The 281,195-nt window shown below is 55.7% G+C and overlaps 3 protein-coding genes and 1 long non-coding RNA gene across 11 annotated transcripts in view; 3 read left to right on the forward strand and 1 right to left on the reverse strand.

Moving 5' to 3' along the window:
- Positions 1 to 5,085: 5,085 nt before the first annotated feature.
- Positions 5,086 to 17,801, forward strand: Ntpcr (nucleoside-triphosphatase, cancer-related). Of its 3 annotated transcripts, none has more exons than XM_047521473.1 (5): positions 5,086 to 5,170; positions 6,441 to 6,603; positions 7,171 to 7,267; positions 12,611 to 12,820; positions 17,343 to 17,801. In XM_047521473.1, exons 1-5 carry the CDS (start codon positions 5,137 to 5,139, stop codon positions 17,409 to 17,411), a joined length of 573 nt encoding a protein of 190 aa, XP_047377429.1. In that variant the 5' UTR covers positions 5,086 to 5,136; the 3' UTR covers positions 17,412 to 17,801. The 3 variants fall into 3 exon arrangements, with proteins under 3 accessions (XP_047377429.1, XP_047377431.1, XP_047377430.1); XM_047521474.1 differs by lacking the exon at positions 5,086 to 5,170 and adding an exon at positions 5,177 to 5,565 and having other exon boundaries at positions 6,441 to 6,622; XM_047521475.1 differs by lacking the exon at positions 12,611 to 12,820.
- Positions 17,802 to 19,807: 2,006 nt separating this feature from the next.
- Pcnx2 (pecanex 2) lies at positions 19,808 to 201,241 on the reverse strand. 3 transcript variants are annotated; one of them, XM_047520586.1, is made up of 34 exons: positions 200,955 to 201,241; positions 184,667 to 184,872; positions 183,997 to 184,123; positions 183,291 to 183,327; positions 178,136 to 179,401; positions 173,222 to 173,369; positions 172,959 to 173,104; positions 171,522 to 171,615; positions 163,277 to 163,412; positions 154,997 to 155,142; positions 146,711 to 146,864; positions 146,589 to 146,621; positions 141,555 to 141,726; positions 135,125 to 135,235; positions 134,215 to 134,306; positions 127,488 to 127,597; positions 126,486 to 126,582; positions 119,392 to 119,484; positions 118,659 to 118,809; positions 103,860 to 104,001; positions 100,024 to 100,201; positions 80,006 to 80,114; positions 75,627 to 75,756; positions 61,879 to 61,937; positions 57,091 to 57,306; positions 43,290 to 43,543; positions 40,030 to 40,263; positions 38,770 to 38,882; positions 29,120 to 29,264; positions 28,450 to 28,629; positions 27,749 to 28,023; positions 27,400 to 27,584; positions 21,615 to 22,063; positions 19,808 to 20,575 (listed from the first exon to the last, which is right to left on the reverse strand). In XM_047520586.1, the coding sequence occupies exons 1-34, from the start codon at positions 201,105 to 201,107 to the stop codon at positions 20,405 to 20,407; spliced, it is 6,312 nt and encodes a 2,103-aa protein (XP_047376542.1). In that variant the 5' UTR covers positions 201,108 to 201,241; the 3' UTR covers positions 19,808 to 20,404. The 3 variants fall into 3 exon arrangements, 2 of the variants coding, with proteins under 2 accessions (XP_047376542.1, XP_047376541.1); XM_047520585.1 differs by having other exon boundaries at positions 28,450 to 28,680; XR_007104322.1 differs by lacking the exon at positions 27,749 to 28,023 and having other exon boundaries at positions 20,437 to 20,575; positions 28,450 to 28,680.
- A 30,596-nt stretch (positions 201,242 to 231,837) lies between these two features.
- Positions 231,838 to 271,112, forward strand: Map3k21 (mitogen-activated protein kinase kinase kinase 21). Of its 4 annotated transcripts, none has more exons than XM_047521722.1 (9): positions 231,838 to 232,962; positions 245,727 to 245,907; positions 249,318 to 249,466; positions 250,723 to 250,898; positions 255,477 to 255,717; positions 260,595 to 260,717; positions 264,797 to 264,947; positions 265,266 to 265,363; positions 269,466 to 271,112. In XM_047521722.1, the coding sequence occupies exons 1-9, from the start codon at positions 232,146 to 232,148 to the stop codon at positions 269,849 to 269,851; spliced, it is 2,322 nt and encodes a 773-aa protein (XP_047377678.1). In that variant the 5' UTR covers positions 231,838 to 232,145; the 3' UTR covers positions 269,852 to 271,112. The 4 variants fall into 4 exon arrangements, with proteins under 4 accessions (XP_047377678.1, XP_047377679.1, XP_047377680.1 ...); XM_047521723.1 differs by having other exon boundaries at positions 269,469 to 271,112; XM_047521724.1 differs by having other exon boundaries at positions 255,621 to 255,717.
- Positions 271,113 to 276,921: 5,809 nt separating this feature from the next.
- Positions 276,922 to 281,195, forward strand: part of LOC124961062 (uncharacterized) — a 9,745-nt gene continuing 5,471 nt past the window's right edge. Inside the window, exons 1-2 of the long non-coding RNA XR_007104218.1 lie at positions 276,922 to 277,302; positions 279,391 to 281,195. The exon at positions 279,391 to 281,195 is cut by the window's right edge and continues 4,300 nt beyond it. This is a non-coding gene — a long non-coding RNA (uncharacterized LOC124961062). The remainder of the gene's footprint in view (positions 277,303 to 279,390) is intronic.

A 281,195-nucleotide genomic window follows, 5' to 3' on the forward strand; every position in this document is an offset into this window, starting at 1 on the left:
TGATGTTTGCTCTCACAGCTACTCTGACAGCTGCTTCCCACCCTTATCCCAGTGCTATATGTGTCTGGTTTTCCTGGACAAGGGAGAATCACCCAGTGGACCGAGTCTGCGTCCCCCAGCCACCCCTCCTGCCTCGTGATGTTGCTCCTGATCTGCTTTCAGGACAAGTGTAAAATGCTGCATCAGTGGACAGAAGTGCAGCGCAGAGGCTGGAGAAGAGCCGCTGGGGCCTGGGCCTGAGTCTGTGCTGCACACGCAGGCATCCAGGTGGCCCTGGACTTGGGGGCTGACTCACAGTGTGTCTACTTTGCAGTAGTGTGAAAGTGAGACACACTCAGCAGAAAACATTCTTCCACATTTTGAATTTGGATCTTTTCCCAGAATTGCACTATACAATCTGATACTCTCCATGCCAGCCAGCAGGGGCTAGCCACAGCGCCCAGTCAGCCACGCCATCGTGAGGGCTGGCAAGTGATACTCTACAGTGCACTGTGCTGCTAAGCTGGGACGTTCTGAAGGTGGTGTAGTAAGTGCATTTTTGATTTAGGACCCTTTGTCCTAAGGGTGTATTGGGACATGTGTGCATGAGAAGCATCTGTGTATGCATATGCTTCTATAAGGATGCATGGACGCACGGATGGGTGATGGATGGATGGATGCGTGGATGAATATGGTGAGGGATGCATGCATGGGTGGATGGATGGGTGGATGCACAGGTGGGTGGATGGATGCATGCGTAGATGCCTGCATAGTGACAGGCTGTGAAAGTTCCGTCAACCTTTCTGTGCTTAGGCTTCTCTACATATAGTGAATCTTCTGAGTGATTAAAGGAGTCAGTGTAATTTCTCTTAGGACAGAGGCTGCATATGGGACGCACTAGGTGAATGTCAGCTGTTCCCTTGTTTGACGTGTGAAGTGTTGAGTGGCTGTTGCCTAAAGGGCAGTGCCAGCTTTCCCAGTGGCAAGCTTCCTTCAGCAAGGCAGGCGGCCTCACAGGGTGGGGAAGACACGCTGCTGTCCAGTCCTGCTCTGCCTCTGCTCGAGTAAGACATGTTCATCTTGAAAGAAAAACCATTGTAACTCACGGGCATTTGACATTCTTTTTCAGAATTTGGACCTCAGGTAAAAAAGGCAGTGTTTGTAACTTAATCTTCTCAAGACACAAGCTATTTCAAATGTACGTTTGACCCTTACTATTTACCACAGGATCTGTAATTAATGGGGAGAGGAAAGAAGAAAGGAAGGAAAAGAAAGTAAAAGAAGGAAGGGGAGGAAGGGGAAGGAAGGCAGGGAGGGAGGTGTGTTTGACGGCCGGCTCCCTTCAGATCCAACTCTCAATATTCACTAGACGCAGGGATTTGGGGATCCTACCCATTAGCGACAGGTTCAAGCCAGAACAAGTGCCACACTATATTTCACACGACGGGTCCTCAACGGATGGGATCCAGGTGGAGGAATGACCTTGAACCTGAAGGAAACAGCTGCGAGCGGGGCCTCCCTCGAAGATGACCGTAAAACCCAGCAGCTCTGCTTCCGGCCTCCTTTCCCCTGCACCTCGCTGGTCCTCGGCAGTTCACTCTGAAACTCTTGCCTGCCCCCGTTATTTCATGAGGCTAGAGAGAATTCTGGCCATTTCTGCTGGCTGACCAGGGATTGAGGGCTTCCTAAGACAGGGGACTTGAAGTTGTAAAACTAGGACAGCCCTGGGCCAAGGGAAATATGGAAAACCCCACAAAATCCTGTTTCTCAGTATTTCTGGGCTTTTCCAGCTGCAGAGGTATTCACAGACTGCTTCCCTGAAGAACAGTGCTGCCTTCTAGCAAAGGGGCCGCACCCAGCGCCGCAGGAAAAGGACTGCAGTCACCTGCTCCTTGGGAACATCCACCTGTGTCCCAGTGCCAGGGGACAGGCAGACGAGGACGGTGGGACCCAGGCTAAGAGAATAACTGAACAACACCAGCCCACATGCTTTCTTTGCCAAAAAGCAATTTGCCCGCAGCTGTGCCTGGCCTGCACTGGCAGGTGTCACCGGCGTCTTATGGACCTGAGTCACTGGCCAGTTAACTCACTTTATCACGCTCCCCACAGGCCTTACACGTCCCTGCAAACCTATCCTAACCTGACCCGTTCCTCCTGTGCCGAACCCAGGGCACGCACACCTCGCCACATCTCAGTCCAGGGGCTCTCCTCGGCTCTCCTCGGCGTGGCGGGGCCGCAGGGGAGCGTGCGTCTGCCGTCCCCTCTGATGCCGTCCAGCTCTGCTCCCCCAAAGGCTTTGGGGTTCAGCATAGTTTGTGAGCTCTGGCTGTGGGTGTCCACCCACAGCCACCCCTCTGGTGTGTCAGATGAGCTGGGCAGAGCCCCGGCTTGCCCCTTCAGCCACACCCGGGGCACCCACAGTGTCCAGCACAGGAGCAGATGGATGTGCGCTCTGGTCCCCACCAGTGGCCTGACGCTGTCTCTGACGCGCTCACCACATTAGACCTGTCACATTCCTCAGCAAGCTGAGGCAGGGGAAGGTCGGGCAGTCAGGGCAGCTAATGAATGATGGGGTCAGGAGAGGAAGAGGACTGTCATCAAACGGAGAACAGAGGGTTGCTAACCTCTGCCCTCATGCTCCTGGGCACCCTGGGGTGCTAACAATTAACCTCCCTGTCCCTGCTCTCAGGAAGAAAGAGGAGACAATAATCAAAAAGAGGGTTTCTGGGGTCTACGAAAGAGCAAGACACACCCCTCCCGCAGATGCCAGCTATAGGGCCTCTGCTCTTCGGAGAAGTCTGTCTCTGTCCCTTTCTTAATTAAAACTTGCTTTCTATGCTAGCCTCAGCATTTCTTGGGCATTTAATCTTCTGGGGAACAAGGACCTGTTCCTGATCTCCAGTGGACCAGTATCACTACTCAGTTTACTGTAACAGAACACCAGAGAGTGGATGGTTTAATAGCAAATGTGTGTTTCTCACAATTCTGAGGCAGGAGGCCCAAGAGCAGGGTGCAGACATCCTGAGGTTCTTGGTGAAGGTCCCTTCTGGGTTTGCCAACGTTGATCTTGTGTGCTCAGCTGGCAGGGAGCAGAGTGAGCAGAGGTCTCGTCCATCTGTCTGCAAGAGCACGGATCCCATTCACGAGGGCTCTGTCCTTGTGACCTACCCACCTCCTGCTCCTCTGCATTGCGGGGAGGAGTTCAGTATGAATTTCAGGGACAGAGTCCATAGCACCTTGATTAGATGACAGGGGAAAATTCCATTCAGGGTGGTATTTTGTTGCTAATCATTTGTCCCCTCTCGTTAATCTCTAGAAGACATAACTATTTAACCTGTGCTATCGCTGTAGCTGTAAAACACAACACATAAAGAAAACTGTACAAATCAGTGTTCAATCAATTATCAAGGAGTGGAAACACCGGTACCCCCCCTCATCAAGAGAAGTAGTTGTTAATGGATAAAAAACATCCATTTGAGAAAGTTTTCTTTCTCTTTCCTGACACTGAATCTCTAGATATTGATTCTGTACATCCTTGAGCTACCTACATTCACGCCAGAATCCCTTGCAGAGCTTCCCAAGATGCTCAGTAAGCCCCTTCCAGACTGCCTGTCAGTGATGGGAAATGTGGCCTAATGAACATTTAGAATCAGTGTTTTAGAACAAGAGATACATTCTACATTGGACTACATGTTTCCTTTCCCTTTCTTTCTTTCTTCCTTTAGGAAGATCCTTCTATGGGCTTATTTTGTTACATCCTCTGTTCATTGACTTCCAATTTTCATGCAGGTGCAAGATGTGGAAGGCTCTACGTTACATTACCCCTTGGGATAATAAGTAACATACTGTTATAATAATATACTATTATAAGTGTTGCAAAAATGGTGGTGACAGCTCTATCTTATAAATCTGACTCATTTTACATTTTTTTTAAGTAAGAAACTGAGGTCACGTGACTGTCACATATTGCCGGCTAACGAGTCTGGGAGGTCTGTTGTGTGGGCGCAAACCAATTAAGCTGAGCACTCACTGAAATTGCTTTCTCAGCCAGGATGGAGAATGATTACTCACAAGTCAAACCGCCCGTGAGACTGAAAGACTTTACAGGTAAATCTGGCCCAAGGCCACTGCCACTTCATTTGAGGAGTGGAAACTTGAAGTGGTTAAGTGAGGCCGGGAGCTACTTAATTCTCTGCCTGAACTCTGCCAGGTGGGATATGGGGGAGCCTGACTTCCCAGAGTGGCTGCAGATGTGATGTTCACCTGAACCAGTGTCTCTCACTCAGTGGACATTGGGAACTTTCTGAAAAAAGGTAAAGGATGCTGAGGACCGAAGACCAATTACTCCTGTTAGACTCTGTTCAGGAGAGGCAATTATTTACTGAGCTCCTGTGCTAGGCCCCTGCATACCAGACCAAACCAGAATGGAGTTGCTTGTATAACTGCCTAGTGATCAAACTGAACTTCCAATGAGGCCAGTCTTCCTAAAGCAAAAACAGGCTCCAGCCGGCCTGAATCAGCAATCTAGGAAGTTCCTTGATTTAGTCACATAACGGAGTAGCCGTTTGTTTAGCCTCTTCTGCATGTACAGCCAACCTCCTTTGCCCTGCTCATCGCCCACTCGGATTCTATTTTCAGACACAGTAGAAGCCAGTTAGATCTTCGGATCTGCTGTAACCTTGTCTTCACACTCTGCATCCTGAGCTGGAGGCCAGACCTCAGGGTTTGCGTAAAGCTCCCCGGGCGCTCTGGGCTGCAGCGTTGCTGTGAACACGCACACGCGGGGGCAGCGCAGCAGGGCCTGCTCCTTCAGAGGGCGGCCAAGGCCCCAAAGTGCAACCTGGGGGAACTGCACCTTGAGGGGCGGCCCAGGGCAGACGCGGGGGCTTGGGGCGGCAAAGCATTATAACCGCGACGCACGCAAGCGGGGCACGGAGGACCGAGCACTGGCTCCCACTAGAGCCCGCCGGCTCTGAGCCTGGTGGGGGGGTGGGCAACTCCAGCACATTCGCCCATTCCAGGCGGAGCAGGAGCGCGCGCAGGCGCAGGCGCAGCGCGGGGCGGGGCTTCCGGGCGCGGGGCGGGGCCAGCGGCGCGTGGGCGGGGCCTACCGACCCGGACGCGGCAGCGGTGGAGGCGGCGAGTAAGGCCTCCGGCATGGCGCGCCACGTGTTCCTGACCGGGCCGCCAGGTGAGCGCGGGACCGCGGGCAGGGCGGCCGCTGCGGCCCGGTTCCCCTGAGTCCCCAGCTCGCGCCAGCGCGGCCCCGTCCCGGCCTCGCAGAGCCTCCGCGCCGAGGAGGAGGCCCGCGCTGCCGCTGGGGGCGCGGCCCGGGCCCGGAGCGGGCGGGGCGCCCGTGCGGGAGCCGGTGGCCGGACGTCGGTGCGGCCCAGGGCGGAGGTCGTCACTGGTGCTTCTCACTTAGCCCCAAGTAGCAAAGGTCACGTCCACTCGGAAACCGCTCTTGCGCCAAGGGAAACGAAAAGAGATGGTTCTCCTGAGCCAGATGAGTGACTCAGGCCCGGACACGGATTCAGATTACCCGGGACGACCGGCTCCAGTGTGAGGAGGTTGCACGAACTCAAGGTCACAGTTCAGAAGAAACTCGTAAATCAGTGCACGTACCAGTACACCAGTGGGAGCCGCAGGCGGGGCTGCTGCAGAGCAGGGAATCTTCCACAGGCAGAGGGACATTCTTAGCTTCAGGGCGGTGGAAGCTGGAGCCAGCTCAGCTCATGACGCAGGAGTTTACGCTAGGTCAGATGCAGAGGTTGATAGTCAATGGCTAGGGACTAAAGGTACCCGAGAGAAGCCTGGATCTTACCTGCAGCACTCCATCTCCCCCTCAGCCGGTTCCCCTCAACCAGGCCAAGCACTGCAGGGCCTTCCACCTGGATACGCCTCTTCAGAGCTTCAGTGCGGTTTCATTGAATCGTGCAGACTCTGGAATTTTATTTTACCAGGCAGTGTGTGTGAGAGGGAATTTAGGAGATTTGGGGTTTAAAAGATGCATTTTCAGTAGACAGTGTGGAATGAAGGAATTTCCCCCGCAATAAGCATGGCTCTGCTTTCCAGTGCCCATCCTCTGACCAAGTATGATCCCTGTTGGTTCCCAGTGGGAAAGTGAGGAGGGTGAACCTGAGAGGAAAAGCAGCTCAGTTCTGGATGTAAACGTGGCCTGATATCATTTGGAATGTGCATCGCATGCTGGGGGTGTGGTCTGACAAAGCTGAGGATGTTTCTGAACTTGAGAGTGGACTTCAGGATGCCATTCATGTTTTCTTTGTTTGTTCCTACTAGAATTGAAACTTTTTCACACCTGGAGCAATCAAGACCAGAGTGAAATTAATATTCACAAGTCTGCGTGCGGCTGCTCCTCCGCCTTGGCAGCTCTCCTGCGGGTGGCACGTGCTGTGTGCTCTACGGAGAGTGCTTCCTGATGGGTCTTTCTCTTTCTCAAGGGGTTGGAAAAACGACCTTGATCCAGAAAGCCAGTGAGGTTTTAAAGTCCTCTGGGGTGCCTGTGGATGGATTTTATACAGAAGAAGTCAGGCAGGGAGGAAGGAGGACAGGATTCGATGTCGTCACTTTGTCCGGAGCTCGGGGGCCTCTGTCCAGAGTCGGGTACTGATGCTTCATTACTGTAGGTTTTATCCCTAAGCGATCCTTCTCTCCAAGTTCAGAGCTTTTATATTCTGATTCCACCAGCATTAAATTTTCCAAAAGTGCCCTGTGGGGTCCTTGGATGCCACTCTGCCTCCCTCTCCCAAGGGTTCAGAGTCTGTGTCTCCCTGGGTTTGGGGCTGAGCCCAATGACCTCCTCTATCTTGCAGTATCTAGGGCTTGAGAGATGTCCCAGAGAAACAGACCACCACATGAACAGCAAGCATGAAGTCATGTTTCACTTGGAATGTGGGCCCCAGAGTCCTGTGCTTTTCTCCCTTGGTAATTCCTGGCCTTGTGTCTGACCCCACTTTCCAGACAGCTCGGGCACCGGGCCTGCGATTGCACTGCAAGGCCTGGTGGTGTGCAGACAGGCAGTGAGCGCCGTTCCCAGGGGAGAGCAGTGGGGCCAGTGCTCACAGAGCGTCTCCACTGGGTGGTTGCTGAGGATGGGGGAACGTGCAGGGGGCTGCTGAGCACCAGGAATCAGGGCAGGAGCCCTCCTCAAAACAGCGTCTTTTCTCACAGGTCAGAGCCAATGCCGGGGAAGCGTGAGTGCCGGGTTGGGCAGTACGTGGTTGACGTGGCTTCTTTCGAGCAGCTGGCCCTTCCCATCTTGAGGAACGTGAGTATATGGTTCCTGTCTCCTGAGCCTGCCTGTGCTTTGCATCATGGGAGTTGAGATGGGAACAGAATGGCATTAGCTCTTCCAGGGAGGTCAGATTTGCATTTTGCGGTTTAAACTCTTCAAGCTGTTGAGCCGAGGAGATGCAGCGTGATACCCTGGGCTGCACACGAAGGCCTTGCCTCTTGGTCGGCACATGTCGACGCTCCACATTAGGGAGAGCAGGAAGGCTCCCGAGTCCAGCTGCCTGCACCCCAAAGACAGCACTGCCCTGCCTTCCCTGAGTCTGGAGCCCCTATCTGTGGCTGTGTTCGTTGCTGGCACCGAGAGTTTCTGCATCTGTGTCCTGAGAAATGTGCTCTCACTTTACTTCCTGGGATCTTTGTCTGGCTTTGGTCTTAGGGTGATACGGTCTCCCTTCTCTAAGTTTGGAAGAGTTTGGGAATGGTTGGTATTTTTTTTTTTTTTTTTTTTAAATGTATGGGGAAGCCATACAGGCCTAAAAACTTTTTATTAGAAACTTTTTAATTACTAGTTTAATCTCTCTGTTATATGTCTGCTGGTTTTTGATTTCTTACTGGATCAGTTGTGGTATTTGTGACTTTTGGCATTTTGTCCATTTCATCTAAGTTATATATTCATTTTATTTTGTAAGCTTGATTGTGTTGACTGAAGTTTCTTTCATTTCTTCTTTATTTAACTCTTTTCCCATTTTTTTCTTTATCAGTCTACTTAAAGCTTTTTCAATTTAGAGGACCTTTCCAAAGTACTAGCTTTTGACTTTATTGATTATCTATTAACTACTCTTTGCATCTGTTTATCACATATCATCACGTCCTGGATCAAGTTCAGGATCATGAATAAAACATACATAAGCTCATCTCTGGAGACTCAGCCTAATGGGAACACAGATGGGAGATGAGGACAGGGACCCTCCAGCAGTGCCGGAGAGCCGTGTGGGGATGGCCGGGCCCAGGAGGCCAGGAAGGGCCTCTGAGGAACTGACATCCACACTGAAAGGAGAAGAAGAGAAGAGAGTGTCGGGGCGACTGGGGAGGGGTGGTCCAGGGAGAATCTTCTAGGTGGCAGGAGTGAGGAGGAGAGGAAGGTGCAGGGGGCACGGGTGCAGGGCTCTGGGGCCCTGTTGAGGATTTAGAGTGACTTAGGGAAATGGAGTGGTGTGAACTCTCTCAAGGGCTTTCCCCCGCACCAGGACTGAGGTCCAACATGCCTCCAGTGGACTGGAAGCCCTGTGCCAGCTGACCCTGCCGCCTCTGAGGTCATCCGGCTGTGCTCCAGCCCACAGGTGCCAGGGCCATCCCGTCCCAGGCTCTCAGCACCTTCCATCTTGGTAGCTGGCACACCGTCTTCTGGGGTCGTGCCTCTGCCTCTGAGCACCAGGGCACAGTTGAACAGCGCAGGGGATCGGTGGTTGCCAAGACTGCTGGGGTTCAGAGCCAGCTGCTGAGGACCCTCGAGTTGGCGGGGTCTTCTCCCCTGTGGGTGGGGCTGCAGCTCCCCAGCCCCTGAGTTAGTTCTCTGCCTCTGCTGCACCCACCGCCCCCTCCTCACACTCCTTCCCCTGGAAACCTCCCCCTGCTGAGTTTCCTGGGAGCAGTCACAGAATGTGGTGTTTTTCCACCAGATACCTCCATCTAAATGTCCAAACAGCAAGCGAGATGCTTTAATGAAATTCCAAGGGAAGAGTCTGACTTTGAGCATTGGATCAATACACGGAATTGATTTTTACTTCCTGTCAGCAGACAGAGTTCTGGGAGAAGAGGGCGCATGCCTGGTGTCTAGCTGCAGGGTTACATAAGCGCTCTGTACTGACCACATCAGGAGCTTGCATCTGTCTTCTTAATTAAGGAACAAAGACAGCTCTGCCTCTGATCAGCAGCTCAGACCTTCAGGTGCCAGGCGGGCTCGGCCCCCACAGGGCATTCCTACCCAGTTAGGGCTTCGATTTCTTTTCTAGAGCAAAAATGTCTCTCTCATCCCCCAAACATTATTGTGATAAAGAAAGGAGAAGGAATTAAGAGTTTAGCTTTTATAAAAACAAAAAGATTAGGTGACAAAATAGGGGTGTGTGAAGAGACAGGTTTTGCTGTTGGCAGGTGGTGACAGGGTGGGCTGGAAGCTTTAGAAACCCCAGGGGAACAGTTGAGACCTTCCATCCAGGACAAGTGTTGAACTTGCAGGACCTGGGAAAGCAGATCTGACAAAGTTAAGAAATGCCTGTCATGTGTAAGAGCCTCACTGGGCGAAGGGTTGTTTGAGTCCTTTTAAAAATACTATGAAAAATGTACGGAAAATAATTCTCAGGTTGGACCAGTGAGCATGCCCATTGGCCCCCAGGGAAGCAGGACTGGCTGGGAGCTGGCAGCAGCTTGGGCGGAGGAGCCCAGGAGGCTCGGCTCCGCAGGCCCACCTCAGCATGGGTATCTGCCACACTCTGCAGACCAGAGCGGAGATGGAGCAGAGCAGGGGCACGGGAGGGGAAGGAGGGAGGCCAGTGCCCATGGGAAAGGACTTGGGCTTCTAGGAAGCCCCCTGCAGGCCCAACTGGGTCGATTGCTCATCTAGGGCTGACCTCGCCTTACTTTAGAGCTATCACATTGTTTCCTAAATATTGAAATTCTCTCTGTGCATGGTAAAAAAAAGTTGTAAAAAAAAGAAAGACACTGTGAGTCACTCAGGTCTTACCAGGGCGTAGCCACTGCTGGCAGGCTTTGCCCGCCTGGCTGCCTAGCCTGTTTGTTCAGCCGTCCAGAACTGGAGAAACAGCCCCTGCCAGTTTATGGGCCCAGTTTGTTTTTCCTGCAGGCTGAGTGATTGCACGTGGTCTCATATCTTAATAATCTTCAGAACTGAAGTTCATGATCGACTCTCGGAGTGGGCCTTTCATCTTTGGTCTACTATGGTTCTCTCCGTGTCCCACTTCCCAGTGGGAAGTGACCTTGTCTTCAAGCAGGAGCTCTGCCTCCAGTGGGGCTGGCCTCCCACAGGGCCTAAAGGGCAGCATGGTGTGAGGAGCCTGGTCCCAGGGCCACTCTGGTCCTCTGTAGAGTGAGGACAGACTGTCTGGCACATGCAGGCACCTGATTCACAGTTCCAAGACACTTCCTGGCCTTGATTTGCATTTTTAAGGTTCTAATGAGGTTTAAGGGTTTCCTTTGTTCAGTTTCTTTAGTCTAAATTATTGTTGGATTCTTCTTCCCATTCCCCCTTTGTAAGGCAGATGACCTTTTTATATTTATTGATTCTGTTTTTCTGCTTGTCACTTAGTTCAGCCTATTCAAATTTAACATAACATTTTACTTTACTTTTCTTCTTCCCTGTGCTTTTAAAAAAGCACTTATGCTTTCAGTCCACCTGGATTTATTTGAAATGTAACACGGGAGACAGTTGGTTTCCTTCCAGATACTTAGCTAGTTTGCTAAAACCGTTTATCAGACAACTCACTTCCAACCAGTGTATTTTGCTTCCTAAGTCATGTTTAAACGTGTGCGCGATGCCCGAGGGCCGTCCCTCATCGATGCGGCCCTTGTTTCCGCATCAGTACCGCCCTGTTTAATTACCATTGCAACCTTGCCCCCCAGGCGTGGGTCCCGCCTTGTCCCGTGCTGGTGGTAGAAGCATGGTGGTGGCCGTTACTGAGTGCAGACTGTCCGGCTGGAGGCTCCGTCCTCAGAACACCGCCTCCACCTTCCTGTTTTACTGAGGCCTTCCTGGTGGCACAGCGTCTGCCAGGCAGAGCTGTCCTGAGCTGTGGAATTGAGGCCGCGTTGGAGGTCACGTGGGGTGATGGGACTGCAGAGTGAGGGTGCTGCTGATATAGAGGACGTGGTCATTTTCCAGACAGCCTCCTTCCCATGGCCGCAGTGCAGTTCCTCTGGTTCCTCTCTCCCTCCTTTAGCATCTTCCTGGGGAGGCAGTTTGCAGGGCTCTGAGCAGCTCGGTCTCCTCTGCAGGTCCTACGCAAGCAGAATTAACTCCTCCTTGAAATGCGCATCCCACCAAGGTGTGGCGCCCTGGGGAGCCGAACGGCCAAGATTGCAGCTGAAGTCTCTTGTCCCCGGCCTCCCAGCCTCTTGCTAGTTAGAAACAGGCAGTCTGTTCTCCCCCCTCCGGGCCGTTTCTAATAAAGAGAAGGACAACCAGCGACAGAGATAAGAGCTTTTCTCCAAAGTTCAAATAGTGGTGAAATTTTTACTAGCATATGAAACTTTGTGAAAACAGTTTGAATGCTGCAGGCGGCCAGGACAGCGGTCCCTGCACCTGCGGTCAGGTCTGCGCCCAGCGGGCTGCTGGCCGAGCGCGCTCCATACGGTGGTGCTCGTGCCTGTGCCTTGGCTGCCGGGCACACGTGTGCTGCCCCTGGAGAGCAGTTTCTTCGTGGCAAGAGGGGTTTCTTGGACACAGTTCCTGCTTCCTGGGAAGGTGTTCAGGTGTGTGGCACACGGGTGTGGCTTGGCGCCTCGGCGTGGGGTGCCTCGTGTTGGGCTCCAGGACCCCTCGCGTGCTCTCAGTGGGGACGGGCACCTGGAGGAAGTGTGCACACCTGCCTCGCAGCAGCCGGGCAGCCTGAAGTCGCTCTGCTCTGCGGGGCTTCCTTGGAGGGGTGCTCTGGTCGTCCTGGAGCATGGGGGCCACAGCAGGGTGCCTGGCAGGGCCCCCACAGCTGGGTCTGTATTTGCCAGGGAGACCGGCCAGAGTGGCTGTTGATCTGTCCCGGGTCTCACAGCCCAGGCCTCCAGGCTGGTCCTCAGGGCCTGTGTCACAGGAGGGGTTCTTGACCCTGTCCCTCTGCCTGTCAGCTGGCAGGACCTTCTCAGTCTCAGGACAGCTCTGCCGGCCGAGAACCTGTGTGTTATGGGTTCAGCGATGGTGTGTATGGGACCCTGAGGGGCGTGTAGGACATCCAGGAGGAGCCTTGGCCTGGCTGCAGGCCCTGACAGGGACACTGGGGTGCCGTGGAGTGCCCTCTGCTGCAGGCAGGCCTGGGTGGGAGCGCCCAGTGCTAGTCTAGACCTCTGGGAGCAAGACTAGGAGCTGGAGTTGAGGCCAGGTTGCCGGTGCTCAGCCTTGCTGTCTCGTTTCTTTACACCTGAGGTTTTGGGGTGCCCTTTATTTCTGGGTACATGTAAGCATAAGGTGTGGTCACGGTTGGAACCATTGTGAGGAATGGAACATGGCAGGAAGCCAGGGTGTGGGGACGAGTGCCTGTGCCGCAGGCTCCTAGGTCGCCCTGCTCGCGAGCCTGCACGTGAGGACAGCCCGTGGCACGCAGGGCCCTGCGCGTAGTGTGGCCCAGTGTCCAGTGAGTGTCTCCATCCCCAGGTGGGTTCCTGCGGCGGCCTCGGACCCAGGGTGTGTGTCATCGATGAGATCGGGAAGATGGAGCTCTTCAGCCAGCCCTTCATCCAGGCTGTGCGCCAGACTCTGTCCTCGCCCGCGACCGTCGTCCTGGGCACCATCCCAGCCCCGAAGGGAAAGCCGCTGGCGCTGGTGGAGGAGATCCGGGGCAGGCCTGACGTGAAGGTGTTCAGCGTGAGTGCACCCTGTCTGCAGGCGCCCGGCCTCGCTGCTCCTCCACCCCCACGTGCCCCTGTGCTGCAGCCCCTGGGTGTCCCAGCCTGCTGCCCTCCTCAGTCCCTCCTGTGCCCCTGCGTCTTCTCTGCTGCCCTCCTCTGTGCCCGCGAGTGCGCTTGGCGAGCTCCACTCACGCCGCCCCCACCCCAGGTAAAAAGCAGAGGCAGGTGGCGAGTGGAGGGCGCGGGGCCTCAGCGGTTGGAGCAGAGCGAGCACCTGCCTCACTGGTTGCCAGGTCCCCTGGCCTGCCAGTGCATCCTGTGTGGGGCAGTGAAGGCATCAGCTCTGAGGGAGCTCGGAGAGGGGGCCGCACGCCCCACTCTTCTCCAGCCCCCCTGGCGTTGTGGGTGTGACCCTTGTGGTCCTGGCTTAAAAACGAGGACCCTCGTGTCCTTACCAGCAGAGTGAGCGGGTGGCTGACTGTGTCGTGGGTCCTCTGATCCCAGAGGCAGTGGATGTCTGCATCTGTCTGAGAGCCGCCTCTGCCGCAGCGTCCTGGAGCGGGCACCTGCGAGGAGACCTGACCGGGAGGCAGGCAGGGCCAGGGAGGGGCGTCCACAGCTCCTGAAGGAACAGGCGAGAGAAGGCAGCCGGCTCCAGGCCCCAGGTGGAGCTGCCAGCCCTGCCTGGCTGAGTGAGCTCCAGGGCGGGGGGGGTGCCACCCAGCCAGTGCCATCCGCTCGTGGTCACGTTGTGCCAGGCGAGCAGCTGGTGGATGACAGACTCGGCCGCAGGTCACTTGTCCTGAGGGCCCGGCGTGCTGCAGCTGGAATGAAGAGGCGGACGGCAGATATGGGCTTCCAGCCATGGTGCTGGAGTCGGGGCGGGACTGGGCCCAGCATCCTGTGTCACCTCAGTGACCATCACAGGCCCTGGAAGCAAACGAAGAACTGAAAGTCTCAGAGTGGAAGTTTCAGCAAAAATAGAGACAATAGAAGAATCACAGGAAAATTTTACAACCGTGAAGTACAGTCACCAAATTAAAATCTGTGGGCCCACCTTCTGAGGATGACAGAAGAAAGAACTAGCAGACTTGAAGATAGAGCAGCAGGCAGAATAAAAACGTCAAGAACAGCCCTGGGGACGGGTGGAAGCAGCGGCCCAGATCTCCCGTGTTTGTAAAGACACAAACCTACAGATTCCAAAGCCCGCTGTGAACCGCAGCTGGGTGAATCGAAGAAATCCGTGCCGAGAACCTCAGACCCAGACCTGAGGGCACTGACTCGAGTCCTGAGAGCAGCGAGGGAGAAGCAGCGCCTGACTCGATGCACCGACGTGCGGGCGGAGGTGCCCGTTGGCTCGGGCCCCAGGGTTGGGGCAGCAGCCCGGCACCCAGGGAACTCCGTCCAGGTGGAGACCCCTCAGGGGCACGGGGAGAGCGCCGTGCGGAGGTCGAGCTGCACGCTGGGGCGGCGTCTCAAGCTCCTGAGGTCGTGTTTGACAAGTGAGGCGGGTGCCCCTGCTACGTGGAGGGGACCCGCCAAGCAAGCGTTCATGGGATGCGTCCAGCCGGGCTGGGCAGAAGGGAAGGTCAGGCAGGGTGGACAGGCCTCTGGAGGTGGGAGAAGGCCCCTCCACGTACTGCTTGAGCACAGGCCTGAGGCGGGAGGAGGAGCAGGCTAGTGCAGCCGGGAGAGAGCTGTCTCCCGTGGCTTGCCGTGGAGCCCGCGGGGGACTTTGCCATCGCGGCAAGGTGCTGCTGGCGAGGTTCTGAGCCTCGTCACCTCCTCTGCCGTGGGAGCTCGTGGTGTGGCGAGCCTGGCACCCAACCTGGTGCCTCGCGTCCCTGGCCGCGGCGGGGGTGCTGCCTGCCCCCAATGCTCCCGCCTCTGAGCTGCCGCTGTCAGCCATCGTCCCACCTTGGTCCGCCCGGGTGCTTCCCTGACCTGCTGGGCACTGCGGCAGCTCCTGGTCCTGCTGGTTCTGACTGGAGACCTTCCAGACCGCAGGAGGGTCTTGGAAGCTGGGAACTGCCATGGCTTGGGTACTGACCGTGGCCTTCCCGAGGTTATGTTGCTCTTTCAGAACGTTGGCCACATTTTTTTTCATGGCTTCTAAAGCCTATGGCTCTCTAAATATAACACCGAGAACTGCTTTTGTCTTGAACTTATTTCAGTATTTGGCTCATGGAAGCTAATTGTGAAAACAATAAGTAGCAGCTATGTTGATGCCTTGGAGGCAAAAGGAGAAAGCCTTTGTGGGCCGAGACCACTGGAAAGGGGTGTGTGTGCTTTTCCTAGTTTTCTCATTAACCAGCCTGAGCAGACCGGCAGGCTGGGAGCGTGTGTGGGTGCTCGGTGCGCAGACTTGCCCCTCCGCAGCGCGAGAGGCGGGGCAGGATCCACCCATGCCTGCAGCCAGGGCACTGGCTTGTCAGTGGGGTGCCGACTCTTCTGAGCGTTGGCCCATCCGCCACTCCTCTGCTTCATTCCTGCGGACAGGACGGGTCATGTGATCTGGCCACAAAAGCTCAGATGTTTAGATGTTATTTGATTTTTCTGTTTCATAAAAATGTTAATATAACCAAAACCTACTTTAATAACCAGAATTCAGAGCCCTTTAAACTTGCTTCTTCCACAAAGCCATTTTTATTCTTTCAGTTCTCACTTTTGGGTTGTAGGATCGTAAGTGTACTAGATGCCAGGTCCCAGCTTCTAGACCTCCTGCTCGTCTTGCTATGTGTGTTTTAGGCAAACAGGACATAAACTGTTTTCTTCTTAGTGGGAATTCAATACCGTCCCCAGTTCCCCGCACCTCTGTTCTTCGGATGCAAAGGCAGGGCAGGGCTCATCCACCAACTGCTGGATACTACAAGATCAGAAGTCAATGGCGGTGGGTTCTTTTTGCAGAAATTGAGAAGTAAATCCTGAAATTCACATGAAAATACAAGGGGCCCAGCCAGAATAATCTGCAAAACAAACAGTGTTGGAGTACTCACACTTTCTGATTTTAAAATTTACTCCATGGTACGTTAGTACTGGCCTCAGGGTAGACATGTAAACTGTTGGAAGAGAGTGGGAAGTTCAAAAATAGACTCTTGTGTCTGTGACTACTTGATTTTCCATGAGGGAGCTTGGGCAGCGTAATGGGGAAAGAGCAGTGTTTTCCACAAATGCAGCTGGAAAACGATACCCACATGTAAAAGAACGAAGTTGGACCTTACTTCACACTGTGCACAAAATTAACTCAGAGTGGTCTATAGATTTAAATACAAGAGGCAGATCTATAGAGCTCTTAGCAGAAAACATAGGAGTAAGTCTCTGTGAACTGCAGTTGGGCAAAGCCTGCTATGAAAGAACACCCAGAACTCAGACAGCAAAGGAAAGAGTAGATAAGTCGGGCCACACCAAAACCCTGAACCTTTGTGCTTCGAAGGACCCAGCAAGAGTAGAAGGAGCACAGAGGGGAGAAGAGCTGGCAAATGATGTGCCAGATGAGCCCAGATCCTAGAACACAGAGACGACCTAATGAGCTCAACAATAAAGTGAAAATAAACCCATAAAAATAGACAGAGACTCTGAATGGGTATTTCTCTACAGAAGCTATACAGGTGACAGGTAGCCCAAGAAAGGCCGTGCAGTGTCGGGTGGCAGGGAAGGCACACCCCCTGGGCTGCCTGCAGTACGACTGAAAGAAAGAAATGGAAGATGGTGGGTGTTGGCGCACTCACGCCTGCTGGTGGGACCTCGTGGTGCCGAAACTGGAAAACCGTCGCGGTTCCTCAAAAATTAAATTTGAGTCACTCTGAAAACCCAGAAGAATGGAAAACACATTCACAAAAACCTTCAATGAACGATGACAGCAGCATTATGGCCAGAACGTGGGAATCACCCCGATTCTGCGAAGGGATAAAAACAACGTGCTACCTTCATACAGCGGGTGTTATTGGCAACACGGAGGACTGAAGTACCAGTGGCTTCCCTGCACCGTGTGTGACCGAGTGTCACTCATGCCAGGTGAAGAAGCCCGGCACAGGTGGCATGCCTGTGACTCCACCTGCAGAGAATGTCAGGCAGCGCTCCTGAGGGAGCAGATGGAGGTGGTCGCCAGAGGCCGGGGAGGGCGGAAGGGGTAACTGGAAGGGGCTTCTGTTTGTGGTGAGAATGTTCTGGTCTTAGGTAGCGGTGAGGATTGCAAACCCGGAATGTGTGCGGTGCTGGGGATTGAGCCCAGGGCCCGGGTGCTGCCAGGGGCCTCGGCTCACCTGGAGGAGGAGGGGCTGAGCCAGAGAAGCGAGGGTGACAAGGTGCAGAGCGCCACTTGGCCTCCTGACCCCAGCGTGCTCTCCAGCGGCAGTGCCCTTACAACACAAGGACGTCCGACAAGCACGCGTGGGAAGCAATCCCGGCGTCCCCGCCCTGTGCTCAGTTCTTCCCTCACCACCAGCCAGGCAGAACAAAGGGGCAGAGGCACCAGGGAGAGGGCGGGCTCAGGGTGAAGGAGAGGAGGGAGGTCTGAGGCTGCCCCGCTCCTCCCACAGGTCACCAAGGAGAACAGAACCCGCCTTCTACCGGACGTCGTGGCCTGCGTGCAGAGCTGCGGGAAGTGAGGCCGGCCAGCAGAGCGCAGCCTCCAGCCCTGCCTCCGCGCGCCTGGACCCTGTGCCGGGAGGCCGCCAGCTGCTTCCCTCCTGGCCTGCTCGTGCTCAGGGCTTTCTTCTCATTTCCTCTCTGGTCCTGTGGCCGGGGTAAAGCGGGACCCGAGCAGAGGCGCTCAGTCCCTGGAATTTGTCCCCCTTGAAGTTGTCCTTGTGTTGCTGGTGGACAGCGAGTTCACTGCCAGTTGATTTTGCGTTTCATGGAAATTAAACCCCCCTCCGGGCTTCTGTCTCCAGCACTGAATTGTTACTCCCCAGAAAGCCGTTGGGGTTCCCTCCCCACCTCTTGTGTATGTCTTTGTTAGTTGCTTAATAAAATTAAAGTAAACGTGGTGTTTCAAACGCACGAGTCCTGGTGTGGGTGGCCTTTGGAGTGTCCCGCCTCCTGCCACTCAGGCTGAAGGGCGGCCAGGCTTTTTCTTTCCAGGAAAAGGCAATGGCTGTCCTCAAAGCAGGTGGTGAGGCTGCAGAGGGAACTGTCCTCAGCACTGGGCTGTGCCGTCGAGAGGAAGGCTGCAGAAGTCTGGGTCAGCCCCCAGCAGGGTGCCGCAGAGAGGGAGGTAGGAGAGCCTGGGCACCCTGGGTTCAAAGATGATGGCCCTGGAGTGACAGCTCCCTGTTTGTAGGTCACTTTGGGTGACGACCTGTGAGTTTTCAGGCTTTTTAGCAACTGGCGTGGGCTACAGGATCACTGGCATAAAGGCGGCGTGTCCCTGCTGTGACTGAAGGTCCATGCCCGTGCGGACAGGTGTCTGGGCGGGCGCGGGGCAGTGCTGAAGCCCAGGCCCGAGCACCACCAGGGCCTGCAGCCCGGGCAGGCCCCACGTCGGCCACGCTCTCCCCGCAGCTTTCAAGCTTCACCTGGAGCGCGTGCTTGAGCAGCCGCGGCAGGAGGCCCGCCAGCCTGGGGACGCTCCCCACAAAGGGCCTCCTGCCCAGGGGGGGAGGGGCTGTCTCCACTAACCCTGCCCTGGTGGCCCAGTGCTGCGTCAGGGTGTCCGCCAGGCTGGCTGACTGCAGCCACAGTCACCAGGACGAGGAGCACTGACCAGTGTGGGTAAAGGCCTTCAGTGGGCCAGGATGGCCACCAGCAAGCCTGGGAACCTAAAGTCACCAAAACTGAGGGCATCAGCCCTGCAGGGGCCCCGCCAACCCAGGAGAGTGTGCTGGAGGGAGGGGGCAGGCAGATGTCCCTGCTGTGTCCTCCTGGGCCCTGCACCCAGACCTGGGCAGCCGCCTGCCAGCTGGAGCCTTTCCAGGGCTCTGGGCAGCAGTGGTGTGTGCACAGGGCTCCCTGGGCTCCTGGGCAGGAACGTGTCCCCCTGCACTTGTCCCTCAGAGCTCTGCCCTTCAGGGTGACTGTTGACTGAACTCTGCTTTTGTCTTAAATTAGGAAACTGATGAAACCCACTGCAGAACAGATGGACTGGCTAGCTTGGGGTTCGTGCTTGTGGGGGCAGGGGTGTTGCTCTGCCTGAGTGTGGCGCCGGCTCTGTGGCCTGGCCGTGGGCACCGGGACCAGACGCCAGGGGGTTCTGGGCCTGAGTGGCTCAGGAGCACATGCCCTTTGCAGCACGCCCTGCGCGCCTCCGTCAGGCCTTCTGAGGGTTAGTGTGCACGTGCCCCAAACCTCAGGTAACCGGTAGGTGTGACGCTGCGGCAGGTCCTGCCATGATTCCCGTACTGCCACGTCAGAGAATGCTCAGGGGCGCGTGGGAGACGCCGTACAATCCCTGTCACCAGCCAGGGGCCCGAGGAGGGGCACCGGCAGTCCAGCAGCCAGCCTGGGTCCTGACTAAGGAGAAATGCCCTTGGGGGCGCACACAGCAGACGCCGTGTGAAGAATTTCTGCTGGGCGAGAGGCTGGTGGGATGCAGAGTGGGTTGGGGAAGGCTTGCTGCCCGTGCCTCCTCTCCTGGCAGCCCTGGCCGGCCCCTCCCCGCCAGGCTTAGCTCTGAACGGGTGGCTCGGGAGGAGGGGACGAACCTTTAAAACTGGCCGACAGGGGAGCCTCTCGTAAGGCCGCAAGTTCAGTCGCTCACCCTGACCCCACCCCAGGTCCCAGGGCACTGGCGATGGCAGGACACCTTGCCCCTCCTTCCCTGCTGCCTTGGCAGGGGCCACGTCCAGGAGGACTGGCCCTGTGTGCTGGCGGGCGGACGGGAAGGAAGCCCGGGGCTGAGGCACAAGCAGGCCTGTGGGCAGCGAGGCGTGGTGTCGGGTCCGAGAGGCGTTCACCAGACGGGAGCCTCAACACGGGGCAGATTGGAGCCGTCCTTCCCAGCGTGAGGGACACGTTTTAGAAATGGCAGCAAAACTCAAGCACCAGACGCAGCAATAACTGTAAATGCTTTAATTCCCAAAACAAAGGCTGTGCGAGTGTGCTTGTGGTGGGGCGGGTGGCCCAGCGCGAGTGTGGAAGACGAGTACGTGGGCCTGGGAAGCGCGGGAGCGCGGGCAGGTACAGGAGTCCCGGACGCTGGCCTCCCGACCTGGCCCGGCTGCATGCAGAGTCGGCCCACGGGAGCTGCGCTGTCTGCACCCCAGCTGCAGGAGTGTTAGGAAGGAAGGCGTCTCCGCACTGATTCAGCCGCGGGGCCCGTGGCCGTGGCCGTCTGGTGGCGTCTGGCACTGCGGTCCACCTCTTCCAACCACCTCAACAGCGACAACCGACGTGTGCGGTGCTAGGGGCTCGGCATGCAGTGGCCTTCCGTCCCTCAGGGCAGGAAGGGGCTAACTGTCCACGGGCTCCACTTGCTCCTGCGCAGCGCTGGGGAGGAGGCTGCCTTCCCCCACCCCGTCACGCAGGTCGCTTACAAGAACCTGAGATGAAGCTGGCGTTGATGAGCAGCTCGCGCTTCCCGGAGGGGACCCTGGGGTCCCAGCACTGGCTCTTTGGGGTGGGGCCGGCTATGGACACTGCTTTTCCCGCGGACCCTGCTGGGCTACTGCTCGTCCGAGGCGCTTTGCTGGGAAGCCGTGTCGTCCAGGCCCATGTCCTCCTGGCTCGCTCTTCTGCAGACCAGGCCCCGGTTCTCTGCCGCCTCAGCCAGCCGTCCGTCACGCAGCTGCCCCTGCTCACTGGCATCCGTGGGATCACAGGGATCCGAGAAGTGCTTCCAGAGAGGGGAGAAGCAGGGACCTCAGTGCAGTCCCGCCAGGCTCCCAGTCCCCACCCACGTCCCGCCGTGGGAACGCAGGCCCTGAGGCCGATGTGCCAGGGAAGCTGCGTGTCTCACGGGGCCTCTGAAGGCCGGGCCTTTCCCAGGAGGCCTGCCATGCTGCAAGGAGGTGGGCCCTGGGCGGCACCGCCTCATGCTCAGCTGCAGGTTGACCCAGGGACACAAGAGGCCTTTGGTTCTGGACGCTCGTTGGAGACGGGGAAGGGCATGTGCCAGATTCCCAGAAAACCACCCACAGACTGGCTGGCAGGCCGTAGGCCTTCTCACCGAGGAAGGGAGAACAGGGAAGGAGCCTCTGTCTGTGGACACCCAGCCTAGGAAACCCCTGAACCCCCGCCTCTCCCCGGGCAGGGCGGCCTGGGGCTCCAGGAGGCCTGAATGGCCCAGGGGAGACGTGGCATTGCTGGGCTGGAGGTTCCTGCGGGGCTGCCTGGCCCAGCCTGGGCATCCCCTGGTGGGGAGTGTGGAGGACCAGGGTGCCTCTGGGGTGCTCAGCTGTGCTCCCACCCCCACCCCCGGAACCCGGGTCCCTGGTGATCTACAGGCAGGAGGCCGTGTGGCTCCTGAGGGGCAGGGGAAGCCTCCACACGCTACGGCGGCGACTCACTGAAGCTCGGGTACTCGATGTCAGCTAGCTGGACTCTGGGCAGGTCAGAGTCCTTAAGACTCACTCTCCAGTGTGGAAATACTGAGAGGGGCGGCATGCCCTACGGCTGGGGTCTGTGGTGGCTGAGCCCCATTCCTCTCCCTGAGGCCAGAGCAGCTGGGATGAGGAGCTTCTGCTGGGGTGGGCACGTCCTCCCTGGGCTCTTGGCCCACGACGCCTTCCGCTGAGCCTCTGCAGGGGCTCGCCGTTTAGCATGGCCTTGTGGCTGACCACCTGCTGCCCTGGGAGCCCTGCTGGAGGCTGTGGCACCGCAGCTCAGGCCCCGATGGCCCGCCCTGCCCGCCCTGGCTGGGAAGCCGCCCTTACCCGCGTGGCCTGTCCGGCGGCCCTGGCCGAGGGGCCCATCAGGATGTTGACGCTGCTGGAGGACTGCGTGTCACTGGTGTTACCCCCTTCGGCCGCAGAGAGCCCAGAAATGACCAGAGCGCTGGAAAAGCTCCTCTTGCCGAAGAGGAAGCTGAGGGTGGAGCTGGTGGAGGAGCCCAGGCTGGATCGGATGAGCGCCTCTGCCCGCTCGCGGACGCTCAGGTGGCCTGTGGTGGTGACCGGTGGCGGCTGTGAGTGCAGGGAGGCGTCTGAGGTGTGCAAGGAGAGCCGGCTGCCCGAGGGCCTCTGGGCCAGCTCGTGGACCGACGTGGACGTCTGCAGGAAGGCCTGGCGGCTCTCCAGGATGGGGCCGGAGGAGCTTAGGGTGGACGGCCTCTGGCTCAGGGCCGGGTGTGCCTGGACGGACTGGCTGCGGCCCTTCCTCCTGCCTACGGGGAGAGCAGAGCACTGTGGGTCTGTGCCGGGCCTGGGTGGGAGGCCCAGGTGCCGTGGGGCCTGCACGCCCTCTACCGGGAAGAGGGACCCCAACAGGCAGATGAGGGGACACGCACAGGAGGGGGCGGGCATCAGCAGCGATGGGGTGGCCGAGTCTGAAGGTCCAAACAGAAAGGACAAGTGTTAGAGGAGGCGAAAGCGCTGTGCAGTGAGCGCAGCACTGCACCAAGTGTGCACAAGTGTGTGCAGGCCGAACGTGAGGCGGAGACCCCATCACGGCTGTGGCGGGGTTGGGAGTCGGGCGGGGAGCGCCAGCGGCTCTGCAGAGGGGAGTAGCCACGCTTCACGCGGGCCGCCCAGAGGGGCTCCGCCCTCCAGGCTGTGGGCGCCCCTCACCAGGTTCCCACGACGTTTCTAGGCTCTCTGGTGACGTGAATTTTCTAGTCTAAAACCATAGACGGGGTGACAAGGTTTCAGAAAGGCCACGTGACTGTGTGCAAGGGTTTCGGGCTGAAGCCTGTTTACAGAAGCAGAGCGGTGAGGGGACAGGCTCCTCTTCCAGCCTGGGCACATCTCTACCCAGGAGCCTTACAGGGCATTTGCCGTCAAAGGAAAGTAGTGAGCTCCTAGGAAAGTCCTACTGTGCTAATTAGGTTCCCTGAAAGCCAGCTGGCGGGAAGGGGCGGGGAACCCCCTCTCCCAGGCACCGTGTCCTTAGTTTATTTTGTATCCTGGCCTGGGTCACTTACCCACCACAGCGGTGGCCAGGGGAGTCAGTGCCTGCATGTGCTCTGCCTGGGCCGGGAGCTCAGGGAGGTCCCCTGCAGGGCCAGGACCAGGCCTGGGAGCTCGCTGCACGCTGGCCGGCTCCCTCCTCCAGTCAAGGCCCCGAGGACAAGGATGGCTGAAGGTGCTGACAGCCAAAGGTGGAGGTGGGAGCGTGACTTGCCCAGGACTTTCCTGGTATCGGCACCGAAGGTCCTGCATCCTGGCAGCTCCTCAGTCCAGGCAGGACACCCGGACAGGTGACTTGGCTGCAGAGAGCAGGTCTGAAGTTGTTTCTGGCCTAGGCCTTGGTTCTTGTGCCGACCTGAGGATCTTGGTGATCCAGGAACACACGCAGAGTTTGGGCATTGCCAGTTGCCTTGAAAGGGGAAGGTGGCTTGGACCACGTGCTGGGCACTTATGTTCCCTCTGAGGCCGGGGTCTTTCAGGTGACTGGCCCACACAGTAGCCAGTTCCAGGCCTTTGTTCTGGTGGTCCTCTTGCCTGGGGTGGCCCGTGCCCTTCGCTCCCCATCCCTCTGCCCTTCCCAGCTCCTGCTGAGACTTATCTCACCAAGACAAGGGCAGACCCATGCACTTGGCAGGAGGCTTTCCCACTAATACCAGGGACAAAGGGACAAACACCCTGCTGTGTGTCTGCACAGGGCAAGGACCCTCCTGCCTTCCATTGCTTCAGATGTTTTTTTTTGGTTTTGCTGCTATTTTTTTTTAATTTTAATTTTTCAAGAAGCAAGCAAACCACGCTACGCCCGTCTGTGCTTCCAGGACCTTGTGATCTGATTGACTGCCAGGCACTGCGACGTCACACGAATGCTTCTAGGGAAGTGTGACGTGAGTCATGCCCCTAGTTCCTTGTTCCCCGTCTCTGGTTGACATCAGAGAGGCAGTGGACACAGCCTAAGCTGCAGGAGCAGGAGCCTTCCTGTCCACCCTGGGATGGAGGTTGGGGTGGTTCCGGCTGCTCCAGGGAGCAGGTCCCAGACCTGCTGCTCCTGTGCTCCTCCAGCTGGGTAGCTGCCAGTCAGGTCCTCATCAGGGCTGGCACATCGAGGCCGGGCAGCCGGGTGCAGAGTGCTGGGCATGTGATCACAGACACGCGGCCTGGGGCCTGGGGAGGTGTCCTCATGGGGACTCAGGCAGGACCCCCAGTTCCTGGGCATCTGGCAAGGGATGTGTGGTAGGAACCAAGCAGGGATGGATGGGCAGCTGCCTTGGTCACTAGGTCACTAGGTCACGAGGTCACAATGGTCCCTTGGTCACTAGGGTGGAACTGCACTCTCCTTCAGAACTGCTCCCTCACTGCCACCTGGCTGAGCCTGTCCTGCCCTCACAGAGGCAGCCCCTCGCCTGGGCCCCCTTGCCTGGCACTTAGCACGCCCCGTCCTCCGTGCAGGGTCCTCCCTGCCGTTTGCCCAGCTTCCTGAAGCAAAGGACTCCTGCACCGTTTCTGCCACCTCAGCGCCCTGCACTGCCTTTCACCAGGTTCTGAGGGTGCACAGCATGGGACCCTCGGGACGGTCTCCAAGGCCTGGGCCCCAAGGGGAGGGTTGTGTGACGCAGGGCACAGGGCCAGGACTAGGCTATGTCCGGAATCCCCTGGCATACGTCTGCCATTCCTTGGAAAGGGGTTGGGACGAAGCCCTGTCCAGTTGCCTCCCCAGAGTGTTTGCCGCTTGTGCCCCTGTAGGAGGACCCCACGTGGGCTTCAGACAGAGGCACACAGGGTCACGCTCGGGATGGCGCGGCTGGGGCAGCCTACATGTGCCCAGCTCAGCAATACAGGAGGGCAGGAGAGTGGTCCCCTGCCACCTGCCCCAGGACTTGCGTCCACCACCTTTCCCTAGCTCACTGGCCCCTTGGGCGCTCACGCAGGTGTTGGAGAGGGGCTGCCCTGCTGTGGGTGCCTTCTGAGAGAGCTTGGGAGATGGCCTGGCTGTGCTAGGGGCCTGCAGGGCCCCGGGCATGGTCTTCCTCTCAAGGAGGACACAGGTCAACTGCCTTTGGGCCCCTCTGCCTAAGCCCTCGCAGGTTAGTGTGGTCAGCACCAAGCATCCTGAGGACAGCACTCTGCTTGGTCTCCTGGAGAACCTCCTGGACGCAGAGTCCTGTGAGGCTTTGGCAGGGCTTGGTGCACTTCAGAGAGCCAACAGCTCAGCGCTCCGGGCCTGCAGCTTCTGGTTCTGATGACAGCCCTGACAGCTGCTGGTTGGGTGGGGATTCCGAGCTGAGAGCCCAGCCTTGGCCTCCAGGAAGCTTAGTGCCTGTGGGTGAGCTCGAGGGGCCACTGCATTCAGCCAGGGTCAGCTGAGCACTGGGCCACCTCGCCTGAGTGGCCCCTGCCTGGCACTTAGAGGCCCACCCAGCCCCCAGCTGTGGGGACAGGGGCATGCTGACCCCCCATGCGCTGCTCCAGGCCTCCAGAATGTCCTGGCCCAGCCTGGGGCATGCACAGGCCTCTGCCAGACCTTCCTGCAGCATGTGGCCCAGAAGAGAGCAGCATGCTCTGGGTGTGCCACACCAGGCTTTGCAGGGGTCAGGCAGGCCCCACTGAGTGGCACTGGCCGGGGTGCAGGGTAGGGGGCAGCTCAGCCCCATCATGCGACAGTTCAGACCACAGACAACAGATGTGGGTCAGCAGAGACGGGAGCAGGAGGGTGAGGCCAGGCAGGGGCGTGGGCCTCGCGGATGAGGTGGCATTTGAGGGTGTTGTCAGTGAGCCGAGGAGCCATTCGAGATGGGGGAGGCCCATCCAAGGTGGTGGGGCCCTGAGGGGGACTGTAGGACACTGTGTGGCAGGGCATCCTGGGGCAGCAGGAGAGGCCCCAGGATGGGAAGGCTTGCCCGCTCCCAGCACCTCTCCTGGCAAGCTGACATGGCGAGGGGTCATCAGGTGTAGTCGAGATGAGGCCACACCAGGCAGGGTGGGCCTCTAGCCCACAGCGTCCTTAGAAAGGGGACATTTGGACATGGACACACAGGGAGAACACCATGTGGGGACAAAGACAGAGATCATGTGGGGTTTCTAAGAGCCACGGAGTGCCACAATCGGTCTGCTTTGCCTGCTGGTGGGGCCAGAAGGAAGATCCCTGGTAAGTAGGGCCCTTGCCAGCCAGGGCATAGGACAAGGTCATGGTGGGCAGGGACACTCGCAGAGGCACAGATGGAGCACAGAGGCAGCACATGTCCCAGGCATTGGGATTCTTGGGGCTGGGTTGGGGCAGCAGTTGAGCAGAGGCAGCATCCCAGGCCAGGGCCACGGGATGGCCACAGGGGCTAGGATCACAGGTTCTCGGCATCCTGCCTGGTTTGCATCCCAGGCTGGCCACTTACTAGCTGGGTGCCTTAGGGTAGGGCCTGCCCTCTGGGCCCGGGTTTCCCCATCTGCAGGGCAGGAACAGTGCACGCACCGCGACCTTAGCGTCCTGGAGAGGTCAAGTTGGCCTGTGCCCTGCAGCCCTCAGCATGTCCCCACACAGCAGCACTCAAGGGCCAATGCAGGATCCGATGTATGCAAGATGCCATGCCCACGGGGCGCAGGGTGGAGGGCAGCTGCAGCTGGGGGCCTGGGGTGCTGTGCCCAGCCAGGTGGGCGGCTGGGGAGGGCGCCGTTTTCCTCTGAGCTGCTGACCTCGGCTTCTTTGACCACGCACATAGCTCCTTACCCACCTGCCCACCTGCTCTCCTCTGTCAACTTTCTGTCTGCCTCCCACCTCTCATCCACCTATCACCACTCCATCACCTCTGGTCCACCTGCCTCTACCATCTGTCGCCCACCTCCCTCCCTACTTAACCCCGTCTCTCATCCATCATGTACCTGCCCATCATCGCCACTCCCTCCCTCTCTCCTCCGTCTCAATCTGCTGTGCACCGTCCATCTACCTTCCCAGGCTCACACGCTTCCTGCTCTGCCTTGTCTGGGCTCTCCCAGGCTGCTCTTCCCAGCTGGTCAGGAGCAGAGCTGGCAGGGCAGCGCGCACAGAGATGCTAAGTAAGTGCTGCTGGAAGTGCAGGAAGGAAGACGAGACCACTCGCAGGTTGTGGAGGACCAAGCCAAGGCCCAGCAGGACCGGGACGGCTTCTGCCTGCCCTGTGTCCTCTGCAACCCTCCGCTTTCCTCTCCAGCCCAGCCGCCCTCCTCCCAGGACAGAGCTTGGCCATCTGGCTGAGCCTGTGTGGGTGTCAGTTAAACGTGCTCCACACTTTAGAGTCAGCCTGGTCACCCCCATGCTCCCATCTGCTGGCACCCCTCCTTCCCCCTTTGCCATCCTCTGGAAGGTCCACGAGAGCAGCAGGGCAGAGGCACAGAAAGGAAGGACACAGCCACAACACGGCCAGAGCCAGGAAGTCCACAGGGAGAGCTGGAAGGGACGGGAATGGCAGCTGGGCAGGAGGACAGGCAGATGAATGCTGCCCGGGGTGACAGACATATGTGACCACAGCTGGCCCTAACCGTCGCAGAGGGTTTTTCTGAGCAGATCTCTACGAGTCAGTCAATTCTGCGCAGCGATTGACCCAGAAGGGAGCTGGGGGCCCTGCGCACCCACCTGTCCTTGGAGCCCCTTCGTGGGAGGCGGTCCAGTGCTGGGGGCCCCCTTTGTGAGGATGCTCTGCGCTGCTCTCCTTGCTGTCTCCGCTTGGTGCATAGCTGCCCCCCGCCGGGGCTCCGCCTCCGTCCACGTCCTCGATGTTGCCCCTGCTGTGCTGTCCCGCGCTGCTGTTCTTGCGCATGCTGGAGGGACAGAAGCGCAGCCCCACGCTCTGCGGCGGTCCGTGGGCGGCGCCTTGGGACCCTTTCACCCAGTCACGTGCCAGCCGCCTCAGTTTGTCTAAGCACTAGGCTCGGAAACTCTGCCATGGTCACCCCGCCCTCCACAGCGCCCGACCCAATCCTACCTCAGCCACCTGGCCCGGAACCACGCCCTCAGCCTGTCCAGGGTGACGGGTCCGCCCCAGACGCGCTTCATCTGCCTGTGCGTCCCCAGGTAGGACGTGGTCAGCGGGGAGACGTACATGGGGTACCCCAGGGGCTGGTCGCAGGAGGAGTTGATGAGGTTGCGCAGCACCTGCCTGTTGTTCTGGATGCTGCCGCGCTCGGGGTTGCGGTTGCGCAGGAAGATGAGCTCCTGCTGCTGCCCCGCCCAGAGCCCGCGCACGCACTCCTTGTTCACCTGCGGGCGAGAGCGGTCGGCGCCCTGCGCTGGGCGTCTGCCTCCGCCACGCCGCGCTAGGGCTTTGCCTGTCGCTCCCCCAATGTGGAGAGGATGCCGTGTTCGTGGGGAGCCCAGGGGACAGGAAAGGAAATCGGTTTCTGTGTAGGGGCGGCTCAGCCTGTACAGAAGGAGGGTCTGGGCCGGACATCCGGCATCAGGGATAGGCCACTGGAAAATTCTAGAGACTCGGGAATCCAGCTGAGCCAGGTCCTGACCCTGTCTGAAGCTGTCCCAAATGATCCCCACGCTGGCTCTACTGTGGGGCAATGGCCCTGCCACCCCAGCATCTGGCCGGCCTTGTCCACTGCCCAGCACTGCTCTGGGCAGCCCCTCTGCACGGAGGGCCGGGGGGCGTGGTGGTACTCGGCGGAGGGAGCAGCCTACCTTGATCACCTTGAAGCTCAGGAAGCCTCTGTGCAGCATGACCACCTTGTACTGGTCGGAGCCCTCGTCCACCACGCGCCGAAGCGTCAGCAGCTCCTCCCTGTTGGACAGCACGGCGCCCCTCCAGGCCGGGTCGCCCTCGTGGCAGATCACCACCTTCTTCTCAAAGGACTGGATGGCCTGGTAGAGGACCGCCGGGTCTTCATACTCGTCCGGGCAGGTGAACTGGTCCTGGTGCGGGGAGCCCAGGGCCCAGTCAGCCAGCCCAGCTGGCCAGGTCCGATGCAGATGGTCTCCAAAGCCATGTCCTGCCTCCACCATCTGCCTCCCCTGTTCCCATCCCGGGTTCCTACTTGGGTACAGAGGCCGCCTCCTCATCTTGGGCCCTAACCAGTGGAATGTGCCTAGGGCAGAGCTTCGGGACACTAGTCCCTGTGACTCTCGGATGGGCATTGGCACTCTAGCAGTCTCTCCTAGCCAGGATCCACCTGGCTTTTGGGGACCACCCTCCTCCTAGCAGCTCCTGAGGGCAGATCATCTTTGGCCAATGCCATGACTCTCTGGTGGCCTCCCTGTGAGTCACCTAAGCAATGATGTGTCCCCAGCAGAGAGGGGACTGCAGTTTTCTGAAGGCCACTTTCCCGCTGCAGTTTCTGCTTGCACGTCCTACCTGGTGCAGCTTCAGGGACATTCGGATAGCCGGAGCGACGACTTTGTGCAGGAGGTCCATGTCGGCAAATACCCATTCGTCCCGTGCTGTCACCCTGAAGTCGCCCTTGAAGAGGGCGTGGAGGCCATGCAGGAAGGCGTCCAGGCTGCAAGACAAAGTCGTTGCTGCTGACTCCCAGCGGCCTGCACAGTCCTGCCACTGAGACCAGACTTGAGTCTCCTGCTGAAGAATTATCTTAATCTTCTTAGGCTGACCCAGCAAGGACAGGGGCCACCTGTGGACTCACCCAGAGTACAAATGCCTGGCCCAGAGCCGAGCTCAGGTCCCTGTTGGTGCCAGGGTGTGGAGCCATGTCCCCTCATTTCAGGAGCCACCAAGGTGGTCTCCAAGTGAAGATGGAGGCCCGCGTGGGAATGGGCCCTGTGTGTACAGGTCAGCAAACTGATCACCCCTGCACCCCCACCGTCTCTCTAGACGGGCCACACTGGCTGAGCCATCACTGAGCACTTTTGTATCTCTGGGTATTATTTCAGGCTGTGTCACTCATAAAAGCTGGACATACACACTCAGAGAGGAAAACCAACGACGGAAACCTGAATGGGCCGTTTAGGTGCTCGGAGCGCATCGTTCCCAGTGCGCCCTGTTTAATACTGGGGTGAGGCCCGGGAGGATCTGCCCGGCTGTCCTGTTGCCCATCTCCAGCTGCTCCTGTTCTGCCGCACTTCCCACCTTGCCCACGGGTCTCCAAGTGGTGCCTGGGTGGGGGACAGGGCGACAACCCAGGGGAACTTGCTCAGGGATGGGGCTTTTGTTTTGGTGACACTGGGAGTGGGCTTGGCAAAGCCTCTCCTCCTGCACTCGAGGATGGCCCCTCTTTGCGCCCTCCCCTCATTCTGTTACCACATCTACACAGTCACTGCCAACACCCCGAGGGGCAGTCATGAGGCCAGAGCAGGAGAACGACATGCTGGACGGAACTGAACTGGACAGGAGGAGCCGGACAACAGGGGCGGAAGAGACTCTCCAAGGACCTGCCCTCCTAACCATGGAATGAGCAGCTCAGTGAGCAGACTTTTGATCCAACTCAGCACTTTAGACCTGCACATCAGGGAAACGGTCCCCTAGTGCTATTTTAGCATTTCACCCTGAGAAACGCCATCATCACTCATTTCCTCCTGGAACTCCCTTGAGACCATGCTGAGGCTTTGAGCCAGAGCAGACTGGGAAATGGGATCGGCCAGGGGCTGGTCAGGTGGAGCTCAGGGGGTGGCCTGGAAGAGCCTGGAATCTTCCAGAAGGAGGTCCTGGAGGCTGCCTTGCCCAGAGGCTCTTGCCTCACAAAGCAAAAGCTTCCTGGGGAGCAGGTGGTAGCCTGTCACCTAGGAGGCACTGAGAGGCAGTCATAGGGCAGGTGACTGGCAGCTTTAGCTGGAAGGCTACTGTCAGGAGCGGAGGTCACAAGACGCCTGCATCGCTCTCACCCAAGACATCTGGAGATGCTGCTGTCTGGGCTGGGCACGGGGCGCTGAAGCGGGGGACTGCTCGGGCAGGGCCAGGATGCCAGGCTGTGAGTGCACCTGGCCTCACAGTGCTGAGAGCAGCATCCCCTCCAGATGTGGGAGGAGGTGGTGCATAGGAGGCTCGGAGGCTTCCAGATACCCCACGGCCCACAGGCACAGTGAGGCGCGGGCAGCCGGTCAGCCTGGCTTGCAGGAGGGCGCTCAGCTGCTTGCTCGTGGTGGGGGTGCCAGGTTTCCACGGAGCCTTGCCACGGTGCTCGAGCCCCCACCCGAGGCCTGCAGCGCACACGCCAGCCGTCCTTTCCGTCTCCCCAGGAAATGACACGGCGCGGTGCTGGATGCTGTGCTATTGGAACGACCCCCTGTAAGTCCAAGCCAAGTCGGCAGCCCACCAGTGGGGGCTTCTCCTCGCCTCGCAGATGCAGGCCTCCTGAAGAAAGGTGTTTCATTACCTGCCTTTTCCCTTGTGAGAACCAAGAGGCAGGCAGGCGGGGGTGGGAGGCGGAGGACCAGGCCCTGGGACACCTGCCGTGCTCCTGGAGGTGAAGCTGCCCAGACTCTGTCTTTGGAGACAGCTGAGGAGTGACAGGCTCCCCCAGCCCAGCTGGAATGGGCTGTCGTTGCTGGGGGCAGGGGGCGTGAATCAGTTGAGGCTGGGAGGCAAGACAGCCCCACTCAGCCCACTGGAGGACAGAGGTGAAGCTGGCCCACCATGGAGCCCAGCAGCCAGGCAGGAGCAGAGAGGACAGCCCTGAACCGACCCTGGGATTGCTCAGCACCGCAGCCCAGAGACAACCACGGGCTTCCCTGCACTATGGATGCGCTCCAGATTGTAACAGAACCAAAATGGCTGCAGACCTGCCCCAGGCCTGGAGTTGACCGTGAGTGGCCGATATCAAGAGCCTCCTTCTGAGCTGGCGAGGCGGCGCCAGCTGCTGAGCATGCTCTCATGGACTGCGCGGCTGAGCAGGCCTGTTGCCTGGCCAGCGGGTGTCGCCAGCCGGTGGCTGCAGAAGAGGCCACGGCGAGGAAGCACAGTGTTTCGGCCTCCAGCAGAGGCTGTGGCGCTGCCCGCAGAGCCTGTTCTGCCTGGACTGTAGCTCCGAGTCCACCCCAGCCATCCAGTGCCCTCCTCCCCTTTCATGGCAGAGACGATCTGGAGCCAGCCAGTGAGGAGGACAGTGGGCCATCTCCAAGCTCCTGTGTCCCAGCTTCCCTGCCTGTTGTCCTCTGAGCCCTGGTTTTGCTCAGAATCCTGCCCAGCTCAGCCTACCAGTATCCTGCACCTTCTTAAGTGGTGGCAACTTTGGCCCCAGGGGACTGTTGGCAATATCTGGGGACATCCTTGGTGTCCCACTGAGTGGAGGGCAGGGTGCCTATACAATGTGCAGGGTGGCTCTGCGGGGACCCTACAGCTCAGAGTGCTGCTGTAGGCTCGGCCCCTTCTGTGAAGAAGAGCAGCTCTGAGGGAGGAGGACCCAGGCTGGGGGTCATGGGGCATCTTCACTGGGGTCAGGCCCTAACAGATCTCAGGCCTTGGGGATACGAGTGTGACATGGCACGGTTTCTGCATCCCCAGCACAAGGATCACTTCCAGACAGGCCCACGTGTGCCTAGACACTCCTCCCTGTCTGCTGATGGGCAGCTCATGGCCACAGGTGCAGTGCTTGCAGAACATGTGCAGAGTCGTGTGTGTCGCAGGCTGGTTCTGCAAGCTTGCTGGTTCATGGGACACTCAGTGTCTGCCTGCCTGTCCACCTACATGCCCCAAAGAGCCCCGCCTGGGACTGCAGCAAGTTCTCATCCCACTTGCTTCATTCCCTCCACGGCATCCAGCAACTGAGCACGGAATTCACGGCCACCTCCACGGCTGCTCAGTTCCCCCAACAAACGAAATGGCCCCGATGACCAGCCAGGTGAGGCAGAGGAGGAATGGCAGCCTGCATTTTCCTGCTGACCTGTGGCTTCTGTGGGTTCCGAGTGCGTTCTGCCCCAGAGGCTCATGGCGCCTTGCACAGGATACATTGTTATCACCGCTTTGCAGAAGAGGAGCCAGCTGGAAAAGGCTGAGAACCCGGAGCTGGTGGGTGGAATGGCGGCTCAGGGCTTCATGCCACGCTGCAGCAGCTCAGAAGCAACCCCGCTGCAGACCGACCGCTCCAGGAGACTGCTGCTTTCAAGACGCGTAGCCGGCTCATCTTGAAGCCTAGCTCAGAGGTGGTGTCACATGCCTCACCTCCAGGTCAGCCCCCAGCAATTTCCTCACGCTTAAATCGCTGTGCACACTCTGCACACAGCCTGCAGCGCTGGGGATGGAAGCCAGGGCCTTGCACGCGCTGGCCAGTGCTTTACCACGGAGCGACGCCCCAGAGCATCCTTTCCCCTCTCCTTTACATTCAGGTATTTCCCTGATTCCAATCTGGATTCCCAGCTCCCAGTCTTATCCTGATTACCCGATTGCAATCTCCTAAGGCAGGATCTCGCCTTCTCTTACTTTGTCTCTTTCTCCTCTAGAGTCTGGCTTCTGAGTTTCCAACCCCAGTCTGCAAGTGGATCCTCATCCCTTTTTCAGGATGATCCAACAGGACAGCTGGCCCCAGTGTGAGATCTCATCTCCCACAGAAGGTCAGGAGGAGAAGCAGGGATGACGGCTGGGTTTCTGGAGAGCACTCCTTTCCGCAGTCCACTGGGTTTGAGGAGGGCGGGTGGGATGTAGCGACCTCCTGTCTCAGGGAAGCAGGTGGGGGTTTGGCAGAGTGTGCTTAGGGCTGACTTGATTTGCTGTCACTTCTTGAGATCAAATTCACAGTCTTGTGCTTTTGGAAGCCTCATCTGCTCCAAGAGTTAGCAGATTTTCTTCTGTAAACAGACCTGCTGTGCTGTAAAATGTGGGGTCTTCTCCCAACCTGTTCTCTCAGTCAGTGGTGCATGGGTCCGGACCCACCTCCCCATCTCTGGTGCCACGAGGATGAGTTGTCTTGGTGACCTTCAGGGCCTGTGAACCTGGCTTCCTGCTGAGGGCTCCCAGGATGGTCTGTGGCCCTCTGTGGTGGGGGCAGCTCAAGGAAGATGTACCCCACCTTTAAGTTTAAGAAATGCCCAGTGTTGGCCTGCACCCCGCGTGGCCTGTCCTCCTCCAGGCCAACACTGTGACTCGCTTAGTGTAAGACATTGCACCTCACTCCACCGGTGCGCTTGCTGTGTTCAGCACATCATCTGAGATGACTGTTTTCTCATCCGCCCTATTTTTCTTTCTTGGGAACTGTCCATCAAGGCTTTTGTCAAGTCAAAACATTTCCTCAACAAATCCGTCGAGGGAAGCAAAGGCCGTGGCTTACGCCGGGTGCTGCCTGAGACTTACAGGGGGCTGGCATTCAAAAGCCACGGGGACTGCTTGATGTGGGACATGTGAGGAGGACCCTTCGGGTCCCAGAGTCCACCTGGGCACACTCCTGGTTTAAAACTGGTTTAAAAACACACAGGCACTCAGAGATGATGAGCCACTGACTGAACATGGATCTGATTGATGAGTACAGTGCAAGCAAATCAAATTCATCGCTGTGAAAAGAACAAGATGTCATCACTGAGCAGAGCATAACTCAGAAGGCAAGGGCGTTTCCTCGTGAGGAGACCCATCCTTTCAGGATCCAAGGCAAGGGATGCCACCACCTGAAAGCATTCCCCCAGTTCTAAAGATATCGACCTCCCGCTCTGATGAAGGCAGTAGCCAGCTGGGAAGAGAAGGAAGCTCTGTTACTTGCAGAAAAATGGTCTCAAACCCAAGCCAAGCCTCATTCTTCCTCCTGTCGTTCAGGAGCACATCTTAATCACTAACCTTGTGCTAGCTCTGGGAAGACTCCAGTCTCTTTAGCCTTTTCCATTTTCCACTTGAAGTACTTGGCTCACTTGCTAACACTCCTAAACACGCCGAGACAGAGAAGGTATTATGCTAATAAGGCCACTTTCAGAGAGAGGAGGCTCATCCACTTACGTGACAGAGGCACAACTCGGAAGGACAGTGTGAATAGAAAATGAGCAATTGGATTTCCTCCTGCACATCAGATATGAAGAAAGCACAGAGGTGATGTGTTGAGGAATAATCAACAGATAAATGATGAAGAGTTTTTCCAACAGCAATCCATCTTCCAAATCATCTAAAGTTTAGCCTCAGTGAATGCACAAGGCTTTCATGAAGAAATTTTTGAAACCACCAAATCTATATACAAGAATAAAATACTAAATAAAATCATATGATATGTTTGGGAATGGCAAAGTTTAACATTTTAAAGACATAAACTGTTGCCAAATTAGCCCAGAAGTCCATAGATTTCCAGCATAAAGTTTGTCAGGATATTTTGAAGAACCTGGCAAACTTATTGTAAAATTTATTTTACGATCCGAGAATCGCTAAGTCAGTCTGGAAGAACCTGCATACTGCTGGTGGGAATGTAAACTAGCCATCCCAGAGAGCCACCCACAACCAGGCAAGTGCTGGCCCATGGCCCGTCAGTGCCAGCCCAGCCTGTCACAGCACAGGCCCATCCTGGAAGCCACCTGATGGTCCAAACACTAGGGAAATGGATGGGCTCGAGGCAATAGTGGCACTAAACAACCACAAGAAAATCGTACCCCTGTGACTACATCCTGAAATCACAGCTTGAGAATCAAGCACTTATATAAACAAATGGTGCGCGTGCACACACACACACACACACACACAAGCTCAGTAAGACTGCCTCTTATGACGATCTTTATATAGACAAAGACATATCAAAATATTTAGGAGGGTATCCATGGTGGGCAGTGGGACAGCAGCAGGGATCATGGAATAAAGAAGGAAGATCTGAAGCAAAACGGGAACTTGTACAGACTCGTGCTCAGGGCTGCCATGTGCAGTCGACTCCTAACGTGCAAGGTCCAAAGGAGGGCTTGGGAGTCGGGGAAAATGAGCAGGATTTCTGCACACACATTTTAATCCAGTCACATCCATCTCAGCCCTTGGCCTCCGTCTTCGAGGCCTGCTCATGCTTACAGCCACTGTCACGTGCAGATCTAAGAATTCAACGAAACCCCCAAATCTCACGTTGAACTGCACTGTACCTGGGTTAGTTTCTAGTGTTCCTAGTGAATTATCAAATTTAGGCGCGTAAAGCAACATGCATGTGCTGTCTCCCAGTTTGCACCGTGAGGAGTCTGCCGGTGGGTTCAGCCCGATGTCTGTTCCTGGTCTCTTTAGGCTCAAGTCAAGGTGTGCCTCACTGCTCCGTCCCCGCTGCAGCCGAGGGCTTTCTCCTGTCCTTCTGACTGCGGGCAGAATTCGGGTCCTGTGGCGTCAGACCGAGCCCTCGGCTCCGAGGCGCTGCTGTTTCCTCTCAGGACAGCGCTCTGCTCGGGGTGGCTCCTGGCTCCTCGGGGTCCACAGTCACAGCTAGCTCTACTGATAGGTCAGCCCACCAAGGTGATCTCTTCTTTGATTAACTGGGTGAACTGATTAAGACCCCGACTCACCTGCAGAGTCTCTTCGCCTTTGTCCCCAGCCTGATCACGGGAACTAGCCCTTGAGCTCACAGGCCAGTGTTCCCTCCGTCCTGTGACAAATGTTAGTGGTGTATCTGTTATGTAGCAGGTACCGACGAAGTACTTGGGGAGAGGAAATAAAATGCAATCAAAGGTGAATGAAGTACAATCCTTGGCCAGAAGGATTTAATTAAAATAAAAAATAAAGTCAGGTAGAAAGTAGGGCTTAGAGTTTGGATTCTGACACCATTTGCTCGAGTTCAGATCCTGTTTCCCGTTCTTCGTTCCTTCCTCCCTTCCTTCCTCCCTTCCTTCCTCCCTTCCTCCCTCCCTTTTTCATTCTTGTGCTGTGGTTTCACGCAGTGGTGGGTTCGGCGTCACATGTTCATGCAGGCGCACGATGTAACAGTATGATTTGACCAATATCATTCCCCAGTAGAGGAGAGGAAAGGGACGGGAGCGAGGAGCGAAATACAAGCCTCATGTTTAAGGCTTTTCGGAGAGCAAGTTGACTACATCTGTGAAATTTAACTTTAAACCTTTCACTGCCGAAAGCCCCTTTTGAAGCATAACCACGTAGGGAAGCCTGACCTGGAACAGGAAGCTCAGTCGTTGGGCAGGGCGGTGCTGCCGGCCGCAGCTCCCTCAAGGGCTTCCCCGCCACTCCCCAACGTCCAGCCAACGCAGTGCTTCAGGGCCAGTGGACAGAACCCCAGGCTCGGGGTGTGGACAAGGTGCCTTCTGCAAGTCCAATGGCGTGCTGCTGGGGCCCGGGACCTTTGGGTAAAGTGGCCGGTGGAAGATAGCGAGGCCTTCCCGAGGACACAGGGGTCGCCTAGATCTACCTCTCCCTGTGGCCCCAGCCAGCAGGCTGCACGAGTGTGAGACGCTGAGCCGGAGGGAAGCACGAGAACAGGGTCACGGCACACAAGCACGGCTTAGTCAGGGGAAAGGAGGAAGGTCGGACACGCGCGCGGGCCAGGGCCGCAGAGAGCCAGGCGCAGCGAGCCCGGGACTGTCCTCCAAGTGGCTGGAGCATTGATTGGCCACTCCTGAGGAAACTGGAATGTGTGGGGCACTTTGCTCCCATCGAACCATCTGCCCAAGGGCCGTGCACGCAGGCTCACCTTGAGACTCGGGTGCCAGATCTGGGAAATGCTGCCCTCACGGTCTCCTACTCGGGGCTGAGAAGGAGCTAGCCCAGGCTCTGCTGGACTCTGAGCAGTCGTCAGAGCGCTTGGCCACGAGGGACGCCTGGCTCCCGGCGAGAGGAAACCCTCCCCAGAGAACATGCTTACAGGCAGTAAGGGCCCCTCCACCATGAGGCAAGCACAGCCCGTCACGAACCTAACTGCTCTGGTTCCTGTTTTCCTCCTGGTGACTCCAGGCCACGGTCTGCAGAAAGCTGGGGAGAGTGACCCGTGGCACTTCACCTTGTGCCTGTGCTCAGCCCACAGCCAACCCAGCTTGAGCACCTTGCCTCCAGCAATGGCTCCCAGCGCCCCCTTCAGGAAGGGCCTGGAAACACAGCCTGTCTCCTGGACAGTTCCCTTGACCTGGAGGACTGAGACTGTCAGAGACAAGTGGGTTCTGCCTTCAGTGAGCTCACCATCCAGCTAATACCAGTCGCTCGGGGCGGATGTGAAAACGGCCCTTTTGCGGAGCACCACTGCACAGTGTAACAGAGATACCAAAGAAGCCCAAGTGGAGGAGAACCAGGGAGGGAGGGCAAATGAGGACCCCTTTCTTTTTGAACTGCCCCTGTGCTGTGTGGTCCTTAACCGCAGCTGCACCTCGAAATCACAGGGGGCTTGGAAACACCGATGCATGGCTTCTGCCAGAGTGGACTGGTCTATGGTAGGGCCCGGGCATCTGGATACACAAAACCCCTCGGGAAATTTCTGTGTGCACCTAGGGGTAAGAGCCACCAGTGAAGGCGATCCCAGCAGCAGGTGCAGCTTGGAACCGGGGGCCACAAGCCAAATGGGCGACAGACGACATGGGCAGGCCTCTGGCATGAGCAGCAGGAGAGGGCAGGCGTAGTGGTGGCGGGTACGGGCACTGCTTGTCTGTGAATGGTGTCGCCTGAGTGACAGGCGGAGGGGCCAGGAGGGAGCTGAATTTGGTCTTCCTTCTTTAACCAAAGACTGTTGGGCTACTTCTACCCCCGGGGTGGGGGCGGAGGGAGGGCCAGTGGAAAGGGAGAGGCGCTGACCTACCAAAGCCCTGCAGAGACAGGGGCATGGGGCCTGGACCAGGGGCAGAGGGGAGGGAAAACAGGAGAAGGAAGCCAGTCTCCTGAGCACCAGCTCCGCCAGTTCCCAGGCTAAACACGCTGCCACATCGGCTCGCGGGACCCTCTGGGCACAAGGGCACTTAGAACCCAGGGTGCCTGGATCTCCATAGTCTGTGTTGAGGACATTCCCAGTCCAGTGCCAAAGAGCACAGTGACCAAAAGCACCTCTACGCAGGTCCAACCTCACCTACTGTGCAAAGAAGTATCTGAAAGAAACAGAAGCAGCCCAGCGTGAAAGAAAACGACCACCAGCATCAGTGCGCGTGAGGGCCCTGGGCGTCTGTGCCCTCCGGGAGGCCCGGCTCCTCCCCAGGTACCTGAGGGCCATGTTGTGTGCTGCGGTCCCCAGAGCTCTCCTCCCCAGGACGCACAGGGCGAAGGACAGGGTCACAAGGGGCGAGTCCTCGTCACTGTCCAGGGCCTTCGAAGGCTGAAAGAGCAAGGTATGGACTCAGCTTTTGCACAGGCTCCATTCTAGGTGTGGCGCTAGAGGGAATTCTTGGGTGGCCACGTGGTCATCCAGGCCCCTCCAGCATGGCCTGGGCAGGGGAGCTCTGCTTCCTAGGGAAGCTTCTCTTGGAAAAATTAAAGAGAGAAAAGGAACTCAGACGTGGCCTTTTGGTCTGACGCGCTGAGGTTTCAGATGCAGCGCTTCAGGTCAGCAAGACGGCAGCACGTGCAGAGGATGCCCACCCAGCACTCTGCACAAACCCAGAGCAGAGGGTCTTCTCCTCCAGCCAGGGCCCTGGAATGGCCAGGAGTCCACGACCACAGCTAAATGAAAGGGTGACCTGAGGTCAGCTTTAAAAGGGGGCACAGAGGATGCTTAACGTCAAGCAGCGTTTGCAAGGAGGCTGAGACCATGCCGGGTGCCGACTGAGGAGGCTCAGGGACTGCTCCGCCCGCCCGGAGGCCCGTCCAGGCCGAGTCTCCCCACGTGGCCCCAGGTGTCTGGACACAGCAGGCTCTGCCTCTTGCCTTCCCTGCCACCTGCTTTTAACCACTTGTTTAACCAAAATCAGGGGCCAGGCCAGCGTCGTGGCTCCCGCTGCTCTCCAGGAGCACCTGCCGCCCAGAGCGCTGGAGGCACCGCTCTCCCCGACACCCACGGCCTCCACCTCCGGAACCCCCAGGCGCCAGGGAGCCGGTTTTGTGCTGCCCGTCCCCTGCTGCTCTGCCTCTCTCTTCCTTCTGAGAGCCATGTTCTCATTACTCATTTCTAGGAGGAGGGCTCACCTCTGGGGGCGCCCTCGGCCCAGATGATGAACCAGGACTGGCAGACGGCGAGGCCGTGTGGCCCCACCATGGTCCAGTGTCGCGTGACCCTTCCTGATAGCGGCACAGAAGCGCGCCGTGCGCAAACCACCTCAAGGAAGTTCCCAACATCCTCACGCTGTCACAGAGGGTTGTGCCTCTGGCCTGTGCCCAGTGTGACAGGACGGAGCCCTTTGGGAGGCCTTCGCCTGAGGCGGGTGCCCCTGCTTAGCTGTCCTACTAACATTCACCCGGCTGAGCTCCGCTCCTGGCCGCCTGCAGCGAGGCCCCAGCTCTGGGGGCGGCGGGCTGCCCAGGCCTACCTGCGGCCTCTTCCCCGCGCAGTACTGGATCCACTCCAGGTACACGTTGCAGTAGCTGGCCCGCGTGATGCCCTGGAGGCAGGGGACGTAGTCCTCGTCCACGTTGACGTTGAGCGTGGCCAGGTCGCGCTCGATGTGGTGCCACTGGGCGAAGGGCTGCAGGGCCTTCAGCAGGGCCTCGTTCTCCACCCAGGAGGGCAGCTTGGGCGAGGCGGCCATGTAGTATATGATGCTCTGCGGAGAGAGGATCCCACTCTCACCCCGTCTTGGTTCGTTCATTTGTTCTGGTGCTGGGATGGAGCCCAGGGGTGCTTAACCTCTGAGCCGCCTCCCCAGCCCTTTTTTATATTTTATGAGTGACAGGGTCTCTCTAAGTTGCTGAGGGCCTCGCTAAGTTGTGGAGGCTGACTTTGAACTCATGATCCTCCTGCCTCAGCCTCCCGAGCCACTGGGATTGCAGGTGTGCACCACTGCACCTGGCAAAATTCTCATTATTCCAGATAAACAGACATGGTGCTGCCCGGGGCTGCTGAGGCCGAGGGGCCCGGAGCGTGGCCGTGCCTCTCGTCTTGAAACTCGAGGGGAAGGGGCTCTGTGGTGGGTGTGAGGGGTGATCCAGGGCAGCCGCATGGAGAGTGCACGGCGTCCTGCTTACAAGACGCACGCCTTCAAGTGAGGAAGCAGAAGCAGGGTCTGTTGGCCGGTGTGGCCGAGGCTGCAGTGACTGAGAAGTGGCAGAAGCCACAGGCCTGAGACAGGAGGCCTGTGCTAGGAAGGCTGCCTCTGCCCTGCCTGCCGTCCCTCTGGCTGGGAAATGAAATCCAGAGCATGAGGCACCAGGCTCCTGAGGTGTCTGGTTTCCAGTCCTCTCAGGAGTCTGAGCAGGTGAATGGACAGCCACGCCAGTGGCCTCAGATGTCAGGGACAGTCACTGTGGCCAGGGTGGCCTCTCTCTGCGGTCAGAGCAGACAGCCTGGACTGTGTACAGCCTCATCCCTGGTTTGCAGCTCGGGCCTTCCCTCTTTAGGGCATGATTCCTGTTAGACCCACCTGCCCCCAACCTGGGGCCCAGGAAGAGCAGGTTCGCAGTCAGTAGAGTCTAGGAGTCCATGAGTCCCCAGCCTCTGTGACCTGCACCCAGGACAGCCACCCTGCCTTCAGAAACCCCTTCTCCATGGGAGGAGGAAGAGAGGGGGAGGCGGGGGAAGTGGCCCAGGGCAGCTGGACCAGGAGGAAAGGGCAGGCGTGTGGTGAGGCCCGCTGCCCGTGGCCACCCTGATCCTGCATGTGAAGAACCTGGACGTCGCCTGGCCCGCGGAGGGAGCCAGAGATGGTAGCAGTGACGTCATCCAGGTGTGACTCACCACCCAGCAGGCAGGCTGAGCTGAGGTGCAGGGAGGCAGCTGGGAGGGGCGGAGGCAGAGGAGAGGAGACAGCTGTGCCTGTGTGGCCACGGGCGCACGTCTGAGGTTCAGAAATGAAAATTCTGCACCTGGAAGGTTTTCCTCGTCTACTTGCTGGCTGGATCAGTTAGGGTGTCTATGAGTTAGAAAGTTTAAGTAGATGGGCCAGAGTTACAAATAGAGAGGCCTGCTCCCGGGCCTGTGCCCTTGGCCCCAGCCACTTCTACACTGAACATCAATCACACAGGGAGAGTAGAGGTGTGGCCTTTCTGAGCATCTGGCTCTGTGAACACCTGGTCCCGTGTTCCCAACACGTCCTCATCGTACACTAGGTAGAAATAGCGGATGAAAGTTCTAAGACCACGTTTGCCTTTTCATTCATTTCTAGGGAGGAATTCAGAGAACCCCACGGTGTTGAGGGCAGAGTCGTTAGTGAGGACCCTGACTCTAATTCTGAGGACAGAGGGCAGAGCCTACACCCAGGCCTGGCAAGCCCGCAGTGCACAGCCCAGCCCGGCTCTGCAGCTTCCTGCGCTCAGCACCTTTGGCCCCTCTCCACCTCTGCCCAGCAGGAAGCCCATGGAGGAACTCTGTCAGTCACACTGGGAAGTCCTGCAGAGTCGGTGGTGGCAGGAAGGGAGCGTGTGCTCCTGAACTGCACTGGCGGGCCGCGGGGTCTGCCCGCAGTGTCTGCTGTGCCGCAGGTTCTCCTGGTCATCACAGTTCAGCATGTCCCACCGGGCCGCTCTCTCTAGCCTGTTCCTCCTGGGGCATTGGCCCTCACCTTAGTGTGCACAGCAAGTGAGAAGCTGCCCAGAAACAACAGCCCCAAGCAGGCCGGGCCCTGCAGGAAGCTCGTTCTCCACGCCAGGAGGGTTTCAAGCACTCACAAATCGAGGAGGGATGGAGCGGACACCAGGGAAAACCCCCAGCCATCAGGGAGGAAGTGATTTCAAATACAGTCATAGGGGGTGAAGAACTGACCCAGTTTATTGGAAGATAAAACAAACCTTTTGTGTAAAGGAATTAGTTCAGATTTCTCTCCCTTTTCCATTTGCCTGTCCAACAAGGAGATAATAAAAAGGACGAGGCCGCATTCTGGAAACCTGGAACGGTCCAGTGCTATGAAGACAGTGCTCTGCCCGCCAGGCGACTGGGCTTTGCTCTCCCCAGTGCTGGGGCTCCCGCCCGTGTCCCTCGGCCCCTGCAGTCCCCTCACAGCCACACCCGGGGGCTCCCGCCCGTGTCCCTCGGCCCCTGCAGTCCCCTCACAGCCACACCCGGGGGCTCCCGCCCGTGTCCCTCGGCCCCTGCAGTCCCCTCCCTGCCCCGGCCCACCCCTTCTCCTTCAGAAAGTGGCTCAGCCAGCTAGGCTCTGTCTCCCGGCTCGGGTCCCCAGCCTGTCCTCCAGGAGACGTAGCCCCAGCTGCACATTTTCTGAGCAACTGAAAATAGAGTGAGGTGGAAAGGCTGTCAGAACCAGTCCTGGCTGGGCCACTCAGCTCTGTTTTCACTTTTTATCGGAACCTTAAAAATGATTCTAGTTCTACAGTGGACGATCTGCGGAGCGTCACTTGCGGCGCTGTAGCTCCAGCCTCAGGCTGGACGTTAGATGGCCACCGTCACTGCACCTCGTGGCGTGGTGAGGAAGCAGGTGCCTGTGCGTGTGGCACCCCAGCCCGATGCAGGCTGCCACCAACTGCAGGCTCACAGGGCCCCGCGGGATTCCTCACGGGGACCATGGTCCCAAAGCCGGCCTGACCTCCAGCGCAGAGCGGGGGCGCGCCTTCTGCAGAGCTCCTGGGGAGCTGCTCGCGCCTGCCCGGCCCCGCCGCACGCTCTTGGAAGAGAGGGTACCTTGATGTAGTATCGGATGAGGATCCTGCGGAGGTCGAACACCTGCAGCATGGTGGCCGCGTTGTTGTCGATGATGCTGTAGCCCTCCAGGATGTACTGCGTCCGCGTGACCTCCCAGGTGAGCCAGCGCAGGTGGAAGGCAGCGTTGCAGGACAGCAGGTGGGGCAGGTGGCCGGGCTTGCAGCAGCAGCAGCCCCTCTCGTCCTCGTCGCCTTCCATGATGGCTTCCACCTCCCTCTGCTGGCAGTAGGTTCCTGCCGAGCACAAGGAGGCGCAAGTCAGAGGAGAAGGCCCCCAGGCCCTTCCTGCGCACGCCTCTGCCCTGACTGCATGGGTGCGCGGAGGGCCGCAGAACTAGGGCGCGCCCAGCAGGCCAGCACTCTGGAACCTGCTCACAGCCGTTCTGTTCCCTCCCATGACCTGAAGGCCAGACCTGAGCAGACAGGAAGCTAGGTAGGGGGCAGATGGCGGAGTCTGAGGAGCCAGGAAGGAAGCCCTCCCTGCAGGGGAGCTGTGCTCCCAAGCCGCGAGGCAGACCTCCTACCCTACACTGCAGACCAGGAGGGGGGCGGACGGGGAGACTTCCAGAGGACCCCCTTCCAGGGCACGGATGAAGTGGCGGGTGTGAGCAGCCCTGGAAATGGTGTGCTCCCCCTCCAGTGTTCTCATCAGACCTGAGAGGAGCGGATGGAGCTTGTGGAGCTCCTGAGGCTGCTGGGACGGCCTTGAATGCAGAACGGTCATCTGAGACCATCTTAGCAGCCAGGGTGGCAGACAGACCCAATAGACTGAGGGTTTACAGGAGTAAAAGGAGCAGCCCAGACACATGGTTATGAATGTGTAGTTCCATGTTTAGCAAAAACTTGGATAATTTTGCTGACTGGGGGGACCTAAAGTAAGATGCTGGAGAACTTCATGGAACCTGGAGAGCAGCTCTGGCCAGAGGTCACCTGGCATCCTTCCCTCAGACTCTGCACACGAGCGGCACTGACAGAATGAAGGACAGCCAGGTGATCTAACTTGTACTTTCCAAATCTCTTCTCTATTAAAAAGTGGGTTAGTGCTGATCTGAATAAAATTATAAAGATTATTCTTTTCACATTGAGACAGCCAACAGGTTTTGGAAAACTGAAGGTTATATTTCTGAATAATGACCCAGAAGACCCAGGGACTTTGCTCTCAGAGAAAGACTCTCGGTCTAATGATGATGGTTCCAGGTTGATCTGCAGAACTTCTCCTGGAATTGTGTGCGGATGTGATCCAAGGTGCCAGAGGGCATCACGCGACTTGTTGTTTGAAGTCTCAAGACACAGAGTTTACGTAAGAAAGACCATTAGCCACTGGGAGGTCAGTCAGGAAATGGACTGCCCTGCAGGGATGAGAAGAGAGAAGGAGCTGGCGAGACCGGGAAGAGGTCCAACCAAGCCAGCTGCCGTCACAGGGAGGAGAAAGGAGAGGCTGGGAGGCAGGCCTTTGCTGTTGGGGGTGTGCAGCTTTTCAGGACAGTGGAGTTCCAGGCAAGGGGGCAGGAGGCAAGGAGAAACTAAAGGCATGGATGAAATCAAAATTCCAAAGGATCGCTACTTCAGGTAGCTTAGGAAAAAGAAAAGGCAGCTGTAGAGATGAAAATACTTGAATAAAACAGTCATTTACAGTGGAGTTAACAAGGAGAGGAAATTTGGGAGGTAGAAAGAAGCAGCAGAAAAGAAAGCTGGGGAAGAGTCTCTGGGCAATTTCATTCTGCGAGCTGCCTGCTCCGCCACAGGCCTGCACCAAGGGGTTACTGCTGGGAGTCCCTGTTTAAAGACATTTAACCCATTTAAAATGTTCTCTGGAGATATCGTCTGAATGCCAACCTGGAGGAACATTGTTTTAGTGGGAAGCAGAAGTGAACAAACGGCTTGAGAGGCAACACGAGCCCACGACTGGACTTTGCTCAAGGTGTGCGCTTGCTCCAAGATAGATTCCTCAAGAATAAAGTGGCTGGTGTGAGGCTGAAATAAAACAGCATATGCGAAGTGATGAGTAACCCCCAAAGGTGGTCATTGTGACTGTCATTTTTACTAGATCATGACCTCCCACACTGAGCCAGCACTGAGACTTGATTGAAGCACGAAATGTTTCACTACATACACTCCCCCACAGTGTCTTTTCCTGTGATTCCATGTCATTCACAGTGTCTGGTACTGAGGACATGCTCACATGATGGAATGACTGATGGGTGGTGGTGGGATGGCTGATGAAAGGCTGGTGAAATGGTTGATATTGGGTGGTGGGATTGCTGGTGGAATGGCTGGTGGAATGGCTGGTGGAATGGGTGGTGGGATGGGTGGCGGGATGGGTGGCGGGATGGATGATGGAATGGGTGGTAGAATGGATGATGGAATGGGTGGTAGAATGGTTGATGGAATGGGTGGTAGAATGGATGATGGAATGGGTGGTAGAATGGATGATGGAATGGGTGGTGGGATGGGTGGTGGGAGGGTTGGTGGAATGGGTGGTGGGATGGGTGGTGGGATGGGTGGTGGAATGGGTGGTGGAATGGGTGGTGGGATGACTCGTGGAAAGGCTGGTGTAAGGATGGTGGAATGGATGGTGAAATGGACTAATGGAAGAATTCTGCTTTAACTCACTGTATGCACAGGCAGCAAATACCCTATTGAGAAAATCCACAGCATGCAACATACCGTATTACATTACATATGAAGGCAGATAAAGAAAGGTCATGTCAGACTAACCCACAGGTGAGATGGCCATGAAGGTACTGACTCAAGTTACTATTCTTATTGTTCCATGAGGCCAGTCACTTGAGAACAAGTCATTGGCAGCAAGGGAAAAGATTTATTTGGAAGGCCAGCAAGCCCAGAAGATGGAAGATGCCTGTGGAATGCAGACACCCCTCCTTTGCAGGAAGGGAAAGGGGGAGCAGGGGGAAGTGGGCAGGAAGGAGTGATGGCGGGAGATTTCTAGGTGCTCCAGTGCTGGAGCAGGAAGTTGTCTTGCTCCCTCTGATTTTGGTGCCTTTGACCTTGAAGGGGAGGAGAGAGACTAGGCAAGCCCTGTCAAGTCAACCCTGCTGCAGTTTTGGCCAAAATATTTCTCAAAAGATCAACACATTTACATGCAGAGCTGAGCAGAAATCTGACCCAAAGGTCAAGGGGGCAAACACAGACACAGTCTGAAGGAGATGCCGAGACATGTCATCCTGATCTGGGCACCTGTGGGACCTCTGCAGACCCAAGTGAAGAGTCAGCGTTTTCAGCAAAATCCACCTTGCAGTCTCTGAGAATAACCTAGGAAGCTGTTGCCACCATGACTCCCACACCGGAAGTGTCGTCTACAACACAGCTAGCAGGAGAATAGTAATGTACGGCCCAGCTGTGTGACCACCCAAATGAGGGATTCGTAAAGTCAACTAAAAGCAAGTGAAGATGGAGGGTTTGTTAGGTTTTCCCTCAGTCACAATAACATGTCAGAGATGGAGAACTGCGACCTTCAAGTGATAATGCACCTGCTGGGCTGTTAGGACAACAGTCTGTGAGCTAGTTCAGACCTGGAGGGGAGAGCAAGCAGGCAGGGCCCTAGAAATGAGGCGTGGTGGTCTCAGCCAGCTCTCAGGGTCGCGCTTCCTTCTCCCAGACCTCAGCCGGGGTCTTGGCTGAAAGCGTTCTTTCAGAAACATCTCACGGGTCTCCGAGTTTAGCCGCGGTGTTCCGCTTGTCTGTCTCCCTCTGCGAAGATGTGTGGGACGCACAGCTGGACTGTAAGCAGGGAGGCGTTCACACCGCCAGCTCCAGGGGTCCCACTGCTCGCGGGGCTGCCTCGGGGCCACCTCACGGCGCATGGACGACTCTGGCTTGCCGCACGTTAACAAGGTAATTTGGAAGAAAGCCTCTCCCAGGGAGGCTGTGTGCAGGGAAGGGGCCCCGGGATCCCAGCAGCCAGCGCAGCAGCCTGCCGTCTGCCACGAAGGACCACGCAGGTGTGACACAGACGTCACCGGGGCCAGCAAGCCACACCCAGTCCAGGGTGGCCCCGCGACCTGCTCGAGATCACGAGGGGCAGGGCGGGATGGAAGGCTCTGATTGTGCGGCTGACGCAAAGCGAGGTTCGAGTCTCAGCGAGGCTCAGACACTCCCTGGAAGGAAGGCTGAAGGCCAGGCCACCCCCGCACGGGAGGACCTTGCGCAGCACCAGGGGGCTGGGGAGACGCCAAGCTGGCAGGGCCACGTCCTGCGTTCCCCTCGGCACGTGAGTGTGGTGGTGTTCTCGTGGTCTCGGCCAGTGTGGCAGAGAAGGGACGCCGTCGTGTTGCGATCAGCTCGGGGGGAACCTCCAGTCCCCCCGCTCGGATGACAACACCCGATGAAGCCTGGAAACGGCCTGTGACCTGCGTGCACCTGGCAGCTCCCGGATGCCCGGCCTCGTGGGAGACCTCGGCTTGCTGTGCGCCCGCGGTGAGGGCGGCCGCTCCTCTGTGACGGATGCTCCGCGGCCACTGGCCTCTTCCCCCCGTGCTCCCATCTCCGGCTCCTTGCTCACACCCACCAGTGTCGGCTGGTGGGCCTTGTTTATTCACATCTAATTCCAAAGAGGAGTGAAGTCCATCTAAGGTGGCACCCACATATCAAAGCGAGGGAGAATTTACATAAAAACGAGGGGCGAGAGGGACGGATGAGAGGAGGCCAGCTCTCCAGCCCCGCCCGCGGCCTGCCCAACGTCCCAAGCAGTGACCAGCACGGCTGGTTCACTGCGGCTTCCCAGCAGCCAGTGTAGACAGCAGACCGAACGGTTCTGTGTCCTTAGGACGAAACAAACCGACTGCTTGGAAGCGTCGTAGCTATTTCTGGCAAAGACACCAGAGAGAGGCTGTCCCCAGGATCCTCATAAAGAGAGCGCCAGCAATATGGTGACAGTGTCCTCAGTAACACTGAGGGGCGAGCACACGCCAGGTTCCCCGCTGTCCTAGCATTTCAGTGTGGGCGAGGGAACAGGCCAAAGCGGCGAGCCAAGGCCCCCGGGAGGCCGAGTGGGCCAGTCCCGGTGTGTGCTCCTCCAGGGCAGGTCAGCCCGTGAGGGGAGCCACTCCCCGTCCAGTTCAGCTGCCCATGAGTAGGGCTGAGGGCACAGGGCCAGGCCTCTGGGGGCGACAGGGCCGTGAAGCGGGCGCCCTGGTGGTGGGATTAGTGCCCTTTCAAAAGCACCAGGGAGCTTGCTTCTGCCACGCCCCCCAGCGAGGACACAGCTCCGGGACGCCCTCTGCACACCCGAAGCCCTCCGGGTGGCCGACCTGGGGCTGGCCAGGGTCCAGGACGTGAGCAGGCGCCTGCTGCCTGGCGCACACTCAGCGGCACGCTCCTTACCCGGCCCCCGGCCACGCTCTCCACCAGCCCACAGTCGTGGTGCAGGTGGCAGACTGCCCACGTCTCTCCCGCATGCGCCTGGGAGTGTGGTCGTGTGTGTGGCCATTGAGCCACACTCAACTCTGGGCCAAGCTGGAGGCGGGGCTGACGTTCTCCTGGGAAAGACGGGAAGCCAAGGGAGGACGGTCGCCTGGACAGAAGGGCCTGCAGCCACTAGCCAACCACCAGGGCACCCCTTCCATCCCAGGCCACCCTGAGGCAGGTCTCCTGGCTCAGAAGCCTTGGCCAGAGGACAGGATCCCTGCGGGGGGCGTAGAGCGGGAGACATCTAAGCCTGCGTCTGTAGGTAACAGGCAGGGTGGGATGTTCAGGTCCCAAGGAAACGCAGAGACAGAGGTCCTTAAGGAAGGTCCCCACAGCCTCCAGGATTAAGGGGGACTCGGGAACAGAGCGGCGATGGGGAGATCGTTCGTCCAAAGTCCCGTTTCAGGTGAAAGGGATGGGCCTGGAACGGAGGGGCAGACCGTTACCAAGAGGAGGTGAGCGGAGACGATGGAGGAGCTGGGGACTTCCAAGGGGCCCGTCGCCCATGGCGCCTGCGGCAGAAAGGCCACGCTGCCACCTGCAGCTAGGAGCACATCTTAAGCCAGACGCAGGGCAAGCTTTGAAGAGGGAGCCTCCGGCCCTGCGAGCTCCTGAACAGCCTCAGTTGTCCCACAGGATCTGACTGGAATCCACAGAAAACCTCGAATTCCACCAGCATTTAGCGCAATCCACGGCTACTGTCCCAAACACCTTGAAAAGACGTTTATCTGAACTGCGTTTTAAAGAGGTCACGGCCTTCCTCAGCCCAGCCGGCAGGTGCTGGGCAGGTGTCTTATGCATACCAGGCAGTGAGGTGGCCAGAAGGGGAGTCACAGGACGGAGGAAGGGAGTGGCCCACAGGCACGGCCGCCCGACTGGCGGTGGAACCAGCCACAGCTACGGCGCAGCCAGCGCTTCCCAAATGTGCGATTCCGAAAGGTGGGATTCATGGGCACACACCCTGGGGAGTGTGGGATAGATTATGGTATGAACTTCCTGAGGTCACGAATTGCCCAGGGCCACCAAAGGGCCAAGCTGAGCTCGGAGCAGCTCACCACCACAGCCGGGCTCACGCGTCATGCTCAGACGTGTGAGGCGGGGCTCAGACCTGGACCTTCTGGAGGCCCCTGCTCAGCTGCATCCCAGCCATGGCAGAGCCCAAGGGGGGCCTCGCTCTCCAAGGCAGAACCCTAAGCCTCTGTGCCCCTGGTCCGGTGATGTCGAGGGCCATCTGTGAACAAATAAAATGACCTCATGGAAGACTTCAAAAAGTTTTGGATGGTTGTCGTTTTCAAGGTCACAGTGAGACTTCTGCAACTTCCACATTACAGGGAGGCTTTCCTCCCCGCGCTCATTCCCCAGGACGGAATCCTCGAATCTCAAAGAACGCTCAGGTCATCTCTCCTCAGCTGTCTGCCCTGCGGGGAGCTCCCTGCATGTGTTAGATGGCTCGGATTTCGTTTCTGGGAAGAAATGATGATCGTAAGAATTTTATATATGTGACAGACCCACAGCCAACATCAGACCAAATGGGGGAGAGCTCAAAGTGTTTCCTTCCTTCAAGATCGGGAAAAAGACCAAGGCGTCCACTCTCACCACTCTTACTCACTCTAGTACTGGAAGATTTAGCCGCAGTAATTAAGCAAGAGAGAGAGAGAAACAGCATGCACGCAGGAAGGAGGTCACCATATCCCTGTCTTCAGATGATGCAATCCTCTAAAGAAAAACCTAAGTCTCCACCAAAATGGATGAATGCAGGAAAGCTGCAGGGTACAAAAACAACGTGCGAACATCAGTAGGATCTTTATGCACCAATGACAAGCTTGCTCAGGATGAAACTATGAAAGCTATCTCATTCAGAGTGACTATGAAAATACTAATGACAAAACACCTAGGAAAAATCTTAACCACGGAAATGAAAGACCCCTATGATGAAAATCATAAAACACTAATGAGAGAATTGAAGGAGCCAAAAAAATGGGAAGTCCCATGTTCCTGAATTGAAGAGACCAGTGTTGCTGGAGTCTCCGTAGTATCTGAGGCGGTTCACAAATCCGGTGTGATTCCCATCAAAACACCCATGACATTCTTCACTGAAATAGAAAATCCTCAACTTCGAATAGAAACACAACAGACCCCAAAGAGACGAAGCATACTTGAATAAAAAGAGCAGAGCTGGAGGTGGGCGGTGTGATTACTGATTTCAAGACACACCAGAGAGCCGTACCAACCAGGCAGCGCAGTGTTGACGTGAAAACGGACAAGCAGGCCAGAGCAACAGAAGAGAGATTCCAGAAATGACCCCCACCCCCAGTGAAGGCACCAGAACACACCCTGGAGAACGGACGGCCTTGTCCTGAGAAAACGGACATCCACGTGCAGAAGACGGAGGCCGGGCGGCTTGCTGCACACACACAGAACACCTCAGAATGGAGCCAAGCGCCAACTGTAAGACCTGACGCCACCACCCAACTAGGGAGAACACAAGACGTCGGTGCAGGCAACCAACCGGTCCATCCGCGCAAACTTGTGGCCACTCAGCCTCCAGAGTCTCAGGCCGCCGAGCTCCACGGGATGTCTCCACCCCACTCCTCCCATTCCCTGCGGCCTCCCCACCCACCTGCCGCACTGTCAGCAAGGGGCCAGTTCAGGGGTTGCTCCACTCCTCCAGGTGTCGCCCCAAGCCCCAGGTGATCTCCCAACAGCACCTGCTCCCCAGGAGGGTCATACCCCAACTCAGCAGGGTGGACAGTTCGGCTGCCCCCAGGGACGTCAAGTGGGGGCAACTTTTCTGTCTCTGGGACCCTCGGGCTGCAGAGCTGGAAAGGAGCTCCGAAATCCCAGCAAGGCCCTAATGCAGGAACGAAGGCTCTGCGGGGCCGCACCCCTTGGGGTTCTCTGAAGGAATTGTACTGCAGTTGCTCAGCGTTTTGCGAACCAAATAAATGCTGTGGTGCAAACTGCAAATCAGTGCTCCAAAGGAAGAGTGCAAGGAAACAGACGGAGAGGCTCTGAGCAAGGACGGGGCCGGCTTGGGAGCTCCGCTGCTGACTGGCAGCGGGTCCTCGTCTCCTGGGGTTGCCGTGCCAGCTCACAGCATCTGGTAAGGGATCCCTCCTACGCCCCTGGCTCTTGCTCCTTTGCTCCTGTCTGGTCCTTGTCCCTCCCCACAGCATCTCCAGTCACCTACCTGCCGTGGCTCATGCATTCTCACCTGCTTACAGACAGGGTTTCCCTCCACGTAGGTCACACGACTGGCTAAGGGACAGGCATGTGTTGAAGAGGTGGCTGACTCTCACCCTCCATCTTGCTGTGTCCACCCACTCCAGATGGCCAACTAGGCTCACCATCCAACGGTAACCATCTGTACCTTTTGAAAACCCTTGAACCTCAGCCTGGAAGCCCACAGCCCGTGCACCTTCCCATGTGGCTTGTCACCTGGGCTTGGAGTCAAAGCTGATGATCAACCTTGATTCTCCCCCTCGAGGCTCCAGGGCCAGGTGGGGCGGGCGACACTGGAGAACGCAAGGGCAGCAGAACTACAATCCTGATTTCTTTGGGTAACAAGAAAAGACTTTATCTCTAGTCTGGGATGCATGGGCTAAAATAAAAAGAGAATAGAGAAACACATCTTCCTGACTTGCATTCTTGACGTTGAGTTTGGGTTAATCACTCGTTGCAGCACCAGCAAATCACAAGGGATGTGCTGTGGACCTTGATCCTTTCTTTGAACTGCCTGAGGTCTCAGCTTCCGGTCTTATGTCTGGGCAATCGCGCACAGAGCCACCGCCGTCCACCAAAGCCTCTTGCCTTTCCTCCGGGGCACTCAGTTGGAAAGCATTCCCAGCCCTCAATCCCCCAAGGACCACAGAACGTAAATGGAAGTGTGGTATCTGTGGTTCAAGCCCGGCCCGGAACAGTCTTCCATTCAATGCTCCGGTTTCTGCCAGCTCAGTACCAACGTGAGGTGGCCTTGGAAGCACAGTGTTGAGAAGCAGGCAGAGCCTCCACTGGCCAGGATCCCTGCTGGGTAGAATGGACCATCCCCGTCCTGGCCACCTCCACTCGCTGACGGGACTCCGTGTGACATGCAGGTCTCTACCTGTCCGTGAGCTCTCAGGCGTGGTCGTGACAGAAGCTAGCTTCTGCAGTTCGTGTACTCGTATATACGACGGTGAGAGGTGGTGGCCATCTGCCATGGGGAGGCCGGAGGGGGTCAGACACTCTTTCCAGGCTCCTGTGCATCCACGGCACACACCTGTGACCTTGGCTTTGTGGAGCGGACACGCTCACTCCAGACTGTGCCTCAAGAGCTAGCAACACAGAGAGGACAGGTCCCCAGGAGCAAGTTCTGGGAGGAGGTGGCAGCAGGGGCTGGTCGTCCACCCAGATTCTGGGGACGGCAGCATTCGGTGTCCAGGCTCGTGGTGCCGATAACATGAGGGCAGAGCCTAGGTCCACTGGAGCAGATGTGACCCTTTTCCCAGCTGCAGTGTGGTTTTGTACAAGGCATTTGCCATGGCTGCCCAGCTGGCTTGACCAGCCTGCTCCCACGTCTGAGTCCGTGGTCATCTTCACACAGGCCCTGTGCTTCAGTCAGTGAGAGATGATTTCCGTAGCTCGTGGCTAAGAACTGCTGTTGGCAGGGTGCGTGTTGGGGGAAGAAGGGAAGGGGACTTTCTTGGCCCACTGCCTCGGGACACTGGCCTGTCTCTAGGGTGTATTTCTTACTTCTTGAGAAACGGTCAGAGCCTGGGTAGAGGTCAGCGGTGGAGTGCTTCCTGGCGAGGGCGAGGCCCTGGATCCCATCTCCAGCACCACAAAGAGAAAAGAGAAGGAAATCGAAAGCCAGAGAAGAGCTCATCCCACCGCTGGCTTCTTTACGCAGGCTTTGATTGCCTCAGGCTGTGCTGAAATAGATTAAATCTGACCAAAACAAAGCCTGCTATTTGGGGACACAGGGAATTCAAAAGAAAAGCAAAATGTGGAAAAGAAAACTGAGCACGATACCCAAGGAGGCAGAGTCAACGGGCGTTCCGTGGGAGTGCTGGGGTCTATGTTGCAGAGACATAAAGCAGAACAGTCATTTTAGGTCAACTGGACTCTCCCTGCCACGAAAGCACAACTGAGATTCTGTCAAACTATACACTTTTTAAAGTCCCCACGTTCCCAACTGTGATGGAACTAGGTCAAAGAAAATGTCCTGTACCAGAGCAAGTGGGAGCGGGCAGGTCTGCGGCTTTGTATCTCAAGACATCGTTACTCTGCCAAAGTGACCTTGCAGCCAGGGGACACTCCACGGTGGTTGGGCATGCCAGAGGGCCATGCCAGAGACTGGCAGTCCGGCCCTCGTGACCACTGCCCCCACCTGACATGTGGGTGTCGTGAGCCTCCAAGGAGGTCTGTCCACCCTAGGGAGCCTCGAGGGTCTGGTGTGCTGCCATAACGGCCCCACAAACCACAGGGCAATGTGACAGGGACGTTCCCCACCTGAGCCTGAGCTGTCCTTGGGAATGACTGCCGCTGGATTGAGCCTGAGTGCACAGCTGCCCCAGAGGCTGGGTCCCGCAGCCCCTGCAGTGTCCACACGCTCCCTCTGGGAGCCCCCAGATACACAGGCCAGCCCCCGTGGAGGAGATCCAGGGAGGCAGTCAGCCCGACGTGGCTCCTGGACCCTCCGACTGGCTGGTCTGCGGGCCAAGCACAGCCACAGGCTGACCCCAGGGAGAGGCAGCAGCGAAGCAGGCCTGTGATGGAGGGCAGCAGGGCCGCCGCGGCCCTGCCGCTGGGCTCTGCAGAGCTGCGCTGCGGGCAGGTGGGCGGACGTCGGCTGTGGAGGGTCAGGAAGGACTCAGGGGAGCGAGGGCTGGAAGACAGAAGGCTCCGGAATGTCTCACATCAGATGAACTCCGGACCCTTTCAACTTGGAGGCTCGTCAAGTTGGCTAATGAGGCTGACAAAGGCAGACTTGTGACAGAAACGATGACGCGTATCCAGCCAAGTCGGCCCTCGAACTTCTTCCCTGGGAGTCCTGGGATCCAACTCAGAGGGAGATCTGCTGCTTTGCTGCATGGGTGACATCTGGCCTCCGCTACCCCTGACACCTGCCCAGACCTGGGGGCGATGCACCTTCTGAATCCTGTATGTGGGGAGTCTGACCACGGCCTGCGGCCTGACAGCCTTCAACCCAGCTTCCTCCTTCCATGCCTGAGGGTGACAAAAGTGCCCTGGATGCTCACTGAGGTGGACCAACCCCTCTGGACCAAAAATCATCTTCCAGACAGATTTATTTAGGAATCCTTATGGTTTGGCTGTGAAGTGTCCCCCAGAGCTCCTGTGTGAGGCTGCACAGGAAGGTTTAGAGGACAAATGATTGGGTCACGAGAGCCTCACCCAGCCAGTGAGTGACTCCCTGACGGGACTGGCTGAGAGGTGACGCACGGCGGGTGGGGTGTGGCTGGTGGAGGTGGGCTCTGGGCCGTGCCCTTGGGTTATATATTGGGTGAGCTGAGCTCAGTCTCTCTGCTTTCTGACCACCATGTGGGCTGCTTCCCTTTGCCACACTCTTCCACCATGATGTCCTGCCTCACCGCAAACACCAAGGAATGGAGCCGCTGTCTCTGGACTGGAATCTCTGAAACCGTGAGCCCCAAACAACCTTTTTCTCCTCTAATTGTTCTTGTCAGGTCTTTTAGTCATAGCAGTGAAAGGGAAGGGAGGTCCACAGAAGGAAGGCTTAGAGTCTCCTTCACAGAACAGGGAGGCTTGTCCCTCGGGTAAAGGGGTTGCCTGGGACATCATGGGTTTCCTGGCTAAGAGGGGTCCTGTGGTCACCGAGAGGCTCTGGAAGGCTTGCCTGCCCCTGTCACATTCCTGGCTTTGCTCTGGCCTCACCCGGCAGCCTATGGGCCTCCCCTTGGCCACCCCACCTGCCTCTCCTTCAGGCCAGAACCTCTTCTGCCGAGCGGACCCAGGTCCTGGCCTGCTCCCTGCCCCTCCTCTGGTCCCTGTGGTGGCCCTTGTGGGACACTGTCACAGCACTCTCAGGTGACAGTGGTAAATCCTGTGTGACTATTCTCTAGGAGGCTCCAGCTCCCTAAGCCGGGGGCCTTTGCTTCTGTATTCACGGCGCCCACCCTACGCTGGACAAAGTCACCTGCAGAAGCAGAAGATCGTCATATGGGCATGTCCACCCAGACCAACCACGGGCATTTCAAAACTGAATATCCCACAGTCCCCCAACCCAGCCAGACGCTGGCCCTGCTCCCTGCCTCTCTGCTGTGCTGACCATCCCTCTGCCCACCCAGACGCTCCATCTGGAAACTGGGGTGCACAGCCCCTCTCCTGCGCCCCAGTGTCCAGTTCTGCTGTGGCCCCCACGTGCCTCAGTACTTCTTTGGGGACGACGGTATAGTCCTGAGCAGCCTCCCGGGTCCTGCTTCCTGTGGCCCTCCCAGGATGCTCTGCAGGCAGCCAGCAGACACTCGCCGAGCGTAAGGAGGCCAGCCTTTCCCTCCGCAGCATCCCGGACCCTGGCCGAGAGTTGGCACTGCCCGCCTGCAGCCGCCTGGTGCCATGCCGCAGCCCTGCTCTGGTCGGCTGCAGGCCCTGTCCTCCTGGCACTGCCCAGCACACGCGGGCAGCACACTTCAGCTCTACGGCAGGCATCCTCCCGCCCTCCCTAGACCATTCTCTGTGGTGAGGGGCCTCCTCACCTCACCCCCTGCAGTGACCTGCAGCCCCAGACCCACTTCCTTCCTGGCTCTCGCTGTGGTTAGTGCGTTGGCCCCGCCTCCTGCCCCACCACCTGCTCCAGCTCCCGGGGCCACGTTCAGGAGCCAGGAGACGCGGTGACCACAAGGCAACGGCCACGCACGTGCGGCCCTCATCGCGTGCAGTCCTTGGAGTCACACATCACTCTGTGGGGCAGCGGTTCTTGTGGTCATTCTCCCGCAGAAGCCAAGTGCGCATGCCGTTTTAGAGAGCTGGCCGCTGCACAGCAGCCCACACCTGTGGCTGGCAGAACCGGTTCTACACGAGGTCTGGCTAATGACCTGCAGCTGGGGTGCTGCCACCACCTGCGGCTTCTGTTTCCCCAGAGGACAGACCCAGTGCTCTGATTTGCTTGTCCACAGGTGTGGGCATGACCGTTTGCAGTCCTCATTCCCCGGCTGCTGGGGCTCACGTGCATCAGTACCCTCCCCATTCAAGGTAGCCAACACCAGGTCCCCAGCTGTCATTCAGCAGGACTGCGTTCAATTCTCCCTTCTCCCCGGTGGCCTCTTACGGACACTCTGAATGACCACAGCTCAAGCAATGAGTGCTAACACCGCCCGCAACGAAGAGAGTCGTACCTCGGAACTCCAGGCCTCGGAGTTGAAAGGTGACAAGTCCGTTTCCAATCTCAATCAGGTGCACAAAGGCATTGAGGTCGTCTGAAGCCAGAATGAAGCAATCCCCGGAGCTGTAGTTACCCCAACGACCAAGAAGGAGGTCTCCACAGAGCGACTCCTGCAGGGTCCTTGTCAAGTGCTCGTAGAAGATGGCATTGAGGTTGTTGTCATCGCCCCCTACAGGCAGACGGGGACACAGCGGGTGAGGGCTCTAGTGCCCACACCTGGGAGAGCGAGCTTTCACCGGAGCAAGGCCAGGCCGGACTCCCTGTCCACCCGAAGACCTGGTCCTCAGCCTCTCAGTGGATGCGAGGGACCCGTTTCCTCTCCAGCCTCTCTAGGCAGGCCCTCCACACCCGGACGGGACTGCTGTCCAGATGCCCGTGGCCTACAGATTCCTATCTCCGGCTGGGGTCCCCGAGTCCCGGCCCTGTGCACCCTGTCCTACTGAACATCGCTCTGTGTGTCTCCAGGGCTGCTCGGCTTCCTCGTGAACAAATCAGGGTGCCCCTGTCCACAGCCCTGTCTGAGTGACTGGCCCCCACCAGTCAGCCATGACCAGGGATTTCTTACCTCTCCTCCGTTTCATCCTCTTCAAATATTTTCTGAATCTTTGTACCTTTCTCCTTCTCTGATAGCCCCAGCTCAGTCAAACTACCAACATTTCTGCTGTGGGCAGCCTGTTTATTCACAGGACCTGCTATCCCATCCCATCCTGCGGCAGAACCAGCCTTTCAAATGGAAGAGTGGGTTTCTCAGGACCCGTCTGGCCCACTGCTGAGCCTCCCCAATGCTCTTAGATAGGCAGGACTTCTCGGCCTGCGGGAGGGTGACCGTGTACTGCATCATCCGCAGGAAAGAGCTAGGACTGTCCTGAGTCGGCCTCACTCCCGGGGTCACACAAGTCACCATGGTCTGGTCCTTGTCTCCGTCCTCGCCCTCACACCCAGCAACACGGAACTTCCAGCTGGGACCTTGGTGCCCCTCCTGCCTGGGCTGCCCTGGCTCTCACTCCCGCTTGTCAACTGCGGCCTTTCTTTAGACCTCAGCTCTGTCGCTACAGGACAAATCCTCTCGCAGGTTGTCCTCCCTGTGGCCCTCTGCTCTCTAGTGCCTGTGCTTCTGCTTCATGTGAAAGTGGCTTTTGAGTCATTCAATTAGCATCTGATTTCTCCACTGCACTATGATTTCAGCGAAGAGAGGTCTAGGTCTGAATTTGCTTGTTTTTGCATCGCAGTCCTGGAAGAATTTGCAACTCAGAGTGGGAACTGACTAAATACCTGCTGAACAATAGGTGCCTCCCTAGAGCGTCACAGGTTCTTCTAGAGGAATGTTTAAGAAAATACACACCAAGCAACTCAGGGCGTTTGTTAAATCAAGGTAAATCGTATAGTTACTAAGCAGCATCCATTTTTATATATGTGCTATAATATGTAATACAATTAATTACTCACATATATATGAGCTATGTTTATATATGGTTCTATTTATATGTAAACTTTATATTTTACACGATTATGTTATAATGTAAATCATATGTACACACATGTCATATTATATATGTATATAATCTGTTGCCGTTTGTTTTAAGTATGCGTATGTATTTCACTTAGGAACCCCTTATAGAGGGCAAATCCCTTCTTTCTGGTGCCCCCAAGTTCGAGGAAGGCATGCTCTGTGTGAGCACCAGCTGGGCCCGTGCCTTCCCTGAGCTGAGCACCTCGGAGGCCTGTTCTGCTTCAGAGCTGGGTGTGCCGCTCGGCACACAGTGGCTCACTTGGCCACTTGTCAGCTGAAGGGCTGTGTCAGGTGGGGCCACTATGGACAAAGCCACTGGAAATGCTCAGCAGCAGGAGCTGTGTGAAGGTGAGACCTGTGTGGAGGTGAGACCTGTGTGGAGGTGAGACCTGAGTGGAGGTGAGACATGAGTGGAGGTGAGACCTGTGTGAAAGTGAGACCTCAGTGAAGGTGAGATCTGTGTGGAGGTGAGACCTGTGTGGAGGTGAGACCTGAGTGGAGGTGAGACCTGTGTGAAGGTGAGACCTGTGTGAAGGTGAGACCTGAGTGGAGGTGAGACCTGTGTGGAGGTGAGACCTGTGTGGAGGTGAGACGTGAGTGGAGGTGAGACCTGTGTGAGTGAGACGTGAGTGGAGGTGAGACCTCAGTGAAGGTGAGATCTGTGTGGAGGTGAGACCTGAGTGGAGGTGAGACCTGAGTGGAGGTGAGACCTGAGTGGAGGTGAGACCTGTGTGGAGGTGAGACCTGAGTGGAGGTGAGACCTGTGTGAAGGTGAGATCTGTGTGGAGGTGAGATCTGTGTGAAGGTGAGACCTGAGTGGAGGTGAGATCTGTGTGAAGGTGAGACCTGAGTGGAGGTGAGACCTGTGTGGAGGTGAGACTGGGTGGGTACTGTTCTCACGCTGGACTGGCTGAGGATCTTCCGCATGCCCCACCTGCCCCGCCAGGGCTGAGTGCTTAGCTCTGTACCCACCTGGGTCAGAGGTGTCAATGCTACTGGGGTTGGAACCAGGCGGATGGTGACACCTGGGTAGGCCGGGTAAGGAGACGGGATGAGGGAACGCCCCGCAGCCCAGGAGGCCCGGGCCCTGTGCTGAGACTCCAGGTGCCCCCCCTGCTGGGCTCCCCTCCTGCGTCCCCTCTGGGATCTCTCCAGATGAGGACAGACGCTTTCCAGGAGAAGACTGGAAAAACTGGGCAGCCTTCCTGGCCTTGTGGGTACCAGAAGCAGCCAGAAGTCTAGGAGAGAAGTAAGAGCTTCTGATTTTGGAGGGCCTTTTCTTTGGGGAAGGAATTCTAGGAACCAGAGAGGCGAGGCACAGAGTTGCCCCAAAGAGGGGACACCTACAAGTCGGGTTCAAGTTCGCTCTGAGTTGCCTGCTGGAGTGGGACACGTCCTGGGAGGGCCGAGATAAAGACTGTGTGCCCTGCTCTGCATCCTGGGTGACGGGCAGGTGGCAGGCTGGGCAGTGAGGATGCCCAGGTGCACTTACCTGAGGAGGAGGGCCCACATCTCTGAGAGGTCTAGGTGGGGACACGCTTGGATATTGGAGACCTTGCTGGGCATGCAGGACAGTTAAAGGCTGAACTGAAACCGAAGCATTTATGAGGTGACGAAGGCTGATGGGGGAACAGTGTGGTGGCTGAGCTGGCCACAGGGCCTGACAGAGCTTCCCTGGCACCCCACCTGGGAACACGGGCAGCGCTGGACGGGCTGCTGCGCTCCCTTTCCATGATAAATCAGCAGTTGTCCTGAGACGCTAACTAAAGACTACTTTCCGTTTCCAGCACTTTACAAAGAAAGACCTGAATCAGAGAGTTAGCCTTTGCTTCAGTGTCAAACTGTTTGACATCTAAATAAAATGATTAAAACTACTAAAAGTAGAGATTTGATTCAGGGCATCTTCTTAGAACTCATTGACCACAGATTTGCATAATTAGCAAATGAAACAGCAATTGTGATTAACTGAAAGCGGGGTGCGCTGCGCAGCCCTCCTGTGCCTGCCAGGGACGCCCCGCGATGCTGGAGTCACATGGCTGCACCCCAGAGGTGGCCTCTACCCTCCTCCCTCTTCCCCTTACATAGAGTTATACAAAAAGTCAGCCTGTCTCTGCAGGTCCTTTCAGACCCGCCATTCCGCTGATCACCTACATGCAACTCAGGTACAGATGGTCCCCCTGGGACGGTCTGGCCCGACAAGTTCTGACCTTCCGATGATGTGAACCTCAGTGGCTCAGTGCTTTCTAGATTTCGATTTTCCTCCAGGCCAGCAATATGCAGCCCAAGGCTATCATCATGCTGAGCAGTGACAGCCAGCCACAGGTCCTGGTCACCCCAAGGTCACACGGAGAAACGACTAAGGCTCTCCAGGGTGCCCGTGGCTCAGTCCGTGTCTGGTGGGTAGGGGAGCACAGGCCTTTGCAACGTGCCATGTTTTTTTGACTGCAGGGCGTTACCAGAGAACCTGTACCGATAAGGGCCTTGTGCTGTTCCTCCCAGACACAGTCTTGGTCACAAAGGAGAGAGGGAGGCCAATAAAAAGAATCCACTAAAACTGCACAGGCCTGTGTTCCCAGTGACTCAGGAGGCTGAGGCAAGAGGATCGCAAGTTTAAGGCCAGCCTCGGGCAACTTAGTGGGACCCTGTCTCAAAAGAGAAAAGATAAAGGACTGGGATACAGCATAGGGGTAAAGTGTCCCTGTGTTCAGTCTGTAGCATATATATGTATATCAACATGCCCTCAGCTAAAATTAGCATTCTGCTAAGAGGAAGGAGGAGACAGAAGAGTTAAAAATGAGTAATTATGGAAGAGAGTCATAGTTTCCTAGCAGTAAATCCTTCCATAGCTGCACGTTGACCTCGACCCCGGAATGGTTCCTCTTTAAAGACATCAGAAGGCTGACTTTTTCCAAGTGACTTTTTTCTAAGAGACCGATCCCGAGTCTGCAGTCTGTGTGTGACACTGTGTGTGACGCTTCTACACATGAAACACAATGTCCAGCAGAGTCCGTCAACCCTGAAGCAGCACCCGACGGAGTCTGCTGGGTGGAGGATGCGTCTCCACGCCCAGCCAGGACGTGACGCGTCCTGTACTCGGTTTTCCTCTGCAGCTGGCAGATCGACCACACGAGGATCGTCTCCACGACTAGAAGGACCGATCCTCCCTCTCGGGAGCTGTCTACATAACAAAGCCCATACAAACCTTGAAAAGAGGACAGGAAAAGCTCTTACCTGGATCCCTTTCGATTTGGACGGCCAGTCTTGTGTTGGAATTGTCCACGCGCCTTGTACTAGAAGGGACCACAAGAGGGAGGAAGGCCACATTAGATCCCGCCGAGCCAGAGACCTGCCTCACAGAGCCACAGGTGAGTGGGACCTCACCTGAGTGAGTGCAGAGTGGGGGCGCTCACAGACTGGTGGTTTGCTCCATTTGGACTGCACTGCAGGAAGAGGGGACTCTGGGGTAAGAGAGCCAGGCAAGGCAGGTGACGGGGGTTCCCTGATGTGGGGGAGCGGCTGCGTCTTATTCACTTTTGAGTACAGACCCGCAGAGCCTAAGCAAGTTTGAGCCTCCAGGGGACACTGCTGCTATGGGAACCTGAGGCAGCGAACCCATGGGCTTTGTTCAGACGGGGTCTAGACCGCGGTGCCGAGCAGGTGGCACCTGCACACCGGCCTCCAAGGCCTTTCTGAGGTTGAGCTAGGAGAGAATTAGCACTTGCAAATGAGAAGACAGTGTCAACAGCTGTCATGACAAGTGTCCAGCAGGATGCACACTGACCCCTGTCCAATCCTGACAGTGGCCCTGGGTCTCTCCAGATAACCTCCAGATAACCTGTGTTAACCTGTTATCTGGGTCTCTCCAGATAACCTCCTGTGAGGAGGTCACCAGCCCACCTGTATCCCAGAATGTCACCCGTCCCTGGCCGCCACATGTCCCCAAGTCCCTTGTAGATGCCACAGCCTGCTGAGCAGCCCTCTCTGTAGCTGAGAGAGAGTGTGGTCTCATCCTGCCAAGGGTGACTCTGGAAGTGACATGAAGCCTGTGAAGCTGGCGACGCTCAGCTGGAGTGAAAGTGGCCGTTTCCCCTCACTGAACCCGCAGGAGAGCGCTTTCCAGAGCCACGGCGGCACTGAGCACAGCGTCACACGCAGCTGAGGACACGCGGGCCCCGATGCGTGAGGCCTGGGCTCCAGCTCCTGGCCCGCCCTGGCCAGCGCCCTCCGTGCTCTCTGGGCTCCAGCAGGGCCTCAGGCGCGTGCCCTCCCCTGCCCCATGCCCCATGCCCCCATCGCCAGGACCTTTCTCCTCCCGCTGTGATCCTGGGGGACCCCTGGCCCCACAGTCTCATTGGAAGGGCCTCTTCCTCAGGACGCTGCCTGACCTCTGTGCTGGGTGTGGCTGCCTTGTCCTGGGCGCTGTCGCCCCTGTGCCTCTCCTTTGCTGCGCATTGTGACTAACCTCACGCTGGGCAGCTCACGCTCACGCAGTCCTTGGTGTGACAGGGGCCGGCTCCGCCTGCTCTAGGTATCAACCTGTCACACCCAGTCTCTCGCCGAGTCGAGGCCGGGAGGTAAGGTGCCCCAGGTCACAGATCTGCCAACTGCTAGAGCCAGGATTCGGACCGGGGCTGGGGACCCAGACCCACACCACGTCCTGTGTTTCTGCGTGGCTGTCTGCATCCACCTCCGTGGCACAGCTCAGCCACCCAGCGCTCGGCTCGCAGCTGCCATCGCTCAGCCTCGGATAAAGCTGCTTCGGTAGCTGCCTATCCCACGGCCCTGTGAGCCCGGAGCCTTGTGCTTGGCCTGGCGTTGAAACGTGCAGGGTGACAAGCTGCACGTGACTCAAGGTGACAAGCATTGCCAGAGGGCGAGAAAAACCTCAGAACGACTTCTTGGGTGAACTCGTCTCTTGGGAATCAGGACAGAACAACAGACGAATGGAAGGAATTATAAGCTGAATAAATGAGAAAGCTTGTCATCAGAGAATTAAAAAGAACCCCTTTCCTCCTTGTCTGCCCCAGACATTTGAGGATCATCCAGGTAAGGTCCTGTCTGAGCGCAGACAAGACTCCGCAGGCGGGCGCCGCGTGGCACCGAGGCCGCGACCCAGCACGCTGCTCCGGCAGGGCTCCAGGCTCCTTCCCGCCACCTCACAGCAGCTTTGAAAATAAGGGAGCCCAGGGTGTCGGGAAATAAAGCAAACAACAGGACCCTTTCTAATGAAGTCTGAAATCCCATGCCTGGTGGCTAGTCCCTAAATGGAATCTTAATTTCACCTTAAGACCTAGGACAAATGGAATTTTCAGCAGCAGAATAAACAATTTTTAAAGTGGGACTGAGCCAAAAAGAAAGCCATTTACCAAACTCCTTCGGGAATGAAAACACCTTCTAAAACCGTGTCCGCGGGAAAGCTATCTTTCAGGAGGCCTGGCCTTTCCGCACTGCGCGGCGCTGAGTCTGAGAGCCGCCGACGGGCTGCACCAGGGGACGCAGGGCCGCTGCCTCGCGGCCTCTCAGAAGGTGAGCTGCCAGCCATGCTGGGGAATCTGAGCTGGACTCCAGAGCCGTCCTCCTGTAAATTTGGTGCTTACCACTCAGAGGTGCTAATTAGCTCAGTAATTGGATTTCTGCCTTAACTGTCCCCTCGAATGACATCAAATCCATTGCTCACGGAGGAGATGGGGGCTTGGGCCTCAGCCCCTGGTCTCAGGGGGCGCAGGGCATCAGGTGTGCCCGCAGGTGTGATCTTAGCGGCTGCCCGACAAAGTCACTGAGCATTGCTGGGCAAGGCTGTCCAGGGCTACAGGCCAGCCTCCCAGCAGGTCCCTCCAGAGAAGGCGGCGAGGTCCTCCGCCACGTCCCCCTGAACGCTGAAGGCAGAGCCGGCCTCCTCCTTCACACTGGCCTTCCCACCCTGGCGTCTCCCCAGGCCATTCAGCTGCCCTCTCATTCGGATTCATAAGAGCGACTGGAATAGTCCAACGGCGACCTTCTTCAGTGAGGCAGCGTTTAAGTCCCTCTTGTCAGCAAGCACCAGCCCTCGGTGGCAGAAGCGTTCCCGCCTGCTGACTGGACATGGCTGCCGAGCCAGGGCTTTGCCGGGTGTTCCCCACGGGGCCGGCCAACCTGGGGTTAAGAACAGATGGTGGATCCAAGATGGGCAGGACAACCCTGGGGGGTCCGGAGGAGGGGAAGGCGGCCCACGTCAGCGGAAGGCCCACTCCTCTACGCGGGACAGAGCACCAGGGGCACCGGCTGCTGTCCACCCTCGTGCCTCCATGGGCAGCCACGTGGGTCCTCACAGAGCCAGGGAGGCTGGTCATCACTGCGTGGAGCTAGTGGCTGCAGCCTGTGGAGACCGCACGATCGCGTCCCCACGTCCCCAGCAGGTCTCAGGCTCCCCGGGTGGGGCTGAGCCTGCCGGCTGTGTGGGAACTGCCCCTGGGGCCATGCCACTCAGGCCTTCTGCATCCCTGCCTGACTCCTGGCCACGGGTCGGTCCTGGGCTAAGAAAAGCAAATCACCTCTCTACCTCGGTTGTGTTTCTCTTTTTGTCGAATTTCTTTTCTTTTTCTCCTCATGAATTTTGCTATTTAATTTAATGCATTTATGCTTACAGGGTTTTCCTTCTTTGTGAGTTTTAGTCTTCAGCATTTCGAAGTGTTCTGGATCCTGACGGATCTGCCCAAGTTCGTCTGTGACGGCGCTGAACCGCAGTCAGGGCTCGCTCTGCCCGCTCTGCCCAGCGCTGTCTCATCCTGCTGTTTTCCGCTTTTCAGGGTACCACGTGAAGGTGTCTCTTCGTTTGGTGCCACACTGTCTTCATGGCTTATTTTGCTTTCTGATTTCATTGTTTCTTTGATTTTTAAACACATTACAGTCTGATTATAAAATAATCAAGACAAAACTCTAGGCCCATAAGTCATAAGAACACTGTGATTAAGGCAATCCCAAATAATCCATGGGTCAAAGATAAAGTTCCAATGGAAATGGAAATAGGTTGAACTGAAAGAAAATAAAAGTAAACATATCCACAGAGGCTGGATCCTGGGGAAGAAGCTCTTTCCACTTCAACACGGAGCACATGGGGTGGCCAGGGAAATTCATGCCAATGAGGAGAGAGGAGAAGTCCCCAACCCCTAGTCTATCCTGCCACCTCGAAAATCTACAAAGAAGACAGTAAAATAAACCCAAGGAAGGATAAGGGAGGAAATAAAGGTGAAAATGCAGACAAGTTGGAAACAATGAAAAAATCAAAGAACAAGGAGCATGTTCTCTGAAAACATAAATAAAATGACAAAAATGTAGTAAGATTGACAAAGAGCAAAAAAGAAGAAAGAAAAATGCTGATCAGTAATACTGGCATTGTTGCAGACCCCACAGATATGGAAAGGCAGTAGGGAGTGGTACAATTATTTCATAAGCATAAATTTTAGCACTTAGACAAAATGGACCAATTCCTCAAAAAACACTATTACCACAGTCACCCAGTGTGAAATGCAGTACTCAAACAGCCCTGTAACTTTTAAGATCATTTAAGTGATAATTTAAAAACTCCTCCCCAGAGTGAATCTCCAAGTCCTGACAGCCTCACCGGAGAAGTTTATCGCATTAAAAAAAAAAAAAATGAGCACCAACTATTCACAGTATCTCCCACATGTTACTAGAGGGAGAGCTGCTTTCCAGTTCCTCTGAGGAAGCTGGGACTGCCCTGATAACAGACCTGATAAAAATAGGATGGAAACATAAAACCACAAATCAATATCCAGCGTGAATACAGATACAAAAGTTCTTAAAATGTATTAGCAAATGAAATTCAGCAATATATTCCTAAAAATTATATACCATGACCATGCGGAGTTTATTCCAGGGGTGCAGGGCTCATTCAAGTTACAAAAATCATTTTAATTTATTGTACTCCCAGGCCAAGAAGAAAGATCATACAATCATGTCAATGAATACAAAAAGGAAGTGTTTAACAAAATCTATACCTATTCATTTCTAAAAATCCTTTCTGAAAAATAGTAGAGAAGAATTTCCTCACTTGATGAAGCCATCTATTAAAAGCCTAGAGCTGACACTGTGCTTAATTGTGAAAGATTAAATGTTTTCCCTGTAAAATAAGGGAAATTGCAAGGATGACTGCCTTAATTGCTCTCATTCACAGAGTGCTGGAAGTTCCAGAGAGTTCAACAAGGCAAGAAAGTGAATCAAAAGCACAGTGTTCAAAGGAAAGAAGCAGAACAGTATGTTTGCAATTCCTGTGGTTATCTACACAGAAAACCCCAAGGAATCCACAAACAAGCAAAAACAATCAAAGCCTAGAATTCAGTTAGATTTCAGGAAACAAGACAAACATGCAAAAATGAAGTGTATTTCTAGTTATTAATAATGAACACAAGGACAACAAAATTAAAAGTATAATACATTCACAATTATTGAGGTTTAAAAAAGAAATAGTTGTGAATAAGCAAAAACATATAGAGGCTTTTATGCTAAAGAATACGAAAATGGGATGGAATCAAAGAAGACAAGTAAATGGAGAGAAATCTCAAATTTGCAGATTGCAAGATTCAAGGCAGTAAACACGCTGACTCTCTCCAAATTGAGAGAAAGTTCTCCACAATTTCTTCCAGCAAGATTTTTACAGCTCCTTAAGGAAGAACGTCAGTTATGTACTCCAGCAGACAGAAGAGGGGTGACGGCCCAGCTCATCTTATGAAGACAGTATAACTGATTCCACAACCAGACAAAGACGGTACAAAAGGAAAAGAGAAAGGACGAAGACAAAGAGAAAACTGCAGACCAGCCTTCTCCACGGCTATGCCTGTATCACACAGGCTGATACAGACTAGTCTGAGTTATAAGGGAGGCGAAATAAAACCCCACCAGGTAAAGTTCAAAAGGAATGGCGTGGGAGTGTACCCGATCCAGGGCCCGGGGCTGCGGAGACGAGGACCAAGGAATGACAGCGGGTCAAGGACAGAGCAGAGAAGGACCCACCAAGCACGCCCTCCTGACGCACCAGCAGGCCCTCCTCGCTGAGAAGTCGGGAGGCTCGGCCGGCCGGCATGCGTGGAGTTCCGTCTGACCTGTTTCCATGCGCGACTGAGGCTTCGGGACTTGGGAATGCTGTGCAGCCATCGCCACTGTTCTCTCTGGACCCATTTCAATAACCCCTAGAGAAAGTCTGCACCAGTGAGCAGTCACTGCCCAGTCACCCGCCCCCGAGCCTGCCTGTGCGCACCGTCTGTTCTGGAAATCTCACATCAGCGGCATCCCAAGTAAGCGTCCAGCTCCTTCAAGGCCATCCGCGTCTCAGCACGTGCTGCCTCTCCTTCCCTCTCACGTCAGGATGGTCTTCCACCACCTGGATCTGGCACTGCCGCCCGCCGCTCTGTGTTCTTCGACGCTGTGGTAAACGGAACCGCTTTCTTTGTTGGATCTTCAGATTGCTTTTTCCTGGGATATAGAAATACAACTGATGTTCGTTCATCTTGTATCTTGCAGATGTCCTGACCTCGCTCCTTCCCCCTCATTGTTGCCTGTGGGTCTCTCGGGCCTCTTACCATGACGTGGTGTCGTCTGGCGAGTAGGGACAGTTCTGCTTCCTTTGCCATATGGGTGCCTTCCTGTCCTGCCTGACTGCCTGGCCCAGGTAAGTGACTCAGTCCCTCCAGTTACCCAGAGAAATGTGAGTGACGACGTCTAGAACGTGGTCTTGATGTCACTGCACCAGCATGTCTGGGCACAGGTTTTTTTTTTTTTTTTTGGTGGAAAAGAATTAAATTTTTAATTTGAGAACTTTTGTTCTTTCAAATTTGATCTTTTCAAATACTAAGGGCAAGTGGCGTCTTGGCTCCAGGAGTACGGGACGGAGGTGGAAGAGGGCACCTGTGTGTCCCCCGGCATCATCGCCCACCCCTCTGGCTTCCCCCGCGAAGAGCTTCTTATCAACAGGGAGGGAAAAGTACTCAGGCGCCCCAGCAGCTCTCGTGTGTCCGTGGAAACCGCAACTCAAAGCCAGCCTTCCATCAAGCCAAGGAGGCTTTTAAACATCTTCGTGTGTGACCCAGACAGTTTTCTTTAAGATCGACTAAGAAATTCCCTTCTTCTCCTGAAGACCTCAGGGCGTCCCTCAAAGTCTTCCTGCTGCAGTGAAGTGCGTTCCGGAGGTTCAAACCCTGAAACAAGTCACAGGAACTCAGGAGCCTCCAGCGTGGCATGTCCCGCTCACCTGGTGGTCTGTCTCCCCGAGTCTCAGGGGTGCGGTATTTTCACACCACTGCCCATTTTTTCATTTAAAAATCATGAAGGGAGCACCCATTGCTTGGCAGAGTTCACAGAGAGAGTGGTCGCAGCGTCCACGGGTGGGAGGGCGTCGTAAGCCCTGGGAGCAGCTGCTGCAAAGCCGGGCAGGACAGTGCTCCCACGCAGCAGGGGTGGAGCCTTGGGAAGACAGGCAGACGACAAGGCCAACGGGCCCCCAGGGGTGAGTGGGGCCTCACGGAATGGGTTTTAACACAGAGCGGCAGGTGGTCTTCCCACGCCCCCTCTCACTAGGGGAGAATGAGACCACAGCACGGGTGGCTGGGAATGTCACCCGAGTACCCGCCTGTCCCATGGAAGACGTTTAAGGCACTGGGGGTGAGGCCTAGCATCCAGGGACCTTGAATCTGTCCATAAATCTCCCACGTCATTTTGAGCCCCAAAATGAAAGGACTTGGGTCTAAAACCTCTGCATTTCTTGCCTTCCTTATTGGGAGTAAATCAGGCCCACCTCTAGCAGGCTCCTGAAAGCTGGAGAGGCTGAGTACCCCCTGCTGTCCCTGCCTGGCTCAGCCTGCAGCTGTCCATCAACTGGGTCAGGCCCAAGGCCTGCTCCTGGCGACCTTGAAGAGTCCGCAGGTGAGGACAGCTGGGAAGCAGGTGGGACATCGGCTGCAGCTCACAGCCCACAGCCGCTTCCTGACTCTGCACTTCTCAGGTGGGTACTTTCTGTGCTCAGCAAAAAGGAACAGGACCCCCGGTAAAAGCATGCACCGCAGCGTGTGGTGAACAAGGTCGAACCAGCGTGATCCAAAAGTCCAACACACCGGGGTCCTCAAAGTGCCCCCCTTCAGGAATAAACCTGAACAACAGATCAGCACACGCTTCCAGCGTCGACACCCCCTGGGGACTCGTGAGAGCTTTCTCATTCCTCGCAGGACGCTGAAGGGCGGGCAGAGAAGGGAGGAGGCAGGGCTGGCTGGGTGACAGGCGTGTGGGGTGACGGAGTGGCGAGGCTCCACCCCCAGCTGCCCCTGGGCCCTGGGCAAATACTTTGCCCCTGCCCTGTCCCCTTCCCTGAAACACCCTGGGACCACAGAGTTGGGAGGACAAAGGTTGTCGTCACGTGGAGCAGAGGTGTGGGGGTGGGTCCCTGTTGTGAGAGAGGTCTTCTGCTTACAGTTCAAGTGACAGAAGACTCAGCTCAAAATGGCAAACCCAAGATGACTTCTCCGGCTCCGCCACTGAAAGGTCTGGTGGGCTGGCTGGTCACACGCCCGTGGGGTCAGGAATCTGCCTGCGTCCCGGGCCCACCTGCCTGTGTTTGGTGGGTCCCCACGCCCGCCAGTTCTCGCCTCGTGGTAACGCAGGGCCGCCAGCATTAGGCTCATGTCCCATGTGGCTTGCCCAGTGGGATGGAGGGACAGGCCTCCTCTCACGCCCCGTGCTCCAGAGCCCGGCCGGGCAGGAGCGAGGTGTCTGGGACACCGAGTTCCCCACTTCCCTTTCTGTTGCTGTGGCCGGGGCTGCGGTCTCGTGCTTGCTGTGGCCTGAGGAGGTCTCCCAGTGTGACATGCATAAGGTCACCTCTCTTACTTTTCCCAACATGGCGCCGGTCAGCCTTCTCTTCCGGATTCTACCGCCCATGGCTGCTCCCGTGGCGCCATGCCACACCCAATCAGCACTCAACACCTCCACCTGAAACCTAGGCAACGGGACTCGTCCTGTCAACTCTCTCCCCGTTTCATGCCCCAACCAATCAGCCCACACCCAGCTCTATATAAACACACTCCTTTCTGGAACTACTCGGGCACTTAGCTTGGCCCGTGTCTCCGTGTGAAATTCTTTCATCATGGACCGAGGGGCAGCCTCCGCAGCAGGCTCCGCGTGGCCGAGGGCACACCTGCCCCCTCACCTGGCCCGACCTCCTGCTCCCCGGCCCTGGCTGTCTCCACGCCTGGCGTACCCGTCTCTCTCTGGCTAGTTTCTCCTCACTGCTCACTCCTGCTTCTCTGGGAAAGTTCAAGACTCGGTGCCTCAGGCCCAGGCCGTACCTGCCTATCAGTCAAGGCACTGATAGGCACCACTGTCTCCCTAATGTGGTCCTGGGGTGGCCCGCCATGTGACCCCTAAGCGTGTCTCTTCACACACACACACACACACACACACACAGCTGCAGCCTTGTCTCAGGCTGCTACAACAAAGCACCGCAGCTCAGAGGCTTGTAAACAAGAGGATTTCTCTCCACACAGCTCTGCAGGCTGGACGTCGGAGGCCTGGGCGCCGGCACGGTCACGTTTCTGGGGAGGACCCTGTGGTCACAGATGGCCGACTTCTCCCGATGTGCTACCTGGTAGAGGGTGTTCTCTGGGGTCCCTTTCGACACCCCCCATTCGCAAGGCCCCACCCGCATGACATCACCAACCAAGACCTTCTCCCAGCATCACTTGGGGGCCGGACTTAGAACACGTGAATCCTGTGAGGACACCGTCCTCAGCAATCCTCCCAGTGGCTCATGTGCATCTTTTTATTGCCCCAAACTCACATTTCTAACCACATTTGATGATCCTGAGTCCCTTCTGCGAAGGAAGATTCCCAAAGGACCGTCATTAACTCCCAGGTGAGATGAGGACCTTTTGCAATCCCCTTCAGAGAGGCGTGGTGCTATTTAATGCTCTGCAATATTAAGGGCAAGCTGTGGCCTGGATGGGCCTCCGTTTGAGAAGATAAGCCCACCTGCATGAACTGGCAAGTCTGAGCCCTTCCGAGGACTCAGAGGGTCGGCATAATCCACGAGGGCAGGAGCCTCCTTTGCTTCTCCTGCTCCCTGCTCAGGATCTGGAGCTACTGAGAACTTCTCAGGGACACAGGGAAGACCAGGAGCCCCCAGGAACAGAGAGCCTGTGTGAGTTGACATGTGGCTGGGCTGTGGGGGAGGACACAAGGACGGGCTCCTGGCCACCTGCTGGCCGTGGACCGACGTCACGCGCTGCCTGCTGGAGCCCTTCCCCTAGCTGGGAGATGGCGATCCGCCCTGTCAGACAGGACCGCTGGGGCTGCCAGGAGGCAGGCACGCCAGGCTTGGCCACGTCGGAAGTCGAGGGAAAGGAGACAGATGCAGGGGAAGGAGGGCCACCCGGGCCAGGACCAAGGGCAGGAGAGTCGTGAGGGTAAGCGCCTGGCACTGCACAGGCAACCGTGCCTCCTGCGGGTCTGCGACCTCAGAGGCGCACAGAGATGGTCGTCCCATTGGACAGAATGCTTGACGGGCTGCCATGGCTCAAAGGCCCCACCAAACCCCACGGGAATTAGTCCCTGTGGAGTGGCGTGAGATGGAAGCCAGACACGACTCTGGTGTGTGCAGGTGGGACTCCGGGAGGTGACCAAGGCTGAATGAGGTGGAAGAGCGTCCTGGTCCCGTGGGTTGTACTTCATAAGAGGAGGAGAGATCCAGGCTAGGTCCTCTTGCCACATAGTGCCCTGCATGCCCTGGGATTCTGCAGAGTCCCCATCAGCAAGAACCACCTCGTCCCTGTGGCCCCTGACCGTGGAGCTCCTAGGAGCCCCTGAGCTGAGCACACCTTCATTCTTTATGAATGACCCAGCCTGTGGCCTGCAGTTACAGCAACAGGGAACAGACGGACAGAGGCTTACAGACTGAATAACTTCCCAAGCACCTACCCAGGGTGATGGGCTGGCTTTTAATGGAGGTCTGACTGACTGTGAAGCTCAAGCCTCTGACATGGAGAACTGAGCACCAGCTCCCGGACCAGGGCGGGTCCCAGGACACAGCCTGAGAGCTGGCACTTCCGCAGGCCAGTCCCGTAGCGCACTGCCTGTGGGTGAAGGCCCAGGACGAGACACACACAGGCGCCTAGCACAACACAGAACGCTGGGCCACTCAAGACAGTCTGGAGCACATTCTGGAAATGCTGCGACCACAGGAGCTGAGTCCCTCTGCGCCAGCGGCTGTGTCTGTCTGCATTTCACGTTTTACGGAAGCTTTCTGACATGGCGGAGGGAAACCACCGTCAGGGGGCATCTCCACTCCTCGAGGGGGCTGAACATCCCACCCTCCAGGACAGAGGGGTTTGCTGTGATAACTGGGCACGTGGGTCGTATCTGTGGCCTGAATGTCAGTCTCACGTTAATGACAGCTTGGTTGGCTAGTGAATGTTCACATACCAAGGGAGGGGTGGTGAGTCACAGCCTCGGAGTGCGCTTCTGCCGCTTCTCAGATGCAGACGGGGACGGGACGGGGTGCACGAACACCGCACGCCCGCCGAGGTGCACTTGCTGTTCTGCCTGGGAGCGAGGAGGAGGCGCCTGGCGGAGCTCAGCAGTGCGGGTGTGCACCACGGCAGTTGAGGCTCATCAGTCTGGCAGGGAACTTCCTAGCTCCAGCAGAGCACACCCAGACTGTTTTCTTCCCCTCTGACACAATATTATTGGATTTAATCCATTTAAGAAGTCTTTACAGAATACCTACTGTGTGCAGGGTTCCCCAGAGACACAGAGATAAACAAATGGAGCAGCCCAGAATGGAAGGTACATACGGTCCGTGCCAGTTGTGGATAGAATGTACTGAAGGCCATGACAGCAAATTTATTTCCAAAGAGGACAGCCACAGTGCCTCATCCGACAAGTCCTTCTCGGACCTGGCTACTTGTCCGTCAACAGCCGGCAGAGTTCCCTCCCTGGGAACCTGGTGGGTGTGTGACGTGCTTCAGACAACAGAATGCACTTCTGCGGGAGAGTGGGAAAGCATGGCCTCTCACCTCGCTCCGGGGGACACCTGAGCTGGGCCCCGAGGCCCATGCTGAGAACCAGACGTCACCACACCTGGAAATCACCTGGAGAGATGGCCTCTGCTCTTCTGGCCCCACCCGCCTCCTCGCCTGGTGACTGCCACTGCGGGAGGGACCCCGTGTCACCCCCAGGCAGCCGAGCCCTTCCCCAGTCCTGTCCTGCAGAAGCCAGGAGGGTCAGAAGTGGTTTGGTGTTTCAGACACTGAAGTTTGGGGTTGTTTGCTATTCAGTAAGAGATGGATGTTTTCTAGGGCGTCTGCAAGGACCCAGATGAGATTCCCTGGGGTCCTGTCCTGGCACTCACTGCTCCGCTGTCCCGATTCCATCTGCCGAGTGTCCAGGCAGACGGGCCCCAGGAGTCAGCACCTGGTCCCTCCCTTCACCAAGAGCTCTTTCCCAAGTGGATTTGAGAAATGTCCCACGTGCGCCCCACAGAGAGACCGGCAAGAGGGGAGCATTCGCATCTGAGCCCACAGACCTGCAGTCCTGCCCACCTGAGGTCCACACCCCACAGGTAACAGTGCTAAACTGTTACGTGCTGGCAGAACCAGTCCCTCGTGCCACCAAGTGGAGGAACAGGAACCCTGTGCAGAAGCCCCCGTGTGCTGAACTGCAAGGCCAGCTGGCTCTGCGGTGCCCAGCCCATCGCCCTGCAGCAGGACTGAGGTTTGGAAGCGAAGAGGCGAAACACCCAAGCAGAAGTGGGCACCATCCCGAGGCCTCCCTCCGCCCACCTGAGCACAGACGGCCCCCGTGGTCATGGGAGATACCTGTTCTTGCAGCTCACCTGGGGATGGGGCTCCTCTGCAGAGCGTCACTCTGGCTCAGGTATATGAGGTGCCTACTGTGTGCAGGCTTGTCCTAGGTGCATTTCCCTTATAAGTGGATCCTCTTCTTTCACCCCCATTTTACTGATGAGGGAGGAGAAGCCCGTGTCTCCGGTGGTGAGAGGTGGCGGGAGATGTGAACCCAGGCAAGTGTGGAGCTCGGCTTTGTGGCCCCCACACCACCCTGGTTGCACCAGAAGGGAGCACCTTTACCTTTGGGCAAACCGTCTCCACCACAAACGGGAGCCACGCGTCTCCCACCTTCTCTTGGCCCCTGAGCCACACTGTCCAGTGCCAGAGATGCGCGTAGCGTAAGCACACCACAGAGAGGGGCGGGGGACGCAGCGCACAGGGAGAAGGTCCCAGGCAGAGCTGCCTCTCACGCGGGGCCTCTGCCCTCGGAGCAGGCCTGGCCGTGGCTCTCCCTCTGCACTGACCCCAGGTCCTCCCTGGCTCAGCTCCTGGAGTCGCTCAGCGGTCACCACTCCTGGCTTCCCACCATGCCCTGGGGAGGGTGGCTCAGAGGCAGGATGCCTTCCCTTCCTTATAATAGCAGCACCCAAAGCAAACACAGCCACAAGCAGGCCCTCCGTCAGCAGGGCTGGAGGGAGCTGAGACCGTCCACCAGCAAAGGTGCACCCGGGCGCTCCACAGCTCCGGGAGCTGCGCCTCACGGGGCATGGTTGACGCCTAGGTGGCTGGATGCTGTGCCAGGTGCCCACAAAGGGACACCACAGAAGGGAAGCATCGTGCCCTCGGGCCGATCTCAGCACCTCATGACAAGGACCTGTCCCCTGCTCCCTAGGTCACTGCTAAGACTTGGCAGCAGCCGCTCACCCCTCTTCACAGCTGCAGAAGCCTGGCCCGGACCTTACTGCTAATTCCCAATCAGTCATGCTCCTTCCAGGGCCCCCGGGCTGAGCCACGGTGTGGGGAGTCGCCAGGGAGCCAGGCTCGGCCCTGCCCGCCCCACAGAGAACGGAGCCTGAGGCCACAGCTGCCGCAGGGGAGGGACGGGGCCTCTGGGTGTCCCGGGGCACAGCGTCGGCCTGGATTTTAGGCTCTTACTTGTAGTTTTTCTCCCAGAACTTCACCGGCCTGACATAGGATGTAATGAAAATGACGCTCCCGAGGAAGGGGCTCAGGGGCGTGGAGAAGACGGAGGTGGCCACCGTCTGGAAGAGCAGCATGGCGGAATCTGAGCCGGGAGTCAAGGCAAATGCTTCCACGACTAGGTTTGTACATATCTCTTCAGGTTTTGACTGGTTTTCATTAATGCCATTTTCTTACCAAAGACAGACACTTAATCTCTCCAGGCACAGGTTTAGAAATAGAAAGCTTTCAGGAATCCTGCCGAGCCTCGATCCAGCCCCTGCAGACCCAACGATCCCAGGTGACGCGTGCTTTGGTCAACATCTAAGGACTGAAAAGAACAATCTCCTCGCACTAGGTGTGAGAAGCCGATCGAAAGCCACTACAGCACCAAGTGGCTTTATACATACGTAAAATTAAATGGCACTTCAAAAAAATAAGCAGATGGCGTTGTTTTGGTAGGCGGTCTGTTTCTCAGTCTCTTCCCACCGTTAGGAAAGCACTCACACACACGAGCGTGCCCCACCCTGAACACAATGGCTCAGTGCGGGTCTGCTCCACAGTAAGCGCAGGTGCAGTGGAGGCCCAGCCCGAGGGCCCCTGCCTCCCAGCCCTCCTGCACCGCACTCCCACTCACTGGCACGCGCTGGCACCGCACGCCGAGGGCGATGAGAAGCACCTGGAACTGCTCGGACTACACGTGGTGAGGCTGCAGCCTTCAGCTCAAGCCCTGTGGGTCTGGAAGTGGGGCCGCAGGACGGGACCCGCGGTGGGTTTGTGGTCAGCCTGGACGCAAGGGCAAGGCTCTGGGAGCTGGGGACGGAGGGCCAGACCTCTGGATCTCGTGGTTCATGTCCTTGCCTGGCCTGCGGCAGGCCGCCCTCCCTCGTGGAATGCCGTCACTGTGGCTTCTCCCTCACCCCTGCACAAACGGCCATCTCGGTTCTTCAGCCAGGTTCAGAAAGTTCTAGTGGAGAGTAGGAGGGAATGCCTGGCACAGATAGGAAGGCTCAGGATCAAGATGGTCCCTGGCCTGGCCCCGAGGGTGCGGTCGGGAGGTGAGGCAGGAGCTCCTGAACACGAGTGGGCGGGCCTGGGGCTGGGCACAGACCCCCTCCCCAGACGGCTTTGTAGAGCTAAGGTCAGACGTTTGGCTTCAAAAGTGACTTTCTTTTCTCCTTTTCTAAGGCTCTGTTCTCCTGCACGCCTTCCGGAGTGGAACGAAGCACATCCTGCATGAGGAGCCAGGCTGAGCGCAAGGCGTCCACCAGCCCTGTGCCTGCAGTGCTGGGCCCTGGTTCACATGAGCAACGTGCCACCAAAGGCCAGAACCACCTGTGTCTTGGGGCAGAAGTGGCATTTTTAGCCTTTAGCCAAAAAGGAAAGTGATGGGTGACAAGAGGTACCCCATCTGGTGTCCCCTGTCACCAAGGAAAAGGGAACGGCATGGAGATGTCCAAGCCTAGGTCTGAAGGGACATCAGAAGCCAGGTGTGTGGTGGGGTCCCTGGAGAACTGAGAAGGGAAGGGAAGGAAGCCACCGCGGGACCTCGCATGGTCAGGGCTCACGGGGGACCCGCGAAGGCCAAGTGTCGAAGGGACAGGCACTGCCCTTCTCTTTGATTCTAAAATTTCCCCAATGATTATATTGCACAGTTATCCAGAAGTTAAGTGAGAAACTACCAGTAGCCAACAGAGAGCAAAGTACATGGGGAGGACATGGACAGTGACCACACGGCCACCAGGGATGCTCCCCTGGGGGGCGGGGGGGACCCACGGGAACATACAGCTCACTGGGAGCGAACAGAAGACTGTGCCGGCGCAGGCGGGGGTGCTGAGAGGGGCCCCGAGGGGCAGGGCCACCAAAGCCCTCTTCCATTCTTCCCAAGAGCGGGTCCAGGGGCTGCCCTGGAGCAGCAAGGGCCTTCTTGAAAAGCACGTTCAGAGTAAAACACCAACACCGGCAGTTAAAGACAGAGTCACCAGAAGGCCGCCTTCCAGCTCTGCAGGTCGAGGGGATGAGGGGGAGCAGTCCGCTCACCAGAAGCCAGTGGCCTTGCGTGCCTGTGCGGGTGTTGAAGGGTGAGCGTTCTCGTCTTTCCCTGGAGGCCTGAGCTCAGAGGCCGGCAGAGGCACCAAGGGAGAAGACATGCTGGTCTGGAGAAAGCAATCTCCCCACCGGAGCCCCACTGACCCGAAGGCTGATTCAATTCCAAACAGAGTAAATCATTCCCTTCTCGACGCCAGGGTGGAGACCACAGTTCCCTAACAGAGTGATAAAATAATTAACATTTCAAAATCAGTCAGCATTCAGGGCCGACATTGGGAGCCTGACAGCTGCTTCTGGACGGGTGTATACGCAGATCCTCGGCCGTTTCTCTCACACGTTCTGAGCAAACTGCTGTTGGACTCCAGGTGGCGGATACCTGCCTTGTGACTGAGCAAAGGCGGAGGTGTCTGTGGACAGGGCAGGGAGCGGCCCGGACGCCACAACACAGGGCAGAGGCCTCTGCAGAGGCTCCTGTCTTGGCCAAAGACAGGAAACAAGGCTCAGGAAGGAGGCAAGGGGCTGGATGAGAAGGCAATGCCACCATAACCCACATCTCCAGGGGTGGGTTTCTTAAGAGAATACACATCGGGGAAGCACTGGCCTGGGCTCGCTGTGCGCAGGTCGCGATGGAGCCCCTCCGGTGCTCTCAAGGGCCAGGACACCGGCTTGTGTGTGACCTCACGTGTCCAGGGCACTCCGACAGCCTCCACTAGGCTCTGGGACCACAGCACTCACTCAACAAGGCACCATCCGCCAGGGCAGCACCCGCAGCCCTGCACACGCTGGTCAGAAGGCCAAGCTTTCCATTCCTACGGCAGATGCCCCCTGCAGGGCTGCATGACGGCGATGATTCCCATCAGCTAATCGTGCTGGAAATCCTAGATATGAGACCCCAGACACACAACAAAACCCACTCAAGCTGTCACCTCCCTGTCTGTTTAGAAGGGTCCTGCTGAGGGAACTGAGCCCCTGCCACTAGGAAATGCCTGTGGTCCAGGGGCAGCAGGGCACGCTCAGGCTTCTCCTGGAACACTTCGGCAATGCAACGCAGGTCTGAGAACAGAAACGCAGAACAGCGTGCCCTGTGAGAACAGCCTTGACCTGCTTAACTCTTTTTTTTTTTTAAACAAATAATCTCGGAGGAGAATGTTTATAAAACCCAGGCTGTTACCGCTGGATGATTATGCCAAGCGTGTTTCTAGCCCTGAATAACCAGTTCCATCCCAGAGATTCCTCATGAGTGGTCCTAATGAGCCTTCTGCAAATGGCAGGAGGAAGGAGCTGCAGGCAGGCGCGAGGGCCTGCTAGCAGCTCGGGGGTGGCCTGAAGAGTGAGAACCGAGGCGCCGGCTCACCACTGGGTGTAGGAACACCCTCATCCTGTCATCTGATTCAAACAGTGTAATGTGATGTAGTGAGCTCCTCCAGGATACGGAGGCAAGCGGGCCCTGGCCCATGTCTTGGAAACAGGCTTACAGAGTATGACTCAGTGGGCTGACACCTCTCGGGGACAATTTCAGGCCTGAATCAAGAATTTTTCAATTAGTCTCTGTCTTCAAGAGTACTTTTTATCAATTTCTTCCTCTCTGTCTCTCCACACAAGCACACACAGGAGCATGAAATTTAACTATGTGGAAGGGATCTTTAGAAGGGGCATCTCAAGTTTGTTTTTAAGTGAATTGAAACAAATTATCATTGTGGAAAGATGAAAATATACAAAGACTCCGAGCCTTCTTGGCCACTAGCACTACCAATAAAACCATAATTTTTCAGGACTTAAAATACTTGTTCAGTGCACAAATACTTTTTCAGTATTCAAAAACATTTGGTTGATTCTGTTTGCAGCTCATTTGGGGTTTTTGAATGTTGATGCAGTATATATAAGATAATGGTATTATATCATAACATAATACGCAACAGCACGATGCACACATCAACCATGTCGCAAGGGTCTAATGACTGTGAATCTATTTGCACTATTTTGCACAGGTCAAACCAATAATTTAAGCAGTTGATTTCCATTTAAAAGACAGGAAGGATCTCTAAATGCAGAGCTGGGCATGGCAAACGGGAGGATCAGAAAAAATAAAAGCAACTTCTGAATATGCACAGAGAAGCAGTGAGAGTTCAGACTCACAAGACACCTTTGAAAACTAAGTGGCCTGAGGGGATCCAAAGGGCCTCCTCCTGTCCCATTAGGATAATGTCGCAGGGACTTGGATGTGTTTCTTGCCAGGGTTCAATGCGAGCTCAGCCTGCACAATGTGGGCCTCAGCTTGGGGGTGAGAACAGAAGCAGAAAGGATACGAGGGATGGCGAAGAGCTGAGCGAACACGTGGAAGGAGGAGCCCCACGCCATCTGCCAGGGCGCCACGTAGGTCAGGACGAACTGGATCTTGTGCAGCAGGTCCTCGAGCTGAAAGCAGAAGGGAGTGTTCGTCAGAGGGGGCCATGCCCCTGTAACCGTGTCAAGGTCATTTAGAGGACAGGGGCAGCCAAACTGTTGCTCATCTTCGTAGCTCGCCTTACTTTGTCCTGTAGGCAACACAGCTACTTAAGGGAAGTGAAGGGAAGGAAAAAAATTAAATTTGACTCAAGAGGCATTATACAGCACATCGGGAAGCCATGGTGAAAACAGGACCCGGGCTGGGAAACAGAGCCACCAAGGAGCAGTTGGAAAACCAGGAGGACTCATCCCTTTGGCCCCGAGCCAGCACTGTGATTCTAGAACCACTGATGAGATGGCTCGGACTTGTTGCATGAAAACGCAAAGGAGGCCAGAGAGGTTCCGGAATCCTCTCCAGGTCCTCCCTGGCTCGTCTCATCTCACATTTCCTGTGACTCCCACACATCATCCTTCTGGATAAACATAAGACAGAAATAAACACCTTGGATAGGCCGCTGGCCATGAACCAGGGTGCCAGGTCTCCCGGAGGCCCTGTACACACCCAACCCCTGGAAGCAAAGATCTGGCCCATAGAGAGCCAGGGTCTCAGCGTGCCCACCGGGGACACAGGCCATGAGCTGGCAATGAGCTTTGGTGAAGCTGCAGAATGGCAGGTGGAGAGAAGAAAAGGCAGGTGGCCCGGGCATGGGAAGAAGCAGGAACTCAAGAGGATGGGAGAGGCCTAGGAGGGAGAGCTCTGTGCTCCCTGGCTTGGGTGGGTTGGCCAGTGCATTCGAGAAAGGGCGAGGGACACCTGGCTCTGGCCAGTGACTGTTCACCGCCTGACCTGGGCTACTTGCTTCACCACAGAGGCTGATCACCACAGTGTTGGGCTTGCTCAGTGGGGCCACCTCCACATCAGTCAGGGCCTGGCCGATGTCCCCTGGACCCAGGTGGGTGGGGTGCCACAGCCCTGTGCCTTTGGAGTCCAACAGCTGAGCAAGTAGCACCCTGGTCTACCCGCCAGTCGGAGGTCCCACCACTTAGGTTCACTTGAAATGGTCTCCCCACCTCACCTGTGCCAGCCACCAGGTACCCGCATGGATGGAGAGACCCAGAGTTCTAAGCCAGACTCAGGCCTGGCTCCTTCTGGGAAAAGAGGGTTCCTTTAAAAGCTGGTATCACTTCCCCTCCTGCCCATCATGAACCCGATCCGACGAGGAACGTGAAACTCCCCTGCAGGAGACTCGCACACGTGACTCCCGGGTCCCAGAAGCAGCTGGGCTCCCTTGCTCGTTGATCCCAACTGCCCTCCCGAGACAAGACGCCTCCTGGTGGGAACCCTCCTGCCCATCACCCGCGGTTGAGAATCCCTGCAGGTGTCAATGCCGATCTCGTGGCTCACGAGGTGAGAACCGCGAGCCTGAGCCAGGGAGCCTCCAGGGAGCTTGGCCCCAGACGCCCTGAACGAACTGGCTCGGAAAGCGGCTCTGCCGGGTTCTCGGCGCACTGGCGCGTCCTGGGAGGCCTGCGGCCGCCTTAGAAGAGCGGTAAGTAGGTCAGGCGCAGCTCTGCAATCAGCCAGGCTGCCCTGGGGGAGCCTCGTCTGCAAGTTTAAAGCTCTCGCAAGTCCAACTCTGCTGCATCATGATTAAGTGAATCTATCACAATTATTTTTTGCTTAGCACAGCAGCTCGTATTTACGCACAAGCAAAACCAGTAATCAGACACCTGAGGGTTCCCAACGCAAGCCCTCCTGCTCTGATTGCGGCAGGGCCCCAGGTGTCTTCTCTCTTTCCCCATCTCTGTGCCTTGTCTTTCTCAAGAAAACTGTGGAGAAGGAAACGCAGGCGCCCTAAGATTTTCTACTTGGGCTAAGAAAGCAGACTCTGCTCTTCCCAACCACTGCAGACGCCCATCTCCTGAGCGTCAGCTCTTTAGGTCTCTGATTCCTGGCCACACAGTAAGCAGTGGCCCCTGGCGACACCCACAGGGAGAAGCACGTGTGGTGGAGGCGTGGGACTCACTCCTAGTGTCAGAGGCAGGGCCAGAGCGCCTTTCCAGCTCTACTCCAGCATGTCCTCGTTGAAATGGGGGTGACGGCCCCTCCTCCCACACCAAGCCCAGACTGGAACTGGCCAGGGGCTGAAGCTGAGACTGGAGGCTGGGGCCGCCTCTGAGTAAAGCATGTCACCATCCACACTGCATCTCACATCTTCTTCCCCTGCTGATCCCCGAGTCTGGTTCCGGGGTCACAGCCCCACACAATACACCTTGAGGAGCATGTGGGGCCTAGGTTTCCACGACGCTGACCTCACTCCTGTGCTCTACCTCCAAGATCCTGCTCGGCTTGATTACACTGCAAGACAAACTTCACCGGCCACTGGCAAGGACCGTCAGAGAAGACCAGATTATTTATGTTCTTTCCACTAAAAACACCAAGAAAGAGGAAAGAAAGTCGCAACAGAACAATTCTGGCTATTTCCTAACGAAAGAAAGCCACCATAAATATTGTCGTTTCGAATGACCTCTTCTGGCACCATCTTCTCAGCTCTGCACAGACATGCTGTTATACATCTGCTGTAAACAGTAAAGCCAATCTGTCTATATCCACGAGCCATCTTAAAGAGGTGTCACCAAGTAAAGGTGACCCCAAACCCTTCCTGGCTGACACATTCTGCAGGAAGGCACAGGCTGTCTTTCTCTGGGGACCGCCCCGTCCAGTGACAGAGCGGGCCAGGCACTGACCTTGCCGATGCCCGTGCACTACTTGGGTAAAAGAGCAGCCTTCCCTCTGGAGCCCAGGTGGGACGTCCCGTCCAGCTACCTGAGCCCGGACTGGCCTGCAGGCCATGCCCCGTGAGCTGGTCCTACGACTCCCGGGCTCTTGCACTTGGCTGTCAGCTGCACAGGTCTCCTCCTCAGGAAGACACGTACTTCAGTGACCTTCACACCAAACGGGATGCCAACACCTGAACTTGAAGGTCACACGAGGCTGAAAGGACTTACAGAAGCAGAGGACTGAGCCAAAGGGACATCGAGTCCAAGGTAAAGAACAGAGTGGAAGCTGGGGCCCTCGAGGCCTGCAGAGGAGGGGACCTGAGGAGGTTCAGGGGGACGAGTAGTGACTTTAGGTGGGAGCTGGCCGAGGGACTGAAGGTGGCAAACGCAGGAGCTGGGAGAACCCCCAGGTCTTCTAAACCTGGGGGCAGTGTGGGAAGTAGAAGGAGGGTCAAGAAGGGCGGAACCCAGGGACAGCTCAGACCTCGGGCCCCACTTTTTTGGGGTGGGAGTGTCACTTTGATAGAATGACAAATCAATAACAGAAAATATGACAATCACATTTTGGAATATTAGATGTAAATCATAAACTATCCTCAAACAGTAGCTGACAACATGACCTAGAATTTTATTGTGACTCTAATGAATCATTCAGATAGTGGTTATAACTGGCAATAAGAGTGAATTCCAAGTCAGAGTCTACCTCAGCGAACATCGTGTGCTCGGAACCCATTACACAGCACCCATTGGACAGTCACTAAGCCACCTAGAACACAGAGCAGAGAGTGGAGAGAAGAAGCAGGAGACGGCATAAGGCCCTGTGACAGAAGAGGAGGCTAATGCAACTGAGTCCCCAAAGGAAAGTATAGAGAGAAGTAGGAGATGTCCTTGTTGAGCAACGGTCCAGAAATATCCAGAATTCAGGATGTAGGGTCACAGCACTGAAGAACTACATCAAATCCTGTGCAGCATAAATGAAAAATTACCTTATTCAAATGGTATGAGAACACATTAGATCAGAGCCAAAGAAAAAATCCTCTTTCTTAACAGATCATCTACAAAAGAATTACAGCTGACTTCTTATTGGCAAGAATATATGCTGGAAGACAATGTCATAATCTTTTCAAAGTGATAAGAAAAAATATCTATCAAGTTATCAGTTTGCATATAACTATACTGTTGCTCAGGTAAGAGGTGGAAACAGAACTTTTAGACAAAAATACCACCCACAGAACTTTGCAGAAAAAACAGTTAAAGAACACACAAGAGTAAACAAGAAATCTGTTCCTAAAGGAGGAAATTATATACAAGAATAATGGTGAGAAAGAAACTACAATGTTAGAATATCTATGTGAGGAATGATTCATTTGAACATGGAATCAAGTGCTATGCATTGTAAATATTTAAGATGGGAAGGGAGAATCAGGGTTAAAGTCTATAGTTCTTGCATTGTTTGAAAGGGAGAAGGTTTCATTTTGAATGCTAATTGAGTGTATTTATTAATAGTGTAAGAGTAACCACTAAAGGACTGAAGATTTCAAACTTTTATTCATGTCAGAATCACCCAGAGAACCTGCAAAATGAAGACCTGCCTCCCACCTACAGAGGAGAGTTCTGATTCAGTGGGTCTGGGAAGGAGCCCAAGAATGTGCATTCTTATAACTTCTGGGTGATGCTGATGCTGCTGGTCTGGGCATGACACGAGGTCAGTGAATTTACTAAAGGTCTAGGAATACAATATTCAATTTCCAAAGCACTGGAGAAGAAAAATAATTTAAAGAAAGTCCATTCCATTCATCAGAAGGAAAGAGGGAAAGGGTGAAGGGAAAAACATTATAAACAAAATTTTAAAAAAATACCATGGTAGAAAACAGTTCAAACATATCAGTAATCACAACAAATGTAAATGGATAAAATTTGCCAACCAAAACATAGAATCTCAGTGTGCATTAAAAAGAAAATCTTACCAGTTATTTTTATAAGAAATACCAAAATGACCTAGAAAGGTGTTAAGGTTAAAGATATGAGGTGTCCTACAAAAGCTCATGTGTGAGACCAGGCAAGAAAGTTCAAAGGTGAAGTGATTGGGCTATGAGAGCCTAACCTAGTCAGTGCATCGATCCCCTTGAATCAATCAACTGAGTGGTGACTGCGGGCGGGTGGGGTGTGTGGGGGAGGTGGGTCACTGGGGACTTGCCTTGGGTATATGTTTTGTCCTGTTGAGAACTCTTTCTGCTTTCTCACGGCCATGTCCTGAACTGCCCTCCTCCTTCACACTCTTCTGCCATGATGTTCTGCTTCACCTTGGGTCCTGAGGAATGGAGCCAGCTGTCTACAGACTGAGAACTCTGAAACTGGGAGCCCCAAAATAAACTTTGCCTCCTCTAATTGTTCTTGTAAGTTCTTTTGGTCCCAGTGGCAAAAGGGCTGACTAAAGCAAAAGGCAGCAGGTAAATTCTAGCCACAGGAAAGCTGACTTAGCTATATTAACATCAGACAAAACAGATTTGTACTCAAAAACAACAGTACGTAATGACAAAAGAGGGGACTCACTAAGAAGACACAACAGTTGACCTGCAGATGGTTGAACTCATATGAAGTCTCAAAGCAGCTAAAGAAAGCTTGCAGAGATCAACCCATTTTCAATGCACGAATCTACCACACACCTGTCTCAGAACATGGTCCTCCAACCAGACAGTCAGCAAATAAGCACATAAAATACTTGACAAACAGAATTGACAACTTCACCTAAGAAATATGCATATTGGAACTTTATGGCCAACTAAAAAAGAATATGATTGCCAAGCAAATTTTCGATTTACAAGAATCAATAACTTAATAAACTACCAAGGAAGTCTTGATCAATACTAAAAATCACTGTTATGCACAACTTTACAATGAAAAGTGAATTTTAAAAAGTTGCTACAATACAATAGCATAACACAACCACAAACCTTTGCATTTGGATATAACAACAACAAAACAGCAATGAATTAGTTAAGAACAAATAATAGTAAAAATCAGAAAATATTTAAAAACAAATGACAATAAAAAGCCCTGAAATCAGCCAAAGCAGTCCAGGGAGGAAATGACAGAGCTTCACAACATGCATTTCAGAAAACGTCACAGTTTCTGTTGGGAGCTAGTTTTAAAGCTAAAGTTGGAGAATAATATTATGAGAGAGGGAGATAGCGTTGTTGCCATCAGTAAGTATAGAAATCTTCAATAAAATATTTACAAAATAAACCTATAAATGTATAAAACACATCATGATCCAATCTGGTTCATCTCACAGTGGCTTAAATTAAAAAAAAAAAGTTAATGTAATTCACAAAACTGAAAAGGCAGAAAAGAAAAACCATATGTTGCTCAGTTGTGCAGGAAGGATGCTGAATAAAGTCAACACCCACACACAAAAATCCCTGGCAACCCAGAAGGGTTCTTATGCCGGAAAGGAATCAATGCCATGGTGCAGCGGGCACCGCATTGCTCAGCAAGAGGTATCCAGAAAGGGAACAGGACTGACTGGAAGCAGGGAGGAAAGAAGGACACCGGGGAGGGAGACAAAACCCAGGGAGGGAGAGGGGACGCGGGGGAGCGCGGGTCCTGGTGAAGAGCATCTGGGAGCCCAGAGCTCGGGGAGAAGGAAGGGGTGGGCGGGGGGGGGGCAAGGGGAAGCGCAGCAGGCCTCTGACTGGACGCCTCCTGCCTCGGACCCCCTCACCAGAGCCCCACAGAAGCCTAGAGCACGCCCTGCAACCTGGGAATGCTGCCACCCACCGAGAGGGCTCCTCTGGCCTGGAGATCCAGGAACAGAGTGAGCCAGGGCCTGTGTGGGGCGTTCCTCTTGAGGGAGACAGAGGAGGAGTGGGTTGTGGGTGCCTGGGGAGCAGCTGGGGAGGAAGGGGGTCAGGGTGGACGGGGCCCAGCGTTGACCGTGTAAGGCTGTAAGGCTTGAGTAAAGGATGGGTGGGGGCCAAGCAGGCCCTTTCTAGCAATGCTATGATGCTGTGAAGCGTGCAGGCACAGCGTGACCAGGGTGCAGTGAGCAGGCCAGCAGGTGACATCAGCTTGTCACCACAAAGCAGATCTACAGTGAGGCAGGCTGTGGTTTACCCTTTGGTTCTGCAAGAGGGACTCAGAGGATCACAGAGCATGGAGCCCTGAGCAGGCCCACACTGTGAGCTGGCAGCATGCAGCAGCCAGAGAAGCAATAAGCCAGGAAACTCGAGATGCACCCTGCAAAGCCAGGGGAGGAACTCTGGGTGACCTTCCCTCCTCCCACCCTCTCCCGTCCCTGGGAAGTGAGTCACCTTCCCTGTAGAGCAGTAAACGCCGTGGAGCCACCACATCCACACCGGACTCCATTTCTCAAAGCCAGTTTCCCATCTCAAACTCTCCATGGAATTCAGTCAATGCACACTGAGTCATTATTAGGCCCTGCATCTGCGTGGTGTTGCAGGAGGCTGGAGATAAACAGTGGTCCCAGCACCGGAGGCATTTCCAATCTTCCCCAAAACAGGGATGCTCTGACATGTGTTCTCAGTTTCTGGACAAAGTTGCAAACCATCCAACAACAACTGAGAGGGCATTTGTATCCCTGAGATGGTGGAACACAGTCACATAGTGGCTACGGGACCCTGCTGCCTACAGTGCTAGTGCAGACTGGGAACAGGCCGTTCCAGTCAGGGGGTGTGAGTCAGTGACAGACCACTGAGCAAATGAGCAGCAATCACTCCACAGACAGGCCACATGTGCACTGCAGCAAGATGCTGCTCTGTGAGTTACGGTGTGTCAGAGAATGAAGGACAGGACCTGTGCCCCGTGTCAGAGAATGAAGGACAGGACCTGATCCTAGGTCAGTGAATGAAGGACAGGACCTGTGCCCTGTGTCAGTGAGTGAAGGACAGAACCTGTGCCCTGTGTCAGTGAGTGAAGGTCAGGACCTGTGTCCTGTGCCCGTGAGTGAAGGTCAGGACCTGAACCCTACAGAACTCACTTTAGGACACCCAGGGAGAATCATTTCTAGAGATCAGGGTCTACATGCTTATATCTGGGTAACCTTTTTAATCCTTATCTCAATTGTATCAAATATGTTTTTAGATTACATAGAGTGATGTAAGAGGGAGGGCGGGTCTGAAGAATGGTGGAATGAGACAGACCTCACTACCCTATGTACACGTATGATTACGGGAATGGTGTGACTCTACATCGTGCACAACCATAGAAATTGTGTACAATGAATCAAAATGCAGTCTATAAAAAATAAAAATAAAAATAAAATAAATAAATAAGTTTCACTCTCCTGCCCTAAAGATTAGTTTTGCTCTCCTGCCTTAGAGGGACGCTTACAGGAAAAAACAGAAGTTAAAAGGTAGCCTGGCTTCCCGAGCCACCTGTGCAGGACCTGACTGGCCTCTCTCCTGTTCATCCCGGCAGTCCACTGCAAGCTGCCGCACAGGCAGCTCATGTGACCTTGCATACGCAGCCCCAACCAGCCCCAAAAAACACCTAAGAGTCAGATTTTCCCTGCCCTCTCTCAGCTTTTCTGAGTGATGGCCTTTGTCCGACTCTGACTGACAAATTAAATTTTCTACGTGTGGGTCTCTGCCTGGTTTCTGTGCTGTCACACTCTCCCTTCACATGGGACCACGATGGCACCCACGTGACAGAGCCGAGGACTGCAGGAACACCTGGGTCTAGCAAGGGGGAGAACAGGAGAGGCCTTTGGGGCAGAGGACACAGCTGGGGCTGGCCGGCAGGCCATTGTGGTGGATTTGACTTTTACTTGGTGTGAAATAGGAAGCTGATGCAGGATTTGGGGCAGAGAGTGGACAAAATCTGGTTTGTGGTTTTCAAGAGAGAATTGAGGGGCTCTTGGTTCCTGCTCTGACGGGTAGAGCTTGGAAGTTGTCACTCCTGTCCTCAGAAGAAAAACTGGACACACTGACAACCAGGGACGCCTTAGAGTGTGAGACCACTGCTGCTGTGGGGTGGAGGCCACTCTGAACATGGAGAACAGGTGTATCCTGAGACCACACCGGAGCCCTGCATGCCGGGGCAGAAGCTTCTGGAGCCACAACAGGTGGCAACATGGAAGTGAGCTGTGGTGACTTGGGGAGGCTGAGTGTGAGCCAGCATGAGGTCAAGACAGCCTCGGGGAGGGCCCTGCATCCACAGGTTTTACCTCAGAAACCCACTAGGCTCTCAGGGTGCGTGTCTGGGAAACCCCCACCCCAGGCTCCAGCAGATGAGGAGAGCTGAAGCAGGCAAGCCTCACCTCCACAGTGGAGGCCGCCACAGGCGCCTGTCCAGGTGGGAGGGAGCGCCTCCCCTGCAGCACGCCAGGTGTCTCCCAAAGGGAGGAGGGAACGGGGCCAACAGGGACCAGAGGGCACAGGGGAACAGAGCTGCACCACCCTGGAAATCCTGGCACAGGTCACAGTCCCAGCCTGGTAAAAACTGACTTACTGGGAACAGAAGGCTCTGCTCCCCACACCGTCCGTGCACAGCAAGAGATACCATACAGTGACACTGAGATGATGGTGCTACAGGACATGGACTCTGAGGAGGTTATTAGGGGTCAAGAGTCAAGAGGAGACAAAACCAGGAGCTCTGGAAAGATCTGAAGCTTCTAAGATCTACAACTAAAGGGAAGTTAGTTCAACAGTCCAACTCCTATCAGATTAGCATAAGTCCTCATACCAAATGCCCGCTAACCTCAGTTCCTCGGACCAGAAACAACAGGTCCTGCTTTCAACAGTGTGACACAGGTGAGTTATCCCACAGAGGATCTGAATAGCCGCAATCAGTAAGTTCAAGTGCTCCTGGGAAAAGCGGATCACATGGAAGAACAGAGGGGTGACAGAAAAAGAGCCACCCTAAGAAAGTATCAGAGGAAAGGCTGGAGACGCAAAGTCCTGCAACAGAAACCAGGAGTGTCCCCGTTGGCCCTGAGGATCCTGGGCAAGGGAAAGGACAGAACCAGGGAACCTGAAGATGCATCACTGGGGACATCCCTCCCCAACTGAAACACAGAGAGGAGAAAGAGCACAACTCTCAGGAACTGCGGGGTAATGGCAGAGGCGCAACATGCACGCTTGAAATTCCAGAGAGAGAAGACTAGGGCTGGAGCAGTGTTAGATGTAGAAATGTTTCTATATCTGCGTATAAACAAAGGACAGGACACAAACATACACTTCCTTCCTCAGGTCAACCAGAAGGGTTTAGAAGTAAAGGCAGCCCAGCATCAACAAACTCCCTAGCACCCAGATCTTGGTGTCTAAATATCATTCTCTAGTAAAATGGATGCAGGCTCCTTGGAGAAGTGGCTGATCCTCGGCCTGGAGTAGGAGTGTCAGGGGCCTGGAGCACCCACAGGGCCAGGAAGCTCCGATCACACACACTGGGGTCACACAGAAGAGACACAGGAGCCAACCAAAGAGCCCACATAGCCAGAGCTGGGTGCAGTGGGCAGTAAGATAAACAAGTATTGTATTATAACCTGAGGGTAAAACAACTGTCTAAGTCCAGACTGAGACGAATGAATAAGTGAGTGAATGGACAAAACTCCAAATAGAAGAATTCAAATAATTTGTGTATTTTCCCTTCAAGAAAGTGAAACCTGACTTCCCTCTCCTTCAGCTAGGGTACAGTGTGTAAAGGGGACAGAAGAGTCACTCCACAGTGCAGAGGCCCTGACCAGCACTGCCTGAGCCAGCGGATCATGCTTAGCATGACGGGGACAGCTCACGCTGACAGTATGAGTCCTTGACTTGAATGACATCTTACCCATTGTGGTCTTCCTCCCTGTCATGAGGAAAACTGGGAACTTCAAGAGGGGACATTCTACAAAACACCTGATAAGAACTCATCAAAAATAAGGAAATAGGAGGACCCGGGAGACAGGATGACTAAGTGCAATGTGTAATCTGCATGGGACCCTCAAACAGAAGAAAGGCAGTTGGAAAAATCCAGGAAACCTGAACAAAGTATGGACTTTAAAAATAACACATGAAATCTGACTGTTAACTGTGCAGAGGTACCATAATAATGTTAGATATTGATAATAGAAACTAACCCAAACTTGTTTTGAGACTTGAGCCCCAAGGAAATAGCATTAATGGTCTTTGGAAGGTGACTGAGCCCTTCAAAGGTCGTGATGGAGGATGCCAAGAAAGGGGACTTCTACAAACTGCTGGGAGGGTAAGCAAGTGAAGCACCATGGAAACCAGTATGGCAGCTCCTCACGAAACTAACCCCAGAGCTACAGTTCCAGCAGTCTACAGCTGGGGACATGGTCAAAGGAAATGAAGTAAGATTACCAAAGAGATACCCTGGCTCCCATGTTTATCAGAACATTATTCTTAACAGCCATGAGAAGGTGGCAACCTAAATATCCACCAACTGATGAATGGTGAAGAAAATGTGTACACATGGAGGGACATGAAATGCAATCGCAGAGCATCATGTTAATGGAGTTAGACAGGCAAAGAAACACAAATCAAGCATATTCTTACTCCTCCAATCTCAGAAAAGGAAGGTGGAGCAGTGGTCACTGGAAGCTTGGAAGGGTAAGTGAGGAGGGATGGCAGAGGAGGAGGGAGAGCAGGTCCCAACACAGCTGTCAGAAGGAGGAATGAGTCCTGGAGTTCTCCACACAGCAGGTGCTGATCATTCACAACAACTTATTAAATATTTTATAAATAAACTGAAGAAAGGAGACCAGAGTTTCCCAACATAGAGAAATACTCAATGTTCAAGAGGATGGAAATGCTAACAACTCTGACCTGATAACTATACAAGGTATACGTATATCAGACTATCACAAATGTCTCCCATAAATAAGAAAATTGACATTTTATAAAAGGGACTCATGGAGACAGTTCACCCCCTTCCTCCCTTCCACCCCTTCTGCCATGTGAGAACAATTTCCCCCTCGAAGATGCAGCAACCAGGCGCCATCTTGGAAGCAGAGAACAAGCCTCAGCAGACACCAGGCCTGCCAGAGCCTGACCTTGGACTTGTGGCCTCCAGAACTGTGAGAAATAATTCCTCTTATTAGACTACCCAGTCTCAGGTGTTTTGTTATAGCAGCACATGAGGGCTTACGTCTGGGATGTCCCCCAGTGTTTCATGTGCTCAGAGGTAGACTTTGGGGAGGTGACTGAACTCCAATCTCCCCAGTGGATTGATGACCAATGGCTGAATGGACACCTGGGAGGTGCCACCTAGGTGGAGGAAGCAGGTCCCCGGGTCATGCCCTGGCAGGGTCTATCCTCTCCCAGCCCCTTCTCCTCTATGTGTCCCAGCTGCCATAGCTGAGCAGCTTCCTCCTGCCACACTCTTCCACCATGATGTTTCTGCCCTGGAGAAACCATGAGCAGAAACCATAGTCAGTCAACCATGGACTGAAACCATAAAAATTTCCTTCTCTAAGTTGTTTTTCTTGGGTATATTGGTCACAGTGATGAAAGGCTGTCTAACCGAGCCAGTGGGGATAAGACAGTTACAACATCACGGCCTGAAGCTGCGGATCCTCACCTCCCTTAGGGCATTTGACCTCCCAGAACACTAGATAACGCAACATCCAAAACAAAGAAAAAAAATCCTCTCCCTTACTTGTCTTCCTGAAACACGCACTCCCTTTAAAACACACCCACTGGATTAACTTTCAGATGCACGCCGCCTGCACTGTGTCCTTCCCGCCCTGCACCTCGAAGCCAGGACGCTAATCTACAGCACTGTACCCCTGATCCCACCAGCTGAGCTGAGCACTCACGAGAGGCAGTGAGGGAGATGCAGAAGGACCTAGGCAGCCAGGGCAGGGTGGCAAGGTCAGGGCAGGGCCAGTACAAAGGGGCATGGAGAGGGTCTTCCAACAAGGTCAACTTCCTGCTTGATGGACATGAGCGGGGACCTGATCAGACAGACATGTCTGTACTCTGCTCTAAGTGGGGGACCCAATAGTATAACTAAAGCAGACTCATGGACACGGGGCACCAACCAGTAATAGTGAGGAGTGCGTGGACAGGAGTGGGGATAAGGAAAGGAGGAAGTTCCAGGAACCATGGAAGGAACAGGCCAGACTCCCCACCTGATTCCCAGCTCCGGGGCCCCTTCTCTCCGGAGAAGTCTGTCTCTGCTGCTTGCTTGCTGTCTCTGTGTCCTGTTCTTCAACTCTGTGCTGAGTGGAGACCATGCACCCAGCACCCCTAGATGGCGACAAAAGGGCTGCTTCTCCCCAAGACTGCACATGTCAGATTCCCTGTGGTCACAGCGATGTAATAGTTCAGCTAAGTGTCCTAGGAGCTGATGTGACTTGAGGGCTAAAGGAAGAGTTGTCTCCACTGCAGCTAAGGGGACGCTTGCCTATGGCGAGTCCCTACCATCACTGCTGCGGACACGTGCCGACTAGGAGAGATTTGGGGGCAAAGGAAATGTGGCCTGTCTGTGTCACAGGTGACTTCCACCTCGGGCTTCACGCAGGGTTTAGAAGTGGAAGTGGATGCTGAACACCCAGGAAATGCTTGATGGCTGGGGTTCTGGGAAAAAGACCCAATGGCCATCATTCCATAGGGACCTACTCAAGAGGAGCCCCGCCCCCCACGCCAAAGCCTGGCAACGGGGGCTTGGACTGTTATAAAATTATAAAGGTGGCATGTGGACGTCATTTGCCATATTTCTTGCTTAATTTGCTTTACAATTAGCCAAGCACACCCTCCAAGTTTAGCTGGACGTGCAGTCTCCGCTGCATTGTTCTCTCTTCCTCTCAGCTGCTCTCTGCTACTTCCTTCTCCTCGGTACGTTCCAAGCTGCCAGCATGTGATCCAGACTTGTTTCCTACAGAGTGGCAGACAGCTGAAGTTCCATGGGAGCAGATGCTGGTTCCTTGGAGATGGGACACTGGGGCACAAGGAGCGCCCAGGCCTGATGGGCTGATGTCACCACAGGGCGGGTCTTGGCAGCAGAGCAAACTGAGACAACTTTACTGGATGCTCCAGAATTATGAAAAAGATTAATGAACCTGACAAGTCCATTCCTCAGCACAGTGTGGGGAAGGGGAAAGAGGCTGAGAGTGGAAAAGGAAGGCACAGATAACGGCGATGCCAGGCCACGTGAGTCAGTCGCCGAGGGAGCCCTGAAGGAGGTGGCCGCAGGTGCTGCCTTCTAGAAGCTCTGGCAGGACAGGAAGCCCGTGCAGGTCAAGATCCCCAGGGAAGGCACTTGTCGTTGGGATTGCCAGCCTGGGGATGCCCAAGACCTCAATTCGTACTGTACAACCATCAGCACTGGATTCGAATCCAGAGATGGTGTCGAGAATGAGCTCTGCACTCGGGCCTTCGCATCGCCTGCACAGCTGTGTGTCCACTCCAGCGAGGGCAGCAGACAGCCTTCCATCTGTGACTTGAGCAGCGTGTCTGCAGCTGGTCACCTCTCTCAGCCAGTGAAGCTTCAAAGTGGTCATGACCGTGGAGTTCCTAGAGGGCAGATTCACTGCACCGTCTGCTGTGGGACTGCCCGAATGCCCACATTGTGTACGCTGACCTGAGGTCATTAACCAACGGATGTGGACAGCTGGCCATCCTGAGGCACTGTGGTAGGCACAGAGGATTGGAAAGAGAAATAGCTCAAGGTTCCTGCTTTGAGGAACCGACATCAACAGAGCCAGCCCCTGTGTCCTCAAGCTCCCCGTGACCTCTCTGTGGCTGGATCCAGAGGCCACCTCTCGGTCTTGGGCCTTGGCCTCGGTGAAGCCTTGGGCTGGGCTGGTGGGCCCTTTCTCAGAACCCATGGCCGTGCCCTTCTAGCTTCCTTCGCCCTGTTCTGAGCTCGGTCTGGCTTCACAGGTCACCTCTCCTCAGGCTCTGGGCTGCGTCTTCCCCTCTGCCTGCTGCTGGAGCTTCCTTGTCTGAAGCAGACGTCTCTGGGTCCTCTCCTGAGACCTTCATGTTCACCGGCAGGGCCGGGCACCGGACTCTGTGCTTCTCAGACACACGTGCCAGCACACTCACCATGGCCTTCTGGGTAGTCCAGAGTCATGCCCTCGTGCCTGCCAGGCTCTGCCTGGTGAGGCCTCTGGCCTCCGTGCTGACTCCCGAGGGAACATGCCACACGCAAATAGTGCGTAGGGTGTGACCGGGATTCCTGCTGGAGCGGCAGGGAAGGTGCCCTCTCTTCCGGGATCCTCGGCAGAACTGCCAGTCGCCACGGCTGCTACTCTGGAAAGAGCCCATCTGAGGATGGCACGGGCAGAGTGGGGAGGATGGAAGTGCAGCAGAGTTTCAGCGCCATCACATGAGCCGCTGGGTCGTTCCGTCGGGACACCAGTGGTTAAAGTCCCTGTTTCCATTGGCCAGTTTCCTCCAGGTTTCTGTGGTCTGTGACCACAGGGGTCCTAATGACCACAGAAAAGCTGGAGGACAAATCGAGTGCCTCTTAGTGAGCGACCAGGTTGAGGGACTCCATGGTACTGCCTGGGTCACCAGGAGAGGCGAGGTCACCGTACCGCCAAGGACAAGTCCTCCAAGATGTGACTGAATGCCAACAAATGGAAGTAAAAGGCGTGTGAAGAGCGCAAAGTTGGTATTCTGGAGTCCCGTGTGCACACGTGTGGTGAATCATGCCAAGGAGTTTCTGCAGGAAGGGGAGGTGGAAGAGCAGGGAGGCGTGTCCAGACCCTTCCCGGGCACTTCCCAGGGCTTTTCTGTTTTATTATAATGCACACACATTCCTGGATTGCTCGTGTAGTTTCAAAGGTTAGGATGGGAAGATCCTGTGCTCCTGGGTTTGATTCTGGGTGCTCACCATGCCCACCGTCTAAGATCAACATCCCTTCCTCTCCTTTGCCTCCTAGCTTGGCTGAGGTTGCCTCTCGCATCGCCACATCACCACTGAAGCCCTTTGACTGATCCGTGTTTCCTGGGGAGCTGAGGAAAGGGGGGTGCCAGGACAGGAGACCGTCATGGTGACATGTGGTCAGGGAGGTGGGGCTGCAGGAGCATCCAGGGAGCACTTGGAAGGGGTGCTGGTTCAACCAGGAGAACTGGAGCCCGGTTGTCACCTGGAGCCTTGAAGGTGGAAGGAGAGAGTCACCGCGGGGAAGTGCACACAGAAGGCCCAGAGTTTGGCGCCTTCAGGAGCTGCAAGAAAACCTGGGCAAGGGCAGGGCCAGAGCTGCAGCTGGAGACATCTCCCTGTGGGCCTGGTGGGCAGTAAGGCCGCCGTCCAGGCAACGCACCAGGGGGCTTGACCTGAGGCAGCAGAGAGGCAGGAGAGGGGGCAGGTTCAGAGTGGGAGGCACCGTGACCACGTGGATTCAGGCCAGTGGGATTGGAGCCTGTGCTTCCACTTTATGGCTGAGAGAACTTCCAGCAATTCCCTTCATTTCTGTGCCTCAGTTTCCCCGCCTACAAGCCGAGGCGTGCCACTCACCAGGGTGGCGTGCAGACGAAGCAAGTCAGTAGGCAGAGTGCTCCAGACCAGCCTGACCTGCGGAAAGGCACCAAGTAAGGACCATCTGCTCTTCCCGCCACCAGTAACTCCGACCCCGGGCAATGGCTGGCAGCTAGCAAGGCGCAGCAAACGGACAAATGCTGCTTTTCAGAACGAAGGTCATCAACAAGGACGCTTGCAAAAGTAGTGTTTACACAGTAGCTCTCAGCAACTGAGGCCCTGTCTTAAAATAAAAAACAAAGGGCTGGGGATGTGGCTCAGTGGTTAAGCACCCTTGGGTTCATCTCCTGGTGCCAAAAAATAAAAAGTAAAAGCAGTTCTATTTTAATCCAAGACAACCCGCCTACATTCCATTCCATTACAAAGTAGGGAGATGCCATTTGGAGAGTGTTTCAAACACGGAACGCTAATCGCAGCTGCCCAGACCAGGCCCTCCGCGCAGCTCTGAGCCACGGTTCCTGGGCTCCCACAGAAACGACCTCGCCCGTTAACCCTATGCGGCCCGCCTTGTCTGCGGCGTTTCATGCTTGCTGCGTTGTGGAAACTGCAGATCCGTCCGTGGCAGGGCTGCTTCACCTGGGCCTCCACGTCCTGCTGCGGCGACAGCTACTCAGACCCTTCAGCATGTCCTCAGGGCCATGGGAGAGCGTGAGGGGCCTGGCCACGCTTGGCCGCACTACGCTGAATATTCCTGGCAACCAAACCCCTCACGTCTCACTGCGTCCCGAAGACCTGGCACACCGACCTGCTGCCAGTGTGTTCTGGGAGACCCGAAGGAGACGTGGCCCACGGGCAGAGGAGGGCACAGGGGCTGGGGAGCCGGAAGGACGGCCTGACTTCCCGCAGCAGCGGCGGGCTCACGGTGCCGGGCTGGAGAGCCGTGGGTCTCAGGATGGGGCAGCAGGGCCCTTCTTTCCCACGGCCCCCCGGCCAGGGCACCGTCCACTAGAAGCCCCCTCAACACTGTGTCAAGCACGGGCCGCTCACTACTCTGTCCTGATGGACCCTGGTTCCAGAACTCACCCTCTCCCTCATTCCACCGGCTCCAGCCCACTCAGGAGATGGGCGAAGGTCTGGATGCAGGCAGGCCGGGCCTTCTGGAGGCCACCTACTCTCGTTCCTGGCCTCCTGCTTTGAGCCCACCCTGCAGATGAGCCCTCAGGTCACTTCTCTCCTCTCTCCTGCTGGGAAGTCTGGCCATCAGGGCAACTGACCTGTGATAGGAAGGAGCCCTGTATCGGGGCGGCTCCTTTCCTCAGAGGGAACTGGATGCCACCCTGATGTGTCCTCCTGATCCTGCAGCCCTCTGAGTGTGGGGGGCGGGGGCTCCAGTTAACATCAGCTTCGTTTGGGGGACAGGGCTTACAGGCAGAGGGGCGGCTGCGGTGGTCAGGGGAGTGGACGGGACCAGCGAGGTCTTATCCTGCAATGAGAAAGCCCGAGGGCAGGGTGGCCTCGCCCAGCCCTGGAGGCTTCCAGACTCACATCCAGGACTCCCAGAAGGGGGTGTCTCAACAGGCTCAGTGAACTGCGGGGTGGGAGACATCACCGGGTCTGCAGGCCCGCCTCGCCGGGGAGGGCACTTCCTAGCTCCCCACTGCTCTGCCGTCTCTGTCACGGTCACACACGGTCTGGCTCCTTAACTGTCTTTATGCCATCAAGGAATAAGAGCTTATCTCCTCCAGACGGCTTCTGGGCGTGGCGGGCGGCTGGGATGCAGCCCGGGCCATGCCAGCGCCTCTCCTCCTGGCTGGTCTCACCTGGGTTCCTTTTCCTTTTCCTTTTAGACACAGCCATTATCTCAGCCTAAAAGCAGATTATTCAAATTACATTTGCTAATGCTACCTCAATTAGAGGAAATAAGAAAGCCGCTACTTCAGTGCAGTCTGTGAGTATTAGTGTTTTAATTGGTGTTTCAGAAAGATTCTGGCAACGTCGACGTCAAAGCCCAGAGCAGTGAGGATTTTATGGCTTCTGTGAGGCCGTGCGCTGCCAGGTCCTACCTCCCCGTGTGCTCGGGACAGGACTGTGTCCTCCTGGTGAGAGGAGGAGAGAGGCAGGCGACTTCCTGCACCTCTGGCAAGCCCTTCACCTGACTCCAGCCCTGGACACGTGTCCTGCGGTGCACTGGCCCTCAGCTGACCAGCCGACCAGCACCCAGCCAACTGAAGTCCTGTTCCTGCCACAGCTGGGGAGCCCCTGGAGCCCTCTTGCAGAGAATCATGGGGAAGGGACTGTCGCCTGGCAGCCACGCCCCCACAACACCAGCACCCCTGCTTCCCACCGGAGAGGCTCTGACGTCCTGCCCGTGTGCGCTCTGCTCTTAGCCCTCCCTCTCAGGAGCAGGACGGACCCTCCTGAAATCAGGTGAGACTGCGACAGCAAACTCAGGTTCCGGAAGGATCACGCTCACCATGTTGAAATGTAAATGTCGCCAGCGAAGGACCCTGAATGGCACCCTTCCTGTCCCATGCTGAGCTCTTGGCACTACAAGCAGTAAAACCGTGTGCAATAACTCCACGAGAGTGTACGAGGTCCTAGGAACACTCTCCCCTGTGAGACAGGACCTTGCACTCATGAGGAGTAAGGGAACACAGAAGCCTGGACCTGAACAGTGACAACGGTGACATAAATTGACCAGGACGAGATAGTTCACACCAACAGGAACACAACGTCTGTGGCCCGGGTGGACCAAGGCCTGGGTCTGGAAGGAAGGGAGACTAGGGCCAGCGGAGCGGTCCCAAGCCAGGATTCTGGAGCCTGAAAACTCAGCACTCGGTGGCACCACAAGCACTTGGGGCCAGTAAGGAGCTGAGGACGGCCACCTGGGGCTCCTCTCATCACAACAGCTCTCACTTGTGTTACTTAAGAGAAGCAAAGAGGAAACACGTGGAATGAAGAGAAAATAAGGATTAAGAGACTTGATCCATGAAGACCGCGGGAAAGACTCCTAGATCTGAAGTAGCCGACCAACAGGACGAGGCCCCGAGGTCAGTGACGGAAGTGCCGCCGGGGTCTATTTTCAGGAGCCACTACCCCGGCCCTGCCGTTCAGAGCCTGGCCTCCTTACAGTGGTCAGACCACTCGAGGGCCTGGAGGCGCTCCCAGGAACCCGGGGATCGTCCTTCCCGTGTAGAACCCCAGGGACCGTCCTTCCCATGTGGAACCCCAGGGACCGTCCTTCCCATGTGGAACCCCAGGGACGGTCCCTCCTGTGTGGAATGCTGGCACCAGCTCGTGGCTTTGCCCAGTGCTCCAGGAGAATTGCTCCCTGCACCTTGGAATTTACAGCAGGTGGACTCTTGACCTGAGCAGAGAGGCAGCCACACACACCCCAGGGGACCCACCATGGGACACCAGGTCTCCCACTGAACCTCAAGGGGCAAAATACAAAAATAATCTTTGATTTAATTCAGAGTATTTTAAGATCCAAGGAAAGCTCTGCAACAAGATTGCTGAACAGTTATGAAGGTCATAAAACTCCAAGCCACACTAATGGCTGGTTCATTCCAACTAGTGATTTCTAGCAAGTCGCCTGGCACACTTACATTCCACGGAGAATCCCCCACGTGGCAGCAGCGAGCAGCAGACACATGGAACTCAATTTCATTTCCCTCTATGAACTTTTTATAAAGAAAATGCTTTCAGCTCTCAGCTGTTTGCTGAGAAATGCCCTTTCCAAGGTCAACAGTGCTTCACTTGCCTTGCTGAACACAATGGACACCATGAAGAAGTCCAGCAGGAAGCTCTCTGAAATATCTCTGTAGTCGAAGTGGAAGAAGAGGACGGTGAAGCCCAGGTGCAGGAACTGGTGCACCGGGTTGCAGAAGGATGTGCGCAGCAGCTTCATGCCGGCCACGATCATCAGGAAAATGTCCCAGCTGTGGGAAAGGAGGGGAGACCCGCGTCAGCCACTGCCCCAGCTGCCAGGGCCTCCCCAGAGCGGCCACCTCCCTCGGGGCATGGAAAGGCTCCCCAGGCATGAGCACATGGTCAAGGACTCATGGGGGTGAGCCAGGGTGGACTGTCTCTGCCACTGTGGGCCTCCCCGTCCACCCAAGGCCATTTCCTAAGTCCTTGTGTTCTTCTGCAAGGACACGAAGCTCCTCTAGGGCTTCTCTGAAGTAGCCACTGCAGGGCTGCGGGGAGTTCCAGCTCAGCTGGTGCCCAGTTAGAGGACAGCCCAGGCTAGGGTCTGCTCAGCTGGGTCTCATGATCAGAGAATCTGACTGACATGATGACCGGGTGGTGGCAGCGTGAAGCTCTAGTGACCTGGCAAGGACACTGAGTTCTGACACGGCAGCTCCGCTCAGCTCCAGGGTCAGGGAGCCTCTCCGTCACCCTAATGAACATAAGCTTTCTGCTCTCACCAACCCTTTTTTTTTTTTCTTTCTTAAAATCATATTCCCAGGGCTTGTCATTTGAGGAGCTCAGCAAAGCAGAGTCAGGCCAAGAAATTCCCTTCCAAGTCTGGGCTTTGAGGAAGGCCTCAACTCCTGGATGCTCCCTTGCCCAGGGAATGGGACTAATCAGTGGGCCGGGGCTGTGTGTGTAGTGTGCGTGACCCCAACAACAAGCCGGCTGGAGGCTGGAAGGCAGGGGATGGAAACAGCGCGGCCTCCCCGAGACTGGCTCTTCCTCTCAGCCAGCTTCTTGCCAATAGCAACACGCCCTGCGGGAACTCGAGGACGCAGGTGGAATCGTGCCACAGAACGGTCACACCTGGGAGAGGGTTCCCACTGGCTGAGTACAAGCACAGGGGTCATGCTTCAGTCCCCTAAGACCTCAGCACATGAGCAGCTTTCCCCAGAGGGGGTCGCTCAGGAAATGCTTTCCAGTGGTAAGCGTGATTGACATCAATTAATTGAATACTTCAAAATAGCTAATAGAGGGGAATTCAGGTGTTCCCAGGGCTAACTCTCAGGTGGTAGATATTCCAGTTACCCTGATCTGATCATTCCACATGGTATATATGTGCTGGAATATCACGCTGTACCCCATAAATAAGTCCAACGACAATGTGCCAGTTAAAAATAAAAATATAGTTTTACAAAGGTGGCTTTCTGCAAAGTTTTTTTTTTTTTTTTTAATCATCAGAAAGATCTAATGTTGGCAATGCTATATGCCCCAACCTAATCTTTGATCCGCCTTCAGACTAGGGCTGCTTCCACTCTACACCAGGGTACACAAGGGTCGGGTGTGCCCCGGCCCTGGGTGACAGGCTCGGATTTGGCTTCTGAGGAAAACCACCCCTGGTTCCGTGTGGATTTGCAGAGAGTATCCCCGACACAGCCTCCCTTCCTGCAGAGGGGTACATGTTGCCCCCCAGCCTGTCCTCTCCCAGGAGACTGTGGAGGCCAGGCAACAACACAGGAAAACGTGACTTGGCTCCAGTTGCCCCAGACAGCAGCACCCAGCACAGAAATACTGTGGGACAGCAGAGCCTTCCCAAGGGGCCCCGGGGCAGGGGGCTCAGGACTACGGGTATTCGGGTTTTCAAAGGAGATGGGTGATTTTCTGGGGTTTTCAGGCAACATCTAAATGAGGGACAAGTCTAACTTTCTGTTTTCTGTGACCATGGTTTGGTGGAGGATTCTTTTCGTGTTTCCGAATGAAGACTGGTTATAATTATGGGAGATTCAGGACTGAAGATTAGGGCTTTTAGAACATTGCATAGCAATTAGTGGCACGTCGGTTACTGCATGCTTAGGTGGGGTTTTATAGATAGCAATCAGTGAGCACAGGCTCGGGAGAGATGTTGAGCACCCAGAGACCAGTGGGAAGGAAAAATGCCTGGCAAGACTTCAAGACTCACCCGCTTGCAGGTTTGCCACCCCCACCTTCCATCCACCCACCCCTTAACGTTTCTGGGGGGCCGGCATGGCTGTGGAGGGATGCATTATCTGAAGAGGCGGGTGGTTCTCAAATGGACAGGGCTGGGCTGGGCCAAAATACTCTGAAAGAGGCCTCACACTGTCCTGGGAGCAGCTGTCTGACAGGGAGCCTAAAATCTCCTTTTTTAAAATTATTTGAATGGTTGTATCAGGAATAGAAAAGAACCGTCAGCTCTGGGTTCTGAGAACAGAACCTCGGATGGCACCCTGTGGGAGCAGAGGATGTTCAGAGGAGTCCCGGCGAGGGACTTCTCCCTGACTTCAGTGACTGGGAAAAACAAGGGTCCCAGAGAGCGGCCTGACTGTCCACCGCACCCCAGGCCGTTTAGGGGACCCACGGGCATCCTGCGCTCACCCCTGTCTTCTCCACACCTGCACCACAGGCCAGCCAGGGCCCCTGTCCTGAAGCTGATGGGAGGACCCTTCTCCCTGGACAGCACTGGCCCAGGCAGCACTATGCCAGCTTTGCTACCCTGGCTTTGACTGAGTGCCCAAGATCTGCCTTGTTCTGGGAAGTGGTCACGGGCTCATCCTGGGCTGTGCCCGTTGGGAGTCCTTGCCACTCGCAGACGCACATGGTGCCCCAGAGAGGGAGATGCTTGCTGCGTGGAACCCCGACTCAGCTAGGCCACAGGTCTGGGCTGCACCGTCTGCTGTCCTATCCAGTCGAGGATTTTAAGTACCAAGGGGCATAGAGTTCTTGTCCTGGTCTAATCGAAACAGGTCTGGAATGGAAGGAAGACAGAGTCCAGTAAAGACAGCAAGGCCGTGGCTGTGGCTGGTTAGCGTCTGCTTTGTGTGACTGCGAGGCTGCTCCAAGTACAGAGGGCCTCGGCATGCCTTCCAACTCGCTCAGTGTTGGGCAAATATCGGTCAATGTGCTCCTGTCAGGCCCTCGAAGGACAGCAGGTCTGAATTCGTGGGCCTGGCATCGACCTTGCTACGCAGCGTTGAGCAGCGTGACCGAGGGCAAACCTGGGGAAGGACTGCTCTCGTTCTCCTGCCCTAATAAGGCACGTGACCAGCAACTCTCACCTTTTGTCAGAGTGACAAAACTGCAAATTATCAAGTAGATTTCCATTTGCAAATTCAGAATTAATTTTAATATGTGAAACCAAAGACTTGACTCTACATTGTTAATGATTTGCAAAAACACGGGCACGGTGACAGTGTGAAGTTTCCTGCACCGCAGCTTCAGATTGCGAGCCTTCTCTTGATAAATGCAGAGAGCAGAGACAGTGATTAATCTCCCTCCCCCGCACAACATGAAAGAATATCTGCTAAGTGAACTGACAGGAAGCAGTTCGTGAAGCTCTAAGCTTGGTGCTAGAAACACCAGGAATCCCGGGCTCACACTGAGCTTCCTCGTCTTATTAGCCTCACTAAGCTTTGCAGGATGGTTTTCAAATCTACTGACATTTGCTCAAAACATCACTGCAAGCAGATCTGACTTCATTTGCACCCCAGTCACCCCACAATGACTGTCTACACTGTGGTCTGAGTCAAAGGCCGCCAGAGCTTTTTAATGCATAAAGTCATTGGTAGGTACAAGTCGGTTTCTTCTGCAGCCTGTTTAGAGAAAACTCACTAGGTTCTGAAAACATGTGACCCAAATCATTATGAGAATAAACTGTTATCCACTTACTGGGTACCAAGTCTCCGGTAATTGCTTATTGAAAACGCATCGATAGTGAGGGCATTCAGAATTATTGCCGGGTACAAGATATATTTTTCAAAACACTGAAGCCAAACATAGAGTCTTTCAAACCACATTAAATGGGCGATATCTGAAAGAAATACAAAAACCACTTAGAACAGTGTCTGATCAAAGTACTTTTGCGTACGTACAGATAATGACGAATAATAGTCCCTCCCGTGCAGGCCGCTGACCAGGGAGGGGCTCTTGGCTGTGCTTCCCTGTAGCTGCTGGATGAGGAGGCACAGGCCAGCCTCCAAGTCCACAAGGCAAGGACCGAAGAGGTGCGTGGTCGCGGAGTCAAGCCCTCTGCTGAGCAAGGTGGGGACCAAGCCTGCGGAGCCGGAATGCACCCCCTGGCTCCTTTCATGCCTTGGGTAACTGCTGGGGCCCGGCAGCTTCTGGACTTTTTCTCTCCCTCTTTAATCCCTAAACCCAGGGTTAGATCCTTGGGCAACACACACAGTATGAGAGAGCTAGTTCCCCAGTCCCTGCCCCTGGGACTGGCTGCATTTTCCTGAGCCTTTCTGACGTGGTTCCTCTAAGGGCTGAGGCTTTGAGTCAGGTCAGCGCCATCCACCAACCACTGGCATGTGGCCTGGGACTGTTCCGATGCAGCTGTGGGGAGGAGCCCTGCGCCCTGCTCCCCTGACGCCCTGGGGGACAGGGTCCGCACTAGCAGCATCTCTCTCTGGGGAGGGGCAGCACGGGTCCCCCTGGTCAGAGCAGACTTCTTGGGTCTAGTTATCAGGGACTGGGGGACACTTCCTCCGCCACCAGGGCCAGTCCAGGCCTACGGTCCCAGGGTGGTTGTTCCTCCCTGCCACATACTCTCCATCTGCCAGAAACCAGGAGGCTGTCCCTGTCCCCAAGCATAGCAGACAGAGGCACAGAAGACTTCTGGAGGTGCCACCCTCCCGCAGCGGCTCAGAGTCTGACCAGACAAGAGGACAGCGACTCCATTACCCCCTGGAGTCCTGCGCCTCAGTGGCTGAGGGAGAACCCCGTCCCCAGGGAACGTACGTGGAGGTTTCTGGGGCCAGGAGAAGAAACACGCTTGCGCACACTGGCATCCTGCGAGGGCTGCGCAGGAATGACTCAGGAAGGAGAAGTCACGCTCCCCGAGCGCTGGCCCTGGGTCTCTTCCCCTGGACAGAGGACAATTACCTCGTTCCAGGCGACTCCAGCAGGGCTGCTTGTAAAGAACCTCAGGAAGCAACAGACTCGGCCACTGGCTCTCCTCACGAGGCTGTTTTCTACACGAGAAGGTGTCGTCTTTAACTTAAATACCACCTTCGTGATAAAAACGTGAAGGCAGGTGGGTTCCCGAAATCTCACTTGAAAGAACTGGCCTGGACGGGACAGGCATGGGGAGGCTGGGCAGAGAGGGAGTTTCCATGACGTGGGAAGTCAAGGACAAAGAACAACATCGATGGCCAGCCCGATAAGCAGAGGGGTGACGCCCAGCGGTGACAGAGAAAAGAGAGGAAATCCCAGTGACCAATGACAGAGGGAGGAAGGGCGGGAGGAGAACCAAGTTCAGGGTAAGGACGCTGGGTCAGAACCCAGCTCTGGGCTCCCTTAATGGACGACGTTCCTGGGGGTGGATTTGGAGAGGCTTTATTTCACAGTGAATGAATTCTGATACATAATTAATGGAGTTAAGGTCACACAACTTACATATGGATTAAATATTTTAATCTTTTGTGAAAGTATAGGAAAAGTATGAAAAACAAATATTCAAGACCCTCCCCCATCCCCCCAAGCCCGTGACTATGGCCCCTCCTTCCTAGAGAAAATGGCACCTCTGAGCTGCAGACTGGGTCCCCCCACGCCTGGGGCAAGTGCACCTGCAGACACACCACCTGCTCCTCCTGAGGCTGAGCCTCAGAACTGTGCTGGATCCCAAGCTCCTGGCACCTGCCGGGCAGTCCCTCCCATGCCCCGCTGGCCCTTCCCAGTCTTCCCCGTGGGGACCAGGCTGCACCTCCTCCGAGAGCTCACTGCACAGCCAAGCTTCTGACCCTCCCATGTCCACATCTCCTACTTCCTGCAGACATTTCTGCCCTGGACCTTTGCTACACCTGCTCAGAACTGCATGTGGCAAGGTGCCCAGGCCTCCTGGCCTCCTTCGACACTGGTCACTGGGCACCTGCCTGGCCGCCCTACCGTGATTCCATGCTTTGTCCCTCAAGCACTGTCCACTGCTCAGTCTGCCAGCCTGCTGGCCGTGGCAGCTCCTGAGAAGCAAGAGTGCCGCCTGCGCCTCCCCAGGGACTTTGTGTCTGCTGCTTGCTCTGCTGGAACAGCCTCGCTCACGTTTCCAGGGCTCCCTCGCCCGTGCAGGTCCCTCCTTGAGGTCACATCCTCTGTGAGGCTGACCCTCCTATGAAACAGCTTCCTCTCTCCACCATTTCTTCACCCCAACTTATCTTTCTTGATGAGCCACAGGCCTATTGGACATCTTTATTTGCTGACTGAGCTTGCTCACTGTCCGCCCTCCACTGAAGCCGAGGCTCCATGAGGGAAGGACTCTATCCTGGCCCTCTGGGGACACCTCGAGGGCCTCTGCCTGCCTGGAGTCATGGCTCCTCCGTAACCACGGCCCAGGGCTTGTGTCCTCCGACTGCAGCTCGGTCTTTCTGCCTGTGCGGGAATCTACTGATGGGAATGGCACTCTGTTGACAGGCACTTGGTTGGAACCCAGCGTCCACTATGAAGAGCATGGTGGGGCACATTCTCCCACGTCCTGGTGAGCTTGCTGCTCACCTCTGTGCCACACGCCTCTGGCCGTGGAACGGCGAGGTCACTGGGTGCACGGACGGCAGGCTAATGCTGACTTTCCCGGGTCCCTGTGCCAGTCTGCAGTCCCACGAGCAGTCCTCTTCCTTATCCCGCGTCCCTGCCACAAACTGCAGTGCTGCAGGTGATCCACTGGAGTCCCCCTTCCCATCTCCCTGACCACTGAGCGGACACCTCCTCGGCCACTCTGAGGCACGCATCTGAGCACTAGTTCCTACCAGCCAACGAGCCTCTTCCTCACCGCGTCTTAGGGATTCTTGCCACATCTGTGTACGGGTCCCTAGTCCGTGCACACAGAGAGACCACCCCTCACAACCCGTGTTTCACTCTATCAACAGCCTCTTGTAGAAAAGAAGCCCTCGGCAGGAACACGCCCCACCTCTCTTCCTTTCTCTCTTCCTTGTAGGGCTGGCTATTGTGGTAAGAAAGCTCAGGCCATGTTCCCTGCTGTCCTCTAAGGCCTTTGTTTACCCTTAGATCTGGCTTTGTGAACTCTCCAGAACTGGCTCCTGGGTAGAGCGAGGGGAGGGCCAAGATCCGCGATCCCTACGTCGGTACCTAAGCCTGCCGCCACTCACGGCCCCCGGCACAGTCTGAGCATGACACTTAATGCCCCGTGTGGCGGGAGCTCCTGAGTGCCCCTCAGACTCTCCTCCGCCTGCAGGCCCTGGACGGAGCCTTCTGGAGATCCAGGACCAGCCGTGCTCCCTGTACAGCATCACCAGGGTGCAGGGCAGGGCGTCCAAAGCATCCATTCCAGAGGGAGCAGGACTCAGTGCTGAGGCCACTCAGAATGGTCAGCTCATGGGGACAGTGAGAAGGAGAAATTTTCAATTGGCTTTACGGTCGTCTTTAAGTCCTTTATAATCTGCCTGCTCCTGGGTGGACCCCACCACTTAGCCACCTGGGACACTCTGCCACGCTGCCGTGGACCCAGCACCCACCAGGCACCTGTGAAACACCGAGGCATGTCCTTGTGTAGTGCTTCTAGATCCGGTAAAGTCCGTAGTCCCTGCCCTTCACTGTGAAGGCAAAGCCTACGACCTCAGCACCTGTCACGGCAGAGAAGAATATTCATCTCCACTAGATTTTGAGTTTGCTAAAGGCAGATGCTATGACTTACTTGGTTTAGTACTTCAAGTTCCTAGCGGGTGCCTGGGATGGAGCTGGTGTTCAGTTAATGTTACTTGTCGTCTTAAGTGTTTGGGAAATTCTGGATACTTAACAGGTTTACTTAAGTGTGGATACCTAAAGATGTGCCAAAAAACAGAAAAACAAAACCAAGAAACAGAAAGCAGTCCTCGGAATTGCTTTTTGATTACAAGAAGCTCTCTAACTACATTGTAGCAAACATTTCCTATTTTAATCTCCCTAAAGGTTCCCTCAATTGCGGTGAGGTTTCTTTCTACACAAAATGACTTGTTTCTGATATCCAATCTGAAAGAGACGGACAGTGTCAGACTGAGGCCAGGACATCGGATGCGATTCCGCCTGCTTATAAAGCCCATTTACTGAGCCCATCAGCTTATGTTGCCAATTCAGACAGCCTTGGCCAGATTCCTGCAAAAAAAAATGTAAGAGAGAAACATAACTGAACCTTATTCGCGGTGCTGTTAGAAAAACATCTGCATCAAAGGCGCCGTCTGAGAAGCTCGTTGCTGAAGAACAGCCAGGGGCTATCTGGCGGGGGGTGTCTCAGCTTTTCCAGAACTTGTCACATTTACTTTCTGAAAATGATCTTTTCTAGCGGGTGGAGATAGGCTGGTTCCAGGGGAGGGACATAATCCCGTGCAGCCTACGAAGACTCACTGCAGATCATGGTAACAAAACCAGGTTTTTCATAAGAATTTACTCCTTCCAGAAACACATTCAGCAGGGGAGTTCAATTCAAGTGGAAGCTCTGCATTCACCACACACACCTGGCAGGTATCTGAGGGTGAGGTTCCTATGCAGCGAGCGCTTGGCCTGAGCTGCCTGGGGCGTGTGTGAAGGGAAGGGCCCCGTGCGCCCCATCTCAAGTGCGTGACTGAGGTCTGCGGGCTGCAGGGAAACCAAGCACCGAAGGGCCAGTCAGAGAGCGCCCACCACGGCCAGACCCGCGGAGGAAGATGGCGAAGGCGGGGCCTTCAGGAGAAGGCAACCGAGCCTCCAGCTAAAGGCCAAGCAAGAGGACAGCCCTGCCTGGGACTTCTGGAGAGAAGAGTCACAGAACTAGAAACGGGTTCATTCACCCAAAGTTGCAAAACCTTCGCTGGCTTTCCAGAGCCTAGAGTCTCCCATGGGTGCAGACAGTGGGTGAGAGAGCCACGCTGCCTGACCAGTTCCAGTTGCCATTGAGCACCAAAGGGGCAGAACATGACCACTGCTGTCCCCTGTGTCCAGAGTGCAAGCCACCACACCCCCACTGGGGGATTCAGGTTGGCGAGGAGCCCAGGGAGGGCAGCAGACGCTCACAGGCACACCAGCCCAGGCGTGCACACGGGTGTGAGGGCAGCGGGGCCACAGGAGGCAGGGCGGAGAAGTGTGTCCCGTCACCTCTGCTCCTTGACACTCGGTCCTCCCTATCTCAGAATCCGCCCAGCACCAGTCTCTAGATGAAGACAGCGTTGAACAGACCAGCGGAACCCGGAGGCGGCGGGGACCAGTGGAAGGGTGGGTGTGAAGGTGACCTCCATCCCCTGCAGGGCCTGGGTGCTCAATACCCGGGGTGGGACCACGTTCCTGCCTGTGGGGCGCCAGGGGGCCGAGTGCACAGGAAAGCTCACAAGTGCAGAACAGGAGGGGTGCTCCCAAGACCCACTGGTCTCAGTCAGCACAGCCGGTAGTCGGGAAGGAATCTGCAGTGGCCCTTCATAACCGCCTTCCCGTGAGTGTCTTCGATGTGCAAAGAGACCACAAGAAGACGTTATTTGGCATTATTATTTCTCTCTTTCCTGGAATATGAGACCCCTGAGGAAGGAATGCTAACTAATTACGCCATTTACATGCTTATATATGACTCATTACAGCTGAAAGCGTTACATTTTCTTCAAGCATTTCAGGTTGTTTTTAGCCACTCTTGCTACTAAAATAGGTCTTTCTCAATAATTAAGAAACAAGCCAAATCCTCAGGGTGGCTTAACTTCAGGAAGATGACCTACTCCACTTCAAATCCCAAGCTGGGACTTGAGCTGCGAGGATACTAGGTTTCCTGTGGGGGCAGCGGTGGGGCATGGTTCACCAGGGGTGTGGCTCAGACCCCAGCTGGGCCGCTGGGCACCCAGGCCCTGAGGGGGATGGAGGTCGGCTTGTCTGTGAGCAGCTCTCCCTCCTGCCCGTCCTTGGGGGAAGTCCCAGGCACTGCACCATGTGCCTGGCGGCTTATGCTCTAGAAAATGCTTTGCTTCCAGATGCAGTGGCGTGAATGGAAGGCAATCACCGACAGCTGCCAAGGAAATCGTGCCACCCTTCTGCTCAGCCGAGCACTGCCCAACACACTCGAGGGCCATGACCCTGGTCTTGCTTTTCCCAAAGAGGCTGCTTCCCTCACCTGAGGCCTCCTCCTCCCCTCTGAGGGCTCATGCCCCCCACATGTTTCCTCAGGCATCAATTCGAATGTCATTTCCTTAAGGGCCCCTTTCTCTCCCCTCAGATCTAAAATTGGGCTCCCTGGTCCTCCCTCCTGGCCGGGCCGCTGCGCTTTCCTTCCCTGGGCCTGAGACACGCATGTGCATGCTGGCCTGTGTGTGGACGGCCAGCCCTAGGGCCCTCTTCCTGCATCACGTTTCCTGCGCTGTGGCCACTCAGTGGGTGGAGCACCACGCCCCAGTCAGCGGACTGGTTATGGACATGACGGAAGAGGACCCTGTGGAACAGGTCCAGGGGAGCAGGCGCTTCTGGCGGGGGCCTGCCTCCTGTGGCAGCCGGGCACCCACCCCCAGGGCACTGCACAGTCCTGGCATGCAGTGGGCATCCTATGACATTTCTGAGTGAATTAATAAATATGACCAGTTCAACACCATGGAAAACTTCTAGAAGAAACCCAGGGCCCAGGGCAGTGGCACACCTGTAGTCCCAGCGGCTCAGGAGCCTCAGGAAGGGGGATCTCAAGTTCAAAGCCAGCCTCAGCAAAAGCAAGGTACTAAGCAAATCAGTGAGACCCTGACTCTAAATAAAATACAAAATAGGGCTGGGGATGTGGCTCAGTGGCCGAGTGCTCCCGAGTTCAATCCCCAGGGCAAAAAAAAAAAAAAAAAAAAGAAACCCAGGCAGCGAGGAGTGACATTAGGGAATCAGAACATAGAAGTTCTTCTCTCTCCAGAGCCTGTCTGGAGGTTACAGAGGGGCACGCAGCCACTCAGGTACCCTGGACCCCAGAGCATCCTCCTGGGTCAGGGAAGGCTGTCCTCCTCTCATGCTTGGTTTGGGGAGGTAGGCTCAGGAGCAGTGAATGGGGAGGGGACACCTGCCTCTCTAGCCAGATGAGCTGAGTCAGCCCGGCCATCCATGGTCCACTGCCATCTGAAATGTCCATTTCTCCTGGGCTGTGACCTCCAGGGCTCTGGGCTCAAATAAGCCTTTTCTCATTCTAAGCTTTTGTCTCGGGTTTGAGATGCCGTGATGGCGGTTGACAGACTGCAGCTGTTCCTGGCCCTGTGTCCCCGGGCCCCCTCCTTGCTGCTGACTGCACCTGGCCCGGGCTTCTCCAGGCCTCCCTTGGCCTCGGCCCCTGTGAGCAGAGGTAACTGGGTTCCACTTCTGTGTCCTGCTGTGGTGTGAACCCGCTCCACTGGCAAGCCCCAGCTGCACCCCGCCCACCCCAGCCCGTGGAGCCTGACACAGGCAGACAGCTTCCCAGTCAGAATGCAAGTGTGCGGGGCTGTGCCTGGCGGGGAGCGACAGATGGCGAGGGCAAGAGAAGGTTCAGAAATCACAGGACAGAGAGAAGAGCCCATCAGCAGGCTTCCAAGCAGCCTGGGTTCCTGCACGGGCTCAGATGCACTTTCCCAGGTGCCCAGCTGTTAGTTCAGCCAGTGCTTCAAGCTCCTCCTGCCACTCTCAGGTGGCGAGGCTATGGAGAGCCTCCCAGGTCCTCACCACCTGCTGAGGCTAGCAGCCTTCCTCTGCAGAGGAAAGGGGCAGGGAATCGTCCTTCCTCTGCTCCCCACCGAGCACTCTGCTCCCCATCAGAGCCTACAGACCCAGCACAGTCCTGGTGTTCTGGAACTCACTGCCCCACAGGCTCTGCTCCTTTAGTTGTGGAGAGCGGTGACAGAGGAGGGCAGAGCAGTGACTGAGACTGGGGGTCTCTGGTGACCTCATGGCTGTGGCATGCCTGGTGTCTGGGAATGTTTCTGTGTAAGGGCACAGGATGCTCAGCTGCTGTGGCAATGCCCTGCATGAGGAGGCTCTGTGCAAGGGTCCTAGCAGCGCTGACCTTGATCCCAGGTAGCACACAGCTCCCGGGAAGGAAGGAAGTCTCATGCTAGACAGCCACAATGTTTTACCAGCTCCGCTTCTCCCGTTCCTGCCTGCTTTACAGTAACTAACAATGGACTTTCTTGAGAGCCACACAAAGCTTCTAACACTGCACTTTGCACCTGTGGATTGCAGCTGTGGAAAAGCTACAAAGATGTCCTCGTTTTTGTAACTTTCCTGAATACAAAGAATAATGGCTGCAGTCTTTAACCTGATAATGAGACACATATAAATAAAGATTGCTGGCATAACTCTTTAGATCTGCATCTCCATCAGAGGGCAGAGCTCCACTTGATCCCAGCTTCATCTTCAAAATCTCTGTGTGTGAATCTTTATTTTCCAAACCCCCATTCACCCCCCCTGAACCGAGAGTTTGGCTGCGCTGGCCACAGCATTTAGCCATCGCCATCTACATTCCACAAGATCTCACACCTGTCATCAAGTCTCAGCCACCAAGGAATTCCATGAAGTAGGTCATTCAGATAGGACCACCACCTGCTGACAAAATTTCAAAACCACAGGACACAGACATCCAGATGATAAAGGGCGACTCACCACACAGCACCATGGTGAAATGTGAAATGCACAGCAAAGCAAGCAGCAAAGGGACATCCCTTCTGCATGGAGTGGGGGACACACTCATGGGCTCTCTGCTGCCCAGGACTATGGCGGAAGCTGCTCCCGTCTCGTGTGTATTAACCAGTCCCACAGTTGTTACATGTGAGGCTCGAGGGGCAGACAGCAGAAGTGAGCTATGACAGTTAAGCACAGCCACCCCAGGACGTGGCCAGGATTTGTGCCCACTGCCATGTCCTGGAATGTTCTCTAGGCCTGACACTACAATTTCCTCCTACACTCCCCCAAAGCATCCTTCAGGAAAAGCCTGGTCATGTCTAAAGGTCAAGGGACATGAGACATCCCAGTGGCAGCAGAAGGAGGATGCCTCAGAATCTAGTCCAGAACCTGGCAGGGCACACTGCAGACCTTCCCTCCAGCGCAGAGCAGAGGAGGCCCCAGAGAGTTTCCCGCTCCTGAGCCCTTCTCTGGGGACACTGAGGGAGAGCTGCGCCTCATTCCAGAGTGGAGGAGCAGAGAAGGAAGGACCGCAGCAGGCCCTGGAGGAAATCTGCAAGGCGGGAGGGCCACCGTCCCCAGACAGGCTCTCTCCTGCAGAGGACCAGAGCCAGCGCCACCCTGCCCAGCTGCCGGAGAAGCTGATGCACCAAACACAGGACTGGGTGAGAAGGCAAGGGAGCCATGGTGGCCCCTGATGCGAGCAGACAGCACAGACCTGGTTAAGAAGCTGGCCGATCAAGTTAAAGCTCTACTGGAAGGAAGGGAAGGACCGAGAACGTGGAGGGAGGACAAGAGACGAGTCCTCCTGTCTCAAGGGGAAGCCTGCAGACCAGTGAGCCTGAACGGCAGCAGTAGAACAGCGTACGGCCGGCCATTATTTGGAAGAACTATGGTGAATGCCAGGAAGGACTCCTGGAAGCAGTGAGGAAGAGAGATGAGGGGTCAGGTGAAAGGGATCGACTTTGTTACAACTTGTCCCATTTGAATTCTTGTATTTTTTAATGTTTTTTAAAAAGAATTAAAGTCAGGGTCTCGCTAAGTTGCCTTTAACTTGCGATTCTCCTGCCTCAGCCTCCGGAGCCGCCGTGTGCCACCAGGCTCCACCTGTTCCACTTGATTTCTAATGCTACATATGACTTTGATAAAATAGCTCATGTATTTTTTTGAGTAAAAATTTAAAAAGAAAATTAGAGAACACACTCTCTCCCAGAATCATGTCCATCACATGCAGAAACCAGGCTATCTGCAAACTGATTGGCAAGACTTGCTAACCTGAAAAATCTCATTGGCGAATTACAAACTGGGGACTCACTGGTGAACTAGCGGATATTTTCAAATATAACTTAAATGAAATTTTCAATTGAGGTGTCTTATAATTTATGTAATCCTTTACTCGTGTGCTCTATTGTACACAGAAATCATAAGAAGCTTCAGCACCCAGTGAGCTTTTGGTTATGAGTCACAGACAGGTGCACCTGAGTCCTTTGACCCACCTCCACCTCCAGAGGTGTCCCTGCCCACTCGGCCCACAGGGAACCTTCCTTCAGGGAATCTATAAAACACTAGTCATTCGTCTGTTCATTCAAACAATATTTCCTCAATTCCTACTACGCGCCAGGCAATAATCCAACATTTGGCTACATAATTCCATATACCTTCTGGTTTGTGTGCATCTCCACCAGCCTGGAAGGGCTGCATCGGCTGCCAGCATCCCTCAGCCCTGAGGCTTCCCGGCTCCTTTGCACACCTTACATCTCTGAGCCCAGCAGAACAGCCCTCCCTCTTCGGCAGGGCCCTGGGCCTTCATTGGATGATAAGCTCTTAGACGCCAGGGATAGGTGTGGTCATTCTGTGTCACTGTTCCCAGGGTGGCATCAGGTGAGGACCCGATGACTATTTCCTGAATGGACGGAGAGTATGGTCACAGGCCGTACGCTTGCTGCTTGAACAAGCAGACGTGCTCCCTATAGTAACACGCTCATTCCTGGTCTCTCTCGGCTCCATGGAAACACACACTTTTGGCAAGAGCCCGGTCATTGGATCAGATCACTTACAATTTTCCTTGAAGTCTTAAAAGCCAATGATATAACACTGTGGAGACACGACCAAGCAGACAGGTGAACATGTGCCCTAGCCCATCACCCACCTCCTGAAGGAGTGGCTCCTTTGGAGAGCTCCTAGAATGAATTTTCAAGCAGACCAGGGTCTCACCCTCACCGCAGGTGTCCATCCACAAAGCACTGGCCTGGGGCCTCCACAGCGTTCATGAGAATCAATCTGCTTTATTTTTAAAACATATCATGCTCCTCTAGCGCTTGGTGTCTAAAGTTCCACGCTGGACAGCAGGCTGCCGTCTGCAGTGTGTCCAGCCTGCTCGTGCGGCTGCTGGGGTGGGTGGGAACGACAGCTTTGGCTCCATGAGGATGACCACACACTCTCCACTGCTCTCAGCCGCGGGCCTCCAGCCACTGACTGGTGCCAAGCCTGACCTGTACTCTCGGCCAGACAGAGGTGAAAAGCATGTCGGGATTAGGATGGGCTGAGCCTCAAAGGTCAGGAGCTGAGCAGGTGGAAGAGTGTCCTAATTACCCCTCAGCTCCAGCTCAATCCGACGTCTGCACATTCCAGCAAGAGACACACCTGAGGCAGGCAGACGGGGACGTGAACCGGGGGCCCAGCACCAGGCCTGACTGTCCCAGGGCGTGGGGGGATGGTATTTAGACTAAAGACAGTTTGGCAGGCAGAGCCCGGGCCTTGTCTGCTGGGCATGGCCGGCCTCTGGAGGGCCGGTTCGGGCACCGGGGCAGGCCTGGAGCTCACCACACCCTCAGACATGGGCCGTCGCGGGCCGTGGACTGCACAGAAGGAAGGCTCCAGGAGTGGTGGCAAGCTGGACAGGACAGTGCCCTGGGAAGCACGTCTGCAGGGACTGGCTCGGAACAGAGGCCTGCAGGACCAGCAGCCTGGCTTTAGCCTGGGAAGCGGGAGGGCCAGCATCCCACGCCAGGAGCGGCGAGGAGAGGAGCGTGCGAGTGCCGTGTGTCTGGGAGACATCACGGCTGGGGACTCGGCTTCACCCAGCAAGGACGCCCCGCAGGTCAGGCGCCTGGTGGGCGTCACAGAACTGCTGCAGCACAGCCACGTGCTCTTCTGGGCATCCACAACAGCAAAACAGCCTGGGAGTCACGTAGGGGTTGTGCCCACGCTGCCCGCCACGCAGAGCAGCCGGAGCACCAGACTGGACCACACCTGTGTGCTAGCCCCTCACTGGCCACAAAACCGGCAGGATCCAACTCCATCCCTGGACTTCCCTGGGCTTCCACTTCTGCTTATTGAAAACAGTGGGGTGGAACTGGCTCTGGACAGGGCAGCACACGCACCCTACCTTCCGTGCCAATGGCCATCGGTCAGCAAGGTCTGCTGCTGGCTCAATGCTCGGGCCCTGCTCTCAGACAGCGATGTCTGCCAGTCCTGTGTCCAGCGACAGCCAGTGCTCGCTAGCTCTGCCCTGCTCTCTCCTCTTTGCCAGGGGCAGTACTCTGTGCTCCTGTGAGGAAGAAGACCTGGGCACAGCTTTCCCACGAAAAGTCGCGTGACCAGCCCGAGTTTCCTGGCATTTCTGCTGCCTGTGGGAGGAATGCCGGGGAGCTAGGAAGAGTGTCAGCCGCTCGGGACGGGACGTGCGCAGGGGGTAACGGCCTACAGCGCCTAACGTAACCGCAGTTCCTGTTTTGCATATTTGGATTTTCCTTCCAACATACATAGTTTTGAAGTGGAAACTGCTTTTCATTATGTGCCTCATTTGTCAAACGTGTGATTCTTGGCAAGACTTGGGGCTGCCTATAAACAGCTAATGCAGGCAGGGGAAAAGGTCCCACAGCCTCTGCCTGAGCCGTGTGAGCAAGCGGGTCCATCTCCCTGCCTCTTCCCTGGGACCCATGAAGGCCCAGAGTCGCCCACCCACCCACCTGCCCTTGGAAAGGGGAAGTCAGACCAGAAACACACTCACTCCACTTGTTCTTGAATCTTGCACTGAAAAGGTTGTCAGGTTTAAAATAGCTAAAGGATTCCAAGTTAAACTGGGCTCTAGCTGGGCATGGGGGCACACACCTGTAATCCCAGCAACTCGGGAGGCTGAGGCAGGAGGAGCACAAGTTCAAGGCCAGCCTCAGCAACTTAGCAAGGCCCTACATATCATACTGAGACCCCAGAGCTATTTCTGCATCATCATTATTTTTATTATCTCCCCTCCTTAAAAAATAAACAGGGTTGGGGATGTGGCTCAGTGGTTAAGAGCCTCTGGGTTCAATCCTCAGTACCCACACAAATAAATAAACTGAGCTCTTTAATATTTTGGGGAGAAAACAAGAAAGAAAGGAAAGAAAGGGAGGGAGGAGAGAGAGAAAGAGAGAGATTGAGAGATAGAGTGAGAGAGAGAGGTGGGTGGGGAGAGAGAGAGCCCGAATGGTTAACTGCCCCCTCTTGTCTTTCCACGGTGAATTCCACACTCTGAGCTGCCAGAGTAAAGGAAGCCCACCCAAATCTGCCTGGTTTTCCTTCCTTTCAATTTGACAGGTTCTCTTTCCTCCCCTGGGGCATTTATACAGGTGCGGGTGAAGGGACAGGCTCTGGGTCTGGGTCGAGGTCTAGCACTGGTGTAGGCACAGGTGGAGGCATAGACAGGAGCTGGGCCAAGGCAGGGCCCAGGCACAGGTCAGTGGACGGGGGAGGCCACTTTCAGGTTCTGTAACACGGGTGATAAATTTTGTTCAAGTAGCACTTGAACTTGCATGGAACATTGAACAGTACATTTTACAGCTGGGCCTTTGTTTTGTGGCTGAGAAACCAAGTCTCCGAGGGAAGGACAGCGCGTGCCATGTCCTGCAGCTCTACGCTGTGCTGACCCAGGAGGCCACACTGCCGTGCCCGACAGGCCCGCTTTCCCACACAGCTGCTGAGTGACGGCAGCTCCTGCGCTGCCCAGGGGTGTGCCTGGAAGACACCCTCCCTTCTGCTGGGCACCCCCAGAGCTATTCCTGCATCATCATTATTTTTATTACCTCCCTCCTCCCCTTCTGTGCCCCCAGTCCCCAAGGCTGCTGATGCCAGTCCTGGTGGCTCCTTCCTGCGTCAGCAACCTGGCCAGCCTCACACACCTGTGCCGGGGTGTAGGGACAAGTGGACAATTCCCATCACAACCAGGAAGCTGCAGGGTGCGAGAGGGTTCCGGGTGACGGGGCAGTGCTGGACAGAGCAGTGTGGTCTGAGGTCCGTAGCTCTGACGCATCAGAAGACGGGAAGGAATGATGGGTCTACCCGCATCTATTCAAGCACAGAGCGAGGAGTGGCGGAGCAGGAGGCCTCGTAGGGACACCCCAAGAGACTTCCTGCTGGAGGAGACCTGCTCCTCACCTTGGCTCTGAAGTGCGGTCACTGGGCCGGCGCCCCATGGGGGGTGCTAGGTCCATCAACCACAGGCGGTCTAGGGGACAAGGCATGTGACTGGTAACTCCAGGTCCGGGCCTGGTGGTGATCAGACAGTTGGTGCTACAGCCTCGCCAGCAGCCTCCGAAGGCCCCGGCCGCTCTGCCCACCACAGGCCATGTGCCTGGGAGGCACACTCTTCAGGTCTGAGTGACAGCTGAGTTCCCCCCAAACGCTAACCAGGGTGCCTTTTAACAGGACTCACTTCCAGTTCACCCTGCCTCGACCGTCCCCAGCTGGTGGCCAGGACCGGGACAACCTGGCTGCAAGGCTCACACACCCCTCTCGTCTCTGTCCCGGGGAAATACGCACGTGCGCGGTTTGCAGGCTGCCCTGGGCAGTTGCGTGGCACCAAGCACACACCCATGGCCGTGCACGCCCACCGGTCCGTGCGCCCGCCACCCCGTCGCCAGGAGGCCCCGCACTGACCTCTCACTTCCCGCTGCTGGTACTCTCGGCTTTTGAGCAGAGGGTGGGAGAGCCACATCCAGGGGTGGTGCTTGCGGAGCTGAGGCAGCAGCTGGTGCGTGAGCAGCCCCACGGTGCCCGCCAGGACGAAGAGCGCCACGCTGAGGAAGGGCTGCGGAGGCGGGCTGGTCAGCCGGGGCCGCGCTCGCCGGCTGCCTCCTGCCCCGTCCCTCCCAAGCCTCCCTGGCAGGCTCCCGGCGTGTCTCAGCCTCTGGATCTCTGTCCACATACCGTGGCACAGGGTCCAGCACTGAGGCCACCAGGGCTGTCAGCAGGGCCTGAGTCCCCAGGCCGGGACCCGCCCTCGGAGCAGGTTCTCAACTTCCTACAAGGAGAGGTGGGCCGCGGCGGATTTAGCCAACCCCTTCCTCAGTGAAAGGGGCTCACAGGTGTCCAGGGCTTTACCTGAGACGGGGACCGCAGAGCCGGAAAGCCACCCGCCTCTGCTGTTTATTCTCACTGAAGATCACACCCCAGCAGTCCGTGAGGCCCTGACCACCCCGTGGCATGGACGTGTGCCACCAGCTGCTGCCCACCACAGAACCCTCCACGGCTGGAGGGAGGCCATGGAAGGCCCTGCAGCGGGCAGCAGGTCACCGCCAGACACCCCTGCTCAGGGCAAGAGGCCAGCCCCACCCTCTCCACAGGCACTTGGCTTCCTTGGCTCATTCCGCGGCAGCCCAGGGACACCTACTCTCAAGGACAGGAACACGGTGCTGGCGCTGACTGCAAAGGAGAGGACCGCGACCACAGAGCAGACGATGAGGTCCGACCTCAGCGCGTCCTTCTGGAAAGAAGACCAGCTGTCAGGCCCAGGCGCCAGCCCTCTCGGCCGCTCCGCGTAGCAGGCGAGCCAGGCGGCAGGCCGAGGGCCTGGTGTGGCCCTTCCAGCCCGTCACCTGCTGGTGCATTCCCAGGGCCTGCCCTGGCCAGGCCCGGCACCGGCACTCGCGCCCACTCCTGCTGGGGGACCGGAAACGCACCCGGAGGTGAGCACACACGCTCACCAGGCAGAGCAGGCAGGTGTGTGCGCACTGGGAGGTGCAGGCTGCTTCCAGACACACTCGATACAGGACGTCCAGGGACCCTGGGGACCCAAGCTAGCGAGACCTGCGAAGGAGACCAGGTGCCAACAGGCACTGCTCGGTCGTGGGGCGGCCTGGGTTTCCACACGCCCACAGCCTGGGCACGCCAAGCAGAAGTCCCACAGGTTTCTCACCATTTAAACCAGACCAGGGTGCCCATCTCACTTCACCAGTCAGAAGGAGAAGAGGCTACTTCCAAGTAGTTTAAATGAGCATGTAGTATGCACATGCTGTATGCAGACAAGGAAGCGATCAGTAACTTGGAAATGACTTTCCACCACACCCCTGTGGCCTGCACGGGAGCCAGGGCAAGAGCAAAGTCAGCCGAGAAGAACCGGAGTACAGGGCTATGGAGAACGGCCAGGGAGCCTTGCCGGACATGGCTTTGCTGACCGGTAGGTTAAAAAGGACAGGAGGGACCGTCGAGCCACGCCAGGTTAGTTATGATGCATGATCATTGATGACTCTTGAGTATTGTCTAGTTTTCTGAAGATTCTGAAGCCATCGATACTTTATATCTCCCTGTCGTGGCTGAAAAGGAGTCGCACTTCTGAAATTCTGGTTTGGGATGTCATCTGCCTCATCTTTCTGTTTCAGATCTTTAGCTAAAATGTGGAGCTTCCTGCTTGTCACAGGGCTGGCTGGCTTCCTGTGTTGACCCCCAGAGCCAGGAAGGACCCAATGACGGTAGAGGACCTGGCCATGTGGGGCGAGGACGGGAGCCGCAGGGCCCGCAGGGCTGACTGGCAGCTCAGGGGAGAGGCGTGCACCAGGCGGGTCTGCCCATCATCTGCTCAGGTGGTTTGGACTCCGCTCCCACAGGTTTGCGATCGCATCCCAGTGCTGCAAGGGAGGATCCGCAGGTCGGGCTTTATTTCAGCTGCATCCTTCACGAGGGCCATCTGATTCTGGAGCGTGCAAAATCCCTGGCTTTTCACTCTGACTCCATGAAACGCCGTGAGCCGAGGCTTCCTGGAGCACCCCTCTCAGTACCGGCCAGGATCCGCGCACGCGGTACCTGCCGCGCTCACAGGCCAGGCCCGGGAGCTCTGGGCGTCTCTGAGTCTTTCCACTGTGCAGACAAGCCACGCTGTCCCGATTTTTCAGTGGTGTGACTCATGTTGTTTAAAACTCACTGACCTTCATCCCAAGGGAAGTTTGGGCTTCTTCCGGGTATTTCGACTTAGAGTCGCGTCGTCTTCCATGCACCAATCCTGCTTGTGAAAGGGAGGGGCCCCCAGACGGCAGCGGGCAGGCACTGCTGCGCCCCAGAGCAGAGCAAGGGGAGCCGGCATGCCAAGGGTCACCCACGGCGACACAATCACTGGGAGCCTCTGGGGCTTCTGCCGGGGCCGTGAGGACCCCTGTAAACCAACAGGAGCCGACCCGCGGCCATTCCTGTTGATCGCAATGTTCTCTCCACCCACCTCCTCCCGCCATCGGGGCCTGAAAGCAGCTTCACTGAGGCATATGGACACAGTCCCCGCGTCACTGTGTGTAGCTCGATGAGTTCTGACGTGCGGCTACCTCGCCAGTCGTCACCAGAATTAAGGTAATGAGCACATCCAGTCTGCCCCCAGTTTCCTCTCCTGACCCCATGTGACCACTCTGTCCTCTGAGGCCACTGATCTGCTCCATCACCAGAGGTTTTTTTTTTTTTCTCATTTTCAAGAATATTTTAAAAATTGAATTATAATATATGTGCCCCTGTTTGGTCTGGCTTTTCATTGAGTGGTGTTATTCTGAGATTCATCTATACCAATAGTTCATTCCTTTTCATTGTTAAGTAATATTCCTTTGTATAGCTAGACTGGTGTGTTTATCTATTCGCTTCTGGGTAGATATTTGTTCTGGTTTTTAGGACAATCCTATACTCTAATGATGTGTGTGTGTGTGTTTGTGTGTGGTTAGTATTTGTTTAGATTTGCCTTCTTCTTGCTTTCCTCTTTATTCATTCTTGCATATTAAACCTTCCATCGGAGATCCCTTTGTGCTGAAAAATGTCCTTCAGAATATATTTCAACCTTTAGCTGGGCTTAGTGGCATATGCTTGGCATCCCAGCAACTCGGGAGGCTGAGGCAGGAGGACTGCATGTTTAAAGCCAGCCTCGGCAATTTGTCAAGGTCCTGTCTAAAAATAAGATAGAAAAAAAGGGCTGGGAATGTTGCTCAGTGGTTAAGAGCCCCTGGGTTCAATCCCTGACCCCTCCCCCTCCCCTTAAAAAACCCTGAAAAAATATACATGTATCAGCTTTTGTCTAAAACATTTTTATTCCGTCTTCATCCTTGAAAGGCATGTTCACTGGGTATAAAATTTAACATGGCAGCTACTTTCTTCACAGAACGTTACACACGTAAAGCCCGCCCTCTGGCTTGGCTCCCACGGCGCTTGGTAAGGGAGCTTATGTGAGTGTCTTCTGTTCACGCCACCTACCTGTGTAGGGCCGTCTGCACCCTGGTGCGCTGCAGTCCCGCGGAGGTGCGTCTGTGTGGACTCTTCCTTCTTCAGTCACCTGCTGGAGACTCAGTGGTCCCTGGTCTCCACATGAGTGTCTTCCACCAATTCTGGCAAATTCGACCTTGACTCGTCACACAAGGGTTAGACTCCGGTCTCTTTTTCCAGGAATTCTGATCAGACATGATAGGTCTTGAACTCTCTTCACTCCTTTTCGGTATTTCCCAATTTTTATCTAGCAGAGTCGCATTCTGGAACGCTCCCTTTATTTTTATCCTTCAGTTCACTAATTGTCTCTTCAGAGGTGTCTAGTTTCCCTTGGGGTGGGAGAGTTTTTTTTTTAACTTCATTTGTTTTATCTGTTTGTTCAGGTAGGAGGCTCCATTGACTCTCTTTCGAGCATGCTAGATCACTTTAAATATCTCCTATTGTCAATAAAGTTTAAAGCTTGCCTTTACATCTTTAAACATAGTAGGTACAGTTATTTCAAAATCCGTGTTTGATACTTCCAATATCTGCAGTTAATTGTAGACCTCGTTTTGTTGGTTCCTTGGTCCCCTGTACACTTTAATATTTGTACTGTGAGCTGTTTGACTTCCATAGAAAATCGGCTTTGGAAGCGCTTGCAGGCCCGGGGAATGGTCTCGTGGGGACGAGTGTGTCTCTCCTCCATCGGCACTTCTGGCTGGAACCACTTCAAACTCGATCCATACATTGAGGGTTTTGTGCCATCCAGTTTCTTGAAAGTGTGCTACAAATCCCTGAAAAGTCACCGCTTCTCCGGAATCGTCCAGTCCCCCTCTGTTCCCCGGCACTGAGGAGGACAGAGCTGGCTGCCTTCCTCTCTGCCCCCCTGAGCATGAGGCTCTGTGTGTCCTGGTGGGCGATGGGTGGTCTGGCGTTGGACGTCCCACCGTGGCAGGCCTGAGCCCCCAGAAAGAAAGCTTCTTGCTTCTTCCTCCAGGTATCTCGGTTTAAATTCTTATCGAGCAGTCAGTTATTTGTTACATTTAAGAATTTTCTAGTGTTTTATTTGGAAGTTTTGTTTTTGATCAGCAGAGTTTGGGTTAATTTATCTGCCATAACACCAGCGATGGGAAGGCCCATTGCTCTCTCCTCTCCCTCCTCCACCTGAACCCCCGAGTCCCTCTCTGATTTACACTGGTGTCTGGTGAGGGACTAGCTCATTGAATTCTTTTCTCTCTCCCACTGCCAAATGCCACACACTGAATAATCAATTGTTGACTGTGACATTATTTTCCATACAGCATGTTCTTATAAATAATTTGTCTCCTTTCTGTGTTTTCCTGAGCCACTAATCCCATTCTCTAAACTTGAATGGGTCTCATATTTTGTTCTGATTATTCAGTTTTTATAATATACTCTTTAAATCTCAAAAGTACTAGTTCTTTTTCTTATTCTCCTTTGAGTTTTATTAAACCATTAACTGCTGGTCTTCTAAATAAACCTTGGACTCATTTCCCAATGCTGTGAACATAACTCCTTCAGAACTGTTTTGAACAATATTAAACCTATAAATTTCCTTACAAAGAATTGGCATTTTATAAATCTCAGCGTTCCTGTTCACAATCAGGTCAGGCGCTGTCTGGAACTTCATTTGCCTGTTTAATAGACGGCTGCCGCTACGTTGTAACGCTGCAGTGCTACCCGCTGTGCGTGGCCCGTGTTTCCATCTTGCTTCCTGGGGATGCTCCGACTCGCGGTGCAGCGGGCCTGTCTTCCAGCCTTCTCCTCTGGGGGAGCTTCTGAATCCTCCATGGTGGCGTCCACATGTGGTGGGGTCATCTACGTCTTTCCTCTGCCAGGCCCCGGCCCCACCCTGGCTGGGACGACTAAGACGACGTTCAGGGACACTAGTGCTTTTCTCCCTGCTTTCCTGCTGTGTGGAGCCTGCTGGACTGAGCGGTTCATCTGCTGTTAGTATATCAAATGCTTTAAGTGCATTGTGGCGTTTTTTTCTGGCACTTGATGCTGCCTGGAAGATGAAGCCCAGCTGTCCGTCTCCACGCCCAGCAGGCCTGCACAGCGGGGGCCCAGGAGGGGCTGAAGCATCCCTCCTGTGGTCGAGTTCACACGTGCAAGTCGGGAGGTGTTCAAGGAGATGGACCCTAGGAACCGCGGAAAATGGATGCAGTGGAAGGAACACATCTCAACAGGACAAGCCCTGTCAGGGCGGGAGGGTGAGGCTGAAGACGTGGGCCACCGAGGCCCCAGCGGGGGTTCAGGCCTGTCTTAACTGTGGCGTTTTGGAAATGAGTCTCATGTGCACAACTCCTTGTGCTCCTGTGGACACCCGCAAGTCCACGGGCAGAGCCCTCCTTCTGGATCAACGGTTCCTCAGGCGCCGTCTGTGGATCAGTGGGTCAGATTCACAGAGGACGTTCTGGTTGGAATGCAGGTCCCCAGGCCCCCCACCAACAAATAACTCAGAGGGGGAGGGAAGGCCAGAAAACTGCAGTCTAACAGACCCCCTGGGGGCGTCTCATGCAACCAAAATGGAGGGAAAGAGAGACAGACACACAGATGGAGGGCGGGGACAGGAAGCGCCGTCAGGCCCAGGAGGAGGGGACGGTGTGCTTCGCCGTGACACAGAAGGTATCAGGTGTCAGCCCAGGGGCGCTGACTCGGATGCTCCCATTGGGATCCTGCAGTTGGACCGGAGCTGCTCAGACGTGAGCACAGCACCTGAGTGGTCGCCGCCAGCCGCACTCCGCCTGCGAGGCCCGTCAGAGGGTACGAGGCCGAGTAAGGCGACCCAGCCACCACTACTGAAGCCTGGCCGCGTCACCAGGCAGGTGCCTCGTCTCCTTCACCACAACGCAGGCCTTACTTTCACTGCCACAATTCAGGAGGTGGAAATCGGGAGGCCTGGGGCTGTGGGGAGACTTGGGGACGGTCGGCGGGCCGCCCCACCTCCGGGGGCTACGGTCAGCCAGCCACCAGGCCCTCCGGGGCCACTGCCTCTCCCCCTCCGGCTGCCAGCAGGTCAGCCCTGGCAGCTTCGCCTCCTGCCCGCCTCCGAATGCGTCTCTGCTTTGAAAACTCGCCGACCACACTTCCTCTCATCAGTGACGTGTCCCTTGATTCCCCGGAGGTGACACAGAAGCCCGCATGCTCTAGCTTGAGTTGTGACCGCTCTAGGCTGAGTGTGCGTTGTTAGGATGTGGTCCTAGTGGCCATGAGCCCTGTGCACTGAAGTGGCGGCCATCCACTCGTGTGAGTTCCGCAGAGCGTCCAGGGTGCTCAGTGTGGCAGGCACAGTGGACACCGAGACACTCCAGGTCATGGCTGTCTGACCACCGGCTGCTTTTCCGTGTGTCATTCCTAAAACACAGGGAGGGCAGGGACCGGAAGCCAGACTGCTCCGGGCTCCGCACCCAGACGGAAGGGAGCATCGCCCCCAGGAACTGAGGGCGGCTGACTGGGGTGGCCGAGGCTGCCCAGCGCCGTCCTCCTGGTGCACAGGGAAGACTGTCACGTCCTGCTGCCCGGATCCTCCTCCCTGCCCTGGCCTCCCTCCCTTCAGACGGCAGCACACTGTGAGCCTGAGCCCAGGGCCCGGGGCTGCGCAGACGCCAGTGTGGAATCAAAAGACGGACGGGTGCTCCGGCTGAGCGTGGGGTCGCGCACGGCAGGCGAGCACGGGCATCAGGACCGCAGGCCCTGCTCAGTCTGGGAACCCACCATGGTGGGCACGGAGCCCCTGCCGTTTGGAGCCAGCAAGGGGCAGAATCAACTGAGGGTTCATGGGAGCCTCCAGACCAGCTGCTGCCACCAAGGACCACAGGGGCACCCAGTGCCCACGGGGACAGCACCCCCTCCAGGTACCTCAGAGCTCCCCACCTGGCAGAGGGCACTGGGCGGGCACCAGGTCTGAGCTGACACTGGTGCCTATTCCTGCCCCAGTCCCTCTGTGACCTGTGACCAGAGCCCGGCCCTGCTGACCAGGAAGCCCTCCCACAACACAGGACGCCATTCCTGCCCCAGTCCCTCTGTGGCCTGTGACCAGGGCCCGGCCCTGCTGACCAGGAAGCCCTCCCACAACACAGGACGCCATTCCTGCCCCAGTCCCTCTGTGGCCTGTGACCAGGGCCCGGCCCTGCTGACCAGGAAGCCCTCCCACAACACAGGACGCCATTCCTGCCCCAGTCCCTCTGTGGCCTGTGACCAGGGCCCGGCCCTGCTGACCAGGAAGCCCTCCCACAACACAGGACGCCAAGGCCTCACCACGGAGTCCTTCATCTTCTGGGGGAGGGGGTCTGAGGCCGACTCTTCCAGATTCTGATGTAGAAATTTAGGGAAAAATCTGCACTGAATAAAAGACCTAGGAATAGAAAACACGCAGGTTTGATCTTTAAGATGCACATCTGGGATACCGCATGAAGTACACAGCCCTGAGACCCCCAAGACCCCCGGAGGCCCCCGAGACCTCACACCCGTGAGTGACAAGCAAGTGTCCTCACTAGGAGATCAGAAATCAAAGAGGGGCCTCCTCGAGTGACCCCAAGACAGCGTCTCCGTCTTCAGACTTCCTGAGGGAAGCGGGGTTCCCACCCCCGGGCATGGCGCTGTCTCTGCAGCCCGTCGGGCCTCCCCTCAGAACACGCCAGCACAGGCCCTCACGCCAGTCGCACCTCTGACACCAAAACCACGCCAGCCCCATCTGCCTCCGGGTCACTGCCCTGCGCCTGTCACCTCCAGCCACCTGACAGCCTCAGACCTTGGCCTCCAGCCCCCAAGCAGAGTCACCCTGAGCCAGGGTCTAGGTCAGTGTGCCAACTGCATGAGATGCCACCACCAGTACCGGACACTCTGTGGCCTCTCAGGAGGCTTCCTGACCCCGCGCACTGAAGTCACACTGAGCACATTCCAAGGCGGGGGCACAAACCCGCCTGGCGGGGGCACTGGGGGTCTGGGAACGAGAGCAGCCTTCTTTCGGGCTGTTGGCCCAGTTCTGATGCTCGGTGCCTCCAGGGAGGGGCTCACTGGGGGCTTCTCGGAGGCTCGCTGAGGGAGGTCCCTGTGGCCCTGGATGAGGCTGGTCCTCCGCTCCCGCCAGGGTGCCCCAGCCCCACGCAGGACAGCAAAGGGGCGCGGCAGGCGCCCTCCCTTCAGCTTCCCTCAGCACTGCCCCTCCCACCCTGGTCCAGCTCCCTAACAGCAGGCGTCCAGGGCACCGATGGCAGAGGGCCGCCTCCGCCTCAGCCAGGGGCTGCACAGGGTACTCACAGGAGCACCGTGGGGTCGCTGCTCTGCCGGCTCAGATGGTAGGACAGCGCGACCAACAGACCACAGAAGGCGGAGAACAGCGCGGGGATGTGCTGCGTGCTCCAGGGCTCCTGGGGGAGGACAGCAGACGGCCTGAGCAGCGCAGCGGCGGGGACTCCGCCCCAGTGCCACCCGCACCTGCCGCCCCTGCTGCACACACCGCCCTGCAGGAGCAGAGAGAGACGCAGGTGCCTGTCTGCAGCTCTTAGCCACCACAGCAGCCCAGCGGCTCCTGGTCAGCAGGCACCCCACCCGCTCCATCACAGGGCGTGTGCTCACGTGCCCTGCCCGGTGGGTCTGCCTGCGCCAGCCCTGCCACTAACACCTGCGGTGCGGGTCGCCTGGCAGCCACCACGGCTGCGGGCAACAGGGCTCTCCTACTCCACTGCCCCCTCGGGCAGTGTGTGCTGTCCATTGCCAAAGGTCCTGGGGCTGGGGCCTACTTATTTTTAACTGTGCGCAGAGTGTCCCGGGTAGCAGCCCCCACACCCCTGGTCACTGTGCTTCCGCACAGGTGCTGTCCAGGTGGGCGTCAGGTGACAGGAACTCCTCTACCACGTGTAACCCTGACCCTGCTGGGTGGACTGCAGTGGTCACAGGCCGCTGGGTGGACTGCAGTGGCCACAGGCCACTGGGTGGACTGCAGGACCTGACGGCGCTGCTCCCTGATCGCCTGAGGCCGTTGCCACCTGGGGCCTGTCCTGCCTTGGGAGGCGTCAGGCCTCGAGCACTCGCCTTGGCCTTCAACAGCGGGAGAGCAGGCGATGCCAGAAGCCGGACTGGGGCTCTCCCGGAAAGGCCCCCACCCTGCATTCATCCGACAGAAGTGCACACGCACACATTTACTGCATACACACGTGCACACACATGAACGCACACATGCACACACATACACACATGCATGCACATATGTACACACACAGGCACATACATGTGCACACAATGCACACATATGCACATGTGTGCACACATTCACGTACATGTGCACACATGTACACATGTGTGCACACACAGGCACACACATGCACATGCACACAGGCACACACATGCACACGGATACACATGCATACACACATACACACACATGCACACAGGCACACACATGCACACGGATACACATGCATACACACATGTACACACGCACACATGCACACGCACACAGGCACACACACACACACACGCACACCCTCATCTCACAAGAGGTTGGAGTCCCGGGACGCCGGGCAGAGGGACCACTTGGATACAAGCGCGAGGGGTGCCGCCAGCGTGCAGAGTGCCGACATCCTCAAAACCACGCCCCCTCCAAGAAGAACGAGCTCGCGGATCATGGCATCCTCAAAGGATGGGTCAGGCCAGGAGGCGGAAGAGCGGAAGGGACTTGCCAGGGGGCAGAACCACGTGCAGAGGTGGCCCAAGCTCAGAACTCCAGGCAGCTGACTGACCAGGGACGTCGGAGAGCAGAGACACAAACCTGCCCGAGGCGGAAGGGGGACAGGTGTGCTGCTGCTGCGGGCCCTTTCCCAGGCGCCCACGCGTGGACACACACACACACACACCCCGCCAAGCCAACAAGACTCGTGTGAGGAACCCCACGGAGGGCTTCGCAGGAGTCAGGGGGTGGGTGGATGGCCACCGCCGGCCCTGTGTGCATCCCCCATCATGGCCACTCTGGACTGGGCTTCCTCCCTACCCAGGCGCCTCCCAGTCCAGGGCTCTGTAGCAGCAGGGCTTCCCCTGGCCCCGCGGCTGGAGGAGCCGGCGGGTGGTCAGTGTTGCAAGGGGAGGAAACCTGTTCGAGGATGATTTTCAGTTTTATTTGAAGATGGAGAAGGAAATATTGGCGTTCGGGTAAGAAGGTGAGTTTGTGGGACCAGGCGGCCTGAGAAGGGCTCTGGACAGAAGGGTTCAGAGTTCACACTGCCACGTCTCGGGGGGCAAGGGCGAGCAGAGGCACCGAGCAGCGTTTCTAGGTTTAAACAATGGGCTCTGCTTCCAAACACCTGCGGCTCCATCACGAATTGTCCACATCTGCGTGAGACCCACTCGCGGACCTACAGAACACAAACGCATCACCATTTCGAGGGAGATTGGGTTTGAAACGATCTGTCACTCACGATAACGAAGCACCCACTGCGGGACGCTTTGCTTCAACCTCAACATCCCTCGTTGCTTTGAGAGGCGTCTCCAGCGCCCCTACGTTGGGAACCGTACGGATTGACGGGTGTGGGTTCCAGGAAACTCCCTCGGGTGTGGAAATGCTTTCCTGAGGTGGAAGTAAAGCTGCCTCAGCCTCGGGCCTCGCAGGATAAGTGCGCATCTGGGAATCACTCTGGGCAGCTCTGCAGGTGAGAACCACAGCCCCAGAGTCTCCTTCCAGACATCTCTTGAGATGGACTTCACGGCAGACCAGTCGAGCAACCTGTTCCACGTGGACATAATGTCCAGGTCTCATGCTACGGGCCCACTCTCCTCACTGGAGTGATACAGAGGGAAGGCTGGACGCTGGGCCCCCCAGCAGCACTGGGCACCTCTGCAACTCTGAGTTCGCTTTCCATCCACAGTGGGTTTTAAATGCTGTCCTTGGGTGCCTGGTGGGAGCGTGAGGAAAACCCTGTGACAAGCCATAACAACAATGCCCTTCAGTCCCCGGATCCCCTGGCCTTCAGTGAAACAGGATCTCTTTGTGAGGACAACACAGAACAGAAGCCGTGGCCCATCCAGACAGATGGAGAGCCCAGCTAATTGGCTACGGCGCTTCTCCAGGGAGCAAGATCTGGCTGTCTGCGCACCTGTCAGGCACCAAGTCAGCGAGGACCCTTGGCATGTTCCTTGCTCCCGTCCTGGACAAGTCAGAGAAGCTGAAGTTCATGAGGAATAAAACGTTCCTTCCCGAGTTAATATTCCAGATGACAAAATTAACTCAACTTCAACTGGGTGGCAAGACACCTGTCAAGACCCAGAGAGAAACATCTGGCCAGACGGCTGGCAGGCTGGGGCAGTCCACAGGGCCTGGCGATCCACTGTGCTGTGGCAGAGGCGAAGGGGAGATGGACTCCCGCGAGGCCGAGAGGAAGCGTGAAGGTTCAGACAGCAGCATCGCTAAACAAGAGTCGGCAGCACGGCCCGGGCCTGGGGCGCGGGGCTGAGGCTCCAGCTTTCTCCCTGGGGCTCCCGTGCCATCTGCTAACCGCATCCACACAATTCACGGTATTTAATAGGTGCTGTATCAGAGTCGAGAGGCAATCTGGGACCATTAGAAAACTCAGGACTTACAAATGAGAAGAGATGAAAATTGCTCTTTTTTTTTTTTTTTTTTTTTCTAAAATGCACTTCAAAATACAGCTCGAACATTAAGATTTTGTTGCAGCACTACATTATCACAAGTGATGCTTCTTCCATACTGAGCAGGAGACGCCGAAGCCTCCCTGCGAGGAAACGCAGCCTGACCAGGTGCCTGCAGCCACTGGGTCCACAGGCCGCTCCAGAGCCGGGCAAACCCTGGGCCTGACGCGTCCTTCCCCATGGCAGAGGCCGTGGGTCCGGGAGGGGACTGCTCACTGACCAACCCCAGCATGCCGTGCTCAGAATGCAAACAGACACAAACCAAAGACCCCGCCCAGGACAGCAGCGGGCCTTGTCCCAGGCCCAGCTCCGGGCAGCAGGCACTGGCTGCCCACAGCACTGTGTGGACCAGGTGAGAAAAGGCCTTAGTCAGTCAGCAACGTCTCATGGGACTGCAGTCAGACGGCAGGAGGGAGGAACAGCCCCTGCCCTCTACTAGGTAAAAACCCCCTTGATCGCTTCCGCACCCTCTAAGAAACGGCAAAAACGGTCGTGCGGCAATCACGGGTGGCTGGCGTTGGAGCTGGAGGGGCTACACGCCAGCACCCGTGGCGTAGAGTGGGTGTCTCAGAGCACAGCCTCTCGGAAGTCTCAGAGTGGCCCCTGTCAGACAGCAACCTCGGACCGGCGGGCACTGCTTTCCACAGACTCGATCAGCATCACGGTCAGTGAGATGTCTTCACATCAAGAGTTCAGCTGCTCGACAGCGAGAAGCCTGAGACACCCGCTCAGCACGAGTCAAAGACAAGGACCAGCAGAGGTGACCTAACAGAGGTGACCGTGGTCAGGGAGGAGTGGCTCGGGTCTGAGTGACATGCAGCACCTGGTGGTGTTCACAGCACTGCGGGGCCTCAGCCAGGGGCCACAGAGACGCCGCAGGAGGATCCTCTCCCGAGAGCTCGGCGTTCCTCAGAGAGGATGCAGCGGCAGAGGCGTGCTGGACAGCGCCGCTTCAAGCACCGAGGAAGCTACCAGAGGCTGGCCACGCCACCAGCAGTCTGGACCCTTGAGCCCACTGCGTGCAGGGAGGCTGCCTGCCAAGGGACATGTGGACACTGGGGCTGCTCTGCCTGGTGGCTGCGATGGAGCACAAGGGACCCTGCGCCGTCCGGCAATCTCACTGTGCTCTTGAAGTCAGTGAGTCCCACCAGGTCGTCATGATCCCTCGACAGACAGATCCAAATGTCCTCTGGTTCCAAAGACATTCCAAGGACAGAAGCCAGATCACTGGTGGCCAGAGGTCAGAAGGGACCATGTACCGGGGTGTGAAGGGCTTTCTTGGGTTGGAGGAGCTGTCAGATTCTTTACAAGATGACACATATCAATCAAACTTACCAAACTGGACATTATTAGAGCTGAATTTTAAACATGACCTTAAAAATTAATGAACGGCTGGACTGGGGAGTAGCTCAGAGGTGGAACGCTTGCCTAGCACGCATGAGACCCTGGGTTTCATTCCCAGCACCACAAACCAACAAACACTGGGACAACAACAGGCCATGTGCTGAGTCTCTTGCAAGGAACTCCTGCAATTCAAAGCAGCTGTAGGCAGTGATCTTACCGAGAGGCAGAAGAACACTGTTCTTGGAAGTACAGGCCATGCTCGGAATACCACCAGTCCTTCCCCTGAAAGAGATGCCTGGGGCCCTGGGTCTGTAAAAGGGGTCTACACCACAGGCCCCCGGGGACACGTGAGCTGCTCGTGACAGAGGGGGCACACTGCCCCTCCCGCAGGAAGGAAAGGCCCACGTGGAGGGGTGGGAGCAGCGAGGGAGGGATCGCCTGCTGGTTTCCACAGAGGGACTGAGCTGCGCAACCCTGGAGACAGAGGCGTGGACTCCCTTCTCTTCCACACAGGGAGGGAACGATCATGGTTCTGCCACCACATTGATGAGCTTTGTAGGATTTTAAACAAATCTCTCCATGAAGTTGGTTGAAATGTCCGTGCACAGTTAGCAACACTCTGGGACACAGGTCACTTATTTACTCTTTTGCATTTAATTTTTATTTCATCAGCGGGACACCTATGGTTCCAAACAGTGGCTGCAGGATCTTCAGGTCCAGAACGTGGGTCACCTCAGCTGACTTTCATCCTGTGGAGGGTCCTGTGGGCACTGTGCGCTGCATCCCACAGACTGACATCAGCCGCGGGCGCCGACACCACGCCTGCTGCAACCCGCCAACAGCTTCTCACCTATACTTCCCTGTTTCCAAAAGCGTGCTGCTTCGCTACCCCTGACTTCTTCCACTCCGTTGTCACTTGTTGACTTTCTGACATGGAGGATGGATTGAGACCTCTCCCACCACAGCCCCACCCCCACTCCTCCAGCACAGGTAGAGCTTGAGGCTCTTCAGATCCTCAGAGATGCACGGGCACAATCCCCACCAGGTCCCACACGCATGTGGACACGATCCACGGCCAGGCCACACGTGGAAACGATCCACAACCAGGCCACACGTGGACACGATCCACGGCCAGGCCACACATGGACATGGACATGATCCACGGCCAGGCCACACACGGACACGATCCACAACCAGGCCACAAAAGGACATGATCCACAGCCAGGCCACAAAAGGACATGATCCACAAATGGGTCACTCATGGACATGGACACGATCCACAGCCAGGCCACACACGGACATGATCCACTGCCAGGCCACACATATGGACATGATCCACTGCCAGGCCACACATGGACATGATCCACTGCCAGGCCACACATGGACACGATCCACAGCCAGGCCACACACATGGACATGATCCACCCTCAGGCCACACATGGACATGATCCACTGCCAGGCCACACATGGACACGATCCACGGCCAGGCCACACACACGGACACGATCCACTGCCAGGTCATGCGTGCATGTGGACCTAACCCACGGCCGTGCCACACATGGACAACAGCTGCATTTCGGCAATGACACAACCTGTTCTTCTGGTTAGTGTTTATCTTGTTTTCCATCACCTGGGGCTTGCCTGGCTGCCCGCCCAGGCTGTCCTGCTCTGGTGTCCACCTAGCTTCACACAGCTGTCCCTCCACCTCCTGTGAGGGGAGTGGCATTTCAGAAGGAAGTGGAGGTCAGCCCCTGGGCTGTGCTGACCACAGGTCACAATGCCCCGTCACTGGCTGACTGGCAGAGACGTCTGCAGGCCGGCCTGCCCGACAGGATCGCTAGCTGCCTCCTGACACCTCAGAGGCCTCGCCCCGCTGGCCTGGCACCCCTCAGATCTCACACCCCGTTTCTTTTGTAATTGGAGAAAAGTTTTGTTGACTTAAAATACATGGTTGAGTGGAGGGAGAGGGACAAGGCCCCAGGTCCCGGGGACACATACGCACCTTCACAGCACTGAAGCAGAAGACGTACAGCAGGGCGGCCACAGAGACGCTTCGGCCCACGCTGTAAATGGCTGACGCTATCCCAGAAACGGCTGGAACACAAGCACCAACGGTCGCTGCCAGAGGCCAGGCCAGCAGCTGGCAGCTGGGGTGCAGGAAGCTGGGTGCAGCCCTCAGACACAAGCCACGGGCCCAGGGGCAGGAGGGACCCAGGCCCCTGGGAACGCAGGGGCAGCCACCAGCACAGGAGGCCTCGACCCGAACTGAGCACCCGAGGGCAGCGCCAGGGAGCCTGTGCGCTGCTCCTGGGGCTTACGGGGCAGGCAGGACCATGAGGCGATTCCTGCAGAAGACAGCGGGGCCTGGGGGTGGACAAGCAGGCTCCGGGCATGTGCGGTGGGAGGCGTGTGAGCTTCAAGCCGTCCCTGTCAGGGTTCACCTCATCCTGCCTGTGGCCTGTGGTCAGCCCATGATGCCCCCTTGACCAGGTGGAGGCTCAGGAGCTCAGGAGGGAAGTGTCGGGCTCCTCCCCGAGTCTGAGGCCGAGACCAGGTGAGGGACACAGGTGGCTGTCTCGAGGCACATGGCACACGCGTGACATCCCACCCACGGGCTCACTCACGCTCCAGCTCTCGCAGGCATGCGCTCACACACGCACATGGACCTCTTCTGAGGAAGGCTCGAGGCCCAGGCTGATCCACCCGCGGGTGTCCCGGCCTCCCTGCTTCTCCTCTTGTCCTTTCTCAACCAAGCTGCACGGTCACTTCCAATGGGCCCAAGGTGTCTGAGGGGTGCTGACAGGGAACCTGGAGCTCGGGACAAAGCGCACCTTCGGCCTGGCTCTGTCCTCCACCCACACCGTGCCCTGTGTGACCTTTAGACCCTCCTGGAGGAGCAGAAAGGGACCTACCAGAACCCCCGAAGAACAGCATGTCGATTTGTTCCAGGAGAAAAGTGCAGAAGGTGTCGATCTGCGGGAAGAGCCCGAGGAGGGAGATGGCAGGGAAGCAGTACAAAAACACTGGAACAAACACACGGGAGGCCATGAGCCCAGCACAGCCACGGTCGCCGGCCGCCCTCCCCGGCCAGCCCCTCCGCCCGGCAATGCAGAGGCGATTCTGGATTCTCACACAGCCTCCAGAGGCTGATGGACGGTGCCCTGGAAGTGACCGGACGGCCCCGAGGAAAGGCAAGCCCCCAGGCTTGCCGGGCCCCACGACGGGAAGGCCGAGAGCAGGCCTCAGCTTGGGAGAACAGAGGTGGACGCAGGGCGGGGAGCGCTGTCTGGACCTGCAGAAACGAGAGGCGGTGGCCATGGGGATTGCTCCCCTATGAAGCCAGGGTCCCTGTGTGGGACCCTGCGGCTGAGACCGGCCACCCCAGGAACACCCTGGTGCTGCTGGCACAGGCTCTGGGTGGCAGGTCCACTGGGCAGCTCAGTGAGGAAGACCATGCCTGCGCCTGCCATCCCCCCACCATGCCTACGTGAGACGGCAGTCAGCCCACGCCATAGGTGGGGTAGGTCTCAGGCACGACCTGCTCGCGGGGGGAGGGCAGAGGTAGGGCCGCTTCTGCAGCCACTCGGTGCCACGCTCCGTGAGCGGGGCTCCCTGCAGCACAAAACCCAAGGTGGGCTCAGTGGACCTGCCCTCCCTGACGCGGGCCACTGGAGAGGACAGGGAGGTCCGGCACGAGAGCCTCCGTAGAACTTGGAGGACTCGTGTGGACACTAAGCTGTGCACTTCCAGTACCGAAGCCACAGGGAACAGGAGTGGGGAGGAGGCAGGGTTTCCGCCGTTTCTGAAGAACAGCAAGCTCAGGCCAGTATGGGCTGGACCTGTCCAGTGAGCACCCAGGGCTGTGGGCTGGGAGAACTGGAGTAATGCACGCGGCTTTGACAACAGGGCCTCTGCTTGCGTGGGGCCTCTTGGTTCATGGTGATCTTGTCTTATGGCTTCTGCGGCAAGCCTTTAACTGTGCTGCAAGACCCTGGTGCACCTCCCACGGTTTGGGTCTGGCACACCCACAGGGGCCCCGTGCTGGAGGCCTGGTGCTCAGTGTGGACTATCAGGAGGTGGTGGAACTTTAGGAGGTGGCCCAGTGGCAGGCTCTGGGTCACTGCGGCTGACCCTGAGGGAACAGTGGTCTTCTCCTCCTTCTTTTCAGGCCATGAGCTGGGCAGTTCTGCTCCAGCCCCAAAGCAGTGAGGCCGACCAGTCGTGGGGGACAATGCCTATGTGAACCAAGGCACGGGGGTGCGCTCGGTGAGCCACCGCCTTAGGCAGGTGCCGCAGTGTGGGGAGGCAGGCCAGCCGCCCCCACAGCAGCCCACTCCCCGTGGAAGCCAAAGGAAGCACACCCTGGTCTGCCGACATCCCTCTACAGGCTCAGTGTCCTTGCAGTCTCCACGAGTGAGTTCAGAGACATGGGAAGGACGGTCCCCAGACGAGCAGGTGCTTGGCTACAGAAGGCGGATCCTCCAGCGTCCACGTCTTCAGCCACACAACCTCGGCCAGCCGAGCAGCCCTTTTCTTCAGGTCCAGGCTAAGGCCCCTGAAGGAGGATCTGGAGCTGGGCCATGCCCCCCTTCCAGCGCGGGCAGAGGGGAGAGCGCCACTCCCCTTGCAGAGGGCCGAGGGGGCGCAAGCCACCCTGGAGTGGAGCAGGGACCCAGAGACGTCCGGGGCCGGGTGGGAGTGAAGCCAGCAAGGCGCTCAGCTGGACCTGGGCAGGGAGGAGCAGTCCATGGGACAGATGCCAGTGGACTGGGGCAGAACCAGTGACGAGCACAAGCCAGCACGGCCTGGGGAAAGCAGGTGAGAGGCCGCGGCTGGAGGTGCCGAGCAGGTGCAGCCCGGGATGACCAAGGGGTCACGGGCAGGGCGGCAGGAGCCAGGGAGGCCAGCACAGACACCCTCCAGAACGGCCCGCGGAGGAGTCCGCGTGTCCCCTGCCGGGATACTGGTTCCACCAGTGTGGCCTTGGGGAAACGGCATTAGGAACTGCTGAGATGACTTTGTCCTTCCCTCCAGAAGTGAAAGAAATAAAAGTCTTGGTGGTTGTGTGTAACTTTCCTGCAAAGATTCTGTTAGCACGCCCCTGAACGGGTCTAGAAATTTCTCACTTCTGTACTCCTTATTATCCCTAGTAATTACCATAATGCGGGGGCTTCCAGTTCAGTTCCATTTCTTTCCAAGCAAAATTCATAAACAAAATCACCGCAGCCTGAGCGTATTGCTTCTGGTGAACAAGAACACTGGGGATCGCTGTGGCGGAGGGAAACGCGCTCCGTGGTAGTGCCGCCACGGAGCCCCTGTGTGAAGTGGCCGTCCACCTGCACTGCTGAGCGGCCTGCAGACCTTCTTGGCAGCAAGGCAGGCCCGGCTCTGTGCTCGGGAAGCCCTTCCCGCACGCTGCGTAGAGGCTGCGTTGTGGTGGGCAGGGCTTACTGTCCCGAGGGCCGAGGGCGCCGGGAGAAGAGCCACCCCAGGAGTGGCCCTGGCTACCAGCGAAGGCCTCCTCTGGCCTGAGTGCCCGTGCCAGGCCCTTCTTGCTTGCCCACCCTACTGAAGGGCACCTCTATCCCCTGCCATCCTACAGGTCTGTCCTGCACGAGCTGCAGTCCACCTGCCATCTGCCCAGGTCAGTTCTCGCAGCTGCCACGGAGAACACAACCCCTACCTGTGACCCGCGGCCTCTCCACAGCTGAAGGTGAAGGGTGACCCCCCGGGTCCCGGGCCTGGCCCTGCCCCAGCAGCGCCTTTTGCAACAGGATGCTGAGAACCGAGCCTCGGCTTCTCCTCCGTGGGATGATGGCAAAGCCAGGCTCGCGCACAGGCTGCGGCTGCAGTTGCCCAGTGGAAAGTAACGGAAACGGCAGCCCCAGGCCCCGGTCTCCAACCGGGCACAGGAAACGAGTGCCGAGAAGGCCTTCCACCTCGTTCCCGGAAACGGGAGGGAGCACTCCCCTTACAACACAGGACACGGCAGGCCGACGTTGCGGACTGGACGCAGACACAGCACAGGAGAAGAGCTCGTGGGGACAGAGTCCTGGGCGCGACTGTGTCCTCGCTCTCCCTCGCTGCCCTCCTGCACCCTCCGGCATTCTCTCCTTGCGTTGAGGTCCTCCCGCGCATTCCACATGACCAGCGTGGTACCTATCCTGGTGGCCTTGTTCCTGCCACCGGCTGGCGGGAAACCCTTCTACGTGGGGAGGCAGCACAGAAAGTTCTGAGGCTGCAGGTGCTGAGCAGACCCAGGAGAGTAGAGGGTGCCGGACTGTCACCAGTAAGGCCAGCCTAGGGGACACCTCACATCCCGGGCGCCACCCAGTGAACCCACTGCAGCTGACATGGTGTGGGAGGCACAGGGCACCTTCCTGGGCTGGGTCACGCGTCCGGGTTCTGGCTTCTCTGCTGACCTTGGTCTCCAGGGCTCCTTGTCAAGCTTTGAACGTGCCCACTCCACTTGTGTGGCCACCCCAACCCCGGGTCCTGCGACCGGACAACTGGAAATGGGGCCTCTGCAGATGCTTAAGTGAGGATGGTGGGTCAAGCCCACCTGGGCCCGTGCCCAGCATGACTGGGCTCCTAACAAGGAGGGTGGACTTGAACTCAGCTGGACAGACACAGAGCGGAGACGTGAGGACGGGAGAAGACACCATCTCCTCCCCAGAGAGGGGCCTCAGGGGAAACCGCCCCTTGACCTTGGGCTTCCAGGTTCCAGAACTGCCCTGAGCCACAGGTCCCTGGCGCTTCCTCGCAGCAGCCTCGGGAAAGTAGCGCCCTCCCCCCTCCCCACGTTGGGTTTCTCCGGATTCCTCCCCCTCCCCTCTCTGGTCCCTGCGTGTGATAATGGCGGCAGCTATGTGCTCTTTAAATCCCCTGACAGCTGAGAGTAAAGTTTCCACAAGTAGAAATGACCTTGAATTGCCCTTGTCCCCCACAGTCAGGGAGGCGTGCCACCCTCTGCCCCTGCCCTCTCATCTTTCTCAGCCTCACCGGCTCCTCTGCTCCGAACCAATGAGCATGATTAGCGTGTTCCAGCACGGGGACTGGAAGGTTCTATTATTCTGTTTATCTCGACCACTGGGGTCGCTTAGGCATCTTGCCGGATTACCTATCATCATTTTACCTGTCACCGGTGACAAGCAGACAAAAAATACGAGAAAAAGGGAATTCCACTGAAAACACTGAGAAGGCCATGTCCCCTGCCCCCTGACTCTCCGGGGAATTGACACCAGGAGATAAACCGAGAACGCACACAACTAGCCCGCTGCACAGCCGGGCGCTGCTGCCCGAGGACCCTAGGCTGTACCGAGCGCCCATCTCCTGCTAGGCCCTGTGAAAGGTCCCGTGAAAATCCGCCATGGGCAGCTCTGCATTGCTGCAGCAGGACGGCGGGAGCCCGTGCTGAGGAGCGACTGGCCGCTGCAGAGTGTGCAGCCTGACCTCCCGAGTCTTTCCTCAGGTCCTCGGCCATGCGCTTGCTCAGGGCGCCGGCTCTGGGGCCGAGCGGACGGCAGCCCCCCTCCAGGTGTGGACAGGAAGTGCCAGGTAATTCCTCAGTCTTCAGCACACCTCCGTGCCTGTCGGTCCCCTCCCACAGGGTTCACTGGTCCCCGTGAACGTGACACCATGCTGGGTGCCGAGCCATCATGGTGTGAAGGCCCGAGGGGTCTCCACCTCACCGATGCCGAAAAGACCAGCTGGCGGGGGACAGACGCGGACACGTGACCAGTGCAAGCCAGTTACCACAAAGGGGCGACGCTGACAGGGGCGGGTTGCTGGAGGAAGGAGGATGGGAGCAGCTGAGGGACGAGCCACCCTCCCAGCATGGCGAAGGGCCCTGCAGACGGCAGAGAACTCGGGAGCCAGAGGAGCCTGCGGAGGGGCCACAAATCTGGGCCACCGAGAGAGCTGGAGCTCTGTCAGCACTGGCCATGCCTGAGGTCAGGGAGACCACGGCCCCCAGGGTCACCTCGCTGTGGGTGCAGCGAGGGAAAGGTCACATTTGGGCAGAGACATCTCCCAACTCCTCGCGGCCTCCCTCCCTCCCTCTAATCCCCAGGTCCTTGAGTGTCCTTGAGCTACAGAGGCCCGTGCTGCTGTCTGCAAACAACAGAAAGCACACAAAGAAGACTAAGTCAGGAAAGGACAGGGCTCCAAAGTCCGTGCAGTCAGGACGGGATCGCTGTCTGCTCAAGCCTGACCAGCCCGTCGCAGCCCACCTCGGGAGAAGAGGGCGAGCCCGGCGAGAAGGCTAGGAAGACGGGGAGCCTTTCCTGGGTGTGCGTGCGCGCACACGTGCATGGGGGGACTTCAAACAACACAAAACGAAAGGCAAGATCCATCGGGCTAGAAGCAAATGCTCTGGCAGGCGGTGCCCCTGGGCCCGGGGGCTCGGCCCCCGTTCCCTCAGGCTCTGCCTCCTGACCTTGCGCAGAAGTTCTCTGACACGAGCTTCATTGAAGAGCTGCTCAGCTCCCATGACGGGGAGAGGCCTGGGAGGCTGAGGGGTCACTCCCAGTACAGCAGGAGGGGTGGCAGCTGGGAAGGAGCGGAGGCTGGCCTGCCCACGGGGAGCTGGCGGCCCATCGGGAACCCGCGAGCTCCAGTGCCCGGGAAGGGTCGCCGCCCACCCGGGCTTGGCGGCCTCCTCAGGAGTGAGAACTCTAGGCTGCTGTCCTTGGAGCTGCCCCCTCGGTTCAGCTGGCCGGCGTGCTCACCGCCAGCCGCCAGGTAAGAGGACCCTTGCCGCCAAGGGCAGGGACTCCCAGCACCCGTGCAGCGGAGGCCTGGGGCCGCGCTCAGCACCACCAGGTTCTTCCGGCCGAACCACAGCAGCAGTCGCTGCTCGGTGCCGAGCGCCGATCCCAAGGTTTAAGAACGTGGCCTCACTTAAAACACAGTGACCGCTGAGGAGGGTACTACTTTCTGTCCAGCAATATAGAGAATGTTGGCCCAGGTCACTCACTTGGTGACAGTGTGACTCCAGAGTTGGGCTGTTCAGGAAGCGGGTGGCGCACTAAGGGGCAGCACTTTACAGCAGAGACTGCCTAGCCTTCAACGCAAGCAAGGAGCAGAGTGGAAGCCAGGGCAGCAGAGCACCCAGGCTCAGCTATCGTGGGGCTGCAACTTCCTGGCCAAAGATATCAAATAATCCCAGAAAGCTCCCCCACAGGACGCACGGGGGCCCGCCTCCCGAGACTGCGGATGTGCAAGCCAACAGGGAATGTAGGTAGCTTCACGCTATGCTCAGCGGGGAGGTGCTCCAGGAAGGGAGCCGGAGGTAAGGCGAGGCTGAGCCCAGCCGCCCTCCCTGGGGCCCAGGCCACTCACCTATTAGGTGGTCCCTGGCGGACTGCAGGAAGTCTGCGGAGAAGAGCTGCAGGCCGTACACAGTGTGGCTGGGAGGGCGCCTAGCCTTGGCCCCTGCATCGAGAAGCAAGATAAGGCCGCACAGCACACAGAAATAGATCGGCCTGCTGTAGGTTATGATCTGGTTGTGTCCCTAGAAAACAAACACAGTTCCTGAGCTGTGTCTTTTATTTTGATTAAATGACAAAAATCTCACAGTTGATACTCGAAACCACGATACAACATATACCACAGGGCACATCCTCCCCACCATGATCCATGCACACGGAAAACTGGGAAAAGAAAAAGCAAAGGCTGGGGCTTCCTCTACCAAATCAGAATGAGACTATCAAAAAGAACGCTGTGCCTCCCAATTCCAAAAAGATCTACCCCGAAGTTTAATTACCAGTGCTGGGGAAATCCTAGATTGGATTTGAGGCTTTCTCCAATAGCGAGAGTTCCATTCGTTTTGTTCATTTCAAGTGCAAAACTCTTTTAAACCTGAACTTGCTCTACATAGTCTAACTTGAATTCCAATATTAATAAGAAAGAGAATAAGTTGCAGGCTTCAATTTCCTAGAGTCTTGGAAAGCAAGACAATTCAGGTGCAAAGGCAGACCTGCAGAGGTTGTACCAGGCATCCTAGGGGAGTGTAGCAGAATATTCCGATTTTTAAAGGAAATTTGCCATTTTGACTACATAATTTATACAGCACTTTCCTCCGAGGGGAACCACTTAGCAGACCTCATCTCAGTTCCAAAACATAATTGTGAGGAGACATAGAAACATTCTTTGTTCTTCTCCTCAAATTGTTAGAAAAATTAAGGGAAAGATGTAGTATCCACTTTCCAGGATAAGAGCCAGCAAATAATTTCCACCTCACGAATCAATGTACCATTTATGAGATCCAAAAAGCCAACAGACATAATCAGGGGAAGAGCGTCTCTTATAAGCTAGGGACTGCCCCAGGGGAAGAGTGGAGACTAGGCACGAGTCTGCAGCCTCTGCCTCCAACACCTCGTATTTAGAGGTGCAGTCTAACTTTCCACGGTTCTAAAATAGAAGTGGTCCTACCCCAAGACCGTCTTACTGAAGGAAGACAAGGGATTTCCCCGGGGGCTGGCTGTGTTTGGTCCTGCAACTGGCTCAGTCTTGGGAAAGTACTAGCACTTTGGGGGAATTTTCTTTTGAGTCCAATGAGGCCACAGATTAATGACTATGGAAATACTTTCTTTGCAGGAAAAAAAAGAAAACCAAAGTCTAAGCCAAGACTAAATCACTCGGCATAGAGAAGAGCAGAGTGAATTATCTGGAGCAAACAGCTACACCGTGTACGAACACGATTCCCCAAACGGGCGAGGCTGAATCTTCCTCTTATTCAAAGGGAGGAACTGAAAGTCTTCGGCCCTGAACAGTTCAGGATGTCATCGTCCATCTTCCCAGTCAAGCTTCATCAGCCATGGGAACAGCTCTTCCCACTGGTTATGTGGGACACGCCTGTGCCCTCTAGGGAGCACGCCCTCCTGCTCCAGAGGCACCCCGTCTGCAGCCTAAGGCCTGGGCCAGACCAGCACAGGCGTCCTCCGCCTTGATGCCCAAGAACGCTCACTGATGAAAAGTCCCCGCTCCACGGCTCCCAAGTCCACATATGGCTCCATCATCAAGACCCTCAGGATTGATTTTTAAAAAGATTTTTTAATAAGAAATTCCCCTCATTCTACCACGTGAAGTCTGATCACAGTCTGTTAGAATCCATTTCCCTCCGTTATCCCACATCTGCTTTTACCCTTAGAACACTGCCTGGATCGCCTTGCGGGGCTGCCCCGAGCCCACCCAGGCCAGCTCGATGCCACAGAGGCGGCAGGGCAGCAGGCGAGGAACCCGCCTGGGTAGCCAAGGACAACCCAGTGCAAGGGTCCTCTCGGGAGGAGCGGGGGAGGTCAGAAGCTTCCGATGTGAAGAAACAAGAAGGGGGTTTATCCCCAGGAAGAGAGGCTGAGAGGATCCTAGAGGGCCCGGGGGCTGGGTGCAGCCAGCCTCAGAGGGGACCGAGGGGCACCCCAGCTCCGGCTCACGCCAGCCCAGGCTCACTCCCCGGGCAGGGGAGAGCTGCCTCCGACCATGGAGCCCAGCGTGTTCCCGGCTCAGCCAGTCTCAGGTCCTGCCGCAGAAACTCCCGGGCAGCCACCGTGACCTGGTTCTCTTTCCCACAACTCAGGCCCTCACTGCTCTACCTGCTTCTGATGTATTCATGTGAGCAGTTCTCAGGTCACCGAGACGCACACCTTGTCGCCCCCATTCTGACAAGGTAAACTGAGGCAGGGACTGCGGCTGTCTTCCGCTTTAATACCTTGCTCAGGAATTGCCACCGGCACTCTTGGATGAAGACATGTCAATCACTTTAACAGCAAGAATTGGCTGAGTTTATTAACAAACGTCTCCCACAGACACACTCGGCCTAGTGGTTTGAAAAGCACTCCGGGCCTTTGACACAGCCTGGGAGTGGGATCAGGCAAGGCTGGAGCCGGCAGCAGGTTCTCTCTGGACGTCTCCTGTCTCCAGTTTCCTTATCTATAAATTGCAGATGAATCTGCCTTCTAAACACCTGCACGGCCCAGGCAGACTGCAGGATGAAATAGTTCACAGCTCCCTATTTCCTGTCCCCATTACAACTGCTGGACAAACGCCAACTCAAACCGGGGCTACTCTTCTTAGAAATCTGAAGTGGATTCATTGCTGCTGCAGACGCGGGCACGTCTGATTGTGCCTTACTAAGAGAGAAGAACAGCCATTCCTTCCCGGCTCCCTAGGACCTGCCGGCGCAGACGACAGAATGGCAGCTCGTCCTGTTCCTCCGGTCACTGGACAGTGGGACTCCAACTCGGCACAGCACACGGGGTCTCCAGAAGGGCACTGTGGGAGTGGGGTGCCCTTGCCATCCCAGCCCCAGCACGCTCTGCCTCACTCTGAGAGTTCACCTGGGAAGGAATGTTTAACAGGCCGCCCAGAAAGCCAGCGGCCTTGAGGTGCAGGCACGGAAAGGGAAAGAGCCGGACGTGCCATGGGTGGGCTCGGCGAGAACCCTCAGAGCTGCCGTCTCCCCACGCCACCTGCCCTGGCTTCTGACGATGATCACAATACATCTTAATACCCTAATTATGCTGCTCTACTTATCTTGACGTTGAGACTCTAGGACAAAGGGAGATGCATTATGTGTGAACCAATTATGGGGAAGAGAGGGTTTAACAAGACAGGCTTACACGCCATGTGATCACCCAGTTACAAGCTTCACTTAATCACCATGAGCCAAACAGGAGCTACTGTAGACTTAACGTCAGTCCTTAATCCTGGGCATGAACTTTCTTAAGCATAGTAGAGGGAAGACGGGGCTCTCTTCCCCTGGAAGGGGTCCCAGGGGTCCACAGGAGTCTGCCGTGACGAGGGCAGCAGCTAGTGCAAAGGCGTGGGCCGGGACAGCGGGACTGAGCAACGTGCCCATGCTGCGGAGCTCATCCGGGGAACGCAGGGCCTCGACCGTGCAGTGCAGGCAAGCCTAGAGCTTCTTACAAACCGCCAGAGTGCTGGGGATGAAAGGTGAGAAGATCAGCTTCAGCCTGGCATGGAGGAGAGCTGTCATCCCAGCAGCTTGGGAGGCTGAGGCAAGAGGACGCTGAGTTCAAAGCCAGCCTCAGCAACTTAGTGAGGTCCTAAGCAACTCAGTGAGACCCTGTCTCTAAACAAAACATAAAAAGGGCTGGGGAAGTGGCTCAGTGGCCTCACACCCCTGGGTTCAATCCCCGGTACCGAAAAAAAAAGGTCTGCTTCATGCAGACCAGGGACATGGGAATTAGGACCTCAGTAAAATATCAGCTCACACCTGTGAGAGTGGCATTTGTCACAAAGGCAAATGGTAATTTGGTGGGGATGTGGAGGAGGAGCCGCCCTTGTGTGCTAGGGCAGTGGGGTGGTGGGCCAGCGGGGAGAACAGCGGAGACGCTCAGAGCGCTGCAGACGGCCTACCACGTGACCTGGCAGGTGCATTCCAGTTATCAGTCAGTGGCAGTGGACATGGCCCATCCAGGAGACACCTGCACCCCACAGCCGAGCCACGGACGCAACCACGGGCCTGATGAGGAACCGCTGATGTGCAGCGTCACGTCAGCCTCACCGGGGGAGGAAGCGCAGCGTGGGGGCCCTGCGAGCTCTGCCCTAAGAGACGTGGCCATGGGGCAGATCAGACGCAGAGTGCCGGACGAGGTCACGGGGAGGGGCAGGGAGGTGGTGGTGACAGGGGACACGATGCACACCGACAGAGACCTCCTGAACAGCCTGGTGATGGCAGTTAGTGAAATGTGCTGTGCACGAGAGAGTGGCTAGGAGAGAGACTTTAAAATTCTCACCGAAAACACAAGTAGGTGAGCCGCTGAAGAGCCTGCGGGCCTGACTAACCATTCCACGAGGTGCACCATACCCAGAAACCTATACGACACCTTCTAAAAAGTAAGAACCACGATCCAGGCCCCCACAGCTGGCGTGACTGACGTGAAGCTGACATTTCCAGGGCGATTGCTACGTGTCAGGCCCTGTGCCAAGCTCGCGCCATGCACGATTTAGTCCCCACAGACGTTTGTAATCGGCCTTATTCACACAACGTGGGAAACTGAGGCATGGAGCAGACCAGCACCTTGTTCAGCATCGAGCAGCAGAGTGGGCAAGGAGGGCAGGCAGGGTGACAGGAATCTGTGACCTCCCATTAGGCTGACAAGGGCTCCGGGGGACAGAAAGGAGTCTCTGCAAGGCTCTGCCCCTGCCCGGAAGTCCCTCCACCAGCACACCATGCGCTCAGAGCGGGCCGGGCCGCAGCCAGCATGCATGCGTGTTGCTGCCGCTATTTCTATTCAAACACTCGAGATGCAGCTTAGGTGCACTGATTGCCCTTCTAGTAGACGTGGGAGACTTGTCTGTCTTCAACGCAAGCAGACGAGACAAGCTACTTGCCCGCATTGGGAGACTTACGTGGATGGGTGAGGCGGGGTCAGGCTGCACGCTCTGAAACACAGATCAAATGCCAGCGTCACCTCACGGTTCCAAGGCCGTGCCAGGGAGAGCACGCGCGCCAGCGAGGAGGGGCTCCTTGCCTTGAGCAGGGAGTACTGGCAGCTGGCCATGACCAGGCAGAAGAGGAGCACCCACAGGTCCCTGCAGAAGCCTCGGCTCAGCGTCAGAAATCCCAGCAGGGAAACCAGGGTGCTGAGCAAAATCGCCAGCACGTTCTCCTTGACGTCCTCGGTGCTGTGGAGACATGTGAACAACAGAGGTGACGGAGCGGCATGCCCGCGTGCATCTGGAAGGACCGCGGCGGCAGGGGAGCCAGCTCAAGCAAGCCTCCGATCCAGCGGAGGTCTTGAGGCTTCTTCCTCCTCTCCTCACTTCTGTACCGTTTAAACAAAATCCTGTGTTTGACCCCAGGGACCTGTTACTGGAATAAAGGAAACATAAACCCGCCGGGCTCCTTGACCACTGTGCTGTGCTGGCTGGGAAGAGCTGGGCAGAGGTCTCGTCCAGCCCCGATGTCTCAGGGCTTGGCCCGCCCGCCCCCCACCGCGGAGCCGGAGGGCAGTCACTGACCGGGTGAGGTGGGACCTCATTCTCAGACAGCACCTCAGCCGCCAGACTTCCATGCCCAGTTCCAGGAGTCAGAAGAGCTCTGGCTGGAGAGCCGAGGGGGTCTCGGGACCTCCCGCAGGGGAGGGGGCCGATGGGCCGTGGCCTTGCTGGGAGGCCCCACAGGAGGTGGACGGTGGAGAGGGGCTCATCCAGGCTGGAGTGTCACAAGGGACAGGGAGGGGAGGGTTGGGACCTTGGTACACAGAGGCAGCAGCGCTGGCTCATGGGACTGGGTGGCTGTGAGGGACGGAGGACAGGAGGGGCTGCAGGATGGGCAGGAATCCATGGGTCCAGTGCCAGAGATGGTGGGCTGACCTCGAGAGAAAGAGCAGGGGCAAAGGGTGGACAGGCAGGGCCATGACCACAGAGGCCGATTTCAGTAGGAGGACATGATTCAGGGCGGGGACGGGAGGCAGAGGCTGGAGGTGGGAGGAGGCAGCAGAGGGTCCCAGGAGAGGACTGGGGTCAGCAGCCAGTCACAGGAGTCAGAGAGCGCGCCTCACCTGGCGAGGTTTGCCCGTGTGCATGCGGGCTGCTGCCCCAAACCCATCTTTTTCAGGCAGGGACAGTTGGCTGTGCGTGGCATGCAGACAGTCGTGGACATTTTAAACGAAATGTTTTCAGAGAGTGTTTAACTTCACTGCACAATTGAGGGGACAGTACTGCTTCCCTCCCGCTCAGGCACATGAAACTGCCCAGCCACACTTGCTCCTGAGTGGACACTTGCCTGGACTAATGACCCTACGGCGCACGCTGTTCCCGAGTCGGGTACCACCAGGTTCACGCTCGGTACCATGCGCTCTGCAGGTCCTGATGAGTGGAGGAGGACAGAGAGCCCGCAGCCTCAGGTGCTCTGGGTGTGCTTCCCACCCGCCCCACCCGCCGCAGCCACAGTTCCATCTTCTCCAGGGTCCGCCTTTTCCAGAATGCCCTTCTGCTGGAACTGTGGAGCAGGCAGCCCCTGAAGCCTGGCTGGTTCAGCCGGCAGTGCGCAGGAGGCGGCTCCAGGTCTCTCGGCCTCACAGTGTGCGTGTGTCCGTCTCTGCCTCCGCTCTGCTGCCTCGGGGGCTCCACCTTTCTCTGCCCTGCCTGGGCAGTTATGGCCAGGCTGCTGTGAACACTCGCCCTGGGCTGAGTGGACGTGCGCTCTCAGTTGAACTCCAAGGGCACGTGGTTGCACGTGTGCTAAGGACAAGTTCCTTCAGGAGCAGCGCAACTACCTTCCACGGTGGCTGTGCCGGCTCAAGTTCCCACCAGCACTGACCCAGAGCCACCTGCTGCCTGCTGGTCAGCTTCTCCCCACCTGCAGTTGTGTGGGGCACCTCCCCGCGGCTCCCATTTGCCACTCCCTAGTGACAGGTGACACGGAGCACCTTCCATGAGTTTGCCATCTGCGCATCTTCACTGTGAAGTTCTTATTCCCACCTTAAACCCATTTGGGGGCTGTTCATTTTCTTACTGTTGAGTTTAAAATGCTCTTTGTATATTGTGGATAGTAGTTCTTCATCAGATTGGTCTTTTGAAAATATTATCTTCCAATCCCTGGAATATTTTTAAATAAGTGAATAAATGAGTAAAAAGTAGCCAAAATCTGATGCTGATGCTTGGTGTTTCAAAAGCCAAAGAAAACTGGAGAGACACAACTAAGGAGGAAACTTCTACAGACACGCAACTAAGTGCAGGAATCATCTGGTAGGGGCTTAAACACACACACACGCACCCCGGTGGCTGTGTGGAAGGAGCCTTTGCATATGTGGAGATACACATCTCCAAATAAGTGGGGAGAGGGAGTGAGAGGCTGCAGAGATGCAAAGAAAGAAAAAACAGTGCCGGCAGAGAACTCAGTCGAGTGGCCGAGAAGCCCGGCTGGGTCTCCCACAGAAGGAAGGAGGGGAAGCAGGGCCGCGCCGGGGAGGGGGAGGGACGTCCTGGGATGAGGGCAGCAGGGTGGGGCAGCAGGTGTGGCAGCAAGCGTCCAGCGTCTGATGCACACGCCGACGTGGAAAGCCACTTCCTGGGGAACTAACATATATTTAATGAAAAGGGAAACCTGGGTCTTTGGTTTCCTAGTTGGCATTTCCTAGCCCGTTTGGGACTGCAACCTGTTCTTCAGTGTGCTCATAACATTCTGATGCGTACTTAAAAATATCTAAAAGTCTAGCAAGTAACACAAAAATTCCCTGAAAAAAACCCTTCTGCTTGGGGAGGAGAACAAAGTCTCTCCAGAGTGTGTTCCCCAGATTGTCCTCCCCAGGACATTGTTCCTCAGCCTGGCCCCAAACTCCCTTCCCTGGGCTTCACCTGCATCCACACTTGAACCCTGGGGTACGAGGCTGATTCCAGGGGTCGTGATGTGCTGTAGAGTCATCGTAGCTCAAAGGGACCAAGCTAGGCACACAGCACTCCCGGGAAGTCACATGGCCGGGAAATCAGAAAGGACCCAGATCAGAGCGAGGAAGAAGGTCCCCGTGGTGGTGGCCACATGGATTCTGTACAAGAACTGACCGGAAGAACGCAGGTGAGTGCGATATTCCACCTAGACAGGCACGGCCAACACTGGAAGGGGCAGCCTTCAAAGGGGGGTGCTCACTGGCCCACAGTGTCTGCACGGCTCCAGCAGCTGGGACTGTCCAAGAACAAAGCAGAAGGGGTGTCCCCCTCGGCTCTGGTGCTGCAAAGCAGGTGTGAGCAAGAGACATTAAATATACAGCCTGTAAAGACAGAGGTGCCACAGCAAGAAGACCCGAGCCAGCAACAGGGAGGCCAGGTGGTCAGGCCGGTGCTGGGAGGGACACTCGGTCAGAGGCCCTGCACTGTCGAGGGCTTGTGAGGGGCAGCAGGAAGCCAGCCTGGGTGTGGGCAGCCCAGAGAGGACAGGAGGCGAGGTCAGAGGGTGCACGATGGCTGGACCAGGGCCCTCGTGGGCACTGCGAGCACCTTGGTGTCATTCAGGCCCCACTCTGCTGTGGGAGCGTCCGGCCTGAGGCCAGGCAGGGGAGGAGCTACTGCAGCAGCCAGAGTCGACGAAGGAGCCCGGCCAGGGTGGTCCTGTCCGCGCCGGGCGGAGAGCGCCTGGGGCGGCGCCCGGAGGTCGACCTGAGGACGGGGCGTCGTCAGCTGGGATGAGCACCCAGAGCGAAGCCGGCCTGCGTGAGGTGGACCAGGAGCCTGGCTGTGGACACGAAGGAGAGAGGCGGGTTCCGCAGTCAGCCTGGTCTGGACGCCCGAGACGGGCAGGCTAGGGGGAGCCCGAGAGCCACTGGTTCATCGATGGTGTTTAAGCCACCAGACTGAACGGATCACAAGACAGGGCAGTTGGAGAGAAGGGACAGCCCGGGCCGTGCAGCGCCTGGACACTGACGTCCAGGCGGGGGAAGCAGAGGATCTGGAGCCCTCCCTGCCTGAGAAGGGTGCCCAGCAAGATGGAAGGAAAAACAAGTGCGACACAGTACTGGAGGCCCAGAGAGAGCGCGGAGGACCAGGAGCACTGCACGTGGCCCAGAGACATGGCCAGAGAGAGCGCGGAGGACTAGGAGCACTGCACCTGGCCCAGAGACATGGCCAGAGAGAGCGCGGAGGACTAGGAGCACTGCACCTGGCCCAGAGACATGGCCAGAGAGGGCGCGGAGGACTAGGAGCACTGCACGTGGCCCAGAGACATGGCCAGAGAGGGCGCGGAGGACCAGGAGCACTGCACCTGGCCCAGAGACATGGCCAGAGAGAGCGCGGAGGACTAGGAGCACTGCACCTGGCCCAGAGACATGGCCAGAGAGGGTGCGGAGGACTAGGAGCACTGCACGTGGCCCAGAGACATGGCCAGAGAGAGCGCGGAGGACTAGGAGCACTGCACCTGGCCCAGAGACATGGCCAGAGAGGGCGCGGAGGACTAGGAGCACTGCACGTGGCCCAGAGACATGGCCAGAGAGAGCGCGGAGGACTAGGAGCACTGCACCTGGCCCAGAGACATGGCCAGAGAGGGTGCGGAGGACTAGGAGCACTGCACGTGGCCCAGAGACATGGCCAGAGAGAGCGCGGAGGACTAGGAGCACTGCACCTGGCCCAGAGACATGGCCAGAGAGGGTGCGGAGGACTAGGAGCACTGCACGTGGCCCAGAGACATGGCCAGAGAGAGCGCGGAGGACTAGGAGCACTGCACCTGGCCCAGAGACATGGCCAGAGAGGGTGCGGAGGACTAGGAGCACTGCACGTGGCCCAGAGACATGGCCAGAGAGAGCGCGGAGGACTAGGAGCACTGCACCTGGCCCAGAGACATGGCCAGAGAGGGTGCGGAGGACTAGGAGCACTGCACGTGGCCCAGAGACATGGCCAGAGAGAGCGCGGAGGACTAGGAGCACTGCACCTGGCCCAGAGACATGGCCAGAGAGAGCGCGGAGGACTAGGAGCACTGCACGTGGCCCAGAGACATGGCCAGAGAGAGCGCGGAGGACTAGGAGCACTGCACCTGGCCCAGAGACATGGCCAGAGAGGGCGCGGAGGACTAGGAGCACTGCACGTGGCCCAGAGACATGGCCAGAGAGAGCGCGGAGGACTAGGAGCACTGCACGTGGCCCAGAGACATGGCCAGAGAGAGCGCGGAGGACTAGGAGCACTGCACCTGGCCCAGAGACATGGCCAGAGAGGGCGCGGAGGACTAGGAGCACTGCACGTGGCCCAGAGACATGGCCAGAGAGGGCGCGGAGGACCAGGAGCACTGCACCTGGCCCAGAGACATGGCCAGAGAGGGTGCGGAGGACTAGGAGCACTGCACGTGGCCCAGAGACAGGGCGCTGGAGCAGGGCCCACAGTGGCCGTGACAAGGTGGTTTTGCGGGGTGACATGGGTGTGGAGAGGAGCTGGAAACACGCACAGGAGACCTCCACACAGTCCTGCCATCAAGGGAGCAGAGAACAGGAGAGCAGCCGGCAAGGTGTGGCCCTCCAGGACTCCCGGGGACGGAGATGTAAGAGCCTGTCCCCAGGTCGATGGCACTGAGGAGCAGGCCTAGGAGTGTGAGTGGCGTGCTGCTCCCCACACACCTACGGCTTCTCCTGTTCCACCTCGGCTGTGTGCCTCCTCCTCAGGAGGCCCTCTGGCCACCAGGTCTGAGGCCAGCAGGTCCCTCCATGCCAGGCCTTCCTGTGTGCCCTCTTGGTCCCTCTGACCTTCTGCATTTTTACCAGGTGCACAGCCGAGGACGGGGCCCAGAATGACGTCCATCACCCAACCAGTGTCCGGCAGGAGCCCAGGAACAGGCCTGGGGTGATGTTCATCACCGGACAGTGCGCAGCAGAGCCCGGCGGGCAGTGCCCAGGGACGGGTGGATGAATGGAGAGCTGGACTAGAGGGCAGCTTCTTATCAGATGCCTCCCGGACCAACAAAATGAATGAAAGGAGCACGTGTGAACGTTCTGCAGGAAGGGACGATGGCAGGAGAGGGAAAAGGGCCAGCAGCCAGGACAGGCAGCCAGAGCTGGACAGCGGCCAAGGAGAGGCGCGGCTCAGAGGGGCCTCCCGGAGAGGCCTTGGTCCAGGCGCTCAGCCACCACAGGCCTGGCTGCCGCTCTTCCTCCTGCTGCCCAGCCCGGAGGCTCATTTCCACTGTGCATGACTTTCCTTTCTAGGCTTAAAATTTTGACACTTCAAGTTCCTTCATCCATGCCTGGTATTAAAAATAATGCCCCTGAAGGTCAAAGGTAACAGCTGTCAAACTAAAATCCATGTAAAACTCACGGTGGAATCGCCTGTTTCCTTGACCTCTGGCACGCAGCGTCCCTGGCTGAGGACGTGAATGGACCAGCTGCAGCTGCCTGAAATAGCCAAGGCCCAGGTGACCTCTGCCTCTGGGCACCCTGCTGTGACTCAGCTCCCCAGGACTCTGACCTGCGGAGGATCCCGTTTGGGGGGTCCCCTCTCCTTGCAAAGCGCTTCACTCTTCTCGGCCAGCATCTGGGCTCTTCCTGCTTTAGATCTGAGCTATGGGCAGCGGTGTCCTTGGCAGTCTCTGGGAAGGACAGGCAGGGTGGACACCAGGACAGGGGGCCTGGGAGCCTGTCCAGCTTCGAAGGCAGGTCAATGTTTCCGGCGGACCCCGCTCTGTTCCTGGGTCTGGATCTGACAGCAGGGACGCTGCCAATCTCGTTGTTTTGTGTTGTCTTAGATGTTTCTTCTTTCTGGGCCTTGGGTCTCATGACAGTCACAATGATAATGACAGCAACTTGAGTTTACAGAGCCCTGTCATGGGCTGAATTTGCTTAATATCACAACCTCCCAGCTAACAGGAAACAGGCACAGAGAGGTCTTGAGGCCACCCAAGGCCACAGTGCTGCGAGTGAGCAGACAGATTCAGGTTCCTGTGGCCACTGCAGAGCCCAGGGGCTGCCCACGCCTGCTGGGGGGTCCTTGGGCAAGGGAGCAGGGGTGCTTCCAGGTCACCTGGACTTGAGGTTAAAAACCCTCAGAAGGTTCAGAAGATGACTGAAGCCATGAAGCTATAAACGTTCAAAAGCAGCCAGTGACCATTATCCTTCTCTCTCAGATCTCAACAGAATTTCTGGCTAATTGTTTTGTCACCAAGTAGGTTTTACCAGGGGTGTCTTACCACTGAGTTACCTCCCTAGCCCTCTTTTATTTTTTATTTTAAGGCACAGTCTCACTAAATTGCTGAGGCTCTAAGTTGCTGAGGCTGGCCTTAAACTTGCCATCCTCCTGCCTTAGCCTCCCAAGTCCCTGGGATTACGGGTGTGGGTTACCAAGCCTGACATAGATTTGTTTTTAACATGAAGGGTTAACACATGCTACTCCATCTCCCAATGATTCCTTTTTAAAAGAAAAAAATTAATATTTAAAAGAATGCCTCATCTAACAGAATGTATGCTCTCGGGTTATTAGTTAAGCATTCAATGTCCCCCTTCCATGTGCCCCTTGAGTGACATAGTGTTGCTGGAAAAGCCATTATAACTCCATTCCCTGACTGGTGAGTCTGGAAATTTACTGCTGTAATTTTGCGAGACTGTCGTTTTTTTCCGGCGCGATCACACTGTTTAGGACATGGCTATAACATTACCATAACAAGTTGTCCCCGGGGGACCAACAGCTGCGAGGCAGCCTGGCCGTCACCCACGGGCTGGCACCGAGCTGCAGAACAGCGTTTGCATTATCAGTTCTGAACCACCTCCCAGCAGAGCCGCAGCCTGCAGATCACAGCAGAGCCCCTGTGCAGCCCAGGCAGCGGGCGCAGACGGAAGCCCTGCCCAGCCCTCTCCTGGAGCATGACCAGCCTGCGCAGCCCAGCCACTGGCAACTTTTCCCGAGGGAGGGGCGGCAGGAGAGGGCCCCGGAGGGGCCAGCGCTGGAGTGAGCGGACAGCACGGGCAGCGGAGGTCAGGACCCGTGCACTGGGAAGAGCTGGGCACGCACCCTTCCCCCGCTCCTCCCCCGGCCACACAGCCAGGCCAGACCCTGTGCTGCAGGTGAAGCCAAAGCTGTCCCAGGAGAGACAAGCAGGACACAGCAGACCAAAGCACGAGCTGTCCCCAAGCTAACCTGGCCTGAACCCTGTCCCCAGCTCGCACCTTCCGCTGTACCGTCACGTTTCCAGCTGTCGGGCTCTCGCTGCCTTGATCTGCGTTGGCAGCAAAGGGGCGCGGCGTGGAGACACTAGGCAGCCTCGGCAAGCAGCGATCTCTAAGACCATGCATGTGCGCTACTGCTACTGCCCGCGAGACGTCCGCTGCTCGTGCACATGCCCCGTGGCTTACCGATCGAGTAACGCCAGCAAGGTGAGCCGATCATACCAGACTTTAATCCACTTGCCAGGGAAAATGATAAATTTGTAAAACTGCTCTCGGTTAAATTTTCCTTGGGCCGAAGAACTTGACGAGTTTTCCAGCTCTGGACTCACGTGCTTTAGATACCAAAAGAAACGACAGAGAGAGGGTTTCAAGGAGGCAAGCCACTGTCACAGACACCGCAGCAGCAGAGCAGGTGCTCAAAGTCCAAAAGGGACACCCGGAGAGCGGGGCAGCCCTGGACAAGGGATCTCGAGACCGACACGCCCCAAACCCAATGTAAATTCCCACTGAACCTCTAATGCTTGCCGATCACTGAGGGCAAGAAACCCCCTGGGAATAAAGCCATGGAAGGTAAGGATCCAGCCAGGAGCTCCCAGATGACTGAATGCAGTGTTGAGATGGCTCTTCCTACGAGCACTGAGGTCTGATGGCTGCCATCGAGGTCACTGAAACTTGCTGTGACAAAATCCGAAATAGTTATGGAATGAATCTAAGCCAGGAAGTCTGAGGCACCGGGAAATTCACAACCAGACTGACCGGGTTTAACCCCAATCCACCCTGATCCTGTGGGAAGGAATTCAGTTTTGAAGATAAAAGTGGGTCCTCATTGATTTGTGTACCCAATCCCTACTGAGGCTCCACGGAGCCTGGGCCAGGCCGGGAAGAGGACTCTAGGCACACAGCAGGCTCAGGACAGACGCAAAGCCAGACGCTGACCGTGGCTCAGCTGGGGACCGCCACCCCTCAAGGAGAGCTGGACTCTGCCGCGGGGAGCACAGGGGACCCGGAGGCGTGAAGCCCAGGGATTGGCAGGGGAAGAACACAGAAGGCAGGACAAGAAGGCCTGGAGGGGAAATGCCCAGCTCCCTCCTCCGACCGCAGACACTGCGTGCGGAGCGCTGGGCGGCCTCTCGCCTGGCCTTCCCGGAGAACACACTGGCAAGTGTCATGGGTGGCCATCTGCTTCTTCATGACCACTGAAGAGTGACACGCTCCATGCTGCCCGGTCTCCCAAAAAACCAACGGTTGCCCTCCTGACACAGAGAGAGTCTGATAATACTGGCCTCTGTCACAACGTCCTCCAAACCGGGCCCGTCCACCTCCTCTGCGGCTGCATCCCCCGGAGGGGCAGGGGCGCACCTGAACACTTCCTCCTGCCCGGGCCACACGCAGGGTCTGTGCTGTGCTGCGCATCAGGGACGGACTCTGCCCTGCGGAGGGCCTTTGCCTCTACGCTAAGTAACCACAGCCACCATGTTTTAAAAAATATGTTCACTAGACATTAAATAGGAGCAAACACATATTTTAAGCATGTATGAAGTATAAAGAAAGAGCATTTGTTGGTCATGTATGGCACAGCACAGGAAAGAAAGAGTGCAGTCGGCTCTGAGGCTCCCTGGGTCCGCTCCCCAATCCCACCACCTTCTTCCCCACCCCAGAGAGCAGCTGTCCTGAGTCTGCTTATTTATCATCCCTTCCTTCTCTTCTTTTAGTGTGTCCACTTCCAACACTTCTCCACTGCTCAGTTTTATGTGCTGAACTTCACAGATGTGAAGCTACAACCCACTGTTTGCTTCTCTTTCCACTCAACATAATGTTCCCAGGTTGATCCAGATTGGATTTTATAGCTGCAATGTCCGTTTTTACTGTTGTTTAATATTCCACTATGTGGATGATTCACTTATGCATTTTATGGGGAAGACATAAGCTTCTGTATTCCTTTTAATCTTCTTTTTGACTGCTGTGAATGTTCTTGGACCTGTGTCTTAGGACAAAAGTGCCGTGACTTCTTAAAAATACACACCTGGGAGTGGAGCTGCCAGGAGCACGGATGTTCAGCTTTACTAGGAATACAGTGGTTTTCAGGAAACGCACAGATCTGCCGGAATGGGGTACTGGTCCTGAAAATGTCCCGTCCTTCCAAGTAGCGCCAGGTACCTTCTGAAGGCCCCTCCAGGGTACATCCCCACAGGCTGCACGCAGGAGCTGCGTGGCCCACACCCCCACCGACGTTCAACGGTGCTGGGTGCTCCTTTCCTGTCTGCTAACCAGGTAAGTATAAAATGGCATTTAATTTTAATTCTATTTGCATTTCCCTCATTAGTAATAAAGCTGAACATCTCTGTTCACTTTAATTTTCTCTCTGTGAGATCGTTGACCCATTTCTCTACTGGGTTACTTACTGGCCCGACATGTATACATGTGTATATGTGATCTGTGTGTGTGTGTGTGTGTGTGTGTGTGTGTGTGTGTGTGTGTGCATGCGCGTGTGCGTGCACCTATATATGTGATCAAGAACTTAGTTAATTATGTCCTAGAAATATGTTCCCAGTCAGCCGGGTGCAGGGGCCCACGACTATAATCCCAGCAGCCGGGGAGGCTGAGGCAGGAGGATGGCGGGTTCAGAGCCAGCCTCAGCAAGTGAGGTGCTAAGCAAATCAGTGAGACCCCGTCTCTAAATAAATACAAAACAGAGCTGGGGACGGGGTTCAGTGGTCGAGGGCCCCTGAGTTCTATACTCGGAACCAAAAAAAAAAAAAAAAAAGTCCCCAGTCTGAGGCTGGTCTTTCCACTTTCTTGATAATATTCTTGACCAGCAGAAATGCTTGGCTTACAAGGAAAGGGGCTCAGCCGGCCTTCCCGGCAGGCAGAGGGCCCCCTCCTCCTGGGCTTCCCTGGCAAGCCTGCCCCGAGGGCGGGGTGCACTCCACGGCCCGCCTTTCTTGGATGCCTGTGAATCTGCCTCTCGCACTAACCTCACTGGTCCACCGGAATGTCTTTATCCGTGCCCTGCCGCTGGGTCCCTCTTCCTTCCCCACAGGACCGCTCCTCCCCTGCTGTGCACTCTCGCTCTCTCTCGTGCCACGCTCTTGCCCTCCTTCTCTCTGCCACCTCTAAACGACTTGTTCAGCGCTGACCTCCAGCCCCCCTCCCTCCTGTGGGTCTGACTTCCTGTTTAATTCCCACCATTCTATGTCCATTTCTGTATCAGGAGATTTTGCAGATTTGCTTCTTGGTTGTTTCCAGCTCCTTCTTTGGCTTCTTTCCACCTGCTCGGTCTCCCGGACCCAGGTTCACAGGGTGTACCTGCCCGCTGCTGACCTTGCTGCTCTGACTCCCATTTTTGTCCTGTTCATTTCCAGGTCATCGCATGGTCCTCGGCTCTGCTGTGAACTTCCTGAGAGCTGCATTAGAGCTCTGCTCTTCCAGACTGAGACCGTTCCCGTGTCCACCAGGCACCTGGACGCACACAGCGCGACACCTCTCCAGAATGAATCCCAAAGCATCTGGACGGCTCACGCGGTGGGTGTGGGCAAGCTGCAAACTGCCTGCAGGGGCCACATGCTCATGGAGCCGGGACCCACGCCCGCCCTCTGCCCACCCTGGGGACCAGGCGGGAGTTTTCCACGTGGTGACTCCGTAGTGTGTGACTGAGAGGTGCTCAGCAGCCCAGGCAGGGGAGGCTGCTCCTGTGCCCCCACCCCTGTGCTCTGCCTCCTGCGCTTGGCATGGAGCCTGGTAAACAACCCCGCAGTGTGGTCGCTGCTGGTCACTGCCTGCTGCATCCCTGGGCCTGCTGTGGATGCCCCAACCCCTGCCAGTCTTTTATTTCTAGCCTGTATGTATTTTAAATTGTGGTTAAAAAAAAAAAAAACATAAGATCAATCACCAAAACCATGTTGAAGTGCATCCGCTGCCTGCTCACAAGCGCGACAGAGCTCCTGAGCCTTTTCCACCCGCAAAACCGAAGCGCTGTGCTCGTCAAACGACGACTCGTGGCCTCCTCTCCCGCAGCCCGGCCACCGCTGCTGCACTTCTGCCTGCAGGTCGGCTGCTCTAGGACCCAGAGGAGAGGCCACATCAGCATTGGTGTCTCTGTGGCTGGTCAGTTGCACCCAGTGTCCTCGAGGCTCATGTCGCCGCAGGCCTGGGAATCCCCTTCCTTCTCAGGCTGAATAATGCTCCGTTTGCACCGCTTACTTATTGGTGGCCACTTGCCTCCACCTTTTGGCCGTGGTGAACGGTGCTGCCATGGACAGTGGGTGCAGGCAGCTTCTTCAGGTCCTGCTCTCAATTCTTGGGGAGGCACCCACGGGGTCCCCCAAGGCACGTTCTCATTTGTTGCTCTCCTCGTGGGTTTCCCAGAATGGATTTAAGGCAAGCTCTCCTCCCTGTGGGCTGACAGCAGAAGGCACGGGCGACTGAACAGAAGGACAAAGGGAGAGGGAGGAGGGGGCCAGCTGCAGGAGGCTCAGGGAGGCAGGTCACTTTCTTGGGGCCCTGCAGAACTCCACGAGGAGGCGAGGGGTGGGTTTCAACTCTCCCCCCGCCGCTCACTCCTGACCAGGCCGAGGAGGACAGGCTTATTCCAATGTGAGACAGGGATGCGGAGCAGTCCCGAGGGAGAGCCTCCAGGAGGGCGACACACCAGACCAAGTCGCTCCCGCAGCAGGAGAGCCTTCAGGAAGCTGCCGAGCCATCCCAGGAACAGCTCTCCTGCCCACCAGGGGCTGGGCTGTGGCAGACCTCTCCCCACACCTGCTCCTTGAGCCCCTGAGACGAAATGTGTAGGAAAGAAGCATGTGCTCAGGGTCTGTGCACCATCTCCTAGGGGCGGAAGCTGTGCCATGTGCAGAGGTCAGGGTGCAAGGGCAAGGGAGGTCAGGGTGCAAGGGCAAGGGAGGTCAGGGTGCAAAGGCAAGGGAGGTCAGGGTGCAAGGGCAAGGGAGGTCAGGGTGCAAGGGCAAGGGAGGTCAGGTGCAAGGGCAAAGGAGGTCAGGGTGCGAGGACAAGGGAGGTCAGGGTGCAAGGGCAAGGGAGGTCGGGTGCAAGGGCAAGGGAGGTCAGGTGCAAGGGCAAGGGAGGTCAGGGTGCAAAGGCAAGGGAGGTCAGGTGCAAGGGCAAGGGAGGTCAGGTGCAAGGGCAAGGGAGGTCAGGGTGCAAGGGCAAGGGAGGTCAGGTGCAAGGGCAAGGGAGGTCAGGTGCAAGGGCAAGGGAGGTCAGGGTGCAAGGGCAAGGGAGGTCAGGTGCAAGGGCAAGGGAGGTCAGGGTGCAAGGGCAAGGGAGGTCAGGGTGCAAGGGCAAGGGAAGTCAGGTGCAAGGGCAAGGGAGGTCAGGGTGCAAAGGCAAGGGAGGTCAGGTGCAAGGGCAAGGGAGGTCAGGTACAAGGGCAAGGGAGGTCAGGGTGCAAGGGCAAGGGAGGTCAGGGTGCAAGGGCAAGGGAGGTCAGGGTGCAAGGGCAAGGGAGGTCAGGTGCAAGGGCAAGGGAGGTCAGGGTGCAAAGGCAAGGGAGGTCAGGGTGCAAGGGCAAGGGAGGTCAGGTGCAAGGGCAAGGGAGGTCAGGGTGCGAGGACAAGGGAGGTCAGGGTGCAAGGGCAAGGGAGGTCGGGTGCAAGGGCAAAGGAGGTCGGGTGCAAGGGCAAGGGAGGTCAGGGTGCAAAGGCAAGGGAGGTCAGGTGCAAGGGCAAGGGAGGTCAGGGTGCAAGGGCAAGGGAGGTCAGGGTGCAAGGGCAAGGGAGGTCAGGTGCAAGGGCAAGGGAGGTCAGGTGCAAGGGCAAGGGAGGTCAGGGTGCAAGGGCAAGGGAGGTCAGGTGCAAGGGCAAGGGAGGTCAGGGTGCAAGGGCAAGGGAGGTCAGGGTGCAAGGGCAAGGGAAGTCAGGTGCAAGGGCAAGGGAGGTCAGGGTGCAAAGGCAAGGGAGGTCAGGTGCAAGGGCAAGGGAGGTCAGGGTGCAAGGGCAAGGGAGGTCAGGTGCAAGGGCAAGGGAGGTCAGGTACAAGGGCAAGGGAGGTCGGGTGCAAGGGCAAGGGAGGCCAGGGTGCGAGGGCAAGGGAGGTCAGGGTGTGAGGGCAAGGGAGGTCAGGTGCAAGGGCTGGGGGTCCCAGGCCTGAGACCCAGGTGAGCGATGTCTGCATCTTTTGTAAAACAACAGTTCTGATTTGCTGAGCTGTTTATTGCTGCCTTAATGAATTCTTGTTTTAAATCATCTCAGAATTTAATGGAAATAAGAAACAATGTGACTTCTTAAATGGAAAAACAATATTCCTAGAATTTCAATTATTTTGCCTGAAGAGGCCAGGAAGTTAAGAGCCCCCAGGTTTTAGTGGATTACCAAAATCATTCTTTGTTTACTTCCTGGCACAAAATTCAAATTTGAATCCAGATTTTCGCATCATCCTAAGACCCTCCACTCACTCCGCTGGACCTTATGCAAAGTGAAAGGATAACAAGTGCTCCTTGGTGGGGGTCTGGAAGTTTCTGGAATAGAAAGGCAGCCTGTCCACAACAGCGCCTGTGGACACACACGTGGAGCATGTGAGCCAGGGAGGCCGCAGTCCCTGGGGAGGGATGGAGACCAGTGTTGTTGTCTGACTCACTGGCCGCGCCCCAGCACCGAGCCACAGTGCCCAGGAGGGCCTGGCAATGTCACCCTGCTGTCCTGTGGAGACCAGAAAGGGGATGGGGTGCCCGGCCAGCTGGGTTCCTCCTGGGAAACCAGAGGGCCCACCTGCGCCCACCCCATGGGACCTATTCACACAGGCCCAGGATCCCAGCCCTGAGAGCAACCGTGGTCAGAATGACCTGCGGAGCCAGCAGGGAAACATGCAGCCCACTGTGGAGACAGTGGGTGGGTGGAGAGACCGAGGGACGTAAAGGCGGCCCCTCCTCGGCCCGAAAATGCCTGCTGTTCACCACCATCCAGCCAGGTCCAGGGAGCGAGGACGATCGGGACGGTGCTGAGGAGCACTGCCCCTGAGGAGAGTCGCCGTTTCCCGTGGGCACCACGGCTCCTCCAGGCAGGTGTGACTGGCTCCCGTTAGCTGCGAGCCCCGCTCAGGAGGGGTCCCCTGGCCACACCAGTCCCCGTCCAGCAAGACAGACGGAGCTCGAGAGGCAGGGCCCGGGGTCCGTGGGGACGCCAGGTGGAAAGCGTGCTCTGGATTCGAGACAGGAGCAGACGGGGCAAGAGCACAGCCATGTGCAGTGAAGTGCGTGGGCAGAGGGGGCGCAGGACCTGGGTTACGGGCAGCACGCCACTTCTACCAGATCTGGAGTTGGGCTCGTGGTAGGACGTAACCACGTGTACTGAAAACCACGTACCAGGCCACCACGTGGAAGAGCCTCCCGGGTCAGAGCCGCTGGATGAACGAGAGCTGCAGGCTGCTCTACAGGGACCTGGGAAGCCGTTACAGGCTCTCAGGTCTGTGCAGGCGTCACCCGGAAGGCCAGAGCGGAGAGGAGAGGAGAGGGAAGGGGGCAGGGGAGGAGGCAGAGCCCACTGGGCGCATGGGCAGCTGCCAGCAGACAGGGCCACGCTGGGAAGGTAGGCGGTGGGCCCTCGTGCCACAGTGGGCTGGGAGCCCTCACAGCAGACTGAGGCAAGAGCTGACACGGATCCCGCCAACACCCCGTACAGGACCCTGGGCACCCCGTGTTGCCAAGCGTTCCCATGGAGACCAAGTGCCACCAGACAGGAGGGGACCTGGCACATCTCCTGCGGAGGCCGGGCCCGAGCAGCTGGGAGGGGAAGTGCAGCTGCCTGGAGCGAGGTACGGGCAGCCCTCCGCTCTAGGCTGGGCTGCGCTGTGCACTACAGGGTCCCCATGGACCTCGGACGCCTCAAGGTAGTACAGACCACGCCCCCTCCATCCGTGTGATGGTCCCACCTGCGGACGCCACGCCTCGCGTCCCTCACACAGGAATGAAAGCCTGCATGGTCCCTGGTGCTGACCTGGCCCGCCGCGCCCGCCTTGGCAGCTCTTGCCCGTGGTCGGCTTTCGCGCTCTGAACACACTCGCAACAGCACATCGCAGATGGAGCCGCGCCCGGACCCCACCGCGGTTTCCCTTGGGAAATAATGGGAGGCTTCGGATGTCACCTGCCCCAGGAATAGTCTCTCTCCTCAAGCCAAAGACCCAGGAATTTTTGAATCCTTTTACACATACGAGGTTATCATAATTTTTCAAAAACATAGATCTTTTAAAAACTGGGGTTGAGGGGAGCAAACTAGACCAGGGAGTTCTTGCGGGATTCATGCCTCCTAGCAACCGGGATCAAAGTGAATGAATCTCTAATGCGTTTGGAAGAGCGAGTGAGACGGTGGTGATCCCGTGTCAACAGAAGGGCGCCTGCCGTCATGTCCGCTCTCTGGACTGCCAAGCATCAGAGAGGCCTCTGCAATTCACCAGGGACGCGGAACTCGGGGGGTGACCCAGAGCCCCTGCCTCCAGAGCACCCGCACCACGTACCCGGGGCGTCTCTGGCTGGGTCCTCCGAGCCACCATGAGCAGCAGCTGCTGTTGCAGGGCGCTGACCGCAGGGTCCCCCGAGGATGGATCTGGGCTCTCAGAAGTGGTGGTGCTGGAGGAGCTGGTCTGAATCTCCCTGGGGACAGAAAGAACAAAGGTTTCGGTTACCTGCAAGTGCCAGAGGCGTCTGCTCGTCACCCCAGACCTGTAGACACTAGGGGTGCCCACGACAGGAGCACGGGGCCCTGACAGCACGTGTGAGCCACCGAGCCTTACCAACCGCGCATGCGTACCGCCTGCGGGCACAAGGCCAGTCTGGCACATGTGGGACCGTCCAGGCTGCTCAGTGGCAGCGCCCCTGGTGGGCGGGCACGGCGGGGTGTTCTGGAGGCGACCAGCTCAATTTTCTGTGTTTCGTGGGTAGGGAACCGGAAGCCACAGGCTCCCGCCTCATCTGTCATGACGATGATAAATGACGGGCTGCAGATCCCCAGGCCCCAGGGAGAAGAAGCAGCGTGAGCATCTCTGCGGCATCTCTGCACCCCACACTCTCCTCATCACCCCAATCCAGCACAGCAAGGGGCGTGCACACTGCACGCAAGAAACGCCGCAGGCCACGGACAAGGGCACTACGAGTGAGTCGTGGTCTGTGTCTGAAGAGCTGAGCTGTCTAGCCCACGTGGACTGGCAGGAGCTGACAGAGGCTCTTTGAGCAGGCTCCATGCGGGCACTTCTCCTTCCACTCAGAAAGCAAGACCAGACCCGCCACGTGACCCCCAGCCAGATGCCCACGACTCTCAGGAGACAATACTGGCTGCCTACCCAGTGGTCATTTCTAAGAGGACTCCTGCAGCATAACTCCCTTCCATTCCATCACCCGAGACTAGGCCCTTCCCTGGACCTAGGGATCAATTGTGGACACCTCAGTCATTCACTTGGCCAGTACTTGGCTCTGGATTGGAAATGTAATACAATTCTAAAAAGGAGTCCTTAGGGATAGGGAAGTTCATAGGTAAATTTTTGTAGATCTTACATTGTCACAAAAGTTAGGGACTGTCTTTCTCCTGGCTTTTAGAGTTTGAGTGAACAAGAAACAGCTGGAGCTACAGCAGTCACTTTGCCACCATGAGGGACAAGCGCTGGGCTGCAAGCTGAGAGACAAGCCAGTGCTGAGCCTGGGTTAACAACCCTGGACTGACACACTCTTTGGTGTCCTGTTGTCTGAGATGATGTGGGGCGCCTTGTGTTCTGATGTAACGTGTCTCCTCGTTGCTGAACCCATTTTGGATTGAGTCTTATGTTACCTTCAGTCCACGGCACTGGCACAGACCCACTGGCATAGCCAGCGGCCGCGGTGACACAGTCCCCTGTGACTCCTAGGCCACATGCTGTGTGACCACAATCTGCTGCTCCTGGTAGACCAGACCCCCTTACACGCACACCTGAGCTTCTCCGAGCTGCGGGCGGGCTCACGGCTGCTGATACGTCTGACAAGGCTTCCTCGTAGAGAGCCGCCCGGGGGCAGCCCGCGGTGAGCACGGGGCTTGCGCGCCCCCGCCCAGTCCACTCGCCATCTCTGCCACGGCTCCTCCGAGCTTCGCTGTCTGGCCTCACAGGGAACCAGAGAGGCCCATCAGAGCACTGCCCGCTGCGCTGTGCTGCTCCGCACAGAAGCCACCAGGGGCTGCCCCTGTCACACAGCAGGACAGGCAGAGCTGGCACCTCTCCTCAGCACAAATCAGGCGCCACCCCGGCCAGGCCAGGACCTCGTGGAAAGCAGAGACTAACCTGGCTGCTGGGGGCCAGCAGGCCCTGCCCACCGCGGGCAGGAGCGGAGGAGACGCCAGCTCTGGGCAGGAGCCCCAGGGGCAGGGCTGCATGAGGCCCGCCTGCTCCCTGCCAGGAGCCAGGACAAGAGTGGGCGCCCACCGGCTTCGTCCTTCCCGCCACTTAGGTCGCATCCAGTTGTGAAATAATGGCAATACGCTGCTTTCTTATGCTGGCCACTTGAGTGTCCTGTTTAAGAATCTGGGGATCGGGTTCCTCCAAAGCCCCGTGGGTGAGCTCTAGGGTTGACAGAGCTGGAGTCCAGGCCGCGCTGCTCCTGGCCCTGAGGAGCACCGCCTTGCTCTCCTGCCAGGGGTGTGGCTTCCTCAGGGGCGTGGCCCAGAGCTGTCACTCTGCCTGTGAAGCACCCGGCGGTGCCTCTGCACACGCACACCAGACACTCGGAAACCACTCCTGGCCACTCCCGGGTGGGCACAGGACTTGGCTTCTGGGTCTCATCTTGGAGGACAGCATGACCTCTGGACCCTCCGCTGACCTGTGCACTGCGGGCATCTCCGTTGGCGGGAACGGGGAGAGGCTTGCCCGATGCACACCTGATTCTTATCGCACAGACCCAAACGGCGGGCGAGTTCCTCTCAGGAACCACTGCTATGGGAGTTGAGCGCTCCATACAATCCCAGGAGAGGCGCTGTCCTCTGAGCACCCTGGGCCAGGCTTCATCGCAAGGCTCCCCGCAGGGCCCGGAGGGCGGGCTCCGCACTGCTCAAGTGGAGGAGCCCCAGGGCCTCAGTCGAGCGCACTTCTCCCGGTCCTGCTTGTGCGGCTATAACCCAATAACCCGTGTGCGCCAGCCTGTCCACGCCAGCTCCCAGCCGGCCGGGATGTCGTCAGAGTCACCGCATGGACAGGTGGACAGGAACCCCTCTCAGACCCCAAGGCTACTCTCCTGGTCATGGGCCCTGGGCTGCCCTGTGGTCAGGGGCAGTGGGTCCTTCGGCGTTAATTAACGTAGTGTGTGAGGGCTCCCCTGCGAGGGACGCCTCCCCTCCTCTGAGCCCGCAGAGCTGAGGGACGCGCCCTCCTTGCAGGGGAGATTTCCGAAGCACAGTCTGCCCACTTGCCCTCCTGCTCTCTGGTCAGTCTCTGGTAAACTAGTTCCATGCAGGGTAGAAGCAGAGACAAGCTTCCTGAAACTAGCTGGAGCTCACTGCAGCAGAAGGAATGGGGCTTCCTGGGGAGCCTGTGGGAGGGGCAAAAACTGGGCTCTAGGGAGCGTTGGCCCATGGACAGAGCTGGCCCCAGAACTGCCCCCGGATACTGCACCACGTCCACGCCCAGGTTACCCATCTGAGCCACGACCAGCACGCAAGCAGGCGGAGCACACAGACCGGGTCTCCGCTTCCCGCTGATGGGGCACTTCTGGCGTTCTTGTCTTCAGATCTAAAGTGACAGCCTCCCAGCCTCCAAGGCCCCTCTTCCTCCTGTCCCTCCTCGTTTCCCAGAACTGCTGGGGACAGGTGCACAGGGAGACGGCCCAGAAATGAGTCAGCATGACCCTCACAGCCCACCGTGGAGGAGGTCTGGGTCCAGCAGCGCAGCCCTCAAGCTGCAGCCGGGCCTGTGAACGCTCACAGGGACACCTGTCCACCGGGCAGTTCAGCCTGCCTGAGTCCCCGCAGCTCTGCAGCACAGGGTCCCACCGCCCCCGTGTGGCCACCCTGCGCACTGCAGCAGGCTCCTCCCTGGCAGGAGCCGAGGGGCCCTGGCTGAAAGTGTGATCTCTTCCCAGCGAGGCTAGGGAATCAGAATGAGGACAGAGGGTGGCTGGGAAGTGAGTGGCAAGGGATGCGGGAGGGCAGGAGCCAGCTGCTCGGGGGGACTTTCCACTCTGAGATCCAGGGATCCAAGAACCCCTGGAGCCCTCCGCCCGCACCAGCCACGCCCACAATCTAGCACCTGTGACCGGAGGTGAGCGCTTCCAGCTGCGCCTGCGTGGATCTGTGCTGTGCACCTGGAACAGGGAGAGGTCACCGCCTTCTCTGTGCACGGCTGTTCAAACCCAGTCACCACCTCTCCTGAATGAAGCAACACGGCACCTGAACAGAGGGGATCAGTTCTGGGGACGTGCGGCTTCCCTTCTTCAGGAGCTGGGTGCATAACCCTCCTGATGGCAGGGGACACCTCGAGTTCACCCTGGTGAGCAAGGGCAGTTTTGCTGAGATAAAGGCCAGGGGCGCTGGGTACTGTCAACAAAAGCATAAGAACCAGAGAAGCAATAAGGACCAAGACCCCAGCCTCAACTGCCCCTCAGCCAAGGTACACAGTGGGTCTAGAGACCCAGGGCAGCCTCCAAGTCAAACCTAACTAGTAAGCAAACAGTATCCACTGCAATGCAGGCTAGATCGAATCAGAAACAAAAAGCCAGAACTAAATCAGTTTAGGTACCTGCACTGTGAACCCTTCTGCTGAGGGGCCATCTTTGGTACCAAATTCCCTTAACAGTGCTGTAAATGATCTGGTCGGAGGGACTATTCCCTCCAGGACACCACCGAGCCCACTTCCGGAGGTGCCCATCCTCAAAATTAAGGTGGATCCCGCATCTCCGCATCAGCTGCAGAGGACAGGCATCGGAAGCGCATCTGCACTTGCCTGCTGACCACCCTGGGAGAACTGGATTCACACTAAGATGCAGATCTCTCAAAGAAGACATCTCTGCTCTGTTACGTTGAAGAATTTCTGGGCAAAATAAATACAAGTTGTGGCTGAACAAATACCAGAGACCATTAAGCACTAATTGCAAAAGTCCACTCTGCAGTGAACCAGCCCAGCCCAGCACACAGAGGCCACTCAGCAGGGGCAGGTTGGCTGGTTTCAGGCCAGCGTGCTGAATCCATCCTGCACGCGGGAGACAGAGCGCTGGTGGGGAACTGCCCTGGGTAACTTTTCCAAGGAGCGATTCTAAAGGCTGGAGTTGGAGTTGGGTTCCTTGTTCCTCCTCCTGAGGAAGCAGGGCATCTGCTGCTTCCTGTGGGGACAGTGGGCCAGGCAGGGAAGCAAGCTTCCTCTCCTGGCGTCCTCCAGACGTCCCCAAGAGTCTCGGAAGCTACACCACTGACAAGTCCCTATTCATACTTGGGAGTTGGGGACGTAAGACTCATGGCAACAGGCTTAGCGACAGCCAGGAGTAGCAGCTTTCTTGCCAGCACTGGGTCAGGGGTTTAATGGCCTAGTTGGAGGCAAGCCCGGCAGCCATTAGGGTCACATTACAGGGAAAAGATTGCTTTTCTTGTACCTCCCACGGCCAAATGGCTTAGAGACAGCCCCAACCAGGCGTCCTTCCAAGTTCAAGACCAAGGTTTATGTTACTGTGATAGGAGGTCTCAGAATTGAATGGCACTAGGAACTGGGGACATAATATTAAAATGCCTGCTGCAAAATGCTGGACAGCGGGATGCTGGACCTCAGTGGGCCGGCGGGACCCGACAACCCGCCCAGGAGAGCGCCAGGGGCAAGCTTCCTCCTGGCTAGAACGGGACCACGTGCTGGTGACGCCACAGCAACCTCCAGCCAGAGACAGCTGAAGTTCACCGAGCGCCCTTCACAGAGGGCGGGTCATGAGCACAGTGTGTCCTCACAGATTTTAAAGCAACCCAGGGCATTCACTGTGGAGGTCTTCCCTCTGTGTACAGGATGAGAAACAGACGCTTGGGTGGCTAAGCGACTGCACCATGTCAAATGAAAAATAAACAGCAGTGCTGGCACTCGGCTCAGCCAGCCTGGGGCCAGGGCGCCGAGTGCTGGGCCTCTGAGGTCCCAGGGCCAGTTCGCGCCCCTGGGCCTCTACAGGGGCAGAGAGCCGCTTCCTCGACAGGACCAGGCCTGGGACGCCTGGGGTCTGTGGGAGAGGCTCCCGGAGGCGCATTTTCTGGCTCCCACTCACAAAAGGAGAGGCCCATGCTCCACGCGCCCACCAGGCCGCCGCCCGCACCTCCGCCTCCCGCCACCACAGACCAGCAGCCGGCCACTGAGGGCCCCCCTGGAACAGGGTGGTTTCCTTCTCCACAGATGCCCAGCCACATCTGCTGCGCCGAGGACCGAGAGCTTAGCCCTCGGCCGGGGCACTTCGCTCCTGCCCACCTCCGCCCACCACCCCACAGACAGGTCTCAGCGCCAGCCAGAGTTCCACCGGGCCACTGGGCCCTGTCCAGTGACGCAGCAGCTGTAAGGCAGCATTCACTGGATACCTACCAACAGGGCCAAGCGAGGGCTCTAGGGACATGTCAGTCACAGTCACTTCCTTTGGTCCAGCACAACCTCAAAGAGAAGCAGCGGGAACCCTATCTAGGTAGTGGAACTCCAGGGAGAAGGGTCAGACTCCAGAGAAAACTTGAAGAGATGGAGCTAACCTCACAGGAAGACCAGGAAGGGAAACGGGCCTGCGAGGGAAGTGTGACCGGAGCCGCGCAGATGAGGAGCTGCAGAGCAGGCGAGGGCTCTGCAGGGGCGGCACCCAGGGCCTCCGGCTGGTCTCAGCCCCGCACACCCTGGCAGGAAGGGCTGAGAGCAAACCTCGGGCAGGGGCGCTGGGCAGGGTGACAGCAGCCCAGAGGCCCCGACCAACCACACACAAGTGATGAGTGGTCTGAGAGATGTCGAAAAACCAGCAGTAAACCAAGTAGGCGTTCCGTGCGGATGCAGATTTCTAGCTCCTCTTGGGCAGCACTGGAAAATCCAGGCCCTCTCAGCCCTTCCCCACACCCAGGTCCTGAGTGGCTAGCCTGGCCCTCCAGGGTCAGAGACAGTGGCAAGGAGGTGGCCCTCGCCCTCGGGAACAAGCAGGAATTGAAGACTTTCAAACTGTCCCAGCTCTCGTTTTCCTCCTGTTTTTCCAGCAGTTTTTCATGGATGGATCAAGGACACCCAGGTCAGCACAGCACCGTCCCACGAAAGCCTGGATCTACTACGGCTCTGCAGAAATGAGCTGCCATGAACGCGGCACGGCTTCCAGCGTCTCGGAATCTAGGGAGGTGGTTGGGACCACGGCAACACCCACCACGAGCCATCGGACAGCAGCTCAGACAGGAGCCACCTGACTCCACCCGGGCCAGGCGCTGCTCCTGAGCAGGAGCTGAGCAGTGGGCAGCACTCGGCTGGTCTTCCCGATCGGCTGGAATGGCCCGGGGACGACGGGTGCTCCTGCTCCCGTGTCAGTCAGGAAGCGGGGTGCGTCTGCTCCTCCAGATGACCACTGTGTGGCCAGGACACCCTCACGGTCCCCATGCCACCCACCCTAGGCACTGACCCAAAGACCAGGCCGTAGGGAGGGTGGGCATTCCTGAAGAACGTTCTGCATGGACATGGCACACGTGTGTCCCTGGACCTCATGTCTGACAGCCGGGCCCCCTCAGAGCTCAAACATGGAACCCCCTCGGCACCCAGGAAGAACAGGCGGCTGAAGACGGGGACCTGGCCTGGTAACGGGTGAGCGAGGCCTCATCCACTGCAGCGTCCACACTCCCGAAGGGTCAGCAGAAGACTTTCTCGAATGAAGGGAAGGGGGGTGGGCCCTTGCCGTGCGTTACGGAGCAGGGACCAGCTGTCCCGTGCATCTGGACACATCTGAGCAGAGCCAGGAAGTGGGCGACTCCCCACCGCTCACCACGGCCCCTTCCAGCTCATCCGAAGCCCTGCACAAGGACTGAGCCCCCAGCCAACCCAAGTCCAGGCAGCACCGGAGAGTGGACAGGCTGAGCTGAGCGCTCTCCTCTGGAAAGGGGACGCAGAGGAGATGGAGGCTAGGGACTGGAAGAGATTTAACCAGGAGAGAAACGGGCTGTGGGGCAGTCAGTGGGTGGCTCTCAGGGCCACTTGTCCAAGGGTCAGGGCATGGGAAGCCCACAGCCTGCCTCTAGTTTCCACTCGCGCGTGTACATGGTTAGTACGTTCGGACTCTGGATGTGTGGCTTTATTCTACCTGGCATTACTGAAGTATTTACGCAGGACAAAAATGGAGTTTATTTTTCTGGGTGGGAATAGGAAGACTTTGAACTTCGCTTTGGGTTGGAATGAGAGGCTCCCGTTGGTCCTAGTGTGGCTGAGGGACACGTGGACCTCCGGCTGGGAGAGGAGCCCAGCAGGCAGCGCTCACAGATGTGTTCCCATGAGGTGACTGCTGGGTCAGAGTTAGTGCCATAGTGGACGATGAAGCCCAGATCATTCCTTTCCTTTCTCCTCCCTGATGGAACTGCCTGGTTATGTGCATTTTTGTGAAGGTGGGATGAAAAGGGTTCCATTTAGTTGCCATTTTTCTACAATGTCAGATCCTCTTTGGCACGAAAGTCATGCCTGACACCAACATCCACGTGCTCACTCCACCCCAGCTCCACACTGCAGTTTCAGAGTAAGTGGCGTGTCCCCACGGTGCCTCACCCAGACCTGCCCACGAGGCCCCACTCACCGGGCTTGGGAGACACAGGCCGAGTCCGAAGGCGGGTGCTGGAGGGAGCCTTCCTTCTGATTCCCTGACTTCAAGTAACAGGACCTGACCTCTCCTGCAAAGTCAGAAAACGTCAGCAAAGTGTGCTGCACCAGGGTCTTTGCTTTCAGGTTGGACCGTGGGGACCCCTGCTCACGCTCCAGGGCCACAGAGCGTGAGTCAAGAGAAGACCCACAAGGTCCAAAAGAAACTTTGCTAAGAAAACGTTCTTTGCCAGACCCCCTCAGTAATACACTGAGATAGGCACTGACTTCACTGCTTAGCTCCTGACGGTTTGTAATCAATTTATCCAAACTGTCTCTTAATTCAGTTTCTACATATTCCCTTCATGTGTCAGCCTGATCTCGGCTAGGCTGTAAGGGCTGGTTTTGTGCACACACACACACACACACACACACACGGGTACTGTGCACAAAAAGAGGCTTATTAAGCATGCGGTTTGACTGGCAGACCACATGAGAGCAGCCCTACCTCTGCACAAGCAGAGGAGCAGTGCGCGGCAGCCGCCGGGGTGCCAGCCTGTTAATGAGGAAACGCTCGGGACGGAATTCATTTGCGGCGTTAAATTAGCTCTTCCGGAGGGCTCAGGGTATGGAGGTGCGAACAGCAGTCCTGATGCACGTGCCGCCCCCCAGGAGCCCGGTGCGAGCCCTCCTGGTGGGCACGGGCGGCCTGCCTCGCCTGTGTGCTGTGAGTGCCCGGCAGGTGCAGCGGTCAAGTTCGACCTGGCCGTGGAGCTTCGGTAGGAGAGCTACTGTTGTTCCTGACAACATGAGTCTGAATTTCTGCAACCTCAAAAGCACTGAAGGTGATAAGCTCCTGAGCTACATGAGGCAGCCACAGAGCTTACTGTCCAGGCTAGGACCCTCTCAAGAGCAGGACAGCAGCACTACCTGTCTATGAGGGACCTCAGCCCAGGCCCACCCCAGGAGGACCAGGACCCATGTGCCTGGCCTTTGGAACCTTGAACGTGCCACTTGTGTTTCTCTACATATACCACTAAGTCCTTTCATAAGAAGGTGCTGGGGAAAATATATCAAGGGCAGGTTCTCAATATATATCCAGTAAATGTTTACAGGTTCCTGGGCAAAGTCCTGAGAAGTTTACAACTGAACATGTCATCCGCCCAATGAGTGTAAGTATATAAATAGTTACAGGCTGTGATATTGGTAAGTACGGGAAAGAACAGGGTGCTGGGGAGCTTAGAGACAGCTGCTCCTGGTTAAGGCTGGGGAGTCCAGGAAAGGTCTTCCTGGTGCTTACCTTACAACTAAGGAGTGACACAATGCAGGTAGTGCACACAGTTCCCAAAACAGAGGCCGGTCTGCCTTCCCACTGTCCACGCAGAACCCTGAGAAAGTTGCTTCCCTCCCGCTTCCTGCTCCCCCTGAGACTCACCGTGTCCATCAATGAAGACATGCATGGCATCCACGGACATCTCCTCTTGCACAGATGTTTCAGGCCCACTGATGACTTGCAGGACAGAACTATCTTGTTGGGAAGTCACCCTGTAGATTATCTGTCGATGCCTATTGCCCTGGAAACTTAACAGGTAGGATAGTCAAAACCATGAGGAATTCCTCTGCATCCTCGGGGGAGACCAAGAAGCAGCCACGAGTGGGCCCTCCCCCATCGCCACCACGCACCCAGGCAGCACTTACAGGGCCGAGGTTCTGGCAGGCTGAGCGGGCACCTGGCTGGCGCCGGTGTGGCCCTGTGGCTGAGCGCCTGGCTGTCCCTGCTTGGCGTCCTCTCCACGGGGCTCCTCACTCTCCGGGTCCTCCTCCTTTTCCCCCTGGGCGCAATGATCTGAAAAGCACTGCTGCGTGTTATTATTCTGTGAAATAGGAAATTAATGGGGCAGCTCCTGGAAATAGGCTAAGAAAACTGAGACGGGTGCAGGAAGAGAATCTAAATCTAAGCAGCTCCTCTGAAATCAGATGCTTTGAATAATTTCTATTTTGCTCAGTATGAAAGTACCTGAATGGATCTGAAAAACAGGAGTGTGCACACTTTGGGGACATCCACACACACGGTCTCGTTCCCGCTGGGATTCGAGACCCCTGGACTGACTCGGCAGCTCACCCGTGCATGTGGAGACCCCCGCTGACAGCGCAGGCCCGACAGGCTCAGAGCCCACCGGTGCCCGCAGTGACAGCAGTCCCTGGACACACCTGCTCTTCTGCAGCAAGGTCCCTCTTCCCATCGTCCGGTCTCACCCGTCCTCCTCCAGGTCGTTCTCCAGATCTAAAGGTGCAAGCGGAAGCTGAACTGGCCCCTTACGGAGGAGGTGCCTGCACGCCCGCCCCTGGCCAGAGGCTGCCTGGGGGCGAGCAAGGACCCTGGGACGGACAGGGCAGGCTGGGCTTTGTGCTTCACAAATCCTCTCTACGTAAAGGACCGAAATAAGGGCCTTGGCTCATGTCACTATGGAAAACGGAACATGCCCCCAGGGTCCACCCTTGCCCTCTGTGGACACACCCAATGGTCACTTTTAAGGTCCAGAGGTCCACTGTCTTTCTATGACCAAAGATACCAGCTGTGGGCATGGAAGCCACTAGACCTGGGCCTGAGAGAACGGGACCAAGCGTCTGATCCCCCAGTCGGTCAAGATGCACCGTCAGACCAGCCTAAGCCTGCAGAGTGGACGTGCAGAGACCTGCCCGTGGGTACAAGGATACCGCCGCGTGGGCAGCCACGCCTTCCGCCCTTAGCCGTCCAGCTCCTCCAGGAAGCTGCTGGCTCTGCAGGAAGACAGGCTTCCCCAGCACTGCTGTGAGGCGGCCACCAGGAGGCCTGTGGCACCCAAGGCCTGTCGGCACAGAAGCTCTGACCACCTCGCGGTGTCTCCCTGAGGAAGAGCCAGCGCGACCGACAGCGGGGGCCAGACGGGCCCAGAGAGCCCCAGCCGGCCCTGCGGACAGCGCTGCCTCCACCTGCTGCAGACATCCACAAACAGTCTCCGCCACACTGGGATTCGAGACACCCTTGACTGACCAAGCAATGGGGCCACCTGTCCACCTCTGTCCTGCCTGGGTCTCCCGTAGGTCCTTGAGAGACCAGCATATGGACTGTTTTTCTTTTACCCTTAAAAATACTTATAGGAATACTTTTGTTTGTAAAAATACTGCACATTCATTTTGTATAATTTAAAACCAAAGAAAAGTAAAAATTTAAATCACTCTTAATTTCCCCGTCCTGGTTATTACACCAGGACCCTCTTCATGCACACCCAACTGTATTTTTTTCCTGGACATACACATAGTTTCACTAAAATGAAGTAGTAAAAACGATGCTCTACAACCTCTTGTATTTACCTTAGTGCATTACCAGTATGTGATCTCTAGATATTCTTCCTCGTCATCCAAAACCAATAGTTACATAATATCACATTGATACAGTATGATATATTTAACCAGACCCTTATGGCAAAGTTGGGTTGTTTTGATTTTCTAAATTAAAGATAATTCTTCAGTTAACATCTTTGCATGCCTTGATGATTACCCATGAAATTTCTAGAAGTAAAGAGGCTGAATTTACACAGGGAAAAGACCAGACAATACCGATGGACACAGAGCTCTGACCAGCCACCTGTGGCCACCAGCCCAGGGACTGAACCTGCTCTCTCTAGGCACAGCCCAGGAAGCCGTCAGGGCACCCGGAAGTCAGGCTTGCGGGAAGTCAGACCACTACTGCTCGCAGACCATCCTGGAAGCCAAGAACCGGGTGGTGGTCAGCCCCAGAAGCCAGGACCTGATCAGAAATTGCAGTGTCCCTAAAGTCCCCTTTCAACCTAGGAGCAACCAGAGAGCAGGGAGCATGGGGCCCTAACCCATCAGAGGTGACGCCACCTCAGCTCCGCTGCCTCAGACCCCTGACCAACGTCCTGCTCTGGGGCTTGAAGGAAGCCTCCCTTGTCCACTCCAAAACAATACGCTCTGCCTGGCCGTACGCTTCTGCCGACCCAAAGGATGGTGCCTGGCTCCCTGCGACAGCAAGCTCTGAACCCGACGTAACATGAAGGAGATCAAATGAAAATAAATAAAGACATAAACATGGTTTTAAAGGTTTGATGGCGTGTAGTCATCCTTAGCCTTGGGCTCGCAGGCCCTCCTGAGACCCAAGGACGGTCCCAGAGCCCTGCAAGGGGACGACAGCTGGAAAGAGCACACAGATTGCTGGGCAGCCCTGAACCTTTGTCCCACCAGGTCAAGGTCCAGCCTTGTCCTTCCACCAGCAGGAAAACTCTAGCAAGCATCTGGGCTGCCAGGGTCATCAAACATGGCCAGGGTGCTTACTACGCACACAGAAGTGGGCGTGTGATCACGAGAACAGACCACGCTCGGGACAGAAGACCTCACAGCTCAGGCAGAGGAAGCAGCCTGGGTCGCTACCCCTGGCACTGATGGCCTCCAGGATCGACAAGCTTACTGCAGTCCTCCACCGTCTTCCTCCAACTGAAGGCCCGTCCCTTCCCGAGGGAGGCGAGCTGCCCCCGCCCCTCCCTCCCAGGCTCCTCCACACTCCCCACACCTTCTCCAGGACCCTCCCAGCACCCGCCCCCCTTGTACCCCACGGAAATCTCCAGCTGGATACTGTTCTGATCAAACGAGATGGCCCAGGAAACCTAAGAGGAGCACAAACCCAAGCAGACACACCGGACCCACCTGACCCGGCCCGAGGGAAAAGACGAGGGGTGGCGCAGCAAGCTCTCTACAGCTCCCCACTCAAGTCCTCCGGGAAGTCCGCCACACGCGACCAACCCTGCATGCAGGAGGGCTCAGCAAGTCTCTGAGCTCACCCAGCTGGTCCTGCCGAGCCAGGCTTCGACCAAGCCAGTGCTCTGTCCAGCAGCCGCACCTCTCCAGGACACACACAAGGCCCCTGATGACTGCCGTCCAGCATGATGACCGGTAGCCACGTGCAGCTATTTAAACACAGTTCCTCATCTGCACAGTCCCCATTCCACATACATACTGCTTAGCGATGAGTGCAGAGGCTGCAGACGTGGGGTGCGCCCGTCGCCACAGAAAGCCCACTAGACAGCTGTGGTCTAGAGGAACTGACTCTTTATACTGAGTTGAGGATGAGCCCCCCAAGATTTTTATCTCCAAAAGGCTTTACTCCTGCTTTCACGCACCCACTATACTTGTTTGGAAAATAATTGGTTGAATTTTGAGGAAGCTGCTCAGAGCTGCCAGTAGGTAGAGCAGAGGCCCTGGCTGTCCCAGGGGACACAGACGGCCAGAGGCAGGAGAAAGTGCTACAGCCCACAGCAAAGGAAAGGAGTCACCCGGCACGCTCAGCTTCTAACCAGCAGCCCACCATGCAGGCGCCAGCAAGACGCTGGCATCTGCAGAAACAATGTGCTCAAGAATGTGGAAGTTCAAAGCTAAACGACTTCACGAAAATCATAGCAATATTGTGTTATTATAAGGAAACTGACACCCTCTGTAACCTCAAGTAACCAGAATATAAATGCTCCTGGGCTCCACACAGGAAACGCAGGGAGGCTGCCTGAGATCCAGCCTGGGTCCCGGCTCTTCCTAGACTGACCAGACGAATTCAGGAACGTCGGAGGGAGCCTGAGGCCACCTGCAGAAGAGGCCTGCAGAGACCAGCACGGGGCTGAGCGGGCAGCACCACCTCGGGGCTCAGCCTCACACTGGGACACTGTGGAGGCCAGTCCCACTGACAATCATGCTGGCTCACCCCCACCGTGAGGACCCTCACCTGCATCCTGGCCAGCCCTGATGCGGTCACCCTGTCACACACACAGTGTGCTGGGGCAAGGCAGGGCACGAGGTAAGGCTGCAGAGCCCTGGTGGTACCAGGAGGGCAGGTGGGCATAACCAGGATCTGCACTTGGCTGTGCAATTCAGCAGGAAATGGAGATCTGAGGGAGGGAGATGTGCCTCAAGTCCACTTTCCTACCACCTCTTCCATGACGGAAGAGACACCTACACTAGTTCTTGTCCCCACGGTGAAACATAATTGCTAATTTCCCTGGAAATAAATATTCTTGCCTTCTAGGAAAGCCCCAAATTCACTCTAATGCCTTAAGTCTCCTGGTTGAGTGACCAATGCAGGCGGGGCATCCCTAACCTGAAAATCCCAAATCCAAAGCTTCTTGAGCAACCTAACAGCACAGGAGGGAAAAGCCACACCTGACCTTGTGTGAGAGACAGGTCACAATCCAATGGCCCTCGGGCTCTGGACCTGAGGCCTGTGTAGACTTGCAATGCGTCTAAACAGAAACAGGGACTTCCTGTTTAGACTTGGTCTTGGCCCCGAGTCATCTCACGCATATGAGCGAATATTCCAAAATCTGAAAAAAATCCCAAACTGGAAACGCCTCTGGTCCCCAGCATTGGGACTCGGCATGCCCAGCCTATGCGTGTGACGCGTGAACGCACTCGTCACAGCGCGGGTCAGCACATCCGACCAGTATCGATGGCCAAGCCAAGCCACCACGGCTGCCCGCCCCCGCCCCACTGAGGGTGAGATCAGACGCCGGGGGCAAATGGCGGGGGCAACCTCCTGTGCCACCAGCCCGAGGGGCGGGCAGGCCGCACCTGCAGGAAGCCGGCCAGCTCCGCCTGGCTGCACGGAGCCCCGCTGCGGGCTGGGGGTCGCCACCTTGGCGGTGCTGATGGCCTCTATGAGGGAGACGAACTCCAGGAAGCTGGACTCGTTGGGCATCTGCCCTTCCCTGGCCTCCAGGTCGGACTTGGAGGTCGGCATGGTTTTCTCCTTGTCGCTAGCCGGGTCCGCAGAGCTTCTGCTCAGGAAGACGTCCGTCCCGCTGTCCACGCTGAACACACGGGTGTGTCTCTTACAGGAGGACGGGTCCAGCCTGGCCTGGCCGTCCCCACCCGCCTCGCATGGGGAGGCTGTGTCGGGCGAGTGTGCGGGGGCCGCTTCCCAGGTGTGCCTCGGGGCAGGGCTGCAGTCCCTGGTGGCACCTGTCCCCTCCCCAGATCCGTGGTCAGAACTCTGATGCGAAGACCCCTCCACCTGCGGTCCCTCGGGGCTCCCTTCGGTTCTGTGGCTCTGGGGACCAGGGACACCTCCCCGATCCTCAGACAGTTCAAGGGTGATCGTGGGAATTCTGACCTGCTCCGCGCCCGGAGGCCCAGCCTCCCCTGGGGCAGCTGGCTGAGGGTCAGACCTGAGCCCGGTCCTGTTGGTGCCCAGCGCCTGCAGGTGCAGGGAGCTCTCCAAGTCCGTCATGGAGTTTGGGGTGCTGCTCATCGTGATGACGATTTTAATGGGCTCGTGCAGACTCAGTGGGTCCCCAGGCTGAGACGTATCGACGAGAGTAACGGCGACCTCACTGTCGGAGTCCCCCGCTTCCTGGTTCCACGGCAGGTCCACCTGACAGGAGGTGTCCACCGGCTCCTCTGCAGGTTTGGCTGTGATGGTGTGGCACTGGGGACAGCTGCTGCTCAGACTGCCCTGGGGTGACGAGCTCGGCAAGGGCTCCCTTGTAGAGCCCTGCAGACGGTGTGCGGGCTCTGGAATCAGGACTGAATTCTCGCTGCCCCAGGGCTGGAAGGAGACATCTGTTTCTAGAAGGTCGTACTGGGACAGAGACAGGTGCGGCAGCTTCTTCGAGGCTCCTCCGTCCACCAAGCCGCCCTCGGACCTGTGGCGGGGTGGGCGTTGTGCCTGGCCTCGCCCAGGGAGGAGGCTTTCTGCAGTGAACGGCTTCACCGGCCGGGCCGGCCCAGGTGTGGGCTCAGGCAGGTGTCCTTCAGAAACAGGTGCGCCACCTGTCTTGATGCCTGGTGCGGGGCCCACCACTGGTGTCCTGGGCTGGTCTCCTGACAGAACGACACCTGCAACAAACAACACAGGGCCATGGATCGCCACCTGGGAGGAGTGGACCATGTCTCAGGTGCGAGCGTGTGGCGAGGACATGACTAAGGGCAGCACCAGCATCAAATGTGACGGGGGCTTATTTCCAAGAACATCGCTTCCAAAGAGCAACTGCTCCTGACACGTCTCCATCTTGTAACTCAGACCTCGAGCGTCTGCCGTGCCAGGGCCGTGGCAGGCCTACACGCCATATTTGGACCCTGGCTCTGCTCTTTGCTGGCTTGGTACCTTGAGCAAGTTACTTAATCCATCTAAGACACAAAAACACTGCCCACATTTCCAATTGACGACCCTTTGCTGCAGGAGACGGCCTTGGGCACTGTGGTCTTCAGCAATCTCCTGGCCTCTGCCCACTTGCTCTCAGTGGCACTCTGCCCCATATGGGACAATGATGACCTTGATGTTGTCACACATTCCTGGGGAGCAAAACCTTCAGTTAAGATCCACTGTGTGACCCTCCTTGTTCACAGACATAAACACACCATGTTACTAAGAATGATGCAGCAAGAAAGACACTGATAAAAACCACACAACCCTGCCAACAGATGCAGAAAAATCACTTGACAGAATTCAACGTCCTTTCACGACAACAGAGCAACCTGGGATCCCAAGGGCACATCCTGACCCTGATAGAGGCCGTTCATGGGACACTCACAGCTAATATTACACTTAGTGCATAACAGACTGAAAGTTTCTCCATAAACCCAGAAACAAGGCAGTGATGCACAGTCTCACCACCCCTAACCAATGCTGTACTAGAAACTGTAGCCAGAGCAATTGGCCAAGAAAAAGAAATGAACAGCGACAAGATCAGGAAGGGAAAAGGAAAGGTATCTTTTTCAAAGACAACATCATTTTGTACACAGAAAGTCCTAAGAAATCCACCAAAAATCTATTAGAACTAATAAAAAAAAATTCAGGAAGTGTGAGCATATAAAAATCAATGTACAGGGCTGGGGCATGGGGCATACACCTGTATTCCCAGCAACTTAGGAGACTGAGACAGAAGGATCACAAGTTCAAGGTCAGCCTCAGAAAATTAGCAAGACCATGCCTTAAAATAAGATATAAAAAAGGGCTGGAGGTATAGCTTGATGGTTGAGCATTTATCTATCATATGTGAGGACCAGGCTTCCATCCCTAGTACCCAAAAAAAAAAAAAAAATCAATGTACAAAAGTCAATGATATTTCCACACTAGAAATGACCAATCTGAAATGAAACTAAGAATACAATTCCAGTTACAGCACATAGAAGAATGAAATGCTTGGAAATATGTTACACAAAAGATGTACAAGATTTATGACTGAAGACTAACAAGCATTATTAAAAGAAATGAAAGAGTCAAGTAAATGGGAGAGGTTCTGTGATTGCAGATTGGAAGAACAAATATTGTTAAGATGGGAATAGTTCCTAAATTTATTTATCTACAGATGCAACACAGTCCTTTAAAAAGATCCTAGTCTGTCTTTTTGCATAAATTAACAGTTCTCATGGAAATGCAAGGAATCCAGAGAGATAAAAAGGTCTGAAGAAGAAGAAGAAGAGGAGGAGAAGGAGGAGGAGGAGGAAGAGAAGGAGGAGGAGGAGGAAGAGGGCTCATACTTCTCAATTTCATAACCAATTATGCAGCTGAAATAATCAAAATAGTGTGGTGCTGGTATAAGGATAGATACGGAGATTAAAATAACAGAACTGAGGGTTAGCCCTTACATGCATGCTGAACATCGTGATGTCCTGAGGCATCCATGGGGATGCCCCAACATACTAGTGAAGGAAGAGCACTTTCAGCAAGTGGTACTGGGACAACTGGTAAACACATACCAAAGAATGGAGTCAGACCCTCCTTCATCCCACAGAAAGAATTCAAAGTGGATCACAGTACTAATTGCAAAAGCTAAAACTACCAAAGTGTTAGAAGAAAACACAGGAATACATCTTTATGACCTTGGATTTAGTCATGGTTACTAAGACACACAACAAAAGGAAGCAAGAAATAATTTGGACTTTATGCAAAAAACTCTGGACTTCAAAGGATCCACTAAGAGAGTGACAAGACAACTCACAGAACAGGAGAAAATCTTTGCAAATCATACGTGATGTCTGAGAAAAGACTGGTACTCCAAACATACCAAGAACTCTTACAACTCAGTGGCAAAGATGATCCAGTTAGAGTTCAAAGAACTTGAATGTGCACTTCTCTAAAGAACATTACAATGGTAAAAACTTCATCATTAGTTGGTGGAGGAATGTCAAAGTCATAATGAGACACCATGCCACATTCACCAGGATGGCTACAGTCAAAGGCACAGACAGTAGTAAGTGTTGTCAAGGAAAAGGACGCACCATCACCTCAGATGCTGAGGATGGAAATGTAAAGGCTATGCCTGCTTTCCAGCACAGGCTGGCACTCCTCCCATGGTTAGACACAGTTGCTAAATGATCCAGCAATCCCACTCCCAGATGTACATCCAAGAGAAGCAAAGACAGACTTCCCCACAAATGCTTGTACATGAATGTTCACAGCAGCATTATTCAAGTGGCCAAAGAGTGCAGGTGACCCAAATGCTGATCAGCTGATAAACAGATACATAGAAAATGGCATGTCCATTTAAAGGAATATTATTCTGCAGTAAAAAGGAATGGGTTACTGATAACATGCCATGGCACAGAAGAATCTTGAAAATATTGGGTCAGCTGAAAGAAGGAGTCACAAAAGACCACACACTCTGTGATTCCATTTGGAACTGTCCAGAACAGACAAGTCCATGAAGACAGCAAGCAGACTGTGGCTGCTCAGGCTAGAGGAGACAGGGGCTAGTGGGTGACGGCTCGGTGGTCTGGGGTTTCCTTCGAAGGTTTACTGTGGTAGTAAATGTGCAACTCTGGACACCCTAAAAACCGCTGAACCGTACACATGAAATGGGTAAACTGTGAGGCATATGAATCATATCACAAAAAATTATAAACCAGAAAGCCACCTGCCTTCTAACAACAGCAAGGCCTGTGCTAGCAGGGGGTCTACAGGTCTGAGTAAGGGAAAGCAAAACACAGTGCCTGAGGTGCAGGGCTGACAGGAAAACACTGGGCCTGGGGTCCCCAAACAGGCGCAAAGGCCACCTCCACCCCTCGCTTGCGGGGCCTCGCGCACAGCCTCTGCTGCGAGGCCCAGTGCAAGTGAGAAAAGAGGGAGGCTCTGCTGGAAAGGTGAAGGCCGGAGGCTGGAGCAGCTCCTCAGAGGAGGAGGGGGCCCAGGGGACAGCGACCTGGCCTGGAGACCGCGGCCCGCGTGAGCAGCTGGGTGTGTGATTGACGGGTGCAACCCGAGCAAGGTGTGTGCGCCCAGGGGCCTCCGCGCAGACCAGGGGCTGGGCTCGGCTTCACTTCTCCTGTGAAGGAGTGGAGCGGAGGGAGGGGAAAGAAACCCGTTTTAAATTCCAGTAAAGAAGTGAAACAAACATCCACTTAAATTTCACTTAAAAATGCACGTCATTTAGGGTAAGATTAAGTTCCCCAGGAGAAAACGTGCAGCTTGAAGGAAACGCAGACCGGCAGAAGGCACTGAACCCCCGTCACTTCCTGCGCCTGGGCCACACGGAGGAGCCTGAGAGCCCAGGGCGGCTCCTGGGGCTCCGCGTGAGGAGCCAGGACAGCCAGGCAGAGGAGGCAGGTGTGACCCAGGAAAGCACCATCCAGCACCGCAGTCTGATGCAGACGTGGAAGTGAGCTCCCGCGGGACGTGAGGGAGGCGACTTCCGGGCGGGCGGGTGCTTATCTTCGGGTGGGACACTGGCTTCTGTAAGGTGGTGCTGTGTAGAATACTGAGCAGCTGAGCAGCGACATACTCTACCTTTGAGATCGTCCACCGTTTCCTGCGCCGGCATCTTCTAAGCAAATGGAAAACAGAGATCAATATGCGAGTCAGCTCTGCACATTTCCGGGCCCTCGGCGCCCCCCCACCCCGTCCACAGCTGCTGGGTTCCCAACAGTGCGTCCCTGCTCCTTCCACTTCCACACGACAGGGAGGACAGATGGATACAAGCGTCCCTGAGGGCAGGCCTCCTACTGAGACAACTGGAGGGCGATGAAAGGGGCCTGCTGGTCACCAAGTGAAGGAGAAGGAACGAGGCACAACCTGTACTTGGTTCACGAAGCCCAATGAAGCCACTCTTTAAAAGAGTGACTTATTGACCTTCCAAGAGACCAAAGTGAGGGACAGGGGAAACAGCAGGGAGGTGTGGTCCATTCCCAGTAAAGGACATCACAGAAACACGACCTGGGGGGACAGACTGGAGGAGGGAGCAGAGAGCAACGTCTATGCAGGACGGTTCCCTGCAAGGGCCAGACAGCCCTGGAGGCCGCGGGGGGCTTCGAACTGAGGGCTGGGCGTCTGACGGTTTGAGGCACACAGTCAGGCCACTTGCACAGCCTGAGGTGTGGTCCCCGCAGGCAGGAGGGCCCGTGTTCCACCATGGCAACACCCCCGCCCCACAGGCCCCATTCCAGGGCTTCCACCTGGAACAACAGGAAGAGACAGAAACCGAGGGGACACTGACCAGCTGCGGTGACGCGTGGCGTGAGTGCGGGCTCTGTCCTCGGGAGCTGCAGCGCAGCGGAGGCGTGGCCAGGCTGGCCGGGGCCTCTTCCTTCTTGCCTCCGCTGGTGCCCGCAGGCCGGTCACTGCTGGGTCAAGGAGAGAAGCACAGGCAGCCGGTTAGCACACAGCGTGGCGGCCTTCGGGATGCTCAGCCACCTCTTCCCGGACCCTTTTGTCACTTCCTCACACGAGCATCGTTTCTAAGGGAGGGTCGTAGTGGTGGCTTTAACGTGATGAGACCCGCCTTCCCTGAAGAGGGTGACACCAGAACAGGGACGGGCCTGAGCGCCCGGGATGGCCCTCGGTACTTCGGCCCTAGGCAATGGCCACCCCGGCATCCACAAGAAGACAGCTGCTGGCTGACACCCGGACAGGCCCTGAGCGTCTACACAGCAAGCCGCAAGCCCTGGAGCAGAACCAGGTGCAGCACTAACCTGAGGAAGTGACCCGGGCGGCGCTGCAAGGCCCTGCCGGGAGCCCATTACGCCATCCTGAGGGACGGTCGCTTCCCTGCCTAAGGGCACAGCCCGGCCCACCTGCCCTGCGGAACCACCATGCACAGTGGGAATCGAGAACACCATCCCTCAGAACGGGCGCTCCCGGCGCCGGCTGGCACGCCCTGGGGCTACCTGAGGTTCTTGGGGTCAGTGGTGTGCGGGCCGCCAGCCTCTGGGTCTCTGGCCGGCTCCTCCCTCTGCTGGACGGGCCGCGGCCGAACCACTTCTCCCTCGTCGAACATGAGGTGCAGGCGGTAGCTGACCAGCTTGATGGTGGTGAAGACGACGGCCACAGAGCTGCAGTAGAGGAGCGCAGTGACCGCATTTGGGGGACACGCCTGGCAGAGAGGGGGGGACACCGTCTCAGAGGCCCCAGGCTCAGTCCAGGAGCTCCCAGCCGCTCACTGGGCCTGGGCCAGGCGGGTTCCACACTGTGCTAGAGTCGTGACTTCTGCTTAAAACGCCCAAGGAGGGACAGCAGCTGTCTTCTCACCTGCCTGCCGGGATTCTTGGCTGGGGAGCAAAGCCTGAGCTGCAGGCGGGAACCCGCAGGACCAGGCGCATCCCAGAGGCCAGCGCCTGGCGTCCCTAGGCCTTCCACAGCCCCAGCTGTCCCTGGGCATCGAGAAGCCCAGAGAAAGATGACACTCCCTCACTTGTGAAGAACTGGAAAGCACGGAGCAAGGCCAGGCCCCTCCCCGCCCTGACCGCACACCCAGCTGACCGCAGCAGGCCAAGGACGCCCCCAGGGTTGGGATGCACACAAGGGGCCGGGAGATTACTGCTGCCAGAAGGAAGAGGGACATTCCTCCAGCTGAGAACAGGAGCGAGGACACCAAGGGGACACCACGGGCGGCCTTGATGAACGGGGAGAGGACACCAAGGGGACACCACGGGCGGCCTTGATGAACGGGGAGAGGACACCAAGGGGACACCACGGGCGGCCTTGATGAACGGGGAGAGGATGCCCCAGGGGATACCATGGGCGGCCTTGATGAACGGGGAGAGGACACCAAGGGGACACCACGGGCGGCCTTGATGAATGGGTAGAGGACACCAAGGGGACACCACGGGCGGCCTTGATGAATGGATAGAGGACACCAAGGGGACACCACGGGCGGCCTTGATGAACGGGGAGAGGACACCCAAGAGGACTCAGTGGGCGGCTGGATGAAGTGGACCGTCTCATCCCTCCTGCGCAGGGAGCACCCTGGCCAGCAGGCAGCACGGCCAGCCCGCATGGCTCCCAAGCCCTTGCCCCTGGACACAGTGCCCTCTGGGAGTCCCTCACCTAGGAATGACCATCCCTGAAGCAGCAGTGCCAGCATGAAGCGTGGCTGAGAGAGCAGAAGCCTCCTGAGAGAGGGCGCGAGGGCCTGGCCACCCCAGCCGCATCTGCCACCCGGGAAAGTCCAGAGACACAGCAGACCAGTGAGCAGGCAAAGGAGGAGGGCGCAGCCGGAGACCAGGCGGTGACAGCCAAGCCAGGCACCACCTGGGGCAGCCGGGCTCCGCGTTCACACGGCCACCTCCCGCGAGACCGAGGGTCTCAGGCAGCGGATAGGAGACCTGCAGCCGGCCCCACCACGAGAGCTCCTTCACGCACTCTGCTCGCTCGCTGAGACACCCCTGCCCTCTGCTCGGCCTCCTATGAGCTGGGCCCTGCGCTGGCTCCTGGCCAGGAATGTGATCTGTGGCCTCCTCCATCCCCTCCTCTCCTCCACCAGCTGAGCGCACAGCTCCATCCTCCAGAGGAGGCTTCTACAGACGGGAGGCTTCCTTCCCCCTGGGCATGACCCCTGGTGGAGCAAGGGCCTCCACGCCCCAGATGGACCCACCATAAGAGTAAGGAGCAAACCTGGATGTCCTGAGCCTCCGAGTCTGTGGAGGTGCAGCTGGCCTCCTTACCCTGGGGCTGTACTTCCAGGGGAGGAGTGGCAGGGAGGGGCGGGGAGGGAGAGGAGGGAGGGAGGGAGGGAGGGGAGAGGAGGGAGGGAGGGAGGGAGGGAGGGAGGGAGGGGAGGGAGAGGGAGGGAGGGAGGGAGGGGAGGGAGAGGAGGGAGGGAGGAGGGAGGGAGGGAGGGAGGGGAGGGAGGGGAGAGGAGGGAGGGAGGGGAGGGAGAGGAGGGAGGGAGGGAGGGAGAGGAGGGAGGGAGGGGAGGGGAGGGAGGGGAGGGAGGGAGGGAGGGAGAGGAGGGAGGGAGGGGAGGGAGAGGAGGGAGGGAGGGGAGGGGAGGGGAGAGGAGGGGAGGGAGGGGAGGGAGAGGAGGGAGGGAGGGAGGGAGAGGAGGGAGGGAGGGGAGGGGAGGGAGGGGAGGGAGGGAGGGGAGGGAGAGGAGGGAGGGAGGGAGGGAGAGGAGGGAGGGAGGGGAGGGAGGGAGGGAGGGAGGGGAGGGAGAGGAGGGAGGGAGGGAGGGAGAGGAGGGAGGGAGGGGAGGGGAGGGAGGGGAGGGAGGGAGGGAGGGAGAGGAGGGAGGGAGGGAGGGAGAGGAGGGAGGGAGGGGAGGGAGGGAGGGAGGGAGGGGAGGGAGAGGGAGGGAGGGAGGGAGGGGAGGGTGAGGGCAGAAGCAGTGGCCCTGGGGGGAGCTGGCCTGCCCGGGGTCGAGGTGCAGCTCTGGCTCACCAGCTAAGTGTGGCCTGAGGGCAGCTGGGTAAGGGGAACTGGCAGGAGAGCAGGTGGAGCTGATGTGGCCCTGGTGTCTAGTCTGCAGCAGGCGATGGAGGCCCTGTCTTGCCCTGGGTGAGGAAGGGCTCCGGCACAGGGTCGCCTCTGCAGACAGACACGCACCTCTCCAGACATGGTGACGGCAGACCCAATGAAAGCCCCTGGGCAGGGCCAGGTTTCACAGCCCAGAGGGACAGCTCACTCTCCCCAGGCCCCTGGTGCCACTGTTCCGTCAAACACCTGTCCCTCCAGCAGGTGCCCAGACAGAATGCAGCATCTTCCAGAATATTCCTAGTGGTGCCACACCATGGCCCTGCCCAGGCTCCTCCTTCCTGCCTTCCGGGGGACATCACCATCCCCGGGAGCCATCTCAAGGCCTCAGGCAGCCCTCACTGTGCTGGGCAGCCGGCCCTGGCCCTCCTGAGCCACTCCCAGGGCACAGACGAAGGGTCTGGGCCAGGAGAGAGGCATTGTGAGCAGGCGTCTCCCAGCACAGAAGTCCCCCGCCAGCATGAAGGCTACCCGTATGTTGAACAGGGGTCACTGGTCCTAAAGGGCACCCTAATTGCCCAAGGTCTGAGGTCGCCATGGCTCCCTGCTCTGCTCCCTGGCGGGCTCTGAGGTCGGCATGGCTCCCAGCTCTGCTCCCTGGCGGGCTCTGAGGTTGCCATGGCTCCCTGCTCTGCTCCCTCCTGGGCTCTGAGGTCTGCGTGGCTCCCTGCTCTGCTCCCTCGCGGGCACGGCTCTGCGGTCGGCGTCTCTGGTTTAACTTCTCACTGTGGTTGAAACGCAGGATGGGAACTCGGCCGCGCTGGCTGTTCCGAGTGCGCCACAGTCCACAGGCTCTGGGCGCACCCGCGGCCACCGCTCACCTTCTCAACCCGAAGCCCCCGTCCCTCTCGGGCGGGCAGCTGGCCAGGTTGCCTCTGAGGTCTGAGGACTCCAGACATGCCAGTCAGCAGAACTGCCCGTCAGTGCCCCTGTGCCCGGCCGACTGCCCTGACACAGCTCCATGCTGTGGGGACCGCTGTCCTCTATCCATGGCCTCAAAGGACAAGGATGCCTGGGTCCCTTCTGCCCTTCAGCTTCTGCACCTCCTCCATGGTGTTCCTGAAGTCTGACCACAGGGGACTGGGGAATCCCAGCCCACGGGGGCTGTGGTTGAGGGCCCACAGGCCCCTGGCCTCCACCTTGATGTGGCTGGGGGCCCAGGACACAGGGCGCGGGTCCAGGTGAGGACACTGCCGTCAACTCGCTTGATGCGACAGGCGAGGCCGGCACAGCCCCTGCCTCAGGGATGGAGGAGGTATGAAGCCAGAGGCAGACTCCACGTGGAGGCCCACAGCTGGGGCGAGGGCGGCGGGTGGGGCACAGCCAGGACCCCGAGCGTGAGGGGCAGGAAAGCCGGGCCTGCCCTTCTGGGCATCACAGGTCACCCTGGGTGGAGGGTCCAGGTGCAGCCGGCTTCAGCACTGCCGGCCACTACTACCCGACCTCGCGGAGGGTCTTTGACAGGCTCCTTCCAAGGACTCAGAAGCTCCAGGAATGCAGGGCTGAGTGCTCTGTGCGCCCCCAATGCCTGACGCACGGCTCGCAGGCTGGGCCCTCCGGGTCCACACCAGAGGCAGGGGCATGCGGAGCTCTCCAGAGGAGGGACCCTCTGCAGAGGAGCAGCTCCTACACAGGGGCCAGGGCCCCTGCCTGGACTGCCACAGGGGGGCCTGCGGAGGGCAGAGAGCACAGCGCCACACCAGGCCAGGGGGACCTGCGCCTCGCGGGCAGTGCACACCACGAGGACAGGGGCCCTGGGCCCTGACCTCGGGCAGGGGGAGGAAGGACTGAGCCTGGTGGGATGGTTTTAGATGGGCAGAGCAGCTGAGTGGAGTCTCGGCGCCTACGTGCACACGGGTGCTGAGCCAGGACCCCAACACCCGCCAGGCGACCCTTGGGGGCACTTCAGGGACGGCTCAGGATGTTCCTATGTCCAGGCATCTTTGTCTTGAAAGCAAAAGTAAGGAAGACCAATAGGACGGAGGTCCTCACTCTCGCTGGCTCTTCTTTTGAGAGGGTGAAGATTTGGAGGACGGAACCGAAACACGCTCATGATCCAGTATAAATGCTTATGCCAGAGAGCAAGAGGGGAGGCCAGAGAGCTCCTACTGTCCTCGCTGTCCGGAACCTCCGTCTTTCCCTTCTGCGTTCAAGGTCAATCAATATCAGTGCAGTGGTACCAGCCACTTTTGTTTGACCCAAAGGTCTGTAGTTACTCTAAAGTCTGAGTTTCCCACGGTGGGAAAAAAATCACAATTATTATGTGGATACCACAGAGAAGCACATAATTGCTACATAAAAATACGACGGGTCACGTGGAAGCAATGGCGATCCGGATGAGCAGGAAGCCCAGCAGAGCGACACCTTTGATTTCAAGCTCCATTTTAAAGGCCTGCATCCTGGCCGCCTGCCCGCAGGGAGTCACCGGCACAGGCCTGGCCACAGCCTGGCAGGTGCTGCCGAGCCCTGCCGTCCTCCAGGACGGGACTCCACCAACAGAAAGGCCACACCCCTGCTCCCGGGAGCGCCAGGCCAGGGACCACCAAATCCGAGCACAGCTACCCAGGACCCTCCAGCCGGAGGCCAGCCGCCTTCACCCTTGGGTGGCATCACAGGGACCCTTGACCCGTGGTCCTCACTGCTGCCTCTGAAGCCCCCGGCATGCTGGCGCAGCTCCCCAACACCCACAGGTAGTGTTCTTATTGATGTCAGAAGACAAAGCATTGGGACAGCTTCCTCTGGTCACAGCCACACACACTGTCCCTCCCAGACGTCCTCTCCTCTGTCCTGGGTAAGCAGCTCCCGCCAGCCGTAAAGCCTCCTCCCTCTACTGTCTCTAGCAGACTCACTCCCTCCCTTGGGGGAAAATGCAGTCTCCACCCTTCCATCTTCAAGTTCACGCCCCTTGACTTGCTCCTCTGAGCGTCCACACCCACCATGAGGTCTAAAAGGAAACTCCCAGCCACCACAGCAAAACCGGCTGCTTGCAGCCAGCCCTTCCGCCCACTCTCCTCTGCCGACCTCCTGCCGCCCACCCTGCACTCTGCCTCCCATAAGTAAGGACCACTGGATCCAATCAGACAGTCTGCGTTTCCCTCGCTTCTGCCACGGCCACCTCCAGCTGGAGGACTAAAGCAGCCGCTCAGCCTGCGCCCCACGCTGCCTCGCTCTGACCTTCTTCCCACCTGGCAGCCAGGCAAATGCTCACAGGCGATCCTCCACGCCTTTCTATGAAACAGGAATGACCAATCAACAAAGGTGGGCAAATAAAACTAAAGTCATACACGCACAGGTGAGTGTGAAACTCAGTCTTAAACAAAGATGAATAAAAATACAAGAACAAGTGCAGGTAACTCGGTGACTCGGCCTCCTGAGGAAAGAAGGCCTGCAGGACCCCGAGCTTTTCTTAAGGAGGCCCAGCAGTGGTGGGGCAGGGGGCCCCGTGTGCAGCAGGGTCCAGCAGCTGGTATTCCGCATGGCCTGGGTTCTCCTGTGGGAGAAAGGAGAGGCGAGCTGGAGCGGAGCGGAAGAGCTCTGTGGCCTGGACTGGATTCAGTGTCTCAGCATAAACTCCCAACTCAGTGATCAACAGTTCTACCAGTAGATTGATGAGTCTGATTGACTTCTAGGGGCAAAGTCAGCCTGGAAGCCATGACCACAACCATCGCTGCCCCAGAGGCTGGTTTCTGATTGCCATCTACCCCCCAAGATCAGGGTTCCCTGGAGAAATGGTTGACTCTTCCAGGGCTGAGGACAGCGCAAGCTGAGCCCGGGGCATCCTGCTGAGGCAGAAAGCCCCCAGGGCACGTCCGATGGGGGTGTCCCACTTGCCAAATTCTGGACAACTTGAACATCAGGAGAGATGATAGCGACGGATGAGTCCCTGGAGTACAAAGTCATTCTCTGAGACCAACTGTAAGGAGCTGAACGAAGGAAGGTCCGGGGGCAGGGGGCAGAAAGGACAGCCCCAGGGGCAGGAGAGGACAGCCCTTCTTCAGAGAAGGACAACAGTTGGCAAAGGGAGAAAGAAGATGGTGCAGAAAATCCGTTTCAAACATGAAAGTGACACTTGTGTAGGTGAGAACTGTTGCCTCGGCTGCAGCTGCGGAGCGACAGGCTGCAGGTTCTGCTCCACAGACTGCTTACTAAACACAGAGGGGACTGGCACCGTGCCAGGGACTGGCGGACACCACCTTCCCCAGGGGCTGCACTTACCAGCACCAGGCACGGGGCGGGGCAGGATGGAGACGGACATCATGTCCCTCTGAGGTGGGGCATGAGGACACGGCATAGACAGTGACCACACCAAAAAATGCATAATCAGCCTCCAGTCTCAAGGGAACAATCAGAAACGTCCACGTCAAACCTGCTGGAGAACAACTTTCAATGCCAGAGAGAGAAAGGCTTAGAGAACTTTCTGGAACAAAGGACATTCAAGCAACCAGAAACCACACACGACCCTTGACTGAATCGCAGATCCAGAAGAACAGAACCAAACTCCCAGTTAGAGGGCGTCGCTGGGCAGATCTGCACGGGAGCTGGCGCCAGAGAGCAGCTGGTCCACGTCCTCCCCGAGGGTGATGCTCACGTGGGGAGCGGCTTTCCCTGAGTACCTGCCGGAGTCCTCAGAGGAAAGTGGCTTGAAGGCTACACTTATCCTGAAATGATACAGCGACATTAAAAGTGCGTGGACAGAGGGCGGCCAGGCCCGTGAGGTGAGGTGCTGAGTTGGGCATTGGATGGAGCTGCAGGCCACTCACGCTGATCCTGTGGCTCTTCTGCACGTCAGGAAATTCTCAAAATAAAAACTGGGATTAAAAAAGGAACTCCCATCATACCTCAAACTTGATTTAAATAAAAAAAAGGTGAGTGCGTTTCACTGTACTGAGAACTGAACCGGAATTCCATGCTCCACCAGGGCCCCAGTCCCAGCCCTGCCCACCTCTCCAAACACGCCCCAGGGCCTTGCCATCACCTGCCACCTCTGGGCACTTCCCTACTGGCTCCCTCTCATCTTCGAGGCTTCAGCTGCAAGGTCGCTGCCCAGGTAAACCCACCCTGACCCTACGGTGCCCTCCCGGCTTCCACCAGAGCACTCGTCACCGCTGTCAAGCTCCCCCCACCCTCCACTATCCTCCTACAGGTCATCTCCGCCCAGCTTCCTGAGGACAGGGCTCCGCTGACCTGTCACTGCTAGGAACAAACAGGGTGAGCAAAGGAAAGGACAGGGACCCCCAACCCAGAAGCACAGAAGGACCCAGCCTCTTTCATGGAGGAGAAGAGACGTGCCACATGCCCAGTGCAAAGGGACAGCAGAAAGAGCAGCTCCAGTCCCTCTTCTACAGGAGAAAGCAGAGGGGGTTCTGGCACTGGGCACCGTCCTGCACAGCAGCCTCGCCCGGGCCAAGAGGGACCTGCAAAGGTGGTCATCAGGGACAGAGGATTGAGGTTCTAGCGCGAGGTCAGAGGTAAAAGGCCAAGGAACCTAGGGGACGTTACGCTCAGGCCACCCCACGACGTCACAGCCGTGTTGAAGAGCTGCCGAGGGACTGAAGTGAACTCTGGAGCCGAGGGCGCTGGAGGAGAGGCCACGTCCCTCCTTGCACGGCTTCTCTGACTGAGTCTCCAGGCCGTGGCCAGTGTCTCGCGGCAGGGTGAGCAGGCGAGGTGGCTCGCTGCCTGGTGCCTACTCATCCTGGCCGACGCCCTCCCGCCCCAGACTCACGCACGCCGTTGCCCAGCCCAGACGCTGCCCCTCTGCCAGCCTGGCTGGGTGGACCTGTCGCCGGGCGACAGAGGAGCAGCACCAAGGCCAGGATGGGGTCCCTAACTCCACACGGAGCCCCTGAAGTCCTCCAGGTAGCACGTCATGTGCCACTCACGTCTGCACACCTTCGTCCACCCCGTCGAGGGGGAGATCAGCCCACCCCGATCTCCTGCAGTTCCCAACGACGTTCAGAATGCCCGCCCTCGGTCGACAGTTGCCTCGGACACAGTGCCATCCACCAGACGGTCCAGGCCTTCCCGGGGCAGGGGTGAGACTCACTCTTCTCTCTTGAGGCAAGGTGTGCCTGTGATTTTCCCTGATTCCAAAGTCTCAGTGGAAAGTGCTCCTGCCTCTGCCAGCTGGAGCCTCAGGAGTCAGTGTGGAGGCCACTCTCTGCCTCCACCACCGTGCCTGGCAATGACCTCCAGGGTCGGGGGTGAGGATGACAACGGAGCGGCCACCCCAAAATGCAGCTTCAGTCAGCCCATGTCCCTAAAGGCCCACACTGAGCAGAAGCCGCTGCTGGCCAGGTCCCTCCACTGACCACTGGGCAGGCAATGTGAACAGGAGGTAAGTTTGACAAGGTCCAAGCCATTCCAAGTGTGCTTGTCATAGTACACACTCCAGCTCGTCCCCAAGGTCCAAGCCATTCCGAGTGTGCTTGTCATAGTACACACACCAGCTCGTCCCCAAGGTCCAAGCCATTCCGAGTGTGCTTGTCATAGTACACACACCAGCTCGTCCCCAAGGTCCAAGCCATTCCGAGTGTGCTTGTTATATTACACACACCAGCTCGTCCCCAAGGTCCAAGCCATTCCGAGTGTGCTTGTCATAGTACACACACCAGCTCGTCCCCAAGGTCCAAGCCATTCCGAGTGTGCTTGTTATATTAGCACACACCAGCTCATCCCAGCTGATGCATGTGTTCAACTCTGAATGCAAATTCAAGTAGCCAAATAGTAGCATTAGGCTGAAATCATCTGAAAACTGATCAAATAGGTACCTTTATGTGCACAGTGACACAGCACGTGGACAGGAGCTCTCTATGCATGGGCTCCATCAAGCAGGAAAACAAGACGGCAAAGGCTGCAAGCTCAGGAACAACCACGCACGCCCACAACAAGACCCTTGACGGAAGAACCCACGGGCCACACCCCACCAGGTCTGAGGTTCCAAGGCCCCTTCTGAAACAGACCACAGACAGAAATTTCTAAGTAGATCAGGAGTTGCATGACCTTGAACTCCTCAGTCAGAAGAGGAGGGAAGAACTGGAGTAAGGAGATTTGGGGACAGAACTAAAAGCCCTGTACATAGCCAGTCCCATGTCCCTCTGCCACAGGCCACAGGAGGGCTCAGGGAGCTATCCAGAGGCTTACCTTGAGCCTCCACCATTAGGGTGGGGGGAGACCATGATCTCATTCCTCCACCGGAGAGGAGGCAGCTGGGACACTGGCTGGCCAGCTGCCATGACCTGATGGGCACCATGTTGAGCTGTACAGGCCCCTTGGAATGTGGTGGGAAAGGAGAGGGGCATTCACACGGTGGTGTGTGCCGGAACCTGCTCAGGTGGTTTTAGATAATGTCCTAGAGGGTGGCTGGAGCAGAGGGTGCTGCCCCAAGGGAGTGGGCAACCCAGGGGAAGAGACAGTAGCCCTCCACAAGGAAATGGGAGGTGAAGAGCATGGACAAAGAGTAGGGTCCCCGAGGACCAGGGAAGGGAGTGAGGTCACCCAGTACCTGGGAAGGGGAGTGAAGTCCCCAAGGACCTGGGATAGGGGAGTGAGGTCCCCAAGGACCTGGGAACAGAGTGAGGTCCCCAAGGACCTGGAAAGGCACCTGGCCAGCTTTTCAGTGCTATTCTCCAAGACAAGGACATGAGAAGCATCGGCCCCTGTGTGAGGGAGTAGGAGGTCGAGAAAGAGGACGTGCCACCCTCCTGCCCCTTCCTGCCTGGCAAAGCCAGAGCACCTGGCGCTTTGGTTGGTGTGTGCGGCTGGATGCTGAGATGGCGTCCATCATGGGTCAGTCAGAGCAGCCTTGGGATGTGGCACCCAAAGCCAGGCGCTGTCCACACTTGCACTTGGGGTAGGGTCAGTGGTGACAGAGTGTTTATGATGGAACTCGAGGCCCACCTGCAAACGTCCACTAACCTGCATGCACAGTGTCACCTGAAGACCCCTCGGGTGGCCGTCTGCAGGGGCTGCCTCTTGGGACAGGTACTGGACAAGCGTGCCGGGGACGTGCACCCCCTGCCGTGTGCTCCTGTGCACACCGTCAGTGTTGTGTGTCGGTGCACGTTGGGCCCATGTGCAGCAGCGCAGGCCCAGGCCTGAAATGGCCTCTGCGAGGTGGGACAGGCTGGTGGGCAAGAACTGCAAGCTGCTTGGTGAGGGTGTGGCTGGCTGTGCATCATCAACACATTAAAGGCCCTTTCTGTGCCAGTTTTATCGGCTGTAAAACGGAAGAGGGACAGGGCCTCCTCAGGGTGCGAGGAGGACACGATGGCTTGGTTCATGCAAAGCTCTTGCAAGAGTGCCTGTGCTCAGCGAGTGCTCGGTGAGGGTTCCTGTCCCAGCAGGACGGCAACAGAGCACCACCACAGGGACTGAGGGAAAGGGAAAGAAAACCAGAGCACCCAGGAGAGCCACTCGGGTTTATTCCACAGGGAGCAGGAAGGGACTTGGAGCAAATGCAGAGGGGCGCGCCGGGTGAGGTCTGCAGCTTATCCTGAGAGGTCAGGCAAGAGCCGCATCTCACGCAGAGGACCAAGGGAACTGCGCGGAGAGCAGGGGGCAGTGCCCTCAGAAACACGGTGTGCCCCAGGAAGGCGCCCACCCAACCCTGCCAGAGCTGAGGGGGACCACAGAAGGCCCCCGAGGGAGGCGGGCAGCAGACACAGCTCCGGCCTTCAGGACCCTAGTCAGGAATGTGTGCAACTGGAACAGACAGGAAACCTGCCTGTCGTGGCGGGTGCTCCAGAGCCCAGCCCCGTGAGCAGGGGCAGGGCCTCCGAGGGGGCACAGGACACGGCGGAGAGGGGACCCCACTGCAGACGCGCCTGGTCTAACTGCAGGGTGGGACTCAGGGGAGGGATACTTTAGAGGAGTGGGACTGAGGAGCAAAGACCCCACTCTGGGGACTGTGGGCGAGGCCCCTCCTCAAAGGTGCACACCGGGAAAGCAGAGCCCCCCAGAGCTGGCCCTTGGCACCCGCGGTTCAAGCAGCCGCTGGAGCAGGGCCTTTTAGGACACCCGCCTGGGCGGCTCCCAGCCCCCATCCAGCGGGTGGTCTGCACTTCTGGCTGAGGCCTTGGGCCCAGGGAGCGGGCCTCCTCAGCACCCCAGGTTCCCACGCTTCACCTCAAACCCTGCTTTGCTCCAGGCGGGGCGGGCGGGAGGAGGGAGTGCCAATGTGCCCTGAATGACAGGGAAACGCAGAGTGAGAATAATCGAAGGCCGGCGGGGGAGGCCCAGCAACCAGGTCCTGGGAGTCCAAGCAGTAAGGAAAGTGGGACCACAGGATCCAATAACAGCAAGCGCCTTTCCGACAGAGAGATGGGGTCCACATGCTGGGAATGGCCAAGAGGACCTTCTTGGAAACAGCAGCGTGCAGAGCCGTCTGAGTCACAGTCCAGCGAACAGGCTGGCTGCTCGGTGGGGGCCGGTGGACCCCGCTCTCCACAGAGGCCTCCAGCGGGTGTGGGCAAATGTGCTGGCAAAGGCCTCCGGGAGTCCGGCTCTCCAGGAGTCTCAGAGGCGTCTGCTGAGGTGTGGATTTCAAATGACCTCCGAAGACCCACAGGCTTAAGGCTTGGTCACCAGGGTCACGCCCTCGAAGGGCGAGCTGGGACTCCAGGGCTGCTCTTTGGCTTCCCAGCTGCCATGCGGTGAGGGGTCTCCTCGCCATGATGTGCTGTCCAGACTCAGGCCCGAAGCCGCAGGGCCGAGTGACAGTGGACGGAAACCTCGGAAACCATGAGCCATAACAGATCTTTCCTCTTTCAAGCTGATGTTCTAAGTTGTTTTTCACAGCAGAGGAAACCTGACGGAGAGCATCTCACTGTGAAAATGGGGAGGGAAAAGCGTGACCAGAACACGCAGGACCTGAGGGGAGACCGCCGGGCGTGAGAATCGCCAGGGCCCGCCCTGCGCCAGGGCTGCGCTGGGCCTTGACAGAAAATCCCGCTTAGCAGAACCAACTAGAAATGAAGGGGCTCTCACCAGACAGTCTGTGAGGGAGAATCTGAAAAGCAGAACTGGGAAAAGAGCTGACAGGAGGCTCCGACCTGCCCAGGGCAGGCTGCCCCCTCCCTGCAGACGCCAGGCTGGGCATCACGTGGCCACCACCTTGTGGGGGGTGAAGCTGCGCAGGCCCCTCCGTTTGCTGCTGCTCAGCACATCCTCTCCCCGGGAGCCAGCCCCGATGCCCGGCCATCTCCACAAGCCCACTCAGGGGGGTCTGCTGATCCCCGGAGCTCAATGTGCTCTGGTGGGAGCCACGTCGGGCAGCGTGGTGTCCTGGAAAGCCAAGACCTGGCCACAAACAGGACCTTGGCTCACATCCCGAGTCCTGCCACCTCCTCTCTAGAGGACTCTGGGGAAAAGTCCGCTCCCTCTGGGCCTCGGATGCTAGATCTACCAGCTACCGCCACCCCGTCCCCATCTCACAGACAGTAAGACGAGGACTGGAGAAGTGGGGTGACTGGCACAGGCCACACCAGTGGAGACTGGGAACAGCGTCCTCAGACATGGGCACAGCCTCTTGGAGCTCACACGAGGTCAGCACCAGACCCTTGGTGCTCCTGCGCAAACTCCACGGGCACCTCCATAAGTGTCGGCACCAGAGAACAGACACCATGTGCTCAAAACCACAAGTCTAAATATCTCCTGGCACAGATCACTTTTGAGTTTGTCCAAAACAAAATTAGCTTGATAATAAGTCAAATGAAAACTTTTTACAAATTACCCAAATGGGCCTAATGTTTTTAGTTATGCATTTTTTTTAACTTCTAGTAAACATTTTTAAATGATGATAAATAGCTACTTTTCACATTACCAAACAAATCTGAGTAAACTCTAGGGCTTAGAAATGTTTGTCTCAATAATTAGTAATTAATAAAATGTTTATTTAAATATTCAAAGTCCCTATTTAATTAAAAGGTGGATTCTTCCAAAAGTGGAACTGTCTTGATTGAAGATATTTAAACCAGGCTCAGGTTGTAGCTCAGTGATAGAGCACTTGCCTAGCACAGATGAGGCACTGGGTTCGATCCTCAGCACCCCATGAAAATAAATAAATAAAATACAGGTTAAAAAAAGATATTCAAGCCAAGATTGTGCAAACACCAGAAAGGTTAAGGACACATTAAATAATATGAATGAGTCCCTGCTACCAGTGAGCAGTCAGGTATCGTTTTTGGACCAAATTCTTATAAGTGGAACAAACTGAAGAGCAGAGGAATATTCGTTACCCTCAAGATCAGAGAACAGAACCTGTGGTGTGGACCGGGACATTTCTCTCCTAAGGGCACTTTCGGAGACCAGAAAGCCAGAGTAAGAAAGGATAGCCAATCACTGTTTGAACGAGACAGGCAATGAGTTAAAAAGAAGCACAGAGACAAAGGTGCCCACACACAATTCTTCTAAAATAGGTAAAGACACACTGGTATACAGATATAAAAATGTGGGTATTGCTGTTTTGATCAAATGACCCAACATAAGAATAAAATCATTAAAGCATCAATCGGTTTTTTACTTTATAAAATCCTGAGATTTTTTTTCAAAATTTATTTTTAAATATCACTAAAGAGGAACTTTTCTAAAAAACAATTTCCTATTTACAAAAATAGGATATGAATCAAGCTACTGAATAAAGCACAATTAGAAATTAAGACTTCCATTCATCATATACACAACAAATGTTGAACGAGGTTTTGCAAAATGAGCTTGTGTGCATAAGAAAAACACCTGTAGGTGCATAGAGTCTGTTAATGTGGCCATTGCTGAGGAGGGACAATGCAGGAGGAGAAATATAGCTTTTCTTATCAGCAAAGTCTTTGTTTCTTCTGGGGGGAGAGAGAGAGAACAGAAAGAGATGGACCAGTTCATCACACAGGAGATCTGCATTAACCAATGAAGCCCTCTGGGAGGTTCAAGGAAAACCAAGATGAATCAACAAAATCCACACCCACGTCCTCAGAAGGCTCATGACCTAAGCGGAGACAACACACACACGTTCCAATGAGAAGGCACAAAGCAGAATTCCATGGGAAGTGGGACTCTCTAACGGCACAATAAGAGAAGCTGAGTCCAGCCCGATGCAACCAGGCAAGCCAAGACAGAAGCTCAAGGCCACGCCACTGGGCTTTGAAGGGTAGAGGGTGGGAAAGTGAGGAAGGGCCACCAAGACCCTCTCACGGCCAGCACACACACTGCCGGGCACTGAGAAGGCATTTCTTCCACCAATGGGCTCAGTTCTCAAATGCACCTGGGGAGGGGTACTGTGCCCACCCCTGCTGTGCCAATCAGCCAGGCGAGTTGCTCCTGCGAACAGTCAACAGGTCGCAGAAGTAGGATTTGAATGTAGGCCCTGGGTCCGTAGGACTCGGCCAAGTTCCTCTTCTAGGCAAAGAGAAAACAGAGGCCACAGGCTGAGGGAAAGTGATGTACAAAATCATGGAAGGAAACCTGCATTTACTGAAGGGTCTCCATGCAGCTTCTGTAATAAGTGCTTTTATACATGATTTCATTTAATTCTCTTGTGAGGTGATCATCATCACGTCCATTTTAACAATGAGGAAACTGAGGTTCCAATAGGTCCAGCACCAGGCTAAACTGCCCAAAAGGAGCAGAACAAAACTGTGAGCCCAGGACTGAGTCCAATCCCACCCAGGTCAAGCCAGACACAGGGCTTACCTGCACTCTCAGTTAACCCCCCAACAACCGCTTAGACCCAGTACTGTCGTATTTCTTATTTTACAGATGAGAAATGAGAAATCAAACAAGGTTAAGTAACTTTCCCCAAGGTCAAAGAAGTGGTAAGAGGTGGATCCAAATTTTAACCCAGTAGTCTCCTGCAGAGCCAGAGTTCTGACCCTCTCACAGACTGCAAGAAAAGAGCAAAGAAAACCTCCCCAAGTCACTGACTCTCTCAAACGTCAGACTCAGGATCTGTCAGCCACGCAAACTCAGTGGAGATTTTTGATGTGGAGAAGATGAGGAAATAACCTTTTAGAATTAAAGTCTTTTAACGGACATCAGAACTAATTTAACAACGTAGAGCTTTTCACCTAAGGTTCATGTTGTTTTGGTTAGGTATATTTAATTTACCTAAGAAAGTCATCTATGTAATTATTCAGCAAGCCTTCACCTACCACAACCTTATGAAGTGCCAGCCCCAACAAGGGGTGTAATGCTTGTGTACATGAAGTCAGTCAGATTGATCCAGGACAGCTTTCTGCAGACTGCTCTACCCAGTGGTGTGGAAACTGTAAGGTGAGTGACTGAATCTGCCTTCTCAAAGCAAAACAGGCGGAGGGCCGGACCACTGACATAGCGTTCCTCTCCTTTCCCTTTTGGTTACCCTGGAGAACATTCTATACCAAGCACCGTCCCAAGCTAACGAGCTGAGTTCCAGGCTTGTGCACCTAGGACGCAGGCCCAACACTCCCAGCCTCCCAGCGACAAGCAGAGTCTGACTCATCCTGACAGCCGGCATCAATTCTTAATGAGTCAGGGGCCACCCGAGTCCTTTCCACTTCTTCCCTTCCAGTGAATCCCCGCACCCTGCACCCCTCCCGCCCAAACCCCTGACACCTGCCTGCTCCCACCTTTTGGGAGTCACTGCACCCCCATCCCAACCCGCTTTCCATCTTGAGGCAGACCGGGGTCTGCGGCCCCTTCCTCCTCCCCCACCCGCCCTAGGCCCCCAGGACTCACCAGGTGCAGAGCCAGGGGCAGCAGCAGCAGGAACAGCCACAGGTAGAGGTGGCAGCTGTTGGTGAACTTGCTCTGCTCCGGGTCGTGGTACCAGCCCCCGGTGAGCGCGGCCCACACGCCCTGCCGGAGCAGCTGCAGCACCTGGGACACCATGCCTGCGGCGGGGCTCCCTGCGCTCCGGCGGGCTCCGCGGGCGCCCTGGGTCTAACGCGCGCGCGCTCCGGCCGCGCCGCCGCCCCCTCCCTCCCCTGCACCGACGCTGGGGCAGATCTTCAGCCGGGACCCGCCGACCGCGGCGCGGGAACCGGCTGCTGCTGCCGCGCAGGGAGGCGCCATGTCCGAGAGAGGAAGGATTTTCCCATCGTGCTCCGCGCGGCGGCTGGGAGGATGCTCACCAGGCTCCTCCCCCGCCCGCCCGTCCCTGCGCAGACCTTCCCTGCGGGACGTTCTTCAGATCCTGGAAGGGTCTGGGTCCCTGACCTGCGGTAGCTCTTCTTTAGCCGCTACAACTCCCCTCCCCTTCTCCCTGATCGTTCTAAGAGTGGGCGACCTAGGCCTAAAAATCAAGAGTGTCCTCAGGCGAAAGGACAGACCAGAACACTTTCTGTTCCTTGGCCTTGACCTTTTTTGATCTCTGCACCTGAAAATTTACCCAACCTCAAAGTTGCCACACAGCACTTAATGTAATCACTCCTGAGCATAGACTGCCCAGCCCCATTCCCTGAACGGAGGGACGGCCTACCTAAGACTTTCTGTCTGTCCAAGGGCTACCTGATCCCTTGGCGTGGACCTTTGTCCCAACTCTCTTCTCTCCACTCCCCCGTTGTCCACTTGGAGCACAGAGAAGTTAGCCATCTTTCTGCAGTAATATTGGAAGACTCTTAGGCTCCTTGTCTTTTTACATATTTCCTAAAGCATAATCCCAGGCAGAGGTTGGCTATTTATTAATCATTCTCTACTGCTTAGATAGAAAGAACAGGTAGATAGAATTCTTGATGTAATAAGCTTTAAGCTGTTAGACAGTTTAAGATTTGCAGTAGATGTACTTCAGATTCCCTTCTGAGAGCAGGTTTTGGAAAGAGAGATCCAAGGGGCTTGTCTTCCTTAGCAACAGGCTGATCAAGTCCTGCGGTTGGGGCCTTGTGGAAGGACAAAGGTGAGAAGGCTCCATGTCTCAAACCTGCCTGTCCTGCCTCATGCTTACCCACTGTCCCAGACTCGGTACCCTTCTCTGAGAGGTTCGCCTGCACGTGCCCTGGCTGGGTGTGGCCTGCAGCAGCATTGCTCCGGGCTGAGCGGTCAGGCCCAGTGAAAGCAGCCCAAGTGTTCCCACACAGAGTGAGATGCAGAGAGGCACCGGCCATGAAGAGCAGTGGGTCACAGTAAAAGCCCCACAGGGTGTCTGCCTTCAGCCTGAGCCACTGTCCACCTTTCTCTGCATTCATCAGACACTGTGGGTGTTTGCCAGCTCCTCATTGCTCGGAACCCACTGGGCACTTACATAGGTTAATGAGTGAACCGTCCATGACCCCAGCTGGAGACCCGCACAGCACCATCACCTTCATGTGCTTGGATAGGGGGACTTCCCATGCAGCCAGCCCACTCCTACCCTGAAGACATGCTCCTGTTCGTCTGCCCTGAGTCATCCAGTATTTATTGAGCACTTTCTGTCTGCTTGACATTTTGCTGAGGACTTGGAAAGCAAAGATAAATAAAACAGTCCCTACCGGGAAGGAGCTCATGAACTGTAAGGGGAGACAGGGAATCGACAGACACTTGCAGTCAGATGTGCTGTGTCAGGAGGGGCAGTGTGTCCAGGTGCCGGGCACTGAAGAGCAACGGGCACCAGGAGCGTGCAACAGACTCAGAGGGACTTACTGCTGAGCATTAGCACTCCAGGCGCATAAACAGACAAGGCTCTCCAGGAAGATTTGGGTGGGAAGAGAAAGATGGCCAGTGGGGAAATGTCACCAGGATGGTCTAACGTGCCCAGAGAAGGTAGGACTGGGCAGGGGGAGATGGAGCACCGGGAAACTGAATGCCATGAGCAGCGGTCAGTTTCCTGGGCATGCAAAGTTCTCCACACCTTATCCTAGGCCACTGACGGGCACTGGAAGGCTTCAAGCCAGGGTGGGGCATGACCCCTGACACCTGAGCTAGCAGGAAGGGAATGAGGTTGAGATCAGATGTGACCTAGGGCTCAGAGACCAGTTCCCTGTGGTGGAAAAGGGATAGGCATCCAAAGACTTCAGGGTCTGGTGAGGGGACTGTGCTGTGAAATTGCTCGATCATGGGGGACAGGGCTACGCTGAATTCAAGAAGCCTGGGAGCTGTGGGGACAGTGGGGAGCATACTTCCTGGAGCTTTGGGCGGTGTTGGATAGAGACTTGAACTTGGAGAGAGCAACATGCAGGGCAGACCATGGGAACAGCAGTGTCCTGGGAAAGCGGCCGAGTAGGAGCTGAGAGCAGGCAGGGGAAAGAGCAAGGAGAGTGAGAGGAAGGACAGCACGACCCACGAAGGAAGAGGCCAGACTGTCGGGTGCCCAGGGAGAAGCCAAGGACAGAGGCAGAGTAGGGCCACGAGGACCTGGCCGTCGGGAATGGCTCAGTGCAGCTCCACCAGCGTCTTCAAGAGCTGGGCGAAGTGGTAGGCGTGCTGGGTGCCGTGTTAAAGGAATGGACACAGTGAGCTTGAGGGAGCTCCTCAGAGCAGCCGGCCAGGGTGGGCAGGGTCCGAGTGTGGCGTAGGTCAGGGACGTGCTTGCGTTGATGATTAGCTTTCAGTGTGGGGAAGCCCAAGCTTGGTTCTCCACCATCTGCTGTCCTAGTCCTGATGCCCTGTCCTGGTGGTCACTGTGAGGCTCACACTGAGGACGCTGAAACCTCTGTTCCCAGACCTGACCTCTTTTCCAGGACCTCAGGATCCCCTCTCTTGGAGCTGGAACCCCAAGGCCTTCAGTGTGTCCTGCGGTGCCCTGGCTGGTTCTCCCTCCTGCTGTTCCTGCTCTACTCTGGATCTCAGCTGATGAGACCGTCCCCCAAGGAGTGACTCAGAGCAGCAGCTCCTCCAGGTCCCCCCATCCTCCCACCACCATGTCTAGCCAGTGGCCAAGGCCCACCAGCTGTGTCTCCAGACAACTGGCAACTCCTCACTCGGCCCCACCCCTCCTGCCCCCACACAGTTCAGAACTTTCCGGCTCCACCACAGCAGCTTCCTCATTGGTCTTCAGATTCCAACTTATCCCTAGATGTCAATTAAGTCCAGCCAGAAATGAAGGAGCAACTCTGGCTTTCAAACAGAGAAGTTTAGGCAGGAAGTCGAAATTCCTGGGGCGTGAACAAGGGGAGGCACAGTGAGCAACTCAGGGATGTGCGAAGCCCCTGCCAAGGCCAGGGCTGCGGGGGAGATGGCAGGAGGGGGCTGGCAGGGGAGCTACACCCCGAAGGACGAAGGACAGCTGGAAGGAGCTGGAGCCTGGGCCGTGGAGCCGTTGGGGAGATGGCACAGAAATGGGATAGGGTGGCCAGGGGTGGGGAGTGCGTGGAAGCCTGGCTGCCTGCTGGATCGGTTAAGTGGTCTTTTGCTGCTGGAGGATCCGTGCTGCTCATCAGGTCTGCTTTCAGGCCCCGCCCTGCTCACTAACTTTATCCTGGGTGAAACCCTGGGGCTGCCAGGGGACTCTGAGTGGAGCAGGTGAGTGAAGTCACACCTGCTACAGAATGAAAGAGTGGTTTATGAAATTCCTCACAGAGCTAACCTGCGCTACTGATGCACATAAGCCCACAGACCCTTGCTTGTAAATCTGAACAAAAAGTCAACAATTAAAAATCGCTCACATAGTTAAAAGTCCCAAAGCCAAGCACTCTAGGAAAATGGCCCCCATTAAAATAGAATGTGTGAAAAAGCAAGAGAGGTGCTTTACCCTTGTATTGATTGGTCTTCCTAGATTTGCGGGACTGTCCCGCTGATGGACAGGTGGGATGTGTGCCCTTCGTCCTCAGTCTCACTTGCCCAGGATCAGTCATCAGGTATGCACCTCCTTGCTTGCTGGGAAAAACGTCCTGTTGGTGTGGATCTTCTACACTGAGTGTTGTTTCCTACTTGTTAACTCATGTTCCTGTGTTTCCTGTCTCCAGCTGCCTGGGCTTCTTCTCTTCTCTTTCTTACTATCTGGGTTGCTCCCTCTACTCACCCTGTACGCACCGGCGAACAGGTACATTTTCCCCGAGCCTGCAAATTTTGATATACCTTTTAGTTGGGTTTGAAATAATTTCTAAATTCTCTTGGGATTCTTTTGACCCAGAGGTTATTTAGGAATACATCACTCCTGAAGATGGATAAGGACACATGAACATTTTCTAGTAAGCTGTGAGCCCTCATTTGATTCCAGAGAACATACTCTGAGCGACTGATGAAGATGGATGATGAAGAAGGTGACAGAGTTGCATGTGTTCGTGTGTGCTTAAAAAGAATGCTTTATGCATCCCAAGGGGTGCAATATTGGGTAAACGTACATTGGCTAAATCTGATAATAATTTGTCCCAATGTTTACTTACACCATTTTTGGTCTCTGTGTGTGTGTGTGTGTGTGTGTTGCTGCAGGTGGAACCCAGGGCCGTGTATATAGCAGACAAGTGCTCTACCTCTGAACTACACCACCAGCCCTGCTTTTCTATAAGACAAAAAAAAAAAAAAAAACTGTTTTATTTGTCCATCTCTTTTTAAGTTTTGTTAAATATACACAGATACACATGCTCAAAAATACCTGTGAGATATCTGCACAGTAGACCAGTTTATTCAACATAAATCAAGCCTCAGTAAATTTCAAATAATTGAAATCATTCAAAGTTCAGATCATTTTCTCTAGAACAAAAGAGGAATCAAAGATTATTAGAAAATCATCATATCTATAAATAAAAAACATGCATCTATTAAAATATATGCATATACACACCAGGTTATCAGGTACGTCATCCAGATGAATTTCTGTATCTTCTGAAGGACCGAGCCTTTCCTACCCACGCAGTCTCCCCAGGAAAGTTTTTATTTGTATTCAGCTGTGCTGACAACTCTCGGGCCCACCAGTGTTGTATGGCATACATTTTTGCATGATTTCACTTTCAACTTTCTGTGTCCTTGCGTTCTATGCTTGTTTCTTATAAGCCACTCATATTTGGGCTTTGATTTTTATTCAGTCTGATAATCTATGACTTTAAGTTAGAATATTTGCTCTATTGCAGTTAATGCGGCTATTGTAATAACTGAATTTAATGATGTCATCTTACAAATGATCATCAACCCATCCTGCTTTTTCTGTGCTCTCTTTTTTTCGGATGGATTATTCTTTAATCCTAAATGTTCCTTCTATCGGCTTGGAAGTCAGAAGCCTGGAACCTCTGCTAAAGGGTCGGGAACAGAAAGGGGTGCGTTTTTGGTAGGACTGTACAGTAGCTTGAGCGCGTGGCACGCCTGGAGTGCCCGGGCAGAGGCCGCAGCAGGAGCGGCAGCCTGGAAGAAGTTCCTGGCTGCAGAATCCCAGCCCTGACTTCAGGATAACGTGGTACTTCCTCCAAGGAGCGTGGTTCCGCCTCCGGGTGAACATACGACATCAATAACCTCTTCGGTTCTCTTAATCACATATTATAATTCATACCATCAAGTTTGACTAGAAAACTTGGGTTATTGGAGGAGGAAAGAGGAAGGGTGTCGGGGAGGGCCAGTTAAGAGCGAGCAGCAGAAGCAAGTGGCCTTACCTGTCTGTAGCACTAGGTGGCGCCAGGACACCGCTTAGGAAGCCCATGGTGGGCTTCTCTCCAACAGGGCGAGTTCAGGAAACCTGCCCCACCCTTTAGTTTGTGGCATCTTGGGAAGGTCGCTGTGTATTCTACGTGTGTTATTTCTAGGGGATAGTGTTATTTCCTTTTTAGGTAATTTTTGTCTTAACCTTCAGTGCATTTTGTGTCCCCGAAGAACACAATAGAAAGAGTGGAAACCTAGGAACATTCTGAGTTACAATTAAAGAACTTTTGCAAAAAAGAAAAAGGAATTTACCTAAATATTGAAAGTGCACATAATGCCCCACCTCCAAAATGACAAAAACCAAGAACAAATAAAAAATTCACCTTAAAATAGATCCTAGGGCAACTGACTCCTGTAGTAGCCGGTTCAGAACTCTGAAATTAACCAGAGCCAGGGCTCAAACAAAAGCCTTGTGCTCAAGAGAAACGACTGAAGCTAGCAGAGTCTGTCCATCTCCAAAGGGCTGTTCCCCTTCTCCATCCTGAGACCAGTAACCTGCCCCACAGAGTTACAAAAGGGGGTCCTTTAGATGTAAGGGACACATTTTGGAGTGAGCTGCTCACCTCATGGTGGGTGGGAAGCCAGAGGAGAGACAAAAAGGGACCAGGGTCCCACAGCCCATTCAGGGTCATGTCCCCGGTGACCTCTCTTCCTTCCACCAGATGCCGTCTCCTAAATGTTCCGCCTCCCAGTAGCACCACGGGCTGAGGATGCCTTAGCAGCTGGGTCTTGGGGTTGGATCTGCAATAGCAGCAAGCACCCGCCACCTGACTGTGGGCAGGCACCGTCCCTGACTGCAGACCCTCCCACCTCCAGAGAGCCACAACTGGGCTTCGCCAGCGGGGGGAATTCCCTCCCTCAGGTCCTCCTGCAAGGGACAGAACAGCTTCTCACTCTCGTTTTGCCTCTGAACCCTCTGGAGTAGCACGTGCAAATGGCTCCATCCCATGTGGGTGCAGTTGTGTATGTGACCCAGGAGGGGACCACCTGCCTTCAGCCTTCAGGATATTATCCCCCCCACCTCCTATGCACGTTCTGGAACAGGCTGGATCTTTGGCACCCCAAGGCCAAGTGCAGGTTGTTGGGAACATGTCCCATGAGCTCACACACCTGTGTTCCCTGGCTGTTCTCACCCCAGGACCACGGAGTCCAGGGGCGGGGACAGAGACCACGTGTTCCTGATGTATTCTCTCTGACCCTTCCCAGCAAAAGTGTGGGACCCCTGACCTGGGAGTTAATGAGGGGGCAGCAGTGGCCCGCCCTGGGCGGGGGGCCCACCTCTAGCCAGCCATCTCCAGGACTTTCCTGCTGTCGCCTCAAGCAAGTCCTCTAAGCAAGTGCTCCCAGTGGTGCCCAGTCACTGCGTCCTCCCGCCCGACTGCCTTCTGGTCACCGAGGACTCACGGCAGATCGTCTCCCCCACAACCATTTCACTGCCGAATGTACAGCAGGACTTCCTGAGTGAAGGCCAGACTGGGACGTGCTCCTGGATTCCGGGCCTGCTCCGTGTGACAGGCAAGCAGTTGTTCAACCCGCAGACACTCACCGCGCCGCTGCTGTGTGCCCGGCCTCGGGAGCTGCTGGATGCAGGGACCGTCGGGAATGACCATGCTCCTGCCCCCAAGCAAGCAGGACTCTCTCTAGGCGAGACCAAGGCCGACAGACAAGTCCACACGTGAAAAGTGAAACAGGGTGAGTGGATCTGAGAGCATCCATGGGGCTGCAGGGAGCTGGACAGAGTCAGACCCTGTGAGGAGGGGACAAATGCAAGTGAGGGACAGTCCTGCGGCCATCAGAGGATACGTGTCCCATTCAGAGGGCAGTGACAGTGAGGCTGCTTGTGCTAGAGCCACCAGGGGTCCCTGAAAAGAGTCTATCAAGGCCAGAGGGTAGACACTCAGCCTTGGGGACAGATGCCCTTGCCACACTGCTCAGCTCTGTCATTGTCATTCAGAGTCAGCACTGGCAACACCTGGATGACCGTGCAGGTGCTGCCGTGGGGCTGTGTAGCTGGACGCTGGACTGGGGCTTCAGCCTTTTCACTTGTGATCACACTGTTCTTCTTTTCATCATTTTTAGTCTGAAAACAGCTGGAAGGCCCCATCTGGCCCAAGGGCTGTGGGTGCACACCTCTGTTTGCAGGGGATCGGAAAGGAGTAGGAGGAAACAGCTGGGCATGGGGTTAGGGAGAGAAAGAGGGGCCACCCTCTCAGCTTTGGGGGCTATCCTGGAGCTGATGGGTTCTGACACCTCCGGAAACGCCTGTCTGGAGTTTTAGATCCCATGCTTCAGGCCCATTCTGAAGGTCGCTGTGTGGCCTGGAGGGAATCCCTTGCCTTCTCTGACCTTCTGCTTCCTTATCAACAGAAGGAGGCCCCGGGGAAAGCGATCTCCAGAAATCACCTGGGCTCTGACCTGCTGGGATCGGGCTTCGCATTTTTCTCTCTAGCTAAGTCTGACCTTCAGTGCATGGCCAGCGACCCAGCACGCCCAGGCTGCTGCTGACCTGGGCTGAGTCCACGGTCAGACAGTACTGTGTCTGCTCCTTCCCCTCCTGCTGCTGAGGACATGCAGGGCAGGGGAGCTGGGCTGTGTCTGTGAGTGACCCTCCTGTGGGTTCCCCGACGCTGTGGCTACTGCCGCCCCCGGAAACCCTCCCTGGAGCTGCTGGTGAACCCCCAGTTCTCCACCTCTGCCAGTGAGGCTCGGGCCTGAGAGGGAAGTGCCGCGGCCACATGGTCACCTCTCCCCGCCCTCCCCAGCTGAAATGGGCGGTGGCTCCCAGCAGAGTGGACACCTGGTGTGTCGGCAGGGCAGGGAGGGACCCTTTGAAGCGCGCCGGGGACTCCGCGTGCCTTCCCTTCTGTGGCTGCCCCTTTCTCTTCACAGGGGAACATTTGGGAACGTGAGCGCCTCCTGGTGGCCAGTGTCACCGCTGTCAGCATGCTCAGAGCTCAACACCTTGTGAACTCACTTCTCCCTCCCTCCTTCCTTCAAGGCCCCCTCAGAGGCAGGCCGGGTTGGAATGGGGAAAGAAGCGTGGTGAACTGATCAGTGGGCTCCGCCTGGAAGCACGTCACAGGGTGCTGGCACCCTCTGCTGAGCCTCACGTTCAGCGGCCTCGTTCTCACACCGGGCGAGCATTGTGGGCTGCCAGGGCCGCCAGACCATGCGGTGGGGCCCCTCTCTGCCTCCTCCCTGCCCAGAGGACTTCCGCTCACTGCCGGTCACTGTGTCAGGAAGAAAGGCAATGGGCTGTGAGGGTTTCACTCGCTCTGTAACCTGAGTGAGGCCCCATCTGGGAAAAAGCAGGGACACAGTGTGAACCTGCGTTTTAAAGCGAACACTCAGCTTGAACACTTCTTGTTGACATCAGGGAGCAGGGCTTTCTCTGCAACAGGAGGAAACATGCTTTGCCCACCTGCCCCAGACGTAAATGTTACGACTCAGGTACTGGCCTTCATCAGCTTGGTTGTACTGAGTTTCTGTTCTGCTGCCTTATCACAGGGGGACGTACGCCGACTTCTCAAAATACCCTACTCCAGTGCAGCCGACCCTGAAGGAGGAAAGCAAATGTAGCTTCCCAGGATGCTGGGAAATGGACTCACAGTTATGGATCGTGACAGAGATCGCACCTTCCTCAGCATGGTCTTCAAACGTAGGGAGTCTGGCGGAGAGCGAGACAGGACTGAAGGGCAGAGGCGAGATGCATCACGGGGGTTCACCGTCTGCACTATTAGAAGGAACACGCATCTCACTGCCATTTGCAAATGGATAGTAGCGTAGTTCATGATTTTGATTGTTCTAAAACCCTCCCATGCCCCAAAGAATTGCTTTCTGTTTTCTGAAATGAATATTTGAAAGGTTTTGACTGCTTCTCAGATGGTAAACTAAAGGCAGCTGTGAGACTGTTGGCAAATCGAAAGAATAACAGAGTTAAGAACAAAGTTCAACCTGATACCACCCCCACGTACCCCCAAGTCTGTGTCGTAACTGCTGCCAGCACCGTGATGAAGAATGTGTCGCTTCCACTCTCCATGCTGAGGCAAGCACGGTGCAGTCAGAAACCCCCAGCCTTCTACCCGACTCTCATAAGAAACGCGGAGCATCCTGCTGGGCGTGGGGAACGCACCTGTAATGCCAGCAGCTCGGGAGGCTGAGGCAGGAGGATCACCAATGTGAGACCAGCCTGGGCAATTTAGGAAGGCCCTGTCTCAAGATAAAATTTAACGGGGGCTGGGGATGTACATCAGTGGTAGAGCACTTGCCTATCACGTGTGAGGTCCTGGAACCCCCAGGACTGCAAAAAAAAAAGTGTCATCACCCCCACACAACAAGGGTGTTCCACTCTAACATCAGATCTAGATTGTCATTATGAAGCATGACTGCTGAGTCCAGAGCGCGCACCCTACCTGTGACGCCCAGTCTAGGAGCACATGAATCTCACCGGCAGGAGGGGCTGGGGCGTGGGGGACAGCTCACGGCAGGGCTGTTCCCCCAGTGTGTCTCCATTCTGCCAAGTTAGCCTGATGGTAATGGTGCTGAACAGCTAGGTGTATGTGACGAGGGCTAAGACTCTTTACCAATATCAATCCATTCGTGGACTGCTTCACTACTGCATGGTCTGTCTTATAGCTCAATCAGATATTTATTAGGTGTTGAAGCAGAAAGATTTATTTGCATTACCTTTAAAAGTATTTCTACAGCTCCGTGGTGAATAAGTGTAAGCTAATTTTCAATAGTTATGGATCAAAAGTAACAAGTCTGTGTTGCAGTTTTTAAAAATCCTATTTGTTGGAAGACAAAGATTCTTATGATTAAGTTGTGATTTTATACAACATGATCAGCAACATAAACCAATATTACAACTAATTTATCAATAGAAAAAATAAATTTCTAATTTTCAGTGCTATTCAATATGCAGTATGAGCAGAAGAGTATAGCTTCAGAAGACAAGGATGTCTTGTTGAGCACAGATTTAAAGGGTAAGTTGTACTGTTGAAAAATAAGCATGCCAGTTTACCTTCCATTCCAAACTATATTTCCTGAAGTGCACTGACCTGAAGTTAGGAAGCATCCATAAGTCGATCTATCAAAGTAAGTACTCATTAAATATTAGGATCCACATAGCTTTGATCTCTTAGGTAATAAAAGTACACTGATAATTTTATTTGAGATCAGATAGGCACAAGATCATCTAAGAGATCAGGAACTGGTGAAAATGATTTCTGTGATGAGGTGTTTATCATTTCTTTTTCTCCTTGACTTACATATTGAGCTACTTCAATTTTACATGGTAGAGAACAATGTCTCATGTGAAATATTTATTTATTTATTTATTTATTTAGGAACTGGAGACTGAACCCAGGGACACTCTACAACTGAGCTATATCCCCAGACCTTATTTTTTATTGAGACAGGGTCTCATTAAGTGACGTAGACTGGTCCTGCACCTTTGATCCTCCAGCCTCAGCCTCTCCACAGCAGCCAGGATTGCAGGGTTACCTAAGGGTGCCATCCCACCTAACCCAAATGAGCCCATTTTTAGTTTATTTTTGTGTACTAAAGATTGAACCCAGGGGCACTTTACTACTGAGCCATATTCCTGGACCTTTTTCTGTTTTCTTTTGAGACGAGGTCTCCTAAGTTGCTGAGGGCCTCACTAAATTGCTGAGGCTGGCCTCAAACTGGCCCTCCTTCAGTCTCCGCCTCTGGAGTCGCTGGGATCACAGAATGCCCCACTGCGCCTGGAGAAGTGAGACTCTGGAATGATCATTACACGGAAGCATCTTGCCTTCTGAACTATGTTGCATATCAATACTGAGTTTCAAAAATATCAATCTAAATCTGCTTTTTACCCCCCACAGGACTGAAGATTGAGCCCAGGCTCTTGAGCACACCAGGCAAGTGCCCCGCACCCCTGGCTCTCGACTTCGGGTCTCCCTGTGTCACACTGTAAGTCTTTCCTAAAGCACAGGTGCCAGAACCCATTGTCCCTGGGCAGTCCCTGGTCCACGCTTCTCAGTGCTCCGACTTCATGACCCATTCATTTCACTCGCTATATTCAGACCAGTGTGGATGATATCTCAGTTATTGCCCCTTCATTGTGCTCTGAATCAAAAATATGTTAAAATCATATAAAGTGTTTATAGTTCCCAAACATATATTTTCTAAAATAATTTGTGAGATTCAGAGGGCTCCTCATTTCTTTAAACTTGGATTTGCCGGGTTACATCCAATGAGGTCTCGGGGGGAGGACGTCTCCACACCTGAGTCCTCCGGCTTCGAACTCCTGCTAGGATAGTCTCACTCTACCTGAAAGTCGAGTGACCGGGACACTCGAGAAGCTCAGGGCCGCAGCTGAGCCATCAACTGCAGAGTCCTGGGACCCAGGCTCTGTGTGACCCGTGAGGTTCCTGTTCCTAAGTGCTGCTCTGCCGCACAGGGAGCCAGGGTTCCCTGGGGCTGTTCCAGTCCTGGTAAATGCATCCTTCTGTTTTTAACCCTTCCATTTTTCTTGCTTAAATAAACTCTGCTAAATTTAACTTGTTTGAGGGTTTTCCTCTAACCAGGAAGTAGGGGATAGTCATGTGGTGATGAGTCTGTGATATTTATGTTTAAGGCCTAGTCATCTCTTGAAGGAATCTAATATTTAAGATAAAATGGTGTTTCTTATTAATGCTTGTGAAGCATATCATGCTTTTTCAGATTTTTCCTGCAAAACTTTCAACAGAAATTTGAACACAAATGAAAATAAAAATATAATGGTCAGCATACCTACATATGTGCAAAATAGCCTTCTGGGAAATAAAATTGGCATAATGATCTAAATCAAATTGTATCTATGATAGAAATCACATTATTTGTTGTTACAAATTTTTTGGGGGAAAAATTAACCAGGATGCAATAAAATACAGAAAAACAACGTTCGCGGTGACTTTGAGCGTTCAAGTGCCTCTTCCTCATTTCCGCACAGAGAGGGCAGCGTTCCTGTGAAGGAACGGATCCTGGCAGAAATGCAGCAGGAGGACGGATGAGCGCTCCCCTCCCAGGGACCAGCAGGTGCCGGGTGCAGAGGGGCTGGCCCTCCTGGAAGTCCAGGGGGCACTCTGAGCCCCATCCCAGGAGGGAGGACCCCCTCTGGGGCTTCAGGAGGTTCACATGGGAGGTCAGACGACAGGAGCCCAGATTATTATGGCTGCCCTCTCCTCCCTGTCCCAGTCCAGACCTGTCCCCCTGCCACAAAGGAATCACATCAGAAAACCCAACCCAGAGGAAACAGGGTCCAGAGGGTCAGGATCAGACCCCTATGTTCAACAACTGATTGCTCTGAGAATGGATTAGGGCAGAATCTGCTGCTGTGCCTCCTGGGATGGTGTCCCAGGAAGGCACCCAGGTGGTGGCCCCCTGGGGCTATGCACCTGAGGGACCTAGACAGTCCATTTTGGTTTCAGTGGGCCTGAGTCTCTGGTCAGTCTGGATGAACATGTGCTTGGTCAGAGTAGGCAACCTGGGTGCCACAGGGCAGAGGGGCTGATCTGTCATGTGGACTCAGGGGTGGGCATGAGGGCTAACAGGGTGAGGTCCAGAGGCACCCCATCCTCTGGAAGCACAGGCTGCACCTGGAGCTGCAGGGTGCAGTGAGCTGGGAGGAGTGGAGAGCCCCAGGCACTGAGGGGCTTTATGGCTCCTTACCCTGAGGAGCAAGAGGTGAACTAGGTCTGGCAGAGCTCTGGGCCAAGGCCCCACCTTCCCCCTCTGCCTCCCATAGTCCCTTGAGCCCCTGGGCTTGCCAGGTTTGGAACAAGATGCCTCTGCCTTATGACAATGGACACAGAAGCCTGTTGTGGGACCTGTCATGGGGCGAGGAGACTCGGACACCCCCACAGGGCTACAGGACGGTACCTACTGCTCACTGGCCCCATCAGGTGGCCAGGCTGATTTGCCAACCCCCTCCCCAGCAGGTAGGCTATGTCCTCACCCTGCAGTGCCCCAGAACATTGGGCCAGCTCGGTCCCGGCCATCAGCCCTCACATCCTCCTGTCTTACAGGCCTAGGGTGGGGACCTGCACCTGGGGACCCAGGCCTGGCTCTCCATTCTGTGCCTGGCAAGCACCCCATCTCCAAAACCTTCCTCCTGGGGCAGTGGGTTCTTGACCCCTGAGCAGGGCACTGAGGCAGCTGAGCTACCTGCAAGTCACAGGCCTAGCAAGTGTGGTCCCCTGCATCTTAGGTCTCAGGTGAAAGGCCACACTGCGTGCCAGCACCTCACTCACACTCACACACACATTCACACACACACCTGCGCCTGGAACTCGGACCTGTTCTCCATCCCCTGAGGAATTCCTGCTCAAACTGCTGGATTCAGCTCAGCTCCTCCTCCATGAAGTTACCCTGACGTCCCTGCTCTCACTGCGACCAGCGCGGCCCTGGAGGCTGTGAGCTCTACTCAGAGGACTGCCCTGCCCCTTTCCTGGCCCCTCTGCCTTGGTCCCCCTGCCCTGGCCTGCCTGTTTTGGTGCCCCGTCCTGGCCTCCGACCCTCCTGTCCTGGCCTCCCTGCACTGCAGAGGTGCCCCGGGGTGGGGTCTAGGGCGACGGGGTACAGCCCCCCTCCGCCCCCACCCGCCAGCCCTTGGTGGCCCCGCCCCTTCGCCGCCCCGCCCTCTCCAGACCCTGGCTCAGTTGCCCATGCGCACCGTTGATCCATGTGGCTCAGGTGGCGGATGATCCGTGACCAAGGGCCTGCGGCCCACTACCCAGCATGCGGTGGCACTGAACAGGCTGAAGCGTAGCTTCATGCTCCCTGTCGCCTGGACGCGGTGCAGCCCTGGTATGAAGTTCCCAGCTCAGAAGCTAGGCCAGGTGTCCAGTGTCCGCCCTGTGCCCCTGCTGACCACCCTGTCTGCAGTGCAGTCCTTGTCTCCATGCCCCGGGGGTCACCTGGGGATGAGGAGCTGGCCCCCATGTCCATGCTGCAGGCTGCAGTAGCTGAGATGCCTTGGAGTCCCCCATAGGAAGCAGCAGGTAGGGAAGGTGCCCGTGGGGTGGGGTCTGCCCTGGAGGCCCTGCCTGAGGGACGGGAAGGGTGCTGGGTGGCTAGGCAGCCCTGGCACTGGTGCAGGGCCCTGCTGCCCACTGCCCATTGTAGCCAGGACTGGTGCAGAGGTGAAGGGCACATGGAGAAGCAGGGCCGCCTCTCCTGTGCCACCCAGCATGGGGTAGGGCTTCTGGGGCCACAGGCGTCCCCAGCCAAGTCCCCCATGGGTGTCACAGGAGGGCTGAGTTCCCAGGGTAGCTCAACAGTGCCTGTTCACAGTCTAGTCAGAGTCTCTGGTTACCTGGTCAGTGCTTGACACTGCACCTGGTCAGGGTTATATGGCTAATGTCGCCACTTATGTACCTGCTCATGGTGTCTAATTATTGTCTGTAGGAGCTCTGCTTATGGTGCCTTGCCAGTTGATAATGTCTCTGGTGCCTGTTTGGTCACAGTCTCTGGGTAAGGACTCTCGACTATGCCTGGTCTTGTATCTGACAGAGGTTCTGCTTGCCGTACTGTGTCGTGGTTTTGTCGTGGTATCGGGTATTGTCTGGGTTTACGCTGCCCAGTCATGGCCTCTAGTTAATGCCTTGGTTACTGATCACAGCATCTGGTAATGTCTCTGGTTACTGATCACAGCATCTGGTAATGTCTCTGGTTACTGTACCTGCTCACCATTTATGGATAATGACTCTGGTTAGTCCAATGTCCAGGCTTATTGTACCTGGTCACAAGATCTGTTTTTCCTTTTGTTTACTGCTCACGGTATTTGGTTACTGTCTCTTGTTACTGAACCTGGTCATGGCGACTGCCTAATTTTTTTGGTTCCTGTACTGGTCATGGTAAGTGGTTAATGTCTCTGGTTGCTGGACTGGCCACCGTACCTGACTAGCATCTGTGGTTACTGTTTCTGGTCACAGTGTCTGGCTCATGTCTCCCGTACTCTACCTGGTCATGGTATCTGGGTAATGTCTCTAGTTAGTGTGTCTTGTCACAGGATATGGTTAAAATCTGGTGACTGTGTCTGATCATGGTATCTGGATATTTTTCTGTGAGCTGTACTTATTCAAGGTGTTTGGCCCATTTCTCTGCATACTGTACCTGTTCACGGTGTCTGAACAATGTCTCTGGTGACAGTAGCTGGACACTGAATCTGGATACTTCTCTGTTTACTGTGCCTGGTCAAAGGTTCTGGCTAATGTCTCTGATACCATACCCAGTCACAGTGTCTGGCTCTTGTCTCTGTTACTCTATCTGGTCACCATGCCTGGGTAATGTCTCTGTGTCCTGGACCTTTTCGTGGGTGGTATCTGGCTAATGTCTGTCAATACTACCTGGTTATACTATCTGGCTAATGCCTCTTTTCACTGGAACATATCACAATATCACAGTCTCTGCTTACTGTTTCTGGTCAGGTATCTGACTAAGGTCTCTGTTTACTGTACATTGTCACGATATTGGGTTATTGCATCTGTGTACTAAACCTGGTCACAGTATTAGGGTACTGTCTCTGTTGACTTCATCTGGTCACAGTTCCTGGCTAACGTCTCTAGTTACTTAACTGGTATGGTTATCTGACTAATGTCTCTGGTTACAGTAGCTACTCGTGGTACCTGGGTAATGTCCAGTTACTGCATCAGGACTCAGTGTCTGTCTAATGTCTGTGTCTACTGTACCTGGCCATGGGATCTGGATTTTGTCTATGATTACTTTATATGGACTTGGTATCTGATTATTTCCTCTGGTCACTGTTCTTGGTCATGGTATGTATTTAATTGTTTGTGGTCGCTGTACCTGGTCATGGTATCTGGCTGATGTCTCTGGTTACTACACCTGGTACATATCTGGTGTGATGGTTAAATCTGAATTGACAACTTGATGGGATTAAGAGATGCCTAGGATTAAAAGGCTTCTGGGTATCTCAAGGAGGTTGGTTCCAGGACTGATTGGCATGTGGGACAGCGAACTGAGGTGGAGTCCCGCCCTACATGTGGACAGCACAGTCCAATAGGGTGTGGCCTGGATGGAACAACAGTGGAAGAACAAGCAAGCAGCAGAGCAGGCTCCACTCTCCTTGAGCAGGTCTCTGATTACTGCTGCGATTGCCCGAGGCTGTCAGATTCCAGCTCCTTCACTCTCCCAAAGGGGACTCTGACCAGCGACTCTCCAGGGAGTGTCCAGGCTTTGGTCCCTGGAGAGGTGTCATCGATCCCTCTTGTTCTGAGGTTCCTGCTTCATGGACTGAGCAGCTACTGATCCCTCCAGCTCTCCAGCCTGCAAATGTCCAACTCTGATAGTGTGAGCCAATCTAATAAACCCCATTTATAATCACATATATGTACATTTTTTTTGTTGTTGGTTCCTCTTGAAACTCTGACTAATACATCTGGCTGGTGTCTTTGGTACCTCGTTATTGCCTCTATTTACTATAGCTGGTCACAGTACCTGGGTATTGTCTCTATGTAGTCTACCTGGCCATGGTATCAGGACAGTGTCTCTGGTTAGTGTCTCAGGTCACAGTATCTGGGTGGTGTCTGTGTTTTCTGTACCTGGTCACAATATCTCTCTGTTTTTCTGATTATTGTACAAGGTCACAGTAGAGGCTAAAATCTGGTTACCACACTGTGTCACAGTATCTGAGTATGATTTTTGTTTACTGTCCATGGTTATTTGACCCTGTTGACTTGGGCCTCTGGCAAGATGGAACATGATGGCAGGGGGAACGTGGTGGAGCAATCCCGGTGACCTTGTTGTGCCCGAAGGCTCGAGACCCCGCAAAGACCACCAGAGACCACGATCAATGCAAGCAGCAAAGAGTCATTTATTAGCAAGCTCGAGCTTGGTCCTCTGCGTCCTTAACCAGTGACGCTAAGAGAGGCCCCCCAGCCTTCATTAGCAGGGTTTATATAATAAAAGGCAAGCAGTTATACAGTGTTCTTCCTAATTAGCTAACATATACAATTGTAAAGCAAGTTATCTTAAGTTCTGAGTTGCTCTGACCTCCGGGAGGAGGGTTATCGTTAGCAAAGTTTGTTCTCAGGTCAGCTCCCCTGGCCTTCACAGATAAGACGAGAGAGGTCTGTGTTTATACATTCTTTACCATTTTTACAACCGGGGCTGTGGGCAGTTTGGGAAAGCTTGTGTTTAAACAGGTGCGGAAGAGCAGGGCTGTGGGCAATTTGGGGAAGCCGGTGTCTCTATCTTTCAACCTCACTGTGGCCCGGAAACAGAGCTAGGGAGGGAGGGAGAAAGGGAGCCTGGGAAAAACTAACAAAACCTACCCTCAAGGGCATCCCCAACCATCTGTATCCTCCTTCCAGGCTGTACCTTCACAAGTTTCTGACCATCCCAAGAGCCCACTGAGTGATGAATCCATTATCAGTCACATAATCCAGTTAAGAGGTCAGAGCCCTTATGACGCTGCCCCTGCCTCAGGCCTCACCTCTGAGCTTGGCAGCCCTGGGGACCAGGTCTTCAACACATGGGCTTATGAGAAACAATTAACATCCAAAACATAACATTCTGCCCCAGACCCCAGACTGTGGTCCACCGGACAATGCAGACTGCTCGCGGCCAACCTCCAGGAACTCCTGTGACCCAGAACTGTAGCCCACTGGACATGCAGACTGCACGTGGCCAACCTCCAGGAACTCCCTAGTTCTAAGGTGGCTCAAATATCCAGGTTGCCCCCCCCCCCCCCGCAAGACGGGCAAACTGTGGGCTGGGAGCCACTGTAAAATCAAAGCAGCAATTTGTGCTCCCAGTCCAATGCACAGGGTGCATATCCCCATTCCCAAAGGAAGGAGTGGAAAATGGTCAGGAGCATGGTCAAAGCAAGATCGCGGCATGGCGGGGCAACGGCCATTCCTAAAGTTCCGTGTTCAGCACCCGGTCACGATGCATGACGAGTGACAAAAGGTTCGTGCAGCCCCCACTCCCCCAAGGCCACCTTCCTGGCTGGTGCTGTTCCTGCTGCCACTTTCCTCAGCAGACATGCCCCCTCCCAGCACCTCCGACTTCCTGGGGTCCATTGCAGCGCGCCCTCCCCTCGAGCTCCTCTCACTGCCTCTCGGGGGTTCTCCTTAAGGACTCCCCCGCTACACACTCCTGTCCTCCAGGCTTCCTTTGACATCGTGGTGGAAGTCTGTGGGACCATGCACCTCTTCTGCACACCTGTAAAGAGGGCACCACGGGGGATACCGGCCCGCCCCAGGCCCGGTGGAGTGTGGCTGGTAAGCTCTGAGAGACGGAGGGCTGGACCTGGGAGGAAATCGCGGGAACCCACGCTCTAACAGCGCTGTGCAAACCCAGCGCACTGGGACTTTCTTCCGAAAAGACTTTCGAATGACTTCACGTGTTAAACCTTGAGGAGGGCGGAGGGTGAGAAGCGCTCAAAGCAGCTTTCCTGCCAAGTGTGAACCACCTGCCTTCCTTCAATGGCATTAATTATTCAGCAACCACATTTTCCTGGGTCTCCAATATATACCTTCTATTCCCCCCCCCTTGTTTTTTTGGAGTGGGGGCAGGTACCAGGAATTGAACTCAGGGGCACTCAACCACTGAGCCACATCCCCAGCCCTAGTTTGTATTTTCTTTAAAGACAGGGTCTCACTGAGTTGCTTAGCGCCTCACTGTTTCTGAGGCTGGTTTGGAACTCTCGATCCTCCTGCCTCAGCCTCCCGAGCTGCTGGGATTAGAGGCATAAATCTCCATGCCTGACACAGCTTCTATTTTCTAAGGAAACTACAAGTTTTAGAAATATTTCTGCTCTGTGTCTTTCTCCTATTTCTCCCTGTAAATCTGGATAAAAGCCTACAGCAATCCCCACTCCAAAGCCTGAATGCTGGGCAAATGGAAATTTCCTCCACAAGATTGATGATTCTGTGATCCAGCACAGTCCCACACAATGTCTGCCAGCATGGACAAAACACACACAGGTTCTTGGCAGAGTGTAACATGAATCACGCCTGTTCCAGTCCCTGAGTCCTCCTGTCCTGTGGAAAGCACTTCAGCAAAGTCCTTAGGGTTGCGTTCCTGCAGCTGTCAGCAGTGTGAGCCACCCAGGAATCACCTGTGTGGTCCATTTACAGAAATCTCATCTTTGCTAGCCTGTCTCCCAAATCGTTCCACATGATACAGTTAGACACGTCCCGAAACCGCACTGAAGCACGTGGAAGGTACCGTCACAGCAGAGATTCCACGTCATCGTACCAGGTGTCCATGCATTAAGATCGGGTTGCCCTCACGAAACAACTGTGGAAAAAGGAAACTAAAGGTAGATTTGTGAGGCACATGATTTCAGTGCACAGGCGTATAGCCCCATCCTTGGGACCTCAGAAGGGAGAAACCGAGGCAGAGAAGTGGAGAGAAGGAAAGACAGGCATCAGCAGGTGGCCGGGACGGAAGCGGAGGGAGGAAGGAGCAGGAAATCACTCCTCGTCCTCACACGCCCGCCTGCTGCTCCAGCGGGTGCTGCCCAGGCGAGCACAGACTTTTGGGGGTGGCGCCCTCCTTGCAGAGTCGGGGCTGGCAAGCTTCCTGTGGCTGGAGGGTGGTCACGGGGCGGGTGCTGCAGCCAGGGAACAGTGGCCACAGCAGGGCCCTCGGGAGGTGCCCCACAGCCCAGAGGACTCCAAGGGCCTCACGAGGTGCCAGGCTGTGGGCCGCCCTGGGGGTGGAATGCAGACCCCCCAAGGGCCTCCCGTCCCTGCCGCTGCCTGGTGAAGACAGAGAAAGGGGACGGTGCCAGGGACAAAAACACGCCCCTCCAGAGCTTGTCCAGGGACCCGTTTCCTCCCCAGACCCTCCTCAGGAGTCTAAGGCTTCCCCGTGGGTCGTCACACTCCAGGTCCACCCACGGATCAATCGTTTGTGAGGTCACAGCCCTCACGATCCAGTCAGCTGCCCTCTGGTCCAGTGGGGACCAAGCCTTCCATGCAGGAGCTACCCGGGGACCTTGAAGGGTCAGACGGGAGGCGAGGCCGGCCAACTCTGCCTAGCAGGTGGCTTCAGCGCAGGCCTTGGGCTAAAGGATCCCACTCCAGATCCGTTCTCTACCACTGACCCTCCTTGTCCTGTGGACACGACCCTGGACCCTGTCCCCTCAGAGTTCTGGCTCCCCCAGTCCTCACTGAGCCCCAGGCGGTGCGGGTGCCTCTTTGTGCTGAGCCCCAGGGGCACGTCCACCCAGGAGGCCAAGTGGATTTCTGCCCTGGACCCAGTGGGACCGGGATCTGGGCCTGCAGACCACAGGACCGGGAGAGGGAGGTGGACCCGGGAGAGGTGGACACGGTAGTGCCCCTGACGTCCCCCCTGCTCTCCTTCCTTCTCCCCCACAGTAGTCTCGGGAGACCCCAGGGCCAGGCAGGGTCTCAGGCCAGCCGTGCCGACCTGCAGAGCGTGTGCTGCCCCGGGCTGGGCTAGAGCTCCCTCTGGCCCTCTTGCCGGCTCCTTCTCTCCACTGAGGCTCATACTGTGCCCAGGTCATTGTGCAGGACAACTGTGGTCCCCTCCTGACACAGGAGGTGGAGAGATCTCCCGGACTCAGACTCAAGTCCTCTTCGAGTGACCCGAACACCCATCTGACTGGGTGCTTTGGAGACCCCCCAGTGAGCCATCAGAAGATGGGCAGAGGTGCCTGGTGGAGCAGGGAGCCTCCGCCGGCCTCCATGGGGCACTGCAGGGAACCGGTGGGTGGACGGAATCAGTCCTTTCTGAGAAACTGTGTCTGTCGCAACCCATCGACCATGGCTGCCTGGGAGGTGTGCGGCTCCACGGGGTGAGTGTGGCCCAGGTGGAGGGAGAGCTCTTCCGAGTAAGGACCGGGGACTCGGGTGAGAGCAAAGGGCCTGAGCCGGGTGGCTCCGCTTGCCTGGGCCTCTGTCTCCCTGTGGAGTGCAGGGGACCCAAGAACTTGCAGTCCCAGTGTGCGCTCCACCTGACCATGTCTGGCTTTCCGTGGGTGCCTGGCTCCTCGGTGGGGTCCCCCACTCAGGCCTTCTTGGACCCTGTTCCCTGAGCCCAGGTGCTGGCCCAGGACCTTCGTCCCCTCTCCGCCCTCTGCCGAGTGCATGCTCCTCACACTCAGGGGCACTGGAAGGTCTTTGTGCTTTGTTCTCTGTGCTGGATCTGCTGGAGGGGCAGCAGAGACTGAGGCTCCCATCCGTCAGGGGAAGGGGATCCAGGTTATTTCCGGGATATCTAGATGTACACAGTTGCCTCTGGGCTGTGGAGTGAAACCACCCCGGGGAAGAAATCCCAGAGTTGTCCCCGAGAGAGGAGACCTACTGCAGAGCAGACCGGGAGGCCAGGGGAGGCATGGGGTCATGATCAGGAGAGGGCAGGAAAGAACAGGAAGGAAGGAAGGAAGGAAGGAAGGCACAGGGGAGGGGAAGGGAGGAGGTTGTGCAGACACAGGGGAGGAAAGAGGGAGGACCTGGGGAGCAGGGAGGAGGGAGGGGGAAGGAGGAGAGCGAGGAGCAGGGTGCAGAGGCCAGCCGGGGAGGGAGGGCGAGCTGGGGAGGACAGGGATGAGGAGGAGCCGGGCAGGGACAGGGGGTGGGGAGCAGGAGGGGTGCGTGGAGGAGGAGGGGTGGCTTGTGTCCAGGAGGGGAGCCGTGTGGGTAGGTGGGAGCGACAGAGTGTCTGGAAGGAAGCCCTGCAGGACGGGCAGAGAGGGTGGCCGTCCCAGGAGCGGATGGAAAGGGTTGAGGACTCTCATCCCTGGTGGAGCGTTGACTTGAAGGACTGGGGACAGCCCTGGTGCACTGAGCAGAAGAGGGCAGAAGGAGGCAGCTGGCAGGGGGAAGAGCTGCAGAGCACCCGGGGCCACCCAGGCTGTGAGGCCTCAGCAGAAGGCCAGACACATCCACACGTCAGGAGGAGGAGGACGAAGGGAAACGAAGGAGGAAGAGATGGAAGAGCAGAAGACAAATAAATCAGAAGCAATGAAAGGAATCGTGAATAATTTGTTCCTTTGTGCACAAACAAATATGGGAATCTAGATGAAATGGTAATTGTGTAGAAAAACATAGCATTCTGAATAACACCCCAGAAAAGATAGAAAAATCTAAAATGCCAATGACCTGGAGAAGAATTAGAGAATATTTTCACAAAACCACACATTGAAGAATTACCAGGTGTGAGCTTCTCACGGTGGATTTCTACACATACTTCAATGGGGGTGTAATTCCCACATAACAAATCATTTCAGAATTCTTTGTTTTGTGGGGCGTGTACCAGGGATTGAATCCAGGGGCACTCAACCACTCAGCCACATTCCAGCCTTTTTATTTTGAGACAGGGTCTTGCTAAGGTGCTTAAGGCCTCCCTGAGTTGCTGCACCTGGCTTTGAATTTGCCATCCTCCTGCCTCAGTCTCCAGAGTCGCAGGGATTACATGGGAGTGCCAGCGTGTATGGCCATTTTAGAATTCTGAAAAAGAGGAGAGAGGATTCCAAATTCCCTATACGAAGGCAGCATAACATGCCTTCGCAAGACCAAAATATCTTTAAATATGCCCAATCAAAATTAATGCTGTTATGGTTTGCATGTGAGGTGTCTCCAGAAGCTCCTGGGTTAAAGCAGGAATATGCAAAAGTGACATATTTCACTTCATAAAGTGGATTATGAGAGAGGTGTAATTTGAGTGAACTGTGCTAACCATAGGCAGGTAGGTTGTGCCTGGAGGAGGTGTGTCATGTGGACTCTCTTGGGAATTGGACTAGAGGCCACACATGTTATATTATGCAAAGAACTTGGTGACATTTTGCCCAAATCCTGAGACTTTGTGTGATGCTGAATTTAAAACTGGTAGAGGAAATTTCAAGTCTACACAGCATTTAGGCAGTGGCATGACAGTTTACTATGAGAGAGTTTTTACAGTTGTACTATGAGGATTAGGAGCATAAAGTGAAGTGGAAGGGTTTTATGAATTTTCAGTTTGGTCAGAAAAGTGTATGTAAAACTAGGGCCAAGGAAGGTGTGATTGTTAAGGAGATTATAGCTACCAAAGAGGTTCTAAGAGCCTTATACAGAGACAACAGGAAATGTGACATGACGGTGTCTCAGGAATTTGCAATACCACACCCACTTCAAGCTCAAAGATCTAGAAGAGAAAAAGTCCTTTGAGAAGAGATCCTTGGGGCACCCTTCTTGCACAGCAGGGTCTACGAAGATGTTTCATCATGATTTCAGGGTGCACAGCTCTGTGCAGTGGAGCCATCCAGAGGCAGGGCAAGTGAAAACACCAGGGTGTGTTATCCATACCTGATGTAGACTTGTATACTTGTATACTTGTATACATCTATCTTTGAGTGTATAGTTATATTTATTGCTGGAGAGAAACAAAGTAAACTCTCAAGCAAGAAAACAGATGGGTGAGGGATGGAGGAAATGTGGGAGGGAATTTAACTCCTCAACCTATCCTGTTGGTATATGTGCCCCTTAAAAATATGCAGTTTATTGTAAAAATATGTAAAAATCTGTAGAAATAATGGGGACACACAAAGAAACTTCCCTAAATTCTTTCTACAAGGATCCTAAACATGGAAAGCATTTGAAGATGAAGGCATTAATCCAGAGAAGAGTAAACAGAAGAATATTAACATAGATCAAGCTATGTAGGAAACAGGTTTCTGGCATTGACTTTGATATGAAGAAGGTCAGGATCATGTAAATGGAAGCTGGGGCTCAGAATCTATCCATGGTACAATACCAAAATATGTCAATATTTTTTGAAGATGTTTAATTTCAAATATTTGAGTGCTAGGTTGAAGTTTTTTTGTTTGTTTGTTTGTTTTGTTTTGTTTTGTTTTAAGGTATTGAAAAGTGAAAAATAAGCCAAGAAGCCCCAGAAGGATAGTGCTGGACATTTGCCCCAGCAAGGAGCTAAGTCCTGTAGGTTCTGCACTGCTCTGGTGCTGTACGTTTTTAAAAAAGATATTCCTGCTGTTAGTATTTTAAAAGTCCGTGCAAGGAATTGTCTGAGAACATCCATCCGAGAACTACTTCCCAGGGACTTCCCTCGTTCAGCCCTCAGCTTCCCAGTGTGGAGAGTGATGCTACAGAGATTAGGACAACTTCAGGCCGCCCTGTGGTTGGGGGGTCAGGAAACAGTCCTGCACACTGCTGCCGCCCTCCACAGGTCCTAAGGTGATTCATGTTCATTGGCACCCGCGGGGTGAGCAGAGCAGCTCCTGAAGGTTACAGAGACACCCAGAAATCAGGCAGGCCCCACCAAAATGAACCTGGGCTCTGGAAATTCTTCTAGAGAACAAAGCCAGAAAATAAGCCTCCAAGGAGGCAAGAGAAAGCAGCCACCAGGATGAGTTACCAGTTGCAGGTTCCGCATGCATCCCAAGGGAGGAACGTCCAGCCAGGGAGTGGCAGAGTTCAGGAGGAGAAACATCAGGAGATGGTTCATAGGACAGAGAGGGGAAAAGAGAGACCCCTCTAGGAGAGAAGTGGAAATGCAGGGGTCAGGTGCTGGATTAGCACACGCCACAGGCGGTGGCTGGAGAGAAGTGCAGGGTGTATTCAGCAGTGCTCTTCCAAGGAGTTATAGGGCCGTTTGATATTCCTCACTAATCGTCACCACTTTCACCATACTCTTAAGGGATTACATTAATAGTCTTCGATTTCATGCACAGATTTTAAAAATGGGAGCTGAAACAAAGACGGTGGTCTCCAAACAGGTCAGCAGTCTAGAGTGACTCTTGTCCTGTGTCCTCGTCTAGTTTAAGGATGGATGCCCCTCCCTCCCAGATAAATCTGACACGCAGGAAAACCGCACTGTGACCAAATGAAGGCCATGAAGGGGCCTGTGGAGTGGACGGTGCAGAGTAGGAAAGTCAGCAGCAAAGCAGGCTGGGGCAGACCCGGTGAGGAACAGACCACCAGGAGCACAGCGTGCACGTTTGCCCCACCATCGTGGGAGGGCGACTTGCTCTTTCCTCTTATCACCTCTGTCCTCTCTGTCTTCAGTTTAATATTTTCAACAGGTTGGGAAGAATTAGTCATTATGTTTGAAACCAGTCCAGTACATTGTGAATAAAACACTACTAATTGTAATGATACAAATGTACAAAAACGGGAACCGGGAGTGGCATGGCAACCTTCCTACCTGAGCCCAAGGTCACGAACCCTGCAATTGACTTCAGAAGGGACATCTCCAAGGTCTGAACAACCTTGGCTCTCTGGACCCCTCAGTACTTTACATTGTTGCATTATTCAATGAAGTAAGCCTTCAAATTGAATTTCTCAGCCCTGGCTGTGCTCTGTAACTTTGGGGACAATTAGGCAGGGCTCTGGTCTTGGTCAGTGATTAAAGTTGCAGAAATCCTACAACTCATGATTACTCTGCCAAAGGCTGGAAGCCAGCTGAAACTCAGAGTAAACAGCAACCTGACATCCAGATGGAATTCGCCAGCGGTCCATGCCAATAAATGTCAACTTATTGCTGTATCCTCATCCTTGTTCTCTTCATTCACTGAATGGCACATCTCAGGGCATCAAACTGAAGACCAGATTCATGGGCAAAGAGCCAGTTTCCAGGCTCACAGCCACTAACAAGGAACGTCATGCTTCTTTGTGTTTGTAGTTATCTGACTACAGCGCTGAAGCCATGGATTGTGCAGGTCAGAACACTCCCGGGACATCTTCAGATCCTCCACTGGGTGCCTTGCCCAGGCTCCTAGCTCCTGCAAGCCTCTGCTCCACGCTCCCTCCTGTCCAGTCTCTCAACACTCTTGGGTATGGCCCCTTGTCCTGTTCACTCCATCTCCCTGGCCCATGCTTGACCCATCTTTTCTTGTACTCCTTTCCATTGCTATACAGCAGGTGCCAAATTCTAGTATACTACGTAGTGCACTTTCTTGTCTATTTCCATCTACAGCAGTCTCCATGGTGACAGGGCACTTTGCTTTATCCATCTTTATATCCCAAGTACCCAGGGGTACCTCTCTCCTGGCAGGCAAAGAATGTGAGTAGAAGGGTCAGCTGATTCGTCCCACCTGCTCCTCCGTCTCTCTTACAAACCAAGGGGGGTGAACCTACTGCTTGCACATCATTCACGCTGAATATAAACAGGAACACTGGTGACAGCGTTATTATTACAGGATGTTCTCCTGTAATAACTGGGTTTGCTCAGAAGAGACTATGTTTTTGGATATAATGCACCTACGAACCTGGGCAGTTACCATTCCAACTTCTAACTCTGACTGTCCTGTGGAATATTTTAAATTTTTGTTGGAAGAATGAAACTGATCTTTGGACTCAGAAGATATGCCTAACACAAGAGAAACGGGCAGGAAGTATGGATATGCTGTGGAAGTTTCTATTCTGGTGGGTTGTACATAAATAAAAACCCATGTTAAAATAATAGCTGCCATTTAGTGGCACTACATAATGTCACACTTGGACACCCTTGCTCATGAATCCTCAAAACAAAGAGGCACAGACATTCCTGTTCTCCACCCTGTGACAGCGGAGAGAACTGAAGAACGAAGACCAGGTTTCATGTGGCAGACAGGACAAAGTTCAGACGGGAACCCAGGTCTGCTGGCCGCTAATCAGCCTTGCAGTCACTTTGATTGCTCATCAGCTAAATCACAGCGCACAGGGAAAGGGTGCACACAGGCACACCCCCTCATCTCCCTAATGCAATCCAAGGTCAGCAGATGTTTACAGAGTCCCAGACTATCCGTCAAAATGTTCTTTGTCTTAAAAAGCTAGGTGCAGAACCTGATACAGACAGTTTAGGTATGAGCTGTCCCCCCAAATTTTAGGTGTGAGACAGTGCAAGAAGGCTTAGAGGTAAAGTTATTGAGTCTTGAAAGCCCTAACTTAATCAATGCATTAATCCACTTGGGTGGATTATTGGGTGCTGACTGTAGGCAGAGAGGGTGTGGCTGGAGGTGGTAGGTCACTGGGGTGTGCCTTTGGGGTGTATATTTCGTCCTTGGTGAGACTATCTGCTTTCTGGTGCCAAGTCTGGAGCTGCTCTCCTCCACCACACTCTTCCGCCATGATGTCCTGCCTCACTTGGGCACAGAGCTGTGGAGCTGGTTGTCTGTGGACCGTGGCCTCTGACACCATGAGCGGCAAATAAACTTTTCCTCTTCTAAAGCTTTTCTTGTTAAATCTTTTGGTCTCAATAGTGGAAAGCTGACTAAAGCGAGCCTGTGGTGATCTTCCTCCTACCCTGTGTGTTCCACCTAGAAATAGGAAGGTCTGGGGGAAAGAACTGGGAATTGGGGAAAACCTTTTGTCCCCAGCGCTTTCCATTTCCGGAGAGCACACGCTGTGTTCTAAGGAGTGCCTTCTCCTCGCTCCTACTTCCCGCTCTGAGTCTCCGGCGCCTCCTCGTCTCCGGACTCCGGGGCCTGTTGAAGGCCTTCCCACTCTGGCTTCCTGCAGGTGAGGGCTCTGGATGGCTGGTGAGCGCCACGCACAGGGCTGTCCGCGGATGTGCTCTTCTTCCATCTTCTTATCTACCCCTCCCCGCCGGGAAGGCCCCCGGAAGTTCCCCTCGTCTGTTACACACTCTCATACCAAGGCTGATCAGCCACCCTGGACTTGGGCACTGACTCCCCTGTGGCCAGGACCCTGGTATGATTGGTCACCAACACGTGATGCTCCTGTCACTCATCCTCATGGTCTTTGCCGTGCTCTTCAACCGCACACGCCCACAGGCCTGCCCCTCTCCCACCGCATGGTGTCCTCACACAGGACATCATGCAGAAAGTGCAGTAGCCTCCAGGGCAGGGGCAGTGCCAGGCCAGCGATGCCACCTCCACCTCTCACCTCACTCCCGTCAGTGACACCCCCTTCCACTTCGGAGACTGATTGTTTAAAACTGAGATCTTCTTGGCACAAGTCCAAGGCCACTTCTCCTCTGGACGGTTGTGGCAGTCCCTCTGGGGTAGACGTGCCACAACAGGGAGGCTCTTTGCTGCTCTTAGCTGTGGAGGCTCCTTGCAGACAGGAAGCAGGTGTGGGCAGAGGAAAGGCAGGCGCTGTCTCGGCCCCTGGTCCTCGCCGCTAGGTGGATGGTTCATGGACTCGCTTCCTTCAGTGACAGCGTGCTGGAATGTCCCAGCCGTGTCTGCACTGGCCATCAGCATTACAGGGCAGTGAGCGAAAGGTCTGATGCACCATAGAAGTGCGAACTTCATCAGCAGAGTTCATTCATCTTCCTGAAGCCTTTAGCCAATGAAAATCCTTATTTTTTTTTAATCATATAAGGGTGTTTATTAAGCAGAGTCTCCCTGCAGGGTAAGAGAGAAAATGAGAGGAGAAGAAAGGGGAAGAGAAAGGGCGCGCACAAGAAAGAGTGTGAAAAGGGAGGAGGAGAAAGTAAGCAAGTGTATAGGAGAGAAAAGCAAGAGAAAAGATCCTTATTTTAAAAAATATCTTAGAACTCCTTTATATACTTTAAAAATTATGGAAGATCTCAAAGGGTTTCTGTGTATGTGGTTTGTAACTGTTAATTATTTCTGTACTAGAAATTAAAAATACCTGGGGTTAGATTTTTACGATAATAAATCCATTACATGGTAACATGTAATACATTTAATACATGGTAACATTTAATACATTTTAATGAAAAATAATTGTCTTCCTAAACTAAAGCTCATAGGAATATTGAAAAGCACTGTTCATATTTTCATGACTGTCTCTCACACCTGGCTTCGTGGACACACATGCATTTATGTGATGCTTCTGCATGCTTCTTGCAATATATCACCCAGGCTGGAAGTGCGGACGTTGTGGCCTCACCCAGATGTACAGCTGGAAAAGGCAGAGAACTTCTTTGACTTTTTATTTGGCGATAACTGTAGACTTTGATGCAGCCGTGTGACTTGAGGCAGAGCTATTCTGTAAACCTTTCACCACATTTTCTGTACTGGTAGCATCTTGCATAATCATAAAACAGTATCACAGTCAGCAAATCAGCACCAGTAAAGTCCAGTGACTTTATTCAGATCTCATTGCTTCCATGTGCATTCACTGGTGTGTGCGTGAATGTGTGGAGTTCTGTGCCCACTTTCACGTGTGGAGATGCATGTGACCACACGAGGAAGATTCTGGAGGGCTCCATCGCAGGCACATCCTCTGCCCTCTTAGACCCACACTTCAGGAAATTCCAGTCTGCTACAAGAAACCTAAATTTTTGGAATTTTTATCATTGGACTCCTCTACTCCGTTAGCCTCATCTCCTGCCACAATAATCACGCAGCCTGTAGCACCGACTGTTGCCAATGCCTCCAACACCCGAACCTGCCGGCGCACAAAGAACCGGCGGTCCATTGGCATCGGAGCAGGTGGACAACACCTGCGGGCCGTTGGGAAACACCAGCTTTCGGGGCTGACTGTGCCCACTGCAGGGCGCCCTGCACTGCCACCTGGAATCTGCAGTCTGGTGAGTGAGCACGACAGGCTCGGGTTTCGAACCGCGTACCTGCAGTGGCAACCTGTTCTGGGAGCCTTGCGCTTGGGCGCTGAGGACACTCTTCGCCCTCCCTGCCTTTTCAGAGAGACGTCTCCCCAGCGCTTCAACTTTCCAAAAACTGAGCGGCCCTTGTCTGGCTCCGCCTCTCGGGCCACGTGGGCGCCGCGCACCTCGGCACCCGAGCTTTCTCCGCAGGGGCGCGCAAGTGCGGGCGGGTCGGGGAGAGAGGGTCCCTTGCACTGACGCAGTTGGAGCGCTCGGTGGCCCTTAGCCGGCCAGGGAAGAAGGCGGGGGTGGGGATGGAACTGGAGAGGAAGGGCGGGTCGGGTCGTCCGGACGGGTCCAGGGTGGGGCTAATGGCAGGGCTAATGGCAGGGAAGAATGGATCCAGGGAACTTGGAGGGGAGGGGCAACCCCAGCGACCCGGCGGGTTCCGGAGAGCAGGGCGTGTGGGAGAGTAGGGGCCGGCCCAGGTGGAGAAGCGAGCTCCGGAGGGCGGTTTAGAGGGGCGGAGCGATCCAGGGGCGGGGACGGTCACCGCCCTGGGAATAGACCTGGAGAGGGCCTGTGGGGCTGGCAGGCTGGGCGGCGAGGAGGCTGGGCGGCACAGGGTGAGGAGCGCGCGGCAGGCCGTCCGCAGGCCCAGGGGCACCGCGGGGTGACTGTGCCCGCGTCCATGGGGACTGCTGCAGGAGCAGAGGCGGCCAAGCATAAACTGGGGCTAGGAAGGACCTTCAGGTAGTGGGCGTGACCTCCGCGTTTCCGGAGCCGGGCTCTGCTCTGCGTACGCCCACCCTGGGCGCAGACCGCCACGCCAGCAGGCGATGCGCACCCCCGGCCGCCCTGGACACTGAGCTAAGCCCACCTCGCCGCGCAGTCCCCACGCCCTCGCGGCCGCGTATGGCCCTTTCGGGCGCCCAGGGTGCGACCCAGACGCCGGGATCCCCGGCCTGGGTCGTCCCCGCCAGCCCCGAGTCCTCGTCGTCCGCCTCGTTGGGCGGCGCGAGCCTGGCGGGCACCGGGCTGTGGGCCGCACTCTACGACTACGAGGCGCGCGGCGAGGACGAGCTGAACCTGCGGCGCGGCCAGCTGGTGGAGGTGCTGTCGCAGGACGCCGCCGTGTCGGGCGACGAGGGCTGGTGGGCCGGCCAGGTGCAGCGGCGCCTGGGCATCTTCCCCGCCAACTACGTGGCGCCGTGCGACCAGGTCGCCAGTCCCCCGCCGCTCTCCGCGCCGCCGCCGCGGAGACCCGGCTCGCCCGTGCAGGTCGACTTCGAGCGGCTGGAACTCAAGGAGCTCATTGGCGCCGGCGGCTTCGGGCAGGTGTACCACGCCACCTGGCAGGGCCAGGAGGTGGCGGTGAAGGCGGCGCGCCGCGACCCGGAGCAGGACGCGGCTGCGGCGGCCGAGAGCGTGCGGCGCGAGGCGCGGCTCTTCGCCATGCTGCGGCACCCCAACATCCTCGAGCTGCGCGGCGTGTGCCTGCGGCAGCCGCACCTCTGCCTGGTGCTGGAGTTCGCGCGCGGAGGAGCGCTCAACCGCGCGCTGGCCTGTGCCGCCGCCGCGCCCGACCCGCGCACGCGGGCTCCGCGTCGCGCGCGCCGCATTCCCCCGCACGTGTTGGTCAACTGGGCTGTGCAGATCGCGCGCGGCATGCTCTACCTGCACGAGGAGGCCATCGTGCCCATCCTGCATCGGGACCTCAAGTCCAGCAACAGTAAGTGGGCTAGCGGGGCGCACGCCGGCTGGGACTCAGGGCTCCCATTACTGCTGCCAGGTGCAAAGAGGCGGCAGCCATCGCGGGAGGCCAGACACATCTTGCCTTCAGTCCTAAGCCTTTCAGAGCTGGGGACAAGCAGGCCTTGGTTACTTACTTTGGAGCAGGTGACTCTTGCCTTGACCTGTTACCCTTGGGCGCCTTTTAAAAAGAGGCAGGCCAGATTTGCTTGTAGATCAAACCTTTGTCAGTATCTGGACCTGTAGGAACGCTCGGGGGCAGTAAGAGGAAACAATATGTTCTTTGTATGTTTGTGTAGGGCACCTTGACCATTCTTTGGGGTAGGACTGCAAGCTGAGGTAGGTGTCCAGGGACATTAAGGCACCCGTGGCAGCTCCTCTCGTCTGGTGGCTTTTAACTGGCCACTTTACAAAGGAGGTATTGAGGTTGCCATTTTCCCAGTTCTGTGTGTGTCTATTGAACTCACAGCCTGTGCATGCAAAGCCCTCTGCTATGCTCCCAGCCCCCTCATCCCCCCCTTTAAATATGGCTTCATGTCCTTTGACTTTCCAAATGTTTTTTTTCACTTACACGTTCTGTGTGTATAATATGTGGTTTCATTCTGGATGGGGTGACTTCTTTTCTCAGACAGGAAGCCCCTGATTTAGCCGTTATGCACGTGTGGGTTAAGCACACATGCATTGTCCTTGTATGGGTACTTGAAATCCTAAAAACCTGGCCTGTGCCATTTACCTTGTTTATAGACAGGTTGTATTTCCTGATCTCAATAAAGAACTGATGTGTGACCCCAGTACAAATCCTGTTAACCCTGCTGTACAGAAGAGCTAATAGGGTGGCTGTCTGAAGTTACTTCTTGGCCCTTGAAGGCTACTTCGTATTCCTGCAATGAAATGGAATGTCTTGAAGATGAAAGGCTGCAACCAGAGCTGGCATCCGCCTGCTGCAGCTGCGAGTCTTCAGCCTTGTAAAACCTGCTAGGACAGGAGGTGGTTCAAATGGAGCCAGGGTCCTCCAGGAACAGAAAGAGGAGTAACCAGAAGAAGTGATAGATCTATTGTATGTTTGTATAGATTTTTTTCTGATCCAAATCCTTTAATACTGAAATTTCCTTAAAAATGACCGACGCAGCGTTTCCCTTCTATGAATTCTCATGCTGAGTGTTGTCGCTGTGTGTGAGCCCTGCATACCGTCAGGTTCCGCTTTGTGATCCTGTGTGCCCCAGTCTCTCATAGATCCCGTTTTAACCATGTCAATGATGGGAGCACAGCCGATCAGACTGGCATGGGGCAGGGCCTGTGCCACAGCCTATTCTTGGCACTCGGCAGGTTGCGGGTGTCAAGGACCCTGCAGCTGTTCGTCTTAGACCGTTATTGTACCTACACGGTGCCATTTCCAGTGTACTTCAAACTTGGTAGTCCTCACTGCCAGTTTGTGCTTATTTCCTCAAGAATGCTTTCCTTGTAAGAAATGAGTAACTGCTGCTTTGGAACAAGTGGCTTGTCCCCATGACTGTGGAGCCCTCTCCCCGTGCACTCAGCAGGCCTGTCCACGGGGAGCCTCCTGCAGATCCAGGGCTTTCAGGACAGCTGAAGTTGCAGCACTTTGTGATAAGTTTTCATCTGGTGTTCTGATAACGTCCTCTAACGTCCTCTGACACAGGACAGCAAGTCACCCACACAAGCAAAGAGCTCTAGGTGCATTTGGTCCTTAGACGGGAGAGCTCAAGGGCCTGTAGCTACCACTTTGGGGTTGTGCCTGGTCCGCTTTGGCTGCAGTAACTCAGGTCTGTACCCTGTTCACAGACTGAGTATGTTTGCCTGGAGGGCTGTTAACCCATGTTCCATTTTTGCAAAAAAAAGTAAGGTTTTTTAAAAATATAAAATACAAACTTTTAAAGGATTCCTAATCCTCCTAACCCATACAGCCCCAGGTTTTCAATTCTGTGAACACAATAACTATTTCAGAGTTACCAGACATAGTACATTTGTTGCCAGACTTAAGTTTTTGTGGGTGCCCCACATCTGGGACGAGGTGATACAAATGGGCTACATTGTAACAAGAAATACTGTGGTCCTGGAAGAATGACTGGTTAGATGACTTTGTTGAAACTTGCAGGGTAGCATGGTTGTGTATACAGCAGATCTTTTGCACTTTGAAGGTGATTACATACTGCTACTCGGTTTTGGGAAGTTTTCACCCTCAGAATACGTTGACAGACATCCCACAACATTTTACTTTCTGTGATTTCAGGCAAGGTTACCTTGGCTTCCAAACATCAGTGGACCAGTCACTAGCCTAGCCAAGTATTTGCTGCAGTGTGGCCATTAGTGTAGTTTGTGATTGATATAAAATGAAATTTTGAATAGGGCCTTAAATGTGCAAGTCACAGTGCCTGGCGTGGCCTTACTCTGCCTGTCTGGCTTTATTTGTTCACTGAGCCATTGAAATCTCACATGATGCGTGAAGCCTGGACTTCTTCCACTTTCCAGAGTATGGCTGAAACTCCGCTCCGGCGGCTTGTTTGATTTATTCATTATTTGCGAATGTTGGTAGTGAGTTAATGACAGTGTAAACAAGATTTTAAAAGTCAATATTGTGCTTGGTTTTCACTCTGCAGTCTCCTCACATAACAGAGCCGATGGAAGTCTGTGGAAATCATTGTGTAAGACAAATGCTTAGATTTGTCAAAAGAACTTAATATTCTTGACCGATTTCCTTCATCTTCTCTTAATGGATCTTAGGTCTTGTATCACGTCTTGGGAGGAATGCCGGGGTGAAGGGAGAGCTGCTGTGTGGGTGACATAAGCAGCTTTGTCCCTTTCCCAGCCCCTGGCAGCAGATTGGAAGCTGAGCCACGTTTGCAGGTTGTTAAACATGGTGGTCTTTGTAGCTCCCAGGAGGCACAGCAGGTAGAGAGTATTGCTGAAGTCCTGTCTGCCCCAGCTGGAGACAGTGCAGGGCGACCTGGGTGGGTTGAGGAGAGGCAGCTCTCTCAGGGGTGGGTGGCCACAGGAAGCCGCTCTGAGGAAGGGCCTTGGAGGAGTCCAGGAGTCTAGTGCAGGTGCAGGCGGAGGAAGAGGGAGCAGGCATGAGGAGTCGGGGAGGCCACTGAGGCTGGAGGTCAGAGCCGCTGGCTCTCAGCCACCTGAACCTTCTCTTTCCCGGATCCTCGGAGCCTTCTGTGCTAAGGAGTGATGTGACCTAACTTCGGTCTTTGTTTAGTTTATTTATATTTCACAGTGTCGGGGGTCAGACCCAGGGCCTTGGGCACGCCAGGCCATTGCTCCACCTCCCAGCCACACCTCAGCCCCATGGCTTCTTTTTTTCCGAGGCCACCAAGTGCTGGGCAGAAAACTCCCAGGCTGAGTACAGACCGTTGCTGCGGCTGCCGGTGGGAGTGGATTTCGGGAGTTGGGTGGCGACCAGGGATCAAAGTGCACCTTAGGAATCGAGAGGTGGCATTGGAGTGGGCTTGGTGTTCACGCCGAGCGAGGGAGTGTCGTCCTTTGGGTGCTCTTTTCTTTTTGTGGCAGTGGTCACTGTGTTCTGCCTTTGTCGTTCTTCAAGGAAAGTGGCATCCAAGGGAAGCTGAGCTCCAGGTGTCCGTAGCTCTGATGTCAGTGACTGAACACCTTTCATCCCTGGTTTTTGTTTTTTTATAATAAATAAGGTATTTCAGTCCTTCTGAGAGTGACTTGGGGCAGTCTTAATTTGCTGTTGTCAGGCAAGATGGCTGTCCCCCCGTGTTCGGCTCTCTCACCAAGGCACACTGCTCCCTGTCCCAGGGTACACGGGCCGCGCAACACAGACCTCTCAATGGCACCTGAGATGTACATGTGCTCTGGCAGCAGGATTAGCAAAAAGCTACAGCAGACAGTCTCTTCCTCACCAGGGTCACAGCTGTGCATTAAATGTGAACTGGCCGCTTCTTAACTTTTATACATGGGGGGTAGGGAGCGGCTCTTCAGTTCCAGATTATGCAGACTGTACGTAGTGGTCACTTTTGTCCTGTTATAAGATAAATCGAAGCATGGTAAAGAGAGGGGAGGGGACATCCCCCTGGGTCTGGGGTCTGGGGTTGCCTGCAAGCCCTGCGTCTTCACACTAGCGTGTAAGTGTTCACCTTCGCGAGTGTCAGGGTGTTGGCTTCAGGTGAGCCAGACCTGGATGTGAATTACTGTTATCACTTGCAGCAGGTGACCTTGGGCAAGTTACGGGATGTCTTGGTTTCCCATAGTGTGTATTGACTTCCTCTCATGGAGACTGGTAGAGTCCTGTAGGGAAAGTCTATTGAGTGTTTATTAACTCTTCAAAGGCAGTTGGGCAAATAGCAGCATTGAAGCGTCACGGTGGTGAGCAGTTAGGTGTAGCTAGAAGGGAAGGTGGAGACGGGGCTTTCCGGGAAGGAGGCGCGGGTCTTGTATGACCGTCCTGGTATGTGCACCAGGTAGTGGACTCCAGGGAGCCATGAGGGTCCTTGAGGAGGAAAGTAGCATGTTATCTGCTGGTGAAACCAAATAGCTAGAAGGAAAGAAAAAACTGGGGTCGTGTGCTTTATTACTGTGCGGTCAGAGATTGTCAGAGTAGCAGCAATAAAAACATAAAAGGCCTTCCTTAGACATTGGTTTGATATGTTACTGATCATTGTGCCCAGCTTTGTTCTTAAAATCACAGTTTGTTGAGTGAGTTTGTTTAGACCACTTTTTTGCTCTGATTTCTCATTCTCTTTAGAGTTGGAAAATATTAATTCAGTTTTCTGAGGGCTAATGGTTTTAAGTGCAAATGGCCCTGAATGTCACCAGCACCCCCAGTGCAAACCAGGGCCTCCAGAGGTGGAGGTGTCCCCAGAAAGGACTTGGGCCAGAGGAGGGTCCAGGTCAAGAGGTGCTGGGGGAGCTCTGATGATTTTAATTTTCTGCGAGGGACCCTCAGTCAGTGGGAGTTTAGTTTTTCAAATTCATCTTCTCCAAATGCTGCTTCCCCTTGGGCACTTCTGGCTCAGTAATGGTGGGGACAGGAGCAGCAGGCACCCTTGATCTGGGCCCCCAGCTGCTGGGTGCCTCTGGACTTCATGCCGTTGCTCCTGGGGGCCTCTCAGGAGGGCCTCAGACACCCTGCAGAATCTGAAGCCAGGGGCCAGTGGCTGTGGGTCAGCTGTCAGGTCCAGGGCTAAGGGTCAGTCTAGGGCCTCTGTGCCCAGAACTTGACCTTTTACCCAGATTAACAGTTTTTGAATATTTGTTTATAAGACCCCTTGGGAGCTTTTGTTGATGCAGATGATAGCAATCCATATCTGTTGTATTGGATGTTTAAAATGATAAGTTAAAAATACGGTAAAAGCAGTAATAGACCCATTGATAAATGGATTTATTAAAATAATTTTAAATGATAAATTAAAAATATTTAATCATGCAAAAACAGGACTAGAACCTATTGTGTGTTGATATCCCATTTTCAATGGGGAAAAAAACCCAAGTTTTCCAGAACAAATTCAGCAAGGAGGTGCCATCACTTTTCAATTAGAGGCTCTCGCGAGTGGCTGACTGCACGGAGGCCGGCAGGCAGACCTTCAGGGTTGCCATGTAGCCAGTCTTACCATCTTGGGGGGCCCTGGGGTCCTTGGCCACCTGTTGGCTCAGTCGGCACAGCAAGCACTGTCCGCAGCAGCACGGTCTCCCCATCCTAGAGGGCGGGACCAGTCTCCCCCGTATTCTGACTTGGTAGATGCTGCTTGGGAATGAGGTAATGTCTTTCTTTTCTAGCCCCTTGTTTTGAAAATCCTGAACTAACAGGGACCTGAAGGAATTCTGAGGGACCGTTTCCATACCACTGCTTAGACCGCACCTCAGATGGCTCAGCTCCCCTCCCTTGGTCCCCTCTCGTCCCGCCCCTCATTTTGGCTGAGGGTGGAGCAGGGCATTGCTTTAAAAAGCTCCCAGAGGATTCAGATGCAGGCCAGGTTCGGGAACTACAGCCCCAAGGACTGGATGTGTGCGGTGTTGACCTGGGGGTGCCTGAGGCCTCCCCTGGCTGCAGGCCGGATTCCAGTCAAGGTGGCTGTCTGATGGTTACTTTGACTGGTCCCAGGAGGTGCCAGGTGAGGCTCTGCCTGGCTTATTCTGGCATGTTACAGGGAAAGGAATATCTCCAAGCATTGGTGCCTCTGGAGTTGGGGACAGATGAGGTGACTGTGCTGTGTGAGGTGTGGACTCTGGCTCCAATCCTCTGGCCTAACTTTTCCAGAGGACTGTGCGAGCTGGGGAGGATCAAGTGGAATCCTCTGGCTGGGCAGACTTCCCCTGAAGGGCCTGAGAGTAGGCACTTCTGACTTTGCAGACCATGTGGTATCTGCAGACTATTCAATCCTGCCATTGTAGACGAAAGCATCCATGACAACATGTAAGCAATTGAATGTGGTGGTTTCCAATAAAACTTTATTTACAAAAGAGGCCTCATGGTTTTGGCCCCTGAGTTGAACTCTGCCAACTCCTGATATATGTCAAAGTTGTCAACACTTTGGTAAAATCCACATGTTCACTGTGACTATGCATTTTTACATATTGTTTAGAAACACTTTCAATGCCTAAAGTAGTTCCTAGTTTATTTGTGCACGAACTCATTGATACCTAAACATTTTCTCCAACTCTGTTATCACCTAAGAAATCATTATGATTGTTCTTTCTCCAAATCGTAGTGCCATTTAGTCATGTTTATTCATGTTGGTTGAGGGAAAGGGTTTTTTTTAGTTTGGCTGATTGAACCAGCCCAGCCCTGAGGACAGGTCCTAAGCTCTGTTCTGTGGAGCTTCCCCCAGGATGAGTGGGATCAGGGAGGAGGCAGAAGGGAGTAACTCACTACTGTAGCCATTTGTTTGCGCAACTCATTGTTAACTTCTGCATATTTAAGCAGCTTACTTGGCTTGACACGCTTATGTTTTGTTCCAGGTTTCCTACCAATACTGCACAGGAGTGTCAGTGTGTGAGTGTAGGGTGTTGCAGCCTCCTGTATTGTGCATCCTGACTGTTAGTGAACCGAGATGCTGGAAGCAGGGGCTGATTTCACATGTAATGGATCCTAAAACATTTTCTCATGAAAACTGAGCATTGTATGCATGAGCGGCCTTGTCGCAGGAGAGGGGCTTTGTTTGGGTGTAGAAGGTGTGAAGCTGTGTTCTAGTGGAACACATCTGTATTCTCTTACAAGTGTGTGGTATCTATAAGCTCATTCACGCACTCATAGGACAGTCGCTGAGGAAGCACCATGTGCCAGGAACACGCTTGGCTTTGGTGGTCAGTAGTGAGCAGAGCAGAGCGACCCTCCGCCCAGGGCAGCTAGCACTCCAGTGGGCCAGACATTAAGCAGAATAAAATAGTAAGCTCCACACTGTGCCAGGCAGAGGCAAGCGCTCAGAGTAAGAGCTCTGGCGGCAAAGCGGATGGGGCGGATGGTGCGAGCAGACAGTCCTGGGCCAGGCGGCGTGGTGTCAGGAGGGACGCCAGCAAAGGCAACTTTGCAGCACCGTCTGGAGCATCGAGGGCGTGGCCAGGTTGGGAAGAGCATCCTTGCCAGAGGGAAAGAAATGGCACAATGGGGACAGGACCAGAGGGGAGCAAGCAGAGCAGGACTGCAGGGCTGGGGGGGCTGCCTCCATCGGGTGTGCCCAGCCCCAAGGGCCTAGCGTGGCTGCGGTCCCCTGGCAGCAGCTGGAGACGAGGTAAAGGGGTAAAGGGGACCCGGGAGGCCATGTGAACCTGGGGCCCAACGCTGTGAGAAAGGGCGTGGACCTGAGGTTATCTGGGGAGGGATGTGGAGAGGAAAGGCCTCCGGTCTGAGGACTGCCTTCCTGCAGACTCCTGGGATGAGGGCGCTGGAGGCAGGAGCCCTGGGAGAGTTGGAGAGGGGAGCAGAGCCGGTGCCCTTCCTAAAGGCCTTGCAGCAGGGGCCTCCAGGATGGTGCCCACCGTGGGGGAGCCCACAGGCTGCCCTTTGCCCTTACACATCCCACGTGGTTCAGCGTGGACGTGTGACCTTCAGTGTGCTCTCTCAGTTGGTGGCTACTTCAGCTGCTTCCCATACCTCTTTCTGGATATTGCACCCCTCTTAAAGATTCATGGAAATCCGTTGACTCATCAGATGGAATTGAACCCTGATCCCGTGAACGTTAAAGAACATGGAGGAGCTTCATGTAATTGCTTTTAAAAACATACATTCTGTGCTATAATTCTGGACAGAAATGTCCAAGGGGCTGAACAATCTGGGCTCCCACTGTGGTTGAGGGGGGCTGTCTGACCAGGTGATCCGAGTGGAGCCAGCCAGGGGTCATGGTCACGGAAGAAGCAGGAAAGGGGAGGCAGTGGGAGGTTGCCAAGGAGCGTTGGCCATGTCTGCGGACAAACGCTGACCAGTCGGGCTGCCTGGTTTGCTGTTCTGAGCCCAGGTGGCCGCCCGTGTGCCTTGGCCCTTCCTGCTGGTGACAGGAAGCAGAAGGTGGCCCCACCTGTGTCCTTACCTGAAACCTGGCTGAGCGCCCACCGTGTTGCCCATGGTGAGACAGCTATTTGTGGTTTCAGTCACTTTGCCCAAAAGATAAGGAATTTCAGGAATTCTGCCCAAGGCCTCTGAAACAGTCCCAGACAATGGGCCTTTCTTGGAGCCCTGGAGCTGGGCCTCGGGAGGGAGGCCCATCGGACCTTGCTTTCTGCCAGCTCAGGGTGGAGTCTCAGGCCCCTGGGAACTTTGGACCTGGGGAATGGGGCTGCCTGCCGATTTGTCCGTGGCCCTCTGCGGACCTCATTTGACTTCACATGTCTGCTTAGGAAGGAGCTGACTTTAGGGTTGCTTTCGTCCCCATTTAGTGTAGAGCTTCCTCTTCGAAGGCCTTTTCCATCTCCCGGCTGCCCACCCTGGGGGGGTGGGTCTGAGAATCAGGAATTGTTCAGAGGCTGGAGTTGGCCAGCCCGTCCTCCCTGGGTGTCGACCAGCATGGGGAGCCGGCGTCTGCAGACGCATTTGAAGGCAGCAAGGCTTGGGTCTCTGGGGTCAGTGGTGGGAGGAACAGTTATCGTTCATGGGGGAATTAGCATCCTTGTCAGGGTGGGGTGTAAGTCAGCAGATTTGTTTCTATGGGGTAAGGACATGGAGTTCAGAGGCTCAGGGCTCAGAATCTCTTTTTCACTGGGTGTCTGTTAAGGAGTAAGGGTTGGGAACTTGCAAGGAACCCGGCACGGATTGTTCAGCCTGTTGGAAAATCCTGTCCAGAATGTGTGTTTAAAAAGCAATTGCAACCCGCTCCATGTTCTTCAGTGTTCATGGAATCAGGGTCCAAATCCCAATTGATGAGTCACACTGGCTGCCATGAATCTTTAAGAGGGATGCATTATCCAGAAGGGGGTCACGAGAAGCAGCTGAAACAGCACACGAGATGAGGCTTGGGGGTGCCTGGCGCCAGGACCACTGCTGGCTTCGTGGGCAGCTCAGGAGAGGGCTGGCACGGTGTCCTCCTTGCAGGCTAGTGATGAGGCCCTGGGTGTGTGGGAGCCACTCCACACAGCAGAGGGTCCGTGGGTGGGAGGTGACGTGCTTACTGTGGGAACTGGTGACTCGTTGACCAGAGAGCCCAGCACACGTGATGCGCAGGACACTGTTGGGTGGCTTGGGGTTTGGGGATGGCCATAAAACACAGTTCCTGGGGTTCAGGGGCCTCTTTGTAACTCAGCAGCGGCGTCTTAGTTAAAAAGATTACCCACGAGACAGTGTGCTGGAAGGGCAGAGAGCCATGGGAAGTGAGACGGTTCAGGATTTGGGGGGTGCCCAGCGGGTTTTGCTGCTCTCCTCTCCTGCAGACCTCCCAGTGGCGGGCAGCCTTGAGAGTCCCAGTAGGACCTGGTAGAACTTTGGCCTTGCTGCCTCCTGTATGACCCTGGGCTTACAGCTCCCCATCCGACTCTTCCGGTCTGTCTTGGGTGTAACTGGGACCCCTGGGGATCTTTGCGGTCTGCCTCTCACAGTTACAAGCTCACAGGAGACAAGAAACCTTAGGACACAACAATATCCATGGTCAGTATTGACTCTGCATCTAGTAATCCCTGCGTGTATCCCTCCGCCTTTAGACCCAGCACTGGCCGCCTGCACTGCACTGATTTTTATGACTGGAACCGTGGATGTTTGGCAGCACAGTGCAGGTGAAATGCAAATCGGTGGCACAGTGGTTCTGGCCTGGCAGAAGCCTGGCAGGATTTCCTGGAGTCCATGAGCGGGACTTTGAAGACTTGCCACCGAGCGCTTAGAAGCCCAGGCTCCACGTGAGGTCCTTGGCGTGCCCGCCGAGTCCTTGGCTCTGCGCTAGGCCCTGCACGCATGCGCTGTCCTCTGCTCGACACGACCCAGGCTGCTGGCGTGTGTGCCTGTCAGTCCTGACGGGCCCGCCGTGCTTGGCCCTGCTCTGCCTGCCTTCAGGAATCAGTGGCAGGAAATCAAAACAGAGGAGTGGACACCGGGGAGATTCCGGGCAGAGAGCAGGCTCTCCACCATGTCGATGGAAGCTGTCAGCCGGGCCCTGTGGACCGGCGAGGGCAGCCGGCTCTGGGGTCAGACTGGGCCTCACCGCTCCCCACCTGTGTGACCGCGGACAGTGCACTCAACCGCTCTGTGCCCCTTCCTCATCTATAACATGGGACGACAGTGTCTGCCTGGCGACAGTGTGGTGGGTTATATAGTTAAAGACCCGCGGCCTCCCCAGCAGAGAGAGGGGACTCAGCAGACACTGACGCTCCAGAAAATGGCCTGTTTGTGATCAGACACGAAGAGGGTCCCGTCTGCATCATTTGTTGGGTCGTTTGCTCCAAACCTCGCACGCTTGTTTTCTCATTTTCCTTCTAAGCTGGGCACATGGTTGGTGGCGCGATTCTGGTGGAAACATCTTTTAATGAAGAGATGAGCTCCCCCCCGCATTTGGAGGTAGCACCTGAGTGAAAGTCCCCTCCCTGCACGCCCTGTTCGGCGGAGTTCGTTTGCTGTTGGAGAGGATTTGCCCGGTCACTCTGTGTCCTCGTGCTGACCTCTGATCCCTGAGGACTGTCTCCCGGGGCTTTTGTGAATGAGATCATGCGTGGCAGGAGAGCATGCGGGGACACTCAGCATTTGTTGGTGACTCTTCCTGGTGTGGTGTTTCCAGGGGGCAGGATGGCAAGAGGCAGGACGGGCTTGTCCTCTTCTGTGGTGAGTTTCTTCTGTGGACATTAAGCACTTTCTCTGAACCGGACTCTGCAGAGCAGGTGCAAGAGCGGAAGGCCCATCTGTTCTCCATCCACCGCCTCTTCTTGCTGATCCCCAAGCCAGCTGCCCAGAGCAGGAGTCAGAGGTGGACGCAGATGTCACAGTGCACCATGCCTCCTGAGTGCTGGGCAGATCTCCCGCAGTGCCGGGCGGGGGGCCCCTTTCACTCCCTTGGGTCTGGAGGGTCTCACCAAGGTGACCCTCGGTGGGGTGTAGAGCCAGCCCGACTCTGGAGGACGAGGTGTGGCGTGAACTGTGGAGGATCGTGGCTGCTCAGTTAGGAGTGTGGACACTGGCCTGGGCTGCTGGGCATCCCAAAGGGCTTTTTTTTCTTTTTTTTTTTTTTTTTAGTGCAGGATTATTGGAATCTGATTCCCACAGTGACCTGGCCCCTGAGTGTGTATAGTTGGTTGAGTTTGGGCACGTGAAGAGAACCCGTGACCACCACCATCAAGGTGCAGAATTCTCTTTGCCCCACTAGTTTCCGGGTGCCTCTTTGCTGTCAGACCTTCTCCCGAACCTCTGTGCACCTGTGGCCCCTCTCCCTGAATGTCCTGTGGGGTTACACAGAGTGGGTGCGAGGTCCATCCATGTCACCTGTGCTGGTGGTTTGCTCCTGGGATTTTAAAAGGTAAACCATGCCCCCATGCCCGGAGAGCAGACCCTGCCAGTGGTGGAGGGTTGACGCAGAGGAGGGGGCGTGGCTCATCGGCTGCATCGGAGCCTTGTGTAGACCCCGGACGCCTGTGCAGGGGTCCAGGCAGAGGAGAGCCAGCCGGGCGGAGAGGACGGAAGGGTGGTGGGCAGGGCTGTGGGACAGAACGCGCCTGCCTAGCTGCAGAGCCGGGGGTCTGGGCAGACCTGGCGCAAGTTCCCTGCTTCACCACAGCAGGCGGGGCAGGGGACAGCAGCACTTGGCTGCTCCTCTGCTGTTGTTGCTTTTTGCAGAATTTTGAGCTTCACTAAAGTAATTAGTTATAACTTTTAAATTATGTTCAGGAGTCAAAGAATTTATGGCATTATGTAAAATCAGGAGACAGTGAAGTTTGATTGTAATCAGTTGTGTGACATATCTGTTGATGGGAATGTCTGCTTGGGCCACAGGGGTTTCTTGGAAGAAAACAGTGTATTTTCTTCTTGTCAGGCAAATGGTTACAGATCAAGGTCTCAGTGAACGTTTCTTGCCCGTGGAGATTGAGAGGGCCTGTTTCCCATACCCTTCAGAAACCATTTCCTTTCTCAAGAACTAAGTTGGGTTGTGCCCATAGATTTTATTAAAAATGTATGACTTCAGGCACAAATGACCCAGTAAGGGCTATAATAGACCTCCCTACCCTAAGTTAGGAAAAATGATGAAAAACAGATTCATTCTCACCTACGCCCGAAACTCCAGCGAGATTGTTTTCAGTGTCACTGAGAAATCACGACCAAAGAGCTAGAGATGAGGTGTCCTTCTGGCTTTTCTTCAGTCTTGCTGCTGGAGGAGATCAAGCACAACGACGTCCACAACAAGACGCTAAAGATCACGGACTTCGGGCTGGCCAGGGAGTGGCACCGGACCACCAGGATGAGCGCGGCCGGCACCTACGCCTGGATGGCCCCCGAGGTCATCAGGTCCTCGCTGTTCTCCAAGGGCAGTGACATCTGGAGGTGAGCGGAGGCTGTGCTTCCATCCACTGAGTCCCGCGAGGCTGGGTGAGCCTGAAGGTGGGTAGCCAGGTGCTCCTGCAGGAGGTTTTGGATTTCTAGCCAAGAGCCACAGGAGAACCTTCCTGAAGGTCTGGAGCTGGATCAGAACTCCCAATTGGAGTTAACAGCAATGCCAGGGTTTTGTGAGGCCTGCCAGGGAGTGAAAGTCAATCCCCACCTCAAGCAAACTTGATTCCTTGTGATCACCAACAACGCTAGCATGGAGAGAGCTGGAGAAAGAAATTGAGGAGGTGCCTCCGTTGCCTAGATGATCCGGTACAAACAGGACCCTGGGGTGAGGAAGGAGCGTGGACCCGGCTGGGATGCCAGGTGCTGCTGTCACTCAGCTGCGCCCCCGTAGAGGATGGCAGGGAGAAGCCAGGCCCCTCAGTGGCTGCAGCGTCCCCAGGGCCAGCCAGCCTTGACTGCATGCTCATCCAACCCTGGGCTGCACGTTTTAAAATTCCAGATCTTCTCTGTTGTCTTTGAGCAGCTTTGTTGATGTGTCATTCACAAGTCACGTGGTTCACCGTTGAACTGCCCAGTGCAGTGGCACTGGTGTGTTCACAGAGCCCTTCAGCAGTCAGTGTAGAAGAAGCCCTCACCCACCACCCTGCAGTCCCAGGGTCCCTTCCCTCTGGGCCCCAGGCAACAGTCTGCATGCCCTGTCTTTGGATACACCTGTTCTGGACACTTCATCCAAATGGGAGCTTCCGGTATGTGTCCCTTTGTGCTAGCGTCCTCCATTACATCATGAACTTTGTTCTCTTCAGGGCCAAGTGATATTCCTTTCTGCAGACGGGCCCCATTTTGCTCACCCCCTCACCTGGTGGTGTTTGGATGGCGCCCACTTCTGGTTACTGTGGATAATGCTGCTGCAAACACCCAGGTGCAGGTTTCTCTGAGGACCTGGGTTTGGTTCTCGGGTGTGTCCCCAGGAGTGCTGTTTCATGTTTAATTGGTGAGAAGCTGTTACCACTGCATTCCAAGGGCTCTTCCCTTTTGAACTCTACCAGCAGCATCCACAGGTTCTCATGCCAACATGGGTTGTTACCTGGTTTTCCGACCCTGATTGTCCGAGGTGTGAAGTGTGTTTCATTGTGGTTAAAATTCCATTTTTTTTTGAAACATTAAACTAGAGTCGGGAGAGGAAATGTCACTTGCTAGTGCCCATTTCCAGTAAGTGACAGGCCTCTGTTTAAGCCCAGATGTGTCTGACTTGCAGATTTATGATCAGCAAAAATTTCTTTTCCTTTAATCTTAAGATGCTCTAGAAGTTACTCAGATTCACAAAGTTAGTGGCAGAGACCCGTCAGTAAAAGTTCCATGAAATTGCTTTATACTTATGTTTCAAATAAGATTTGGTTGTTTTACTTAGAACTTGTAAGGAACTTATCAGTTGGTCAGGGATCCTGTAGTGCCTTAGGGCCAGCTTAAAAAAATGGAAAGGCTTAAACTTCCCTGCTTAATGAATGAGACTGTCCCCTGATAGAGGCTGAGCATGCTTTTATAGGGAAATAGTGTTTCCATTGATGTGATCACGGTGATTTTCTAGCCATATGAAAATAGCATGGTACGTAAGTGAAATCGGACATCCATTTAAGAAATTATATTTCAAGACTCTGAAAACCATTAAAGGACATTGTAAATCAGATTTACGTTCCAGACCAGACGACAGGTCTGGAGGCGGAAACCAGTCCATCTTGTGTGGTCTGTTGCAGGGCACGTGGTCCCCAGGTGGCCTGTGCCCGCCATGCTCCCAGCTGCCCTGTCTGTTCAGGCAGAAGCAGGAAGCAGGCTCGGACTTCTGAGGCAGCTGGAATGGAGGTCTCCACGACCTGCCCCTTGTCACATGTGCTTGTCACATGAGCATCGCCCAGTGGGTAGTTCTGACACAGGGTGCCGAAAGCAAAGTGGGCCACAGGCAGGGAAAGCCATGAGATAAGAAAGCAGAGGACCGGGACCCCCTGGCTGCCTGCGTGCAGAGCCACACCCTGCCCCTCTCCAGGATGCCCCGCGCGGCGCTCCTGGGAGTCGGGTGGACGTGGGTGAGGCCGGGGAGGCTCTCCTGGAACCGCCTACTCTGGCTGCCGCATCTCCTTTCCTGATGTTCCCGTGAAAAGTAGATTCCTTGAGAGAACAGGTCTTGCCTGTGCAGTGACAGGCCTGGCCGGGTGTCCAGCTGACCTCTTCCCCTCCAGCCTTGTCACAGTTCCACTGCGGGGTCACTCCCAGCACCACCTGCCGTCCACAGCAGCTCCTGCCACCCGGCTTTACAGTTTAAGGAGCCAGATGCCAAAAAGTTAAATTCCGCAGGGTTTGGCTCAGGGTGGCGGGCCCGTGAGAACCTGGCTCTGGTCCCAGGAGCAGTCCTGCGACTTATGGCACCGACAGCCTGTCACCATGCCCCGGGGCTCTCGGGAGGGCTGCGTGGTCTCTCCTGCCCAGGGAGAGCACAGGACGCAGGCCTTCCTCCTCAGAAGCAGCCATGGGGACAGCCGCATCCTCCCGGCCCTGGCTTCTGTGGGGCGAGCTCTGGTCTCTCAGTGTGACCTTTCCTGTAGGATCCTTCCTTCTCTGAGACTCTGAGAAGCAAAATCGCGTTGTTTTATGCTTTGGTCGTGTCATTTGCTAACGATTTTTTTTTTTTTTTTTTGTACGTTGACGACTTTGAGTCGTTCTGAGAATTTTTGGTCCTCTGCTCCGAGGTGATTTTCTTGACTGACATAGGAGTTAAGATTTCTTATTCTTGAAATCACGAATGTCACTACCAGTGAATTGAGATAGAAATAGTTGACAAGAATCCGATGGGACAATCTGTGACAGGTCTTGGACTGAGTGTAAAGGCAGCAGGCATGGCATTTTGTGACTGCAGGTGCTGCGCTGTGTACTCACCTGTTTCTCTTTCCTTTACGGAGAGCAGCTTTGAGGGCTGGAGCAGGTTCCGCTGTTGTCCAGAGCTGAGCCAGCTGGAGACGGGCTCTCCGAGCTGTGAGTGCCCATCGGGCTAGTGAGCGGCTCACCCGAGGCCCTGCCTCCAATCCCGGCTTCCTGCCTGTGCGCACCGGGCCTCAGTGCTGACGCAGCTGCCCGGGCAGTGGAGGGCCAGAGGTCCTCCCGGAGGCCGTTCCCTTCGTCCTTTCCTGCACGTGTTCGCTTCCCGGCCCAGAGTGCAGGCAGCACTAGCAGAGGGGCGCCGTGTGGTTTGCAGGCGTTCGAGCTGTCCGGTGGAAAGCCCACCCCCCAGGCAGCAGCCACCGGGCCGGCTGGGTGATGGCCCTGGCGGGGGCTGCACAACAGCAGGATGCGTGTCGAATCGTCGTGAGAAGAGGACCCCTGGGCCATCTGAGCCCTGCACACTTGCTTTCCAGCTACGGCGTGCTGCTGTGGGAGCTGCTCACAGGCGAGCTGCCCTACCGTGGCATCGACGGGCTTGCCGTGGCCTATGGCGTGGCCGTCAACAAGCTCACTCTGCCCATCCCGTCCACCTGTCCCGAGCTGTTTGCCAAGCTCATGAAAGGTATGTGTGCAGCCACTGCTGTCTGTCTCGGGGGCCAGGAAGGGTGCTCGTGAGGACGTCCACACTGGTAACCGCCGGGGGGCCTCTCTGCCACGCCCCGTGTGGAGGAGAAAGGGGTTCACTGCCAGAGGAGGATGTTGGCGGGTTTTCTATCTATTACCCCAAAGACTTATCTACTCAATGAACGCACAAGAGCCAACACTCGTTTTAAATGAGAGGAGGCACGATGGGTCTGGCCACACCAGCTCTGGCCTCTTACAACAACGACTCGCCCGACTCTCTTTTATTTATAGACACACAGATGAAGGGGGCCAAGACTGGGAGGAGCTTCTTCTGTGATGGACAGGATAGGGTGGAGTCAGGGGAGCCATCCTCTTAGGGGGAAAATTCCAGAAGGAGACAGGGAACCACTCCCACGCAGTGCCACGTGCTTCCCAAAAGTTCCTAGAAGCCAGGCCTCTGTGTCACAGGGCTCAACCTAGTCTGATTCTGCTAAATAAGGATGGCTTCCCACAGGTAACCATAAAAGAAGCGTCTACTTCCAGTTCCCAGTTGCTTAGAGTGCGAAGCCTCATCCTGGACAGGAACTGTCAGGTGACGCTCTGGCAAACCAAGTAGCTGAACGCCAGGCGTTTTTAACAGCCTGGTTTCTGCGCAGAGCTCTTCCACGTGGAGCAAAAGCTTCCCTGTGCTCCCCAGGACTGCAGTGGGCCCGAGCTGGCTCCAGATCTGCCAGTCAAGTCTCCCCAATGATCAGAAATGTTCACAAGCTTAGCTGGTGTGGGTTTAGCATGACCTTGTCCGTTCGATCCTTACCTCTCAAAACTCGATAGCTCAGTGAGTGGCAGCTCAGCATCATTGTTAGATTATTTCTTAGAGCTGCTGTTGAGTATTATGCTCTGGAGACTGTCCTTGGGCCCAGTTTCATATACGTGCTCTTGTACATCAGTAAGGCCTGTGGCCCTGGCAGCTGAGGCCTCTGAAGAAAGAAAGGCACGGGATGCCCAGGTCCAGCTGCTATGCTAATCCTGGTGCCACAGCAGCCTCCCTGGCAGGGACCTGGGTCGATACAGTGTTGACAGTCTTGTCACTGGGTCCTTAAGCCTTCAGGGCAGACGTTGAAAACACGGGTCTCTGGTTCAGTGACAGATGTCAAGCTGAAAGACAGGTCAGTGTAAAACACGTCTTAAAGCCTGCTGCTGTGGAGCCTCCCTGAAGTGGGCCCGAGGGAATTACGTGGTCCCCGTTTCCCTTAGCGTGCTGGGAGCGAGACCCTCACGTCCGCCCGTCCTTCGCCCTGATCCTCCAGCAGTTGACTGCCCTGGAAGAGGCTGTGCTGACCGAAATGCCCCAGGATTCTTTTCATTCCATGCAAGATGACTGGAAACTGGAAATTCAGCACATGTTTGATGAGCTGAGAACCAAGGAGAAGGTGAGAAAGATTCTCTTAATTGAATAATAGACTTACATTTATAAAAATTATGGAAAATAAGAGCCAAAAATCACCAGTAGCATTATTCTGCACTCTTCCAGTTATCAGTATTTATAGATTCTTGCTTTCCTTCAGGTTAAAAATAAAAGAAAAGCAAAAATGTCCTCAGAATGTATAATGGGGAAAAAAATCCCTTTGGTTTGGGAAATTTTTAAATGTAAAAAAAAAGAGAATAGTCTAATAAACCTTTTGTATGCATTAACCAGTTTTAGTGATTGCCATTATTTTATCATTTTGTAAATCTCTGTCCTCTATTACTAGTACTACTACTATTACTACTATTTAGCAGTACTGGGGACTGAACCCAGGGTGCTATACTACTAAACTACATCCCCAATCCTTCTTATTTTATTTTATTTTTTTGTTGTTTTGAGGCAGGCTCTCACTTAGTTGCCCAGGCTGACCTTGAACTTGTGATCCTCCTGTCTCAACTTCCCGAGTAGCTGAAATTACAGGCATGCACCACGTATTGTGTTTTTCAAACTGAAATTCTTAAGTCATGCTGTTTACCCATGAGCACTTGGAAGCATCTTTGGCTTTCCAAAGCATTCACAGTAACCCTTCCCTGTCACACCCTTGCCCCATACTCAGAGGTCACAAAGATGTCTTTTTGGTTGGTTTGTGCACCTTGGACCCACTGAGGTCAGGGCTCCCGAGGCCTCCTTGACGCTGGTTCTCCCTGCTTCACGTGGACCCTCTGGTTCCCAGGGCCATTGGTGTGTTGGGGAAGTGGGGCCTGTGTGTACACTTGCGCTCCTACAGGTGTCAGGTGTGGGGTGAATAAGCCCACAGGTCGACCCTGCAGAGACTGCAGCTCTGGCAGGAGTCAAGACCCCCAGGCAGAAGCTCGGCGGGAAGGCAGACGGGCGAGATGAGGCCGTGTGGCCTCCTGGGTGAAGACAGGTGCTGTGAGGGCCAGCTAGGGACCCCGCGCTCAGGCACGCCTCTCTGGAGCAGCCGTAGTATTGACTTTTTGAAGGCGTGTCTGTGGTGCCTGAGCATTTGGACGGGTTGGGGTTCGCTCTTGTCTGTGTGTGATCGCGCCACACTTGAACTCATGGGTTGTGTGTGGTGAACGTCGATGCACACGTCTTCCTAACGTGTTATGTTGAAGTACGACCTGGTCAGTGTCTGATAACCTTTATCGAGTTATGTCCAAGTAAGAGTTCCATACCTCAGTGGACGCTCAGGTGGACAAGGGGGACATAAGTTGCCGGTTACCCCAGAGTTCAGGAGGACCCTGGGCAGGCCTCTCAGGGACAGAAGTCTGGTCTCCTTATGGGTGACTGTGGATGTTAGCCCGCTGTGCAGCTTCCCTCTGGGGAGCTCAGGAGATGGTGCAGCATCCCCCTGGGAGCCAGGGCTCTGAGCTAGATGGCCTGGCTGAGTGGCCTTGAACTTGGCATCACTCTCTGCTCCTGGGCACTGGAGTGTCACGGCCAGGCCATTGCCCAGGGTTGGGGAGGTCAGGTTAGCTGCCTGTGTAGTGCCCCGCTGCACTTAGAAGAGCCGGGTGCGTGTGGGCCTAGGCGAGGACAGTCTGCTGGCCCTCGCTTCACCCTGTAGCTCTTGGAGGGACTCTCAGCGGGGTAGGTCACCATTACATTCAGGGTGAATGTTAGTGCACTTAGTTGACTTAATACGATTTTTTTTCTTTTACATTTCTCCAGATTATTTTCGGGAATTCTAAAATTTGATGGTTCATCACAAAAATGAAAATGATTTCAGGCAGTGGGAGAAGATTTTGAGACAGAAATGCTTAAGATCACAGAATTAAAATTTGTAAGCAGTATTATTGGCAATGGCTAATAATACCTTTTTTTTTTAAAGTCATGGATAAAGTTTCTCTGAAATTGCAGGATACAGGCATGTTGGGTTTCCCATTACTTCCGGAGCGCTTTCTGCATTTTGAGGTTGATAGTGGACTCTTTTTTTACTCTTTTGATTAATTTTCAACTGTCTTGGTGCCGTTTTCCTTTTCTTCGATTCTTACACGTTGCCCTTTGCAATACAGCATGCACGGTATCTCGTGAGCCTTTGGAACCCTTTTGGAAGAATTATCATACCTATTTATGTTTTGCTTGAAGCTTTCCGATGGTCTTTCTGAGGCTGGGAAGAGCGCAGGTCCAAGCTGGGTCTCCCCTGCTCTTGGCTGCAAGGCTGGAGCTGATACCAGGCACTGGGCCACAGTGGCCGCATTGCTCAGTCAGCTGCGCAGGCCTGGGTCCCCTGAGTCCCACCGAGTGCCTGCCTTGGGCGCTGTGACAGAGCCTGTGGTTAATGATTGAACCTGGACTTGGCGTTGCTAGGACGGCCCGCGCCACGCGACTCGGCAAATGCTCCTGCTCCTGCGTGCTCCAGCAGAACTGTTCTGTGTGCTTCAGTTCAGACCAGTCAAAAGGGTGTAATGCCCCGACTTCTTTTTCTCTTTGACTTTAGAATTTTAAAATTCACGTAGAAGGAAGATGCCTTTCTCTTTGTTCATATATACACACATGATATGTATATACGAGATGATGTCACATATATATATATATATTTACAGTGTTTCAGGTGGGTGTTGTGTTTTGTTTTAATTTGTGAGGTTGTTACAAGGGGTTGCATATTGTACATTGGACCTAGAATTAAAAGCAGTTTCTTATTTAATTCATGTAGTAGTGACCCACCTGAATGGGCTGCCCATATCTCACCCTCAGGCCTCTCATTTGACAGTAGTGAACTCCATCGGCGTTAACACCCCCGAAAAGTGACATCTTTTGAAAAGGCCATGTAGCAAGTTAGAAGCTGTAAGCTGAATGGAAATTATCCTCTGTCCCCAAATACACTATAGTAAAAGCTCCAATTTGAACAAATTAGTTGGAGAAAGTTAGCAGTGAAAGAATGAATTTCAGCACTTTTTAAAATATATACCATTTTTTCTTTTCAAGTAATAAATAACAATTTACCTGGGGTCAATGGAAGAAATACTGATTTGCTGTATAGACAAGAATCAGCTGGTCCTTATCAACAGCCCGATCAGAGCTCAGCTATCTGAAGTAAATCATTTCTCCTGCAGTTTTGCTTGTGCACATTATTTTCAAAAATTTAAGCTAAAGAATGCTCCAGAGTTGCCTTTCAGTCCACTTTAGTAGAATCTCTCTAAATCTAGAATTGGTCTGACCCGAACGAACACATACGTCCTCAGAGTGCCCGGCCTCTTCGTTCTTTGTGCTGATGAGGCCAGAACCCGGGGCCTCCTCCTGCTAGGCAGGGGCTTCATCCGAGCTGCTTCTCAGCTCTCCAGTCTCTTCTTGATCTCGTCTGTTAGTTTGTGTAGGTGTGTGTGTGGGGGTTCTGTGTTTATTTTGCTTTGTGATAATTGTGCTGACAGACCTGAGGTCCATCTGTAAATGTCCAAGGGGCTGGCAGAGTTGAACTGGCCTTCTAGTCCCTGGCTGGCCTAGCTTTTTGTTTCTGGAGGAACCAGCGACCTTGAGGTGGGCCACCCTCGGTGGGACATGCTCCCCACCCTCAGGACTCTCAAACCCAGCCCTGAGAAGCCACCTGCAGATGCCACCCGCGGGTGGACTGAGGCTGTGTGAGGTCGAGTGTGTCGAGCAGTGCAAGCAAAAGCTTGCGGCTGCCTTGATTTCCTCTAAGTGCTGGATTTAGTAGCAGCGTGTCTAGAATAGAAAGGTGTTTACCTCCCAAAGGAGTACTTACATCCCTGTAAAGAAGAGAACGCATTAGAAACAGGAATGGGGATATGGTGTTGAAATGTAACAACATTCCTAGAATCCCTGCTGAATAATTTTTTTCTAAGAGGAATAAAATTATTTTTGAACTCCTAGATGTTCGATTTCCCAGAAATTCAGTAATTTCTAAAACTAAAGAAGTGAACCGTAGCCGGTAGGCGTTGCTGGAGGACTGTCTGTCAGGAAATCCACAAGAGATGAGGTCGCTCTGCAGGCGTCTCGGGCCCTGGGCAGCCCTCCGTGCGGAGGCGTTTTGCAGAGGGTCTTGCTGTCCAGCTTGCTGATCCGTCTCTCTCCACCCTGGGGCTTTGTTCTCCAAGCAGCTGTTAAATGCCCACAGGAAGCCCCTACGTAAAGGAATCTGAACTGCAGGCCCTGGAACTAGAGCGCTCACCTTCCACTGACGGCGCCTCGCCGTTGGGCTTCACCGTGGCCCACGGCGCCTGTGCTCCATCGCCGTGTGACGTGCCCGGTGCCTGCAGCCCGGAGGGAAGTGAGCAGGTCAGGCCTCAGAGCTTGTGAGCCCCTCTCTGGATCACAGAGCTGCACAGAGGCTCCGGTTTCCTCCAAGTCCACGGCGTGCCACGCCAGCAGGCTCTGCGTCCCGGTTGTCCTGACTGCCGTGTGCCCCCAGGGAAGACTGGAGTGAGCAGGGCTCCTGCGGAGGACCAGGAGCTTCGCTCAGCGTGCATGGGGGGACCCCAGGGGCTGAGGATTGCAGGTGGGTGAGACACTCCTGAAGTGCATCCCCCTGCCACGCGTGACTGCTTGGTGTGACTTGCAGGAGCTGCGGTCCCGGGAAGAGGAGCTGATGCGGGCCGCCCTGCAGCAGAAGACTCAGGAAGCTCTGCTCCGGCGCCGGGAGCAGCAGCTGGCAGCGCGTGAGATCGCCGTGCTGGAGCGTGAGCTGAACCTCTTGATATTCCAGCTGAACCAGGAGAAGCCAGACGTGAGGAGGAGGAAGGGCAAGTTCAGGAGAAGCCGCTTGAAGCTCAAAGACGGACATCGCATCAGTCTCCCCTCAGGTAGGATGGACTTCCTGTTTCTGGAAGATCTTGGTGCCTCATCCTCTTCCTCGGCTTGGTCTCCTCAGCACTGGGGAAAGGTTGGGTGGGAAGATTTTAAAATGGTGAATGCGTAAATAGGTGCAGTTGCTTGCTGGTCCCCGTCTGAATTCAGTGACCCGATGACCTCATGTGCAAAGCGGCGTTCAGGAGCACCTGGCAGTTCCTCGCCCATGAGAGCTCAGGCCTCAGCATGCCGCCCTGCCACGCGGTGGGTCCATCTGGTCCTCTGTAGTCAGGGCAGAGCCGCTCTCTAGCTGGTGGCACTCTGTGCCACATGGCGTTGTGACGTGCAGAGCAACAGGACTGTTGATGCTTCGTCCTTGGTTGTTGCTTCCGCTGGGGTCTGTGATCACCCTCTGGTGTCCACGTTGGCCTGGGACATTGACTCTGCTGTCCGCACCTTCGACAAAGCACATGGAGTTCCTCAGTTATAGTCCAGCTTTCATCCAAGGGCATAAAAATAAACGAGTAGATCTAGGGACGCCTCCAAAGGCATCTTTTACACATACAAGGATCGCTCCATCTTTCAATACAGAATTTTGTTTGATATCCGTCTATCCGTGTGTTTACGTGACAGTGCTCTTTGTGGGTGCTTGTGGTGTCTTCCTGAGGTGTCCATTAGTGGCATGGAGGTTTCATTTAAATAACCGTGATGACACTGTGTATGTAAATCGTTTTAGAAACTACTTACAAACCTTGCAGGACACAGTGATTTGTGAAATTATTGAAGATGCTGTCAGTTGATCAGAAATTGCTAACGTGTGGTGGTGACAAGGGTCTGGTATCTGTTATTGATTATTTGCTTTGAGGAGGTGAGAATAGGCTGGTGGGGAGGTCCTTACACATTTTCCCTCTCTGAGGGGAAAAACCAGGTTCTCTTCTCATGTTTTCCTTTAGCTGCAGTGTGCTGGGAGCCCGCTGACAGGACACTCTCATGGATAGGTATCCTCAATCATTTAAAAATAGACTCTTTTTGGGCTGGGGTTGTGGCTTAGTGGCAGAGCACATGCCTAGCATGCATGAGGTACTGGGTTCAATTCTCAACACCACATATGAATAAATAAAATAAAAATCCATCAGCGACTAAAATTTGAGGGAAAAAAAGAAAAGGACTCTTTGTGTCTGTGGTGAGGTTTCGGCTTTCCCGTGTAGCAGATGGGAAGATTGAGAAACTCTAGACGTGAGCTCTCTTCCCTAACTGTCCTCTGCACCCCTTTCCTCTCCACGTGGGGACCATGTTATGATCACTGATATTCATGATTTCCATTGCAGAACTCTGGGGGAGCAAGTAGCTAGAATCTGATGGAGAGGCAGAAAACTTGGAAGAAAACAGGGAGATGAAATGAAATTCCTTAGGCTCCCTGCAGTCAGACTTGGCTCCTCCATTTCCTCTCAAATGTCCCTCAGCCAATACCTGGAGCTGATCAGTTCTGCAGACTAAAGATATTTGACTATCTCTTCCAGACTTGTTTTTATTCCTGGATTGTACTATTTGATGTTTCTCTTTCTGAGAAAAAGAGGGTATTCTAGTTATGTATTTATTTACTCTGTGGCATTTAGTGAAAGGCTTCAGTTAAAACATAACCAGAGAATCTATTGCTGTGCTATACTGCTATCTGTCTGTCCATCAGGCAGGAATGAGATCGGCCGCTGGGTTTCGGCCTGGCAGTTACCTCCCGTGCCCACAAGGGGGTGCTGATCCATCGCAGTCCTGGTGCCAGCGTGGAGACCCTTTCTCCTGTGAGTCCTGCGTGTGCAGGGATTCCGTGTGCAACGCCCAGAACAGGGTAGACGTTCTTAGTGTAGAAGAAAAGCAACGTTTGTACCTTATATTCAAGGGAGTCTTTTGCACTTGACCTTATCATTTCGTCATCTCTTTGCAGTGCCTTTTGAGGGCGCCCTGTCCAGGAAGACAGCTGGGAGGGGTGGCTTTCCTTCCAGGGCCTTCCCTTACCACGACGAGCCCCTTGGCAGGTTCTCTATGTGGAACCAACTCAGAGAACTTCTCAGAAGCTCCTACAAGTCCACCCTTAACATATGCACCTGTGGATCTTTCAGACACCTTTTGCTCAAGGTGAACAGTTAGAGTCACTTGTAATTTTATCTTTGAGGATCGCTGATGATGATTTTTGATCTTATGACTATTTCTAGCCATGATGACTTCGTAGTGTTAGAAAACTCTAGTGTTGTTTTACCCTGCTAGGACCCCTGGGTACCTGACTTTGAACTAAGGCAGATGAGGGACACAGGGACACAGCATCATCTAGGACCCTAACGGCAAAGCTGCCTTGTGAATATACTTCACGTTTTTCTCAGAATTTGTAGAAGGAAAACGCATGATCTCAAGATGTTTTCTACTGTGGTCACTTGTATCACTGCCTGTCTGTGGGGTTTATTTTGAACTCAGGTTGTGCTTTTAGGGCTTGTGAAAAGCAAAGCAAGGAGGGTTGAAGACTCCCAGGTGGCATGTCTCTGGAGCCATATGTTCTAGCGTCATCTGCCTCAGAAGGGCCACACTCCGCAGGAACCCTGCACACGTGGACCAGAGGGTGCATGTGCACAGGCAGCGGGACTCCTCAGGCTTCTGGAGGGTTGTGTGCCTTCACGTGAAGGAGGCTGTTGGCTTTCCCACCCGGGGGGACCTGCAGGGCCTTCCCAGCAGCCCTGGCGCGGTTCTTGCCGGGAGCCTCAACGGGGCGGGATTCCTAAACACAGCACTGAGACACACTGGCCCTTTCCTGCTTCAGAAGGACAAGGGCGCTCGGCGGGCCCCAGGCTCTGCCAGGGAGGCAGCGGTGCTCAAGCTCGGGTGCTGGGCCTGGCCGATCGCAGTTGGTACCCTCACCCCTGCCTAGTGTCTCCTTCTTGCAGGTCCCACTGCCCCTGTGGTGGCCCAGCCCCTCCTGTGGGAGCAGTGCCTCCCGGTGGGGGACGTGCGTTCACCCCAGGGGCCCTGCTGGAACATGTGCGCTCAGTGTTTTCTGACTGCTTCTTCGCTGGGCGGCAGGGTTGGGTAGTTGCAGGCGAATCGTGCTCACAGAACCTGAAATAGAGCACTTTAAAATGGGCACAGGGGCCGTGACTGCGGCTCAGAGGGGGAGCGCTTGCCTGGCATGCTGGAGGCCCTGGGTTCCAGCCCCAGCGTCACAGAAAACAATGGGACATTTTGCAGAAAAGCTTGCTGAGCCACAGGGCAAGAGGAGGCTGGAGGCCCAGACTCCAGGTGCAGGGGTTTCTGGGTCAGCCCCATTTTAATCTGTCACTTAGGAATCGTGAGAAGCTTTTGAAGAATTTTCAGCAGGGGGCTGCCGTGGTCAGTCATGCATTTAAAAAGTGCATCTAGCCGCTACAAGCTGGACTCTGGGCCAGGGGATGGGAAGAGTGGCGGGAAGGCACAGTGCAGCCCAGGCGTGGCCCAGTGTGCACCATGGTAGTTGTGGGGAGGGACAGTAAGTGGACAGGATGCCATGTGCCCTGGCTGCCTTCCAAGCTGCGTGCTAAGTTCTCTGTACCTCAGGCTTACGCTTCCGACACAGTCCTGTGAATTAGGAATAATGGGTTTTCCCCTCATCTTTATCAATGAATGTACCAAGACTTAAAGAAGTTACTTCCCCAAAATTCACCTGGCTAGTAAGAGGTGGAACTGGGACACCAACCAAGTTTGCTAACTCCAGAACCTGGATATAAATTCTCTTCTGTAAGAATATGTAACAGAATTTGTAATATCATAATACATAATAAATGGGATAGAATTTTGTGCTTAGTGGATGTGTAGGGTCAGGGAGAAGACAGTGTCAAGAAAAGTCTCGAGGTTTTGAGCGTGAACAACGGCTTGGATGCCTTGCCTGCCAAATCCTAACCCACTTCACCTCAAATAACAGGCAGTGGTCCATTGAAGTTCTTTAAAAATAGTTTCCAAAAAGATAAATTGTGCCCCTCTTGCAAATGTGAAATGAACATGACTCAAAGATGTCGCTCAACTCATTAACTAGCAAAAACAACAACAAACCAGATGAAACTGGTTCAGTTGGCTTGGAGCAGCCAGATCTTGATGGGCAGGGACATCAGGAGTAGGCTGAGCCGAGCGCAGGCCTCCTCAGAGCCCAGCCTGGCCGTAGACCAGAACCTCTGGGAGGGTCTTTTCTGCTGCTGGGAACTGTTTGTGTCTTCACTACACAAAACTGCACATTAACACCCACCCCTGCCCAGCTGTAATGGTGCGATGAGTGGGACCTCAGATAAGCAAAGGGCCGTCTCAGCTCCGCAGTCAAAGAAGCCTGCGAGTTCCTTCTCCTGGGCCCCAGGTTTTTGCTGATTTTCCCAGCTGGCCTTCCCTCCCTGCTGGCGGTACTGCTCTGTCATCAGAGTCCTGCCGTCCTGGCTTCCCTCTGTCCCATGCCCACCAGGGGAGGATGGACTGGAGAGTGTTTGGAGAGTGCCTGGCCACAGTGCCCGGGAAGCCTGCCGTGCCTGCTTAGGGGTGAGGCTCCAGGCCCCGGGCAGGGCCTCTCTGGCTCTCAGCTCCTGGTTTGCTAGTGACAGGCCAGGGCCTCCTGCTTCCCTTTGTAAGTCTCCAGCTGCAGGCAGGTAACACTTGCCAGAAGATGGAGAGCTGCGTAATGACCCCGCATGTCCTTGTACCTGACACAGAACCTGTCAGTCATTCTCTCCAACCCGAGTGGGAGGCAGATAAACCTAAGTGAGAGTCAGACTCTGAAGACCCTTGCTCGGTGGTCGCTTCCGGCATCGTGTACTTGTATTGCTGTGTGCAAAGGACGAGGCGATGAAAGAACGTAGCACTGTGAAATCTTTGTTCTTTGGTTTGTATCCAACAGATTTCCAGCACAAGATCATGGTGCAGGCCTCGCCCGGCGTGGAGAAGCGCAGGAGTCCAGACGGCAGGAGCTGCAGCCCGCCCCGCAGCCCCACCATGCTGCCCCGGCTGCAGGCCATCCAGCGTGAGCGCCCCTCTGGGCTCCTTTCTTCACCCTGTCCCTTACTTGCCTTGGATTCATATGCGTGTTTACAGCCCGCTGTGGGCTGCTGGCATTTAACAGGTGCAGCAGCGATCTGGAAAGCACGCTTTGGACTTGGGTCCTGAGGCCGGCTTTCTTGTGCTCACGCCCACAGATGATCTGTCGCTTCTGTGCAGCGTGGCGTGGGCAGACAGTTGAAGACGAAGCCCCTGCTCTGGAGACGGTGGTTAACCACCCCGTGCGAAATTGTCAGGGGCTTGTTAGGCCGCGCGTGGCTGAGGTTTTGGATGTTGTGCAGGTGAAAGGAAGAACCTAGGTTTACCTCTGTCTGTCTTCTTGATTGTTAAGGAAAACCATTATTTTTCTTTGAGACTTAACTTGAGTCTGCTTTAGGCTTCACCGACCTGATGCTTCGGAACACTGCTCTGCATGTGGCTTTAGAAAGAGCCCTTCCTGGGGGACCCGCACTCTCACCGATTGCACCGGAGAGGCATTCAGACCCAGGCTCGGAGTTGGGGAGTCGGGTGGAGTAGGACTATTGATTTCTTGTTTTTCAAGGGGGAGTCCTTATAAACCCCGAAAGCAGGCCTAGGGAGAGCAGGTGGATGAAAACGTGTGTCCGTGAGTGGTCGCGGGTCCTCTCTGGGTCCTTCATTCACAGCCTCTCCTTTCTCCAGCGAACTCCGTCCTCTTTGCCCATCCTCCTTATTTGAGGATAAGGAAGTCCAGAAGAACTTTTCCTGCGCGGAACTTCATTTTTTCCTTCTTTTTGTTAGTGGAAACCCTGGCAAGCAGCAGAGATTTTAATGTCTCTGTGCGCTCCTGGTCCGCCCTCCCGGTTCCGGGGAGTGGCGTCGACGGGAGGCTGCGTCTCTGAACCCTGAGCACCCTCGAGTTCCTGCGGATGGTTTACCTTTCTGAGAAGGCTTCTTTTTGGATAAGGACCGTGTTTTATGCCTTGCCTGGGCCTGGGCAGAGAGTCAGGGCTTAACTGGAGGAAGGAGAAGGACGTTGGGCAGGAGCAGAGGCGGCCACGGCCGCTGCTCCTGCCTCCTCCTCTGCCCTCCGGAGCACCCGCCCCCGTCCACCATGGGGAAGTGGCCCTGGGCAGCTCACTGTACCCAAGGTCTGTCCTGCATGAGGGGGAGACTTTGGGGATTTCGAACAACTTCCCACCCCTAGGGTTGGAACGGGGCCAGCTTAGAGAGGGTGTCCCCGGTGCTCAGGCTCAGATGCAGCCACGAGCCGTCGGATCCCAGTGTTCCTGGCAGGACCAGTGTGGGGGTGGGAGCTGTGGGCTCAGGTTCTCCCACCTCAGCGTGGCCATCTTCATCCTGCCCTGGCTGCTGTACATCGGCTCCTGTGTCTGTGTCCCCACCCCAGCCGGGCTCCCAGCTGTCCCGTGCTCTCATGGTGCTTAGGATGGAGGGCAGTCGGGCATGGTGGGCTCTGGGACAGACTCTCAGGGGCTGGACCCCAGCCCCGACCCTGCCCCAAGATGTGGGTTGAGTGCCTTAACTCCTCAGCCCTCCGATGGCTGTTCTGTAAGCTGAGGGTGACGGTGGCCAGCAGTAGCTGGCCCACAGCGGCCCCGCCTTCTGAGGGTTCCCCCGTTGTCCTGTCGCCACCTCCTGGGCCCCTCCTGGCCTCCCCTCTCGTCCTCCATGTCTGCCTTTCATCCTTGGGGTGTGTTCACTGTGAAAATCCAGCCTCTAGCAGGTGCGTGGGGGGTACCGATAGGCACACCGACGGAGGGGCTGGGCTGCTCCTGCCTACAGAAAGTTGCAGCTGTCCCCTGACTCAGATCCCCTGGACACGGGCGTGGGGAAAGGTGGGTGAACTTAGCAAGAAACATTCATTGTGCAAGACCCGTTATGCGTGTGTTTTGCATAAAGAAGTCTAGAGCAGAAGGGAAGGGCCGTGTCCCAGTGGTGGGTAGCCGGGGAGGGCGGGTCACGTCAACAACCGGAGCAGGAGCGCTCCGGCTTGTCAGCGTCCTTAAGGTCACCAAGGGGAGGGGCTGCACAGTGCCAGCCTGGCTTAGGCCCGAGTGTTCTCCAGCCAGGTGCAGAGAGCCGTTGCCAGCAGACCCCACGGTGCTGGTGCAGAAAGTCCCCGTCCTCGCCAGCATTGCCGCTGGCTTACCCGGCGACTGGTGGGACCAGGAGAGGGCACGCCTCTTTGAGAATGAGAATGGAAAGTTCAGCTCTCAGGGCGGAGACTCACATCGAAGACTCAGAGCAAGCCTACGACACACCTGCTCCCCGTCGGACAGAGTCGGGTGGCGGCCAGTCCCTCCACAGCTTCCTGAGTGAGGCTCCTGCTGCCCCCGTCCCCCCGTGGCCTGTGTCCCAGTGACAGGGTCATGAGGGATGGTAAACTTGGAGCCCGGGTCTTTCAAAGAGAGGCTCAAGCTGGGAATGCCAGGAGCTTCCCCTGACTCCCTGCCGGGCTGGCCAGCCCGCAGGACGAGCAGACCAAGACGGCTCTGCCCACTGGCAGGAGGACCAGACCCAGACTCCGAGGCAGCAGAGACCCAGTGGCCCTGGTCGCAGTGGCCGTCAGTGTCCACAGGTGCCCACTGTGCGGAGGCCACTCTAGTGACTCCTTGCGTTAACCCACTCAATGTTTGGTCCAGGCTTTGTGGGGCGTGTGGTCCCCAGGCGAGGTGCAGGTGTGACCTGACCTACGAAGCCGGCCTCCGTTCAGCCCACAGAAGTTCAGAACGTGTTTATTAATTTTTATTTCCGTTAATTTTTCTGGTACTGGGAATTGAACCCAGTGCACTTGACCTCTGAGCCACATCCACAGCCCCTTTTGGATTTTTTATTTAGAGACAGGGTCTCTCTAAGTTGCTTAGGGCCTTCCTAAGTTTCTGAGGCTGGCTTTGAACTCACAATCCTCCTGCCTCGACCTCCCGAGCCACTGCGATTACAGGTGTTCGCCACCGTGCCCTGCTCGGAAAGTCTGTAGACGGGGAAGACGCAGAAGAGCACGTCGAGGGGCGGGGGAGGAAACAGCCCAGGACGGCAGCAGTTGTGTGGTTGTTGAGATAAACCAGGGTCTGGCTGCCCCGGCCCACAGCTCCTGCGACCGCTGGTCCTTCCTCTGCAGTTCTGCTGAGGGCTCCTGGTCAGAGCGGTGAGAACCAGATCACGTATCACCAGATACGTGCGCGTGCATCTGAGCGCACACAGGCCATTTTAAACCTCGGAATATGGACACACACAGAAGAAATAAGACGTCAGCCAAAATGCCTCTGGTTTTTGAAGGCCACCACCAAGAAGTGGCCGGGCTCTTGCTATGATTGGGCCCCTCCCCAGAAGGCGAGCTGCAAGGAGAGCCTGCTTTATCACCCCCGCGCCTGCGTGGCGTGTGTGAGCCGCGTGTCTCCCCGATGCAGGACTCTGTGCAGGTGCCCTTCCTTCCTGCTGGGGCTGCTGGTAGAGCGTCCGGTACGTTTCGGGGCTGGGTTTCTCCCCGAGGATGAGTTTTCCCCTGTGGTTTCCAAATCACCTGTGAGTGCCCGGCAGGCCAAGCGGGGCACAGGAGGAGGCTGATCAGCAAAGCAGGTACCCCAGCGTGCACAGGCCCTGCGGGGCGGGAGTAAAGGCAGGACAGGGACCCTGAGCATTTCCAGATTGTAAAAGACCCCCATAGCCAAACCGATGACTCCTAAAGAATTAGCTTACGCTACGATGTTAAAGTGTACGTTTATGTCTCAACCTCAAAACTTAGATTTTTTTTTTAACATTAAGGTACTAGTTCACTTTAAGTCAAATGTTCAGTCTGGCTCCTAGTTTAGAGATTAAAATGAGCACCTAGCTGTCTCAGAACATCAAGTAGATAAACAAGCAATCCCATCTTTGCCGTTGATTTCCATCAAATTTGTATCTTTTCCATCGATTCTTCCCACTTTCCTTGCTGTTTTTCTGATTAGAAAAGTGGGTTTTCCGCAGACTGCATGAGCTGGGTCTGCCCTTCCCGGTTTCCGCATGTTGCCTCTGGGGCCTTGCGGCTGGCGGGTGGGCACATGGCCGACGGTGCTGCTCTCTGTCTAGTGACCGCAGAGGAAAGCAGTAAGACATGGGTGCGGAAAGCAGCCTCTCAGCAGGAGGAACCCGAAGGTGTCAGGAGGAACTTGAAGAAGAAAGGTCGTACGTGGGGACCGAACTCGGCTCAGCTTCAAGACAGAGCCGACGTCAGAGAGAGGTACGTGCGAAGCCTGGGGTCTGGGGCGCACCGGGCGGCACGGTGGCTGGACTGGGCCTCCAGAGAGCGGGCAGCAGGAGAACGCGGACGCCGATGAGTCTGTCCGCCAGCTTTGTTAAGTGAGGTCAGCCCAGTTGCTGGCAGTGCCCGACCTCCTTCTGGTTCGAAGGCCTTGAGTGTCTGCGTTGGCTCTTGTCCAGAGCTGGAGCGCAAGACGCCCTTCCTTCGCCCCTTTGTCGCTGTGGCCGAAGCACAAGTGCCGGAACCTGGTCGTGTCCTGTGCTTCTGGCATGTGACCCGCACGTCTTTCTCTCGTAGGGTCAGGCCTCTCTCGGATGGCAACAGTCCTTGGTCCTCTCTCTTAATAAAAAGTCAGAAAACGACCCCCTTGGCTTCGTTGTTTGGGGACCGGCCAGGTGAGGTGCGGGGGAGGAGGAGCTTGGCCTGGGCCCCGCGTAGGATTCTCTGTAGCTTTGCTTCCACGTCCCCACGCCCTAGAGTGACTGAAGGGAGGGCCGCGTGGAACGGTCCCCCCGGTGGCTTCGGTGCCACTGCCGTCTCCACCCAGTCCTTACGGCAGAAGTCGGTAGGCTCCAGGTGGAATTCTGGGAATGTGTGATTCCTGATCTCGACGGGAACACCTGCTGTCACGCTTCACTGCGTAGACTAATTAGCTGAGTCCAGGAGGTGGCAGCCTGGACACGGAGGCCCCACGGCCTGTTCAGGGGAAGGGCTGACGTGAGCTTGACCAGATGGGAATCAGGAAAACCTCGAGGTGGTCATCAGCAAAGAAGGCCAACGGCCTCCACACTCGACGGTGCCTGGGGGCCCCGGCACCGAGTGCGACGAGAGCTTGCAGGGCTGCGAGCTTCCGAGTGTGCTCCGGGCGCCGCGCGGGCTCATTTCCCGCGTCCACGCCTCCTCCTGGGGACTCTTCACAGGCAGGGGCCAGGGAAGCTGTGCCCGAGGCAGGGCCTCCAGCGGAGGGGAGGAGGCTGCATCCGGGGTCATCTGGCTCCCGGGGCATTCGGTGCCGGAGGAGGTGGTACTGGAGCCAGTGTAGGCTTGGGGGCCTCCGGGCTTCCCGCCTCCGGGGCATCGTCCCCCATCACGGTGGCCCTGAGCTCTGATTGAGGCCTGCTGCAGCACAGACTGCAGGGCCCACCGGGGACTCGGCTTTGTTGGTTTGCAATTCCCAGGTGTCACTGGGTCCAGGTGACACACTGAGAACCACTGGCCACTGTGTGACAGTCTTTTTAGGGGAGTACCAGGGATTGGGGGCACTTGACCACTGAGCCACATCCCCAGCCCTATTTTGTGTTTTATTTAGAGACAGGGTTTCTCTGAGTTGCTTAGCGCCTTGCTTTTGCTGAGGCTGGCTTTGAACTCGTGATCCTCCTGCCTCAGCCTCCTGAGCCACTGGGATTACAGGTGTGTGTACTACTGGGCCCAGCTTTCTTTTTTATCATTGTTATTTTTAATTTGTTCTTTCTAGATACACACGACAGTAGGTCTTATTTTGACTTATTATGCACGCATAGCATGGGTGTGACTTGTTCCAGTTAGGATCCCATTATTGCAGTTGTACGTGATGTGGAGTTGTAGTGGTCAGGTGTTCATACGTAAGGATGGGGAAGATGTGTCCAGTCCGTTTTATTCTCTTCTCTTTTCCCATCCCCTCTCCATTCCCTTCATTCCCCTTTAGCTTATCCAATGTACTTCCCATCTTCCCCTCCCTTGTTGTGGGTCAGCATCCACATATCAGAGAGAGCAATCTGCCTTTGGTTTTTTGGGACTGGCGTGTTTCAATCAGCATGATATTCTCTAGTTCCATCCATTTACCATCAAATGCAATCATTTCATTCTTCTTTGTGGCTGAGTAGTATTCCCTCGTGTATACGCACCCCACTTTCTTTTTTGACTCGTCTGTCGTAGCTCTTGTGAATTGAGCTGCTATAAGCATTGAAGTGGCTGCATGTGTGATGGTCTTGCTCCCAAGCATAAGGCGATGGGGTCTGTGTGCTCAGCCGAGGCGGTGAGGAAGCAGGTGTGTCTGCGTGTGTCTGTGGGTGCGTTGTTGTGTCTCCATGGCTTTGTTTCCAGGATGGTTTCTGTCACCAGGGCTGAGGAAGGATTTCTGGAGGGTAGGGGACAGCGGGGGCTTTCCCTGCTGGTTCCTCTGTGGGGAACTGTGAGTTGCAGGACCCCAGAGTCCCATTCTTCAGGGTCCTGGATGAGCTGCGGCCCAGCGGGAAGGACTCCGTGAGCGCTTCCCGGGCGTCTCAGCTGTGGCCTGTGGTGCGGCGCACGCGGTTTCCGGTGAGACTGCCGCACTCACTGTGCTTGTGCTTTCATTCAGGGGCCTGCGCGGAGCCAGCACCTCGCCCTGACGCGTCGGCGCGCAGAGAACCAGAGCAAGTGCCCACGCCTGGGCGGGCCTGCGTCGACCCACCTCTTTGGAAAGAGGGTCTGGAGGAGACCCCGGCGGAGGCCGAGGGCCACGGGGAGGGACCCCCAGCGAGCTGTGTCCCGGGCTCCTCTCAGGTGCCGCCCGTGAGCAGCCCGAGCGGCCCTCCCCAGAGGAAGGAGACGGGCTCGGCTCTGTACGGGTGCGCCGTGCTGCTGGCCTCGCTGGTTAAATTCAGTGACTGAGGAGTGTTGGCGCACACCCTGGTCACAGGGAAGGCGAGTCAGATGGCAGGGGTGGCCGCACGGCTGGACCTGAGCTGGTGGCAGCTGCTGTCCTGTGGTCCTTTACCAGGGCTGCTCCGTCCCTGCCGGGGTGGAGGTGGGCAGGCGCTTTAGCGTGCCAGGGCCGCAGGACGAGCCACAGGCCCGTCCCCTGCTGTGGGTGGGTCAGGCCCACCAGGGCCGCCTCCTGGCCACACAGCTGTCCGTGTCCAGTGCTGTTGCGTGGCTGCCCGCCCCCACTGTGTGAGTCCTTGTCCCATCTCCTCCAGTCAGGACACTAGCCATGTGCAACACGGGCCGACCCTGGTGGCCTCGTTACCACCTTTGTGAAGTCCCCTCTCCACACGGCCACACCCTGAGGTCCTCAGTCAGGGCTTCAGTGGGTGGACTTCAGGGGACATGTTGGACCATGGCAGCAGGGTCACCCGTGACACGTAGTGTCCAGGCGTGGCAGCTGGGGAGGGAGGGTTTTCCTGGCCACTGAACATGGTGCAGAGACCTCCCTGACATCTCAGGGGCACTCCGACGACGCGGCCTCGGACCCGGGTGGTCTCCCTTCACCTTGGAGGGGTCTCTGCAGACAAGCGTCAGCACAGAAGCCAGGGCTTAGACTCGTGGAGAGCACGGGCACTGGGGCGAGCAGCCGCCAGGGCCCAGCCGGTCCCTGCTGCACTGAAGGCCCTCCTGCCCACCTGTAAGACCTGACCAGTGCTCACAGGCTCAGGCTGTGCCCATGTGGGCAGAGGGCTGGTCCCCTCTGAGACTTCCCGAGTGGATAGCTCTCCAGTACCCACCTTTGAGGACACCGGTTACTTGGGAAGACCAGGTGACTTGGAGGCACGGGATTGAGGTTCAAGGCTCAGTTACACATCCACCTCTGGTCACCATAACCCTGGGCCCCCATCCTCGTTCGGAAGCCTTCGAGGTCCTGTAGCGTCAGTTCATGTGGAAACAGCTCGAGCTTGCTGTGTGATGTTGACCATTCTGGGCCTGCTTCCTCGTCTGTCAAATGGGAGTGGCGATAGCTGTTTATCTGGGACGCTCCCTGATCCTTGCTGTCCTGCGACTGCGCTGAGTCAGAGGGCACATGGTGCTGCACCAGTTGACGGTCACTTCTTGTGTTCAGGAAGATGGTCACGAGCCCCGTGTGCTGGTCAGGAGCAGGAGGTGAAGGGCACTCTGGAGCTGGGAAATGCTGTGGAGGGCTGGTCACGAGGCCTCGGCTCAGCCGGCCCTGCTTTCTTCAGCCAGCACCTCTCCTAAGCGCGCCGTCTCCGCTCTCTGTCGCGGGTGAATCGCTCTGTTACTCATCCCTAAGTGCGTCGTGTGTCTGCCTTTTGTGATCGTACGGGTGAAATCCCAGCACCCTTTGCCTCCTGCCAGAAGCCGGTCACCTGGGGAGTGCTCACGAGTCAGTGCTTCGGCACAAATGAGAAGCCGTACCCTGACCACGCCCTGTCCTCGTGGGCTCCTCCCAACCCCAGCCTAAGAGCCACGTTCAGTCTGTCACCCAGCATCTCTGAAGGTCCACGCTCCCAGGCTCATGCCTGTTAAGTCCACCCCATGCGGGAAGCGCTCACGGCGGTGCTGGGCAGAGCGCCGCAGGCTCCTGGGCTCCTTTGCAGCTGGGATTGCCGTGCGCCCCCTGATCCGGGGGACTTCCTCCCTGGATGGAGTGGCAGCCCAGCGGTGGCGTAAAGGTCTGTGAGCTGCTGTTTCCTTTTCGCTGTGGCCTATGCTCCTTCCAAGGTGAACTGTCGTTCCTCTGGAGCGTTGTTTTCCGGGAAGTCGGGTCTTCTAATTGCACGTCTTGCCTCTCTCCACCAGCAGGTGCTCCCGGGGCCCCTGAACCGCCACCTCCGGCCTCCCCTGGCCTTCCCTGCGGCTTACCAAGCAATGTCCCTCCTCCGCAGCACCCAGCCGTCATGGTCATGCCTCGGCCACCCCCTGCTTCCTCACGCCGGTCAGACGTGCCACGGGCTGCTCCACAGAGGACAGGATCCCCGCCTGCACGGGTGACCAATGGTGGCCACTCAGGACCAGGCCCCGCCTGCCTCCTGGGTGCCCAGGACAGAACTTGGTTCCAGGTGCCATCCTGGCTGGACGCTGATGCGGAAGGACAGAGCAGGGACTGCGCGGTGCCCCCGTGCAGGATGCAGAGCGTGGCTCGCTCACCGACCATCCGCCGCTTGGAGAAGAAGTTTCTGACTTGAGGCCTTTGCTGTTCAGCATTGCTTTGCTGAGCACACAGTGACACAGTCTGCTGTGTGTCCTGCTGCTGTCCCCGAAGCCCTGGCCCGGGACTCGGTCACGGGTGCTAATCCAGAGGGCCCTCAGTGCCTGTGGCGTCCGCATCACGGCCCTGGAGTCTCTCCCCGTAGCTGACATGCGCAGAGCCCATGTGAAGCAGGAAGTGTGCACCAGGGTGACCCGAGCAGGGCCTCCGTCCTGTCCACCGGCACCTTCCCACGAGCTCCCCGCCGTGGTCGCTGCCCTTGCCCTGGCTGCCTTTGCTTTATGCTGACCTTTTCCCCTTTCATCTGTGTGACAGCTGTGAGTTTCCTGGTGACAGTAATGTGACTTTAGGAAGTAAAGGTACCTCTTTATGGAGAAGGTGTCTGTCGATTGGAAAGACGCCGTCCCGCCAGGCTCGGGTCTCTGCTGCGGGTCCACGCTGCCTGCGTGGCAGTGCTCACCTCAGGCGGGCCGCGGCCTTGCTCCCTGAGGAGGTGTCGCCGAGCGCGACTCCGGAACGCCTTCTCCATGAGAGCCCTGAACGGCGGCGCTTGGGGGGTCAGCCACTGGCATTCGGCTGGGTCGTGCCGGTGGCCGAGCGGGGCTGGCCCGGGGTCCATCCTGTGACGGCCTCCTCCCTCTTCAGCAGCTGGTGGCTGGGTGTCCAGGAGCAGACTGCTTTCTGCTTCTCCAGCACACATGCCACACGCCAGCGCCCGCGGTGGCAGCTGCTGCGACCCTCGTGTCCAGACCCTCCTGGTGCCGGGTTGGCACACGCAGGTGTCCTGATCCAAGCACACGCAACCGCTCCGCCGAGAAGGGCGGTGCTGCTGGAATTGAAGCCCCGTGGCACGCTCCACTGCCGATTAGGTGTGCGATCCTGCCGCCATGAAGGGGCCGCTGTCGGGCGGAGTGGCTCCGCGGGAGCCCAGTGGGCTCGCCTGGGTGCCCGCGGTTCCCCCGTCCCTGCAGTGTGTCATTTAGGAGACAGGCCCATCCAAAGAACAACGGAATTACAAACACCTTGGTCTTTCACTTGAAATGGCGCCTCAGTCAAGGTTTTCTGCAGAACTAAGATGTCGGAAGCGTAAAGAGGGTCAGGCCAGGTGTGGTGTTAGCCACCCAGCGGTTTGTCGCAGCCGGTGACCAGCAAGTGACCGGCCGCTCTCAGGACTGCACGAAGGTGCGTGTTGGAGGGAAACAGCTGTCCTCTGGGTTCTCGGTGCAGAATCCGAGTCACCTCCCTGCTCTGCTGGGATGCAGCCTCACTGGCGGGCTCCCGTTAGGTCAGGTGATGGTGACGGGTCTCCTCAGACTCCACATCAGGAGGGCTGCTTTGCCTTCGGTCATGGGGGCCTGTTTCCAGCAGTCAAGGGAGCACCCCAGATACTCAGTGCACAAGAGAAAAGGTGTAGATGGTCCTCAGGTGCACCTCCACCAGAACAGGCTGTGTGTGTGCATGTGTGTGAGAGAGAGAGATGGGTGTGCATGTGGGGGGGTGAGATTGTGTGTGTGTGAGATGGGTGTGTGTGTTGGGTGTCTGTGTGTGAGAGATGTGTGTGTGTGTGTGTGAGATGGATGTGTGTGTGATGTGTGTGTGTGTAAGATGGGTGTGTGTGTGAGATGGGTGTATGTGTGAGAGATGGGTGTGTGTGAGAGATGGGTGTGTGTGTGTGTGAGAGATGGGTGTGTATGTGATGGGTGTGTGTGTGAGATGGGTGTGTGTGTGTGTGAGATGGGTGTGTGAGATGTGTGTGTGTGTGAGGTGTGTGTGAGATGGGTGTGTGTGTGAGATGTGTGTGTGTGAGATGGGTGTGTGTGTGTGTGTGTGAGGTGTGTGTGAGATGGGTGTGTGTGTGAGATGTGTGTGTGAGAGATGGGTGTGTGAGATGTGTGTGTGTGTGTGAGGTGTGTGTGAGATGGGTGTGTGTGTGAGATGTGTGTGTGTGACATGGGTGTGTGAGATGTGTGTGTGTGTGTGTGTGAGATGGGTGTGTGTGTGAGATGTGTGTGTGTGTGTATGTGAGATGTGTGTGTGTGTGAGATGGGTGTGTGACATGGGTGTGTGAGATGTGTGTGTGTGTGTATGTGAGATGTGTGTGTGTGAGATGGGTGTGTGACATGGGTGTGTGTGTGTGTGATGTGTGTGTGTGTGAGATGGGTGTGTGACATGGGCATGTGTGTGTGTGTGAGAGATGTGTGTGTGTGTGACATGGGTGTGTGAGATGTGTGTGTGTGTGAGAGAGAGATGGGTGTGTGAGGTGTGTGTGCGTGAGATGGGTGTGTGAGGTGTGTGTGTGTGTGAGATGGGTGTGTGTGACATGGGTGTGTGAGATGTGTGTGTGTGTGTGTGAGATGGGTGTGTGAGGTGTGTGTGTGTGAGATGGGTGTGTGTGACATGGGTGTGTGAGATGTGTGTGTGTGAGATGGGTGTGTGACATGGGTGTGTGTGTGTGTGAGATGGGTGTGTGAGATGGGTGTGTGTAGCCGCACCTCCCTGTGGGTGCTGCCGCTGTCCTGCCCTCTCCTCCGGCTCCCTTCCCTGTCATGGAGAACTAGAAATGACGCTGCCCGGGGTCCCTCAGCCCTCGGGGTCCCTCAGTCCCCGGGGTCCAGGTTGTGCGTTTTGCTGACGTCTCAGCACCGTGGTTTCCTGCTGGCTCCCCGGCAGAACCCGGGTGCGTATTTGCAGGTGACCTAGCAGCTCCCTGGAGGGCCAGCTCGCGACTCCTGCCAGCCCCTGGCAGAGGCCCGGGCGTGGGCGTGCGCACCGCGACGCTGTGGCTGAGAACGTCGTCCCCGCAGCCGTCTGGCTCAGTGGCTTCCATTGGCTCCTGCGGACTGCGGCTGGGTGTGGGGTGGAGTTTGCGTTCCGTGGGGGACACGCTCCCTCAGCCAGGCGCTCCCTGCTCAGACCCGGAAGCCGAAGCTCACTGGCGAGGCCGGGACGGAGGACTGGGGGACAGTGCCTGGAAGTCCCGCTTCATGTGCGAGTGGCTTCCATCCCGCGTCGGCCGCACTGGCGAGGTCTCCTTAGATCAGGTGACGGTGACGGGTCTCCTCAGACTTGCCTCACATTCGATGTCTGGCTGGCTGCTTTGCCTCAGTCACGTGGGGGCCTGTTGCCAGCAGTCGAGGAGACACCCCAGATACTCAGTGTGTGAAATGTGGAACTGAAGAGTCGTGTTTCATGGAGGGAATTCAGACTCTGCAGGGTTTTTTTTTTTTTTTTTAGTTGTAGATGGACACAGTACATTGATTTGTTTATTCATATGTGGTGCTGAGACTCGAACCCAGTGCCTCACACATGCCAGTCAGGCGCTCTACCACTGAGCCACACCCCAGCCCCTGAGCCACAACCCAGCCCAGACTCTGCAGGTTCTGAGAAGACTTCTGCGATGGAATCAGAGGTTTGGGAATGCAAGTAGTGAGACATCTCAATTATTAACCCATTAAAAATCAGAAGAATTTCAAGCACCATCAGTACCCAGTGATTCCTCCTCAGTGATACGAGCTTGGGTGAATTAGCCAAGCGAATCATAGGATTCCATGTGCATCCAGAGCATCACCCTACTATGTAAGAGGGAGCGAAGTTCAGCTTCCATCGAACACCCACCGAAGGGATTGGGGACCTGCCTATTGTCTCTGTTCTTTTTTTTTTTTAATTGTAAACAAATGGGATACATGTTGTTTCTCTGTCTGTACATGGCGTAAAGGCATACCATTTGTGTGATCATAAATTTACATAGGGTAATGTTGTTTGATTCACTCTGTTATTTTTTCCCTTCCCCCCACCCCTCCAACCCCTCTTTTCCCTCTATACAGTCCTTCCTTCCTCCTTTCTTGCCCCCCTCCCTAACCCTAACTCTAACCCTAACACTAACCCCTCCCACTCCCCATTATGTGTCATCATCCACTTATTAGCGATATCATTCATCCTTTGGTTTTTTGAGATTGGCTTATCTCACTTAGCATGATATTCTCCAGTTTCATCCATTTGCCTGCAAATGCCATAATTTTATCATTCTTTATGGCTGAGTAATAATCCATTGTATATATTTACCACATTTTCTTTATCCATTCATCAATTGAAGGACATCTAGGTTGGTTCCACAATCTGGCTATTGTGAACTGAGCAGCTATGAACATTGATGTGGCTGTATCTCTGTAGTATGCTGATTTTAAGTCCTTTGGGTATAGGCCAAGGAGTGGGATAGCTGGGTCAAATGGTGGTTCCATTGCAAGTTTTCTAAGGAATCTCCACACTGCTTTCCAGAGTGGCTGCACTAATTTGCAGCCACACCAGCAATGTATGAGTGTACCTTTCTCCTGTCTCTGTTCTTGAAATTATCTTCAGTAAGACTTGCATGGTGCGAGTAGTGCCCTGGTTCATTAGTCGTGTGACAGAGTTTTGGTAAGTTTTCCCAGGACATGGTCCACTCAGCACCACCTGCCTCCACACCTGCTGTAACGGTGAGCAGTGCAGAGCAGACAGCTCCGCTTGCTCCTTAGAAACTAAATCCCTGGTAGTTTCTAACTCAGGGAAAGGTCTGGAGGTCAGAAACTCTGTGCTTATTTAGAGAAGGAGCAAAAAAAGTTAGCGAGCCGTGGGTAACACTGCGCTGTTTCTAAGTGTAAAAGGAAATAGTACTAAAATATGCATGTCTAATAGATCAGCTCAGAAAAACAGGGTGTTCTGTTCAAGGGGCTTATAAGCACTGTGGTCTGAATGCTCGTGTCCCCCAAACTCGTAGGCTGAAGTCCTAACCCCCAAGGAATGGCAATGGGAGGGACCCTGGCGGGATTAGGCCCTGAGTCCCTGCGGGTGGGGCCAGTGCTCTCATGCAGAGACCCAAGGAGGCTGGCCTGTCCTTCCCACTGTGTGATAGGCAGGGACAGGTCCCCATCTGTGAGCCAGGGCTCAGGCCCTCACCAGACTCCAGATCTACCAACCCCTTAATCTTGGATTTGCAGTCACATGAGAAATAAATTTCTGTTATTTATACGCCACCCAGTTGATGGTGTTTAGTTATCGTAGCCCAAACAGCCTAAGACAATGTAATAGAAAGCAATTTGAGAACCACAAGGTAAATAGAAGATGAGTCAGGTTTGGGCTGTCTGTATGTTTCACTTCTGGAAAGACCAACATGTTAAAACCCAGTGAAGAGGGAAAACTTTAAGTGAAACAGTGCAAGAGATGTCACACAACGGAGCAGACAACAGCTGTGTTTCCCAGCCAAGCAAACTATGGCTTGAATCAAGGAGCGTCCAGAGGCTGACAGACCCACTCACTGGCTACTGTGGCGGGCTCTCTGAAGGAGCCAGGATCTCGTGGGGAACATGAGACCACACCTGTCCCTGGCCTGTGAGGAATCAGAACAAGGAACTGTGTGCAGGGCTGACTCTGTGGGTGTGTGACCTGAGGGTGGCACAGAGCCTCATTCTCAGGCCTGAGCTGGGTTTAATGCCCCACCCCCACCACCTTTCAGTTTTTAATATTAGAACAGGGAGCCTTGTTTTTTTTTTTTTTTTTTTTTTTGCAATGAGCCACAAAGTGCCGTGGGTGGGTGTAAGGCAAGGTGAAGGAGCTGCTGAACAGCCTTGCAGGGGCTTATCCACCCTGGGGCAGGGGCAGTGCAGGAGGCCAGGAGCTCCATTCAAAGTCACTCTGCAGTAAAACTTGAAGCCATTATTTCTTGAGATATTTTTTCTGCTAGTCTCTCTCACATTTTGGTGTGCATAATGGACCCAGCACTTCTCAGAACTGCCTTCGTGTTCATTTATTCTTTTTCCATTTCTTTTTTATAAAACATTACATAATCTATATTATATTGATCTCTTTTCAAATACCCTGACTTTTGTTTTCTGGAGACAGATCTCACTACATTGGCCAGGTGGACCTTGAACTCTGGCCCTCACAAGCTGTGCCCATCTCTCGGATTCCTCTTCAGTTCAGATGCACTGTGTCCAGCCCCTCTGGTCAGATGTTCACTTTGACTAATCTATTTTCAACTCTGTGACTTCATTTTCCACGAATTTCACCTCCATGGATGTTCTTTATTTGATGAGGTGGCAACATCAACCTCCCTTTGCCTCTTTAAACATGTTTTCCTCTGGATGAACACATTACAATGGCAGCCTCCAGGGCCTGTTTAAGCCTGAAATTTGGGTCCTTTCTCTGGCCATTGCTCTTTCACTGGTGTGTGGGTCATGTTTCCCTGTTTCTTTGTGTCTCATGCTTTTCGTTGGAATCTGGACATTTTAGGTGCTGTGTTGTGGCAGCCACTCACGCTGATTCACCTCACTCCTCTCTGGGTCTCGTTGCTGTCATTTGCTCGTTTGTTTGGCTATCCACTGGTCTGCTGTGGTGGAGTCTCTTTCCCCCACGGTGTCAGGCCTAGGTCTGGGATGACATGTTTCAGTGTGGCTCCCTGTGCTTCTTGTGGTCTCACTATGTTGCCCAGGCTGACCTTGAACTCCTGGGCTCAAGGGACCCTCCTGCCTTGGCCTCGAGTGGCTGAGAGGACAGGTGCATGCTGCCACCCTGGCTCTCAGCTTCTTATCCAGTTGGAGTCCACTCTCAGCCCCTCTAGGCAAGTTCTCTTTTCATCTGTTAATCGTGTGCTTTTCTTGGCATTGTCCCCACAGGCATTGCTGGTCAGTTGTTCTATTATTTGTTTTATGCCCTGGGGCACAAATTACTCCACAGTCTGTTCCAGTTCATCTCAGGCAGCCGTGGTGGGGGACTGGCTCTCCGGCTTCTTCTGACCTGCGAGGACTCTGGGTAGCTGTCTCTGATGATGCTGTCTGATGAAGGCACAAGGCTGTGGTGTAGGCTGCTGCTTTCAGTTCAGAGGAGCGTTGTTTCCCGAGAGTGCTCTTAGGCTGGAACGTCACCACGGTTTCAGATAAAATCAGTTAAGCCTTGGAGCTCCCTGTGCCTGTAAATATCCCCCTGGGCAGAATTTCTGAGTCATGCCCTGGGTGCTTGGTGGAGCAGCGACGTCTGTTCTTGGCTTCTCTCCCAGAATGGCCCTTCTGCTCTCCAGTGGGCTTGTGGGGTGGCCGCAGGCATGGACTTGGTCTTGCACTGGTAAACCTCCTCAGCCCCCGAGGGGGAGAGGTCGTGAGGGAACCCTTGACCGCTGGTCGTACTCAGCAGGAATTTGCTCTCTGCAGGGTGGACTTGTGCCCCCAGTGAAATGCCACCCCTGCGACTGGGCACTGGGGTGAGGGGAGTTCTCTTTTGTCCTGGAGTGGAGTTCCTGCCAAGCAGAACCAGGTGCGGGTAGGGAAGGGAGCAGGCCGCAGCCCAAATGGGAGACTCATCTCTCACCAAGAGGAGTCAATTTTCAAGGAAAAGACAAAAAGAACCCTTCACTTTCATTTCAAGGAAAAATAAAGAAAGAACCCTTCACAGCCTCTGGAGGTAAGTGTGTCCCCCAAATAGTTGTTACTTGTCTCTTAGGGAGCAAGTCCTTGTGGCCTGCACACTGCCACCCTGCACGGCACGAGACTCAGCGTCTATGCGAAGATGCCACGCAGCTAATCCACGTTTTTGATTTTTGGATTTTGGTTCCTGCCCAGCCAGTCCTGCAACTCCACACGTTTTCCCCGTTGCTGACTCGTTGCTTCCTTGTGGATGGCAAGGGACAGCTCAGCCTGGAGGCAGCTCAGGTAGACCTCCCTGAGCCCCCCACCCTGGCCTTAGTGAGAGCTGGGCAGCTGGGCGGGCCACTCTCAGGTGGCATCCTGAGCTCCTGGGTGTCCCGAGGGCCGTTCCGTGACTCCTTGTGGAATGACTGAGTGAGTCATTCTTATTTGAGATGAAGAAACTGCATCTCAGGGAGATCAAATAAATTGCTGGATTTGAATCCAGCCTGCTTCTGCACCTCTCATCTATTTAAATCTTTTTAAATCATGGGGTAGGGGGTTGCTAGATTTTAGTGGTTTTCAGAAAAGGCTGTTGTTACTGTGCTTATCAAAGAGTAGTGAAGAAGATAGTGTGGACTACAGCAGGATCCTGGGGCACTTTGAAAGCCAGCCTAAGATTTGGCACTGTGTGTGTTTTGCATTAAAAAGGAGCAATTAAGCCTTTAATTTGGAGTATATATTAGAGTTCTCCAGGGAAACAGGACAAAATAGGGTGCCTGTCTACAGAGATTTCCAAGAACTTGGCTCAGGTGATTGTGGAAGCTGCCAGGATCAAGTTTGCAGGGTAGGCAGGTGGGCTGCAACCCAGGGAGCAGGCGTCGCAGCTGTAGTCCGAAGGCCATGTGACCAGGCACCGAGGTGCACACCTGTAAACCCAGCAGCTTGGGAGGCTGAGGCAGGAGGATCATGAGTTCAAAGCCAGCCTCTGCAGTTTAGCAAGGTCCTGTCTCAAAAAAATAAAATAGAAAAGGACTGGGGATGTGGCTCAGAAGCTAAGTGCCCCTGGGTTTAATCCCTGGCTTGCAGATGATCCTCTTCTCCCTGTGGGGTCCTCACATGACCCCTCTGTGTGTCTGTGTCCAAATGTCCTCACCTTTCAAGGACACCAGCATGCTGAAGGAGAGCCCTGCAGTGTGACTTCTCGCTAGCTTGCTCGCCTTGTAAATCTCTAGCCATAGTCACATCCTGAGGTGCTTGGGCTCGCCCCTCAGCATCTGGTGTGGGGGCACAAGAGGGCTGTGTGCCCAACGTGGCAGGGATCGTAGAGTAGATCAAGAGGGAGGACGGTGGCCCCTGAGGACAAGGTGCCACCAGGTCTCACAGCAGCAAGAAAGCGAAGGGGCGAGTACCAGAGGACATCACAGCCTCCGGCTCACACCTGGCCGCAGAGGGAGAGACCTGGGAGACCACGGTCACACCAGGAAGTGACACGCAGAGGCGGCGGGTGCAGGGGAGGTGGGCACCTGGCTTTCGGAGGCTCTGCAGTTCTGAGTGACGTCAGACCACTGGCAGGTGCAGCTGGAATTTGAGACAGAGGTCAGAGTCGGAGAGATTCTGAGGTCATCTGAATTTGGGTGATAGTGGAAATGCTAAGTAGCTCAGGGAAGGAGTGGGAAAAAAGAAGCCCTCCAGGAAAAAGTGAGAGGAGCCGGAGAAGGTGGTGCAAAGAGGAGGGACAGCTGGCACAGGGAAGACCGGGGAACGGGAGGCAGGGACAGTCCCACTGCACCCCAGCTTCCCCAGCCGAGGCGAGACGTCTAGGTGAGTACCACCTCAGAGGCCATCCCCGAAGCCACGGGCTCGCGTCTCTCCTCTAACCAGACGTGGGAAGAGAATCCGATATTCATCCATTTCACTAACAACTGTGACCCTGCTGAGTGGCACCTGCCTACCAGACCCTGGTGGGCAACCTCGACCCAGGAATGCGGAACCGTAACCCACGCCACGCCGCCTCACCTCACTGTTCTTTCCTGCAGTGTAAGCAGAGCGCAGGGCGCTCGCTGTTTGAAGCACCCCATTCCTAAAACCAGAGGGTAGAACGATGTGCTTGACCCTGTGGCTTCCGACATGCTTTGTCTTGCAGGTCCCAGTGGCCATCTGGCCTCTCGCCGCTCCGACGAATGACTCTGAGACCTCCGTCAACGGTGCCTGTTTCCTCCCAGTGTTGGTCCAGCCCAAGAGTATGGCTTGAGCAGGGTTGGCCCCATGACGGCTGTAGATAGAACCAAAACCCAGACTCTTGACCAGGACCCGCCAGGCACAGCCTCATCACTACCGACGTGGAAAAGAGAACACATTCGGGTGCGTCTCTCCAAAGCCTTCAGCTCGCACGTGGAGCAAGGTTTTCACAGGAAATCCACGCCAAGCTTCATGGCCTAGGTCTGTAGGGAAATGTATTACTTATTTGAAAAAGAGATTCTAGGATAAGCCCAGGAAGTGACCTGGTGACCCTCGGCTGTGTCAGAACTGAGGGGCAGCTCGGGGCGTCTGTCCTGTTGCTTAGCCGGTGAAGCTCTGAGTAGGCCACGCCTTCTTCTCTAAAACAGGCCTTGGGAAGTGAACAGGGGCTCTGCACACTGCTGCCCCAGGACTGGCGGGCCTGGGTACGTTGGGCTTCCACTGCCTGCCCACCAGGTGGCGCCACGTGCACGGCATTTCACACGCAAGGAGGCCCCAGCAGCTTGTAAGATTCAGGCAGATTCGCACCTTAGAAGAAAAGGCGGAACAGCAGCTGTGACTCGGGAAGAGGAGGGACAATGGAAAACGACTTTTCTATGATGGCCACACAGCAACAAGGGGATCTTTGCACACAGATCCGTTCCAGTAGACAAGAAAGGTGTGGCCCAGCTAGGCCCCATCACCAGAGCTAGGCCCCATCACCCGGGGTCCGTATGCAGCCCTGGCGGAGGTGACCCAGGATGTCTCAGGACACTGGCTGAAGGTGGGCTTCCCTGCCACCCTCAGCAACCCCACGTCTGTCCAGGAGATGTCCCCTACTAGTCACCAATAAACTGACCACAACCGTGACCTGTCCTGTGCATTGGAAGCACACAGCACACACGACACACACATAAGTGTGCACAGGTGTGCACACACCACACAAACACATAGAACAGCCACAGTGCATACTTACATGACAACACAACACCCAGTGCACACTCACAACACGTGAACTCACACCTGCAATATATACATGCTTATGTACATAATATACATGTTAACACACTCAGGACACACAACACACTCAAAACACACAATGCACACACACACCATACCAGGGCTGTGTTGCTTACCACATGATCACCTGGAAAGTGGGGTGCAGCCTAAAGTGAAGACGGAGAGGGGGATCCCCACCAGTGACCTGCCTCGGTCTCTGGTCGTCATCTCTGACGTAGAGGGCGCAGAAGGGGCAATTCAAGAAGCCTTTGAGATTTTCCTCATTCGCAGAAGTGACGGAGCTGAAGGACACGTGAACGTAAGATGGAGTTCAAGTCAGCGGGCTCCCTGTGCGCCTGGAAGCGTGTGAGGCGAAGGCGGAGGCTCTCGGCTGCTGGCATCAGGGTGCGCCTTTGCGATTTCCTTTAGTACCTTTAATCGCGGGGAGCGCTCTGGCGCCCTCTGGACCTGCAGAGTTCCTTCCCCTGGAGATCAACCTTCCTTTTAACGTGTGTCCGGTGTTACGAGGGAGGTTAAGTGGCGTGTCCGGGTATCCGGCTGGTGCATCACTCTTCATCCCATGCCGTGTCTTGCTGGTCGGCTCCAGCAGAGCACCAGCCCTTGTGCGTCCCTCCTGTGTCATGCAGAATTTCAAATCCGTAACACCGGAGCAAAACGATGCATTTCTTCTTTCCAGGTAAGGACGGGTGTTGGCTCTACACGTGCTAATTA

This window comes from Sciurus carolinensis, chromosome 12 (genome assembly GCF_902686445.1).
Source record: "Sciurus carolinensis chromosome 12, mSciCar1.2, whole genome shotgun sequence".
Taxonomy (NCBI): domain Eukaryota; kingdom Metazoa; phylum Chordata; class Mammalia; order Rodentia; family Sciuridae; genus Sciurus; species Sciurus carolinensis.

Excerpts from the sequence above, each read along its gene's own strand:
- Ntpcr (XM_047521473.1), top strand. The coding sequence starts at position 5,137 with ATGGCGCGCCACGTGTTCCTGACCGGGCCGCCAG. Across the intron at positions 6,604-7,170 it reads GGGCCTCTGTCCAGAGTCGG|GTCAGAGCCAATGCCGGGGA; the intron begins GTACTGATGCTT and ends CTTTTCTCACAG. Across the intron at positions 12,821-17,342 it reads CTGACGTGAAGGTGTTCAGC|GTCACCAAGGAGAACAGAAC; the intron begins GTGAGTGCACCC and ends CTCCTCCCACAG.
- Pcnx2 (XM_047520585.1), bottom strand. The coding sequence starts at position 201,107 with ATGGTGTCCCAGGTGCTGCAGCTGCTCCGGCAGGGCGTGTGGGCCGCG. Across the intron at positions 171,616-172,958 it reads TGTCTTCATTGATGGACACG|GAGAGGTCAGGTCCTGTTAC; the intron begins GTGAGTCTCAGG and ends CTGACTTTGCAG. Across the intron at positions 127,598-134,214 it reads TCTGCTTCAGTGCTGTGAAG|GAGCCCTGGAGCACGCAGCA; the intron begins GTGCGTATGTGT and ends GTCCTCCCCCAG.
- Map3k21 (XM_047521722.1), top strand. The coding sequence starts at position 232,146 with ATGGCCCTTTCGGGCGCCCAGGGTGCGACCCAGACGCCGGGATCCCCG. Across the intron at positions 232,963-245,726 it reads GGACCTCAAGTCCAGCAACA|TCTTGCTGCTGGAGGAGATC; the intron begins GTAAGTGGGCTA and ends GCTTTTCTTCAG. Across the intron at positions 265,364-269,465 it reads GTTGTTTGGGGACCGGCCAG|CAGGTGCTCCCGGGGCCCCT; the intron begins GTGAGGTGCGGG and ends TCTCTCCACCAG.